Source organism: Ascidiella aspersa, chromosome 6, assembly GCF_963924565.1.
Source record: "Ascidiella aspersa chromosome 6, kaAscAspe10.2, whole genome shotgun sequence".
NCBI classification, from domain to species: Eukaryota; Metazoa; Chordata; class Ascidiacea; order Phlebobranchia; family Ascidiidae; genus Ascidiella; species Ascidiella aspersa.
Window position 1 is genome coordinate 17,384,622 of NC_139452.1, and position 269,174 is coordinate 17,653,795.

Consider the following 269,174-nt stretch of genomic DNA (forward strand, 5'->3'; position numbering starts at 1 on the left):
TCTTTCCAGTTGTTTCTATATAGCAACACAAATTTCAAACCCTTTTAAAAACAATTTTATTTGGAACACTGGCCTACAAATGTTTTTTTCTATGCTGTTAACAAAAAGAGGACTTATTCTGATTAAATTGGGATGCTGATTTCATAATGGCCTAAGATTTTTTATTACATTAAATTATTATCGCAAAACTGATGGAAAAAAACTTCTTTACCAAAGCATTAGGACAGGGGTGGGCAACATTTTTCTAGTTGCGGATCAAAACCAAACTCAAAAAGGTCTTTACGAGCCATTAAACTTTAACTGTGCAGACTTTACACATCTTATAATAACTGTAACGACTATTAATTAGGAATAAAACTAAGGTATTTTGCTGTTTACACTCGATGGAGGAACACCATATATGAAAATCGCAAAACAATTTTGCTTTTAGGGAGTTAAATTAGTAAAAAATTATGAGGAACGACCTTGTGCCCAGTTTGTAAAGTAGTTCGTGGGCCACACAATTTGTGTCTGCCACCCGCATCTAGCCTGCAAGCCGTAGGTTGCCAACCCCTGCATTAGGAGATCCAAAGTATTGTTACCACCTCTTTACATTCAGCTCGGGCTAATAAGGAAATATATGAAAACTGTGGATCAGTGTCACAAATTTAATTATTGGAACCCTTTTGTGACGAACTAATGCGTTTGGCCGCGGGAATCGCCATTAAGATCGGCTACCCACCGACTTAGTTTTCCTAGGGGAAATAGGACAATGTGTAAATTTTGCAGCCTTCGTTTTCTCAGCGCTGCGTGACATATCTCTGTGTGCGATTTCGTTTTGGTATTTGTTGGACCAAAAATAGAACAGATAATGAAAACAAAAAATTAATCAAAATCATGCAGCAAAATGAAAACGAACGTTGGAGGGCTTTTAGCCAAGTTAAGGTCAACTTTTAGATACAACCAAATCACTTTATTACAAAGAACTTCATTTAAAAACTAGGTTATAACATAAAGTGTAAAAGTGCACGTTTTGCACAGCCATTTGGGGTAACAAGTGAAGAACGTTTCCATCAAGATATAAAAACTGGAACACAGATACCAATAATAGGGTTGGTTGCCATATACTGTTTGGTTGTTTAGTTTGTTACATCACAGGTGGCAGATTAGAAGTGAAAGAAAAGTCCTATCCCCTCCAGGGAAAATCTAGTGGGCGGGTAGCCGATCTTAACGGCGATTCACGAGGCCAAACGTGTTAGTTCTGCACAAAAGGTTTACAATAATTAAATTTGTGACAGAGTGGCAACAAGATCCATCAAATGAACTCCCAGATGTCAATTCATTATTACAACAATGGGTTTTGTAAAATAATGTAGTCCCAATTAGGGATTCGTAATGTCTTAATGCAGGATATGGTACCCTTAGATTAAAATACAAATCAAATTAAAATCCAGTTTTGCCGTTGTATTGCTCATACATATTTGGTCTTTCAATGAGATTGGAAAATATTAGCAACCTTCAAATTGACTGTCTATTGACAGTTCAGTTCAATGTTTGAGTGAAAGCCATATTGCTCCAAAATGGCAAATTTCCATCGGTTTCTATGGGTCTCACTTTGCTCACATAAAGAAGAACATGGAAACTTTAAAATAATACTAAACATGAATAAATACACCACTCATGTTTTGTAAGTTGTGTGGGGAATGCAAGATGTTAGCATTCTTACTAGGGATACTCCAACTATTCATGCTTTCTCTGCCTATAGAATAGCAGAGCTGATGATCAACATTACATCAGAAAGCAGTGGCCACTTAAGAGAAGAATTGACTCCTGGTACACACAACAAGATTTACAAACCCTCGGTTTTAAGCTATGGCTTGTAAAGACGTTCATAAAGGCTTTGAAATCAGATAGTGAAGCTAAAAGAATATGTGTGGAATGTCTCACTTTTAGAAGTAAATGTGAAAAAGTGGTATATTCACAGGAGCAAAGAACAGTCATTTGGCAATGTTGAAAATGGTTTTCTTGGCAGAAATAAAGCAGATAATTTTGAAGATCTAGTAGAAATTTACAAGCAAGTTTAGAAGTAGGGTATGACTGAAAATGAACAACTTGCATTCTCAATTAGATCTTTTTCAGGACAAGTTCAACATACGTGAGCAAGGAGCACAAAGAACAATTTCACTAAGATATGCTGGTAATTAACAAGTGGTACCAAGAAAAAATGGGATAAGGCCATGATAGGGGATTGTGTCTGGACTTTGGGATGATAAAAATAGAATATCCAAAAGCTACAATCAATAAAGTAATTCTGGATCTCCGTCTTATCTTATTTATATTTCTTCTTTAAAGGAATAACCTACTTTTTGTGTGACCTTTTTTCATTTATTTGCTTCTCCTTTTTGCTTCTGCGGTGTACTCGCTTCAGGCATAGCTTAGAGTCATGATAGTTGTTTTTTCTTAAGAGTTTATCTGGACTGTATAGTATTCGTTTTTTTTTTTATTGTTGTATTTTTAATATGTAAAGCTTGTTTTGTTTTTCCTTGTGTTTACATTTTTTAGTAGAACTAATGATGCCACTTTTGGTGTAACTGCAGAATTATGTGTTTTAAATAAAGTTGTTTTAGATTAGTGGTTCTCAACCTTTTTGTACCTGTGGCCTCTTTTGGATGCTTCAAAATAGTCGCGGACTCCTACATTCTTCTGGTGTAATATCTGCATTTAATTCTATTTACTAATTCAGTATATCCGCCTAGTGCACCTTATGTAGAGTAAAGTAACAAACAACACCAAACTACTTTATAACTCGTTTATTTTAATGTGACTTCTCCTGCTGCATCTTCAAAGCAAGTCTTGAAATGCATGGCTAATAATGCTAGACGAATGTCATCTTCGACGTCTAGTTTGTTTTGAGCTTTCGATTTGATATGAATGAGCGTAGCAAATGCGATGATTACCCGCAATGCTGCTGTTGAGATCTTAGGATAGAAACAAAGCATGGTGCACCAAAATTGAGAAAGCGATTTTTGCATGGACATTTCACGACAAGACGAATCGTTTCTTAAATCCAGTAGTTCATCTTGAATTTGTTCGGGGACAGCTGATATGTCAACCATCACAGAAAATGGGTTACACTGAAAGACTTCAGTTCCCCGTACCAGATCTGGAAAATACTTCTCAAACTAGTTTACAAGCAATTCCAAATGTTCACCAATATATAATTTTCTCTGAAAAGGAAGACCAGCTGGTTCAAATAACAAAAGGTTTTCAAACATTGCATAGCTGCCACTATTTTTTTTCCCGAATCCAATTCTTTATCTTTTCAAGGAACCCACAAACCCATCTTTAAACTGCAAAATGTACTATCAGGTCCTTAAAGCCTTAAGTTGAACTTGTTTAACTGTTTAAAAATGTCAGCCAAATAAGCAAGACCAAATAGCCATGTTTCGTAACTAAAATTATTGACAAAGGTTTCTTTTTTTTCCATTTCTATAAATAGTTTGATTTCGGCTCTAAGTTCAATAAAGCGGGTAACAACATTTCCTGCAGAAAGCCACCAAACTGCTGTATAGAACAGAAGAGTCTCATGATTAGAGTTAATATCTTTGCAAAGCTGTTTAAATAGACAAGAAGTGGTGGCACTTTTTTTACAGAGTTTACTATTTTTACAATTGAATTCAGCACATTCTTCAGATAAATGGGAAGTGTCTTGCTGGCCAGCGCATATCTATGTATCATACAATGCACTCCTTTGACATTTGGAGATTTTTCTTTCACCTTCATTTAGAAACAAGATTTCGATCCAAGCATTGTAGGTGCTCCATCAGTACATACGCCACACAGCTTTTTTTTCCCAAGCTCTTCAAATTAAAAAAAAATTGTGATACTGTCCATTACATCTTGATCTGTATGGAAAACATAAGGAAAGCTTTTATACAAGCTGTATGGAAAACATAAGGTAAGCTTTTATTTCATCTGTTACCTGTTGTTTGACATCGGATGACATTAGTGAAATTCGTCTGCTCACAGTGTCGTTCGATAAAGAAACTTGTTGAATTTTGTTTGCACTTGTTTCTCACAAAACTAAATTTACCATACTCAAAGCACATGGCTATACAAGTGTTTCCCCGATAGTGTGACGCTTTTTGTGCTTGGCAATTAGTAATGCCACTTCAAACGATGCTAATATGCTTGAATTACATTGCTGATAAAAATACCCACTAGAATCAAGTTTTGGCGTTTTAAAGATGGCTCTTGTCTCTGAAAAAAAGACGTAGGTCTTTTTCCTTGTTCTTTATGCTCAAGTTCTAAGTGACGCTTGAGCTTTAATGGCTTCATCGATTCGTTTGCTAAGGATAGTGTAATATTTTCTTAATTTCGACATCACTTGCTGTCTCACAATAAGCGTTGCAAAAGATAGCATTAACTAAATTCCAGTACATGTGAGCAATGCTGCCTTTTATTTTACAATATATTTGTGTTATATCACAAAGGAAGTGTTACATCACACTCAATGCGATTTACAACTTGTTACAATGTGATTTAGTCACTTACCAAGAATATAATTAAGCAGGTTTTCAAGCGTTAATTAATTTAATAAAGCTATATTTTAAAGCTTTTGCACACCCCCTAAAAACGTTTTGCAGACACTGTTTTCAAGTCTAGGCTTTCAAGATCTTTCAGGATGCTTTTGAAAATATCAGGTTTTCGATCATTTGAATATGCTAAAATGCTAATTGGAAGATTACTACTGTCCTGGTTGTTTGTTGTCCTGACGGTACTGTATTAGGTCCTATAATAATATTCAAAGGCAATCCTATCCAAATCAGGGGTAAAATAGAGAGGATAAAAATATAAACTGGGGAGGATAAAATCTGATGGTAACGTGAATCAAGGTGGATTAATGTGAATGTCAAGGTTGGTTCATGCATTTTGTGACAATGACCACCAACCCAACCTCTCTTACCATTATGCATGTTTAAACATCTTGCCAAAACCTTTTAATTGGCATGTAGATGAAATAAGGTACAAAAAAGATCAAGAAGTACAACACACAATCAGTGACATTAAAAAGCGAAACTCTGTTTGAAAAAAATTATCATAAAGAAGGCAAGAAGAATGATTACTAAGTCAAAGCGCAGACGTATATCAATGCATGGGTTAATTTTGATAAATTAGGGTTAAGATTGTGCACTTGCCCAATCACCAATGCAAATAGAACTATGGTTGAGTGCTGATTGACACTCAGTCGCCCAACTGGCAAGTACCCAACACAGAAACTTACTGTTGTTTTCAGATCCAATGGACCCATTTTGTTTATGTGTAACAAATTAAGGTAAATGCCAATTTATACCAAATACAAATCATTAAAAAAATTTACAATAATTTGCAAATCGCAAAACAACAAAAACAAATTAAACCAATGTACACAACATAAATTCTATATAAAAATCTGGTAAACAGTCAATGGCAGCCATATATGGGAACTATGTAAATGCACCACTTAAAAAGGAAGGGTAAATTAGAGGTGAAATATAATTAATAAGGCAGCACAAAATTTTGCTGACACAAGCTAAAATTGTTGTTTTGTCTGGATAAATAATGATTGGTAGACACTTGACTGACAAGTGCAAACATAAAATTACAATCAACCCTGTAGATGCAGACATTTTTAAAAATTCAGCCCATTAGTTGTAAGAAGAAATATCAAGAGTACCAAACATTGAATAATTGCATATCATGTAAGATTTAAGCAACTATTTTAAATGTAAATACAACTACTGGTCAGAACAAAACTACTGGGGAAAAGTGGTGAAGGTGTTTTGGGGTAATGAGGATGAAATAAATGCAACTCTGTTAAAATGATTTTCTTCTTCAAAAAACAACAAGACAGCAGATTAATATTCCAGGTTATGAGGTTATCTTTGGACCGGCTATTGAAACACCAATATTGTTATGTAAAGTACTGCTTATAAAGGCAAGAAATACAACCAATGACCAGTGCCAAACATGACAAGTGTTAGATTTAACAAGGAAAAATTTGTTGTTAGTTGTTGTTAGATGTGCAAATTAGGCCTGCAATAATGTGATAGCTAAGAAACTTTATGTATTACTGTTTGTTACAATAAGGTTTCTATGACAATGTCACATTTTGGTTTGTTTAAAAATATATATGTAGTCTAAGTACTAAAAATTAAAGTGAAACCTTCAATAATGTTACAAAATTGTTTATGTGCACTTTTCCCCAGACCTTATCTTTTTATACCTTTATTAGGGTAAAAAATACAAAAAAATCTTGTAAGGTCCTTTTTTATTTATTAAAAATTCCCCTTACTTGATTAGAGGTTCTCACAATATTTTATGTTACTTAGTAAAACTTCCAAAGTATTGAACAACAAAAACGTGGGTAAGCACTTCTATATTGACATGTTATTTATTATTATTACAATATTACACATCTAACCAATTATTTTAGCCTTAATTTTCTATTTGTTATCAAAAAAAATTTACCTCTGGGAGCAGGTTGAGGAAGAAGGATTCCATTTAAAACCAAATCATTAAAAAATGGATTGTTTGGGGAAACTCTCTTGTTTATAGCCTCAGGATTATCTTTGTTATTTTGCACTTTATAAGTTTTGTTGGGTTCTTCTTTTTGTTTGTGTGCCATGTACTGTTGGTGTTTTATTAACAGCTCTTTTTTTTCTTGTTCTTTGCGTTGAATTGCATATTGGCGCTCCTTCTCCTCCTGTTCTTTCTTTTTTTTAAATTCTTCAAGAAGTTGGTTTTCAAGAGTGAAGTCATACTAGAATTAAAACATGTGTAGGCATTGAAATGAACCCATAGTTATGTTTTGATGTATTGTCAACTTTTGCAAATTAGGTATAGAGACTTAGAGATTTGGTCAATGACATATTGTTATACCTACCTGATATGGTAAAGTTTCAGTATACAATCACAAAAAACACCAATTTATAAATGTGCTTAAATAAAGCTATTTATTTAATTTAGAACAGTGATTTCCAACATTTATGTTCTTGGAACCATACTTATTAGATTCACATTCTAATAGCCTAAGCGTTCACAATCTGTTCAAATTGTTTAAAAATTCGTCAAGAATGCTCGAATTTGTGCAAACGGATGAGCAAGTAACTAAAACAGCCTTTATTTACATCTTCACACCCTTTTTGACAGAGCTCTTTAACAATATTTAACATTTTATTTATGATCATTTTAGTATTCCCATGCTCTTCGCTTGCTGTTAAGTCTTGTATGCTGTCCTATGCTTTATATTTTAGGATACTAATGTTTTACAGTCTTTTGATTTTTGAGATATTTTTGACATGTGTTTGCTACTACCTACAATTTTTTATCACTGTAATCAACAAATATGTTTGGTGGACGTAGACCTACGTTGTGCCCAAGAGCAGGGCAACAGGGCATGTCCACCAAACTACATATTTTGTCAATCTTACAACAGCAAAATTATTTTTGGGGGGTTTATTCTGTATTTAAGTACCTCTTTTAAGCCTAAAGTTTACATGCCATACAATGTTAATCATTTAAAATACACATAGTATCAAAAGGATAATGCAACTTTTGAAATATAATTTTGCCAACCTAGATCACGATAAAAGTTATTCCATTTCTTAAAGGAATTTTTCTACTACCTTTTTATGTTACCACAGGCTACCAGCGTATGGGCTTTTACTGTTTGTGCAAATTTTTAATATTTTTAAGTTTGGCCAAACAATTGTAAATAGAAACATTTAAAACAGGGCAAATGCAGGTATGCAAGCTTAAGATGTGTGACACAATTACATTAAAAAAACACACAGCTTCGGACGGTGAGTTAAACCCTGACAAAAACGAACAAAAAATGATAATGTCACTTACAAAAAAAAGGGGAGGGGGAGGGTCCGAACCTCCTTTGTTTTATTAGCCATAATATGATGATATTTTATTGTATGTCCGTACTCTAAAGGCAGCTTATTAATACATTTTAAAGTTTATCACTTTTTATTGTATCATTTGGTGGTCAAATTTAAGACTTAATAACCAATTACTAAATAAAAAATACCAAGAACCACTTTAGAAATTCAAAAGACTATGTTGTGTAAAGATTATTTTGCCAACATGAAAATTAAATAAAAAAGGAAGAGAGCTTGGGAAAAATCTTTGGAAATCAGCACCACCATAAATGGGAGAGTAGCATTTTACTACAGGCTTCTCCTTCAAAATAAAGCCTCCACACACAACCAAAAATCTTATCGCAGAACGCTCAATGTTTCACAATCCTATTTTTTCTTTGAGATCTTTAATTGTTTAAAATATGAAGAAAATCTAAGAAAATTGGTGGACAAATTTCGAAAAACTTTAAAAGAAAGATGGAATGACCCTCAGGTAAAAAAGAAACAAAGCTCAAAATTGTAATTCCGATGTTCAAATGATGTCATTTAGAAACGGATGGTATAGATTCATGCACTTGGCAAACGTTGCAAACTTAAAGGGACTTCACAGAAATTAAATTTTGCAGGTGGCTTAAACAGCGCTAGTCTTTGGCACATGGTAAACTAATTTATAAATTTTTTTAGGAATGTTTTTTCCAGTTTAAAGTAGAAAAAAACATGCCATGTGCATAGCGCCTTCGGACCAATAGGATTTGCTTTTAGTGCATTAAGTATATGATTTGTAACAGCATAAATCCATTAAATATAAGTGCATTAAGCTTTGCAACAAAACAATTTTAGAGGAGGACATGGCCTGGTTTCCCCAACCCCCTCAATGAACCCTGATTTTATTGCATATTTTTGATTTTTCTAAATATATACATAGGTGGGACACAAACAGGGGCGTATCCAGAAATCCAAAAGGGGGGGGGTTCCCGAATTTTCAACTTCGGGAATTCCCCGTTTTTCCGTCTGACGTAAATGAGGTCATAAAATATTGACAGATATGACGTCATAAAACAGCGATTGTAATGACGTCATAAATAATAAAAAAATCATCAGAAACAGCCAATTAACTTCCAGCAAAAGCAAACTTTTAAATGCAAAACACAACGTCACACGTACATCGTTGACACTCCTGCCAGGCGCCAGCTGCGAAACCTCTTAGTGTACAATCGTTAACTTCAGGAGAAAAACGAAAACAAGTCCGTGAAATATATGTGATCAATTTTGGTAAATCCATTTACGGGATTACGCTAAATTAAAAGCACGTCTTTCGCCACCTGCAATGCTAAACGAAGATTGCTTTTACCCGGTGTTATTTCATTAGCGCAACATCTGCAAAAACGCCACTTCAATAGTTAATCTAGTTCAGTGTTTTTAACCTTTTTAACTGAGTACACACCTGGTGAGCGAAGCGAGCGCGATTTTTTTTGGGGGGGAAATGGCATTGTTTAAAATTTCTTGCAAGTTTTTATTACATTTCCGAAAATAAAAATAAAAGAAATGTTGAAAAATATATGTCCAATATTTTTTAATACGTTTTCCGTTTGGCCGCGAGGCACTTGGCAGCCTTCCATGGCGCAACGGTAGAGAAGCGCTAATCTAGTTCAATAGACAGCATCAAAACGTAAAAAACAGACTTAAAAAGAATATTCGCGCGAAGCGCAAAAATTTTTCGCACTAACGTAGTTAAAATACTCAAAAAGTATTTAAAATGGACTCGTGTATAGTTTGTTAAAGAGGTAGCTGGCCCGATTAATTACAGCGACCGCTTGATTGACTGTTATTAATTGTCGAACACCCACTTGTTCATCAGCCAACCCGAACGAATAACGAAAGGCGAAAGACAAAAAAATATCCTGCGTTTACGGTCGACCAAACAAGAAACGAAAAAAGTGTTTTGCCTTTGATTTTGGTTTCGCATTAGTAAGACGTGTGACCCAATTACACTGAAAAAAACACGCAGCTTCGGACGGTGAGGTAAACCCTGACAAAAACGAACAATAAACGTTAATGTCACTTCCGAAAAGGGGGGGTCCGAACCCCCAAACCCCCTGGATACGCCACTGGACACAAACACTGTATAACCTGAGTAAAATAGAAAAGGTTGGCATCATTATTCAAATATTCAACAGTGTTTCGCAGGACACAGATAATGATACAGCTGGTCACTTGTGGCCAGTGTGTCTTGGATTAAATCAGGGCTGCGGATTCAGTCAAAAAATCATGAGTATGACTACAGCCTAAGCTGAACATGATTCCGGCTCCAGAAATTGGAGTTCAACTGCGGACAAATGTGTTGATTTTTTGTTGAGCCATAAGTCCAGCTCCAAGTCTACTGCCTGCATTTGACCCATTTACTTAACTAAGATAGGGTGAACATGTTATTTGCATAAATATATATTAGTTTTATTGTAACCCAAGATAAACCACTGTTTTATGCAATTAACAAGCTTACTGAGGATGTTGTATCATCTAACAACATTTATATTATCTATAACATTTAACATCTAAGAACAACAGAGCGATGTATTAAAAAGTTGGTTGTGGATATATCTGTCTGCAACTTGGTAAACAATTGTTTATTATACAATTTTACATTTATACATTTATATTACATGTAACTTTTCCAGTACAACTTCAGAATCCTTCAGATCAAAATCTTCATGCCAAACACTGCTTGCTTTTAGAGTGAATAATTCTGACAACCGGAACTCCACACCATCCAAAGATGGATGGTCGGATGATGAGTGACCATATGACATCAAAGAAAACAAAAATAAATACTGCTTAGTTGTTACATGAAATTATAGCTGAATATTATCAACTATATTTAGGTTGTTTGTATGACACAAATCTAAGAGAGTAAAAAGTTAACAAAGAACTTTGGTATGATTGCATAGAGTACAACTTTATTTCTAACATTTATAGTGATCTTAATTTTCTAGTAATATATGTTAGTGTCAAACAATATATTACAAATTTGTATGGTTTTTCATTTTTGCACATAGAAAAGCAACACAAAAAATACAAAATAAAAAGGTACGGTATACGAATCATATTCAAAGAGTTCAAAATGAAATCGATGAACACTCACTAATGGATGTATGCGTATGCAGGACAATTCGAGGCTATTTACTTGGCTGAAAATGTAACTACAGGACTGAAAACCAAAATGTGGACTATGTGCCAATGTGCGTTGCGTTAAGGTGTCGGTTAGTGTTTCAAGTTATTAAATAATATTACTTAACCCACCCAAAACCACTAGACCACTAATTATATAAAAAAAACACTTGATCTAGTGGAAAAACACTAGGAGTACCAGCCCTGACACAGTGCATGTGATGCACAAACCGGGGTGCACTTTTATGACCTTTGTTCGTTGCACCCGGTCACCCGGATTTTTCGGCCGTGCACCCGCAAGATCTCGTCGAAATGTGCAATACTTTCCAGACTGGGTGATGTAGTGGTCATACCATTGTCACTTCGAATAAATCTTAGCAAATGCACTAATTGGACCTTTAGGTAAACTCCCGGCGTAGATAAATTGAAAATATTCGCTGAACATTCACAAAAAATTACAAAAAGTGTGAGATAGCATTAATAACACTTGACCCACCCTAACCCACACGCTAACCCGAACCCTAGCCCAAATAATGTGCGTTAATGTTATAATTATTTGAATGCTGGTGAAAAAGCCCAAACTCGGGTGGGCATAAGATAGTTTCTCGTCTATGGTGGTAGATACTTAAACATGCATTGTGAGGTCCCAAATCCAAGCATTATAGGAAAGTTTCCTATTGGCTGAAATTTTATGACGTCACAGACGCTCAGCTGAGCGGCCGAACTGGGACTTAAGAGTTGAACAAACTATCGACCTCAATAATACATTAGCAGAGAAGCTATTTTTTTTTTATTTTAACAGTTTGAATAGTTTAGTTATAGATTTTCGCACGGTTCTTCAATTTTTTATAAAAAAACAGATTGCTGTCATTAGTTACCAATGACGCTTTTTTGACTCGCTTAGCATTAAGCAAGATTCACACCAGACGCGGTTGGCGGCAAGTGGCGCGTTTTTGCGTTCGACGGCAAGCGACGGGGTATTCACACCAGACGGCGTCATGCCGTGACGGCGTGATTTTTTAGCTTGAAACGGCTGACGGCAAAGTTAAATCAGATTTAACTTTTCCGTCAGCCGCACTACTTGCAGACTGAAGAGCTGTGTGCAGAACCTTGTTGCAACGGGACAATTTCGTAGTTTTAAGCTGGTTTGCTTGAGGATAGAAGGTTTATGTAATATTTATTTATGGTAAGGGTACAGTTTGTCTTTCCCTAATATTTTTTTTTGAAAAAGTGTCGCAAGAAGAAAGGTGCAATAATGTTGGTTTGATTTAATTATTTTGGTGTTGTGTTGTAGACTTTTGTTAAGATAAACTTTTGCTTGAAAAACAATGGAATTCAATGAAATGCTGATACAATTGGTTCAGGATTCTCCCTGTATATATGATTCTGGTAGCAGCCAGTACAAGGATCAAAAGCGGAAAGAAAATGTGTGGAAACATATTGCCCAACAAACTGGCCAGACAAATAAGACTTGATACCCGGTAAATTATTTTAATCATGACACGATTATCAATGTTGCAGTTGAAACTTGCATGAAGCGCTGGAAGAGTTTGCAAGACCGCTTTGCTAAAGAAAAGAGGAAGAATGAAAATGCACAAAAAAGTGGTGCTGCTGCTGCAAATTTACAGGTTGGGAGCACTATGAGGCTCTTAAATTTTTGCAAGAGCATTTGAGGCATAAAGTGTGTGATTTTTAAATTAATAGAAATTTTTTAAATGTGCTCTGTTAACAACTGTGATTTTTCATAGGACTGTTGGCAACTTTCGCCAAACCTTCAGTCCAATTATTAATTTCACACAAGATGAAGCTATACCAGAAGATGGTATTTTTATATTTGTTTGGTTTCAATCAATTCAATTTAACATATACTAATGTATAGTGTCTTGCACTTTTTGTATGCTTATGTGCACTTTTGTACAGTCTAGTTGTTTTCAATTTCATATGCTCCTGGTGTTGTGTTAGTGTCTTGTATTTTTATATGCTTTTTTGTACTTTTTATATTCCAAGTGTTAATTGTGTGTACTCATGGTATTCTGTTACCTCATTATATTTTTTGTTCTGTATTATTAGCCAATGTTTACGCTGTTTCTGGCTTATCAAACATGAAAATGTACAAAAATAAATTTAACAAAACAGTGAATGAAAAGAACGAGGTTCATATGTAGCAAAGGTAATGCAGATCCTTACTGGGCTTTAATAACAAATTGTTCTCATTGCTAAGATATTTGTCTTAATAAATAAAAAACATGCATGACTATTTGATTCTTTACTGGGGTGGGGTTTAATATACTCCTTCTGTCAAGCACACTGACCCACTTTATTTGGCTATAAGCGTCCAAAAGCGCAAATAACCATGGACACATAAGTTATGAACCGTTACTTTTCGTGCCCTTTTGAATTTGGCAAAGCCTTTGTTCAGTACAAGATGATCCATTCCTATCCCGCTGTGTTTGCAAGACAAAAACACTTCGTCGCCAAACGCATAGCTGGTGTGAACGCCGTTTTTGCGTCAAACGTCGCGCGGAAGAAACGCGATCAACCGTTGCCGCCGCTTATCGCCAGCCGTCACCGTCAACCGCGTCTGGTGTGCAGAGCCCTTAAGCCCTGCTTAAAATGTCATCTTTTTGAATAACTAACGAATTTACTTTTTATAAGTTAAGAGTTTGGCGCTGGTCTAGAATCCTACCACAATTATTAAATCAGCGCACAATTTTTAGTTAGCGTTTGGGTGTGTCAAGTATTATAATATTTTTTATTTAATAATAATACTTGACCAACCCTAACCCAAATAAGTGCGTTGTGCTAAGATTCTAGACCAATTTTAACTGCTTTTTTAAGAACCCCTTTGCAAACCCAAATTAAAAGAGGCTGTCTATTGGTTACAATTGTATTCATTCCGGCATATCTGCTAAATCAAATTTCCAAAAGCACAATGCATTTTATTTTTTGAATAACTCGTACAAACACGACAACAATTTTTTGCAGTAAACTATTTTAAAAGTAATAAAATATAATTAATAACATAAATATGAAGCTGACCCAAAACAAAATCTATCAACATGTAAATGCTCTTTAGGTATACATGTGTATGTTTTTAAGCTGTTGTTTAACCCCATTATTATGAAATTCATTTTTATTGCAAGATAATGGAACACAATGTAAGCGTTTCAATGTAAAAAAATGTTGTTGCACTTTGTTGAGGATGATTGCTTCTCCAGTGCTATGGGGTCACTTTGATTTTTTTCCTGCTCTACATGGTGACTTTGACAACAGGTCCTTCTGCCCAAGAAACTAACATTTCCTCCAAGTGTGTTTCCTCAAACCCAAGCAGGTATAATACAGCTACCGGCTAAAGGTCCTGCTTGTAAAATACAAAAAAACCTAATGACCACAAAAGATTACCTTAAGGATGCGGTTGGAAAATCTTGATATCTAAAAAAATTTAGAGGTTGTAAATTAATAATTGTGATACCAGTCAACTCCTTTTTAGGTATTAATGAATTGTTGTTGGTAAAGTCACTAACATGTTCATAAAATGTAATGCCAGGTGCAGAATTTTTTTTTATCAGGAATAGTTAACAAAAGTAGCTTTCTGTTAAAAGAAACTATAATAGCATTTAAATATCATGATTCTATAATTAAAATTTCTCTATATTTATTCATGCAGAGTAAAAGATTACTTTAGCATTGAGCAAACACATGTAGATAGATGCTCGACAATTTTGTACTAAATTAACAAATGGTATGTTAGACCTAAGTTAAGAATACTACTTTATATATTGATAAGCAAATATTAGTGTTTGTTGTTCTGTTTTTTTTTTTTTATACCTACTATTTCAAAATACCTTGTTATTCTACTTTGGACATTGTTAGTTTAAAATAAAACCTTTTGTTGAGATTAAATTTATCAATTAAGAAAATAAAGGAAGCAATACAAATAATGTCTTAGATTGCTTAGAATAATTATTAAAATTTGAAATTCTTTATGCTAATGCTTATTTTTTGTTTACTTACAAGAAGCCAGTTTTTATTTCACTTACAAGAAAAACCAATTGGGTTGCCAAAGCTTAGTCTTCATACCTAAGCTTAATATTTGGGTGGCTGCGAAAAAAGGTTGAGAAGCACTGGCTTACATCATGTTCCATTTATCTTGCAATAAAAATAAATTGTTTTTGCAATTTAATATTTTTCTCTTTCATAATACTTGCATTTAACAACAGCTTAAAATCATACAGATAAATATTTAAAGCATTTACATTTTGAAAGATTTTGTTTTTGGGTCTTTTTCACATTTATTATTTATATTTTAATACATTTAAAAAAGTTTACTGCAAAAGTTTGTTGTCGTTTTTGATTGAGTTATTCAAGGAATAAAATGTGTTGTACTTTTGTAAAATTGATTAGGCAGATATGCGAGAATGAATACTATTGCAACCAATAGACATCTTTTTTGGGGGGAGGTGGGGTTGCAAAGTGGTTCTTAAAAAAGCGGTTAAAATTAAAACTCTTAACTTGTAAAGAGTAATTCGTTAGTTATTCAAAAAGATGACATTTAAAGCAGGGCTTAGGCTTGCTTAATGCTAAGCGAGTCAAGAAAGCGTCATTGGTAACTAATGACAGCAATCTGTTTTTTAGCAAAGATTGAAGAACTGGGTGAAAATCTATGTTTAGGTTTGGGTGGGTGTGTGGGGCACGGGGTTAGTAGTTTAAGCTTCTGACTCCCGTTTTAAGTTGACTAGAAGGTTGCGTGCGTATAACTCGTTCGCCAACCACAATGCTTCTGGTGATTAATAATTGTATTATCTGATAAGCGAACACCCAGTTGAAACTATAGTAGGCGGACAAGTTAGCATATAGGAGATGCTACTTGCAAATGTCAAAGTTGCGAACAGCACAAGACGTCAACAAAGAAGAAGTTAGTTTACAAGCGGATAGCGGCAGTCTTAAATAGCTACCGACAATCCAACTGCTGACTGCAGAAACAGGCCATTTAGCATTTAACACTTTGGTGCGAGCAGCGTTGCTTCGCATAGACAATTATCGCTGACAAAGCAAATACATCACAAAAGTTACTGTAAATACAATAGCTCTTAAGTCGGTAAATTCATGCAAACTACAGGTGCAGTATTATTAATAAAAATACTGAACCCATCCTAACCAAAATAATGTGCGTTGTGGTAGGATTGTAGACCAGCGCCAAATCTATAACTAAACTATTCAAAGACACACCCAAACGCTAACTCGCACCCTAACCCAAATATTGTGCGCTGATTTAATAATTGTGGTAGGATTCTAGACCAGCGCCAAACTCTTAACTTGTAAAAAGTAAATTCGTTAGTTATTCAAAAAGATGACACTTTAAGTAGGGCTTAAGGCTTGCTTAATGCTAAGCGAGTCAAAAAAGCGTCATTGGTAACTAATGACAGCAATCTGTTTTTTTATAAAAAATTGAAGAACCGTGCGAAAATCTATAACTAAACTATTCAAACTGTTAAAATAAAAAAAAATAGCTTTTCTGCTAATTTATTATTGAGGTCGATAGTTTGTTCAACTCTTAAGTCCTAGTTCGGCCGCTCAGCTGAGCGTCTGTGACGTCATAAAATTTCAGCCAATAGGAAACTTTCCTATAATGCTTGGATTTGGGACCTCACAATGCATGTTTAAGTATCTACCGTCTATGGTACCATAGGATTGTTACGTCACAAATTGAGGTATTGGAGCCTAAAGCGTTTATGTAATTATTAATTCAATGCACATTATTTGGGTTAGGGTGCTGGTTAGCGTTTGGGTTTAGGTAGGTCAAGTATTATTAAACTTAATCTTTTGAAACACATTGTTAAGTCAAATTAGTCCATTGTCCGAGACCTCAAAGTCTAAAAGTTGGACTTTTTGATCCTTTGGATGCACTAATTGTCGTAGACCATTTTGCTTAATCGGGTGTATTTTTAATGCATTATTTTACATTCTTAGGCCGCTTACCATAAAATTCTTTATTTTGCCTTAAGGCCGCTTACCATAAAATTACTTTATTTTACAAAGTGAACGACAAACGACTTTATTTGTCGTCGATCCATTCAGCTTGCCAAAATATTTGTTTAAGTTTATTTTTGTTATTTCTACTTGTTCAGACGAATTCGAAAAGTTTACGCATTATCGAAATTTTCTAAAAATTGCACTGCAACCAATGATAATTCTGCAACCAACGCCTGCATACAGGCGTTGCTGCAACTACCAAAAAGTATGCCAAAAAAGATAAGCTTAGTCTCCCACTGTTCGGTTTTCTGTAGCCTATATTTACAATTCAAAAATAAGAAACCCGAAAAAGGGGAAAGTTTGGAGCATAGTGAGTCCAATTATGAAAACTATCTGCACATTAAATTTCCAAAAAACCAAAAAAATGCCATATACAACTAGGCCAGTGGTCTCCAACCTGTGGGTCATGTATACTTCAACAGGGGAGACATGACCACCGTACTATCTGAACTCCACTATATCGAAACTTAACAAACTGTCGTAGCATTTCAAAGTGCATACTGTTAGGTCGCAATTATAGATTTATTGTACATTCACATAATTCAGCATAATTCGCTTTCAATAAAGTTGCTTATAGCGTAGTAAAAACACGTCTCGCCAGTAAGGCATGCATCTGTTTAATCCAGCAGCACCGTGACACTATATAGCACAAGAGCGACTGCGTTGGGGATTTGCTAAGTCGAAATGTCGGCTGGATTTGCCAGAACGGCCAGGAAAGGAAAAGAGTATCGAGGTGAAATATTTAAGACTTTACCAGGCGAACACGCTATAATTACAAGCACAAACAGACATGTGTCGTTTCTCTACAGCAGGGGTCGGCAACCTTCGGCCCGCGGGCCGGATCCGGCCCGCCGTCTCCTAGACAAATCAGACACGGGTTTATTTCACATACTTTTTGATTAATTTAACTACGTAACTGCCAAAATTTTTCGCGCTTTGCGCGAATGTTCTTAATGCGTTTAGTTTGTATACGTATTGATGCTGCCTTTTCAACTAGATCAGCGATTATTTACTGTTGCGCCGTAAAATTCTGCCAAGTGCGTCGCGGACAAACGGAAAACGTATTCAAAATTATTGGACTTATACTTTTTAACATTTTTTTATTTTCGGCAATGTAATAAAAACTTAAAAAAAAAATTTAAAATAAAATATCTGTATACCCGGTACGCATTTTGAATTGCAAAAAATACAGCAAGTGTACACAGTACAATAAAATAGCTTGGTTTGAAAGTGCACCATTAGTGACAAGAAAAACAATTAAGGATATAAACATGATGCAGATTTACATTTTATTGTTTAATTTTCTTCATATAGAAGCGAGTTCTGATGTTAAAACTGACTTTTACTGGAAGTTAATCTAGTATAATATACTGGAAGTTAATTTAGCATAATTTGGAAGAGACGCCTGACTGAAATATATGACTTTGAATGGTTGTGTGGCACAAAGCCTTCGTCTATTGCAGTGTTTCTCAACCTTTTTTTACTTGAGGGCGCACATAGAGACATATGAAAACCTGGCGGCGCACCTTGCGAGCGAAGCGAGCGCGAAATTTTTGAGGTGTACCGGCATTTGCTTTAAATTGTTGTCAATTATCATTATATAGGCTTTAGAATTGCAAATCTTTAAAGGATCTCCAGCCTTGAGACCAAAATTGGAACAACATCAACTTCGGAACAAAATACAGTTAGGAATAAGGCGTAAATAGGACTAATACCAAATAGTCGTAATAATGACGAAATCAGAATCAGACCTAAATGGCAAAAATAAGGCCTATACCACCTTTTATCTAACCCCAAACCCCACCCATAACTATCACTAACTTCCCTGATAATTTCAACCCTAATCCAATTGAAGCCAAAACAGGGGCAAAAAATCAAGTGCCAAAATAGCGGCGCCCAAATGGCGACAACAAACGGCCAATGCCAGACAAGTGGCCCCAAACATCCCATACCGATTCCCTACAGTCTCAGCGTTATTTTGTCTATTTAAGTCTTATTTAGATTAATTTAGGACTTACTTTGACAGGTTTAGGCCTTATCTAGACTATTTTAGATCTTATTCTGTCGTGATTACTGCGAATTTGGCGTTATTATGTCGGTGGTCTTAATACTATGGTAATATAGATTAGTTAATTAAGATAATGCTACTTTGTAGGTCTCATTACGTTTTCTACTAGGAAGTACTGTGAAATCAATGAGCTAAGCTTAATGGGAAAGTAAAATATATATATATATTTTAAACATATTTATTTTTCTTCGTTTTGCTCGCGGCGCACCTGGTAGCCTTCCACGGCGCACCAGTGCGCCGCGGCGCCCCGGTTGAGAAGCGATGGTCTATTGGTTTAATTATATACTTCTTTCAAAGAAGCTAAAATAAGTTAAAAACAAAATTAGGAATTGGTTTTATATATAGTTAGTGTTAATATATACTGAATGCATGGTAAACGAATTGTAAACTAACATTTTTTTAGAAATACGCGGAAAACAAGACCATTGAGATAAAAAAATATGCACCCGGTACCCCCAAAAAAATCGCTTGTGAACTTTAAAAAAGTGTAAATTTGCTCTTTGTCGACTGCATTTGCCTTAACTCTTGGTAAGTTTATGTTTATGCGTGTGACGTCATAATGAAGCATTGTTTGTTAAATTGCTTGTTTTATTTAGGCGTTTGAAATGTTATGTACTGATGCTGTCATAGTTGCCATTCTAGATTATTTTAATCTAGATTTAGATGTTTTGGTTTGAATTTAGATGTAGGATTATACAATCTAGATGTTAGATGTTTTTTTAGATTATTATAAAAAAATATTGTATAATCTAAATTAGTGACAGATTCGCTATTGACGATAAATATTTCAGTAATTTCAAAAGTTTTTTTTTTGCAAATTAAAAAAAAAATGATGAGATATAAAATCGAAATTTCAGTAACTCGTCATGTTCAGTAGAATGTTTTATAAAGCAGAAATCTTAAATCTAAAGCATCAAGCTAGTCCCTTTATGCAACTTTATACGGCATTAAGCCAACGCCTCAGGCGTTGATTAAGCTTTTAATGTTGATTTTTTGTCCAAAAGTATTAAATATTTTCAAAAATCATTTTTAGATTATTTTTTAGATTTCTCCATAAAAATCTAGATGTTTTTAGATTATTTTTTTGGTAAATCTAGATGATTACTGTGAGAAAAAAATGGCAACTATGGATGCTGTTTGCTTCACATTCTCCCGGTTCCCCAAATAGTTGGTGAGCATAATATTTGAAATTGTACCACGAGTTAATTGTTTTTCTGACACATTGCCTTTGTATAGAAACCGTCTCCTTCCTGTATTGTGCCAACTTTTTTGATTCTTCAGTTCAACAACAAGTTTCAAATTCAAATTGTGTGTGGTTGTTTAAGAGGCTGAAATAGGAGACGCGTTTCGCTACAAAATTTAGCCTCATATAGCGTTCTGCGCATAAACCGGGGCGCATATAACGAACGTTATATAAAGTTTCAAATATTGGTCGAAAAGGTTTAGCTCTGGCTAAATCCCAATAAATATTCCTGGTTGAAAGAAATCCAACACCTTACTATGGACAATTCAAAACTGTCCAAACTGAACATTCCTGATGTGGTCGCCGACTGTCGACAACGACTAAGTACTCAATACCTCATCGCAGAGTGCTTAATGAAGGATAGCCGCAACAAGGACGCTCTTGAGGTTGTGTTGGTTACTCTAGAGCAGCTCTTTGCGGACACGGTAAAGGCCTACAAACCCTATCCTCAACTTTCAGATGATTTAGCAAGTGTAAAGGAAAATAAAAATGAATTTGACAACCGAGTTTCTACTTGGGTTCGTCGCATTAGCTTGCAGCCGAATGATGCTTTACCTTGGCAGACAGCCAGCCCTGAAGCCCCCGATGAAACCCAAAGCGGGGTTCTAAAGTAAAACGAATCAGTTTGCGGTCGTGCGCTCTAGTTCTACTATTAGTAGAGTCCGGGTTAAAGCGACAACACGACTTGCGCGTCTTGCGATTCAACAAACTGCGCAACGACAAGAACTGGAGCAGCAACACGAAGAAGAAGAAGAAGAACAGCGCCGCGCTGAAGAAGCAAAACGCCAACAAAGGCGACGAAAGGACGCGATGGAGATGTTAGAACTACAACATCAACTACAGGCAGCTGAGGTAGAGGAGAAAGTCTGGGACGAGGTGTCAGGAAACACAGAGTATGTGACGGTAAAGGAAGGTTCTGAAGGAACGCCTACGTCATTACGAGAGCAGCCGCTCGAGGAGCAGCGTCGCGTCATGTTTACGTCACCGCCTGTCACGTCCAGGAGAAGCCCCTCGGATCAACGGTGTGGTTGACTGTGTAGCTTTATCTGACCCCCGTCGCGTAATATCCCTAACGCAGGGCCCTCCTTTGACGATCGAGATTACCTTAACCTTACATCAGAAAACCCGAAAGTTTTACCTGTTTGTACAAATAGAACGGTCAAGCCACAAACCATGCATGATAGCGAACTCGCCTCGCTAGTGAAGCATATAAACAGACCAAAGCCTGAAGTAATTATATTCGATGGTAACCCAATGGACTATTGGAGATTTATTCGCAATTTTGATTCTCGCATCGACGACAAGGTCGATGACGAAGGTGCCAAATTATCGTATTTGGTCCAGCACTGTGAGGGCAAGGCCCGAAGGTTGATTGAATATTGCTACAGACTGAGGGACAATGGTTATCGACAAGCAAGACAACTGCTATATGACCAATACGGCAAGCCGTATATTATTGCGCATGCATGTGTAAGGTGTGTAGTTGACGGACCGGAGTTACGTTCGAACGATGTCGCTGGATTAAGCGAATTAGCGCAATCGCTGCGCGACTGTTTACTCACTCTTTCGGACATTGATCAGCACTTGGAGATGAACAACTATCCTACACTAATTGCTGTTGCAAGCCGTCTCCCGTTCAATATGTAGGAAGCTTGGAAGCGTCGCGTTGACAAGATTGTCAGGAAAACTGGTCGTGAGCCTCTGTTCCAGCATCTCGTTGACTTTGTGGAAACTGAAGACCGAATCGCGAACTCCTTGTTTAGTCGAATGCTGGACGAGCATCGGAGCGAAGCCAAGAAAGTCAAAGGTAAAGGTAATAATGTAAGGGCCTCAAGTCACGCTTTTGTGACGGAGGGAAAGCCTGTAGCTCAGGTTCGCGATGGATCCTCCAAGCTTCCAACGAACCGACTGTGCCCCTGCTGCTCAGGAAATCATAGCCTTACAGAGTGCGGATAATTCAAGGCCCGGTCGTACAGTGACCGCGTGCACGTTGTCCGACGCAGCAGGTTGTGCGACAACTGCTTTCGATACGGAGATTTCGTTGTTAAGTGTTATAGCCCAAGGGCATGTTCCGTGAAGGACTGTAACGGAGCTCATCACGACCTGCTGCACCCTCCGGAGAAGGGAGAAGAGGACCTGCCCCCTACTAAAGGTCCAGCTCTGGAACGTACAAAACGTACAGTATGCTCGGTCGTGTCGGCGAGAGAAGAAGAATGTCATGCTTCATCTGGTCGCCAGGCCGTAAATTTGATGATGGTTGCGGTGCGGGTCAGTGTCAATGGCAAAGCTATGAACACATATGCCCTTTTGGATACTGGCTCTGGTGTCACTTTGTGTGACAAGAAGCTGACGGATAAGCTCGGATTACAAGGAGAGCCTAGCAGTGTGACGATTAAGACGGTAAACGGAGACAGCCGCCGGAGAGACGGTAAAAGGGTGAGCTTGTCCATAGCCTCGCTTGACGGTGCTACGACGGTGGAACTTCCCGAAGTGTTTGCTGTTGACTGTCTGCCAATCACGGCTAACAGATTTCCAAGAAGGGCAGAGTTGGACAGACTGCCACACATCAAGGATCTGTCATTCCCACTTGTTGACTGCAGTGAAGCTCTATTGCTTATTGGACTGGATGTTCCAGAGGCCTTTATCGTGGAAGACGTACGGAAGGGCAAACCGAAGCAACCCATTGCGTTCAAGGTTCCGCTGGGATGGGCAGGACCTATCGGAACACAATCTAGTGATTCGTTCTCTGTTAACTTCACTCATGTGGCTGACGACTTGCTGCAAGAGAAGTTGGAACGACTCTGGAAGACCGACTTCCATGACACCAACTGCACCGAGATACCGATGTCACGGGAGGATCGCTATGTTTTGGATCAAATGAAGAGAGAAGTAAAGTTCGAACAAGGACATTATGTGCTGCCGTTGCCGTGGCGCCCAAATGAACAGCCGTTGCGTAACAACCGTGTCATGGCTCTTAATCGTTTGAGCTCGTTGGAACGCCGCTTTGTTCGTGACGACCCGTTGCGCCGCGCTTACACCGATACCGTTGAGTGCTACATAGCTAAAGGCTATGTCGAGGCGATCCCTGAAGAGGAACACGATGAAGACGTGGTGTGGTACTTACCGCATCACCCTGTTACAAATCCACACAAGCCTGGTAAATGAAAGACACACACAAACATATGTGTTTAATAACATCTGTGATCTAGCCCCTCGGAAGTTGCTTTATGACCAACGATTACGGCTTCCGTATCAATAGTACACCGAAAAGCCATCGCAGACTCGCCGAATCTGTCGATCTATGATGCAAGCAGAGCAAGCCAGAAAAACAACTGGCCTGCAGTGAGGTTCGAACTCACGACCTCCGGTCAAGCCGGGACCGTCGCTCTACCAACTGAGCTATGCAGGCTCAGAGAGGAGCGAGTCGAGAAACAACCATGCGCCAATACTTGCACATTTTGTTAGTACAAGCAACTTCACACTGGGGGATCATCAGTCCGTATCAATCAATGAAAGACACACACAAACATATGTGTTTAATAACATCTGTGATCTAGCCCCTCGGAAGTTGCTTTATGACCAACGATTACGGCTTCCGTATCAATAGTACACCGAAAAGCCATCGCAGACTCGCCGAATCTGTCGATCTATGATGCAAGCAGAGCAAGCCAGAAAAACAACTGGCCTGCAGTGAGGTTCGAACTCACGACCTCCGGTCAAGCCGGGACCGTCGCTCTACCAACTGAGCTATGCAGGCTCAGAGAGGAGCGAGTCGAGAAACAACCATGCGCCAATACTTGCACATTTTGTTAGTACAAGCAACTTCACACTGGGGGATCATCAGTCCGTATCAATCAATGAAAGACACACACAAACATATGTGTTTAATAACATCTGTGATCTAGCCCCTCGGAAGTTGCTTTATGACCAACGATTACGGCTTCCGTATCAATAGTACACCGAAAAGCCATCGCAGACTCGCCGAATCTGTCGATCTATGATGCAAGCAGAGCAAGCCAGAAAAACAACTGGCCTGCAGTGAGGTTCGAACTCACGACCTCCGGTCAAGCCGGGACCGTCGCTCTACCAACTGAGCTATGCAGGCTCAGAGAGGAGCGAGTCGAGAAACAACCATGCGCCAATACTTGCACATTTTGTTAGTACAAGCAACTTCACACTGGGGGATCATCAGTCCGTATCAATCAATGAAAGACACACACAAACATATGTGTTTAATAACATCTGTGATCTAGCCCCTCGGAAGTTGCTTTATGACCAACGATTACGGCTTCCGTATCAATAGTACACCGAAAAGCCATCGCAGACTCGCCGAATCTGTCGATCTATGATGCAAGCAGAGCAAGCCAGAAAAACAACTGGCCTGCAGTGAGGTTCGAACTCACGACCTCCGGTCAAGCCGGGACCGTCGCTCTACCAACTGAGCTATGCAGGCTCAGAGAGGAGCGAGTCGAGAAACAACCATGCGCCAATACTTGCACATTTTGTTAGTACAAGCAACTTCACACTGGGGGATCATCAGTCCGTATCAATCAATGAAAGACACACACAAACATATGTGTTTAATAACATCTGTGATCTAGCCCCTCGGAAGTTGCTTTATGACCAACGATTACGGCTTCCGTATCAATAGTACACCGAAAAGCCATCGCAGACTCGCCGAATCTGTCGATCTATGATGCAAGCAGAGCAAGCCAGAAAAACAACTGGCCTGCAGTGAGGTTCGAACTCACGACCTCCGGTCAAGCCGGGACCGTCGCTCTACCAACTGAGCTATGCAGGCTCAGAGAGGAGCGAGTCGAGAAACAACCATGCGCCAATACTTGCACATTTTGTTAGTACAAGCAACTTCACACTGGGGGATCATCAGTCCGTATCAATCAATGAAAGACACACACAAACATATGTGTTTAATAACATCTGTGATCTAGCCCCTCGGAAGTTGCTTTATGACCAACGATTACGGCTTCCGTATCAATAGTACACCGAAAAGCCATCGCAGACTCGCCGAATCTGTCGATCTATGATGCAAGCAGAGCAAGCCAGAAAAACAACTGGCCTGCAGTGAGGTTCGAACTCACGACCTCCGGTCAAGCCGGGACCGTCGCTTTACCAACTGAGCTATGCAGGCTCAGAGAGGAGCGAGTCGAGAAACAACCATGCGCCAATACTTGCACATTTTGTTAGTACAAGCAACTTCACACTGGGGGATCATCAGTCCGTATCAATCAATGAAAGACACACACAAACATATGTGTTTAATAACATCTGTGATCTAGCCCCTCGGAAGTTGCTTTATGACCAACGATTACGGCTTCCGTATCAATAGTACACCGAAAAGCCATCGCAGACTCGCCGAATCTGTCGATCTATGATGCAAGCAGAGCAAGCCAGAAAAACAACTGGCCTGCAGTGAGGTTCGAACTCACGACCTCCGGTCAAGCCGGGACCGTCGCTCTACCAACTGAGCTATGCAGGCTCAGAGAGGAGCGAGTCGAGAAACAACCATGCGCCAATACTTGCACATTTTGTTAGTACAAGCAACTTCACACTGGGGGATCATCAGTCCGTATCAATCAATGAAAGACACACACAAACATATGTGTTTAATAACATCTGTGATCTAGCCCCTCGGAAGTTGCTTTATGACCAACGATTACGGCTTCCGTATCAAGCCTGGTAAAGTACGTGTGGTATTCGACTGTGCCACCAAGTATCGTGGACAGTCGCTGACCGAAGCTCTACTCCAAGGACCAGACCTAACTAACTCGTTAGTCGGTGTTCTTTCTAGATTCCGGATGGAACGGGTCGCTCTTGTGGCGGACGTTGAGGCTATGTTCCATCAGATACGCATAAAACCGACAGATTGCGACGCACTTCGGTTTTTATGGTGGTCGGGGGGTGACGTTTCGAAGAAGCCTACTGCTCACAGGATGGTAGTACACTTTTTTTGCTTGAAGCAAGCCGCCGAGGACCTGCGAAATGAATTTCCGAAAGAAATTGTCGAAACAGTAAAGAAGAATTTTTATGTCGACGACTGTCTAAAGTCCGTGCCAACAGAGGCGGAGGCTATTCTGCTGGTCCAAAGCATCCGCACACTTCTCGAGAAGAAGGGTTTTCGATTGACGAAATGGCTAAGTAACAGCCGGCAAGTACTCGCGTCCATCAATGAAAGTGAACGAGCGAAATCCGCAAAGGAGCTAAACCTGGATGGTTCGTGCGAAAGAGTCCTCAGAGTCCGTTGGAACGTTAGCTCCGACGAGTTCGGTTTCAATGTCGATGTGAAGCAACCGAAGGCGTTCACTCGAAGAGCAATCCTGTCAGTGGTAAGTTCGTTATATGACCCTCTTGGCTTTGCAGCTCCCGTGCTTGTGGTGGTAAAGATCATGCAGAGGGATCTATGCAGGAAACAGCTTGGATGGGACGACGTGCAAAGAAGACACCGAAATGTAAAAGAGGTGGTTGGATCAACTGCCGCGCCTGGAAGGTGTCACTCTTCCTAGATGCGTGCTGCCACACGTTTTCGGCAAGGTGCGAAACACAGAATTTCTCGCGGTCAAATTGGACAAACTTGTGAGAAGGGAATTGGATTTGGGCGAGTGCCGATCGGTATTCTGGACGGATTCGACGGCAGTTTTGCAAAGCATTCGCAACTGCAAGAAGCGATTTCCTGTGTTTGTGGCCAATCGCCTGGCCAAAATTGAAGATGTTTCTAGTCCAAGTCAATGGAGGCACGTAAACACGAACGTAAATCCGGCCGACGAGGCATCACGTGGATTAAATGTCAAAAAATACCTGAAATCAAGTCGATGGCTCACTGGTCCAAAGTTCCTTTGGGAAAGCGAGGATACCTGGGCCACCCTACCTGACTTGTCCCAGTTGCCATTCCAGTTTTTATATGAAAGGAAGGAGGATCAAACGGTCTGTTTGATTGCCAACGAGTCTTCCACTGAACGTCTAATCGCCAAATACTCCTCCTGGAATCGCCTGAAAAGGGCTCCTGGCTGGTTACTTCGATACAAGTTAATGCTGCTGTCAAAGCTGTTCCCGTCAAAATATCAAGCTGCGACGGGTCGCCTGACTGTTGTCGAACTCAGAGCTGCTGAGCTCGAAATAGTGAAATACGTGCAGCAAACCAGTTTCGGCGAAGAAATCGCTGCGGTATCTAAGACAAAGGTCAAAGCTGTTTGCCTACAAAGGAAGACTGGGCCCCTGAGAAAGCTAAGTCCAATTTTGGTGGACGGAATTTTGAGAGTTGGAGGAAGACTCAAACGAGCGAAGCATCCAATCATCCTTCCATATAACCACCGAGTAACGGACCTGGTGATCATGCAACAGCATGATGAAGTCGGACATGCTGGGATGGGGCACACGTGGTCGTCCCTCAGACAACGCTACTGGATCATTAAAGGTGGTGTAGCGGTACGACGTGTTCTGGGCAAGTGTGTCTCCTGGCGACGACGAAACGGTTCCTTGGGAAAGCAGACGATGGCGGACCTCCCTCGATCAGTAAAAGCTTTGCTTTGTAGCTTGTTTAAGAATGGTCGTGCAGTCTTGCTTCATCATTGGTGTAAAATACACTTTTATTGAAGCTTTTGTGGGTGAGGGGCACAATGAAAGAATATTTATTACGAATAAACAACCTCAGTTCTTACAATTTTTTCGTAAATCAGCTCTTACAATTTTACCATAACTTCACCTCTGTAAACGTACGCAAGGACTTTAGCCATAAGACTATAAGCAAAAATACCAAGCAGAAAAATCTATAAAACCATTGTATTAAGACCAACGACATATTAAAGCCAAATACGCAGTAAAGTTCAGTAGCATACTGTAAGATCAAAATCGTTTAAATAAGACCTAAATCTGACGGAATAAGGTCTGAATTCATCGAAATAAGGCATAAACCTATCGGAATAAGTCATAAATTCATCGGAATAAGGCCTAAATTCATCGGAATAAGTCCCAAATTCATCGGAATATGGCCTAAATTCATCGGAATAAGTCCCAAATTCATCGGAATAAGTCCTAAATTTATCGGAAGAGACCTAAATGGCCAAAATAACTCCCGAACCTGTGGGTAGAGGGCATGGGAAGATCGGAAGCCATCGGTCTGCCATCGGCCGTTTTGGCGCCGCTGTTTTGGCACCGGATTTTTGGTCCTGTTTGGGGTAATTGGTGGGTAATCGGTGGGGTTAGATAATGGGTTAGTGTTAAAATTATTAGGGGAGTTAGTGATGTACTTGGGGTGGAGTTTGGGGTTAGTTAAATTGTTGTTTAGGCCTGATTCTGACCTTTTAGGTCTTATTCCGACGGATTTAGGACCTATTCCGATCTACACGGTACTAATCCATTAAGTATTAGTCCTATTTTGGCCTTATTCCGAAATGTTTTTATTCTGACGTTGGTGTTGTTCTTATCTCGGTACACTAGCGCCAACTAAATGGTTGCACTCATTTCCAGTTCGTGTCAAAAATTGGGGTCTTAACTGTTGTATTCATAGACACCTTAAATAGAAGGATTAGTAACTCACACTCTCGGGTTACGAAACTTGGGTCCCAATCATAAACACCTTAAATAGATATGGTCTGATGCAAAAGGACGTTCGGTTATACAATTTCTTCATTTTCATCATTTTGCAACACATGTTTTGGTGATTGAAGTTGTCTGCCATTTTGGTGGCCCTAGATATATATTACGCATTAACCCTGTTGCAAAACTTTATTCAGATCAACTCAAGAAAATCTGCTGGAAGCTCTAGTAGCGGTAAACAACGCTGGTGGTAGTATAATTTATTGTGTAGGTGATAATTGCAATACAAGTGTTTATGCAGATTTCATGGCCCTGGCAAAGTCTTCATTGACGCTATAAATTCTTATGCTTTCCTAGTTTTTGACTACGTTTATTATTTTAAAATTATAAGAATTAACTTGATAACGGTGCATGATAAGGAACTTTCTTTCGCAAAAGATGGAAACGCATATATTGCACGAAGGAACGACATAATTAGAAGCACTGTACAATGAAGACCGAAAAAACAGCATCCGTTTTACCCCATTAAACACGTTGTCTAGAAAACGTTTTATTATGGTGTACATCTGGAAAACTGGTTTCGACTTAAATTTGACGTCTTAGAAACGTCTTGACACATTTTTAGAAATACAAGAAAATTAGAAATATTGTGTGGTGTTAAGAAGACCTCTACAAGTTGTATTATAATCGGTTTGTAAAAAACGTTTTTTGAAACACCATTAAAAAACGAACATGTTAAACCTAAATAAATATGTTTTTATAATGCGTCATAAAAAGGTTTAATAATCGTTAAAAAAACGACCTTTTTAAAACCTTTTGTTGAAAACCACTCCAAAACGTATTTTCTTAACGGAAATTAAAAGGTTTTTACATGCTGTTTCAAAAACGTTTTTTTAAACGTTGCGAACACAACTCTTTAAAACGTTTTACTAAAAACAACTCAAAAACGTTGCTACAGAATTATAGAAAAACGTTTTAATTTTTGCATAAAATACGTTTATTGAACGTTCCACGCCATAATTCCTTAAAACGCATACTTTCAAACCAGTTAAAAAGATTTTCATATTGAACTAAAAACGGTTTAATATTTGTTTAAAAACGACCTATATAAAACGCTTTTATTAAAACAATTATAAAACATGTTTTCCTACCGGTAATAAAGAAGGGTTCACCTTGAGTTGAAAAAGCGTTGTTTAAACGTTTCGAACACAAACTTTTTAAAACGTTTTACATACGGTACAACGCCAACAACAGGTTATTGGGAAATTTCTTTAACAAATAAAAATCTATATAATAAATGAAAAACAGGGATGTTAAACATGCGGCCCTCAAGACCAATCTGTGCGGTCCGCCACACCATTTTAACATTTTCGGCAAGATCTAATATTGTCTTCCAGATTCTGTTTAAGGTTTGTATGCTACAGCGGCAAGCCCGTGAAGGTAAATCAACACACCAAAAATCGCAGTGTAGTTTTTTTTTCTTTTAAAAAAAACATCATATGTTGCTCCTTTAAGATACAAAAATGTAAAGTTTTGTCACGCCATGTGATTTGCTATGACGTATTTTCGAACTTTTCGAACGTTGAAAAAGTGAGTGGCGGTAAACGGGATAAGCTATGTTCAAAAAACGACTTTAACGACAACAAATTTAAGGTATAATGTTATTAATATCGTGTTAGTTTTAACTATTAATTTTTAATCTGGTGGATTACGTTTTGCCGCGGTTGATTTACCAATCAAAGTAGATGCTGCCGAAAAACAACTGTTGGTAAGTTACAAGAGTCGGCGCTCTTTCACTATTGTACGTAAAAATTAATAAAAAATTTTTTTCTCCAAATGCCGCATACCACAACGCATATTGTTTGGGTTAGGGTGCGGGTTAGCGTTTGGTTGAGGGTGGGTCAAGTTATTAATAATAATAAACATAATATTACTTGACTCGCCCTCACCCAAACGCTAACCCGCACCCTAACCCAAACAATATGCGGTATTATAATTATTTTTTTTGCATAATTTTTCACGTACAATAGTGCAAGAGCGCCCAAGAGTCTTTCATTGGCCTTTGCATTTTTTGTTTTTAATTTTAGTCCTAACCACACCTTTTTGAATTTTTACATGGCTTATATGGCTTAGTAGAGTGCACAACCCACCTAACACTACTTGCATTCCACATGTCCAGAATCGCTGATCTAAAGAATTAAACTAGATTTTAACTTGGTATAATATGACACTGTATGGAGCATTGCTTAAATGTAAGTAAATTATCTAGCTATTCTAAAATGTTAATATTCTTCAGACTTTCCAGGCATAACCAAAATGACTGAATTTTAGTAACGCAAAAAATTCCAAAGAATATTTGTTCTGTTTAAACCATTGCTGTCATTTACTTGCTAGAATGCGGCGATGTGTGTTTAATTACCTTGTAGTTCGTTATTCTAGAACAGTGTGGTCAAAACCCAGGCCCTTTATGTATTATGGCCGACCTAGCATTGTTGAATTATTGTGATGTATACCGATAAGTTTTTAATCTAAAAAATGTGTATGAACAACGAACAGCAAACATGTTTTTATAGTAAGATTCTGTTTTTGGGGTAACTATTAAATAGGCCGGGAAAATCCAATTTAAATAAAACATTTCCAATTTAATAAAAATGTTTGCCAAGGGTGTGATTCACACAGAGCAACATACCATAGTATGCCTTCAGCTTTTGAGGTGATCAGATTTGTGCAACACAGAAGCAGGAACATAGCATAACTTGAATAAAGTTCTCACAAAGCGCTAATTTTTTTCTATTAAAACAGACAAGAAATGAACCGGTAGTTCATTCAAGTAGAGAAGCATTGCCTGATGCCCCCTTGATCAGCCCTTAATTTTTGTGCTTGGAGCTCAATAATTTGAAATCAACGCATTAAACTTGTGAATCACGACTTAATTTTGTTGTGCACGAAATAATTTCGTGTTAAATTTCCGAATTCTTTTAAACATTTGGTACGTTTAGGATTTTTGTCTGTTTTTCTCTGATCACGCAGCCGCGTTTACACACGAGTTTAAATACCTCATATCAAAAAGCGTAATGATTTATCCACCTGCGAAACATTAGCTTTCAAATCACAACTTTAGGAACACCCCATTTCCTGCCTTTTGTTGAAAGCAATAGTGAAAAAGCAGCAACTTCAAAGCGTATTTTCTTGTGATGCGTCGTTATTTTTAAACTTACATTGAACGAATTGTGCAAACTACAAAAATATGCAAATTTTAAGGTGATGTTGCTCAATGTTAAAAATCAATAGAATTTAATTTCGAACAAATAACTGCCCCTCCTTTCTTTTGTCTTCACAGTTTCATGTTTTTCACCATGTATGACGATAGGACATGAGCGAGACAAAGAAACAACAACAAAACGCCTGTCGATCGTTGACTTATCGACAGAAGAAAACGTCTTGTTGTTGAACGTGTTGCCAAAGTCTACAACTCGTGTGACTCATTGCCTTGTTCATGTTCATTTCGCTCGAATCGTATTAAGCACTTTCTAACAAAAGTCAATTGTGTTAAAAAAAATACCAACCTTTCGGGTATATTCAATGAACCATTCACATATATGTGTGTTAATAGCTGAGATCTGGCCCTTCGAAGCTGCTTTTTGACCAATGACTACGGCTTACGTATAATTAGTACACCGAAAGCCATCGCAGACTCATCGAATCTGTTCATCTATGATGCAAGCAGAGCAGACTAGATGCATTGGCTTATAGTTGTTTCTCGACTCGTTCCCATCTGAGCCTGCATAGCTCAGTTGGTAGAGCGACGGTCCCGGCTTGACCGGACGTCGTGAGTTCGAACCTCACTGCAGGCTAGTTGTTTTTCTAGTCTGCTCTGCTTGCATCATAGATCAACAGATTCGGTGAGTCTGCGATGGCATTCGGTGTACTAATTATACGAAAGCCGTAGTCGTTGGTCAAAAAGCAGCTTCGAAGGGCCAGATCTCAGCTATTAACACACATATGTGTGAATGGTTCATTGAATAAATGATATGGTACTGTAGATCCCCTTCAACGAGGTTGCTTGTACTAACAGATTGAGCAAGCATTGGCGTATGGTTGTTTCTCGACTCGTTCCCTTCTGAGCCTGCATAGCTCAGTTGGTACAGCGACCATCCCGGCTTGACCGGAGGTCGTGAGTTCGAACCTCACTGCAGGCTAGTTCTGTCTGTGTTGCACAAATCTAATTCGTGTACGTCTTTAAACGCGACTTTAGAAATAAACCCTACTCACGTTTGTAATGTCTTAAATATTTTATGTAAATAATTTCAACGCATCGCTTACTTTAGTGCTCCCCGAATGCAACCCTAATTAAAAATTAAAAAAAAAGCCGGAAATCAAGCGATTTCCTTAAGGCGCTCTACGATTGTGTTCTAACCGCACTTCCCTCACTTAAACAAACAGCGTTTCTAGAAACGGATTCGCAAATATTTTAAAAAGGAAGCCAGTCAAAATGACTAATCTCGAGTGTACACTATACTGAAACGTCTTATATTACTTTATTTCATGAACCATTCTGCGCAAGTAAGTGCAGAAACTTTCTAATTAACAAGGATACAAATGTACCGTAAGAACACCTGAACCCTATCTAAAAAAATAGCTTGCTCATCTGTAATCTTACGCCAAGGCGTGCCTGGCTTACAAGGCTTAATTGCCAACTCAATATCTTTTGGTAAAGGCCGTAAATCGCGAATCCCACCAACTCCATTAGCGGTGTTTTCAGTAAACCAGTGTTTTTCGGCGCCAGTATTAAAATCACACTCCTCGAAACGTAAAGCATAATTCTACGTTTCAAGATAAAATTTACTTATCTTTTCAAAAGAATACTTGGCACAGCATCTACGATGTAAACTAACTTTCACCAGTGCCCAATGTATTTCACGTTTCAAATTGCTTGCTTGTCACGGGCCCCATTGCTAGCGTAATGTTCTTGCTACGTTGACCCTAATAACCTATTACTACTATTGGTGGTTAATTCTGCCATTTTCAAGATAAGAAAATTGCTCTTATCCGCCTAGGCCTATATGCGGCCGCAATTACAAAATGGTTGGAGACTTACCTCCACCAACGCTTTTCCCTACTTGCAAAATGGTTGGAGACTTACCTTCACCAACGCTTTTCCCTACTTGCAAAATGATTGCAGACTTACCTCCACCAACGTTTTTCCCTACTTCAGAAACCAACAAATCGTAGAGTTGCCGCGCAAAAATCAAATTATGAAGCCAATTTCAATGCAAATACACGTTGCACGAGCATTAATTACAAATGTTTCACTTGTGAAAATTGTTATAACTAAAAATCATTGTATGTATCGCCAATGAATCGAAAATGAAAAAGTAATACCGCTATGAAAATGTCGCTTTAAAAATCGTGTATAACCGAGATTGAGTTAATGTGTAATCGCTATAAAATATATGTGTTATTGTATTGAATCGCAAGAGATGTGTAATGTGAGTAATTATATATTGCAGTAATAAATTTGTCTCGAAATTCAAATGTAACCAAAAAGCGCCTATATATATTATAAAACAAAAAAAAATCAAATAATGCAAAACCAAAAAGAAAATTGATATATATATAGCTTGACCGGAGGTCGTGAGTTCGAACCTCACTGCAGGCTAGTTGTTTTCTAGTCTGCTCTGCTTGCATCATTGATCGACAGATTCGGTGAGTCTGCAATGGCTTTTCGGTGTACTAATAATACGTAAGCCGTTATCGTTGGTTAAAAAGCAGCTTCAGAAGGGCTAGATCTCAGTTGTAAGCACACATATATGTGTGTACATATGTTTCATTGTATTATGATATGATACTGGCGATCCCCTTCATTATGAAGTTGCTTGTACTAACAGATTGAGCAAGCATTGGCGTATGGTTGTTTCTCGACTCGTTCCCTTCTGAGCCTGCATAGCTCAGTTGGTAGAGCGACGGTCCCGGCTTGACCGGAGGTCGTGAGTTCGAACCTCACTGCAGGCTAGTTGTTTTCTAGTCTGCTCTGCTTGCATCATTGATCGACAGATTCGGTGAGTCTGCAATGGCTTTTCGGTGTATATATATATATATATTAAATAAGAGTAAAGAATATGTTCGCAATCAAAGTGTAAGTGTTTGAATGACCTAAAATTGCAACAGACTACTCTGAATAAATTTGGACAACATATCTGCCGAAAATTATTTTTTTTCAGAACCAAAATTTTCAGAAACCAAACACTAACTAGACGGGGTGCGGTTGTTGTATATTTTGTCAAGGGGTATATTTTCAGGGCTTGGTGCTTTTTTTTTTTAATTTCAAATTTTAAATTTTTTTTTATTTTTTTTTTATTTTTTGATATTTTGTATTGTATATTTTATATTATATATTTTATATTTTTTTCCTTTACTTGTTTCTGCAAGCAAAAACAGATATGGGCCGAAAATTCCCCCACTTAACTTCTGGCGTTGATGCGAAACGGGTTCAAATATGGCGTCGTAGTATCTGGGAAATGATCGAAATATATGTTTGATAAATGGAATTTACGTAGATAATGCGCACAAGCATGTTATTACACTTTGGCCAGCTAACATGTTTAAAAAGCAAATATTATCATTCTCTTAAAATGGTATAACGTCCATGGTTTGCTATACTTTTGCCAACTTTTACTGGGTAATTTTTTACCATGGCTTGGTCCGAGCAATCAAAGTTATAACAGAGTTTAAATCTGTAGTTTCGATCAATATATAAAACAAGTTTATGTGCCTAATACAGGGGTCCGCAAATACTTTTTGGAGCGACCCAAAATTGCTAGTACCGAGGTCTCGCGACCCAAATACTTCGAATTTTTTTAATAAAATAGCTTTGCTAAAAAAACACAGTAATTTATTGTGTTTCCATTCATTAAGACAGATCTACATGTTATGCGTTTTTAAAGAGAAAGGGTTCTGTAACACAACTGAAAAGAAGCCTAGAGTTTTACTACTTTTGATGTCTCATTCGGATGACAAATATGATTTAGCAACCAATATGGGTTGCAGGCTTTCAGCCCCACCAATTCCCCGCCATAACCCCTTCAACAAGCGTCCGCTATTGCGCTTTCTTAGTGCAATAATTACTGGCAAGGTGTGTAATGTTTTTTTGGCGCGAATCACTAAAAAATGTCCGGCGTCTCATCGTAATCGTTTTAGGAAACTCAATATTATAAGGCTCACATCTCAGGATTTTTCAGAGGGCAATATAAATTTTAAGACAGAGGTCGACAACCTTTACCAAGTCGCGGACCAGACCAAACTCAGCAAGTTCTCGGCGGGCCGTTTTAAATTTTCGCTAACAATTTTTTTATTAAAACGTGTGGCCTCTAAGCACTTTAATATAATAACTCATAATCAGGGACAAACCCAAATGTTTGACGCAGTAAAAATGAGTCTAGTTACACTACAACAAGGAAGCAGCGGGCGTAGCGCGAAAAAAATGTTTAAATTGGCAAACCTTTAAATTTACATGGAGACGTGACGCATTTTCCACACACGAAATAAAATGCGAACATATTTCTTATGCTCTTTTTGTTAATGTTTATCATTAAATAATACATCAGCGAATTAATTTGGAAAAAATTGATTTTAGAGAGTTTCATGCTACGAAAAATTTCGTACTTACAGTTGTCATGCGCACGTCACCTTTGGTGGGAGAAGACTACGTCAAAACGCCAATGTAATTCAAAGTCAAATTTGATACGCGCGGGGAAAAGTTTGTGCAATTTCGTATAGTTAAAACAGTTAAAAATATTAAGCATATGCTGGCCTTGTGTACAGTTTGTAAAATAGTTTGCGGGCAGGATGATTTTCATTGGAGGGCCGGATCCGGACTGCGGGCCGAAGGTTGCCGACCCCTGTTTTAAGACACGATGCAACAAAGAGAACAGCGTGCTTACGACGCTTTGGTTACAGAAGCGAGATAAAAAATGAAAGAGAGTTTCTTTAAAAACATATACCAAGAAGTAAACCCAGATTGCGGTAAGCAGATCAGTTTGGTGTGGTAATGGCCAAAATAGTGGTGGATTGCAAGCGCTCTTTGCCATCACTTGGATCGAACGAACACTCACGACTTTTTACGGGGCTTAGTCTATATATTTTGCGTGACAACTTTAGTCGCGCTCCAAGTAAGACGGCTATCTTGTATACAATTCAGTGTACTAATGGAAACAATTAGAAAACTTAAAATATAGGCCTCTATTGACAAGCCCTCTATTAATAAGGCTTTCGCGACCCAAACTGAATGGTCCCGCGAGCCAAATTGTTTTTTTTTTATTGGAGTAAAATGCGCAACAGGTGCAAATAGAGAGGCGTACACTGCCACCAGATTTCGCATTTAAATTTGCGGCGGTAAAATATGTTGTTTCTTAAGAGCATTTAGTAATTTTACTAAAGAGAAGCCTCTTTTCAAAATGCAAGTCGCACGAGCCCAGTTTTGGACGAGCCACTTTGCACAATGAAAGTCTCACGCGCGGGACAATAAAGCGCAGCAGGCGTTCTGTCGCTTCGTTACTTCACAAACTGGACAAAGCAAGCGAATATGAACGAATTCTGTATGAAAGTTATTCTGCTGCTAGATGGCAGTCGTTAGCTACAAAGAGCTAAAACGCAATATTTCATGTTTTTGACCCCCAAGCAAAGGCCCCCGGGGGAAACCAAAAAAGAATAGCGGCAAAAACAAGATATGTCCCGAAAATGATTTTTTTTCCATATTATAAGCGTTGGCGCGACAGAGATCATACGCAAGGCACAGAACGGTTTTCCAAAAGAACACCGAACGGGGTTTCCCCCAGCTGCTTCACAAATTCCGACAACAAAGCGACAGCAGCACTGTTATGTCAAGGCGAACATTGGGTTCGAACAAGCAAGCAAACGATGTTTCAAACAATCAGCGAATGCTGACGTCAAGATCATCGTTGCAACACCAAAGAAATGTGCCACCAGGCACACAAAACAATGAAACAAATGCCGAAGAAGCATGAATTGAAGCACAAGAAACAATTGCGCAAACGCTTTCAATAATCAGACAATTCGCGACCAACGCTCCACGAGCATTCCACAACACAAACAACAAACAAACAGCCAGGTTTTTATATTCAACCTGGCCAAAAAAATTAAAAGGGGAGTAATCTGTAGCAATAGCGTTCATTTAAGATGTTTTTATTAAACGTTTTTAATGATTAACGAATTGTAAAAAACGTGCATCCTTTTAATCTGTTGTCTATTTATCAAAAATGTAATAATGTATCATTTATCAAAAAGCATTTTGTGTCTATTATCAAAAATGTAATGCTAGACGAATTGTAAACTGTTTACGCTTTTAGTGAAAACTTCCAGTATTGCAAATCCCTTGTGAAATAGTTCGGCCACTTGTTCACAAGATGACGAATCCGAAATTGACATATACATTCGCCCTTCAATTGTCCTCGAATGCGCGGCCTAGATAGCCGCTTGCGAAATAGTTCATTTGCCACATTTCAAAAGTATGACTCAAAATTCTGTTTACAGTTAGAAAAGCTCTTTTTGTGTACTTATATGGATAAAATTAGAATGGTTTTTAACAAAAGGTTTTAAAAAGGTCGTTTTTAACGATTATTAAACCTTTTTTTGACGAATTATAGAAACATATTTATTTAGGTTTAACATGTCCGTTTTTTATCGGTTTTTGAAAAAACGTTTTTTACAAACCTGTAGAGGTTTGGGGATGTATGAGATGTTTATTGGGACTATGTTTAGTTCCCTATGACTCCTTATATCCGATTCCTATCAGAAGGTTAACATCTACCCAAAGACTACTTGTTTATCAGTCCGATGTATTAGCATTTAGCAAAGGCGACTGCTCACGAAGGCGCCCCGGCCAGACTGCCGAGGGCGTAGCACGAAAAGGCATATGCGAGAAGGTGAGAGTACCAAGAGAAAAAGAGGAGTAGCGAGACGAGTAATTACAGCGAAACGAATAATGGTAAAAGGCAAATAACTCAGATACACCACGTCGAAGTATTTAATTAGATGGACACGTCACTACATACGTTCCCCAGCCAACGAAAAATTCTGGCCTCAAAAATTCACGTACGATGTTAATCTTAGCTTAGCGAGGCATGTTATGACAATAAATTTGACACGCAGCAAAATTTTGGAATTCGTTTGTCGACAGAGGTCAGTTGACAAGTTCCAGCTGCGATGCCTGCAACCACTGCCATCGTATGCGATTTCTGGTTGGGAGAATTCGAACACAAGATCGCGCTGAAACAATAAAAATTACGGCAGTTAAATGTTCAACACTAGGTTAGAGGTAGCAATTATAACATTTTACAATAAAAAGTAGGTTCAAAAGAAGACACAAAAATTAAGGTTTAAGGACTGATATTTTATATTACGTTTATGATTTTTTTGGATATTAATTCGTACACTTCAACACAATATGAGGTTTAGGTAACGGTTAACGCAAAAACAAAAAACATGCTGTTAATTATAATTCAAAAACGGAAAACGACGTGTTTAGTCCAATTCAGGGTACAAGGTTCCGCCGGTATGTTGATAATCGGTTTTATTTGATTCATTTTTATTTTGAGCTGAATCTTCGGTTTCTGCTGAACCGTCTTTTAAAACAACCCGGGAGTAGTATTTATTACCAGCAGACACAAAACCTAGTCTACCATAATGTTTGATAGCCCAAAATGTTATAACTAAACTCCAAAACATGCCTAAAAACATTATAATTGTGATCAGCCCACTCAGAAACGGATTAGTGATCTCACTCAACGTCTGTAACAGAACATTGTTCAGAGCTTTCTTGGCAGTGTTAGCTATGAAATTCATGTCCGCAGAGGTCACTGGGTCAAGGTTGGATTCCACAAAATGGTACATCTTCTCATTCGTAAACTTGGCTTCCGCTAAGGTTATCAAAATTGATGTCATATCAGAAATTCCTGGGCTATGAGATGGAAATCTTGTGAATATATATCCAAAATCTAAATCTGACTGTCTGAATATCACTGGATTGAGAGTCGGAATTAGTGGTTTGATTTTTGAATTTGCATGTACTAGTGAATAGTTGACATAAACATAGAATGCTTCATTTATTTTAAATGTCATCATTCGATTTCCTACGTAGTTTTCGACAAACTTAATGTTCTTGTATAAAAATCCGTCGGGGTAGAGCTGCAGAATTGTTGTAGTTCCATTTTCGCGATGTTCGACTAACGGGCGAGTTGCGAAATAACCTTTATATTGAAGATTTGGTAAAATAGTTGCGTTTATCTTCTGGCAATAAAGTTCAGTTATTACACCACCAATCGTTACAGCAGCGCGGTCACTGCCTGTTAAAAGTGATAAAACAGCACCGGGAAATTGGTAAGCTAATACTCTGTAAATTGTTGTAAACATACAGGTAAGTTTACATTCCAGATAGTGTACGTCCGCCGTTAAGTTGTGGACTGCCCCTTCCATCGTATCTGTAGATTCGGTGAGCAGGTCTGCAAACGTTCTGAATATACTAGTTCTGTTTGCAACTTTCGAAACGACGTCGCTCCAATAATGAAGCTTATTTACCTCACTGCAATTTCCGGACACAATTATTAATCCAGACGGGTCACATATTGCGGATTTGCTGTAACATACAGCAGTGTTAACAGGACACCGGCTTCTATAGTGTGTTGAAAGACCTAAAGATCGAATTTCAAGCCGGTTTGGAACATCTTCCCCGATGTTGTAATGAAAAGCAATGTCCACGTCTCCCACTAGATTGGCCGGAGGGCAATCAATATTTGGCGGCACGGGCCAAATGAAGGTCAGAGGCCCTACTATACACTAACCCTTGTGTATATTGCAGTTGCTGATCACACCAAGCGTACTCGATAAGTGTTTGGTGTTATGGTCGTAAATTATTTCGTCTTTTCGCAAGAAGGCGTTCATCACGCTTCCTGAATAAGAAGTTGGCCAACGATAAGTAATGCTTAACGTGTTGCGAGCGGAGAAAGTGGTTCTCGAATCCACTTCTAAACGTCCTGAGCGATTCGCGACCCTTGCATGATTTGGCTTTTCATCAAAATTTCAATCTGGCCACCCCGATTCAGCGGCAAATAGCACAGGGCGATAGGCGCTTTTGTTGTCGTTAAGTAAGCTACATGTCTTCTGTATATCGCGAAATGCAAAAAACATATCGCATTACAGGAAATATGTTTTTGCCGAACATGTAGCAGCGCCTTCTTGTAAAACGTTTAGATATTTTTGGGTTATATTAGTTCATGGCCAAAATATTTCTTCTTTGTAGCCTGCGGCAAACTTTTGCTTTTCATGTTACCTCGGGCGACAGAAAAAATTGCTAAGCACTCTATACCGAAGATAGATGCAACGTTTTTCGAATTGACACGATAACAGGGTTGCCAGATTGGCCTTTTTGAGGCCAAATTCCTCGAATTTGGCTTTTTTAGAGTCAATTGGCCTTAGAAATTATACATTTGGCCTTTTTATGGATTTGGCGAAACCATATTTAGCATGGTCTATACTTGTTTAATGCTCGTAAATGTAATGTGACGAAGTACAAGTCATAAAATATTGATAAATATAAATATTATAGACAATAATTTGGAATTTTAATGTGAATGCTCAAAACTAGGTATACAGAAACGAAACGTGTACACTTTTTGATCAGGCGGTAATCTAACATTCTAACACAGTGTTTCTTCATCAGGTGAATGGTTCACCCCGGGGTGAATAAAATTTTTGCAGGGGTAAACCAACAATGGGGTGAATAAGGGTGGACCGTCAGAAATGGATGATAACTTGCGAGCAGGGCGGATATTTCGGGTGTACTGTTAATATACACGAGATAGTTTTATCATATCATGAGACAAGGGTGAATGAAATCTGGAGATAAATGCTAGGGGGAACAAAACTAAAAATGTTTAAGCACTAATCTAACACAACTCACCTGCCGAGCATGCATTCAGAAATGCAGTTGTAGAGCAATACAAGTGATTTGTGGTTGTGCAATTAAGTGATTTTTAAATTACCGTTATTGTGATGCTTTGTTGTGGTGTAAGCAAGTCTTTTAATTAGTGTAGTAATGTACATGATTTGACGACTTTTAATATAGATTTGATTCATATTTGACTTTTTTATAAAAAGCGTTTAGCTCTGTTCGACGCTATGACTCTTTCCTGTTGGACCATTTCTTTGCCTCCTAAGATAATTTCCCCCCTTATTTATAGGTATCTTTTATTGTTTTTAGTACAAACAGGCAAATACATATTTGGCCTTTTTTGGCCTTTTTTTTCTACTATTTTGGCCTTAAGACATTTTCGTAGTCTGGCAACCCTGCACGATAATAGTTGGTACAACATGATGTGTAAAAGTGATAACAACTAACGTGGAGCCGGTGGCTTCTTACGTCCTGTTCAAAAATTAATAATACTTCAAATGGCCTATTTAACCATACCAACGTATGCAATTTGTCTAGTTAATATTTAAAATACGCAACTATACTTGAAAATCATAGTGCACAGCGGGAGTCGCTATCTTGGCTTGCTGAGCTGCGAGTGACGTGATCGTTGCTAAGTTGTACACAAAATATGGTGTACAGAGAGTTTTGCTGTGGTCGGTTGTAAACTATGCATGTTTTACTTGCTTTAACTTTTTAAATCTATCAGCTGAACTTGAATCGATTAATAACTATGTCAAGATACCGGAAAAAAAAGACGCGGACTGCGGACAACGAACCTTTAGATGGGGCAGTCCATGCGAAGAAACTGGTTATATCAAGACTTACCGTCATTTCTGTTGGCAAGTATTTGTAATTATATGTAGTGCCTTGGTGCCAAATTAGACGTTATTCTGAAAACATTTTTTTAATGACCTATTAGTGAAACATGTGTAAAACGAACGAACATGAATTTTTTACATGTTTATAAATGTATATTATTGAAACTAAAAAGTCTGTATTTTAGGAGCCATAGTTGCCCTTGGGGTTGTCTTACTTCTCTATGACCAAATAAAGACCAAAGAAGAAGCAGAACTTTTACCAAGGTCGTTTAGCGAGACCTGGTTCAAAGAAAAAGTATATCTGTGTATATATATTATATATATATATCTACATTTAATACAAATTATGGATATAGTAGATCTAATATGTGTATGTTCAATTGAATAATGTTATTAGTAAGAAAAATAGCTAATTAATAAAAAAACACTTAACAATAAACATGCACTATTTTATTTGAAGGGCATACAATGTTTTGCAGTCATCTTTGGTACTTTTTGTGCATATAACACTTTTTTGTGAGCCACCTGTAGTTTAGTTGAATTTGCAACCATTTTAGCCTGTATAATATTGTAAGCTTACAGTACCTTGGTTTTCTAACATTTAACCAGATTTCTTTATTATTTGTTAGCTGGAAAATATCACTCCATTAACTACTAAACTCTCTTTACAATATTCTTACCAACATTATTTTAATTGGCTTGGTAGATCACTCACTAATGCACCACGGTGAAGATATGCTTTAAACCAGTGGTCGACAAACTTTTTTTAGGGGCCCAAAATACTCTTTCTATAGCTATTAAAGGCCCACTAAGTATAACCGCTAGAACCACAGGGGGAATCCAGGATCTTTATCTCACAATGTTTTTAACATGTTGATACATTTTGCGTCTTACAATTTCTGTTTTTTTTGTGCACATTGTTCTTGTAAAAGCTTACATACCCGTCTCGATCAAGGGTGCCAACCATTCATTCCAAAGATAAAAATATTAGTGTCCTCATTAACACATAGGCTGAACTTCATTGTAAATTACCATACCATATATAAGTTTGTGAATTTGCTTTTAAAAACAAAAGCTTAGGATAGTTTTCTCTCTTCATCACTACAATTAGATTTTTTTGGTAAATTTTTTAGTTATGGTTGTTAAATATTTTTTTGTTATGGCTTGGTAGATCACCTTTCTTCTTTTTAGGTAGCCCTATATTCGTTTTAGGTAACCGCTATTCTTTTTAGATAGCTTGCATGCTATTTCAAACGTATTTTACCAATTATTGTGAAAAAGTAGGGCTTTAAACACACATTCATTTCAAAGATCTAGCAATAATTATTCAATTTAACCCATGCATATGATTTTGTTGAATAATAGTTTCTGGGAGATTTCGATTGTGTTAAATAATCTCAAAATTGTTTAGTACATACTGTATATTCCTAATAGGATTTCCATGAAGCACCACAACTGACTTATCAACAGTTAGAGAATATTTCAAACCTAATTAGTATCAATGAGATTTGGAAGACTTTAAATCAAATTTTGGTTGTACGTACCCCTGGGTCTAAAGCACACAGCAGAGTACAAAGAGTAAGTCTTTCTAGTGCATGTCTGATGTTCATGTTGTACTTACTTTTAGAACAGACATATTTTGTTCTGAAATACATGTTGAACATTAATTATATTGATTTACAGCACATTATAGAAGAATTGCAAAAGTATAACTGGAACTTGGAGCTTGATAGGTTTACTGCAGTCACACCTTACCACCCTCAAAAGGACAATATCACATTTACAAATATTATAGCAACATGGAATCCACAAGCAACAAGAAAACTTGTACTTGCGTGTCACTATGAATCTAAGGTAGGTAATATTTTTTTCATTCAGGTTTTGTTGCTGTCTTTAAACCAACATCTACTTTTAGTCGTATACACTTAAGTAGAGTTATATTTTCCTCTTGAAAATCATAACTGTGAAATAACCACACAACGTACAACCAATATTCAATTTGGCATGCACTGCCTGTCAATTTAGTACTTTGCAGTCAGTATGGCAGAAAGCTGGCAACTTGGCGACCATGTCGGCCGAAGAATCAAACAAAAAACCGAAGAAATTGGTCCAAAAAAAAAATGTTTTTAATTTTAGTTTTTTTTTTAAAAGATCGATTTTCCAAACAAATCGTGTGCTTGTTCTACACATATTCAATCCAATATTTTTTTTAAATGCTGAATATGTAGGAACATTTTGCACTAAAATTGGCAGAAAATACTTTTTTTGTACCATTCTGAAAAAAGTACGAAGCATGTTGTTTAGCAGGGAACAGCCAGTGTTTGGCATATAGATTGTTTATTAGTTTAAAAAGCACTAAATTTCGATAGAACTGTTGTGTATTTGCGGTTTCACTTGATTTGGCAAATGGTTCTTCATTAAGTTAAAAAAGCAATCATGATGGTTGCCATTCCTGTTAAATACACAGGTATGACATTCGCATGGGCATAACGAGGATGTACTAGGCCTTGCTGTTCCATCTAAGGCTTAAACTATATTTTTGGCGGTTTTAATTACGTAAACTCAAAAATGTTTAGCTATGGTTGTGTCTCTCAAGCATATCTATTCAGCCAAGAAATATTATGCATACTATGGTATGTTGCACTTCACTGTGTGACTCTAATTTCGGCAAACAATTTCTATTCACTTGGACTATAAATAACACACCATTATTTTTTTATTAAAAATTTTCCCAATTCAAAAAAAAAAAATTCTCTCTTTTTAGTCTGATTTTAAGCTGCATGTGTGCACATGAGTTGGCCCCAATACAGTTTATCTTACACAGTGTTAGAGTAAGAAAAGTTACACAGTGTTAGAGTAAGAAAAGCAGACATGTGCACCCCCAGGCTGTACTTCAGCATACCCCATTTGCATTTCTTTGTGTCACAAAAATTTTTTTATTCTAATTCGTTTACTTCTTAATAATCTTGTTTATCGCCTAAACATGGCCAGGTTGATACATTCCTTTGATGAACACATCATTTAAGTTTTGCGGCACGACCAACAAACCGAATAATTTACGCCAAAAATGCTTGTCACCAGAAGGCTGGCAAGATTTTGCCAGCCTGTCTGCAGTTAAACAAATTGTTTCATGGTGTGTCCTTTTTGATAAAAATAAGTTTTGTTACTTACTTGCTGAAACGGTGTTGTAACTGTAAAAATTGCAGAAGTAATTTGTACTCTTCACCGTGTGATACTGGCATTGTTCACAGTGGTTTTAAACTTTGCATAGTTTGTTGTTCGCTAAGAGGGATTTGTGCTCCCATGGTTTCTAAATTGCAACGGTGCAAGAAATACCTGTAATGATTACAAAGTCGTATTGGTGTGTAGATACGGTTGGCATAGCTTGTATTTTTAAAATTAGGATTCAGTTTATTTTCTACATGGAATAAAATAGACCAATAAGATCCAACCTAATTATTGCACAGGCACAGCAAAAATACCTTTAAGTCACCTCTAATAAGTCCCAAGTACACCAAATGGTTGTTCATTCATGTATTACTTACTTACTTATATCACCTTGGGGCACAAACTAGACAATCTGATAAACACGCCTTTTACCAATCCTATCTTTAGATAGTTATATTATTACAGTTTAGCAGTCATTGGAAAGGCTTCATGCAAGTGCAACATATATCATATGATCTTCTTCTGTTAAATAACGGTTTCAATCCTGGTCTCACTAAAACAGACTTGAAAATGTTTTTCCCAGTTTAGGTAACTAATCCTAACTTCATATTTTCCAGTACATATTTTATTTGGCAGTTCTGTCATAGGACTATAACCTATTGTTGGGATACCCATGTTTTTTGCAAATAACGATCAAGCTTTTTTGTGTTTATTCAAGATCAAGCCCTCCGGTTTCCTTGGTGCTACTGACTCTGCAGTTCCTTGCGCCATGATGATAGAAGTGGCCAGAGTGCTAGGAGCCCAGTTGAAAAAACAAAGTGACAAAGTAAGACAACCCAAAAACAAACAATTGTCAAGCCTTATAAACAGGGTTACCATACTGTGCTTAATTGTAAGATTTGCACTCATTTTTGAGTACAGTGTCTTAGAAAATACCAATGTTCGTATTTCTTAAGAAACATGCTTATTTACGAGTTATATGCTTAGTTTGTCTTGTATTTAGTTTCTAAAAGTGTTCTTTATCAAATATTTTACTTTAAAGTAAGTGAGAAAATTTTCATTTATAGTTACACTAGCAGATTATAACAACATTGCACTAATTACATAATAACAATGGATTGCGATTGTTTTTTTTTAAAGTACATTGTAGCCTATATAAGTGACGTATTTTGCGCTAAGCAATTAAGTAAACTTATAGTTTGACATGAGGACTGAATTTGTAGATTTCCGCATACTTTGACAAAAAACATTATTGAGAGAATGAATGAGCCTAAGCCTTTTATATTGATATATATAAAATGAATTTCCTTATTATGGCAAACAAAGTTAAAATGGAAGAGCTACACTCCAACGGCATATTTTCTAAGTAGTACAGTCGAAATGTTGTCGAATGCGATTTAAAAACAAATTTCAATGAAATTTTAAACTGTAGAACAATTTATTAAGGCGCAGTACAGTCTTTATTGCCAATTTCTTATATTTTCTTTGTTAATGATAATAATTAAGGTAATAAAGTTCAACGAAAAAAGTGATACTCGGCCCGCGATTTTAAATCCTAACGGTTGTCCGGCCTCAATGATTTAAAAAAAAATTTTTGGTGACCCCTGATCTAAGGTGTCATTTCTCCTCTTGAATAAAAAGTTTTGTCAATTTAAACCAAATAAACACATTTTTATAAAAATATGTATTTTTGAGATTTTTATTTTGCTCCTGATCAGCATGTTTAGAGTAGCGTGCTTTAGTTTTGGTCTTAGCAGATGGTAACCCTGCTTATAAATAATGCATCTAGGGCAGTTTTGAATTTCCTAACAGAGAGATATCGCTTTAGAGAAAACAGGATATCTTTAGCTTTCGTTTTCTAGTTATACACTCTGTGTCAAAATAATACCACTCTGGTTCAATCCAATGAATATGATAAAAAAATGTTATTTTAAGGCAAAAAAATTTGGTGTCAAATAGGCGAACATGAATAATGATGTACGACAATTTTTATATATTTAAACCAACATGCCATATTAAGCGAAATTAAAAACCCATCAACCTGTGCGTGACATGGGAGGAGAATAATAATTAATTGATTAGCTTTAACAGACCTATCAACAGAGCAAAAACTAGAACCTTAAAGAAGATATCTTTGGCACTCTTTACTTAAATCACTGGACTAATATATATTTATATATAGATATATCTAAAAACGATATCTATCTATATATCTATATCTAGATATATATCTATATTCTATACATCTATACATCTATTATATAGTAAAAAAAATTGTCGTTCGCTAATTTGGTAAGACGCCGTTATTTCGCGTATTTTGTGATAATTAGTGTTCGAAAAATGATTTTGTTGGAAACCTGTGAATGGAAAGGGTTAGAGACCAATGCCATTCAGATGAGACAGGTTTAGACGTGCATTTCAACAATTTTCAGCTAGTTCTGTAATAAGAAAAACGTTTTGTAGTTTGGTAAACTTGGTAAGCATTCGTTGTTTCGCGTATTTTGCGATAATTTGTACTCTTTGAAAAAGTTATTTCTTCGGAAAAAGGTGTATGGATAAAGTTAGAGACCAATATTTTTGACAACAGGTGTTTAGAGTATTTCTGCCATTATCAACTTATTTTCATTAGGTTTAATAAAATGTACAACATAAAAGTTTGAAAAATATTAAAAAACTACAGAAAATTAGATTCACTGAAATGACAATTGTCAATCAGAAAAACATTAGGGGCGAAGGAAAAGTGTTGAGCAATTTCGAACAATACTCTTGCATTATTTAACACTGGTTGAGAACCGCTGAACTAGACGAAATACCCGGCGTTGCCCAGGTTAAATAGGGTAATTACTTGTAACAATACTGTGCAGTATTTTGCAATAAGCGCGATATATTACGTGCATTCGTGCAATGGCCCGATTTTTCATTGTTAAACTTATATGAATCCATCACGCTGTTGATCGTAGATCACCATTGCGTATTATGTATACCATTTCCGTGTAAGTATAAATAAATGTGTAACTTACCATGTAACCGAGAGTAATGTTCTGCATTGTGTATAAAATAGGTCGAGTAAATACTTTCTCACAATTAAAGTAGAATATTGCCCTTGTGAAAGCAGCAACAATACTAGGCCCTACATTTTTTGGAAAGGCGCCGTGTGTTCATAACAAATGCGTATTCCCCGGGCCAAATTATTCTCGAGTATAGGTTAAACAAAATGTAAGATTCCATCAAGCTGTGGCCTCTTAATACCTATTACATATTATGTTGTACCCGGAGTCATTTGCTTGAGCTGCGTGTTATTGCCGATAATTTAAAAAAGGCAATTTACCATGTTACTAAATAGGCCTATAGTAGGGTTACGGAAGTAGAGCGTAAAGTGGTAAAACATTACGTTGTAACAGTTGTGTGTTTTGTTTAAATGAACGACTATACACACAACCTTGGGTAAGCTGTAAGCACGTCTCACATATTTTGCGTTACGGAAACCCGTGACATATATCGATCGGGAATCAGTAACAATTTATAAAGCTTACGCCGTAGCAACAATTGTTCGAATTGTGCGAAATTCACGCAAATCAAACAAAAAACGTAATCCCGGTAGACACCACACTGCGTCCAACAAAGAAAATCTCGTTTTATAAGTAAATTTTCCGGTGCCAAATCGTTCTCATTTGACCCATAACGTGTCAGTGTGCTCATATCTCGATTTATAAACGATAATTTGAAAATTAGTTGTGGCAATTAAGCATGTAAACGTTTGGTGATTTCCGTATTGTGTCTAGAATAAATCGTCGAAATACACGTTTAAAATAACCTATAAAGGATGCAGCCATTATTGTAATAGAAACACCGTTACAATTTAGCAAAGCGATGGTGGACCCTAGCAAATACGTATTTTCAGGCACGACATCATTCTCGGGATGGTTTGGTTAATAGGCGGTAACCCACCCGGCTCTAACGGAACGAAATTTTGTGATATGTTTATCAATTTAATCGGATGGCGTGTAAATTATCTCAATTATCTGCGTGACTGTGAAACATCTATGACTCGATAGGGAACCATTCACAAACTTCAAACCTTAAGTTGTAGCAGCCATTGTTTGCATTGGATGATATTCAAGCAGGTAATATATTGCGTCAAACGTAATTAAAATCTCGTTTGAAACTGAAAATTGCTCACTATTAAAATAAACGCTTGAAATGCGATATTTTGTGGACTCTACCTAAACGAAATTCAAGCAAATGTGTAATCCCGGTAGGTACTATACTGCGTCCAACGAAAGAAATTCCCGTTTGACAAGCGAGTTTGCTTTGTGTTCAAACCGCTGAAATAAACGCGATATTTTGCAAACTCAGTCCAAATTTCGCGTAGTTTATACTCGGTTAGGGTTGCTGTAGGTTGTCTGTGTAAGTGTCTTGATGCCTCATAAAAGAATGTTAAGGAAATCGCTGCAATAAACGAAATATTTTGCGAACTTAGACTTTTACGTGGTTGAACAAACTGCAAAAAGCTATTATACATAAAATTATAAACTTTGTAGGTTTCCTGATGTTTAAGTATGTGTAGTATACAGTGTTTTATCGACTTTTGTGATTTTTAAGCAAACACATAATCCCGATATCAAATGGCGTACAACGTAAGAAAAATCCCTCATAGTGTTCAAAAGTGGAAATTGCTAAACCTTTGCACTAAACGCCAAATTAAGCTGCGTCCAACGTCAGACAAACCCGTAACCCGTTGAAAATATGAATTGCTCACTGTTCAAACTGCGACAACAAACGCGATATTTTGCGAACTCTGCCTAAATTTGGCATTGTTAAACTTAAGTCTTTACTTGGAACGTTGCACAAGTTCGTTGCTTTTTACGTGAACCCGGTACCATACAACCAGCGATGTTGTAGGTTAGTCTCTGTGTCAGGTAACGGAAAACTCGGTTGATGTTGCTGCCTTGCTGGGAACGATCGTTAGCGGCGAGACTAGATTAAGTAACAATAATGCATGACGTAGAACAGCGATTATTTGGGTCAGTATGTGATGACTTTAATTTGATTTTTACGGTTACGCAAAATCTGCGCCCACCATTATTATGGTCTAATCTGCGTGACTGTAAAGGAACAAATTCAATTCTTCGTCTTGTAAGATTAAATTTATTTTTTTACACAGCTTTTATACATTGCAACAAAGTATGTAACCAAAAGAAACAAATTGAATTAATCGTCCTGTGAGATTTTATTACTATCGCCGCATTAAATGTCAATTTTGCGAACTCTACCTAAATTTTAAGCAGTAACAAACATCAATAAGTTCCTAAACATAAAAGTCTTTAGTTGAAAACATTAAAATTTAATTTTAGTAAGGCAATATACTTAATTTGATTTTTTATGTCCAGGCAGGTAATTGCGCTTGAATAAAAGATTTGTGCGGATACGTTAAACCAGCGACCAACCGGGCGAACATGTTGCCACACACAGATAAATCGATTCTCTCTTTTTTCGTTCTCTCAACTCTCTCTTTTATATATATATAAAGATGTTGTCGCTTTCTTATAAAACGCTTTTGTTTTTGTCTAACATACAAACATATAAAGTATAAGTAATATTTTTAGAGCGTAACCAATAATTAATAATTGCGTTTGCCGGTATTTTTTTTTAATTTATTTTTTTTAATTTTTATATACAGCGAATCCCAGTGCTGCGTAAATGTACTGAATTACCAATAACAGAAAGCAATTTTCACCTAAATCGTTTGTGAAGATACCTTAAACTCGTCTTGACGTAGCAGAAATAAAACCTTTTAGCCGAAAAGAACTTAACAGCGCTGGTCCAACATAATATGTTAATAGGAATTAGACCAAAGATTGATGGCTTCTTACTTTGTTGTTTACCAAAGACCAGAATTCGAAACTTTGTTCGAAAACATTATATTTATTAGAAAAATGTCTGTTAAGTGCGGTGTAAATTAAGTCGAATGACCTTTCGGCGGCAATTCTTGTCAATGTTTTCGGAATGAAACAAATATTCGTGGTATATAAATCTGCCATATAAATTTGCCCTGTTTTTTGCCTTCTTTGCTTTTATTTTTCCTGAATATGCAAATAGTTTGTTAAGAAAGTGTTAATATCTTTATAAGTAAAACTTCATTTGCATTGTATTTTTTATCAACAAAAAATTGTTTTCTTTTCCACTCTAGTCTGAATTAAGGAAACGCTGTCGTAGTATAAGCGCTTACTCTCAAAACATTCAAGGTAATGCCTGAAAATATATTGTAGCCGAAAACCTGTGGCAAGTGGCACCAGTGTTCCGGCTTAGCGCAATAAATTTTGAGCACTTGCGTCCCTCTTTTCACGGCAGTGCGCAAGCTAAAAAAATTAAATGTTGTTTTATGTACAAAATTCGATCATCAGTCGTTTCGTGGAGCCAACAGGATCACTATTTTGCAAGGATTATCAAATTTAATACCTTATGTAACCCATGTTTACTTCACTTAAGTTCAAAAAATGCCCAAATCAGTTTTATCCGAGCTACGTAAGGACAAAAAAGTGTCGAAATGAGTTTTATTCAAGCTACGTACTAACAAAAAAGGCCAAAATAAGTGTCATGTCAGCTATTTACAGACAATTTTTTAGTGTATATGTTAAATAAAGTATTTACAAGTTGAATTCTAACTGGCAAATGACTTATTCGAGTTGTCCCAGCGATGTATATTAATTACCTTGCACGATATTTTGAAAACTCTGCCTAAAATTTGTGTGTGGTTAAGGTTAACACTTTGTAAAAATACTATTGGGCGTGACCCAAAGCACTATCAAATTATTCTCTGGTAGGTTAGCAGTACGTTGTCCAGGTAAGTTTCCTGATGTCTAAACACGTAATCCTGGTACCTAACGGCGTCCCAACGTAAAAAAAAATTGGTAACCCGATTTAAACTGAGAAAACGCTATACTTGCCATTGCCACACATACTGCCAAGCGAAATTGCGTCTCAAGCGAACGCCATACTCCGAATTAAAGAGTCATTTTTCTGTATGGAAGAAAAAGACTTTCTTAGTAGAAAATAAGTACGCAAAATTCATTGTTTTTTGCAAATTCATTGTCTGGCAACAATTTTTAAAGGTAAATTGCCATAATTTTCATGACGTCAAAAAGAAACAAGGTGCGTTGAAATTTGCCGTGAATCCGTGATACGGTGATCTGTCGCATCGCGTTTGGTAAATCGCCCGCGGATACCGTCAGCAACAAACTTGAAAAAAAAAATAAGTGTTTTATTGCAGAGCCAGCACATTTGGACATTTTTTCGTTTGATAATCACTTTACGGACTGATTTTCCGCACTTACCCAAAATGTTGGGCACCTGCGTGGTACGAAATTAGAGGTGACATAAAGGGCAGTATCCGGCATTAACCCGATACTACTGTAGTATCGGTATCGACCCGATACCAATTTGATAAATGATGTTTAGCCTTAGTTTGCTTGTTTAAAAATGCTATTGACGACTAACGTCATATCGGATCGCGATATTTCTAAATGGATCTATTAAAACAGTGGTTTTCACCCATTTAAGGAAACCATATAACTAATGACCCCCTTCCAAAATTTTTGATTTAGTCATATGCAATACAGCACAAAAAATATAATTAAAATAAAATAAATTATGATACCACTCTGTTGTAAAAATACTCATTTATTAAATTCATGTACAAGGCGGCATCAGTGAGATGAATGGTGTAGTGGTGTTATCTTGGCGAAAAGCTTGTCTATGCGTGACGCTGTTGTTGCCAGAGCACACCTTATATCTGGCTCTACTTATGGCATCATACCCAAATATTTCTCGTGAAAATAATCGTTTTTGTGATTTGTGATGTAATAACTAGTTCTGTCACAAGGGTTAGTAGTTTTGCGGTTACAGTAACCACTTATTTAGCTTGTTATCTATGTCTTTATTGAATCTGAGGATGAACATAGTGCAATATAAATAATTGCAACTTGAATTACAGTAAATGTAAAAGTGTGTACTGTACCAAAAAAGGTTGAAAAGCACTGCCCGACTGCCGTAGGCTACCTATGACTGATATCGGAAACTCAATAGTTAACCTACATTGTTAAAATAATAGGCCTAGTCTATCTCACAACTTTCTTCCTGGCTGCTGTTTGAACATTCAACTTTTATTCAACCTTTTAAACATTAACTAATGTCATTACAGATATGTTTTTCGTAATAGTGATTGGTATTTATTTGTCGTCTTCGCGACCCCCAGAGAAAAGGCAAACGACCCACCCGGGGGTCGCGACCTCTAGGTTGAAAACCACTGTATTAAAAGATATCCATAAGGGCCCATCAAAAGTGATACCGGACTTATATAATTTCTTGTGTTTTTATAGCAAAAAAGTGTGAGTATCAAAAGACCTGATGACTTAACACTGCAGCTGATATTTTTCGATGGGGAGGAAGCTTTCGAGGAGTGGTCTGAGAATGACTCGCTTTACGGCTCACGTCATCTGGCCGAGCTCTGGTCCAAAACGCCCTATCGTGATGATGGAAAGAGCGTTCTTAATGCGATTGTAAGTAAAGACAAGACATCAATATTTTCGTTGAATTATCTACTCATTAACTCTTTGTTTAAAATAGGGAAAAATATGTCAAAAAGTTGTGCTATCTATAATCCCTCTTGGTAAAAGACCAATATACAAAATAGTGTGTTTAGACTAGAACAGGGGTTCCCAACCTGTGGTACGCGTACCACTAGTGGCTCCACTAGTGGTAAGGTTTTTCAGGTGATACGCGAAACTTCCGTTTTTTTTTTACAAAACCCTGAATTCACAACTTTATATTTTGTTTATCTGGTTTTGTTTACATAAAAAATGTTCCCCCGAAACCCATTCTTGTTGTTACGTAACTATTCCTGTTGTTTCGAAACAATTTGATCTATAAAATACAGGCTATGTCGATTGTCGCCAAGGAGAATAGTTGCTTTGTAAAACTTACAACGCTGTGGGACAGTGGGCGTTAATTGTGTCAAACGACTACTCTTGATAGATATAATCTAGTGTTTTATAGCAAAAGCTACAAATAGAGTTGAATAATGCTAGTTTTAAGCTAAAAATACAAAACCAAATGATTCGATCAAATTAGTTTTCTGCAAGAAGTGGTACACGTGACACTACAGAGCGTCCAAGTGGTACGAGATCGTAAAAAGGTTAGGAATTCCTGGACTAGAAGGAACGTATTCAGATATCCAAAAAGGATCCCTATTTTTCAACTTAGGAAATTACCTCACTTTCCGTATGACGTTAATGATTAATGACGTCATAAAATAGTAACAACTATGACTTCAAAAAAAGTTAATGACGTCATAAACCTTATGAGAAACAGCCATTTAACGTTTACGCCTTTAGCGCTGGTTATGAAAAATGCCCTCATCCCTCATTTATTTTCTAGTACATCGGGTTTTGATAAAATCGCATTTTAATGTTTTTGATGTATTGCTGCATTGTTATTATAGGTACTTTGCGCAAAGACTATAACATAATGCAACTTTGATGTGATTCCCTGACTTTTCAATCTGGTTTTACTGACATCTCTAAAAAACAGTATAGGAAAGATCTTTTATCAACGTTTTTTGTAATAAAAGAGTAAATTTCCAAATGTAAACACAGCTTTCCGAGCTGAGATAAATGAATGTTGTTCAATCAAGTACTAGCACTTCAGCAGAAAAAAATCAAACTAAAAAAACGTTTGGTAATGCCAGATTTTAATCAATAATATGGTTACTTATTCTTTTCAAATTTGTGTGACCAAGAAAAGCAATGAATGAATGTTGTTCAATCAAGTACTAGCACTTCAGCAGAAAAAAATCAAACTAAAAAAACGTTTGGTAATGCCAGATTTTAATCAATAATATGGTTACTTATTCTTTTCAAATTTGTGTGACCAAGAAAAGCATTGAATGAATGTTGTTCAATCAAGTACTAGCACTTCAGCAGAAAAAAATCAAACTAAAAAAACGTTTGGTAATGCCAGATTTTAATCAATAATATGGTTACTTATTCTTTTCAAATTTGTGTGACCAAGGAAAGCAATGAAGTAACACTTCAGATATCAATAAGATTGACAATTTTACGTAAGCTGTTAGATTTAGCAAGGATAATAGGATATCTGTACCACATAATGCCCGATGCGTGTTTTACTTCCTCCTGGATAAAGTTAAAGATGTCGGTGAATGAAGTTATAGCAACAAAACGAAAGTTCAAAACCAAATTTTTTTTTATCTTCCAAGCAGATTTAAACAGCCTTGCTAGAGATGTGTCTCTTTCAAAAGAAAATTTAGAACTGTTTGTATTGGGATTTAAATAAAACTTGCTTGAGATTGATTTACTAATAAAACATTACATAATTATAACTTGGACATACACTAGAGTAGTAGACAAACCTATTTCCTACAACAGCCGTGCTACCAACTGTATTACTTTAGAAAAGACTATAAGCTATAAGAGAATCGTAAGTGGCTGATATCACAAACAGTACGCCCCATAAATTTTCTTGCCCGGGGAATAGAAAAGTGAGTTCTATGTTTAGCATTTCCCAAAAAAAATTTTCACTAATAACTTAAGCAAAATGAAAGGTATTTTGATGGGCCAAAATATTTTGTAAAATTCTAAATGATGCACATTGTAAAAAGGTGAAATTACTCGCTTGACTGGAATTTAGTGACTGTGTGGTAAACTTTTTAGAAAATTCAAATTGCACTATTTTGCGGTATGTGTTTGATGCATTTAACGACATTTTAAGCTATGAAATCCTGTCAACAAGGATGTCAGACGTTTTTGGGAGATATGCATCATAGCTGTACTTTGTTTGCAATGCGTTTTTTTGGAAAATTAAAATTTGACGATATCTTCAAAATGTGATGTGCTAGAGAAAAACTAAAGGCACATAATCAGCGCGAAAAAAGCATCTAAGATAAAATTCTCACATTCTCGTATAAAAAAAGGGAAATTTTGTTGACCAGTGTAAATTTCCCTAGTGTTAATATTAGAGATAGACCGATATTTGGCTTCTACCGATATATAGGTATTGGTAAATGTAGGCCGATACTTCGGCCGATATTTCAGTACAAAAATATGATATCATTTTTCCAGTACAACAAACAACTTACCCAATTTTTGATAAAAAAATTTCAGCATCACGCCTAATTAATATGCAAAATAATAGTTTAATAATTAACAAAGGTATGTAAACTGAAACCTTATTTGGATTTTATTTTCAATTAGTTCAATTTTATTTTCAATTAGCTTTTAAACATTTCCAAGGTATATAAAAAAAATCGGTATCGGTATCGGTTATCGGTTGACAAAAGTGTAAAAATTGCGTATCGGTCGAAAAAAAAAAAAAAAAAAAAAAAAAAAAAAAAAAAAAGTGATATCGGTCGATCTCGAGTTACTATGCGACGATTATCGCAACATCTGCGCGAACTGTGTGTCAAGTCAGCTAATTTACAGTACAAGCTGCGGTTAAGAGAAAATTTATTATACAACTTTTTAGGAGAATCTGCGTTAGTTAAAAAAATGTCGTTGTTACACCAACACCGGATATTAGCGCAGACAGCGAACATCCAGGAACATCAACTGCGCCTAACCAACGTTTTAGCAAGAAAATTAAGTGTTGTCAATTGTCGAATACACACTTTGCCTTAGCCAACCTGAACGAATAAAGAAAGGCTAAAAAGAAACTTTTTAGGTGAATCTGCGTTAGTTAAAAAATGTCGTTGTTACACCAACACCGGATATTAGCGCAGACAGCGAACATCCAGGAACATCCACTGCGCCTAACCAACGTTTTAGCAAGAAAAAGTGTTGTCAATTGTCGAATACACACTTTGCCTTAGCCAACCTGAACGAATAAAGAAAGGCTAAAAAGAAGAAATATCCTAGTTTAACATTCGACCCAGATGCAAACAAGAGACGAAACACGACGTTTAGCGTTTGATTTTGGTTTCCATTAGCTTAAGACGGGTGACCTAATTACATTTAGCCGCTTCAAAAAAAATTGAACCATGTGTGAAATGGAACAAAAAAAAAACTATAACATCATCTACAAATAAAGGGTGTCAGACCTGCTTGATCGCGCTTGACGAGTAAATCTAATATAACTAATTATTTCATATAACTATTTATTTCCTTGAATTATCATTGTGCGAGTCGGACTTGTTTTTTGGAACTGCTGTTTTCAGATTTTAAATTATCAAATTTGACAAGTTAAAAGCAAGGGCATTCTTTGAAGATTTATTTGAGCAAGCAACTTATCCACGCATTAATGGTTATTATGGATAAACACAGTACAAAATAACCAGCATTGCGTGACTTGTTCAATCTGATGCAATCAATAGAGACGTTTGAACTTAATTGAAAACGACGTGCGGGAACGCGTTGTCTAAACCGAAGCAAGCCTCGAGGTTTCTTGATAATTGTCTGGTGTATGCGACATTTAACTTTGGTACCCCGCCCGACTCGATTTACCACGTATATAAATAGGATTTTGTCAACAGTAATTTATTGATTACACATCCTTGGGGTGAGTTGATTAAAAACTCTACAACGGTAGCCATAGCTCTTGCCAACATTATATCTACGTGACAAACCAAACTTGCAAAGTTTTCATTACATTACGATCGTACAAGTCAAACACGCAAGGCAACATGGATGAATCGCAAAATTAAACATTTAATTCGTAAAATACTGTTACTAATCTATTGAACAAATATACTCCTCACATAATAACGCTCTGACTGCACAATAGTATTTGTTGACATTTTAAAAGCATTCTATCGTGTTTTACATCACGGATTGTTATTTAAATTACAACAGCCTAAAGTTAAAGGGTATTTTTTTGGTTCTCCTGGCATCTTACCTTGCGAATCGTCATCAGCGTGTTCGCTTAAATAACTGTCTGTCTATTACACTGTCTACTAATGCTGGAGTGCCTCAAGGTTCCATTTTAGACCTTTTGTTATTTCTTGATTATTTAAAAATGATATTTCGGCTAATCTAACTTCCAATGTATCACTTTTTCCAGATGGCATAGCTTTATGCTATTCTTCTAGTTTGCCCAAATTTAAAGCAATAAGTGATGATTTTTGATTGGCTATATTACTTATTTTATTGGTGCTTTTTACAGGATTTGTTGGTGTTGCTAGATTTGATTGGAACAAGTACAACAAGTTTTGCCAACTTTGATAAAACATTCACTCGCTGGTACAGTGTTATACTGGAAATCGGTGAGACTCAATTACCTTAAATGGGAAGCTTAAGCTATTTCATTATTTGCTACGACTGTTTAAATATGTAAAGAAACCTCTTCAAATTATTTTTTCCGTTCCAGAAAGAAAAATGATTTTTAAGAAGTATCTATCTCGGGGAGCTCGGGAACGATTCCTACCAAGACAGTACAGCGTAAATATTGAAGACGACCACATTCCATTTCTAAAAAGGAGTAAGTCAGTTTAGCTCAGTGAGTCGCTAGGTTACATCAAGCAACGAGGTGTGTTTCTTACGCAATATCGGCGTTATTGTTATGTTAATAATTTGGTACAAACAAATTACATATATCATTTCCGCCAAACTTTGTAAACAACTGAAAATGAGAATTAAATTATTAAAATACGGTGGGATGTATTTCTTTAAACTGCAGTAACCAACAATTGTAACCACCAAAATGTAGTTTTGTCTGTCATCAGTACTTTCTTAAATCTTTTTAACGAAGTATTTAAGACAATCAGGGTGGGAAAAGGGAGTGGTTCTCAACCTTTTTTAGCCTGCGGCCCTTGTACAATTTTAAGTTGTGTAGGCCAGGTGTTTATAAATTTGTTTGGAGCGACATACAAAACAGGGGCAACAGAGAGGTGTACGCTGCCTCCAGATTTCGCATTTAAATTTGTGGCTGTAAATTATGTTGTTTTGTAATAGAAGAAGTTATTTCACTTAGAAGCCTTTTTCTAAAAGGCAAGGCGCACGCGCACAGTGACAATAAAACGCGCAGCATGGTGCAAGTCGCTTCGCGAGCTGAACAAGGCAAGCAAATGTGAACGAATTTTGTATTTATGTTTTTCCGCCGCTTGATGGGAGTTGATAGTTACAGATAGATAGGAGTTGATAGTTACAGATATACGATGACTTCATAATATTTTTTATGTTATATATATTTTGTATGCCAATACAAACCATATCAAACCAAACAAATAACGGCTAAAAAAACAGGGTGCAGTTGACTCGATGTACCTTACGGCCTTTCACTGCATCCTGGAACAAACAATTGTAATTTTCCTTGTAACTTTGTACTGTGTTCTAGTTGTTTCGGTTCCAAAAAAATAAAATCTATCTATCTATCTATCCCTGCAGAACTGTTGAACTACGTGTTAACTGTTTATTGGCTCATTCCAGGAATTAGTAAAGTGAAGTTTTTACCCCTATTTTGTTAAAACTGCAGATGTGCCAATCATGCATCTTATATCCGCCCCTTTTCCAAAAGAGTGGCATACGATAGACGACAACGCAAATGCTTTGAACAATGACACCATAACAGACGTTACCAAGATTGTGGCTGCATTCGTAGCACAATACCTGAAGCTTTCGGACCTATAACTCTACCCATGCTTGGTGTATGCTTTTTTAATACCTGTTTTTTTAGTACAACACTTCTAAGGGCAACAAAACAAGCCCTAAATAGTACAGCATTTATTTTATAGATTTATAAAACTTTTAGACTTAACCTTAATTTTATGTAATGTTCATATTATTTGCAAACACTCGTTTTGAGATTTTATGATTGTAACAACGTCAGAACTTAGATTTACAGAAGTTGCCCATGAAGTTTTTGTATAAAAAGGTCAAAATTGTGTTTTTTTTTCTTATTTGATATTAAATGTTGTATATTGCTACTGTATTTTATGTACTCGAGTCATGTTTTGGTGCAATGAAACTTTTAATAATAACGACCCTGTTTGGAATAAATTTATGCGGCACGTGTTTCTACAGGTAGGCCTATGTGTTTAAAAACCACATTTGTTTGTGACATCGCTAACCTGTCTATCATTCTATGGATTCGTACAAATACTTTTCGATTATTTTAGTTGTTTGGCAGAGAGGATTCGGCTTACTTGTTGGCTTGTTTCTTGCGCAGACCATTTTTTTAACAAAAAGGGCAACTTCGCCCAACGCCATGCGCCTTCATTCAATCGTACAGAAAACTAGTAAATGCAACAAAATCGTTTAAAACATATTTTTCTGCGCCTAAAATTCAAAATTCACTTGATGACGTTTTTGCATCTGCTCCTTAATCTTATGTAACATACGCTACTGCGCGCCCCCTAAACGCGCAATCACAGTTGTCACTATAGATTCACTGAAGCAAGTGTAATCTTTAGTTGTTTTACAAAGCGCTGCGTGTTACGATTTCTGTCCTGTATTAACTAAACCTGCTGGAAATTCTAACTAGCGAATTCTGCCTATTTAAAAGTATACATAAACCGCTGTGCTTTCGGGTTATTTTCCTTAGTTTGATCTTGTTTAAAACTTGTAATAAAACACACGACACTCAATTCATAATTATATTCTATGCCCTAAAGTTATTTTCAATGCTTATTGCCAGCGAATCGATTGTTGTATACAAAGACACTATAGTATTACATTTCCAATTAGTGTCCCATATTACGAATGACAACAATTAACTGACAATTGATAAATTGAAAACTTACAACCGATGCCTTAACATGTCTAATGTAAACCTACACAAATTACGAAGCGCCGCCGACGCCAAAATCTTCTTGGTTTATGACGCTCGCCGTTTTGGCCTCGAGACCGATCTGTCACAGTTTAACTCGACATCGATGACCTGGGAGCCTTTGGTATTTTTCAGCAAATGCGTAACATGTACCGAATTGCGGTACTCAGTATGTGATAAAAAATTATTGTCCATATACAATTAAGCCGGTAAGACAATTCGAAAAAATTTTGCGTGAAGTTAACTATTCAAACAGATCATCGGTCAGCAGGGGCGGATTTACCAATAGGCTAGGCAGGCTGAAGCCCAAGGCCTCGAAATTTGTTGTTCTTTTAAAAGCTTGACAAGCCTTTTCTCAGCTTTCACAAGGAGGTGGACAGTTGTAAAATTATTTTTGCAAGCTCAATCAAAGTGCCAAAACATTTGTCAGATACTAGTTGGGATGCACATGCAAAAGCCCTGGAAGCTAGTTTGGAAAGTTACAGTGCCATCACTAATGCCCTCAGTCATTTGCACTCCAATGTAAGTGAGAAGGGTGATACCAGAATTCATGCTAACAACCTTTTGCAAAAAATGGAAAAATTGGAGTTTGTGTTTATGTTGCATTTTTGGTCCGGAGTGCCGAGTGCCGAAATTGTGCCGAGTGCCGAATTGTACAGTTCACTTGTAGACTTTCTAAGCGAAATTAGAGATGAGTTTGACGAGTTTGATCAGCAACCTTGCCGAATATTAACTACACAGCTGTCTATAGGAGACAAAGAAATGCATCTGACGCTTTAAGTGAACTCTCTCCAAAAAAAGGTTTAAAAGAAATTCCTTTCTCCCTATGCTCGACGCACTTGAAGTCAATTTAAAAAGAAGAGCTAATGTGTACAATGACATTTGAGAAATGTTCCTCTTTCTTTCTAATCTGAAAGCAACTAAGGTAGAAATTGTACGAGGCGTAGAACTTTTGAAGAAGGTGTAGTGACGTGTCCATCTAATTGAATACTTCGACGTGGTGTATCTGAGTTATTTGCCTTTTACCATTATTCGTTTCGCTGTAATTACTCGTCTCGCTACTCCTCTCTTTCTCTTGTTACTCTCACCTTCTCGCATATGCCTTTTCGTGCTACACCCTCGGCAGTCTGACCTGGGAGACTTCGTGAACAGTCGCCTTTGCTAATGCTAATACATCGGACTGATAAAGAAGTAGTCTTTTGGGTAGATGTTAAGATTTCCTTCTGATAGGAATCGGAAATAAGGAGTCATAGGGAACTAAACATAGTCCCAATAAACATCTCATACATCCCCTAACCGCTACAAAGGTGTATCCGGAAGATGTTGAACCGAAACCTACTGGAGTACTGGTGAATAGGGCGATTATTGTTTGAATTGTCTAAAAGAGTCAAAATTTTGTCAAAATATACACGTTAGGTCAAAATTTGTCAAAATTATTTCAATTCAGAGTCGAATAAAACTGCACATAAATCGTTTACAAGATTAAAAAACAAACTGTACGGTAGTCAGCTTTTTAAAATTGTAGTTCATTTTTTTTATGCTTGTGATTTGCAATGATCCGATTTATATTCAACGACATATTAACAGTATTATATTAGAGAAATATACGGTAAACGCGAGCAGAATTAACAACCTTGGCCTCCCTGATTTTGATAAATATTGAACAGAATTTGCTGTCTTTTTTCGCTTGTGATTTGCAATGATCCGATTTCCTAAATTTGGATAACCTGGCCTTAATAAATTTTCTTTTTCATTTTGAAACGACAAAAACATCAACTAATATTTTCATGAGTTTTGCATTAGCACGAAAAAATAACTGATTTGCGGTCTACCGATAAACAGCAAATCATCTAAAACGCGTGGTTGAGGACGCCAAGACACTATATAATGCAGTATTTCAAACAACAATTGGTTATTTAAATCAATGTAGGACATATCTAACAGGTCAAAGTTTTGTCAAAATACATTATTTTTAGGTCAAAATTGGTCAAAATTTCTAATTTTTTTGGTCAAAAAATAATCACCCGACTGATGAACTTATACATTTTTATTTGTACGTGAGACAAACACAAATCCAAGGGCTTACCGGTACAGAAGACCAATCTATTTCCTTGTCTCATGGAGACCTTTATGAAATTATGTGTAAGGAAAAAATTAACAATGCCTTTCCTAATGTGGAGGCAATATTAAGACTGTTTCTTAGCTTGATGGTCACTATCTGCTCAGGAGAGAGTGCTTCTTTCTTAAGGCTCAAAAGCATCACACATAAACTGATATCGACAATGTCTCAAGAAAGCTTGTCCGCACATTGAGAGTGACAAACTTAAACAAACAGTTAATTTTTGATGAAACTTTTTCTTGATTTTGCTTTGACGAAAGCGTAGCCTAGTCTTACTCTATTTCATGGCTGTAACTATTTCTTACGTAAATCCTCGTAAATAAACTCTACATTTATTGTAATGGTTGTTTGTTTAAAGAAATTAAAAAAGAGCAAAACTGCCTTAACTAAATTTTTATTCTTTTAATTAAAAAATTGCACCTATGAATGTGGAAAATGAAAAGAACAAAGAGTTTAATTCACTCATATTTTTAACATTAAGCAATGACATGTGACGTTGTTTAGAGAGAATTTCTAAGCTCAAAAATGAGGGGGGGGGCTCAAAAATGGAATAGCCTAGGGCAGGGTTTCTCAAACGTGGCCCTCGGCCCCCCTGGGGGGCCACGGAGCTGTCATTGGGGGGCCACGAGCATAAGTCTGTAACAATGTCGTGGTATTGCAAAACCCGTGTCACTATTTTGATTTTTTTAGTTAAACTCAAACTTGTAGTGTTAAATCTTCTTTGACCAATTGTAACGCATTTTTGCTTACACGTTAATACTTGCTATTCGCAAAAAGTTTCGCAACACTCGACGTCAAGCTTGCAATTGTGTCGATGATTTATGTAAAAAAAAAAAAATTGCTTGACAGCCTTACAAACCAAAAATGAAGAGTAAATATTAGGCTACTTAGTTTTTGCTAAATGGCTATCTCAAGAGTTTTACATTTTTTGATTTTTTTTTTGTAAATTTCAAATTGGAAAATCCGGGACAAATTGGTTAATCGGGCGGGACACCGGGACAAGGCCTTAAAACCAGGACTGTCCCTTCCAATTAACCACCCATGAAAACCAACCTTCCAATTTAATTTTTTCTAAATAAAACATTTTAACTTCTCTCTAAACGTTTATGGTTATACAGCAGATATGTTGGTCGTCCCTTGACTATTTTTTTTTGCTGAAATGGGTTAACTAAATGATTCCCCACAAATGGAGTCACGTTCTTTGGCCTGTGTGGAATCAGCATTTAATCGGATGGCGTGTTATAATTATCGCATTTATCCGCGTGACTGTGAGACATGTAATTGTTCGTTTTCGCAAACTAAAATTTTACATTTTGTTGAAACAAAATTGCAAATAATGTGTTCTTATTTGAAATTAAACGACTAAATACCCAACGGCTAAGTACGTCAAACATCTTTTACGTAACGAAAACCAGTGACATATATCGATAGTTAAAACCTTATGCTGTATAGCAGCCATTGTTCGAATTGCGTGATATGCAGCAAATACGTAATCCTGGTACCATACTTCGTCCAATGAAAGTAAAATCTCGTGTGAAACTGAAGATTGGTTACGATTAAAACCATCGGGTTAAATGCGATGTTTCGCGAACTCTACCTAAATTTTGCGCGGTAACATACTTCAAGAAGTTCTTAAACCTATAGAAGTAATTAATTTTAATTACGGCAATATACCTAATTTGATTTTTATTTCCTCGCTGGTAATTGCTATTAAAGTTTTTTTATACAATGCAACAAAGTATGTAACGAAAAAGCAATTTTTAAAGAAACAAATTCAATTCTTCGTCTTGTGAGATTAAATTAATATCTCTACACAGTTTTTTTATACAATGCAACAAAGTGGTAACCGAAAAGCAATTTTGGAACCACTCACAAACGTAAAACCTTCAAGTAGATGCGTAATCCCTGGTATGTCTTACGTCCAACGTGAGTAAAATCTCGTTTGGAACTGAAAATTGGTTAAATTTAAACCGCCGCATCAAATGCGAAATTTTGCGAACTCTACCTACATTATGCGCGGTAACAGACATCAAGAAGTTCAAGTCTTAAGTTGGAAACATTAAAACTTATTTGTATTAAGGCAATTAGTATTTTATGACTTCAATTTCATTTGTAATGCTGAAAACCCGCGACATTTATCGGTCCAGAATTACTAACAAACGTTAAACTTTAAGTTGAATCAGCAATTGTTTAGACTTGCGTAATATTCAAGCAAATAATACCAGCACCAAACTGCGTCATACGTGCAAAAAATCCTTGAAAATAAAAATTGCTTATCGGTGACCGGTTTGGGACGGCGATAGCTTACCTTCCTCAAAAAGATATCTCCCAGCACTCGCCGGACAATATTCACTTACATTTTTTACTCACCACAAACAAAAAAGGAACTAGCCCTAGCAACCTCACGCCCAGAAAAATATTGCATAACACCATCTGGAAAATAATTAATAAAATTTGCTTGACAGCTTTACCAAACAAAAATGAAAAGTAAAAAGTATCACTTACAAAAAAAAGGTAAAAAAAACAAAAATGAAAAGTGAAAAGAGCTGCTAAATGGCTAACTCAAGAGTTTTTACAATTTTTTTTTTTGTAAATCTTAAATGAAAAAATCCGGGACAAATTGGTTAACCGGGCGGGACAGCGGGACAAGGCTTTAAAACCGGGACGTATGGCAAGCCTATGTACAGGCCTATATCAAGCTTTTCAGAGTAGAAAGTTCTATACCAGGGGTGGGCAAATGTATTCAATGGAAGAGCCATGTGCAGAAAATACAAGCACCAAAGAGCCTCAAAATTGTTTCAATACAAAATCGGTAAATTAAACAAGGCCAGCCGCAATAATAACAGATTTGTAATATAGCAAAACGGCAATAATCAACACAATATAACGGTAATAGGAGGCAACTATTACGCGCATTCTGCTGAAAGCTTCTATGTTAAAGTACCGTAGTCTTCTCTGCAAAAAACAGTATCAGTAGTTGACATGTTTCTGAAATAACTTTTAGACATTGTGTTGCTTACTGTTAATGTGGTAAAATTTACTAATGTCATCGACTTATCTTATTTATTAGACGTCTTGGTATTGCTAACCTGCGTCTAGATCAGGGGTCGGCATCCTACGGGCCGCGGGCCGGAACGGCCGGTCAATGTAATTCATCCGGCCCGCTGCCGATACACGAGTCCATTTAAAATACTTTTTTTTGCAAGGTCATAAAAACTTGCAAGAAATTGAAGATAAATGTCGGTAAACCAAAAAAATCGCGGTCGCTTTGCTCGCCAGGAAAGCCCGGACTTATAAAGGTTAAAACATACTTTCGAACTAGATTAACCAATAAAGTTATGGCGTTTCTTCAAAGTAGTTTTATTACACTTTTAATTATAGTATGAATGACGACGTGTTGACTCGAATTTTAAACCAAACAAATGCTTTTTTGAGCTCTGCGCCAACAGTTTACTGCCTAAATCCGAGGCCCGCCTGATTCAGAGTTGTTCTAACATTCTAATAACACAATTCTTTATTTACGTGCGGCCCGCAGAGACCTTTCTGAGTTTGGTTTTGGCCCGCGACTAGAAAAAGGTTGTCGACCCCCTGGTCTAGAAACAATAATCTTATTTCATAATTTTTTTAACCTTAAATGTCCTCGTAAATAAACTTTACAATTACTGTAACGGTTGTTTGATCAAAGAAATTAAAATTAAAAGCAAAACCTCCTTACTGAATTTTTATTCTTTTAATTAAAAATTTTCACCCATGAATGTCGAAAATGAAAAGAACGAAGAGTTTAATGCACTCATATTTTTAACATTAAGCAGTGGCATGTGATGCTGTTAAGAGAGAAATTCTGATCTCAAAAATAGGGAGGGGCCTCACAAATGGAAAAGCCGGGGGCCTCTCATCTAAATCCGGCCCTGACGGTGATTCAAGCCGCTACTAAAAAACCGTATCAAGTAGAATACCATAAAGTAGAATGAAATGAGAATCGCTTAACCCGCTCGATATTGGCGTCGTGGTCACATATCAGTGGAATGAGTGTATATCGGTCACAGGTATCGTGACGTCCTAATTGTCTACGAAAAGTCACTTGAAAAGAGTGACTTAAGCACCCGATCCGTTAGAAATTAAGACCACAAAGTCTAAAGGTCAAGACTTTTTGATCCTTTGGATGCCTTAATTGACGTAGACCCTTTTAATATAACTGCACTAATTTCAACGGATCGGGTTTTTATTACTCAATACAAAAGAGAAAGAAAAAAAGGGAAAAAGAAAAAATGTATGTATATAAATGCCTTTGTTGTTTAAAACACAAATGCCGTGAATTAACTTACAAATATATCCAAAATAAATGACGCTTGTCTAAAATCCTACCACACTTTACAAATCAATGCGTAATATTTGGGTTAAGTGTGCGAGTTACCGTTTTTGATGTGGGTTTTGTTATATTCATTATGTAATAGTATCGCATAAGCCACCCTAACCCAAACGCTAATCCGCACCCTAACCCAAATAATGTGCGTTGTGGTAGGCCACTGTGTAAAGTATGGCAAGTGCATCCTCAAGTTTTTTTCAACATTTGTAAGTGCACCACGAAAATATCTGAACTACACACCAAATATGTAAAGCGCTTGTGCGGCATATGTTCACGGTGCAATTTATGCAATACAGAGTGCATCGAAAAATCATAAAGTGCACCCGGAAATTTGAAATGCACCTTTGTTGCACCCGGTCGCCTAATTTTTTCGGCCGTGTACCCGCGAGATATCGGCGTAATCTGCCCTACTTTCCGGACTGGGTAGTAGGATTGGAGACCAGCGTCAAATAATTCTATATATGTTAAAATTAAAAAAAAATTATAACAATACTAACAACGATCTATATTTTACAAATTAAAAATAAATTAACGGAATGAAAAAATATTAATATAAAATTGCAATAGAAAAACAAGAAATGCTTGATTCGAGATTTTAACTAACAAATTCGGGCTGCGCATGAAAATGCCTTTCCGGTAATCTCAAACTTGTATATGGGGAAAGGGTTTTTAAAACGTTGATATAATCGATATTAATATTCATAACTAGGGCCCGCAAAAGTCAAAAAAGTTAAAATTTTTTAAGGACATCGTCTGTCCACGAATCTAAGAATAAAGTTGTTTTCAGCACCTAGGGGACTTTTTCTAAAAAGTTTATAGGTTAAAATAAAGTTAAAATTTACAATAAAGTCAAAATTCTCAATAAAGTCAAAATTTGTCAAATTATGGCCTTTTACAAAGTTTTTGTGTTTCTTGAGAGTAATTTTTGTAAAAATCGTCGTGGAAGCATTGTAAATCAGGAACTGAGAAAATTAAAATATATTAACCCATAAAAGCAGTCAAAATGTCACAATGCTCACTTAGATCAGCGATAACTTTTATCGCAAATTGTCCATTTTTTTTTATATGGGCCGAAAATTTATTTTCGGGACATATCTTGTTTTTGCCCGAAAATGTTTCAGACCGATTTTTGTCCGAAGCTTTATAGAAAAAGTATACATCGTAGAACTTTCAAATTTACAGACATGGCGTAGAGTGGTATGAAGGTGCAATGTCGAGGTTTATGAGGCTGCACCCCTAGGTGCCTTTGACTGGGGGGCAAAAACCTGAAATATTGCGTTTTAGTTCTCTGTAGCTAACGACTGCCATCTAGCAGCAGAAAAACTTCCATACAGAATTCGTTCATATTCGCTTGCTTTGTCCAGCTTGTGAAATGACGAAGCGACTGCACGCGCTTTATTGTCCCGCGCGTGAGACTTTCATTGTGCGAAGTGGCACGTCCTAAACTGGGCTCGTGCGACTTGCATTTTAAAACGAAGCTTCTCTTTAGTAAAATTACTTAATGCTGTTAAGAAACAACTTATTTTACCGCCGCAAATTTAAATGCGAAATCTGGTGGCAACTCTAATCCAACATATCAACACCAGGCCTACACAACTTAAAATTGTGTGTTGATATGTTGGATTGGAGTAACATACTATACAGGTGCAAATAGCAAATATTCTCCAAATACGATTTTTCCAATATTCTCCAAATCGTATTTCATCGTATTGTCGCGGTAATACACAAAGAGGTAAGGCCGTGAATAAAGTTTCACCCACCGTACAATTAACGGAGGGAAGCATTGCGAGTAGAGATGTTCAAAGCAGAATATCGGCGACTCATTTATAATGCTTGCTTTCAATGCGGCGTTAGTTTTTTTTTCGGGCGACAAATTACTTCGCGATAATCTTCGCCTAATAATTAAGTGTCAATAAGGTGTATTTACCACCGCAAATTTAAATGCGAAATCTTAAGGCAGTCTACGCCTCTCTGTTAGCACCTGTCGTGCATCTTGCTCCAACCAGCATACTACTAACATCAGGCCTAAACATCTAGCAAAACTTTCGATTTAATAGTTTGCGTATTGAGAACATAATAGTGTTTTTCATATTGTTTAAAACTACAGATTTAAAGCCTGTTTTAACAGTGATTGCTCGGCCCAAGCCATGGTAAAAAATTACCGACTAAAAGTTTGCAAAAGTATAGCAAACCATAGGCGTTAAACCATTTTTAGTCTTTAAGAGAATGATAATATTTGCTTTTCAAACACGTAAGCTGGTCAAAATTTAATAAAATGACCATACGCATTATCTACGTAAATTATATTTATCAAATATATGTTTCGATCATTCCCCAAATTCTACGCCGTATTTGAACCCCTTTCGCATCAAAGGCATATTTTAAGTGGGAAGTTTTCGGCCCATATCTGTTTTTGCTTGCCGAAACAAGTTAAGGAAAATAAAAAACAAAATATATAATATAAAGTACACAATACAAAATATTAAAAAAAATAAATAAATAAAATAAAATAAAAAAAATAAAATAAAGTAAAAATTGAAAATAAACACTAAGCCCTGAAAATATACCCCCTGACAAAATATACAACAACCGCACCCCCGTCTAGTTATATGGGCCGAAAATTTATTTTCGGGACATATCTTGTTTTTGCCGCTATTTATATGGGCCGAAAATTTGTTTTCGGGACATATCTTGTTTTTGCCGTAATTCTTTTTTGGTTTCCTATGGTTTCCTATAGTTTCCTATGGTTTCCTATGGTTTCCTATGGTTTCCTATGGTTTCCTATGGTTTCCTATGGTTTCCTATGGTTTCCTATGGTTTCCTATGGTTTCCTATGGTTTCCTATGGTTTCCTGTGGTATATTTCAGACCGATTTTTGTCCGAAGCTTTATAGAAAAAGTAGACATCGTAAAACCTTCAAATTTTCAGACATGGCGTAGAGTGGTATGTAGGTGCTTTGTAGAAGTTTATGAGGCTGCACCCCCAGGGGCCTTTGCTTGGGGGGCAAAAACCTGAAATATTGCGTTTTAGCTCTTTCTAGCTAACGACTGCCATCTAGCAACAGAAAAACTTTCATACAGAATTCGCTCACATTCGCTTGCTTTGTCCAGCTTGTGAAGTGACGAAGCGACTCACCGCCTGCTGTGCTTTATTGTCCCGCGCGTGAGACTTTCATTGTGTGAAGTGGCACGTCCAACACTGGGCTCGGGCGACTTGCATTTTAAAAAGAGGCTTCTCTTTAGTAAAATTACTTAATGCTCTTAAGAAATAACTTATTTTACCGCTGCAAATTTAAATGCGAAATCTGGTGGCAACTCTTATCCAACATATCAACACCAGGCCTACACAACTTAAAATTGTGTGTTGATATGTTGGATTGGAGTAACATATTATACAGGTGCAAACAGCAAATATTCTCCAAATACGATTTTTTCAAGTATTCTCCAAATCGTATTTCATCATATTGTCGTGGTAATACACAAAGAGGTAAGGCCGTGAATAAAGTTTCACCCACCGTACAATTAACGGAGGGAAGCATTGCGAGTAGAGATGTTCAAAGCAGAATATCGGTGACACATTTATAATGCTTGCTTTAAATGCAGCGTCAGCATTTTTTCGGGCGACCAATTACTTTGCGATAAGCTTCGCCTAATAATCAAGTTTCCGCTGCAAATTTAAATGCGAAATCTTAAGGCAGTGTACGCCTCTCTGTTAGCACCTGTTGTGCATGTTGCTCCAACCAACCTACCAACATCAGGCCTAAACAACTAGCAAAACTTTCGATTTAATGGTTTGCGTATTAGGCACATAATAGAGTGTTTCATATTGTTTAAAACTACAGATTTAAAGTCTGTTTTAACAGTGATTGCTCGGCCCAAGCCATGGTAAAAAAATACCGACTAAAAGTTTGCAAAAGTATAGCAAACCATAGGCGTTAAACCATTTTAAGTCTTTAGGAGAATGATAATATTTGCTTTTCAAACACGTAAGCTGGCCAAAATGTAATAAAATGGCCATACACACTATCTACGTAAATTCTATTTATCAAATATATGTTTCGATCATTTCCCAAAATCTACGCCATATTTGAATCCCTTTCGCATCAAAGGCATAAGTTAAGTGGGGAATTTTTCGGCCCATATCTGTTTTTGCTTGCAGAAACAAGTTAAGGAAAATATAAAAATTGAAAATAAACACTAATGCCTGAAAATACACCCCCTGACAAAATATACAACAACCGCACCCCCGTCTAGTTCTTTTTTGGTTTCCTATGGTTTCCTATGGTATGTTTCAGACCGATTTTTGTCCGAAGCTTTATAGAAAAAGTAGACATCGTAGAACCTTCAAATTGACATGGCGTAGAGTGGTTTGTAGGTGCTTTGTAAAAGTTTATGAGGCTGCACCCCCAGGGGCCTTTGCTTGGGGGGTAAAAACCTGAAATATTGCGTTTTAGCACTTTGTAGCTAACGACTGCCATCTAGTTTATTTATTGTTACGTATTTAAATAATTGTTATAAAACACTTTATCTTCATAAACGTGGTCTTTTCGAATATCAACAATTTGGATTTTAGAAATAGTCTACTGACATTCTGTAATACAAAAATGCCAAAGCAAGCTAAATCTATCGCCAAAAAACCGGATGCACTTTTTATAATCGATAAAACAACTTGACTTTGCGACAAAATATTACGTTTGGGTCTTAAATCGACAAAATATTACGTTTGGGTAACTGGCATCAATTCAAGGAAGAACTGTAGCCTCTACAAACAAGCTAAAATTTGATAAAGATAAAGTTAAAATTTTTTTTTTTAGGTTAATATAAAAATGGCCCTATTCATAACTGATCACGGCAAGCCCGAATCCATTTAAAACTGCTCAATTGCAATCTCAATCAGGGCAATTTTAAAACGAAACTACCAGTAACAATAGTAGGCTTAGTTAAACATACAACAAATGTTTTTAAATTTTAAACTAAAGTGAAATTGGAGATTAACTAGGGCTACCATATTTTCAGCACCCAAAAAGAGGACATTTTTTTGCTGCAAATAAAACGAAAGTAGAATTGTTACGTTTGAGAAAAAAGTGCCATATCCACGAGTAATGCATTCAGCTTCGAAATTAATACGTCCTGTTTAAAACAAGGATACTTCTGGCGTAGCTCATCAGTAAACAGAGTTTTCCTCTTTATATTATAATTTATAGCTTATTTTACTTTATGGTTATCTAAATTTAAAGAATAATAAAAGAAAAATGAAAGCATCTGCTGAAAACCGCTTGTATGCTAGACCAGTGGTTCTTAACCTTTTTTCAGCCGCGCCCCTTTCATAGGCGTAGCCAGGGGGGGGGGGGGGTCTGAGGGGCCATGGCCCCCCCAAAATTTATTCTTAATAATTTGTTTTTTTAGCATTTATGAGCAGTACCATAACATTCGATCACAAACATACAACACCTTTAATTGTCATGCATTGTTACGTCTGTATATTTCAACAGGGGGACATGACCACCGTGCTATCTGACTCCACTAAATCGAAACTAAAACAAACTGCCATTGTAATTTAAAGAGCATACTGTCAGGTCGCTTATAGATTCATTGTACATTTACATAATTTAGCATAGCTCGCTTTCAATAAAAGAGCTTACAGCGCAGTAAAAACACGTGTTGCCAGTAAGGCGTGCATTGTTGACTGTCTTGCAGTAGAAAGGACACGACTAACGTTGCATTCAAAGCGAATGCGTTAAGGATTAAAACTGGCCAGTTAACGAGCAGGATGCAGGGAAAGGAAATATACCAGAACGACTAAAACAGGCATTTGGCACACGCACAACGAACACAGTAAATAACAAATACAGACCGTGGGACCTCTACATCATTTCCCTCCTCCCTGGAACACGAAAAAGGTTCCGAGCAGTTCGTTGGGCCGCGCTTCTTCTTTAAAATCTTCCCAGGATCCGATCACGAGTCGACCAGCAACAGCAGAACGTCGGACATTCATGCAATATGGAAGCAGCACGTGTTGGGAATCGTGGTGTTCAATAGAGCGAAGAGGTATCATGAATTCCTTTTTTTGGCGGCCAACGGACAATTCCAGGGGTAGCTGCTGATTGTACGACACGGTGTAACGTCTGAAATGGTACTTAAAAGGCACAACAAACAAACAATGCAAAACACTTTTGAATAGCCTATAATGCAGAAAATGACCGTCTTAAAACGCAATTCTAATTTCAAATCGCAAATCTGCCGTTAGTTGAGTCTTTTGCGCTAGAATACCAATTAAAAGGGGTAAGGTGTTAATCTCAGAAACGCGAAAACAAATTACATCGCCTAGCCCACATTAAATGGGTTCCCTAAATAGCAGACATAATAACCTTGGCGCAAAAGTTTATTCTAGAAAGTTACTCTCTGCATGCTAGTAACTTCATGTGGGCTACATGACGGTTATCTCACACCATCTGAAAGGTAAATGAGGCATCAAAAGCCTTCAAAATCATGGGTTTATAATACCCAGAGCATGCTCGCTTGCAGTCACAAATGAGATAAATCTCGCGTTATGTTTTGAATTGGCAACAAGGTTTGGCCTTCTGCTCTGTTTTCCTTCTATAATGAAACATAACGGTTAAGTGACGCAGGGATTTTTGACAAAGTGGTCGGGTTATTTTGGGTGAGATATAAAACATCAATCACTATAACACGTGACCAGAGACAATAGCCACTGTGGCTTAGACACTTTTGAAGTAACGACTTCTGTAAGTGCTGGTTGAGATAGAATCTATCCGTTTATAGGTTTTGAGATTAGATATCACGAGAGGTGTTCACAGTCAACCTCGATCGTAATATTTTCACCTTAAAAACTTTACTAAAAAGGGACATAATTTCGCAACAATAACTATAACAGTCTTGCCTAACCACTAATTTAAAGCGTCAAACGATTTTTCTCTGCATACGTCTAATCAAATATCAATTTAACAAGCAATAACGCTGACATAAACTTGTCAACAAACGTTTCAACAAATCATAACCGATCGGCGTAGCTTAAAAAGACTTACAAACGAGAAAACTGCGCTAGCAAACCAAATTAATTCATACTTTCTATGCAACCTGACAGTATGCATAAAATTTTATTCAGAAGGATTTATTTGCATGTTCATATCTCAGTCGTGGTCTGCAATGTATATTTCAACAGGTGAGACATGACCACCGTGCTATCTGACTCCACTAAATCGAAACTAAAACAAACTGCCATTGTAATTTGAAGAGCATACTGTCAGGTCGCTTATAGATTTATTGTACATTCACATAATTTAGCATAGCTCGCTTTCAATAAAGAGCTTACAGCGCAGTAAAAACACGTGTTGCCAGTAAGGCGTGCATTGTTGACTGTCTTGCAGTAGAAAGGACACGACTAACGTTGCATTCAAAGCGAATGCGTTGAGGATTAAAACTGGCCAGTTAACGAGCAGGATCCAGGGAAAGGAAATATACCAGAACGACTTAAACAGGCATTTGGCACACGCACAACGAACACAGTAAATAACAAATACAGACGGTGGGACCTCTACACGTCACAAACGATATAGTTAATATTAATTTGCTATCCATTAATGTACAGTAGTTTTACTACTTTTAGACAGTTTTTGGGCATTGCGTTTTAACGCTCGTTCAGTTGCTGCTCGAAAAAGTTTGCTAGCATTGTTTTTGTGTTCGTTACAGGAGTTAATAAAATGACAAAAGCTAAACAAAAAAGTCCAAACTTTTTGGCCCCCCAAAAAATTTTCGGCCGGCTACGCCACTGGCCCCTTTGGTAATTTTCCAATGCCATGCGAACCGCTACGAAACATATATCACTGAGACAACTTGAAAAGAGTGAAAAGTGTTTTCGGTCGCGCGAAGCGAGAAAAAAATCAAGTTTAATTGATTGAATTGGCGCTAAACTGTAAATTCAGGAGGCTTTTCTCATTGGGCACACAACAAATTGCTCGTGAACGAGCTGATTTTGACAAACGTGTTGTGTAGTGAGTTACTCGACAGTTGCAAAACTGTGATGTCAAGCGCAAAAATTAAACATGCGTTATCGTGTTTCAAAAGATGTGACGACATACAATACAACGGCAATATTGCAAAAACATTATCGATTTGCGCAAAAAAGTTTGAGTCCCCCTGTTGCTAGCCTGTCATCTTATATAAAATAAGATTAAAACATAGTTCGAACGGTGAATAACTTTCATCGTAGGCCTATACATATCTATAATTTGGCAAATTGTTATTAGATAGGGTCGTTATACCTTAGATCGGTGCTTCTTAAACTTTTTTGGTTTTGTTCACCCCTAGCATCTATCTACAGATTTTATTTACCCTTGTCTCATAATATGATAAAACTATCTCGTCGATATATAATAGCACAAAATGACTTGTTTCTTTCTCACCTGTTCACTGAACAGGTTAAACACCCGGAAATACCAAGCTATCATCCATTTCTGACGGTTTACTTCACCCCTGCAAAAATTTTATTCACCCTGGGGTGAAACATTCACCTGATTAAGAAACACTGCCTTAGATGTTGTGAAAACATGCAATAGTACTCAAAGAGACTTTGTGCTAAAAAAATGAACAAAAGCAGAAAACCTAAGATCTTTTTTTCAGTTTCCATGTTAAAGTTGACAAAAACGGAGTTTGTACAGAGCTGTAGGAGTGGTGTACAACCCAACAAAACCATTAGAATCATTGCTAAAAAATTAAATATTAACTTAGAGCTCGTGTCCCCCTAAGAAATGCTTGGCGCCCCCCTAGGGGGCGCGTCCCCCGCTTAAGAACCGCTGTTATGGACTAACTAGACAAGCTTCTGTAAGAAATAAGAACATAGCCAAAGCCGGATTTACCAATAGGCTAGGCAGGCTGAAGCCTAGGGCTTCAACGTCCAGAGGGGCATCGAAATTTGGTTTCAAGTTTGTAATTTTTTTTAAAACTTGACAAATTTAAACCCTACCTAAAGTATGTAGGCCTATATATCAAGCTTTTCAGGGTAGAAAATTCTATACACAACTGGTTTCAACCACGTTGTAAACCGTCATTATTACGCGCATTCTGCTGGAAACTTCTAAGTTAAAGTACCGTTGTCTTCTATGCAAAAAACAGTATCGGTAGTTGGCATGTTGCTCAAATAATTAATAGACATTGTGTTGCTTACTGTTAATGTGGTAAATTAGACGTTTTATCAACTGAAGTTTACTAATGTTATCGACTTATCTTATTATTAGACATCTTGATATTGCTAACCTGCGTTTAGTTTAGGGGTCGGCAACCTACGGCCCGCCAATGTAATTCATCCGGCCCGCTGCCGATTTGAAAAACTAGACACGAGTCAATTTGAAATACTTTATAACTACGCAATTGCGAAAATTTTTCTTTATATATTTGTTTTGTTTTATTATTTTCGACAAGGTGATAAAAACTTGCAAGAAATTGAAAAGAAATGTCGGTATACCAAAAAAAAAAATCGCGCTCGTTTGGCTCGCCAGGAACGCCCGGACAAAATACTTTCGAACTAGATTAACCAATAAAGTTATGGCGTTTCTTCAAAGTAGTTTTATTACACTTTTTATTATAGTATGGATGACGACGTGTTGACTCGAATTTTAAACTAAACAAACGCTTTTTTGTCGAGCTGAAGCAGGGTATTGATTACAAGTCTCATTAAACTAATTTGCCTCGACCAATCAACCTCACTATTACTTCAAGGTATTGTTGTAGTCTGATTATAAATCCACACAGTGTTTGTAGGCTGGTGTTTAGCAAGCCAGCCAGAAGCCGGCGAGCAACACAACCTTTTTGTGTATTAACTGGCGTCCAACTGGCTAATCGAAACGCCAACACATAAATATATTTACACTTCGCATGACGGAAACAGGTTACGTGTCATAGCACGAAAAACCTTTTTTAGGGCAGCGGAAATGTTTGTCATCACATAACGGCGCGTTTTGCTGGGAATGTTTTGGTTAGCAAGGTTACGTTATAGCGATAAAAGACAGGTTTTATGTGAAAACAAACGAGGTAAAAATATACAATACGATAAATTCCAAATTATCCACTTATTATTACTTATGACGCGACAAATACTCGCACACAAAATTGTGCACGGCGGCTGATTTTCGCAATATACCCGAACACAATTGACTTTTGTTAGAAAGTGCTTAACACGATTCGAGTTGTAGCTTTTAGCAACACGTTCAACAACAAGATGTTTTCTTCTGTCGATAAGTCAACGAACGACAGGCGTTTTGTTGTTGTCTCTTTGTTTAGCTCACGTCCTATCGTCATACATGGTGAAAAACGTGAAACTGTGAAGACAAAAGAAAGGAGGGGCAGTTATTTGTTCGGAATTAAATTCTATTGATTTTTAACATTGAGCAACATCACCTTATAAATTTTCATTTTTTTTTTAGTTTGCACAATTCGTTCAATGTAAGTTTTAAAATAACGACGCATCACAAGAAAATACGCTTTGAAGTTGTTGCTTATTCACTATTGCTTTCAACAAAAGGCAGAAAATGGGGTGTTCCTAAAGTGTGATTTGAAAGCTAATGTTTCGCGTGTGGATAAATCATTATGCTTTTTCATACAAGGTATCTAAACTCGTGTGTAAACGCGGCTGCGTGATGAGAGAAAAACAGGCAAAAACCCAAAACGTACCAAATGTTTAAAAGAATTCGGAAATTTAACACGAAATTATTTCGTGCACAACAAAATTAAGTCGGGATTCTCAAGTTTAACGCGTTGATTTCAAACTATTGAGCTCCAAGCACAAAAATTAAGCTCTTTTAAAATTTATCAAAAGATCCTGCGATCGACGTTTATAAGCTTAGACTTCATACATATAGACTATACATAATTTACGAAATGCGATACATAATGGTTTAACAAAAAGTCACATAAAAGAAACTTACAGACCTTTCAGTCGATAATTTTACTTATTTATTTTTAAATATGTTCAAAAGTATAATAGCTTTTCACCTGATAAACTAGGCAGAATCAGTTATTGTGAAATCCATGTTCAATTGCAGTTTCCATAATTCCGAGCGGTGCTGTCGTTCATAGGCAACGCTTGTTTATATTTAGTATTCCGTATTCCAAGCAAATGCTTTGCTGACGATTTGGAGCGTATTTCGACGTATCTTTCGACGAGATCAATTCTTCCAACAGCTAGCTTCTTGCAGGTTCCAAAAACAATAGATTTCAGACGGTCGTTTGTAGGTGGGTCGTACAGATTAAGGCACATCTTTCCTTTGAGCTTCGTTCGACGACTTTTCTTGTATAGATTTGCGTGAAATTTGAGTTCTTCGATCCTCACTCGGGGCACCAATTTGAAGCAGGGTATTGATTACAAGTCTCATTAAACTAATTTGCCTCGACCAATCAACCTCACTATTACTTCAAGGTATTGTTGCAGTCTGATTATAAATCCATCGAAACGCCAACACATAAATATATTTACACTTCGCATGACGGAAACAGGTTACGTGTCGTAGCACGAAAAACCTTTTTAAGGGCAGCGGAAATGTTTGTCATCACATAACGGCGCGTTTTGCTGGGAATGTTTTGGTTAGAAACGGTTACGTTATAGCGATAAAATACAGGTTTTATGTGAAAACAAACGAGGTAAAAATATACAACACGATAAATTCCAAATTATCCACTAATTATTACTTATGACGCGACAGAGCTCTGCGCGAAACGTTTACTGCCTAAATCCGAGGCCCGTCTGATTAAGAGTTGTTTTAACATTTTAATAACACAATTCTTCATTACCCTTACGTGCAGCCAGCAGAGACCTTACTGAGTTTGGTTTTGGCCCGCAACTAGAAAAAGGTTGTCGACCCCTGAGCTCAAAAATAGGGAGGGCCTCACAAATGGAAAAAACTAGGGCCTCTCATGATCTAAATCCGGCCCTGAGCATAGCCTACAATACAGTAACACGTAGGCTAGGCCTAACAATCTCATACCTTTTGCTTTATTAATGGGCTTTTTTTAGATCTGTTGCTGCTTTTCTGGCGCAATGTTTGTAATAACAATCAAGAAGGTAGGGCTGATAGGGCAATTTGTTGGAAAACCTGTTTTAAACCAGCAATTCGGCATGTTTCATGGCTTCAGTATTTTTTGGAAATAAAGACAATGTCTCGCCTAAAAGTCTTGTTAAAAGTATAAGCAACTAACTCGAAAAAAATAGGACATTTGGGCATTTTTTAGCGTCCTCGGAGGACCATTCAGTTTTCTTGAAAAAACAGGACATATGGTAGGCCTAAGATTAACCATTCTAAAGCGGTTGGTGCGTTATTATTGCTTAGCTGCGAAATGGTTAAGTTAAGGCAGTGGTTTTTAAACTTTTTTCTAAAAATATACGCAACGGTACCCTAGCAATTTTTTAAATTGCTCGCGGTCCCCTTAAAAATACTCACAAATAAACACAAAATAACACGTTTAGATGGGACGGGTGCACTTACAGTCTTAGATAGGCTTGTTGATGTCGTATTTAGTATTGTAACGCTAACGAAATCACTTTATTTAAGTGAAGTAATCACGATAAGTTTTAAAACCGCGACCGTACAACTCACACTGGCAGCACAGCAAGCTGTAAACACTTATTCCCAGAAAATTGTCTCGCGGACCCCAGTTTGAGAACCACTGAGTTAGGGCAAAGAGATTTATTCCCAGAAAATTGTCTCGCGGACCCCAATTTGAGAACCACTGAGTTAGGGCAAAGAGATTATAACCATGAGGACAAACTCTCACTTTTGCCTTTTTTCTTTTGCCTTTAAGCAACGCATTCTACTTTCGACAGCCGTCACGGTCTGATTCATAATAAGAAAAACATCATCTTTTCCATTTAAGCCTGTTATAAAAATGTACGCTTTTGGCGTAATTTGTTGTTTAATGACCCCTAGTCCTAATTTAAACCGTTTTCTGTTTACAAAATTGACTCACAAGTTGCGTGGCACTTTCTTAGGACCATACTGTACATTTTTAAAAGACCTTTGTATTACTGTTAAAATGTACGCGATTGAGCTATGTTGTTGATTTCGAGGCTCTTTCCATTTGGTACGTAGAAAGTAACACAAAAAACGGTCTACAAATGCCGCATAAGGCAACGCACATCATTATTTTATAATTAAAAATAATGCTCTACCAACCCAAACTCAAACCCACAGCGTAACCCAAATAATGTGCGTTGCGGTATGCGGTATTTGTTGACCGTTTTTTGCGTTACTTTCTACGTACCAAATCGATGGAGCGCCTTGGTTTCCACTTCTAGGCGTTAATATTTATGTGAGGAATTGCCTTATAAATTAAATTAATACCACTTAGTTTGTTGTAAATCTCAAGGTGCCGAACTCATTAAACTTAACTGTATGGCGGTGTTAATTGTTAGCTTATTAATGTAAATGATATAGGTATGTTGCATTGTACACTGTACAGAGCCTATTACAGAAAAAGCAACTTTTGGTAAACTAAACCCATAAATGAATTGGCTTTAGTGTACAAATTTTAGTAAAAATTAGTAGAATTCCAAATTGATGAGTGTACCGCAAATCAAAATTCTTTTTCGAGGGCGTCGCAAAAAAAGTTTGCGAACCACTGCCTTACATTACTATTGGAATAAAAATGTATCTATTTCTATACTACTTTTTAAGATCCCAAATTTAGCGGTGGGGCGCAGTGGTGCTGTGCAGCTTGCGAACAATTTTTTGAAGTGCAAATTTTTTTGCCCCTTGGTGGTAATTAAGCTTAAAAATTAGTAATTTGCCAGCTTTTCTTACATAAAGTAAAACAAATTTGCTGTGCTTGGTAAATGGTAACAGCCATTGCTCATTTAGGAAATGTTCTTTACGCAAATATATCCTTATCCTAAAGAATACTTTCCATACAGTAATTTTTCATTAGTATGCCAGTGTTCAGTGCGCAAATTAAATTTATGCTGTACTCCTGCTCTAAATAGCCTTCTATATACTTGTTCCAGTGTTACAAATTAAGACACATTGAAATTGATACCATAAACTGAAAATTAATACCAAATTCTTTATAAGCATCGTTCAAACAAAAAGTTTTTGCACCTCAATTTGCTGTGTGTATCATTTAATTAGCAAATATTATTGGTGGTGTGCTGTTTGTGCGAGTGAAGCAAGCAGTTAGCATTTGTAAGGTAGTTACATTTGAAATCAGTAGTTACCAGATGTCACTGAATTCAGTTAATAATTTTGCATTTTATATTATACTAGACGAAATACCCGGCGTTGCCCAGGTTACAAAGAATAGGGTAGCACTAATTTACGGAATGATGAATGGTCGGAACAGTAATATTATTAAAGATAATAACACTTGACCCCCCTTCACCCAAACGCTAACCCCAACCCTAACCCAAATATTGTGCGTTGGTTTAATAATTGTTTTAACGGAGTACCGTAACACTTAAATTAGTGAGCGTTCCGACCATTCATCATTCCGTAAATTAGTGTTACCGGTACCCAAAAGAATATTTACCGGTTATTCGTAAGATCTTTGTAAATGACATAAATAATGCAAACATATTTTTTTAAATGTCATAACAAATTTGCTTATGCCTAAACGTTTGAACTGAGTGTCACTAAATAGAAATTTCAAATCATGTGATGTGAAGTCGGTTAACTATAGCGCACAACACTTGGCTAAGCATGCAATACATCTTTTAAGTAACGAAAACCCGTGACTTTTGTCAATTGAGAATAACTCCCAAACTTAAAACTTTAGGTTGCAGCAGCAATGGGATGGTTTCCACCACTAGGGGTCGCGCGGACCGACTCAGATGAAGTCGCATTTTTTTACAATGGCGATAGGTCTGAGACTGGCACTATTTGGTCGATAATTCAGTTATTAGGGCCGTTTGCGACATTTTGACCGGTTTAACTGGTAAGTTTATCCCTGTAGTCACTATCAGACCATTTTTTTTCAATTTTTATCGCAAAGAAGTATGTGAACATTGCTTTTTCCAGTCATCAAACTATCCTGGCAATAAATTGTTGTAATTTACGCCTTTCCCACTCCCCGAATCAAAGACTGAATTGTTATTGAAGTTAGTTTACGATTTTAGCTTGTTATCACACTCAGAGAATCTTTCACGAGAAATTTGTTTGGCAAGGTGGCTGTGGTATGTTTTGGGGTAAGCTTCTAGTTATTGGTCCAGAAAGTGCATTAAACTAGCATGCATTTACCAAGTGAAAGGGTTTACCATAATGAAGTTAGATATATTGGTCAATTTTTACTAATAATGTTGTTTATAATTTTCTGAAGTTAGTGAGAATTTTGTGTAAACTTCTAGAAAATACTTGTTTGGTAATATTAAACCTGCTATGCATTCTCTTCCTGGGTTAACAATTTATGGAACTAAAGAAACTGGTACTGGAATACAATTTAAGCAGATGCCGCTTTCCAAGTGATCTAACAGGTAAAAGTTTATTTTCTACCTCTAGTTCTCCCTGATTATATTAGTTTGTTATATGCAGTTTTTTTAAGTTATGGGATTCTTTAACGGTGTTTGATTTAGTTGAAATAAATAATAATCTATAATTCAAAAAATACACTTGTTTAGTTGCTATACTGTTTTATTTGTAGCAAATAATCATTATCTTTATTTATACCGTTTTTATAGGTTTGGAATCAAAACAGACAAATCTGGAAATATAATTTCTACAAGGGAAGATTCAAACAAGCCTGCATTAAAAAACTCTTTTAATCATGTTCTTGGTGCCATATACTACGGTTCACACCCCTGCTTGTTTTATTAAACTTCATAATATGCATTTATTTTTTGTATGATACGAAGTGAAACAAAATTATACAGTTGTTTTAAACGCTGCGAATTAAATTGATGCTTTGCAAACCTGAAGTACACAAAAAACCACAAGTAAAAAACATTCTACTAAATTTCATATTAAAATCAGTACAATATTATTCTAGTGATTTGACTACTATTTGAAGAATGAAAAGATTCATTGTAGTTGTGACTTGTTTGTAACATTGGAAACTGACAAACTTCTTTCATTGTCCTGGCGTTGTTCGACAAATATACGGTTTCTTTGTCAAGATGTAAGATTTCAGTTCTGTAGGTAAAATATTCTTCGGAATTCATCAAGTGCCTGATTTTTCAGCCAAATGCACAAGCTTGCATGATAGTGTCTGCTCTAGGGCTCCAGGCTATATTTATTCAATTTTGGTAAAACCACACGAGGTCACTTGTAAGAAAAGTTATAATAAGATAACATTTACAAAATTACACCCATTTCAAAACAGTACAAATAGTTAGTTGTTTCAAAAGGATGTGGATCACTCGAATATTTTCCTAAGATGTGAGGTATCTTGTATGAAAAGGTGTTAAATTAATGTTGAGTACAAAAGAAATATCTGGTGAAAAATTTAAGTTAATTCACAAGCAATACAATGTCCTTTAGAATACTATACAGAAGATATATTTTCGAATTAAAAATGACTGTTAAAAAGTGTGAATGAACTTGCAAAATGCAAAGTTATAGGTTAAAAAACAGCAGTACCACAAAAAACTACAATATTCCCTCATAAAAATGCTTATTTCAGCTTTGCCTTAAATATTCTAATTACATTTTATTTATAATTTAAAGTTGACGCAAATGCTTCCTGGTTTTAACCGAAACCCTATTTTAAGTACAAAATTAAAGTTGTAACAGTACATGTTTAACAACTTCTCGCTACCAGCATTTGACAAAATTGCGAATAAAAACTGATTATAGGTATTAATTAAAGTTAACTTTAAACGAATAATTAGCTTCATAATAGATTCTACAAAAACAAAGCGCGAAAACACGTAATTGAAAACCACGGATTACCATTGTAAAAGATAGGCGCTCGCAACTGTTCATCTGACTCACGCAACGCCTCTAGTGGTGGAAACCATCCCATTGCTTAGACTTGCTTAATAGCGTCATGTTTAAGCAAATACGTAATCCCGGTGCTAAACTGCGTCAAACGTGAGAAAATCCTTATTGAAAAAACAAATGCTCACTGTTAACTACTGCAATAAACGCAATATTTCGCGTATTGCGTGGGTAAATACATTGTAAGAAGTCATTAGGATTTGGCCTCAATCACTATCGCTAACAAACGGCTTAAAAATAAAAATAAAATTCTCATTAGTTAAAAAACATTAAAATTTTACTTTACTAAGGAAATATACTTACTTTTATTTTTTTATTTCCCGGCAGGTAATTGCGTTTGAAAAAAAGTGTTGCGCGGATACCTTAAACTTGGACTATCTTTTACTTAAACTCAGCCTAACACAAAAACTTCTAAATATACCTATATTAAATTAACTAAAGCTGGGGCTTGGGATACATGCTTAAACACAACCTTGGTAACATTGTACCATGTTGAAATTTGCATTGTAACATTTTGTGAATCGCATCGAGAGTGACGTAACACATTGTAAACATTTCAACCGTTTTCCAACATTGAGGTTTGAACACACGAGCCCTGGCTGAGGAGATCAGTTTTCTGCCACTGAGCTAAAGCGATCCAACGTTAAATTGCTCGAAATTCGTATTATAATCATCACCGACTGTGCGAACATCTTGCCACAGACTTATCTCACAAACTTTCTCTTTTATTATGTAGATTTGATTGCAGTATTGGAGTATGTTATTATAATGTTAAACTTATCCACTTGGTTTATTTTTATAGAACTTGCTCATATTTACTAGTTAAACTATAATAAGAACACATATTCGTCTATAACTGTGATTCAGCCATTCTGGGATTATGTTGGACATTGCTTAAAGTGTAGCGTCATAAGTAATAATTAGTGGATAATTTGGAATTTATAGTATTGTGCATTTATCAAATATGTTACGATTTATGATTTGTCACTTTGTCACGCCTTCTACGAAACACTCGCTGTTACACTGAGAACAAAGCATTCGGCTGTTCCCGGCTGCCAAAAAGGCGCTGGATTATAAATCATTTCCGCTTTTTGGTGTCGCCTTTCCTCTTTTATGCAAACTTTCAACTTATATATGCGAAACCTTATATCAATATATCCAGTCTTGTCTAGTTAATACAGTAAGCGGTTGTGTTGCTTGTCGGCTTCTGGCTGGCCAGCTGAACACCAGCCAACAAAATCTGTGTGGATTTGTAATCAGACTACAACAGTGGTTTTTAAACTGTGGTACGCGTACCACTAGTGGTACGCGAGAGCTTTTAAAGTGGTACGCGAAGATTTTGGCGTTATTTTATTGTATTTAATCTACAATTTGCCATTCTTTGCAGTAGCTAAAACTACTATAAATACACGACAATATAACAATAAGTTAACTGTAGAACAACTTCACGTTGGCATTATTGCGTCATAGTTGATCCTAACAAACAAAACTAAGCAAATGAGATGAGCTCATTAGTAACTGGAGCTATAACAGGTTAATAGATCAGTATAGTAAGCAGGATATATTTTAAGCATGTTGAAACGAAAATATAATCCAGAATACATCAAGTATGGGTTCATTGCAATCGAACATGCAGGAGAGTGTTTGCCACAGTGTGTGGTTTGCATGAAAACCCTTTCTAATGCGGCCATGAAGCCAAGTTTGTTAAAACGGCACCTTGACTCAAATCATGCAGAAAAAAAGAACCGAGATCAGAGTTATTTTGAGCGACTTGGGGAGAACACGAAAAGACAACGCCTAGACAAGACAGGCCAGTTTCATCAAAAGAAAGTAGGGATAGTAAAATCGTCATATGAAGAGTCTCTTCTGGTAGCTCAGAATATGAAAGCTCATACAATCGCTGAGTCCCTGGTTTTACCAGCAGCAAAAATCCTAGTCAAGAACCTGATCGGAGAAGAGGCAGCGGACAAACTGAACAGCGTGTCCCTTTCTAACGACACTGTAAAACGACGTATTCAAGATATGTCTGTTAACATTGCTGAACAAGTGATTGCTGGAGCAAAAGACTCAAAGTTTGGATTTTCCATTCAAACTCGAGTCAACAGATGTCTCCAAGTGTAGCCAACTGCTAGTTTATGTCCGCTTTATCCAAAATGACACGGTAAAAACGGAGTTAATGTTGAGTCAGGAGCTGGCTACTACAACGAAAGGGAAAGATGTATTCAACGTTTTGGACAATTTTTTCAAGGAGAATGACCTGGATTGGAAAATGTTAGTTGGATGCACGACGGATGGTGCTCCAGCAATGCTTGGAAGAAAGTCAGGATTTCAAGCATATGTGAAAGATGTATCACCAAAATCTACCTTTGTCCACTGTTTTATCCATAGATTTGCACTTTGCGCCAAAGTGCTTCCTTCTGATTTAATGTCATGCTTGAACAAAATCATTAAGATTGTGAATTTTATAAAAACATCAGCTCTAAATACTCGGCTATTTGCAGGGCTCTGTGAAGATGTCGGTTCTGATCATAAGTGTCTTCTCTTTCACACAGAGGTTCGCTGGCTTTCCCGCGGGAATGTGACAATGAGGGTCTTTGAACTTAGGCATGAATTACTGACCTTTTTCAATGAGAAAAAACACGACTTTAAAAATGATTTAGAGAACGAAGAGTTTATCTTACAGCTGGCCTACATGTCGGACATTTTCCAGGCCCTAAACTTTGTAAATCTTTCGTTCCAAGGACCGAACAGCAATATAACAGTTTTTATTACAAAACTGAAAGCATTTATTTGCAAACTTGATATATGGACTAAAAACGTGGAAAATAAACAGTACGGAATGTTTAAACAGCTTAGCACTCTTTCAGTTGACCCCAGTGACAAATAATCTCAAGAAATTGCTGACCACCTTAAGTTGCTCAAAACGGAATTGGTGCATTATTTTCCAGATTTTGAAAGTTGCACCTACGCTGTCAATACATTCTGCATCAATCCAGTTGTTCTACCCGTAGGAACAGGAGAACAAGAAGAGATTATTGATATTCAGGTTGACGAAACAGCAAAAGCAAAGCAGAAGGAATGCTCTTCTATAGATTTCTGGTTATCCATGAGTTCCACTTACCCAACATTGGCCCGAAATGCTGTTCCTCAGCTATTAGTTTCCCCTCGACATGGGAGTGTGAGCAAGGGTTCTCGGCCTTAATGGCCATTAAGTCGAAGAGCCGGAATCGTCTAACTGAGCCTGAACACGATTTTCGATGTGCTGTGACTAATGTTGTGCCCCGGATAGACAAGCTTGTGCAAAAGAAACAGTTGCACCTATCACATTAAAATGTGTTTTCTTGCTGTTAACTCGTATTGCGTTATAGTAATAAAGGTAATAACTAATAAATACTGGTACATTTGAGTATAGTAATTTATTCAGTGGCCAGGTGGTACGCAAGGTAGTAGTGAATGAAGAAGTGGTACGCCATCGGAAAAAGTTTGAGAAACACTGGACTACAACAAAACTTATTGAAGTAATAGTGTGGTTGATTGGTCGAAGCAAATTAGTTTAATGAGACTTGTAATTAAACCACGCCTGCTTCAAAAGACATATCAACAGTACACTGGGAAAATAAAAAAATAGTTAGTCTATTACTCAAAGATACAACAAACCTCTGGTAAGATTATTGTGACAATGAGATCATAGTGTAATGCAAACCATTATAAAGTATTTATTTTACTTATAAACAAAACTTTAAACTGCTAACTGTCCATGGACAAAGTTTATCTAGTTTAGGGCTACCCAAACTTTTCAGGCTGTGACCGCTTTTATTATATTAAACTTTTTGACCCACTAGGTTTAACAGTTTAAAACATAACATTTCTCGATGTCTGCTTTGGCATGCATTTATTGAAGTAATGTGCATTACATAATTTGCCATTAGCATACCAAACAGAAAAAATAACAATTTTATAAATGTAGCACTTTTTATAAAATTTAACTCCATGAGCAATCCCCAGTTTGGAAAGCCCTGGTCTAGTTATACAAAACTTCCGAGTAATTTTACCGATTTTTGTTTGTGACTTGCTGGCAGATTTTAAGTATTTATTATTTTTAAATCTTTTTTTTATTTTAGTATGTTACACTATTTTTCTGTTATACAGGTTGGAAAACTGATTGGGAACCTCCACTTAAAAAGTTCTGGTCACAGAATGAGCATATTATTTAAAGAGTAAAACAATAAATTCCTTCAAATTTTCCACCCCTTTACCATTTGTTGTGCTGTAAGATGCCTATTAATTAATGGGAAACTTTATTCTCTTGTGGATAACTTGTTTGGGCTTTCAGTGATTTTGATTTCTTAAGTCAGGGTGGTCCAAGGTTGCACAATATTTCTTTCATATTCTTTACGGGCCACAAAGCAGGCTACATGCGTGCCAGGAGCGGATAAGCGATTTTCGTTAGGTCGGAGCATGATGTGTTTAAAGATGACGGCACGAAGCATTGTCAAAAGTAACTGTCGAAAGATATATAAGTTGCACAAACTTTCTGCTATCACCAAATTGTGCACAAATAAAATCGAGCAATAATAATCAGACTGGCAGAATGGTGCGCTCCAAACATGCAAAATTGCATATTTGACCACACTTAATTTCGAAAAAGACTGCATTTATAAGTGAACACAAATATAACTTGCATTGCAAAACAGCCATTTTAGAAAGTTCCATGTATATGACGCACTGCGACTTTCAAACCTGTTTGACACATACAAAAAATTAGGCTTTTTTGCCAAGTCATAGTAAACTGGTTTATTTAATGGTGTAATCGTAAAAATGTAACCCTAACCAAACCATTGCAGTATGCTCGCTGATTGTTGGTCACTTATATTTCTTTGAAATAAACCCTGTATACATTACAATAATTCAACAGTGCTTCGCGGGCCACAAACAATGATGTCGGGCCTGGGTTTTGGACCACCCTGCCTTAATTTATCAATTTTTGTTAAAAGTGTCATTATTTTCCTACTTCTTGGTACACCTTATATGCTAACTCAGGCAAGCAAAACAAAATAATGTTTATTTAAAATTTATTAATCAATTTAAAGAATAAATAAAGTTCTTTATTGACACCAGACCAGAGGCCACTTCAGTATTATATTCTTTTGTGTAGTACATGGTAAACAGCGTCTGTAAGAACACAATTTATCGACCAATATATTACAAATGTTTTTTATAATTTTATTAAATTGTCTCTTTGCACTGATTTATTATATTTATATTTCTAAGTGTGTATTACAAAGTAAACGTTGTTATATATGAATAAAACATTTATAAATTTTTACTTTGTCGTCAAAATAGATGTTGATTTATTACTTATTCTGAATAAATTTCATGAAATAAATTATAGACTCTTAAAAGTATAGTGGCTTAATTTAGAGTAAATAAAAAATCCACACAGAACTAGGTAGCATATTGTACAGGTTTGAAATCAGAACTGCGGAGTCGGTTTGTGTTGCTGGAGTCGGACTCGGGACTCGAATAAGACCATGTAAAACTACCCGAGTCCCGAGTCTGACATGCGCATTAAACTAATATGACCGCCAACTGAAACTTGTAAAGGTAGAATATTTTCCAACCATGTATTATGAGTGAATGAGTTATACGACACCCCTATAAGTGGATAGCTGAATATCCATGTTATTTTGGTTACATAAATTAGCGGATAACAGGCTGTTTAGTCAGGGCCAGACTCGGGACTCGACGAAATGCCACATTTAACCGGAGTCGGACTCGGGTTATTTTTAACCGACTCCGCAGCCATGTTTGAAATAGATATTTTTTATCGAAACTCGGCAATGAAAGTTTGACACCTAATTCAAACATAACTTTTAACCTGTCAGAAATGTCGAACCTTAACGTATATAAGCCGGTTGATCCAAAATTTTGGCTCACCAACATGCAAGTCAAGCCCAGTTTGTTTACGTTTTACTATTATGCACTAGAGCGGAACGCTATCGAAAATGGGCTACGTCACAGTTTGTCAAGCAAAACGTATAAACCGTCAAGGTCTGGATTCATTTTGCGAATGCTATAAAAGCCCTCTGTAATCATAGCTATTGCAAGGGGGCTCAATGTTTAGGACGTTGACCGGGAAATTTTAGTATGTCTGTAAAACGACAGAATCAGAAAATAAAGGAATGTACTAGTAAAATTTATGGCGCCTTTGGCGCGTTTTCTTAAATACATAGCTCCTTTTTCTATTCGCTGCCCACAAAATTTGCTAATATTGTCTATTGTCCCTCGACGTACATTTCGTAGGTGTGCCGCCAAATTGTTTTAGCTCAGTTGGTGTGCCACAAGTGAAAAAAGGTTGCAGAGCACTGGTCTAGTGTCTTTGTAAACAGAACAATTTTTATTTTAAGTACTTAATTTTAAAATATTTCATTATAATATGTCCCTATTTTTCGGGTGTCCTACCACAATTTTTAAATCAACGCACAATATTTGGGTTAGGGTGCGGGTTAGCGTAAAGATGTGAGCGGGCCAAGTATTATTATATTTATTATTTAATAACAATACCTGACCCACCCTAACCCAAAACGCTAACCTGCACCGTAGCCCAAATAATGTGCATTGTGGTAGGATTTGTATATTTCAACAGGTGAGACAGGACCACCGTGCTATCTGACTCCACTAAATCGAAACTAAAACAAACTTCCATTGTAATTTAAGGAGCATACTGTCAGGTCGCTTATAGATTTATTGTACATTCACATAATTTAGCATATTTCGCTTTCAATAAAAGAGCTTACAGCGCAGTAAAAACACGTGTTGCCAGTAAGGCATACATCTGTTGACTGTTGTGTTTAATCCAACAGCAGCGTGACACTATATAGCACAAGAGCGACTGCGATGGAGATAAGCTGAGTCGAATGTCGGCTAGATTTGCCAGAACGGCCACGAAAGGAAATGAGTATCTAGGTGAAATATTTAACACTTTACCAAGCGAACACGCTATAATTACAAGCACAAACAGACATGCGTCGTTTCTCTACAGATTCTAGACCAGCGCCATTTTTCGTTCTAGCAACTTCCAACCAAACTGATTTAACATTCCTCACAGTTGAGACTAGGGTTCCTCTTTTTCCCGGATTTTTTCACTCCCGGGAAACGGGATTGAAAAATGAAACTTCCCAGGAATCCCGGGATCCCGACGAAAAAATTATACATAAAATTACGTCATTTTGAGGTTTGTATTTTTTTTATTTAGCTCCAAACATTTAATTAAGCTCATTTATGGGCGTTCTTTCACTTATGTACGTGGAAAGTTATGCAAAAAAACAAAAGAAAGAAATACCGCATACCACAGGTTAGCGTTTGGGTGAGGGTGTGTCAAGTATTATTATGTTTATTATTAATAATAACCCTTGACTTGTTTTGCTGCATAAATAAAATGTTGCTTCTTTACAGTTGGTAATTATTATTTTTAAAGGAAATACAATGATTAAAATGCCATGTAAAGTTTTCTTTTTTGCACTAATGTGTTTGTCTTGTGTGTCTGCCATGAACAATGGTTTGGCCCGCACTCCACCGATGGGATGGCTTGACTGGGAAAGATTTAGATGTGTAACTAATTGTACGGAATTTCCAGATAGTTGTATCAGTGAAAAATTATTCAAGGAAATGGCAGATCGGTGGGTAAATAATAAATGTGAAAACTATACAAAATGTACCAAACAATTTGTCGTATAGACTAGCGCAGTGGTGGGATACTTTTTGTTACCACCAAAAGTATTCTTTTTCAGAGCTATTGAAGGCCCGCTACTAGGGATGTTCAAAGTAGAATACCAAGGTATTCTAGAATAATATGTTTCGAATCTAGAATAACAAATCCAGAATATCGAATCCTAGTATAATTTTATTAAATTATTTAACCTCGATTTTGTTTGGGGAAGGGATTTTTTCCTAACATGTGTACACTCTAATAAAAAAAATCTTCCATATGTTTAACATTCTTAACAACTGTCATTTGAAGCAGTTGTGTAAACTGTAATATGTCCACTGTCCAGGTTGTTGCCAAAACTTATATTTTTGCCAATAGTGAGTACAATGCAACACCGAACACAGAACTCTTTAGCAATTCGGTCAGGTTTTTAAAGCATTGTTGGGTTTTTGTGCTTCTTTTTTTGACTAAAATGATCTGTTATGCAGTCAAATAATGTACTGCAAAGAATAAGTTACTATTGACATAACGAATACTTGACAATTATGCTGTGCATTACTATATAACCTTGCTGAATATTGGCCTAAAGTTGCTCTTAAGTAACCCTATAGCGCATTTGGTCGACAGCTAGCACCTCTTACAAAGTAATGTTACGTTTGCAACTTAACACATTTAGGGAAATTGGGATCGACAGCATAGCACCTCTTACAAAATCTGCAAATCTGGATTCGAATCCAAGGATTCAATATTCTACTTTGAACATCCCTACCCGCTACGTAAAACCAGTATGAAAACAGTGGCACATTCAGGATATTTGTCTTTAAGGTGAAAACACTGCCATGTCGTTATGTAAAGCATTTTATCCAAAAGAATATATGCATAAAATGTACGGTACATTCTTTGCACTTTACGGTACATTCTTTGTACGGTACATTCTTTGCACTTTATTTTAAAAGTTTGTGTGACTTAGAATTTTTATATGTCACCGCGTGGTTCAGACCCATGTGCCAATTGTGGTCCTGGGAGTCTGTTGAACTATATTTTTTCCAAAAAAGTTTGTGTGACTTAGAATTTTTATATGTCACCGCGTGGTTCAGACCCACGTGCCAATTGTGGTCCTGGGAGTCTGTTGAACTATATTTTTTTCCAACTTTATCTGTTAGCGCAAAATAACTACATGAAAACACTAAGCTATTTTAAAGTAACTCGCAGCCCACAAAACTTGACTCTGCATCCTACAGTTTAGCTGCGGCCCACAGTTTGCTGACCACCGGACTAGGGTCTTGAATCACCATGTTATTTTATTGTGTGTACTAAGGATTTGTAAAATGAGCAATATGAACTGAGTGAAGTGACTCTGTCTAGAGTTCACAGCCAAACCTGACAACATGATTCATCACAGCCAAACCTGACAACATGATGATCCACCTTACGAATAGTAAACATATTGGACATGCTTTAATTTTTATGGTGCTTTATTTATGTAAAGGTACCCTACATCATATTGATAACTTTGTAAAAGTCAAAAGTGAAGTGCGCCACAGCACCAAGATTGTTTCAGTGAGAAAAAATGATGAGTTGGTTAAGACCAGGGGTCAGCAACCTTTTTCCAGTTGCGGCCAACACCAAACTCAGAAAGGTCTTTGTGGGCCACACAAAATGTTAACTCAGAATTGTGTTATTAAAATGTTAGAACAACTTTAAATCAGGCGACCTCGGATCTTTTTTTCACTTAAAAACGATAATTACATTTAAGGAGGCAGTAAAGTGTTGGCACAAAGCGAGAGAAAAGGCGTTGTTGTGTTAAAATTCGAGCTCAAACTTCGTGATCCATACTGCTAATGAAAAGTGTATTAAACTTCTTATAAGAAATGCGATAACTTTAATAGTTAATCTTTGTGTAGTGTTTGTTAACCTTTAAGTCAGGGTGCATGTGGCGAGCTAAGCGAGAGCGAATTTTTTTTAGGTATACTGGCATTTCTTTTAGATTTCTTGCAAGTTTTTATTACATTGCCGAAAATACAAAATGTTAAAAAATATATGTCCAATATTTTGAATGCGTTTTCCATTAACGGTAACGAAGCGCTGATCTAGTTCAAAAGACCGCATCAAAACGTAAACAACCGGACGTAGAAAGATGATTCGCGCGAAGCGAAGCTGGGAAATTTTTCAACTTGCGTAGTTAAAATAGTCACAAAGTATGGCCGAATGAATTACATTAGCGGGGCGCATCTGGCCGGAGGGCTGTAGGTTGCTGACCCATGTTTTAAACTTTAGGTCTTACAATAGCACCAAATTAGGGCTTTCTGTCGCTGACTGATATCCTCAAACGCTTACATAGATTAGCATTTGGGAGTCTCGTTCTATGCTTGATTTTTTTGCAAAATTCATCAACACTGATAATTGGTATTAACATGAAAACACTGTAGAAAGTTTATTTTTTCAAGACTACATTAGAAGATCCGTAAATGGTTCTAAATTTACCTAAATGGACAAATAATAGAACATTTACAAGTTTAATTCTAACTGGTAAATAATTAATTACACCCCCAATAACCACGATAATGAACGAAGTCAGCCTGAATTTTGTCTGGTTAAACAAAATAAAACAATCCATCATGCTGTGGGCTCTTCATAATTGTACATTACGTTGTAACATGTTAAACGGCTAACCTCGTGTTATAGCCCATGACTATGAAAGACCAATGTGGTAATCATCATATAACCAAAAAGTTTTTGCATTTGGTTAAAACAGTGTAAAGATGAAAAATAACCTTAATTGCAGTTTTGTGTTTTTGAAATTGGTCACTAACGAACTAATCCTCGCATATTTTAGATAACGAAAAAAAACGTGTTATATATCAATAGAAAATCACCAAAAGGGGGGCAGCAGCAGTTGTTTAAATTTCACGAAATTCAAGAATCACTGCTTTTCCATATCAATGTGTGAATTATATGGGTGATTACTCAGTGGGATAATTCGTAAACCGGCAGTTCCTTGAAATCCTTGTTTTTATTACATAGGCTAAATTGTTGCCTCTTTAATGAAAAAAGCTTTTAAAGAGAAAATAAATAATAATAATAAAGCATTTTTTTTTGTAATTTTTTCTAATCATAAAAACACACAGCACTTTTTTGGTGGAAAAAGTTTTCATGAATTAGTGCACTTCTACTTTTTAGGGTCAACTTAAACCTTTGGATTCCTTTAAAATATAAGAATGTTTACAGAGCTGTCTAGTACTAAATATAATTCCTAGCGATGGAATTGCTTGTCGTTTAATAATTAATATAAGCATTCTAGCACATTTAACCTTTTGTTTGGTGTTGGACCACCATTTATAAAAATACCTTGTATATATGCTCAATTTACACCACATTTATTTATATATTTTGAATTCAGGTTAGTTGTTGATGGCTGGATAGATGTTGGCTACAAGTATTTGAATATCGATGATTGTTGGATGTCTAAAAATCGTGACAGCAAAGGTCAACTACAAGCTGACCCTCAACGGTTCCCAAGTGGTATAAAAAGCCTTGCAGATTATGTTCATTCAAAGGTAGTTAAACTGTTATTATTTCGTGCGTTTTTCTTGTTCATTTCAGAAGTTTTGTATTATAATGTTAAAAATAATTGTGTGACATGTTTTGAAAACAGGTACCGCATCACAAATAATAATTTTACATTTCACTCAATCCGGCAGTTATGTATTTTTAATGCATGACTCAATTAGTAACTTAATGGCACTGTAGGTAGTGATTAATTTGTTGATTTTGTTTGTTCTTTATGTTTCTCATATTTTTTTAAGTCAAACTAAGTCATTCTTCATACTGTTTGCAGATATTGTGTTTCTTAGTGTTATTTGTTGATTAAAATAGTTTAAGATTTCATTAAAATATGGTAAACTTATTTCATTTATTACCAGTATTGCTACTTTTGTTGTTTTCTGTCGTGTTCCTTGACTAAGTAAAAATATAAGGTGATGTTCAGAAAGCCCATCTAAAACTCCCAAAAATATATTGTGTACTAGCAGGACACTTTATTTATAGGGTCTGTTCCTGGGCATTTATGAAGATTTTGGGTCAAAGACATGTGGAGGTTATCCAGGCTCAGAGGGTTATGAAGAACTAGATGCGCAAACATTTGCAAACTGGGGTGTAGATATGCTTAAATTTGATGGTTGTTATTCAAATGATTCGGCCAAAGCTATTGGATATCCATTGATGAGTGAGGCATTGAATAAAACTGGCCGGCCTATAGTTTATTCTTGCAGTTGGCCTGCATATGAAGGTGGTTTGCCACCAAAGGTAACTACAATATTTAATCCAATATTGGACAATTGTCTCATTTAAAACATGTCATTGTGTATATGTGTTTTATAGATTACAAAATGTTATACTTTTATTAGGTAGCAAACCTAATAGAATTATAATATTGAAGGTGAACTACACTCAGCTGGGTGAAATATGTAACTTATGGAGAAACTATGGGGACATCCAGGATTCATGGGGTAGCATTATTGACATCATCGAGTGGTGGGCTAAGAATCAAGATGTCCTTGTTTCAGCAGCAGGCCCAGGGAAATGGAATGATCCTGACATGCTCATTATAGGAGATTTCTCACTGAGCGTGGACCAATCTAAGGCACAGTTTGGTAAGGTTTTTGCTACACTTAAAATCTGCAGTCCATTTAATATTGTGTATTTTGGTAGAATTATAACTTAGTATAACCGATTGCAATTCCTTAAAAACAAGCATGTTGGTCAGTGCAACATTTTTTTAAAACACATTTATGCATCTATTTGTAAAAGAGAAATAGGCTGTGAAAGATTCGTTTAAACCGCGTAACGTTGGTTTTAAGTCGTTTGACACCTTATTTTGAAAATGTATCTGTTGTTTAGCTAAACAAAAACAGTACGCTTTTCACGTGGCTATTAGACCACGTTAGTTCGCGTATTCCCTATTGAAGCGGTTTTCGGTATTGCTGTCTATAAACGATTATTCCTTTAAGTAAGTCACACGTTTTTCTTATGGTGTGTTACAGGCCATTTGGTTAGCACTACTTTATTAAACCTACCTGAGAATATTTATTTTGTTTGACGTATTTGTGTTGAATATAACGCCAGGTATTTTATTGCCGCTTCTAAACGAGTCGTCTGAGATGTTACGTTTAGTTTTCCTTAACTTTTTAGCTGTTATAAACATATGCGTTTGGTTTAGATCCGTAAATCCTGACAAAAATTAGTCGACATATGTCACCTTCAGACAATTAGGGGGTAGAATAGTATTGAGACCATAAGCATCTTTGCAGTTTTGCACTGCCAATGCAAAGAAACAAATCACATGACATAAAATTCCTATTTACCGAACGTTTAGCGCCACGTACTGCAACTTTTAGTGCAATAGTTAACTACTTTATTGCATTTTAAACCTATTTTCCTTTTAAACTTGCTGTTGATATCACGCCAGGTGACTGGTGGAATTGTTTACACTCTACCTAAATGTAAGACTATACGTAACGGTAATATGTGGTTACATGTTGATTGTTTTAGATAATAATCGGCTATAAAACAAGGCTTCAGCAAACTTGCACTGGTACAGTACAGTATGTAATAGTGATAACTGATTACTGACTACTGACTAGGAGGAAACAGCCTGATAACTTCTTACATCTTCTTTCGCAAAATATCGCGCTTTTAACGTTATTTGGGAACTTTTCAACGTTATTTTGTGCACATTCAGGGATACCATCCATAGGACAAGTTTAAATCGAGTAGTACAGGGTGAGCCAGAAAAATCTACCACATTTCAAACTAGGAAAAAGAGACAAAATTTATAAGCAATCAAAACATTTATTGTCTCATCTCAAAGTCGAAAGGTTACCATTTGATGTACCGGTATTTATGTTTTACTTTTAAAGATTACATTCTGTAGATGGCGCCTTTGAGATATATACATTGTTGCATGCGATTTCCGAAGTTTTGGAATACTCGGCGAGTCATTTCTTGCGATATTTCTTTTCACTTTTTGACAAATAAACGCTTTTACTGGGGATATGTTAAGGCTGACGTCTCCAAAACTCGGCCAGCAACTATTGAAGCACTGAAAGCGTCTATTGTTCAATCAGTGGAAGAAATTACTCGCCGAGTATTTGAAAACCAGAAATCGCCTGGAACAATGTATTAAACATAAATACACCAAATGGTAACCTTTTGACTTTGAGATAAGACAATAAATATTTAGATTGCTTATACATTTTGTCTCTTTATTCTAGTTTGAAATGTGGTAGGTTTTTTTAAAAAAAAACAATGTAGTAGGTACCGGCATTTTTTGCAAATTCAAATTGTAATTTGATGCCAGCCCTCGAGTTAATTAAAATGTCCTGCCATTCCTGTGTACTTTTGCTCATTTTGTTTTCAGCGCTTTTAGTTCAGTACAAAAATTTTAGCAGCTATTTCGAAGTAATCACGAAACAGCGGGTATGCTGTAATTAAAGCATCGGATGTGAAAATTAAATTAGGCCTAGGATCAAAATCGGTTAGCCCAGAATGTGCTAACTTGACATTACCCGCTTGAAAAGCAAGACTGCAACACCTTGCAATATAATGTGACATGCCGTTTTAACCATTTTTTAAACTTTTTCTTTGGAAGGACAACATTGAAAAACGTTCATTTTTTCGAAGGCACGGAATGTGAGAGTCTTTTTATGACTGTTTAGGGCCCGTGATCCAAATTTCTATGTAAATTTACACGCGTTATATTCCAATCCTATCGACACTGGTAGCTTTCTTCTAATGTCTTGAGGTCGTATTTTTGCGAAGCGACATAACTGGCTAAAACGGAATTGTGTTTTTTTTTAATTGGTCCTTAGAAGTTTAAAAGTTGGTCAACATTTGTTTCGAAAAAAACAAGCGGTTATAAAAAATGGATCTTTTACTTGGCCAACTAGAGAATCTTGACCCAGAATACCACTCTAAACTTTTTCTGCACTCAAACCAGGAAATGCGTTACCGACTTTTATGAAACAAGTACCGTTCTTAGCGAAAGCGAAGGCCTTTTCCATTCCTTGACCGTCTATAAACCGACTAGGCCACGAGGATCAGAAGATAGCAAGCTAGTAAGAACCACGGTACCGCTGGATGTATTCTGTGACCGTACTGCGATAACTCAATGCGGTCGATGCTCATCTGTGAACAATCTACTTGAAATAAATATAAATAAATATACACAATTACACATGCATGTGCGTAGTATTAACTAGGATTAACTATTTCGAAGTAAACAAAAAAGCAGATTCTAACTTGGCAATCCGCATTTCTGATGATACGAAGCCGTCGTTTGACAGTTTGACTTCTGAAATATGTTGGACATTGCAGTTGATAAAATGCATATGTGTATATTATTTTTTTAATTTTAAATTAAGAAAAAATAAAAACACTGCAAAATATTTATTATAATATATTGAAATTATTTTAGGTATGTGGGCGATTCTTGCAGCTCCACTGTTTATGTCCAACGATCTACGAACTATCAGTGATGAAAAAGCATCAATACTAAAAAATAAAGATATAATAGCTGTTAGCCAGGACAAAATGGGAATTCAAGGAAAACGTTACTTGAATCAAAATTCAATTCAGGTATATAATATTTGTTTTGGATCCAAAATAAAAACTGCAATATAAGTACGGTCAATTGACAATTTATTGTATCTTCTCGTAAGTAAAATTAACGCTTACAGTGGGAAATTGTGTTGTTACAGACTTGGTCTCGGCCGCTAGAAAATGGTAACTTTGCCATTGCGGTTTTGAGCACCAGAACTGATGGCAGGGCTTACAAACACTCGTTTTCACTTGACCAAGTGGGAATTGTCAAATCTGGAACCTACAGTGTGTATGACTTGTACCTTCAAAAAAATTTACCAAAAGTAACTACCAAAGATTTATTGTCATTGCTTGTTAATCCAAATGGCATAGTTATGCTTCGAATAAGTCCCATGCAATTTAAAATGAACGAAATATTAGAGGTCGTTGAAATTGATCAACTTTAAGTGGTAATGTTTTATAAATTTAAGCAATTGTAAATTATTTAATATATTATTGTCATACATTTTTGAAGATGCCAAATTATGCAATATGAATATGTTTTTTAACCAATTATTTCATTGTTGTTTATCTTTACACTGTTGTGTGATATTTTCTTCGGAAAGATACTTTTTTTAGCAATTTTTTTTCCTGAATGCATAGTCTGTTATTCGTGGTGTCCGAATCTAAATTTTTCTATGTTGTTTAATCTACAAAGCTTTATTGATAGAAAAATTAAAACAATTCGAAATATTACAGTGGTCTAAAACTCGTCGAGCGTCTACTCTAGCTAAACGACGTTTAGGCAGGGTACATCAAAGAACCCGCTTTTTATGGACTTGAAAAAAGTTCGCTATTTGAATTTTAACGCCACGACGTTTTATAGAACAGCAAACTGGCAAAACGTTTCTAAGCGAAAATGTTGTGATGAGGGCATATATCAATTTTTCGGCGACGGGCGTGCTCGTAGTTTAATTTCTGTACTCTAGTTATAAAAGTTAGGTCAATAAAAAGTTAGCTACCAACCATAAGCTGTAATCCAATTGTAATAACCACCGATATTTATTTCATTTTTTGTTGATAAAGCTAATGCTTGCTCTGTCATTTGTATGATTTTCGTATACCTAAATCTCTATATGTTGTGATAATATGCTGATTGCAATACATTTATTATTCAGTTCATAATATTATATGCCAATAAAGTTTGAGTTACAATCAATTTTAATTATTGTTAGCTACGACCTAGTTAATTCTGATTAAATTATTTTGTAATACCTTGTCGATTTATAGCAGTTTTTGCTAATGAGAGAGCTGTTTTGCCTAAAATGATGGTATAGGATCGAAAGATACTTCAATTCAAGCGTCCGGTTTTTGTTTTTTAACATTCTTTATGGCTGGACACAGTGATGGGAAGGTGGAGCTTAAACCTGCAGCTCAGGAGACAGCTTTTTGTCTTTGGTCGGATATATTTTTTGTTACGTTTGTGTAGCTGCAGCTTGAGCTATTTTTATTATTTTTGTTAAGCTGGAGTTAAAACTTGAGCCATTTTTAGCACAATGGAAGTAATACCGGTACAGTGTTAGGTAGCACAAAGCAGATTTGAACAACTGCTTGCCTTTGTTTCAGTTAATGAACGATCCTGTACAATGTAACGATTTTACAGCACACATCTCTGTTGCTATTTTACATAAATCACACAATAATAAAGCCTGCATATTCGACTATTGCAAAGTCGTTGCTAGGACTTCCTTTTTACATTTTTGTTCGTGTGCGTGCAGGTAGGCTATGTTGGTCAATGGCCGTTTAAATAACAATAATTGACACGATTCGGCTTTTTTACTTTTTAATTAGTCTAATGCAAAATTATTTTAAATGGAAATAAAAAATACTACACTGTTTAGTGTGGCAAAGGTGAGCCTAAAGATCCTAGTGGAAGCAACTTTTAAAACTATTACGTCTTAGGAGCTGTTCGATGGCTCGGGAGCTAGAGCCGGGGCCAATGTTCTTTTACAGAGACCCCAACCCCCTCTAGTTGTACGCTGCAATGAGTTTCATGTTGAAGGTTGTCAAGAGACGGACTTTCCAATAAGGAATTCTCGCTTGGTGGATTTTATAGGTAAAAAAGTTGCGCAACCTAAAGCTTCACACATATAACTTAGCTAGTAATTCCTAACTAAGGGAAGGTTGCCCTAGATGGGACGTTGCCTGAGTCGGGACTTGGCGATTACATCGACGTGCCATTATGTAGCGCCAATTCTTAATTCTTTTTTGAAGCACCCAATGATAGCCATCATTTTAACACAAAAACATTTCAGTGGACTGACGGCGTTTTTACAACATATCAATCTAAAGAAAATAGGGGTGTTTTCTTGCTGTTTTTTTATGTTTACATCTGAGTTATTTCATATTTATTGAAGTTGTATAAAATTCATTTTTTACTAATTTATGGGTAATTTAACAAGCTTACTTATACAGGTAAGTTTTTCATATTATTGTGTACCTATAAGCAGCCAGTATATCTCCTGTATATGGTGATGTGGGGTGCGTAAGATGGGACAGGCCGTTACCAAGTGAGGAACTATTTGCTGCAACCTACATTTTGGGTTATTGTGACAAAGAAATGGTCTTGCCATTACCTCTTTTTTAGAAAGCTAACATTTTGTTATAGTTCAAAAGTTTTCAACTAACAAATTTTAATATAGTTAGTTTTAAATTTGTGATGTATGACGTAAAAAAATTTATACGGATTCCCTATCCATAAAATACTTTAAGAAATGCACCTGGTTAAAATGGATCACCGTATCAACATGTTTGTAGGAAATATTGCAAATGCAGGTTAAACTTCACTTAAAAAACAACCATAACTATTCAAATAAAAACAAAATTATTGTTTGAAGATCCACTAAAAAAACAAACAGACAAGATTTGGCCTAGGTCGTGTGTGTTGAGAGCTATCAACACAGGCAAAATATTTGTATAATGTATTCAATGTAAAAAATATTGACACAAGAAAACTAAAGTTCTAAAACAGTCACTGTTTGCTACGCACTTGGCCTGTTAATTTAAAAATATTAATGTTCGCTTACCACAGCAAATTCGTTGTAAGATTCTGTGAAATTGTTCTGAACAGGCTGGTTTTTATCTTATGTAAGTCTAGCAGGTGGAGTTAAAGTTGTTTTTAATGCTTGTGGTACAAATTGATCAATTTAAAACAACGGATTCTTCCTGTCCCATCTTGCGAATCACACTCCCATCATATGAAACTCTGGTTTCTAAAGACGGGACACAACAACGTTTTTTCTAAGACGATTTTATAAAAAAGTTAGAACGCTAGAGGCAAAGTTATAAGTGTTTTTTTTAAGCGTGAAGGGCACAGGTATCAAGTAGGCATGATATTATTTAAAATTATTGTTATAACTGAGAACTACAATCATTTGAAAAACGTGTCCCATCATGGGCAACCTTCCCATATATACTAGCCAGGTTTATGGCTTCGTCACGTTCGTTCCGCAGAACCTGAGCTGGTCACATAGGCCAATCTCCCACATCATGGAGTATTGAGTGGCTGTGTGTGTAGGTTTAGAGGGTAGCCTACAAACTTCCGAAAAATGTTCATCGTTAACGTTTACAAGCCAGGACCGCTATTACAAATTTCAGCTACGACCGTCGTGTTCCCATCCCAATAAATTTACACTAGCACGCGACCTGGGGACACAACTCAAGCCGTAGGACAGCTTCTGGTTAAATAGACCAATATCGGTCTCACTCTTCTCTACCATTCAAATGACCAGGACAGCTTCCACTGCCTGTGCGAACACCTTTGCCACTTGTCAAAGTTATCACAAACGAATAAACTTACAACCTTCTCCCATCCTCCAATAGCATTGACGGTTGTGGATGGGGCACATACCAGGACTTCTTTATACATCCTTCTTATTAAATGACCATCCAACGTCGCAGGCATAGGCCTATAAGTGTGACTGCCTCTACAATGCCTTTCTCTTCGCCGTCCCCGGTACCGAGTTAGGCCCACTACTGCTCGCAGCGCACTAGGCTTAAGGTGGAGTCCATCGACTTCACACACTCCGGAAGGTATTGGGAATCATCAACACAATCATTGAAATGTCGACAACTTTTTCGAGGTGTCTTAATTTCGCCAACGCCATTGCCATTTTTTTAAGGAATGGGACGTTCAAGTATTTAACTGCAAATGTCGGCCTCAAGGAGTGCTAGTGGTGCGGACACCAATTGTTGGACCTCATCTCTGATAAGCTATCCGCGTCCCTTTGTACGAAGCTATACTTCCCATCTTTGATCTTAGCCCATAGTTGCTGCTCCCAGCCGGAACTGAACTAAATTTATGCTTGCACCACCTGAAGATCCTCCAAATCTGGTGGAAACGGTAGTGGATCCCAAAGCCAGACAAACCCTTGAAGAACGAGGCAAAGAGAAAACGCTCATTGCTTTGTAACCTGTTCGAGGACCCTGGAGTAGCCTACTCATGCACACGGCTATATCACACAGTCTGGTTCCGCGGCCGCACGTGAATATTGCTCTATATTTTGCCAGGTTCGAAGCTTTGTCCTAAATAGCAGCAACGAGGTCGAGACGCCTTAATAACGGCGCCCATCATGAATTTCGGAAGGAAAATAATGTGATGGTTTCTGTCACTGGGATTCGTCTGGACCCTCTCAGATAAAGTCGCAAACGTTTACGATGGCGCTAGTGTGATTGTTTGGCAAAAATGAGGTCGAAATGTGAAACTGACGCAAAGACATCGAAAAGTCTTTTAAGGTACCGGTATCAAACATATGTTTAGCTAGTCAAGTTTGGGTAGGTTAAACTGATTGGAACGCGAGTTTCAGATAGAAAGAAGGCTACCCTGTTTTTTATCTATGATCTCTGCAAAAATGTATTAAAATTGCCCCCAGGATTAACTCTGAGCTGTCTATAGATGCCAGAGTTTCCCAAATAGTCGATCAACAAAATGTTAAACGTTCTTTTTGGGGAATTTACGTTACGTTGCACTATTCAAATTGTTTGTATTCTTTCCTTGGTGGTCTATTACTAGCTCCCCATTTTGTGATTAGAGCCATGTGTTGGCCTATTTATATATTTTAATCACCTCAAAAGAGGACAAAAAGTGCAATGTGAGTGGAGTTTTTACTTTATTTTTTTGAGTGAGTCATTTGATTTGACGTTTAGGCCTAGGCTACGCCAAAAATATAATTCAGGCCCACGCCAAAATACAATTCTTGGACGTTGGCAACCCTGTATTCGTGTCTGAATTTGCAAAATACCCTCAGTTTACCTTACTTGGCCCATTTTGCTAAAGTAATTTTAGCCCAAAGGCTCCATGTGACTCATCGCAGCCTCAATGTCAACAAAATAATGTCATTTTTCATTATGTAAATCGATAACATGTAATGCATAGCTTTTTGTATTAAAATAACACCTCTTCCACCTAAAACTTTTTACAATCGGTGTAGCGTTCTTATGGTTAGTTCTTCATGGCGTCACGTTTTAACGTAGGCCTTCCTAACTTTGTACCGTAACGTTAATAGATAACTTTGTGACGCCAAATTTAAAAAAACAAAAAAAAATCCCAGATCAGCGAAACGAATATCCTAGGAACAAATTTTTATACTTCCGTGCCCGGCCACTTAATGTCAACATAATCAAATCTCTGTCTCATAACCAACTGCAAGCAATACAAAAGTGCGATCGTGGCACAAGTCCAGGCCACCCCATATCATCGTTTTTAAATGTCTTTGTGAAGCAGTAATTCGCAACCAGAGAAACACTTTCATTATAAGGCGCTCAAAGCAATTTAAGTCCGGCTTTTCTCCTTCGTGTACAGTGCACAGCATTGAATTATCGGCTAGTAGAGAGTGTTCATTGTCGTTTAAGGGTCGGCAACATATGGATCACCTAGGTGAATTTAAAAGGCAATGACAACAAATCTTGTGACTCTTTTTAAGACTAGTCATCAAAAATACGAGATCGGGCTCTCAAAAACACACGAAAACCATGTTAAACGTCTAAACGATTTCTTTGTTTGGTTTTTATGGTAAGAAAAGCCGAAATATACAGAAGTACATGGAAAGCAAGAGTTGTTCATCGCTTGCATTGCCAGAGATTGGAAGTATTTACAAAGAAAAATCAGATAACAGTGATTGGCCACCATAAAGGTCTTCGTGAATAAGACTTTCGTCAACAATACTGTTAAGCTAAATAAGAAAGGGATTTCTATTACATACAATAAATATCTTTCGAAATACACAATCCTGGAGTACAGTTATGTTTGAATTACGTTTCGTTCAGTGTAAACTACCGCAATCGAACAACGAAATGTTACGCTGGCAACTGGTCCATAATATTTTTAGTCATTTTAAGAAGAAAATAACAACAGTACGAAAACACCTGGTTTCTGACGTACAGTAAAAGTGTTTACGCTTTCCTGCAAAATAGACTTTAGAAGGATGATAAAAGAATATAAAACGTAATAATCTATCGCGAAAAAAGCTAAAAATTTCGCCTATTTACTTATTTGAAAAAAAGGCAGGAAAACGCAACGTATATTTGCACATGGATAAATAACATGAGAAACGAAAAAGAATAAAGCCAAGTTTAGGCTATTCCTTGTGGAATTACAAAAGATAAGTAATCAGCTGTAGCACCCCATGACGCACGATTTTGCTGAAACACAATGTTCCAAGCCATAATTGCCGCAATCCAAATTAATGATCCAACAGCTGATTGGATAACATAGCTTCGTATCTTACGTTGCTCTTCGTATATGGGTTTAAAAAAGGCTTCCTTGCCAAACCACAATGTGTTGATGGCCCAAAGGAAAGGAAGGGCGAAGAATCCACCTAGAATAATCAAATATTTTATTGAAAAGTAGAAAAATACGTACATCGGTTTACCGATGATACTGCAGATATTCTAATACCTATATATCAGTATATCACCAAATTTAGGCTGACATTTTGGGGGGTCCCGAATTTTCAACATAGGGAATTCCCTATTTTTCGTCTATAGTTAATGAATAATGACGTCATAAACTAGTGAATGGTACGACGTCATAAAATAGTGATTTGTATTGTCATCTAGAGCTGAAATAAAGAGGCGATTTTTTATTGTTTTCATGGATCATACTTTGTCATGTTAATGGATAATCTTGTTTTTAAAAAAGTTGTTGCAGGTATTTTTTTCACATTTGAACAGCTCCTAATACACCGCTTAATAATAACTGATTCTTGTTCTGTCATTTACATAGCGAAACACCTTTCCCACTGAATATTGTTGAACAAATCAGAAGCTCAGTAAAATATGTATTTCTTACAGCAAATAAATACTGTCCTACTTGTTTAATGCAATATTTAATTCTTAGGACATTTGGCAATTTTTGCTAGAATTTTTTGACATGCTTATCCAAGTGTAGCGCCCGATAGCCAAATATTGATGTACACCACAAAACACTGCATTTGATTTTGTGTTAACACTGCTCTAATAAAACAACAAGCTCAAAAAAATATCAAGCCGTAAATAAAATGTCCTTTCAAATGTGCCATATGCTTTACTGTGTTATCGCGACAAACCAACTGATAAATAGATTTTGTGATGTTTTTAGTGTATAGGTGTGACACATATAATTATGTTGCACTGTATTTTTTAAGCGAAACCACTGTTTTTCCGACAGAAACAGAACAAAGTTTAACATCACTAAATTAACCATTGTTCTGTGGGACACATGCAAAAATGTTGCTGGATATATGTTACCAGTGGGGACAAGTTTAGGTTTAAATTGATTGTTGATGATTTAAAAAATTGAATAACTGAAATACCGGAGTCCCTGAAAGAGATATTATATACATTATACTAAGTGCATCGCAGACTGCACAAAATTTTCTGTGCATGTTTGAGACACTTGGTTTAGAGCAGGGATGACCAATCGTTTAGCAGAATGGGCCGCAAATCCTATTAAATTAAAGGGGTGATGTCTTAAAACAACTAAACTTATAACACCTTATCGCGCGAAACACGAAAAAATGAGTTTACATGCCGTATCATCCCATGGTACAACACATTTGGGTTTATATATTTGCTTTAAACGATCCGGAAAAATATACAATTAGAAAACACACATCTTGCCTAACAATGATGGGTGCACAAGTGTTAGATGGATGTTAAAATGTGACATTAGACTCGATAATAGTCTCTGAAAAAAATATAAGATTAGGCCTTTAAATAAAGGCTACTGAAAGTTAGAATAACTGGTGGGCCGCATGCTAACATTAGGCGGGCAGCGGGTTGGACATCCCTAGTTTAGAGGATTTAGCATTAGAGTAAATATAATAATAATTAGAGTAAAAAAAAAGGCAAATGGTAGTTGTTTAAACAAAATAGTAGATAAATAAAATTGCATTTATGTTCAAATTGATTAATTAACATAAATTATAAAAAAAAATATTTTTCTGTATCATTTGACAAGAACATAAAAATGAGTCATAACTATCGCTCTTATCTACTAAAACGTTATGCTCCTGTTACAGGGGCGTATCCAGAAATCCAAAAAGGGGTTATGAATTTTCAACTTAGGGAATTTCTTGTTTTTCCATAAAACAGTGATTGTAATGACGTCATAAATAAATAAAATCAAAACCCATTAACGTCTAGTAAAAAAAAGCGAAACTTGCGTCGTCGATAATCCTGCCAGGCGTTTTAGCTGAAAAACCGCTTTGTATGCAATCGTTAACTTTAGGTGGGAACACCCACCCCCCTGGATACGACATTGTCGCTGCGGACTGTGGTTATGTTTATAACCCAAACTCACCAATGTAGTACTTCCTACACAACAGAAGTTTATCTTGATTGCTCATCTTATTTAAATCCATGATGTTATTTAAATAAATACCTATTTACACCTCAAATCCTAGAAAAACAAAAATAATTTTAACAGTAAGCGTTTTAACTAAATGACATAAAAATAGATAAAAAGACAAGCAAAAGACATTATGACAGTAAAAATAGATTGAATGATTTTTTATACCACAAACAATTTATCAATTTAGAAATAACACAAATGAGGTCACTATCAACGCAGCTCCAAAGCTTTTTCATTATAAAATCCGCAACCATTATTAAACTATACATGAATATTTTTTGTGTAAAGCCTAGGGCGGCATAAAAGCAAACTTAACAACAAGCAAAAAAGTCTATAAATACAGCTTGTATCCCTCCCCCACAGGGTACACAAGATTTAGGAATGACTGTTCTAGAGCAAGCATAATTATTTAAATAATAAATTACAAAACAACATGGCTGGGCGCTCTTTCACTATTGTACATGAAAAGTTATGCAAAAAAAATAAAATAATAATACCGCATACCACAACGCATATTGTTTGGGTTAGCGTTTGGGTGAGAGTGGGTCAAGTAATATTATGTTTATTATTAATAATAACTTGACCCACCCTCAACCAAACGCTAACCCGCACCCTAATCCAAACAATATGTGTTGTGGTATGCGGCATTTAAAGAAAAAAAAATTTTTATTAATTTTTACATACAATAGTGAAAGAGCGCCCATGGCTTTAATAAAGTATGTACAAACTGTACATTTTCCTTTGTATTGTAAGTATTGTTGCCTTTGTTTAATCGGGTAGTACTGTCAAAAGTTATCATCGTGAACATTAGCAGTGTCACCTGGACATTCGTTTTCCAAATTTTGTAAGTTTTCATAACTGTACCCACACCAAACACAATAAAAATATTTCATTCTTAAGTGAGCCGTTAAGAAAGATAATTTTTCTCCAGGTGATAAATCCTCTTCATTATTTTCCATTATTGAATCTTCTGCTGATGTTGTAACAGCATCTGGCCAGAAAAATGTCTTATTTGGTTCTGTTATATGTTCATCAGTGTCTAAGTGAAGGCAGACTTTTTGACTTTTGTAAAGGTCCTTTTCTATTTGTTTGTTATCAAATCTATCTTTCATTATAGATTGGTATTTGTTGCGTTGTACCACTTCAATTTTTGCCCGCTGCTCCATTGCAACTGCTCTAAGCTTTTGTCTATGAAATTGTATGTCCTTGATTGCCGATTCTCGTCCTATACCTGTGCGGTCAGTTTTAAGGGTGATAGGAATCGGTTCAGCTCTGCCTTTATTTTGTGGACCAAGGCCTTGACCAGTTTTATATCCCATTTTAGACATAAGTTTAAAGCCAACGTTGTCACTGGTCAGTGCGGTTGTTAGCCCCTCTTCTCTTAAATTTTGTTCGATGATGTGCTTTGGTGTTGTTCGTGTCTTAGCGTTAAAAGTCCTGTGTTTGTTCTCCAATTTTCTTTTTCTGTCTACATGCTTTAACTTGGTAAGTTTGCTATGGTGTTTTTCTGGCTCTTTAACAAATAAACTAGACATGTAATCATCTTCATCATTATTCTTCATTGTGCTGATATGCAAGTGATCATTGTTCCCACAAGGTACAATTTAATGAAATACCTTATAAATGTATATTGAAAATAGAAAAGTAAACCAATTTAAGAAACCTAAACTTTAAAAACAATTTAACTACATGTTTGTATATTGCAAAATAATGTAGAGGCAATTAACCTATTGGGTAGCTTTAACTTATTAATTTCTAACATTTGATTGGAATTTTTTAAAACAATACAGCGAATATTCCATGAACATAACTGTTGTAAGCTAGGCACTGTAACTAAAATTACGGGGTAAATGGGTAAACCAACAAAGTCAATGACAAAATTTGGAATAAAACTGAACAACATTAATAATTTTGATTGAAGCATAGGGTTAGGATTTGTAACAAGCAATTTCTCCAAATGAGATGAAAGCTGGCCAATAGTTGGAAGTTTTGGAAAAGAGAATTCTACAAGTCCATGAACAAGGAGCACTTTTAACACATCTACACTTGACTTTCTTGTTGATGTTAAAAGTTGTTTAAAATGATATCCCCTAGTAAGTTTTGTTGTAAGTAAAGCTTTATGTTTTAAAAGTATGGAAACAACCTTGGCAAGGCATCCTTCCATTGAAGAAAAGTCCCAGGGTAACACATTATCCAATACTCCATCCACACCATAAGTAAACTCCTTTGTCATTAAACAGTCTTTGCAATATGGTAAACAACCACTGACATCATAGCCAATTTTAAGCAGAAAATCTAGGCATTCTGGCTGTTGTGAAACTATTGAAGTTAAAACAGGCGAGGAAATGTTTCTACAGCCTAATTGACTTTGGTCAGTGTACATTGAAAGTGTTTTTACGATTTTTAAATAACCTTTTTCGGCCGCTGCTGAAATAGGCGCTGCAAACAAAATATCTCCATAATTTGTAGTGAAGCGACAAGGAATGTGGGGATCAGCATTAAGATCCAATAAAGTATCGACAACATCAGCATTGTTGCTTTGAGCTGCAATGTAGAGAGGGGTACAATCGTCACAATCTTTGGCATTTATTTCACAATCAGATATTATAAGAAATTTTACTATATTAACAGCAGCACTATCTTGACCTGACAATATTGACGCAGCAACATGTAATGGTGTTCTACCAAATTCGTCTGCATACTTTACATCGGCACCCCGACTAACTAACAGTTTAACACTTTCCAGGTTTGCACAATTGATAGCACTATGAATAGGAGTTTCTTTATATACACCAGAAATGTTATTTAAACTATTTGGAAACGTGTCTATAATTCGAAGCAAAATCATTGGGTAGGCAACAGCTTTTGAAATTAGTTTGGCTGGCTCTGGTATCACTTTCTGGTAAACTGGAAGTAAAGTGTTAACAATGTCTAAACTTCCACCACAGACTGCCATTTCCAAAGGAGAACCTTGACTTATATCAAATGGCAACGGCCATAGTTCAACTGGATCTTCATCATCAAGCTTAGCTTGTGCAAGAAGTTCTTTAACACATTTAAAATTCCCAGCATGGGAAGCCTCATGAATGGGATACCAACCCCTGTTATCGTGAATGCAATAATCCTTTCCAGATGCCAAAAGCTCTCTTAACTTTTGAACATCTCCAGTCCTAGCAGCAAAGCCAACTTGGGAACAAGAATCATCATATGCTTCAGTAAAATCCATAGCCTATCATGACAAAAGGAAAGGCAGCAGCTTTAACTTCAATGTTTAGGAAGTTTGGAAAATATTTGGCTGAAAACTTTAAACATTACTCATAGTACCATAAGCTATTTTTTTTTATATTTAAGTACTATTTTTGGCGCTCTTTCACTATTGTACTTAAAAATTAATAAAAAAAAAAAATTCTTTAAATGCCGCATCCCACAACACATATTGTTTGGGTTAGGGTTAGCGTTTGGTTGAGGGTGGGTCAAGTTATTATTAATAATAAACATAATATTACTTGACCCACCCTCACCCAAACGCTAACCCGCACCCTAACTCAAACAATATGCGTTGTGGTATGCGGTATTATTATTTTTTTTTGCATAACTTTTCACGTACAATAGTTAAAGAGCGCCCTATTTTTTAATACCAGTTGTCTGTGTAACAGTTAAATTAGTACTAAAATGAATTGGCCTGATCACTTGATCAGTGATCATGAGGGCTGGATTGATTAGGACGGGGCTGATGGGACAGCATCTCCCGGAAAAGCACCACTACAACCGTTGTACAGTAACAACATAGTGTAAAATTTATGATATTATAGACCACTCAGTTTGAGATCATTTTGTCTAACGTAAGCCATTGTTACCATTGTCATTCTGGCAGGATTTTTTTGGAATTTATTTCGCTCAAAATTTGCCTATTTTTAAATTGATTTTTGATGCGCATATCACATAAAGTGTTTATAAGCATTTAAAAAAAAAATATTTCTATTTTTGTTTATAGAAAGTCCTTATTTTGGTTTGTTTTATTTTATTCCACCCACCCATTATAAAACCTGTATTACTTAACGAGCAATTTTTATTTTTATATAAACAAAACAAAATATCTCTTTTCTTCAGCTTATATCTGATCATAGAGCACTAGTGCACTTAGTGCTCTATGATCTGATATTATTTATTTTTTTGGCTTCAAACTTATTGAATAATTTACCAGCATGATAAAATATTACAGGTTTACAAATTTAGAGTCATTGAAAGTTCCAGCCACCCTATTAGGCGTTTCCCCCTATTTCGAGGTCACTGATTCGGAAAATGGCAGTAGTTTTTCTCTATCACGTCAATTTTTTTCTGTACAGAATTTCGAAATTTTATAAAAAAGCAGCAATTTATGTTTTTTTATGTAAGTCTTCACTGTTTGTGACAACATATTTTAACATGTTACGACACTACCAGGTATGGGGTCACTTTTTTGAGTTTGTCGTTTGAATAACTAAATTTTTTTCTAGAACTGCTGAAATTGTGAAAAAAATGTATTGTTCGGAAAATACCCGGCGTTGCCCAGGTGAAATAGAATATTTACCGGTTATTCGTAAGATCTTAGTAAAAGACATAAATAATGCAAACATATTTTTCTAAATGTCATAACAAATTTGCTTATGCCTAAATGTTTGAACTGAGTGTCACTAAATAGAAATTTCAAATCATGTGATGTGTTTCAAACCATGGCATATCGCGTGTCTAAAGTCGGTTAACCTAATGTTTCCCCACAATCAGAGTATCACCCAACTGCCTGCGTGAAAGATGTAAAAGCGGAATCGCGTATTTAATATGTGACTTATTTGCGTGGCTCTAAAGATCTAATTCTTTGTCTCCGTCGAACACACTGTGACCATTTTTAATCACTAATTCACGTGTTACCAGCATTGTATAAGCTTGCTGAAGCCGCATGCTATAGCTGATGATTTTAAAAAACATAAAACGTTTTCAGGGGGTCCACAAAAACTTCTCAATATACCTATATTAAATTAACTAACGCTGGGGCCTGGGATACATGCTTAAACACAATCTTGGTAAATGATAAAATCACATTGTAAGTTGTAACATGTTGTAAATAGTAACACTGTACCATGTTGTAAATCGCATTGAGTGTGACGTAACATTTCCAGTGTGACGTAACACTGGGCGAACATGTTGCCACACACACACACACACACATCTCTAGACGAAATACCCGGCGTTGCCCAGGTTACAAAGAATAGGGTAACACTAATTTACGGAATGATGAATGGTCGGAATGGTAGGAACGCTCACAGTAATATTATTAAAGATAATAACACTTGACCCACCTTCACCCAAACGCTAACCCCCACCCTAACCCAAATATTGTACGTTGGTTTAATAATTGTTTTAACGGGGTAACACTTAAGTTAGTGAGCGTTCCGACCATTCATCATTCCGTAAATTAGTATTACCCAAAAGAATATTTACCGATTATTCGTAAGATCTTCGTAAATGACATAAATAATGCAAGCATATTTTTTTAAATGTCATAACAAACTTGCTTATGCCTAAACGTTTGAACTGAGTGTCACTACATAGAAATTTCAAATCATGTGGTGTGAAGTCGGTTAACTATAGCGCACAACACTATTGGCTAAGCATGCAATACATCTTTTAAGTAACGAAAACCCGTGACGTTTGTCAATTGAGAATAACTCCCAAACGTAAAACTTTAGGTTGCAGCAGCAATTGCTTAGACTTGCTTGATAGCGTCATGTTTAAGCAAATACGTAATCGCGGTGCTAAACTGCGTCAAACGTAAGAAAAATCCTCATTGACAAACGGCTTTAAAATAAAAATTCAATTCTTCGTAAATTTGCGAACTCTACCTAAACTTTACGCGGTAACAGGCATCAATAATTTCCTAAACATAATAGTCTTAGTTGAAACATTAAAATTTTACTTTTTTACTAAGGAAATATACTTACTTTTATTTTTTTATTTCCCGGCAGGTAATTGCGCTTGAAAAAAAGTTTTGCGCGGATGCGTTAAACTTGGACTATCTTTTACTTAAACTATGCCTAACACAAAAACTTTTAAATATACCTATATTAAATTAACTAACGCTGTGGCCTGGGATACGTGCTTAAACACAATCTAATCTTGGTAAGTGACAAATCACATTGTAACATTTTTTAAAATATCTTGTAAATCGCATCGAGTGTGACGTAACATTGTGATGCAATACATTTTAAATTGAAAGTCAGCATTACAACAGTTTTCCACCAGTGAGGTTTGAACTCACGGCCTTTCACGAAACCAGTTCTCTACCACTGAGCTAAAGCGGCAACGTTAAACTTAAACTGCTCGAAATTCACATTATGATCATCACCGACTGTGCGAACATCTTGCCACACACTTACATCTTACATCTCACAAACTTTCTCTTTTATTATGTAAATTACCACAGAATATTACTCTGTATTGCCTAATTTGCGTCACTATACACGTGACCGGTGTCCACAGACCGAGCGCCAAACTGAGTGCATTATTATCGTTTCTCGATTCATTCGACTTAAAAACCAGCGGCTTGTATCACCATGCTATTATATCGTGTCTTTTGATATTTGTTAATATATACTCAACGAGCAATATCATATGAATGAAGTGACTCTAGACTCTAGAGCGGTCATGTTCAAATCGCGGATCGCGATCCGGTTCCGGATCTTTTCAGCGTTTTGTGCGGATCTTCTAATGTAGTCTTGAAAAAATAAACTTTCTACAGTGTTTTCATGTGAATACCAATTGTCAGTGTTAATGAATTTTGTAAAAAATCAAGCATAGAACGAGACTCCCAAATGCTAATATTTTTGAGCGTTTAAGGATATCAGTCAGCGACAGAAAGCCCCAATTCGATGCTATTGTAAGACCTAAAGTCTAAAACAGGGGTCGGCAACTTACGGCCCGCGGGCCGGATGCGGCCCGCCAATGTAATTCATTCGGCCCGCCGCCTCTTTGACAAATTAGATACGAGTCCATTTCAAATACTTTTTGACTATTTTAACTCGTGCGGAAAATGAAAAAAAAATGCGCGAATCATCTTTCTGCGTCCGGCTTGTTTACGTTTTGATGCGGTCTTTTGAACTAGATCAGCGCTTCGTTACCGTTAATGGAATACGCATTCAAAAATGCTGGACATATATTTTTTAACATTTTGTATTTTCGGCAATGTAATAAAAACTTGCAAGAAATTTAAAAGAAATGCCGGTATACCTAAAAAAATCGCGCTCGCTTGGCTCGCCACGTGCGCCCTGACTTACAAAGGTTAACAAACACTAAACAAGATTAACTATTAAACTTATCGCGTTTACATAAATAAAGTACCATCAGTACTATTTGAACACCCCTGCTCTAGAGTTTGTGGGTTTAGAGTTTAGACCACACGATACGTTCATGACGGAGGGGCAAGGGGGGTACTTGCCCTCCCCCCCTGGAATTTCAAAATGGGGGGCGGGAGTTATTACCCGCCTTTTTGTAAGTGATATTATCGTTTTTTGTTCGTTTTGTCATGGCTTAACAAACTGTTCGAAGCGGCGTGCTTTTTAAGTAATTGGGTCACGCGTCTTAATCTAATGCGAAACGAAATCGAGCGCAAAACGCCGTTTTTCGTCTTTTGTTTGGTCGACCGTAAACCCTGGATAGTTTTTATCTTTCGTTATTTGTTTAAGTTGACCAATTAGCAAGGGTGTATTCGACAACTGACAACGCTAAGTCAAACCACTGTCGTGCGCGTTTCAAAGTCTCCACTTTTATGTAATGATGGTTAACGCAAAATTATGCTCTTTAAGCATATTTTGAGACCACGTGCTAAGTGTGCAATGAACACGTGCTAAGTGTGCAAAAACACAACTTTTCTCCCCTCAACCACAGCTTGTAAAAAAAATTTGAAAACCGATCTTCGTTTAATATTGCACGTGGTGAAAAGCGTGCTTGTAATTTAGCGCTAGTGCCGTTCATGGAACTTGAAAACTGCACTGCTGATAGTCGAATTATGTATGATTCTACCACAATTAATCACACATATTTCACGGTCTTGGTTTATTTTTTCGCCTGAAGTTAACGATTGCACACTGTGGTTTCGCAGCTGGCGCCTGACAGGATTGTCGACGACGCACGTGGTCGCTTTTGCTGGACGTATTTGGCTGTTTCTGATGAGTTTTTTTATGACGTCTTGGAATCACCATTCTATGACGTCATACTGTCACTGTTTTATGACGTCATTATTCATTAACGTCAGACGAAAAATAGGGGAATTCCTTAAGTTGAAAATTCATTACCCTCCTTTTTGCTTTTCTGGTTACGCCCCTGATTGCCCCCCCCCTGGAAAATTTTCTGCCGGCGCCCCCGGATACGTTCAATAATTTACCTCCGTACGTAGCCTACGCGATCAGAACTCCACGAATGAAAAGTTATGAGTCTGCTCGTTGTCAAATAAATTGCCATCACTTAAATACTTTGCAGCCTTCCAGATGGCTAAAATTAAAGTTCGTGACAACACGCTTAAACACGATACAAAATTATAGGAAATTCTGGACAGACGAAACGCTTCTAGCAACATAATGTTGTCAGTTGATACATACACACGTCACAACGCAACCGGCCAGACTGCTATAACTGAATGACCGATGATTGGCCCGAACATATGGAGCGCAAGCCGCTACAAGTTCATGAAGTTAAAAACATATATTTTAGGACTCCAGGCATAAAACCGAAACAAGAAAAACACCAACGTCAGAATAGAACACAATTCGGAATAAGTCAACATAGGACTAATACCTATTGGTATTAGTACCGTCTAAATCGGAATAAGTCCTAAATCCGTCGGAATAAGAGCTAAAAGGTCAGAATCAGGCCTAAAAAACACTTTAAATAACCCCAAACCCCACTCCTAAGTACATCTTTTACGCCCCTAATAATTTCAACACTAACCCATTTTCTAACCCTATACGCATTACCTACCAATAACCCCAAACAGGACCAAAAGTCCGGTGCCAAAACAGTGGCGCCCTGACAGCGCCAGTACGTAAGACTAGGGCGTCCAAACGTAGTCACCAAAAAGGCCAATGTCAGACCGATGGCCCACGATTGTCTCATACCCTCTACCGACAGGTTCGGGCGTTATATTGGCCATTTAGGCCTTCTTCCGATGAATTAAGGCCTTATTCCGATGAAGTTAGGCCTTATTCTGATGAATTTAGGACTAATTTCGATGGATTTTTAGGCCTTATTTGGATGAATTTAGGACATACTCCGACAGATTTAGGTCTTATTCAGACAATTTTGATCTTATTCTGTACTGGATATTACTGCGTATTTGGATTTTATTGGTCTTAATACGATGGTTTTAAAGATTTCTCTGCTCCAGGTATTGTATCTTTTTAGGTCTTATTGCGTGTTCCTCTTCAGATGCTGTTCGCATGCGTTGGCGACTATATGAGGCTGAAAGCATCTGAAGAACTTTCCTCGACTTAAGGAAGATCATCCTGAGAGGTTGATGTAGTTCGCAGACCTACTGGAAAAGTGCCTTACTACGTTGGAGAATATCGGGGAATATGCCGGACTAAACTCCTTGGATTCCATGATACAGCTAATTGAAAGCTTATACTTGTACAGACTGCAAGAATGGTGAACGGACAGATCTGTGGAAGTGTTACATAGAACAAATCGCGAGGCTAGAGTGGCCGACTTCGTGCATTTCGTTTTAGATCGTGCTGTGGTGGAAAATTCCCTCTGTGGTAGTCGAATTTTCGGATTACGACGTGAGAAGGTGTTCCACAATCGAGAAAACCCAGAACGTCAACGTACGTTGTTAACCTATTCGAGGTCCCACAGCACCAAATACGTCTTCATTGTGCTTGTTTTGTGACAAACTACACGATGTCAAGGTGCCTGCGTTTAAACGAAAAATGTACTCTGAACGTTTACAGTTCGTCAGTGAGAAGAGGCTCTGCTTCAGGTGTCTTGCTCCATGTCATGTCGTAAGGAAATGGAAGGCACAAACCCCTTACGAGGAAACTATACAGCTGCAAGAGTAATTACCACCATACACTGTTCAACGTGTGACGGAAGAGGTTGCTGCCGCACTTGTTGCACCCGAGAAAGTTACTTCGTGTTCAATGGAAATACTCGTTAATAGCAATCTAAAATATACCCGCAAATACCTATTAATAGCTAAATCTTGTTTAAATGACGTTTAGCAGTGTGTTGTGCCTGTCTTGGTAAAATACAGAAAACAACGGCTGCAAACATACGCCTTTCTGTATTGGCTCTACTGGAACGTTCTGCACCAAAAGGCGCATCAACGCTTTGGATATGAAGGGCAAAACCAAAGAAATTGTTCTTACTTATGAGGTAAAGAAACATGTCGGCGTTTCGGTGAGTTTTTCGGTTTCAAAACTTTTCCAGCGAAAAACAAAAATGTTAACCTGTTTGTTGTTTCACACGCAAGATCGTGCGTTAACTTATAAATACAGTATAGTAGGTGTGTATGTTTTGGTCGTTGTCAGTTTCTGTTCGAATACCATAAGCATGCTTCTCAAAACAGTCGCTTGTTAAAAAGGTTGACGACAACTGACTTAACACATTGCAATATAGTAGGAAAGGACAATACTTCAAACGGGAGAGAGGTGAACCGCAAAAAACGTAACAACTTTTATATGCTTTCACGGCACCCGTAGCAAAGTCTCCTGACGCACTAGGGCGCCGTGGCGCTCTTGTTTGGGAACCGCTGCTACACTTGACCAATTTTGTGGTAAACTATCTTTCAGGACAGTAATTGAAACGCAACACAAGTTTACCAAAAAACTTTCTAGTAAATTTAGGCATACGTGTTAAAGGTGTTTGGTGCCAAAATAATTCTGATCTAATATCAAGGCTTAAAATATTTCTTGCTATTTTCGGGCTCGACATTTGTATACGTAATTTAATAGGCCTTTACCATATGACGTCCAGGTGGCTTATTTGCTGACGCACATTTTGGCTAAATTTGCCTTTAGGCATGTATGATAAGTTGTTTACGCAAGGGGAGCCCAGGTAGGCATGTCTGAGTGAGCCCACAATGTGAAGATTTTTAGTGGTGTTCATAGAACAGATTTTTGGAGTATGTTAGGACAATAAATAATGCTTTTTTACAGATTAGGAGTTGGCTAAAATACATTGGGCCGTAATGGATTGTGCTTTTAATTTGGTGCATTTTAGCACGTTTTAAGTAATTACTACACCTAACATCTTGTGTGACAAACAGTTTCTTTATTTTGCATTGCTTGCCTAGAAATTATTGTTTTTTTGGCACCATAACTCGAAATTTTGTGAAGGTAGAATGTTTGGCGGTTCAATCAAGGTTTTCGGAGTCCTTCTGCTATTTCTTCAAGACGTTTTATCTGACGATGGTAGGAAAATATTTGTTTTAAACTGTTTAATATTATAGTAATTAACATTAGGGGTATATATTAATGGTATTATACAATTTAATATGTAATAAACTAAAGTTTGTTATAGATTACTGCAAACGTGAAATCACTGAATTAGACTTCGTGACGACTGTCCGAGTGAGCTGCAAGTTTCGTGGCCAAACGCTCACATTACACAATCGATTAGTTTATGCAATACTTCGCCAGCACCCAAAAAACGCTAAAGGAAGTGAGTAATAGAGTTTTTAACGCAACATATATTTACCAAATAGCACTTAACATCAACCTTTTCGTGTTGTGCCTATAATGATGACTGGAAAAAGACGAGATTCCTTTTTAACGATCATTTTTAAACTATCTGTCATGAAGTTTATTTTTGCGCTATCGGCAAACAAATTAAAATTAATTCAAATTGCCAAACATCGTCAATAGCCATTTTTGTTCTATAGATTTAAACCAAATTTGTTTAAGTTTATGGCCGTATTCATAAACCACACATTTATGTGTTCTATAAAACGCTAAATAAATATTCGCCCGATCGTGAAAGATATATATTAAAAGCCTGCGTGTTATAGAACAGAGTTTCCCAAAGTGGGCGTTACCACTCGCTTTTGGAGATTGTTGACGAGACATGTGTCCCGTTTCTTACCTAAACATACTGTGTTAACCTACACCTTACTTTCTATACATAAAAAGCCGCTATGGTTGACCAGCCCTGTACAATATTTATCATCACAATTTCAGACTAATATTGTTGCGTGATATCGTTGCTGTATGAACCTATAAAATTGTTGCAGTTAATAATTTGGACCGGTTTTAACGCGTCGTTGAAAAAATATGCTCATGTGAAAAATCGGTGCACAAACAAACAAAGTATACCACCGTAAAATTGATAAAACAAATAAATATGTATTGGTCTTTTGTTTGGTCGACCGTAAATGCCGGATAGTTTTTCTCTTTCGTTATTCGTTAAGGTTGACTAATTAGTAAGTGTGTATTCGACAATCGACAACGACAAGTCAAACCTTTTTTCTTTTTTTCTCCCTAGAAAACTTCGAGTTAGGCGCAGTTAATGTTCCCCGCTGTTCACTCTCTGCGCTAATATCCGATGTTGGTGTAACATCGGCATTTGTCTAACCTAACTGAACCAGATTGTTAAAAGGAAGTATAATGGTGACTGTCGTGCGCGTTTCAAAGTCTCCCGTTTTATGCAATAATAGTTAACGCTAAATTATTCTCTTTAGTCATATTCTGACCACGTGTTAAAGTGTGCAATTGACACAACTTATGTTCACAAGGGGGGCGTGAGAAATTGAAAAAACTCTGTATGAGTTATGACTAAACATTAAGGCAAAATTATATTTGAATTGACAAAATCGAGTTACCACACATTAGTTGTACGGTTGTGTAGAATATGCGGCGCTGGTCTAGAATCCTACCACATTTATTTAAACACATGTAAGCATTTTAAGGATAGTATAATTTTGTTTAAAGTTTTTAAAACTGGCATTTTGTTTGCTGTGCAGCCTTGAAGTAATTCTTTGACGCCTTCCACACAATTCAGCTGAAGGTGCTTAGACTCGGTTCCAGTTATATATTTGCACACGAGTATGACAGTTACTTTGTGTTATGACGTTACCTAAATTAGCATCATCTTAAAAAACATTTCATTAAATACTCAAACATCCTAGATCCGCTTCAGGTGTGTTGCGACAAAGGGAACGCAAAAAAAGTTGGAAAACACTGGTTTATAGCGCAGTAACGCGACTACTTTTATGGAAAAAAGAATAACAATGGAACATATGTGTAAATGACGGTCCGCGTGCCCAATGCCTCCCGCAGAACGCAAACACCTTTGTCACAATATATATATTGCCCTATCACAGTGGTCGGCAAACTGTGGCCCAAATGTGGGCCGGAGAGCCATTTTTAGTGGGCCGCGAGTTACTTTCGAATAGCTTAGTGTTATCAACTTATCATAATAGTGGTGGGCCGCGTGATAGCCGTACATTGATTGCACTTTATTTTAAAAGTTGATGTTGCAGACAAATTTTAAATTAGCTCAGCCTGAAAAGGCAAACTTGCCAAATATGGTCTTGAGAGCCTATCAAACTGTTTTTTTTGCCAACTTTAACTATATGTAAACGAAAAATTTCTTCGTTTTATAGTATGCTTTATGTTATGATATGGAAGTGTTTTGACTTTTGGGCATCAATAAAGGCGCCGTGTAATATTATTTCAACTTAAAATCAAACATCATGCATCCGACACTGTTTTTGTAGTGGTTTTACGTAGTGGGCCTTCTAAGGCTTTGAAAAGAGTACTTTGGGCCGCGACAAAAAAGGTTTGCCGACCACTGCTCTATCATAATAGAAGTTGAATTCTGCAAGTGCACGATAAGTGAATTTTACTGCACAATTTTGTTTTTCGCTTACGTATAACATAATTTATTTTGGTTTTGTGTGCAGAAAAGGAGCGGGCAAAAGTCGATGGAAAGTCAACGAGCCCGAAAAAAGTAACGTACACTCTCAGCATTAAAAACTCTAACATAACGAAAATACTAGACAGAGGATTCGGATATGAACCTGGTTTGGAGGTATGTGACAGCCTCTTCAGCTTTTAAAATAGCTTATCGTTTTTGTTTGCTTGCTAACATTATGGGGACTCCTATAGTAGGCCTTTGACTAAACTTGGAATACCATTATCTTTGGAATAAAACGCACTTCGGACTATGCTTGAAATCAATGAAATACCACTGCAAATTTATATACAATGTTTCAACATATCTCCAACTATGCACTTATTATAGCTTTATTCCTTAAAAAGGCAATTTCTAACTTGAATTAACTGCTACAATTAGTGCATCCAAACGATCAAAAATTCCGACTTTTAAACTTTGAGGTCTTGAACAATGCACTAATTTGACTTAACAATGTGCTTAAGAAGATTAAGTTTAATAATACTTAACCCACCTAAACCCAAACGCTAACAAGCACCCTAACCCGAATAATGTGCATTGAATTAACAGTTACATGAACGCTTTAGGTCCCAATACCTAAATTTGTGACGTAACACTCCTATAAACCATGGACGAGAAACTTTCTTATGCCCACCGAGTTTTTTTTTTTCACAGCGTTCAAATAATTATTACATTAACGTATATTATTTGGGTTAGGGTTCGGGTTAGCGTTTGGATTAGGGTGGGTCAAGTGTTATTAATTCTATCTCACACTTTTGTAATCTTTTGTTAATTTATTCAGCAAATATTTTCAATTTATTTACGCCGGGAGTTTACCTAAAGGTCCAAATTAGTGCATTGCCACGACCTCAAGGTCTAAAAGTCATACTTTTCTGCCATTGGATGCCCTTATTGTCGTAGACCTTTTTGCTTAGAAATGCACTAATTTCTGACGGATCGGTGAAACAAGACAATACTTTGAATAAGAAGTAGGCCTAAACTGCGAAACATGGGCCGCGCATTGATATGCCTAATTTTTTCACCTGCGAGCTTTGAATATATCAACAATAAATATATAAACTGTTGCTACCAGGCATGGTAATATAAATAAAAAAAACAGCTCCTCTGGTAAGTGTAATTGTTAACCAATCTTTTCCTGTAGTCTGATTCTCGTGCTTCAATAATAGTACGAGAATCAGACTACAGGAAAAGATTATTTTTGGAATCGTGGAATATTCATAAGAAGGGTAACACCATGAACGTCTAAACTGACGTGATGCTTTCTGCATGCTACAAGCACCTGCTGAAGGCCTAGAGGCAGTCGCTAATTATTTTCTTATCGTTTTGTTGCTCGCGTTTATTTCTGCTTTTTTCCTTTTTTTGCTTTCCATTTATTGTACGAGTGTTCAGTGTCAATCACCCTGACGAAGGCGGCTTGTATAGGTTGCCGAAACGTTGGTTAACAATTACACTTACCAGAGGAGCTGTTTTTTATTTATATATCTTTTATATATCAACAATAATTTTGACATTGAACCTTATCTTGCTTGATCCGTTTATGACGGTAAAACTAAAGCTGTTGTATCCGATATATTTAAACTCGATGCTTTAACATCTTTAAGTTTATCACCTGATCACCAAAGGCTATATGCATGTTTTGTGTTAATCAAATGAATAGAGACAGTCCCCAGTAAAATCATTCATCAGTCACTGCAGCAATTGTATTATACTGTTTATTTTTACTAACATTGAGGAATTAATGTCATGATAAGTCGCTCTCTTTAAACCATGTCTGGGCGGCGTATTTGCAACGTAAAGGAAAGTTTTCACGTCTTTCTTACGCAAAAAATGTGCCTTCACAAAAAAGTCGAAAATATTTTAACTGCCCTAAAACAAATGACCGCTAATAGTGAATTCATCAAGTTATTTCCACAGCATTAGTTTGGTTGATAAATCGTTGCCCACCTAAACTATTTCAGTACATGGCCTTGCGAGCTGAAACTCCTATATTCTTACTTTCCGTTTTGTTGTTTATCTTGGTATTTTTTGTATACCTTAAAAGGAGTAAAATTTAAGCAGCAACCTTTTAACGCAAAAATAATAACTGTAAAGTTCACTATGTGTATGTAGCATTTAAATTAATATGTTCAGGGTGTAGACTTGTCCGATAACAGGCTACCGGAATTGAGGCGTCTACAATTCACCGGAATTCCAAACTTGAACAGTTTAAGTTTGTGTGGAAATCAAATTGCCATCATTGCTAACTACACATTTCAACATCTTCCAAATCTCAAAGATCTTATTATGTACGAAAACAAGCTGTCACACCTTAACTACTACACATTCATGGGATTGGTAAAGGTAAATAAGTTACCGAATTAAAGCGTTTAGGCTAAACAGGCAGGGAGGAATGAATGTGTATTTCGTAGGGTAGCGTGCAGTAGTCCACGCAAAAATTGATTGTTGTTTCCAGACCTACTGAATGTTGTTTCCAGACCTACTGTTAATTTATTTTTTAAATTATTTAATTGTAACAAATTCTGTTAATTGAAAGACCAAGGCCATTCATTTAGCTTAATCGCTTACGACAGTGGTCTCCAAGCTTTGTAATAAGCGACCCCACTTTAAATAAAATGCAATTATAATTCACATCGCAACCCCATATAGTTTTGAGATACGAATAAAAGAAATTCAGATAATGCTTGAACAAAGCAGTACGAGCGTAAATATACACAACAAAATGAATTTAACACACGAACGAACATAAAACTTTCGTTTTGTTTCAACAATAAATTGCATTCAGTGCTATACCTGTATAGTATCACATGTCATGCTCTACTTCCAAGCAATAGGCCTTCGATGTTTTGCAATTAATATGATCAATGCAGCTTTGTCCCGATTCACAAACCATGTGTTTAAAACGGAATGGGGGTTCAATAACAAAATTTAATAGAGCCAGCTTCTTGATTGCATCGAAGTCCCAACGAAAATATTTGCCGAAACTTTTGATAATGTTACTTCAAACGAGTTAAAAGAAATGCGGTTTGCAGCATCCGCTGTCATAATTAAGAATATAAAGCTGACTCCTTATCTGCAAACCACGTTGACCAAAAGTTAACTTTTTTAAAAACCAGCCCTTTATATGTACATTGCACACCTTCGCTTTTAATAAGCTCATTGCGCTGAATCCCGCTTTAACGAATCATTTTTGAAAAACCAGCTCGGCAGCTCTTTATATCTCATTAAAAGAATATCGTAGGGAAACAATTTGCGAGGGAAAGTGCTGTATATTCGCTGCGCTAAATCAAAGCTAATTGTTGCTAAATGTCACGTTATAGCTGATTTAGCAGCCCTTAAGAGCTATAGCAGCAATTTTATGTAGAAGTTTACACTCAGTCACGTTTATCAGTGTGACGTGATTGTAAAGAAAACGAAATAGCCTACATAAATCGTACTAAAACGATGATGAGTTTATGGCAACCCCACAAAAATGTCAGGCGACCCTTGGGGTCGCAACCCACAGGTTGGGGACCACTGGCTTATAAAATTAGATTACTATTTGCTCATTGTATGCAGTTAGAGGATACTGTTCTTCTTTTATTAAGCAAATTACTTAACAACTCATAAAGAACGATTTAAAAGTCACTCTTGTACACGGTTTATTTTATAGAATTACGGCAGATCTATGGGATTACGGCAGCACTCGTATAGTGTAACTGAAAAAATGAATTAATATTATTTTTTTCTGGACGTTTGTAACGACTAGAAATCTATAGGTCGGTTTCAAGGATAGATCAATAGTTTATCGTTTATCAATAGTTTATCGTTCTCCATGAGACCGAAATTACAACAATATCAACGTCGAAATACAACACAGGTGCTATACCCGTCGGAATAAGATCTAAATGGCTATATTCAAGCTTATACAAGCTTTTACCTAACCTCAAATCTCAACCCTAGATTTTTCACTAACTCCCCTAAATTTCAATAACTCCCCCTAATTCCCCCCCCCCCTAACAACCCTAGATTAACGTTTAACCCCACCCACTACCCACCATCAATCCCAAACAGGGGCAAACAAACCAATATCAAAACAGCAGCGTCCTAACGGCGCCGTAACCGTCGTTCAAACTAGAGCGCCGAAACGTGGACACCAAAACATCTGATGCCCCCCGATCGTCACATACATTCTCCCTACAGTTTCAGGAATTATTACTTTTATTTAGGCCTTATTCTCATGAACTTCGGACTTATTCCGACAGGTTTAGTTATTTTTAGACGATTTTTGTATCTATCCTATTTTCTCATGTATATTACTCCGCTTTTGACTCTATTTTGTCGTTGGTTTTAGTACTCTTGTATTGCACATATTTCTTTAGATATTGTTACTTAAAAGTTCCTATTGTATTGACCCAGCCAAAGTCCTGTAAATTGCACCCCCTACAACACCGGATTAAAGAACATTGAGGGCTTTTAATTGCGCTATATACCTGTAAAACCACTTGATAATCAGACTTTGCGTTACTCTGCCATCTGTCATTGACCACTGTGACGTAATATTCCTATTGTGATATATTATCGTGCGACCAGTTGACCTGAAGTAACCTGTGTTTTGACGTGACTTTGTGGCAAGGCGTGGCGACGTGGCGTGTTATTCGACATAAACTACGCTAAGTTGAACGTCTGCTGTTTCTGCTGGGCCAGTTTTAGGTTTGCCATCACACACAAGCAACTTTAGGATATCTGACCTAAAAGTTTGCTGCACTGACAATTGTGCTTTGTCGTTTTTATCTAATTTATTTTTTATAACAGCAGCCAAAATTAATTTAAATAATCACAAAATGACAATACCGTAATCCATTCACAATGATCTTCTTTGGTTTCAATTGTGTGGATAATCTCCCTTTCTTTTGCGCGAAGTTCATGATACAAGCTCGTATCGAAACGTCTTAATCAAAATGATGTCGATCTACTTGACCTTTATGGCTTTGCAATTCATTATCTAGCTCAGTGGTTCTCAACCTTTTTATCTTACGGACCGGTAAAATTTCAAAACAAGTTTTGCGGACCGGTGGACCTTCAAAAATCAAAATCAACCCAAAATGTAATTACGACAAAAGTATTGCAACTTAAAAGCAAATAATAGAAACGTCAATTTAATGAGCAATTTGCTGCTGTCTTTTTGATATCATACGTGTTTTACGTGGTTCATTGAAGTTTTTCACGTACAACTGGTTTTAAAGCGTAAGACTTAAACGAGTTGTAGCCTATACTACAACACTTACACCATTGTGACGAACAATAAAGTCAAAAGTAGACCATAACTCTATGTTGCGTCACAATGCAGCAAATTATGGAACTGGTGAAGTTCTACATTTGATGAACAAGCTTTTAACATCTGGCATTTTGCAATTAAGTTGTAAAATTGTAATATATTTGGCGGACCGGCAGGAAAGTTGATGCGGACCGGCGGTTGAGAACCAGTGATCTAGCAACATTTCAGATCCGTGCACAGCGTATAGTATACCCTTAGTGTGTATATTTTTTTATACTTCCGTTAGTTCAGTGAGTTAAAAAACTATGCGCATGAGATGGTGTTTTCACTAGTTGAATTATACAAACTGAAAACTATTAAAAATGTAGATTTGCAATTTGACACTACCATCTTTTAAATAGTATACCCGTTTCGATTATGGACAAAGAAAGACTTTGTCTCCTATTTCCCTGTTTATTTTAATTATCATATTATCTTTTATTGACGTTTCATGGTATTTTTAACATACAATCATAAATAAAGGTTGATAAGTTGCAATTCCTCGGTATAGCTTAGTCCTACCATATGTCCTCTTTAAGGAGGATTTGTCCTCTTTTCTCAAGAAAACTGAATGGTCCTCCGAGGATGCTCAAAAATGTCCTCTTTTTTCGCATTTCGACTTAGTTGCTTAAACTTTTAACAAGACTTTTAGGCGAGACGTTGTATTTATTTCCAAAAAAATACTGTAGCCATAAAACATGCTTAATTTCCGGTTTAAAACAGGTTTTGCAACAAATTGCCCTGCCAGCCCTACCTTCTTGATAGTTATTGCAAACATTGCGCCCGAAAAATGGCAACAGAACCTCACATGTAAAAAGGACCACAAAGATGTGATGTAGGCCTAGCCTACTATCAGTGTAAACCTGAAAAAAAAATTTCGCGCTCCGCAAGTCTCTATCAGTGCCATTGCATGTTTTCAAGTCATCGAAGGCATAACAACCCTATTTAATTATAATTTTGCTAACTTGCAGATAAACGATAAAAGTCATAATTGGATAACACGCTAGCAACAGGGGAATCTTTTGCGCTTAAAATTTTTATTTGCGCTCGACAGTTGAGTAAATGCCCTCACAACCAGACTTGGACACTAGATAATTCTAGTTTTCTAATTCAATGAATTAGAGCAAAATGCGGCTAATTCTAATTCTAGTCTAATTTGTGAATTGCTTGTATGCTCTAATTCTAGTTCTAATCTAATTCGGATTTTACCAAAAATCCTACTTTGTCCAACGACATTTTTAGTCTCTTAGTCAAAACAAAGAATTTGAATTCAAACTCTTTGGTTGAAACGTAATTTTCACTGACTAAAAATTATATACTATGCTAAAATGCTTAAAAGTTAGCACAAACATAATTGACATGTACATTCCTATTAAAATTATTCTCGATTTAAATGTAATTGATTGTAAATCATAAAATGTAATTCTAGTTTAAATTCTAGTTCAAATTCGTTTTTTTAATAATTCGGTAATTCTAACTCTAATCCAATTTGGAAAAATTGAAATGCTCTAATTTTAATTCTAATCTAATTTTTAAAAGCTAAAATAAATCTAGTTGTCCAAGTCTGCTCACATCGCGTTTGTCAAAATCACCTCGTGCACAAGCAATTTGTTGTGTGCCCAATGCGAAAAGCCTCCTGAATTTACAGTTTAGCGCCAAATGAATCAATTAAATTAAACAAAATTTTTTTCGCGTTTCGCGCGACCCACAACAAACTTCACTATTTTCTTATCTCAGTGATATTTAATTGCAAATGCCGAATTGCTTTTTGTATAGGGGGGCGCAAGGCATGGAAAATTACCAAAGGCGGACGCGGTTAAAAAAAGGTTAAGAACCACTGTTCTATAGCATTAGGTACAGGTGTTTCTCAGCAGATGCTTTATTTTTCTTTATTATTTTTTAAATTTAGACAACCATCAGGCAAAATAAACTATAAATTATATGGACGAAGAGGAAAACTCTGTTTACTGATGAGCTACGCCAGAAGTAGGCCTATCCTTGTTTCAGAAAATGACGTTTTAATTTCGAAGCTGAATGCATTATATGTGGATATGGGACGTTTTTCTCAAACGTAACAATTCTACTTTAGTTTTACTTGCAGGCAAAAAACTGTCTTCTTTTTGGGTGCTGAAAATATGGTAGCTCTAGTATAGCTTGACTTCTACTAGAGGATCATTTGATAGGAATATATGTTAGTCTCATAAACATCGGTGTGATAATTAATCATAGCCAGGTTGGAAAACTGAAAGAGCTTGATGCAACAGCACAAATGGTAATAACCCATTTAACGACCTTACAATGAGTGAGGCCCACGTAGGAAGTCTCAATTTTTAATCCAAACTATTTTTTTTAATACCTATTTACTTTGCAGCTTCAACATCTTAATCTTAACTCCAATAAAATATCGAATGTTGCGAGTGGATCCTTTGTTGCACTTTCAAACCTCGATTATCTTTTCCTGAACGACAACCTAATTTCGTCACTAGATGGAAGCAAACTTGCGGGCATGAACAACCTGAAATATCTGTCACTAAAACATAACACGATCAAGAATATTTGGCCGGGAACATTTGGTGGCAAACCCATGTTGGAAACGTTGGATCTATCGTGTAAGTTCTTCACAGACAATTGCCAAAAAAGTTTCGTGACACACCCAGACACCCAGACGCGCATCGTCTAACTCTAAAATGGTTACAAATATTTAATTTTTTTGCCACGTTTTATGCCGCTCTCTGTAGTCACGTCTTGTGCGTGGTATTTTAAATCTTTTATATATCTTAGCGGTACCCCAAAACGAAGGAGGTAACTATGCCACTGTTTCCAGTGTAACCTAAACAACAATCGATTTTTTCATTTTTTTAGAATAGCAAATAAAAAACCTACACTTTTTTTTTATTTATTTATTTCGTTGCAAAAGCACAAAGTGAATAGTTGAGTAAATTTATTAAAATACATACAGATAACTATCTGAGAAAGCTATCCAGTGACACATTTAGAGGGCTTTTATCCTTGAGAAATTTAAATCTTCGTGGAAATACACTAACTATTATTGAGGACTTATCCTTTTCTCATATGCCGCTTCTTCGTGAACTGGACTTGTCACATAATGGTAAGTAGAACTTAAGTGCTTTACAAGTAAGATGAACTGATATGTATAGGTCAAGAACAGTGCTTCGTACGTTTGAGTATCGAATGCGTTCACACCGCGCATTACTTTACACCAGTGGTCTCCAACCTGTGGGTCGCGACCCCGAATGGGGTGGCCTAAAATTTTTGTGGGGTCGCCACAACTCACCATATTTCCTGCTGTTTAAGTACAAAAAAAAAAGCTTAAAATAATAAATGTGACTGCAAAAATGCTGTTTTCAGCTCTTAAGGTATGCTAAATCAGTCAACCTGACATTTTACAAAATTTAATTTCTTCGATTTAGCGAAGCGAAAGTCGCACTTTCGCAAATTCCTTTAGTACGACATTCTTTCAATAAGTTATAAAATGACTGATTTAAAAAAAACTGTTTGTGTCGTGATTTGCAGATATAAGGAGTGGGCTTTATAATTCTAATTTAGTAAACAAAAAGTAAATTTATTGCGGACTTTACAGGACAGATTGCTACCTGATGTCAAAATTAATAGATTGTGGTACAATAATCAAGGTCGTGTTTTTGTGACAATGAGGTTCGGGACAGTCACTGGCTGTTGTTCAGCGTGTTTGTCAGCTCGTAATTCTACTTTGTAGCTATAGTAAGCAAAGATAAATAAAATACAGAAATGGCAGCGGCAAACACCAGAAAAAGATCATATGACTAGGCTTTTTTACAACTTGTCTTTACTCAATTTAATAGCAAGCGAAAATGTGTAATCTGTTTTAAAGTTCTAGCAGAAGAATCCATGAGAAAAAATAAACTTGAACGTCACTTAGTAAAAAAACATCCAGGCTACTTTAGTAAACCAGCTGTTTTTTTTAACGTAAATTACAATCTCTTACATCACAAGCAAACATTTACTGCAGTCAATAAAGCCGCTGTTTATTCTTCGTCACCTCTTATCATATTCTATGTCGCCTCTTATCATATTGCAAAACAAAAGAAAGCACATACAATTGGAGAAAAATTGGTTATGCCAGTTATGAAGGAAGTTGTAAAAACCATGCTAGGAGAAAAACAGAGCAAAGCATTAGACTCCGTTGCCCTCAGCTACAACAGTAAAACGAAGGATTGAAGGTATGTCCAATGACGTTCTTGAACAAATTGTAAAGCAAGTGAATGCTTCTACATCTTATGCAATTCAATTAGATGAGCCTACCGATACTGCCGGCCTTGCTCAACTTTCTGTTTTTATTCAATATATCAATGAAGGAGAAGTTTTAGTGGAGCATCTGTTTTGCAAATCACTGCAGTTGCATACTAGAGGTGAAGATATATTTATGTCTTGATAAGTTCTTTAACGAAAATTCTATATCTAGGGGAAAATATGCTGGAATATGTACCGATGGTGCGGCAGCGTGTACTGGCATTAATTCGGGAGTGGTAAAGAGAGTTCAGGATAAGGACCAAATGCGAAATCGACGCATTGCTTTTTGCACAGACAAGCATTAGTCGCTAAACATTTATCTGAGGAACTACACACGACTTTGAATGCTGTCACAAAGTGTGTGAACTACATTTAAGCGAGACCACTAAACCAGCGTTTATTTTATTGTTTGTGTGATGAGATGGGTGCTGATCACACAGGATTACTGTTACATACAGAAGTGCGTTGGTTGTCACGAGGTCGAGTGCTCAAGCGAGTTTATGAACTGCGAAAGGAAATTATTTTGTTCTTAAACAAACAAAATCATTTGGTCTTGGCTGAACAGTTTGGTTAAGAAAGGTTTATTGCAAACGTGGCTTACTTAGCCGACATATTTGATTCGCTGAATTGTTTGAATCAATATATGCAAGGTCCTGGCATCGACAGAGATGTGTCTGTCCAAAGTACCATACTTGGACACCTTCGGCAACTGAAAAAAATTTGAGCATTACTATGGCGATAGCCTGAAGCCGTCCAACGAACAAGACTGGATAATAGATCCTATTTCTGTCATAGATTTGCCGAATCTGCCCTCCGCGTTATGGAAGAATTTACAGAAATGACAGTGGATGCAGCAAACCGCATTTTTTTTAACTCATTTAAAGTAAAATACCCAAAAGTTACAGCAAATATTTACTTTTGCACTTCAATGCTATGAACGTACCCGACTCTGTGTAATTATGTTATTGAACGACTCATGTGCAGCCACAGTTCTTTAGAATTAATGAAAGACACACACAGTCACACATATGTGTTTTAATAACAACTGTAATCTAGCCCCTCAGAAGCTTCTTTTTGACCAACGATTACGTAGTGTTGAATTAGGTATAAATTACGCATATTCGCTTGTGTTACTTTGTTTCAACAATAATTTAAATATATTTAGGAATCCGAAAAAAATGGGGTCGCAATGTAAATTCTGATTTCATTTTATTTAAATTGGGGTCGCCTGTTAAAAAGGTTGGAGACCACTGCTTTACACGACCAAAGAAACTAACCAATAACAATAGAAGCAAGACAATTCTATCATTATCTACCGTACGTGTTTTCTTGTCAATATTTTAGCGTAATAAGACCTACCCTCAAATATGTTTCCTTGCTACAAACATTCATTCCATGCAGTCGCCTTAATACGATGAGATCAAAGTAATTGGATAGTTTTATCAATCAATTTTATCTAATTTTGCCTTGTAAATGCATGAGTTTATCAATATTTTGGCATTTATTTATATGTGGGTACACTATGCACGGATCTCTAATAAAGCTTGAATATGAATAGCAAAGACCAAAAATCGGCAATTCGTTTGCGTTTAACCTTTTACAAGTCAGCAGCAAATGAAATCACAATCACTAACTAAGGGTTTTTAACGTGGGTGGTACGTTTAGCAGTCGGTATTCTTTTTCTTAAATTCAGGGTCTCCGAATAAGGGAACGTTTTGTAAATTTCGTATTAAAAATTTAATTATGTAAACACGACGAGCTTCAATTTAAATAGATTGTTCACAGAGCGATAGTAACATGTGAAATTTACTGTTTGAGCTTGTATATAAGACATGTCCAACCAGTATGTTTTACAGCTTTAGTGCTGTTCACTCATAAATTAATACTTCGAAAAGGTTAATTCAAAATCCAAGTGAGTGTACCGAACAAAGAAATATTTTCCAACCCTATTTGCCTGTTCGTATGTTTACACGATTCGGAAAACATTTTCAGCCCAAAGTAACGATTTTCAGCTTAAAGCGAAGTAGGTACATATGATCCCACTGGAGTGTGACTACACAGTTTGTGTCAGTGCGAATTCAGCTTATTTTAATATTGAAATTACATTAGGAAGCGCTAATAAAGTAAACCTTAAATTGCAACTCAAAAGTTTGTGGTTCCTAAATGTAGTTTCATTTCGAGCAATTAGGTAGTCGGTTAGCGCTTAACATAAAACTGTGTTACGTTGTTTACAGTTCGCCGTTTGTATAATTTAAATGGTAAAAACACCGCCTCATGAGGTCACGAGGTCGTCGCATTTTTAGTTGTTACGTATAGACTATGGTTTTGCTAATTTTTTGAATTGCTAATACTTTGTTAGTAATACCTTTATACTGCAGTGTTCTTCCACCTTTTTTGACCCTAGGAACATTGTTGTATTAAAGAACTTTGCGGAACACCAACAAAAGTTTATAACAATACGTTACAATAAACAACATAACAATTTATTTGCTTTTAGTTTTTCCGTGCGCGATACCTGGGCATGTTTGGATGGGCACAAAATTTATATTCAGGCTGTTTTACAATGCTGTTCTTACGCAGTGTTGTGATTACGCAATAAATTAAACAAATCACAATAGAAAATGCAAACTGATCATAATGGATAATTACTTTCATTAAATAATCGCTACTTAAGTCCATTGTGTTGAACCAATGACTTTTGACCAGTGTTCCATAGAACATTTGTAAAATTAATAAATTATTCGTGGAATACCTAAAATTTTCCTCCTTAACTTGGTTTAGATTGCGAAAGGTTTATTTTGCCAATGGAATGACGTTAGTTTGGTAGCCTAAAGACTATGCAAAATTAATTTTAGAATCAGAATCATTTTAAAAATATTTACTTCATATTTATTTTCAGTTTTGCAGCCTTAAAACAAAAAAAAACATTCCCAGAGACAGTTGCAAACTGGCACTTGACGCCCTAGAGTTTTACCTTCAAGAAAACTTTCGATATTTTTTTGATTATGGTCCAATCTGGCGACACATATATCGAACGCCATATAATTAAGTCTTCTTGCAATGCATCCCTGCGTTCTACGATGGGTGAAACATTATTACATGGCCTTGTATATTCATATGTTACCGCAACAATAAATTCAAATGAGTGTTCGAAAAATAACACTTGTTGTGCAGGCCTGGTGTAGATACGTTTGGTAGGAACAACATGCGAAGCAGGTTCCAACAGAGAGGTCTAGCGGTAAAATATGTTGTTCTGTAAGAGCAATAAGTTATTAAATGCGTTTTCTTAAAAGAAAACTTTTGCAGCACATAGTTGATATGCTGCGCGAATTGTTATCGTTACACATAGTTTTTATTCTAGATTAGACAACACAGCTTACAAAAATAATGCTTCGTAGGTTCCCAAGTTGAAATAACTCAATCTGAAGAAAAAATATTAAATTGTAGGTTTTATTTTCTCTAAAATTCCTTTGACTTATGCTCCTCTCTTTGTTTTGTCTTAAGGACTACCTGGCTTACACAAAGGCATGTTTATTGGACTGGAAAACATCAACACATTTTTGGCTTCTTCCAATTTGATGCAAGGCTTGGCTCTATCCCCAAATAAGAACATTTTGTCCGAGCGAAATCAAATGGTATTTATTATTTATTAAAGTTATATAAAAACATATTTATTAAAATAACACTCATCAATAATACTACAAATTTTCACTAAATTTTGTACATCAAAGCTAATTCATTTATTTGTTTGGTTCACAAAAATCTTGTTTGTTTTTGTAGCCTAAATAAGTTACGTACATTGCATTAATTAGGAAGCCAACAACCGCCATATAGTGAAGTTTATTGAGTTAGGCACCTTGAGTTTCGCAGCAAACTGAGTGGTATTTATAAATCTTAACGCTTACAAGTGGAAGTCAACTCCATAGCTCAATCGATTACATTTTAACTTGGCCAGTTAGGCCGTACCCAGTGACAAAATTAGGCAATCACATGTATAACCAGCACTAAAATGTCAAAAAGTGTATCGGAACTTTCAAAACTGCTCGCAGACACGTTCTCCAGTGGTCTCCAATCTTTGAAATAAGCGACCCCAATTTAAATAAGATGTAATCATAACTTACATTGCGACCCCATTTTGGAGACAATTATAGGCAATGTTAAAACAAGTGCTAGAATGCAGCAGAACGGGCACCTACTTCGCCGGGGAATGTATTCATAATGACAAGTAAAAAATGTTTTTAGCGATAAGCCTCTTCGCCTGTTTGTGTTTCTAAGTGGATATGCTTTCTGTGGAATGCAACTCAGAAAACGCGGATGTTTTACTAGAAATCAACAGCATTTGCTATGATGTTACAAATGAGCGACGATTTTAAACATCTCCGTCTACTGCTGCGCTAAATCAAAAAACACAAATTTTGTCAAATGTACGTTAACTGATATAGCAGCTCTTTGAGAGCTAAAAACAGCAATTTTTATGTAAAAGATGAACTCAGTCACGTTTATTAGTGGGACCTCATTGTAAAGAAAACTAAATACATAAATCGTACTAAAACATTACGAATATGGTGAGTTATGGCGACCCCACAAAAATTTTAGGCGACCTCACTTGAGGTCGCGACCCACAGGTTGGAGACCACTGCCTTAATCTATGCCGTGACTGCCGAAGAACCTGATTTATTCAAACAGTAAATGACGTATTAATGAAGTAACTGAAAGATAAGGATATTGTCACGAAACTAAAAAAATGATCAATTAGCGAAGCATAACGTTATCGATACAAGGCGATAAAAAATCAATAGGGTACTATAGGCTAGCTTCAAAAAAGTAGTTCTAGGAAACTGTGCTACCAATACCTACAGCTGTTAATATTTTTCTGTCTCGTCACCTAATGTGGATATTTTGATTGATAGTTAATTTACCCCCTAAAGTGAGGAAATTTACCCCCAGGTTAAGAAAGGCTGGTATAAATTAAGACTTGATGTAATTAAACAACAAATTACGCTAACATGTTTAAAGGAAAATATGATGTTTTCTTATTATGCATCAGACCGTAACCACGGTCGATGGTAAAATACATTGCTTAAAGGCAAAAGTAGGAGTTTGGCCTCCTGGGTATAAAATCTTTGGTTACACCAAAGCAGTGGTTTTAGCTACAACTTACCGCTGTATGAAGACTGGAGATTAGGCAATGTTGTATTTTCCTAAATTAATGACTTGATTCCCTTGGTTTTTGAAAGAACCTGAGGAAAATATTTTTTGAGTGGGTACAGAATTCCTCTGCTGACAAACTTCTGTGGATATAATCGTCCAATGCTTCCAGCGTGATATTTTCAATTATTTTTTGACTTGGACATGGCTTTCTATCGTTGACTATATTGAACTAAGGCTTGGCTGGTAATGTGATGACAATAACCTGGCATACCGCGACTAGACTACGAACAGTGTATCACGCTATATACAAGGGGTTCTTAACCAGGGGGAGGTGCACCGCTTGGTGCTACGAAGCCCCAAAACAGGGGGGTACGACATGCAGTGTAAAATATGCGCTATTTAGGCATATTAGTGAAGAATGAACAAGTACGAAAAGCAACAACAACAAAAAACATTAGTAAATTGAGCTATTGTTTGTTATTGTAAATATTGTTGAACTTACGACCGTATTTAATGCATGCATTTAACTCGGAAGTTATAAATACATTGAGTTTAATTTATATCATTACAATTTAATTTATTTCCGTCGGCCATTAGGCGGCGGGTACGAGAAAATTACATGAAAGCTCAAAATTTTCATGAAAGGGTACGAGCGCCTAAAAGGTTAAGAAACACTGCTATAGGCAGTGAGGCAGCATGCAAGGCAACTGTACTCACATTTACTTGTCGAACATTTTATATTCGCGACCCAGAAGTCCATTTGGTTTGCGTAAACGACTTCGTAACTACACAAATTTAATTAAAGAAATAAGCAAATCTATTGTGGAACGATGTTTTAACAAAAGTTAAATCTGTTAAATTAAAAATATTTTTATTTCAATTTGATTAATTTTACATGATATAGTGTTAGGCTATCAAATTATTTTTCGCAGGTGTGCATAAATAATATATTTTCTAATATTTATACTTCTAATATTGATATTTCTAATATTTTCTTCATTTTTTGTAAGATTGAAGCACTTGCCATCATATGCACTAAACCCGGAATGTTGTTTGCTGACTTCAGAAAGAACAGGCTAAGTGAAATGCTTCAGGTAAATTTAGCGGTAGGGGTAAAAAAGCAACTTTAAAACATAGGTTTGGTGGTCAACTTTAGTTATTCATATGATTGGATAAAGTGAACACAGTGTGACCAAAAAAGTTCAATTTTGAAAATTTCAGACGCAATAGAAGCGTAAGTCATCTTAATTAAATTTAAACTAATTTATGTTACCGTCTAATTTGTGTTTTGTTAACTTTATGCCACAAAATTATCAGTTAAAAGAATTAAACGTCTCAGCTTTGCTGGTGTACTAACGCTTAGTATTTCGGTCACCGCAAATAAAGGGACAGACAATAGACATCAGCTGACGGGACAGAAAAATTGTGCCAGCTGTAGGTATTGGTAGCTTATTTTCCTAGAACTGTTTATTCGAAGCTAGCCTAGTAGCCTATTGTTTTTTTATTGTCTTCTAGCGGTTAACGTTATTGATTTTTTTAGATTATTGGCAATATCCCTATCTCTTAGTTTCTTTATTGTTACGTCATTTGCTGTTTAAATTAATCAGATTCTTCAGCAGTCACGGCATAGATTTTCAGGTATTGTGTCTGCGAGCAGACTGTGTGAATTTAAGTTCTACCCAGCCTTTTTTCAGTTCGCGACCCACTTTTAATGCAAGTTTTATTGTGCGGCCCACAATGAGATATGGGCAAACAAATATATTTACATAAAACCATCATCTTTACTACTGACGTACGTACTGAAATAGTTGATGCAACAATATCTAATTGTTACGAATTTGTGATATTATTGCATAAATGTTACGTAATGGTAAAGTTAAATCCCTGTAACTTTTAGAAATGCTTCGCGAACCACCAAGGAAACATGATTACAGTAGTTAACTTCCATATCCTACCACTTTTAATCTTATTTTTAAGGCCTAGATTGATTTTGTTATTGTACTTTCGTTTATATTTTTAGAATGTTACCGAAGCTCGGCTTGGTTTTAACTTCAAGAACCCTCGACAGCATATTTGTATATTTTAACGCTTCTAACCTTATGCAACACACATTACAGATTTCTTGACACTTAAAGCATGTGCGAAAACCGAGTAAAATATAAAAAATATATATTTGTTGTTTATAATAAATAAATACACTCGTTTGCATCAGTTTGGTTGGTATAATTCGGTTTACTTCTTGAGTAATATTTTGCCCAAAACTATAATTTCTGGAAGATACTACTATCTACATTTTGTTTGCTAAAAATAACTTGCGTTTCAATTGTAATATAACAGCTTAGTCAGCCATATTCGTTTCCAAAGCACGCATTGGCATTGCCAGAATTACATATACCCAATCCAGCCAAAAACTTTATACCGGTATTTATTTTACGAATGACCAAGGAAAGTCATTCCATAATCAAAAAGCGACTTTCGATAGAATGTTTGCTTCCTTTGTAGCGGGTTAATGTTCCTGCAATTAAACCAAAAAATGAAACAAAACTATTACAGAACGTGCAAGTGTGACATTTACCATGAAATACTGTTACGTCAATGTTGAACCACCCCAAGTTTTGACGTTTTGAATCGTTTTTAAGCGAAATTTTACAAACATTTTAAACGAAATACTGTTTTATTTATAATACAGTAAATCGGTCTTGATCTATATAATGAAGTTGCCTACCTGAGAAAGTATATACTTCGGTATTGACTCTAAGCTTTTCCAATGATAAAACAAAAAGTTACATGTGCAGTCCAAGAAGAAAACAGTTTTAAGCATAAAGTTCATCGCTTAGGAAAACATCCGACAAACTGCCTTGTTAATAATTGAACTTTTTTTCATGCTGTTGTTATGCCAAGTTGGCGAAAAAATTCGTGACAGTGAGCGTGTATAATTTACATTATTCTGGTTAACGTTGGTAAAAAATAAAAAACACACTAAAAACTGCAAAAAAGCGCTACGTTTGTATAAAGCCATAAATTTAGTGTACACAAATTAAATAAGACAATAGTGCAAAAATGAATCAACTTTAAAACAAAACACAAAAACGATGCGGTCTTGAGAAAGTACAATAAAACGTTAAGAACAATTTCAAAAAAGAAAAATATAGGAGTAGCGTGGCTTGCAGTATTAAAGACAAAGTAAACTGAAGTTCGAAAATACATTTTTGACAAAAGGAGGTCAACAAATCAGGACCTATAAATATGATGTTTGCTGAATTACATTTCTACATGATACTATGCCGAACTGCGGATTAAAGATCTTGATGCGCAACATCTGCTTTTACTAATTTCGGGTTAAACAAAAGTAAAGAAAGAGTTTGTGTTTACTTTACAAAATGTAAACGGAAAAAGTATTGTTAAAGGGACCACCCTGACTAAAATTGTGGTCAACTGATATTAAAACAGTCAGTTATTCAAAAGTTTGTCGGTAAAATATTTGTTGTTGTGAAAGTTAATTTAGTTTCGTATTTCTGTGATCTCCCTATTACTACAGTGACTTAAAACATTTAAAAAGGCAATAATAGCCTACCATACATATGAATGACTAAAATAAAATAAAAACTCCGAACGTTTTATTGTAAATTATGGTAGCTTATTTTACGTAAGTAGATTGCCAAATCAGTGTGCCAAAATATCGACTACATTTGTTACCGTACAATTAAACCAACAAAATCAAAGATGGAAAACATAAAGTGTGGAAATTGTTAAGTTCATCGACATAAGATATTTGCTTTACTACGAGCGATGTTGATTGCCCTAAGACTCCACTTTCTCATCTGCAACTATATGTCTCTCTTCAGTAAAAGTCAAACGCCTGGTTTGCATTCCTCCTTGGCTATGAGTACGTTGCGTAAGTCTTTAAAAATGTGGTTAACTAGTTAATATGCAATTAAATTTCAGTCATTTGTCCCGTGTATTACTGGCACGACGCTTGATACAAACTCCACAATAGATTATTATTTTTATGACGAAACACAAAAAACAATCAAAGTTTCTAAAATAACTAAAGCCTCGCTTTTTATTTGTATGGTAGACTACAGCCATATTGAAAAAAATTTCGTGTTGTCGAATTTACACTGATAACGAAGCGAACATTTTAAGACTTACTTCAAGGTATTCTGCCTTGAGTTAGACAACGAATTATCCCCATTTCCAGAAAACAGAAGCGGAATTCGACTTCTTTTGCGTTGTGAGACTGGAATTTGCTACAGGAAAAAGTATATATATTTTAGGTATGCCACACATCGCAACAAAATAGCAAATTTCGGCAAACTCATATGACCTTGATAATTAGCAGGCAAGTAAGAGCACACACAAACATTGTGTCTCTGCTAACTTACCAAACTGCTCGCGGATTTTCGTCGCCTCGCAGACAGTGCATACGCGTTGCGTACGTCGGCGTTGTATACGCAGTAAAAGAAAAATATCAGGATGCCTTGTATTCCAACGAGAACGACCTGCAAATAGGCTCCCATGGTTCCAATCACAATTCCAATGTTCGAGTCAGAAGTATAGAAGTTGTAAAGGAAACCAATTAGCCACGGAATTCCGAGAATCGGCATCAGAATAAGTGCTCCTCGGGAGGATCGCCTAACAAACCAAAATGTACCAGCTGTTTGTTTTGCATTTATGACGATTTCACACAAACAATGGAAAAGCTTTATAATTAGTGTCAGTTAATGTTGCACAAAACAAACAAAAAAATTAAATAAAATCGGAATAAAACAATTAAAAACGCAGCAAAAAAAGTTACGCGTTAAGCAGTAAATTTTTTTAAGATAAATTAAAACAAATAAGATAGATTTTAAATTATTAATTCAAACTTCAATGATTCTGTTATGCGAGTTGCTTTGCTCATCGTGGCGAATCGAGAGGAGTTTGCATTTGAAGAGTAGATTACCAGCATTACCTTGAGAAGGATGGATAGGTTTACCTAGATAAAAACTTTTTTTAATTTATTCGAATTAAACTCTTTTTATAAGTTCTGTTAGTAATTTATTACAAATTTTAAAAGTAAGATCACATATTTCAATTAAATGTAAAAAAAAATACAACGAGTTAAAACTTGCAAAACAGGGCATATGCAAAATTACAAACACAGCACAAGGAATTTAAACAGTAATATTTACCACAATTATGGCAGCAATAGGTCCAACGAAAGACCAGATCATTCCACTCTTTTCACTAAGGAAACACGATTCCGGGCTGGCGTATGCATCCTGGTTTCGTAAAAAAATATTGTTAAAAAATAACTGTGACGTTTTGAAAGCTCAAAATATATGCAAAGCAGTTAAATATAGGCCTATTTTATATTTTGAGCACGTATAATATATCCATAAACATCGGTGATTCGTGGTTCGTGGTGGGTAGCCTATTCAATCATATCACAAAAATACGACAAAGCGTGACGTCACAAAACATGTAACCCAAGATTTATGTTGTTACCAGTCAAGCCAGCAAGCGAATGTGAAAATATTACTAAATATCTTCCGATTGTGTGAGACTAATAACAATTCTAATATTTCTTGCAAAGCTCTATAAAATTTGCGTCTATTTGTTTTTAATATATATTTTTTTAAATTTATATTTATGACACATTGTTCATATGAAAACTGTTCGTAAACACCCTATAAATGACTTTATTTGGGTGACCCGGCTTGACCTATACGCTATAAAATTCAAACCTCCTTTTTCAAGGATACTATAGAAAAGTGGTTTTCAACCTGGGGGTCTCGACCCCCGGGTGGGTTGTTTGCCTTTTCTCTGGGGGTCACGAAGATGACAATTAAATATCAATCGCTATTTCAGGAATGCCAATTAATTAACATTAAAAAATATCTGTAATGATATTAGTGAATGTTGTTAACAGTTAAGTTCAAACACTTAAATAAAAGTTGGAGGCAAAGTGCCAGTAGAATGAACTTGCTTACGTATACCACCGAAATTTCTCTCGTGTACCTGTGGTGGTACGAGTCACCAGTTTAAGAAACCCTACTCTAAACTCTATTATAAAAAGGGGGGCACATTTTTCCACGTGCATATTCTAAAAAAGTGTGCGTCCATTTTGACATTTTAGCATGTGCACATCTGTACTAATGTACTACCATTTCGACGTGGACACTTTGCTGCACATTGTAAACGTTACCTGTTGCCTGTTCGGCACCGATACCAACTTGGAATCGGACAAGTACCAAAACTACCACTTAGCATTGGACACGGACTTCGATCCGATATTTTTAGACATCCTACTTTGTACTTATATCCTGAGGAATCGAAGTAACTTATAACATGATTCAATAAACGTTGATGTCAGACTATTTACACCTACAACATTACAAGTATTGCTTCAATGAAAAACTATACATTTTGTTTTTTTAGTACGGATTGAAGTACGCTTCTTTAGAATCGTAGAAAAATTAGACGCGTAAGACGAGTTGTGTGTAGCGCCCTACCGGTCAAAGCTATGAGCGTGTTGGCCATCCCGACTACAGCTCAAATAAAAGTACCGTAATGTCTAAACTCTAAACAAATTGTTTTGCTTAATATCATACAAACTTTGCTAGAGGAAAATTCTCACATTCAGTATACAGTAGGCCAGGGATGGCGAACCACTGACCCGCGGGTCACAAAGTGACCCACCGCAGATTTTAAATGACCCAGTTGTCTCTCTAGAAATACCGAAATGTTTGTTTTTGTTTATCGCTGTAAAACGTAAAGGGTGGCGATCCCTTAAGGGAAATTAAAAGCTCGCAGAAAATTGGAAAAAACCTGGTTAAACAAACCATGTTGCCAGGAGCGCCCGCAGAAAATTTTCCAGGAGAGGGGCAATCAGGGGCGTAACCAGAAAATCAAAAAGGGGTTCCTGAATTTTCAACTTAGGGAATTCCCCTATTTTTCTTTTGACGTTAATGATAATGACGTCATAAAACAGTGACAGTATGATGTCATAGAATGGTGATTGCAGGACGTGATAAAAAAACTAATCAGAAACAGCCAAATACGTCCAGCAAAAGCGACCACGTACGTCGTCGACAATCCTGTCAGGCGCCAGCTGCGAAACCACAGTGTGCAATCGATAACTTCAGGCAAAAAAACAAACCAAGACCGTGAAATATGTGTGATTAATTGTGGTAGAATCACACATAGTTCGACTATCAGCAGCGCAGTTTTCAAGTTTCGAGCGCTAAACTACAAGTACGCCTTTCGCCACCTGCAATACTAAACGAAGATGTTTTTTTCCGGGTGTTATTATGCCACGATTAGCGCAACATTTGCGCAGAGCTGTGTGCCAAGTCAGCTAAATTACAAGCTGTGGTTGAGGGGAAATAAGTTGTGTCCATTGCACACCTAACAAGTGGTCTTAGAGTATGCTTAAAGAGCGTAAAGGAACATATTGCGTACAACTCGACGTTTTTTAGTGAGAGAAAAAAAAGAAGGCTTGACTTAGCGTTGTCAAATGTCGAATATACACTAGTCAACCTAAACAAATAACGAACGAAAAAAGCTATCCAGTGTTTGTGACCCGCGCGATGAAAAGGTTCGCCATCCCTGCAGTAGGCTATACTTCTTCCAAAGTTCCCCAAAAATTAATGCAAAATCTTATGTACAATATTGATGGGATCAAATAATAACATTCGAATAGTCATTTTACCACTAAAATGAATACTTTATAACTACTTCAAAATTACCGAGTATAGGTCTTCTGATTTCGGTTCGAGCCAAGTTCGTGACAAAATGAACGACACCGATACAATGATGGCTGGTACCAGCCATCCCATTATTGGAGCATAGGTAGGCAAACACTCGACCCATTTTCGTTGAAAAACTAAAACGATCTTATAGAAGAGGTAGAATCCCTCAACCAGCGACCAGAAGAAGACGGCCAAAAAGAAAAAATGGGTTGAAACAGCACAAGCTACGCAAGCAGCTTTTACAACCTGCATATAACGAATCAAAACAGAGGCATCTGGTTAAAGATAAAACATTCCTAGCATCTAAGATCTTTTAACAGCTATATAGTTCTAGTTTAGTTAAACATCGGAACACATTTCACTGTAACGTTCATGATAGCCTGTAGGACTATTTTGTTTGCTTTACCTGTTCAGGAGATGAAAACTGAGTTGATATGAGCAACGAGACGTAGCCTCCGAGGAGAGCCAATATTAAATGAAAATGTATCAACATTCGGTCTTTGATCAACGTTTTGCGGCAATGAATAAACACCAGTACAGTTACCACCAACGCGGCGATAGAGAGGCCACCAAGTACCAAGGAGATGATTTTTAAAGCTATGCTGTGGCCCTCGGTGATCTACATGAGGAATGGCGAACATTTTGTTATGGAGTTGGTCACGAACGAGACTTTCATCTATAAAAAAGTTACAGTTGATGGCTCATACACAGGGAAGAATCCAGGATTCTTGTTTTGGGGTATCATGGCCTAAATTAAATTATGTTTATAGAATGGCTTTGCCAGTTTTGTTTAAATGGGATTAGCCGTATAACGCCGAGCAATCTATTGCACCAATGAAAATGAAAATTTGGCAAAAATACAGCCTACAAAGGCATTTTTATGCTGCACGTGTTTTCCGTCTTTTTACTATAAATTACGTCAGGTTTTGACGTAACTTGTAAAGCCACGTTTTGTCATTGCGACGTCATTCCTGAATTTTTTCATGCCCCAAACGTAATTGCTATTTCCGCCCTGCCAATTATTACATAAAAACGTGCTAGGTTAAACTATATAAATGTGATAACTTCCCACCTGGATCCGCCTCCTGGTCATAGATTAATAACATGTTAATAGCAATACGTATAGCCTAACTTGCTGCTGTACTTCTCTACAAGTAATATTATTCTGGACTGGTAACTCATCAGCAGAGTTTGAAACTCGATTTTAAGTAAGAAAATTAGGGTTTACCGAATATTAAGAACTAATAAAGTTATAAAAATTGCAGCAAATCTTTTCGTGGAGTCAAACTTATTTGGCAGGAATCCTGTACTTGTAAGGATTGTATAATAACATGGTTTTAACATCAGTGCCTTACTACAAATATTTGTTGAAATTATACTTTTTTATTTTGTTAGTTTAAAAAAGAGAAATCCTTGAACGACAATGTTATTGAAGTGTTTAGAGAATTTGCACTAATATAAAAGTAATTTGGCTTTACCTTAGTTTCGGTGACTTTAAGCAGAACAGCAAAATGTGTCGTATGGTTACATCGGCAAGTAACCTCTTGCTCTGCCACTTTTACCACTTGGCAACCGAAATCACTGAAACTCTCACTGCAAAAGGGTAATTTGTTTATAATATTATAAGAATATGCTGTATTTCGGGTAGGCTACACTTGGGCTGGGGCAGGAGCGGAGATTTTAAAGGTGTGGCACTTCCTTAGTGGGCGGGAGGTAACCGAGCGCCCGAACGGTCACATCAATCTAACATCTAACTGACCGCATTAAAGTATTTTAGCATGTTATGCGACAGCATACCTGAAATATAGGGTAAACTTATCGTTAAGCGTTTTATTTTTGCTTTCGGTAGAGTTTTTTCTCCATTGCGTTTAAAATCCATTTTAAGGAAACACTTTCACACAAAAAACAAATTAATCAAACCAGAGGCGTTAATAAATGATCTTACTCATTGTTTACCATTTTTCTTGAAATCTGTCATATTACACCTCATTTTAATGTTCCTGTAGCACGGTTGTAATGGCTTTAGTCAATGACTTGATTTAATTTTAGATCTTTTAGGTGAAATAAAATGATTTTTGTTTAAAATTAAATGTTTTAATTGAATTCAATTTTGGTAATATTTGAACGTTACTTTAGTAAAACGATTTGTTATTTGTTTTAATGGTTGGTACGAAAATAATGCTAGATATGAAATGAGATCATTAACTATCATGTTATTCGAAAACACTTAACTTTTATACTTATGACTTGACTTGGACATCACTTGCTATATAGCAAGGATTTAGGGCAGGGGTCGGCAATCCCTGGCACGCGTGCCAAAAGTGGCACGCGAGATGATTTTCAGGGCACGCCAAATGGTTTAACGCGCACGACCGCACGTTATATTGTCTTTAAGAAAGTGCAACCATTACATCACTACAACATCATGAACATTATTATTGCATAAATAACAAAGCTAACTAAATGGTTGCACACATTTCCAGTTCATGTCACAAATTAGTGTCTTAACAGTTGTGTTTAACCATATTTTTTGTTGCCGTTAAACCTGTTGTCCACGACCACGACTAACTGTTTGCATTACGTCACAATGCTCTAAAAGTGGCGAGATGTTTGCTGCGTTGAAGTCGAAGTCACAGATCTCTATCAGTGGTTAAAGCATGGCATTCCACATTAAAAATAAGCACGTGTGTTTTTGTGCGACTGCGAAACCAAGCTTAAAGCGAAACTGATAGTTAACACTTGTAGGTATCGGCTGAAAAGCATCGAAGTATACTCCAAAATAGCGGGCACAGTACTGTGTTCGTGAAGTTCGTTTTTTTCAGCAGAGTTAGGGTATCTTTACAGAATTAAACTCATGAAATTAGGTTTAATGACGTTTCCCAAGATATGTAAATTAGATGTCAGATCATTCATAAATTATGTCAGATCACAGCAGGTCTGCTGAGCCGGACTCGGGACTCGAGTAAGACTAGGTAAACCTACGTGAGTCCGACGTGTGCGCATGGCCGCAATACCACTTTCGAAACTGATAACTGTAAATCGTTAGGGTGGAATAGTATATAGTGATAGTGGTATATTTTCTGTGAGCCCTATGAGTGGATTGCTTAATATCACCTTATTCTAGTTACGTAAATCAGTGAAATACAGACTGTAGAGTAGTGGTTCCCAAACTTTTTTGGCTCGCGGTACACTAAACAAATCTTAAATATTTCGCGGCACACTTTTAACAGAACAGCCATAGAGTAAATTTACAGTCACCCTTAACACACGAACAACTATATGTAAATGTCTCCATATTATTAATTTGCAATGGATAGTGCGTATTTAGTCTAAAATACTTGCGTGTATGACTATTGGTAATACAAATACTCTTATTTCCGAAATTACAACAAGGTTTCGCGGCACACTTGTCAATCTGTTGAGGCACACTAGTGTGCCGCGGTACACAGTTTGGGGATCACTGCTGAAGAGTCTGAGCCGGACTCGGGACTCGATGAAATCGCACATTTCGCCGGAGTCGGACTCAGGTAGTTTTTAACAGACTCTCGAGGTTGCCAGTGCAAAACCAAACATAGAAACTGTTTGGCACGCGAGTTATTGATATTTTGACATTATTCATAAACTGGCACACTGAGTACGAAAGGTTGCCGACCCCTGATTTAGGGCCTTGACTCGCGCAAGTAAAGACTTTGGACTTGAGCATTTTCTGATATGACTTGACTGAGACGTCATTTTAAAGTGACTTGTATGCAACATTCCCTATAATAATAAACATAACAACTGCATTGAGGCAAGAGGCATATGTCTATGCTTTTTATTGGCAACAAAGAGTATGTTCTGAATAATTGTTTTAAAATACTTGAAACCATTAGGTAAGAATAGATTTTATCTCGATTGTATGGAAATGAGTAAACGCCGGCGAGAGCTTTTGGTAAAGGCCAAGAAAACTTAATGCAAAAATAGTAAAAACATTATTGTTGTGTAATAGACATGTTGAGAAAACAAATAACTAAAACTAACGTAATAGTTATTTTATTAAATTACTGTAATTGTTTACTTTATATATTAAATCAGAGTTTGTCAAGTGCTTAAAGACTATTGCTACTGTTTGTGGTTTATGATTTATCTTTTTTGGTTTTTGGTATTAGAGAAATACAGAAGTTTTTGTCTCTGGCTGTTTAATCTCCAATGTGTTCTCTCTCCATTTGCTCAACAACAGTTTAAGATACACTCACACAATCTTATTCGTTTAACCAATGGTTTTATAACTACCGCTCAACCTGTCTCACAGTTTTGCCATAATTCCACCCACAACTCGCATAACTCATTCCTTATCAGCCGTTATTAGGATCATCAATTCTTATTTTATTTTTATGTGACATTATCATTCAGATTGTTACACATCTTCTACACTGCACTGATTTCTTTTTGCATCAATCAATTATTGAAATTAACCTTTTTTTTATCGCACGTGAGAAATCTGTTCACTGAGAATGTAGCGAAAGAAGTTACCACGGATTTAACTGCACTTCCTAACTTCGTAAAAATTTATTATCTACATTTAGCGTATCAGCCATTAAACGCATGCCATCACGGGCACGGCCGCCAACACATGCATTAAGATACGTGTTAATGGCCGCACAATTATTCATCGACGGCCGCATGCGACCATACGGCCGCAGGTTGAACACAGTTGCGTCAACAGAATCAACAGAATCGGCAGAAATCATTTTATTTCTAGTAGACTTTGAAGTTAGAATAAAATGAATGGGTAAACGTCACAAATCAGTTAAATCGTCACAATTCAGAAAATTTACCAAAAAAATAAAGTTTGGTCTAAAGTGCTTTCTGAAATTGACCCCAGCTTAGGCCGACCGCCCCAGTGTAGTGTTATATAGTCTTTTAAACAGAAACCTTACGTGTCTGCCATAGAATAGTTGGTGAGAAACTGACAAGACAGTTTCGATCGGTTGTAAGTTGTGTTTGTCCACTTTAATTTGAATTCAACAGGTAGCGATAATGTTGTCGCATTTCCACCAGAAATTTCCCAAAGATTGACCGACAGATAGTCGCTAACCCTAGCACAACAAAAATAATAGTTTTTGTGTTTAACATGGTATTGGTAGCATTTATTTCTGCTTTTTTCCTTTTTTTTGCTTTCCATTTATTGTACGAGCGTTCAGTGTCATTCACCCTGACGAAGGCGGCTTGTATAGGTTGCCGAAACGTTGGTTAACAATTACAATTACCAGAGGAGCTGTTTTTGATTTATATGGTATTGGTAGGTACTTTTATATCGAATATTTTTTCGGTTACCAACAATAGTTTTTAGTCACAATTTAAAAGTAATATTCCGTAGAAAAATGAAATAATCTCTCTCCGGTTGCAATGCCAATGGCCAATTTTTAAGTGTTAAACACCGTTAAACCACAACTATACGTACTGGTTTACGTGTTTTTTAACTTTCTCGCTGTAGCGTAGACCTACTATAAGTAAACAATTGGCTATTAAATGTAAGCCTATTGTGTTCTTCCATGTAATCTTCCAAAAACATAAGATGCTTGGTATTCCATAATATATTGGTGTGAATAACAATTTATATATACCTTTGCACAGGGTCATTTGCTGATATTGCAAAATTGTAGAATGCCGATATTACTGCAACGTTTTCGCTCATCACAGTTTCTATAGAAAAAGTAATTTACAGCGATCATAAAACTGTTTTATTTTCTGTTTTGTATTAATTCAATTGCACTAATTTTGTATTGGATTCAAAAAAATGTGGCGGAGATAATTACCTTCCAATAATATATATTTTATATTAAGGAATTTGCAAGGAATAGCAATAAAAGTTGCACACCAGCTATAAATTATAGAAACCCGAAATACAATGCCCAGTTAATTTTGGTGTATTTCGGACATACGCAATAGCAATACATATTGTAAAAATCTTCAGTGGTGTAACTGCGCCTTGTGGTCTCTTATGACTCTTTATATAAAGGTCAATCACAGTCATCAATGCGTTTCGTTAACAATATTGGTGTAATAATTTGTATATGTTAAATAATTAGACTATCAATATTAATTTTGCTTACACTTTTTTTGGTTATTGAAATAACATGTTATATCATGTAGGCTTACCAGAATTCGCGCTGGGAACGTATGTAATGACATCTTGTTTATTGTCATTTTTGCTTGATTGCAGTTTTTGTGAGTGGTTTAACATCCGACTGATGTTTTGCGAAGGGGCTACAGCAACCCTAAGGTCGATATACTTTTCGTTCGTTCGCAAATCAATCTCTAAAAGTATTATACAGCCAGATTTGTAACGATAAAGAGGAGACACACAAAAGTTTGTATGTAGCAATAATATCCAAGAAAAATATAAAATTATCTACAGTATTTAAAATTATCTATAGTATTTAGACCAACGACCTAGTAAGCCTAAATACGCAGTACAAGATAAAATAACACCTAAACACGTCAGGATACGAAATAAACCTAACGGAATATTTATTATGAGAAATAGTAGGCCTAAATAACTAAAACTGCATGAATGGGGTATACAGCAAATGGGGCCGCCGGTCTGGCCTCGGCCGTTTTAATACCGACGTTTGGGAGTCGCTGTTTTGGCACCTGACAATTTGCACTTGTTTGTGGTTAAAGATGGGGTTTGGGGAGTAAAAGTTTCTTATTATAAATCTTATTCTGGCCCTTTAGTGTTATTCCAAAAGGTTTATGTCATAATCCGATTTAGGTCTATTTTAAGTATTAGCTATATTAGTTCGGTTTTAGTCTTATTCTGCAGTGTTTTTATTACGACAATGATGTTATTCCAATTTCGGTTAGAAAAATGTATAGCATTATATACGCTTCAATAATCACTGTTAACTTTCACACTAATTTCGATAACAACTCCTTTCTATTCACAAGCTGTAGTATATAAACGAATAAAACAAATAAATCGAAAAAACAATGTTCTTCGCCAATGTTTTGTAGTCAATTAATTTAAGGAAGTTTCAGGGATCTTCTAAACCGATCTCAAAAACCCTGGCAACTAACGCCGCTATTTTGAAAACTACAAAAAAGCTAAAAAACGAGCGATAAACATGGCAACGTCATTGTCATACTTCAAATGCATTATGCTTAGTTCAATATCAAATTCTAAATTCAATGAAACACTGTGGATCAAAGATTTTCAACAAAATCACTCGATTACCCTTTTGAAGTTGTTTTAAGTAAAATATTTGTGTTTACCACATAGCAGACCTTTATTGGATGATAGGTGTAGTGCAATGGTTTCCGTGATGGTTTCCAAGGTTTTAAATATCTCGAACTTAACCTTGGATTCATTTTGTGCCGCATCTTGTAGTTTGTCAGGTGCGAATTCTGTGTAAATAAATTTGATTTAGGTTAGTGTGAATATCTTAAAGCATAAGGCAGGGCAATTCTATGTATTCGGAGTAACAAAAAAAGATAGATTTTTTTCAATCATCGATTCTCAGATATGACGCATTGTTGGCATGTTTTTTCACTTAAAATCGGCAACTGGCATAAATCAACGTCAAATAGATGTAATATTATGTTTTCTAATAAGTTTGACTGCCGGAATAGGACTTCATTTATCTTTAAAATATTGTTTTTCCACCTAAATAAGTGGACAAAACTTTACCTCTGAACAAAATTTATTGTACAAGACGTTATGGTCAACTTATACCTTTTGGAGGAGACGTCGAAAAGGTTTCTTCCGTGATGTCAACCGCGTTTGAGTTCTTTTGTAAATGCGAGAACCGCCAAATTAAGTTATTGACAGCCGCGGCAGTTGTCTTTAATAAAATGTAAATTTGCTTACGTTTAATAATTCCATGATTTAACTTAAATTGAACTGTGGTTAGTGGCTACGAAATGGTAACGGATTTCAGTGCCTCCCATGTTTTGTTCTGCTACCGGCACCAGTAATATAGGTAGCCTAATTTATAAAACTTCCTTATATCGCAATTATTGTTGGATTGATCAAAAAAAGTCAGTACATTTATTAAACAAATTCCACTCAAAGGACTTATGCTAACAACACAATATCGTTTTTTTTATTTTGCGCATGTATTTTTAGTTAACATCACTGAATTCGCTTGTGTCGTACAACTCAGTGAGTACATAAGAAAAATAATGTAAAAAAATTCAAATTAAGTTCCTTTAAGTTCAGAGAATTTGTCACCCACTGTAACCATGTTAGCTGCATAGCCTGGGTTGATTCCCTCGTAGAATGAATAGCCGGATATCTTCCTCGTGCTATGTAGCAACACGCTGGCGTCCAAATAAGTGAAATTACGCACGTCCTGTGAGTATAGGTAAATAACAACGTTTGACGAGCTACTGAAAATTAAAATGAACGTATATTACATTTAATAAAGGGTAGTTCATCGTTAACCGAATAAACTCCAGCTTTATCGTTATAGTTAAAACAAAAAAGGTTCATCAAAACTTTTTTAATTCTTTAAACAATGGCACAATGAAATCCACTGTTTTAGGACTTCTCAAACTGTGTGTCGTCATTTGGGGTCGCGAAATTATGCATGTATCGTTACGTCATTGTCACAACAATTGGTGTACGTACTAGGAAAATGTTTTCTAGTCGTTTTATTTTGAGATTTATACTAAACTTTAAAGAAAAGTGTTGATTTCATTACGGATCAATGGCGAGATTTTGACTTTTGTAAAAACATTAAAAGCACACCGAAAATAGCTAAAATTTACAAAAAAAATAAATTATGGGTACTCGTAGTTACAACTCGCAGTTACAATGTGGACGGGAAGAAACCTATTTGTTTAATTTGTTTATGCAATTTAGCCTGCGGAAAGCATGAAACCCTCAAAATTAAAACGGTAATTTCGTGCCTACAGTATGATTAGTATTTCACAATCAAAGGGATAATTAAAAGTTATGGCGTGTTCTGCCAAGTATAGGCAATGTACAGTGAATGAAAATACATGCATGCGACTTTTAAAACCAGTTATTTGATAGCCCAATCATCTTTGAGGCCCATTAATTTCCTAGTAAATTTTTGCGTATATTTGGTTTTAGGTGACAGAAACTTTTACGATATAAAATAAGACTTCTGGCACATTAAACGATTAGCAATTTTGACTTTACAGCTAAATGGCTGCATTGAACTAACGGAAAAACTCACACAAAGCGCTTTTCTTGCTTAAAGAAAGTAGGGTGGGCTGTGGATCAGGACTTCACCATTTTCTGGTAGCGGGTCGAAATCAAACTTATAATGGTGCTTTCGGGTTGTAACAAATTTTATTTGACAAATTGATTGTAAAAATGTTTAGTTTTTGAGCATCTTATTGTAGCAGTTGTTAATTAGGGGTTCACCCAAGATTTTAAGCTTTTTTCATCTATCTGGCCAAACTGCCAAACAATAGAAAATGGCCTCATGTCCAGTTTGTAAAAGAGAAAGCAGGCCGGATGAAATACATTGTCGGGCCGCAAGTCGCCGAACCCTGCTGTGTATATAGAAAAGGTGACGATATAAAAAGATCCTCTTGAACTACGCAAAATATTATATTATTTATAAAAGTTTGCGTGAAGCGCGAAAAAATATTTCCATTTACGCGTAGTCATAGTTAGCAAAAAAATACACTTTGGGAGGGGAGTTGCCTCCTTGTTACCTATAGGTTACCACATGCTTACGCAAATCCTTAATAAATATCTGACAGTCGTGTTTTGAGGTACTGTAATAACCGGGAATCCGGAATGATATATGTACTGTCTGTAAACGTTACTTAAGTTGGTTCATCGTAGTGTGTTTGAGCATTCTCTTTTCGTTGTACCTTCAAGCTATAAGTAACACACATGCACAGTCGGTAGACTATAATTATAATCTGATGGTTTGAAAATAAATATCATGGAAACTTTTTAGACCATCAAATGATCTGGAACTAGTGGTCCGTTACATCTTAAATTTTACACTTTCTTAACAAAGATAGTGAGCCTATTTTTTGGATGAGCCTGGGCCTGCAGCCACATTAGGCCCCGCTTTATTCCAGCCTTTATATACCGTATCCACAATTAATTGTAAAGGTGATAAATAATTTACAATTTGAATTGCCTTTATACACCGTTTAGGAAATACTTCCGGTCGATCTTGATTCGGAAAAAAAGTCGTCGGAAAACGGAAATCATACGCCACTGAACTCTTAGGTGTCAAACACGTGCCATTACAAGCCTAGAAAAATCGGGTTAACAAGTGACAAAAGCTTGCAACTGAAAATAAATACAATTTATGTGATTCTAATCTAAAGGCAATAAAGGAGTATCCAGCTAGCTTTAAACAAGTTATTGACAAACCCTTGCCTTTTACACAAAAAAATTGTGTGAAGCGGCATTCTCCACGACCATCAAGTTCAACTAGCGATACGATGTTTTTTGTCCTACATTATCTTGTATCAAGCCACGAAAAGTAATTAGTTTCGACCTTTCGCTATTCTAGAATCTAATCTAGTAGAACTAATTTAATCGCGATAATGAAAAAATGTATTTTAGCAAACTTATTAGAGTAGGCCTTAACCAACTGTCTTACATTTGGCTTAGTGAGGTTTTCTAGAGCTGCTACCACAACGTCGACCTCAACGCGGTTGAGCGGCGCCACGCGATACCTCCACGAATTCCGAATCATGTTTCCCAGTACCTGAGTACAGCTGGATCGGTTCTCAAGGTCGCGAACGTACTTCAGCACGGCTTCCGAAACATTGACATGCTCTAACAACATTTTACAAGCGAAGTGTATATAAGCAAAGCAACAAAAAGGAAATGCAAATGCACGATAGTATTTCAACAAATGTACGATGGCAATATCTACCATTGAGGCATATAAAGACTTGTTTTATCACGGTTATAAATAAGTTATGCGATACATACACACAACTAAGACGGTGATGTTGGGCTGTGGCAGACTGTTACTTGAAAAGTCAATCCTTATTTGTATAGTAAAACAATGTTAATCGTTGTCAAAGATATGTAATTGAATAATTAGCCCCGAGTACTACTAGCCTACACAGTTCAAGGTGGACAGGACAGGAACGTGTTGCAGTCCATTCCGGTTTTAAATAATATGGCCGAAAAAATGTAAATATTTTTCGGGTTGTAGTACTGTAGTAGGCCTATGGGGGTTCGCGATATTTTTTATCAATAAAAATTTACCAGGAAGTACTCAATAAACTTCCATTGTGTTAAAAAGAAGTATTATGTGGTATAAACTAAAAATGCGTACCGTGTTTCGCCTCCAACCAAGCATCAACTCTACACATGCATCTTCTTTCTTCATTTAACGCGAACGAGTAGAAATGCCCCTCTGGGTCCTGCACCACGCAATTTTTACCAAACTGCAATCTACCTTTGCTCACCCCACCATGAGCGTGACTGTGACTTCGGTTGATCACACGAACTTCGCATTTTTCTGTGATATCGATATAATGATTGGAGTGCTCAAAATGTCACCTTTAATATTAAACGTGCCATATTTTGTATTTTATTTTAATACCCTATGGCAAAAGTCCGATCCGATATCAAATAACGTTAATATCGTCGATTAAGTAATGCTGTTTTCTAATTAAGTATTTAGACCCAAAATCTATTAACATTTGGCATCTAAGTTTCCTTCGATTGATAATTTCCATTTCCATATAAATATCGTTAGAGGTATAGTTTCTCACCGTTTGGTAAAATGGTGACATTGTAGGTCCAGTAGCTCCGACATGTAGACGGTTGATTTAATACGTTTTCTATCTTGTATCCGTCATTGTGTTTATATCCGAGCACCTGGCGACTAACTTCGCTGGTTATCGGTATCCCAGTTACGTGGCAGTAGGTATTGTTGGCGGAGTATCCTGTGTAAATTCCGTTGATGCCATCGCGAAAATATGTACACTTCTCGAAACGTAGGTCAACATAACATTTCTCTAACAAAAAATGAGAACATATAGGCTATATTGTACAGCCATAGTGCACAAAAATATTAAAACAGATATATAAAAATAAAATTATTCTTTGATATCAAAGAATTTGTAAGCCAGGGGTTCTACAACATGGGTGATACGCGTACTACCACCAGTGGTACGCAAACAAATTTCTCGTATAAACGATTTGACAATGTATCAAACCATCAGATTATAATATCAACCGCAAGGACGGAACCAGGAAAGCACCAGGCCATGTCACCCAAACTATATTTTTGCCAACATTCACTTCGTAAAAACAGTAAGACTATCTATTTAGCAAAAGCAATATAGATACTGCCACATGTTGCACCGTGTGACTCAAAACTTTACGAAACCATGGGTCGTCAAAAACTCCAGCAAACAAAATATGTCGGTTAAGACGTTGTGCGGAACCCCTATAACTTCCTCACGGATCCCAGCTTAAAATCACCGCATTAAACCTTCTCCTTTTGCACATCACTACTTAAATGTTTCTCAAACGTACTTGGTTTTGAAAAACATTTATTTTGGCCGTTGTTATTTGCGGCTTTGTGCCAACAGCAACCGTTTTGAATACATTCTTTTTCCGTCTGAAGATTGCCATAGCCCAAACATTGTTTAAGTGTTGTGATGTTGACGAAATTTTTCAGATCGCACGGATTTCCAATAGCTAAAAAAGAATTGCAGTAATTAAGCCCGGTAAACATATTGTAAACCTATTGCGGTGCTTCATTTTATTTTATTTTGCCTAATAGCGGCCATAACGAAGTTAAGTCAACGGAGTCAAGCGCGACAAGCCGCCACATGTTGAGTTATTGCTATAATAAAATAGACTGTAACAATCATCTTATTTAAGTGTTGCATGCTTGGGAGTACAAAAGTAGTGGTTTTAGCAATCACTATTGCAGTTTATAAAATCAAACATGTATGTTGGTAATAGAGAAACATACTCTTTCTTGGCGCTAAGCAGCACATGATAAAAAGCTTTCAGATCACTTAAAGCGTTTGAAATTGATAAAATATCACCAAAGCTAGGGTTTGGATTCTATAGATTAACGGTATCGACAAGTCACATAGAAATAATTATATAACCAAAAACCTAGTTTTAGGTAGGCTAATGAAAAGTACTTTTACTTACAATTTTGCTTTACTTCCTTACAGGTTTCTCTGGCGAAATTGCCTAGCGAAGGCTTCGTAAGTATACACAGTACAAAGGAAAGAATGAATAAATCCATAGACTTTAGTGGTTGTCTTAATATGCAGTACTACGCAAGCAAAACAGACAAATATCCCTGATAAAGCAGGCAAGCGTGATAGTATATTTTCTTCAGCTATCTGTGCAAAGCATTCCGCTTGAAAACGCAGCATATACATCACCATTCTTTCATTGTGGAGGCGTCTACTTAGACCGGATGCTGTAGGCCAGAAAATACGTCACAGTTCTTCCTACTCATTTTTTACCAGCAGTATATTTGCTTTGAATTATAAAACACTGCTATAAAACATACGTAACACATAAACAGAATCTGCTTTTATTTATGTACTACCAGAATTTAGCAAACTATGAAAATTGCAACAAGAGTCGAGCTATAATTTCTAAAACAGTGATGGTATCAGAAAAAACAATTGAAATACTCATCAACATGCTTTACAAATTTGTATACTAATGTTCGTTTAGGCTAAGAGCAATCAAAGTTTCAGTTAATGGTACATTATGGATACATTAGAATATAGATACACGGTTTCTGGTTTTAAACGAAATGAAATCAAAACCGCTTTATGGTTCGTACTGCGAGTGTTTATATAAACCTATACTGCGTCACAGTGCGATTATGACAAAACAGGAAACAGGCGCTTCCTGTGGAGTGTGTACAGGCACGTGCTGTATAGCAGGGGTCGGCAACCTTTCGTATGCAGTGTGCAAGTGTATGAATAATGTCAAAATATCAACAACTTACGTGCCAAACATTTTTCTATGTTTGGTTCAGCCTGTATATTTCACCCATTTACGTAACTAAAATAATATGGATATTCAGCAATCCACTCATAGGGATCATGGAAAATCTAACGAACTGTCACGAACACAATACTGTGCCCGCTATTTTGGAATATACTTCCACGCTTTTCAGCCGATACCTAAAAAAAGTTTTTCGCTTTTAGCTTGGTTTCTCAGTCGCACAAAACCCTCGTGCTAACCACAAAATAATGTTAAATATAACAGTTAAGACACTAATTTGTGACCCGAACGCTGCAGATCGAACTGGAAATGTGTACAACAATTTAGTTAGCGCTAGTGTTAGTGATCTACAGTAATAATAATGGTAATGATGTGGTAGCGATGTAATGGTTACACTTTCTTAAGGTGACATAACATGCGCGCTAAATCATTTGGCGTGCCGTGAAAAATCATCTCCAGGGGGTTGCCGACCCCTGCTGTATAGCAACAGTGCCTTATTTTAACTCTTAAATTCGGGGTGCTTTTTAACAGTCACCAGATCCAGCATTTTTGTAGTCATCCAAGTGGGACGTGGCAAAACATGTCGTCTAAAGTGGCCTGTTGTAAGGCTGGCCAGATTGATTTGTTTGAGGCCATATTCTAGAAATAAGTTTTTTTCAGTATATTTCCAAAAACATACAGTGCAAAATTCTACTAACATCAGGTTTGTAGAGCTCTTCTGGCAAATGTAATTTTTATTCCGACGTTTCGACGTCCTATACAGGTCGTCTTCATCAGGGTAAATAACACGGAATGCGACTAGTACAGTGCACGATAAACAAAGGAAAAAAGGAAAAAAGAATGGAACGCAAGCACGTTACAACGCAACAAAAACAAAACGCGATAACGAATGATTGGGCCTCTAATCTTTAAGCAGGTGCCTGTAGCACGCTGAAAGCATCACGTCCGTTTTGATGTTCATTGTGTTGCCCCGTTGGTGAATAATCCATGACTCAAGAAATAGTCTTTTCCTGTAGTCAGATTCCCGGGCCACAACAGACGCCGCATTAAAATCAATACGGTGGCCCTGTGACACCGCGTGATTGGAGAGGGCCGACCTCTTCGCGTCACTGTTGGCAACATCCCGTTGATGTTCTTTTCGTCGGGTGTTAAGTGACCTTCCAGTCTCTCCGATATATATTTATGCCTGGTAGCAATAGCTTATATATTCTACTAACATATTTGTAAATATCTTTGATACTATTACTGAATTAGCTAATGTGCTAACAATCAACCCACCACTCAGCCTACTAGTACTACACGGTATCAGGGGCGCCCGCAGAAAATTTTCCAGGGGGGGCAATCAGGGGCGTAACCAGAAAATCAAAAAGGAGGGTAATAAATTTTCAACTTAGGGGATTCCCCTATTTTTCGTCTGACGTTAATGAATAATGACGTCATAAAACAGTGATATTATGATGTCATAGAATGGTAATTGCAAGACTTCATAAAAAAACTAATCAGAAACAGCCAAATACGTCCAGCAAAAGCGACCACGTGCGTCGTCGACAATCCTGTCAGGCGCCAGCTGCGAAACCACAGTGTACAATCGTTAACTTCAGGCGAAAAAATAAACCAAGACCGTGAAATATGTGTGATTAATTGTGGTAGAATCATACATAATTCGACTATCAGCAGTGCAGTTTTCAAGTTCCATGAACGGCACTAGCGCTAAATTACAAGCACGCCTTTCACCACGTGCAATATTAAACGAAGATCGGTTTTCCCGGGTGTTACCATGCCATGTTTAGCGCAACAATTGCGCCGAGCTGTGTGCCAATTCAGCTAAATTACAAGCTGTGGTTGAGGGGAGAAAAGTTGTGTCCACTGCACACTTAGCACGTGGTCTCAAAATATGCTTAAAGAGCATAATTTTGCGTTAACCATCATTACATAAAAGTGGAGACTTTGAAACGCGCACGACAGTCACCATTATACCTCCTTTTAAGAATCTGCTTCATGTCGATGTTACACCAACATGGATATTAGCGCAGAGACCGAACAGCGAGGAACATCAACAAACAACGCTTAACTTGACGCTTTTTTGCAAGAAAAAAAATAAGGTTTGACTTAGCGTTGTCAGTTGTCGAATACACCCTTGCTAATTAGTCCACCTAAACAAATAACGAAAGAGAAAAACTTCCAGCGTTTACGGTCGACCAAACAAAAGACGAAAAACGGCGTTTTGCGCTCGATTTTCGTTTCGCATTAGATCAAGATGCGTGACCCAATTACTTAAAAAGCACGCCGCTTCTAGCAGTTTGTTAAACCATGACAAAAACAAACAAAAAACGATAATATCACTTACAAAAAGAGGGAGTAATAACTCCCGCCCCCCTGGATACGCCATTGGGGGGCGAAGGATAATGTATGATATTTTTAAGTTATACATATTACCTACAAATAATACTAATAATTGCATTTTAAAATTCGAGGGGGGGGGGCAAACTCCCCCCCTTGCCCCTCCGTGCGGGCGCCCATGCACGGTATAGTGGCGCAACAACGGGGTGATTCCTGTCACTAGGTAGAGCGCGAACAGACTTAGATGAAGCCGCAAATGTTTACAATGGCGAAGGCTCTATGGAGAATGGGACTTGAATGAACCTAGTAACATATCCATGATTGACAACAAGTTGCAGACTTGTACCAAATTTCTCTTAAAACTTGATACAGTTAAACAAATTTATTCACATATTAAAGATGCTGGCTCGACCCCATAATCAAAACTTTTTATATCCCTACAAACCATTCCAGTAACTGTTCTGTTTGGTACTCTAAATGAGAATGATTTGCTAAACTGTTTACTGATTTGTGCTCGCTTTGTGATTTATCGATGTAAAAATACGCCAAAACTTTGCCTTTCTTAATCAGGTTCAAGAACACGGTAAAAAAGTGAAAGATCAGAATCACATTTTGCGCTAGGAAATAATAATCTCAGCATTTCGAGTTAGATAGGCCAGTCTTTTTTAAACAGATATTTGTCGCTTCTTGTTAGGTGCTATCTATCTTTTATCTCTCGTGCGTCTTTTTCTTACGCCTTTTGCTTATTATCGTGTAATAAAAACTCCCGTAGCCTACTAGAAAAATATATAGCCTACAATGGCGAAGGTGCTTAGTCTAGCTGCTAGACTCCAAGTATAGCACTATTTGGGTTATTTCGACGTTTGCAAATTTTTGACGACTTTAACTTTTCAGTTTTTTACTATAGTCACTCAAACAACATTTTTTTTAATTTATTGTCGCAAAACATCTAAGTCTAAATGATTAAGATCTTTTCAAGTTATCAAAACGTCCTATACTGGTCTGAATACATTGATGCTGTAACACAGGTCTAGCAGACACTGCTTTCAAAGTGAAAACAGGTAAAAAGTTTATTAGTTTCTTGTTGATCAAATAAATTACCTTAGGTGTTGTAAAACTACTAATATTACTTTATGCTTAGTTTAGCTGAAATAAATAATATAATCAATTTAAGCTTGCACAAAACTGTTTAAATTACACTTGTTCACTTGCTATTATACTGTTGTATTATGTCTCCACTTTGTTCTTGATCATAAAAACAGGTGTTATTTAAACGCACCACAAACGTTTGTATTAATGTTTTACGTTATTTGCGACAAAAGAAAAGCAGGGAGACGAACCGAAACCGAAGCGGAACTTTATGAACCGCTTTTGGGCGATTTTTACCGAACCGTAATCCGCAAAAAAGCGTCACAAGTTGTATTTCACAGATTCAAGTTATGCTATGTTCAAAATTTTAGAAAAAATAAATATTTATTAAATAAAACTTTTTATTTACTACTTTAGCCTAATGCACCCTGCTGATAAAAAGCAAACCTATACTAGAGTGAAACAAGCGAAAAAAGTTAAACAGCTATAGAACAACTTCGCCAGAATTCAAGAGAGCTGAGAAAACATTGTTTTTATATGCACTTTTTTTGGTGTTAAAAAAAATCAAGTTTTCTATTCCTTATCTTATAATAAGGAGCTTCATTACAGTCTTCCTTAAAAGTGATAAACCAATGATTCCCAACCTTTTCAATTTTTAAAACCTACGAATTTTTTGAAATAGCACAAATTTTGAGAAAATAGCATATAAATCAGATTATAATCACGTAAAACAGGGTGGTCCAAACCCAGGCCGAAATCATTTTTTTTGGCCCGCGAAACACTGTTGAATTATTGTAATATGTAAAGTTGAGGGTTTAATCAAAGAAATATAACTAACCAACGATCTGCAAGCATATTACAATTGTTTGGTTATAGGCCTAGTGACATTATTAAATAAATTAACCGGTTTACTATCGCCCATCAAGTTTTAATCCAGGGGTGGCAAGAACGCCTAATTTTGGTATGTGTTAGACCGGTTTAAAAGTTGCAGTACGTCCTATATGGAACTTTTTTAAATGGCTTTCATTATCACATTAATTTTTTACGATGCTTCTTGTCGTCATCTTTAAACAGTTCATGCCCTCGACGAAAATCGTTGATCGCTCCTAGCACGCATGTCGCATATATAGCCTACTTTATGTGACCCGCGAAGTATATCAAAGAAATATTGTGGCCCGCGATACTGTCAACCTTGGACCACCCTGATGTAAAATATGTTCACATTTATAGACAAACTCTATCAAAATTTCGCAAGAATGTCCGGATTTTGCCTAGAGCAGTGGTTCTTAACCCGTGGTAACCTGTCGAATTCCTATGTTATTTTGCAAGCATTCTAACCTCAAATTTTTGCTCAGTATTCATTTCTTCGTAAACTGGGCATAATCAATTATAAACTTGCATTTATATCGGTTAAATTGGCCAAATTTTCAATTTAAAACGTTACATCACACCTTGGGGCATAAAAGATATTCGAATTTAGCTTGAACACCAGCATTTTCTCGCAGAACCCTTGAAACAGCTGCGTCGAACCCCAAAGGTTCGATCGAACCCTGGTGAAGAACCACTGGCCTAGACTCTAGAGCAGTGTTTCTCAACATTTTCCACCCAAGGGCGCACTCGTTAACCTTTCAAAACGCGGCGGCGCACCTGACGAGCTGATCGACTGCTAACTTTGTTTGGATATTTTGTTTTTTGCTAGCAGTTTTTATTACATCAGGCTCCTAATTTTATTATCTATATCAGTGTTTCCCAACCTTTTTTACACTAGTGCCCCCTTGGGCTCAATATTATTTCATATCGCCCCCTCATCTTGCTTTACAGTAAAGTATTATATTAATCGTTGTCTAACATCATATTGTCTTCACTTTCGTTTCGATAAGCTGTCAGTCGTATTTGAGGTTGTCCAACATGAATTGACTATGGGAATTAAAAGATACATTAATTCGCCAGGTTATGTCATTACCAGGAAAAATTCAACTTTCTGCACCAAGACTTTAAATCAGGGGTTGGCAACCTTTTCTAGTCGCGGGCCCAAACCAAACACTGAAAGGTCTCAAAATGTGAATTGTGTTAAAATAAATTGTGTTATTCAAATGCAGTGTTGTAAACAAGTCATTTTGAAATGACTTAAGTCCCAGTCAAGTTATTTGTGAAATAACTTAAGTCCAAGTCAAGTCTTTTCGAATAAATAACAAGTCAAGTCCCAGTCCCAGTCCAAGTCATCAGTTGCGCAAGTCAAGTCCCAGTCAAGTCATAATTAGACCAAGTCAACTTCAAGTCACGTCCTTTTCATCAAAATAAAACGTTAAACTATTAGAATTTAAACTCGTATGATTATGAACAATAACTGAACTAAAAAACAAGGAAAAGGGAACATAGAGCAAGCAATTTGTTTTTTGTGCAAAAATTTGGACAAATAGCTCAATTTTATTAAAAAAAATACTTAAAGAAATGCTTTATTTCAACCCAAGTCATTTGTTCAAAAGACTTCAGTCAAGTCAAGTCATTTGTCCGAAAGACTTAAGTCAAGTCAAGTCATTTTACCCAAATGACTTAAGTCAAGTCAAGTCATTTAAAAACAGTGACTTAAGTGCACTTAAGTCAAGTCATTGACTTAAGTCATTACAACACTGTTCAAATGTTAAGACAACTGTTAATCAGGCGGGCCTTGGATTTTTTTCATCCATACTACTAATTAAAAGTGTAATAAAGCTACTTTGAGAAAACGCGGTAACTTTAATAGATTTTGAATTCCGGGAGCACCTGACGAGCGAAGCGCGCGCGATTTTTTGGTGGTCTACCGGCATTTCTTTTAAATTTCCTGCTAGGTTTTATTACATTGCCGAAAAAAAATCAAAAATTGTTAAGAAATATATGTCTAATATTTTGTAATACGTTTTCCGTTTTTGCGCGACGCACTTGGCAGCCTTCCACGGTGCAACGGTAAAGAATCGCTGATCTAGTTGAAAAGGCAGCATCAAAACGTAAACAAACCGGAGCTATGATAAACATTTGCGCGAAGCGCAAAAATTTTGGCCTGTACTAAGTTAAAATAGTGAAAAAGTACTTGAAATAGACTCGTGTCTATTTGTCAAAGGGTCGGCGGGCCGAATCCGGCACGTGGTCCGTAGGTTGGCGACCCCTGCTTTAAATATATAAATATTTTGCCGCGTATCAAACGGTGAAACGCAACAGCAACCAACACCTTTACAAAAGAAAACCAATTATTGCGTAACAATGGTAGGGAAACTACTACAAGTTCGCAGTACGAAAGTTGCCATTTAAGATTAAAATTTACCTACAGTGCTGTTTGTTACTATTTTATGAGAACTTTTTATAAAATTTTGCCATAAGTATATTCATGTAACGCCCCCTTATGTGCGTTCAGCGCCCCCCCAAATAAGAAAAAGACCCAAAACGCCCTCTTGTAACTCGCCAACGCCCACAAGGGGGCGGTACCGCCCACGTTGGGAACCTCTGATCTATATAAAGAAGCCTGCGGAGTCGGTTAAAAATAACCCGACTCCAACTCTCGAGTCCGACTCCGGCCAAATGTGCGATTTTGTCAAATTTTGAGTCCGACTGACACTCTACAGCCTCTATTTCACCCATGTACGCAACTAAATTAACATGTACACAACTAAATTTTCCCTCATAGGGGTGTCATATATCTCATCCACCCACAAACCATTGCTGGAAAATATCCACCATATGCTATTCCGCCTTTTCAATTTGCAGTTGGCGGCATTATCAGTTTTAAAATTGGTACTGCGCATGTCGGACTCGGGACTCGGGACTCGGGACTCGGGCAGTCCGACTTCAGCACAACAAATCGACTACGGTACGTAGAGTCCCAAATCCGACTCCGACTCCACAGCCCTGCTTTAAAATACGATGTGCTTAATAAGACAGGCCTAAAGAAAAATAAAAAAAATTAAAATAGGCCTTTCTTGTTGTAAATTATGAAAACACATGGTATGTTAGTTAGAGTTCGATGGAAACACAGAATAAGCCCCCAAAGCAACAACATCTAACTCCGAATAAATCCAAAATTTAACGGAATAAGACCTAAATGGACAAAATAACGCCCAAAACTGTAAAAAATAGGGTACGGGGCGGTTAAGGGACATCTTCTTGGCATCGGCCGTTTTGGTGTCGACGTTTGGGTGCCCTAGTTTAAAAAGCCGTTAGGGCGCCGTTGTTTTGGCACTGCATTGGTTGCCTCTGTTTGAGGTTAGGCGCGAGTAATGGGTAGAACTATAATTTGGTTTATGGTTCAAATTATTAGGGGAGTTAGTGTTAAAGCTATGATTGGGTTTGGGGTTAAGTAAAAGGTTGTAAAGGCCTTATTCTTGCAATTTAGGCCTTATTCGAACGAATTTAGGTCTTATTTTGATTTAAACGTTATTACGAGTATTAGGTATTAGTCCTATTTTGGTCTTATTCCGAACTTTATTTTATGCCTAAGTTGATGTTGTGTTAATTGCGGTCTTATAGCGAAAGCCCCGCTAGATACATGTTGCAATAGTTCCTCTTTCTTTGTTAGCGAAGAACCAACATCAACCATTGGGACTTCAATAATGGCTACGAATCCAGTCATATTGCTCAGCGTTTATTCACAGAAAATAGTGACTAGAGTTTATTTACAAACATAGTCCTTTATTAAAAAAGATAAATCTGAATGGTAATCTTTGATTGAAGAATCATCTCCAAACAGCCTAATTTAACTTTCCCTCTCCAAATCCCTATTTTTTTTAAGAAAAGCTTTAATTTTATCTGTGGATGAGTGTTTTCAGTTTGATTCTGCATTGACAATTTTAAACTATTCAAATGTTGGAACATGTCATTTAAATTTTTAACTTTGAATTCCAGAATGGACCAACGCCATAATAAAACCCAATACATTTTCGGTATAAGATCTAAGTGGCCTAAATAATCCTCATCCACAGGAAATGGATATAAAACGATTAAGCGCCGCCACCGCATTATATGGGCCATGTTTTTTAAACACCGGTGTTTGTAGACGCTGTTTTGAAACTGGACTGTTGGTCCGATAGGGGTTTGGGTATGTTATCTATTGGTCCTTTTTCGATCTTATTCCGAACTGTGTTATATTCCGACGTTGATGTTATTCTAATTTTGGTCTTTTTGCTGGAATTCACTTTTAGTCGCAAATTCTAAAATAATACAGAATTTTTGTACATTTTTCCTATTTGGCGCACCGGCTAAGAAACTCTGCTCTAGAGCAGTGCACTGCAACCTTTTTTCACTTGCGGCACACCAATAGGGCCAAAAATATTCGGCGGCACACCTACGAAATATCTGTCGTTCGACAATAAACAACAATAGCAAATATCCTGGGCCGTCCAAAAAACAAGAAGCGAATTCTGAATAAATGCGCCGAAGGCGGCGAAAATTTTACGTTTTAAGTTATTTTATCTTCTGATTTTGCGTTTTTACGGTCTTCCTAAAATATCTTAAGACGGCCAAAGGGATTACAGCCATAAGATCGAAATTAGAACAACATCAACGCCGGAGTAAAACACAGTTCGAAATAAGACCAAAACAGGACGAATACTACTTAGTCGTAATATCGTCTAAATCAGAAGTCCTTACCAGTCCGCCCAACCTAAGTTCATCACTAACTCCCCCAATAAATCCACCACTAATATATTTTCTAACCCTACATATTACCCCACTATACTACCCTCTAACTGGGGCAAACAACCCAATGTCTAAACCAGTGTTTCTTAACCTTTTTAATTGGGGGCGCACTTTGAGACGTATGAAAACGTAGCGGCGCACCTTACGAGCGAAGCGAGCGCGACATTTTTAAGATGTACCGATATTTCTCTTAAATTGGCTGCATTTTTTTATTATATGGGTTTTATAGTTGCCTATCTTTAAAGGGACTTTGAGACTAAAACGTTATTTTGTCCATTAAAGTCTTATTCCAAATGATTCTGGATTATTTCGACATACTTTTTCCTCGCTTGCGGCGCACCTAGCAGCCTTCCATGGCGCACCAGTGCGCCGCGGCGCACCGGTTGAGAAACGCTGGTCTAAACATGGGGCTCCAACGGCGCCGTAACCGCCGTTCAAACTAGAGCTCCAAAACGTCGACACTAAAACATCCGACCTATTCCCTTCAGTTTCAGGCGATATTTTGTACATAGGACTTAATTTCGATGAACTAAGGATTGTTTTCGACAGGTTTAGTTCTTTTTTATTAGATCTTATTCAGTCGGTGATATTTATGCGTCTTTGGCTTTATTAGTTTGGTTGTCTTAAAACTATGGCATTGTAGATTATTCGGCTTTAGATATGATATTTCATTGGTTTCGAGCATATGAATATTAAATCAATCTCCTTTTCCACTTTGGTGTAAAATTTGAAAGTAATTGATGCATGTTAGTACTATTAGTTGAGTTAGTCAAAAAAACGTTTATAAATTTGACTTCCGGCGATTGACCTAACACAGATTTTACAAAACTTTTATAATTAAGAAAAGTTCTTAAAACAAAAGTTTGACGCATTTGGGGCTAATACAAGTCTCATTAGTGTCTTTGCCTCATGAATTAACTTCACTTGTTTGAGGTAAAGTCTTATTCAAATAGAATTGTTCATCTCCTGCTTCATACTTCTAATATGCTTCGTATTAAACCTTAGCTCAGAAAACAACCGCTCTGTTTATTTGCTTAGACAAGACTGGGTTCGGTTCAACAGCAGAACAACTTGTAATTTGATCCGGATAACTGGACAAGACTAGTTTATTGGCTGGACACAAACTGTTTTATACACAAAATTCAGAAGAGAAATTTCTGTACGAGAAGAAGATTATGACACAGCAAATTGTTATAATATTTAATAATAATTACGTAATACGGGTGTTGGCTTTCTCGCCTTCTTTCTAAACATCTATACTACAAGGAAGCTAGAATTGTATCCATATAAGTACACAAAAACAGCTTTTCTAACGGCAAACAGAATTTTGAGTCCTACTTTTGAAATGTGGCAAATGTGCTATTTCGCAAGCATCCATCTAGGCCACGCATTCGAGGACAATTGAAGGGCGCATTTATATGTCAATTTTGCTATTCGTCATCTTGTGAACAAGAAGCCGAACTATTTCGCAAGCGTTTGCAATACCGGAAGTTTCAATAAAAGCGTGCAAAGTTTTTACAATTCGTCAAGCATTACATTCTTGATAATAGATACAGAATGCTTTTGATAAAGGATACATGATTACATTTTTTGATAAATAGACAACAGAATTAAAGGATGCACGTTTTTCACAATTCGTTAGTCATTAAAAACGCTCAATAAAAACATCTTAAATGACCGCTATTGCTACAAGTTAAACCTGGAGTATTGCATAAGGTCAAAATTCCTGCCTTGATGTCCCATTTTCGTGTTAATTCTACTGTAAAAAGTACTATTGTAAACGCAAGTAAACTCCTCCGGGAACGTTGCGGCACACCTGGCATGGTCTCGCGGCTAGAGCAGTGCTCCGCAACCGGTGTGCCGCGAGACCATGCCCGGTGTGCCGCGACGTTCCCGGAGGTGTGTTACTTGCGATTTTAAGGGTACTTATTAATCAGTAGGATTAACACAAAAACGAAATATCGCATCATGACAATTATTTTAAACTTATGCTAAAATCCAGGTGTAATATTATGGCCTTTCCATAATCGTTCAAACAGTTTTTAAAACCTATGTTACCTTCTTTTATCGGAAATTAAGTATTAAAATAGGTTTTTGACTCAACTTCCAGGAACTACACCAGGAGTACAGACTTACGATAAATATTTTCAAACATTACGCGAAAGTGTAAAAGGGAGATTAAACATGCGCGTTTGAAACCTATGAAAAATCATTGTAAATACATTATTGGCAGTACGTGACTTTAAAATTATTAATTAGTTTTGGCAGCGGTTTCGAAAAATAAATTTAGCAAAAAAATACAAAGCACCAAGGTCAGGTTTCATTTTTCGAATGCTATTAAAAGCCCTCTGCTCTAATCAGGTATTGCAAAGGGGTACAATTTTCAGAACTTTGACTGGGTTAGAAATTTTAGGAAGTGCAAAACCGCAAAATAAGAAATTAAAGGAATGTAATACGTCAAATTTTCGGCGCCTTTCATCATAGATTAAGTCGTGCCTATTTAGATTGGCTGCATATACGACATTTCGTGATATTGTCATTTGTCGATCGACATACAGTTCGTAGGTGTGCCGCCAAATTGTTTTAACTCTGTTGGTGTGCCGCAAGTGAAAAAAGGTTGCGGAGCACTGCTCTAGAGCATGCAACGATAACCGGTTACGTTTCAAGGTTTATTGCGTCAAAACGACTTTTATCCTCAAGAATAAAAATGTGTTATAGTTTTATGACGTTACAATGGTTATACGCTGGTTTACTTTTTGTCAATTTTTCGTTTAACAAGTACACGGCGACCCCCCAAATAACCTCTTGCGATCCCCTTGGGGGTCGCGACCTCCAGGTTGGGAACCACTGTGCTAAACCAAAACTTTCAATGATTGATTAAAGCATTTAAAAGTAAAAAATGTATTTGCAAAAGTTCGAAAAGTTATATAAAAAAATAAAAGCCAAAAATTAAATTACGTGTTTTATAATTTACAACAAGTTTATACGCCTGCCTTGTTGCAGTTTCTTGTGTACCTTTAGATGTACTAACTGATAAATAGTAACTTTGGAAAACGCAACAATCTAATAATCTAATGAACTTATTTTGTCGTACACAGGTAGCAGGGCAATGGTCTCCGGACTAGATATTAGACAAACAACTATTGTCCATTATATAACAAACTTACAACAACAGTCATTATATCGATAAACGATTGAATTTTCATTCACTTTTCCTCCCTGGAACAAATTTCCTTCCCAAATTAAAAATTCCTCTCTAAGAGAGCCAATTGCCTTTTTTTGAGAACCACTGGTCTAGCTATTTTGTTGAAATCAGATTAGCCAGAATGCGCCGTGCGTCTCATCATTGCACTATCCAAATGAACACTTGGGCAACTTGAACTATATACAAAGTTGGTCAATGCAACCGCGATAAATTTGTCAGGGATTTTGCATTTTTAAATATTGCAAGCCTAATCTAGGGCATCTATGCATTGCCGGCTACTAGTTACTGTTAGCTTGTTTGGTTTATTCCATAACAAAATATCGCAGAATGGGACCAGAAGCGAAGGGACCAGAGAAGGCTGTTCTGGCCTCAGCGGGAGACATAAGCGTCGGTAGATACAGAGCATACACGGCGCAGAGCCGGAGAAAAAGGCGATAAATCGAATATAACAGAACAATGACTTGACTTGGTGCACTTAAGTCACTGTTTCAAATGATTGACTTGACTTTTGAACATTCTTTTGAGACTAAAATTGCGAGATTCGTCATGCTTGAGCTGGACACACGTGGTCATTCCTCAGGCAACGCTACTGAATCACCAAAAGTGATATGTGTTTATTCCCATATAGGGAATCGCAACGGCTTAGATTGGTGTGATATTTTATTGCGTGAAATAATACGTACACAAGAGATCGGTGGACACGCGGCAGGGAGAAGCACAAAAAAGCACGATAGTGGGACGACATAAAATAACGCTCATACTACACAGCGGTGGCGAAAAAGAGATTTCACAAACGGAAATTTTCGTGGAAATGTTTATAACTGGAGGCAGAACTAATTCAAAAAAATCAAACATAAATTTTACCACATATATATATAGTAACTAAAATTTTTAGAAGTTTTATTGTTGACTGGATTAGAATGAAATATTATGGTATTACTTCTTAAAATCATAATTTTATTGGTTGTAAGTTATTATATTTTATCCTATAAGATACACAATACAGTCGACACTTCTACGCAATGTACATTGTGAAACGCATTTAAGCAAACATTAAACTTCATATACATGTGATGCGTAAGCAATACTGATCAGTGAATGAATGGATGTTCAACTTAGTATGTACAATATAATTTCTCTCAATCTAATAACGTTTACCTTGTGCAAATTTCCGTAGTGTATAAGCACCGATGTAACGTAATGGACAACTCTTAATATGCAATCTTAGTACAAGTACACAACAATACAGTGACAGTGGTGACGTGTAAACAAAAAACAAGAAAACTACTAGGACGTATTCGTTCTTTAATAAATCAAGAGTATTGGGGTTGGCAGGGAGGTCGACACAGACGAAACAGCGCATATCATGTACATGTGCTCTTGTGGGTTTAAGCAAACTGTGACTGAGGAAGCGACGACGTATATGACAGGAAGCAAAGACATAGCGCATAGCCACTCGTGATGGGATTTAATCAGCAAATCGAGGATTTAAATATATATATATATATGTATTTATATTTAAAAGTAAATTATAAAATGAGTACCTTTCAGAACAAAATACATAACACTTAAGGGCAAATCATGATTTTTTTACGGGAAATGGATGCGCTACGACCTTCCGAGTAGCATGTTTTTGAACTCAGTGTTATTGTAGTGTTTTAAAAATATTACTCAGGTAAAGCATACAAAAACATGGAATGCAGGTGTAAGCACTGAAGGTGGTGTTGCCCTGCAGCGCAATAAAAGGCAAGTTTCTAGCTATTCTTAAAAATAGATAAGATCAATAATACTTATAGAACGTAAAAAAGTATATAGGTAAAAATAAAATTGAAATCACAATCTAATAAAGTCAAATCCTCGTTTTAAAAATGTATAAAACAAGAACTAGGCGTTTCCAAAGCAAGGATATACAAAACTACAAAATTTATAAAACGTTTTATAACGCAAAACGTTTTTAGAAAACAGCAAATCAGAATACTGGCGAAAACTAGATTTTATAAAATCAGAACTTTCGAACTCGATAATAACTTACAGCGGAAAATAACAAGAAAGCAGAAAGCGCGCAACAACTACTACGAAAGGTAAACAACAATTAATTACATTTATATCACTGTGTGCTTAAAATCTAGGCCGAGCTTGTAGTGTAGGCAATGACAATAAAGTTAGAAATATGATAATTTAGCAATTCTGACATTACACTAGGAAAACATAAATTGTTTGGCTAACATGTTTTTAAATATTAAATTGGTTATATCTATTTAATTCAAATAAAGTGCAAAAAATAGAAATATTATTCCTATTTTAAATCGATCCAATAACCATTGCGTTAACTAGTTCTCCTCGTTTATAGGTCTTAAGGTTCTCAGTACCAGCCGGCAGCATAAGAAGGACGTTGGCTCCAGCCAAGCTGAGCAATCGACTGATTGCCTGTCGCCCAGTGACGTCAGCATATGGCACTGGATCGTCATCGACGTAGCGAATCCTGGCACGCTGGTACTCGGGGATGGCGGAAAGGGAAATATTTGAAGATATCTGTAGTATTCATAACATTCTTTATTTAAAACCCGAAATTACCTAAACGAGTAACAAAAGACTGTGGTCGAAAGATGATTTCCTGTTTGTTACCACCCTTGAGAAACTTTATACTTGAAAATCTATACCCAACCTGTCAAAGTGATTTTTGAAAGGTTTTAGGGTCATCCTTAATTTTTGACTTGTCAAAATTCATCTATATGCCAAATTTATGAAAATCGTTTACGAAATGCACTTTAATGGTATTGTCAAGGTTATGCTGCCGCGCACGTGTTGTCTTTGTTGCAATTAGGTCATAGTTTATTCAAAGGTCACCAAACTTTTTCATGAAGGTTCACACACTGTAAGGATTGACAAACACGGACCGGATATAGCATTTCTTATTGTTTAAAGTTTAAACAAATGAAATAAAAATAATCATAGCAAAACCACAGTGAGCGTTTTAAGATTGTCGTTAAGTTCAATTTTTTTTAATTTAGTTTCAAATTACGATACACCAAACAACATTTTGACTGTATTATATCTTTAGTAGTGCAAATTACGCTAGTCGACAGAATCAACTTTGGAGGCCTAATTTATCGCGTTAGGTTCAGTTCGAAGTTTAGTTTTGCTTCAGTTAGATATGTATTTCTAATTTGGACTAATGCATTGAACACTGTTTTCTCTATATTTCTTTCGGTTATTGCGTAGCAAATCTGAAATTGGCCTATTTCCTGTTTTGAAATTATGCTGGATTTTTCTCCCATACTTTATATCTTGTATTTTAAATAAAACACAACGTAGGACCCGGGCAGCTTTTTAATGCGGCCCGTGTCACGCGATTTAATAACAGTTTTCGGTTAATTGCCTATATTTTAAATCATTGCGGACTTGTTTGTGTATTGCGACAACTAATTATACATAATTGTTGTAATGCTTAGCGAAAAACAACAATGCGCACAGTTTAGTTAGGCGCATAAATAGTGACTGTATTTTAATTTAGTGAAAGACAAATATTTCAGCTCGCGAGCCGTATTTTAAAATCAGTACAGTGGTTAAATAAATAGTCTTATAGAAAAAATATTGAAATGTGAATAAGTTTTGCTACGCCAGAGGCCACAACATTGTTTGCCAATTTTACTCTGTAAATATATTTTACTTTTTCTACTATATATTTGTCCGTGCAATTTCTGTCAAATCAGGCTATAAATTGCGCTATTTAGAGCAAAAAGAAAATCTATTATGTGCCTAATACGCCACCTTCAAAATAACAGGTTTTGTTAAACTAAATAAACGCAATGTTTTTGCTGCTTATTTGCACAAGTCCGCTTGAGAACAACAGTTTTTTTTTATAATCAATCGTTTTATGACGTCATGTTATGGCGTAGCTCTGTAAAGTCATTCCCAAAAAATTGTCATTTAACTTCACTTAGCGGTCCGCGTAATTGTTTGTTTACTTTGCAGCCCTTGTAACATGGGTTAACGTACCTTGACTTTGATAATAGTCGGGTAGGAGAACCTTTCCCCTCTTAGCTTCCTTAGACAAGGGCACACCAATACATAAAAAGCCACAAGCGCAGGGGTTGGCACGCCTAAAACAAAAACGATTTTAGGTTTCTTGCAAACAAAGTATTGCATACCAAAGTAATTGATATTAAACAACAGTTTTATAGTGAATATTTTGTCAAAATAGAGTTTATCGGTCATGTACCTCCAAAGTAACCCGTGTAGCCTCAAGGTTGTGGCTATGTGACAGGGTCACACTCGTAATGACTTGATTAAATGCATTGATGTCACTGTTTTTAAATGACTCGACTTAACTTAAAAAAACGGAATATTTACCTTAAAAAATATATACGCAAAACATTTGCTTGAAAAAAATCTCCATGGAATAGTATAACTTAAACAATTTTATTAGTTTATTATTTGTTTTTTTAAAGCAGTGACTTGAATTGAAATTAATTTACGGTGGAAATGACTTGGACTTGAGTCATTTGACATGATTTGTTTACAACATTGCTCTGTTAATATAAAATAAACTCATACAAACCGGGCAGGGCGAAAAACAATTTTTTTCCACGTTGAGTGTCCAAGGTTGCGAAGCTGGTAGGAGCTCTAAACAGTTGGATAACTCTTAGCAGTCTTAGCACATATGTAAGAACTAATATAACACAAATATTCGTGATAATAAACAAGATAAATTTTGCCAATTAACTATTATTCACAAAAATCAAAATCTATTCACCCGTTACAGTAATAAACGTTCAATAAAATTAAGAAAGAAGTAACAAAACGCATTTTCCAAAATCGTTAAATTACTAAAAAGGTCAATACTGTAAAGTATTGTAAAGTAAAAAAAAAACAAATCACTGAATTGGCAATACTTTTTCAAGACAGTGTGAAACCGACTTTTTTGGTGACACATTACGTTAAACAAACACAAACGTTCTGTCACTAACCCTGGTTTGCACTTCATTCTTCCAAACTGCAAATAAGCTCCGATTTCTTTAAGGACTGGTTTGACAAAGTCGTTGTCACCATAACCACAGCCACCGGTTGTGATTATTACGTCAGCTGAAAACACAGAGCGAATCATCTATTTGCCAAACTAACCAAACCAGATAGTTCAACTGCAACTATTTCTTATCAGGATATATCGAGAAAATAGAAATGGTATTACGCGCATTCACGTGCAAACATTACAATTACAAAAAATAAAATTGTTGTTGTTTAAATTTATTTAATTGATTGTAACTCGTTTCAAAGTTTCAATAAGGAATACTTAATTAGCAAGATATATCATATTAAGATAGAGGAATGAACCTTTGCAGGCGTCTCTGACTGAAATGATTGGTATTCTGATAGCATTATACACTATTCTGCTTTAGGTATTGTAGCTTAGGGGGTATTACTGTGTGTTCCTTTTTTTTATCTTATTGATGCATATGTAATAGGGCGGGTTTCAAAATAACTTTTTTCGTGATAACCACCCGTCTCATGTACATTTCGAGAGAGAAATACCAATTGATGTACACCAAATCTTAGCTTATTTAAAGGAAACAATGTTTTGGTGTGAGCGAATTGCAAATTGAGTAAAAATGCGAACAAGTGATTGACTTTAATCTTTACTTTCAAAGTAAAACATGATTTTGAATTACTATATGGAAGATATCGACTCACTGCAGATATTATAGCTGCACCAGGCTCATTTTATAATACAACAAAGAAGTTTCACCTGTCACTATATATGTTTACAGGGAAACAAAACAGATTCTCTCGTATGTGGAAGATTTTGACATTGAACAAGGAGAAAATAAAAAGGTTTTGGTCACATTTTGTATAGTTATAAAAAATACGCAGGGTAATAGAGTAGCGAGTTGGAAACTCATCGAATCCTCAACTTTCCTAAATCAAAACTTGGGTTCCATATGTTAATTAAATAGCTATAATTTACAAGTATTTAGGTTAACGTGTCAAATATGAATCCTACCTTGATTGTATGCATTGACTAATGATTTGCGAATCGCATTGGGGTCATCTCTAGATATCCCACAATCAACAGTGGGAAGGCCCATCTTCCTGATCAACGTCAGCAGAGTTATACGATTCGTGTCGCGGATTTTACCCTCAGGCACGTCCGAACAGTCGGGTTCCACCAACTGAAAGCATTAAGCCACAGTTAACTCGACGCAAAAAAAGAGTTTCATTAGGTCTGGATATTTCCAATTATGGTTAAACCAGACCTCTGGGGTTAAATAAAGTAACCCCATAAGAACAAATGGTCTGCGCAAAACTTTTTTTGCGAATTCGTAATCACTTCACATGTGTAACAGAAACATCCAATATTAGATTACATGTAAATACACGTAAAGCAAAGGGAAAATTTTCTTTAATAAGAATACTTAAGTTAGGTATACTTGCTACAAGAAATGTGATGATCTGAATAATGACATAAGTAAGCGCAAAACATGTTTCTTTTACTAGAGAAGGGGTTTCCAGTCTGGGGGCCATGAAAAGGTTGGGAACACCGGCACTAGAGGAACGTCACTAGGTGTCACAAACGCACAAATAGCACCAAAGTAAAGTCAAGTTTTACAGAACAGTTGGGCACAATACGTATGGGTATATTTAGAGACTTGGGTATTGGGGACCCCAGATACCATCTAGTTACAGTTGCCCAAGCATATACCTTAATTTACCTGACGGGGGTCTTTAACCGTGATAACTGTGGAGTTTGTGTCCTGGCATTTTTTTCCTGGGTAAAACCGTTTTTTTGGGCCAGTAAAATACTAAAATTGTTACCTTACTGACACTTACCTATTATTACTTATTACTAGGGCCCGCAAAGTCAATAAAGTTAAAATTTAAGGACCTCGTCTGTCCACGAATCAAAGAATAAAGTTGTTTTCAGCACCTATGGGACTGTTACTAAGAAGTTTATAGATTAAAATCAAGTTAAAATTTACAATAAAGTTAAAATTTATTAATAAAGTCAAAATTTGTCAAATTATGGCTTTTGACAAAGTTTTTGCGTTTCTTGAGAGTAGTTTTTGTAAAAATCGTCGTGGAAGCATTGTAAATCAGGAACTGCGACACAATTACCATATTAACCTATAAAAGCAGGCAAAATGCCACAATGCCCACTTGGATCAGCAGTAACTTTTATCGCAAATTGTCCATTTTTTTATTGGTTGTTACAAAACACTTCCTCTTCATAAACGTGGTCTTTTCGAAGATCAACAGTTGGCATTTTAGGAATAGCCTACTGACATTTTGTACTACAAAAATGCCCAAGCAAGCTAAATCTATCGCCAAAAAAACGATGCACTTTTCAAAATCCATAAAACACCTTGACTTTGCGACAAAATATCACGTTTGGGTCTGAAATCGACAAAATATTATGTTTGGGTAACTGGCATCAATACAAGGAAGAACTGTGGCCTCTACAAACAAGCAATTTCGTTAGGTTAAAATAAAGTTAAAATTTAATAAAAATAAAGTTAAAAATTTTTTTTTAGGTTAAAATAAAAATGGCCCTACTTATTACCTACACCCAAACTAAAAGGCGAAAACGTTGACCTTCTGCCGATGCGCAGTTATAACTCTGGCCCTACCTCCAAGTGGCGGCAGCATCTCCCTTTGGGAATGGTTGTCCTGAGGACTGGGCCTGAACCCATTACTGAAACTGCTTTCCCGGCCTCCTTTTTGGCCAATGGGAAGAGGAAGCCACTACCCCCTTTACCTGTTACTTTGTTTGCTTTCATTTAGTTAGCAAAAACAAGAGAAAAAAACAAAACAAGCATAAACCTTAAACCTTATAAGTTTGTTACCTCAGCACCGACTGAAATGACAGCAACGACAGGCAAGCGATGTACTACCACATTGGTGTTATCTGTAGTCGGTAAGAGACCAATGGTTGTGGGATCCAGCTTGGTTCCAGATTGAATCACAGTCTCGCCTTGCCTAATGTCACTGCCCGAAGGTCGGATGTTCTCTCCCGGTGTTGCGCGCTCCAAACAGCGAATTCTCAGTTCACGGTTGCCCTGGGTGAAAGCAGTATGTGCCTCTATTTATCGTTCAGTAGATGATTTCAACTGCAATAGTGTTAATATCGGCCATACAATAAGACCAACAAAACTAGACGAAACGTATCAGGGGTTAAAAATAGTTCGTCAACATAACTTCACTGGTCAACAAAACATTTTATAGTTCCGACATTGCGAGTTAAACCGAAATTATTGAGCAATAAAAAATTAAAAAAACAAAGAAATGCGAAACACAGGCGGTTTTTAAAACGATCAAAAAACTTTTTTTAAATTGTAAATAACTAAACACCTATTTATATTAAATTTATACCCATTAAAAAGTAAGTAAATTGCTAAAAGTAAGTTTATATCCCAACACTACTGTTATTATATCAGTAATTTTACCTAATTTATGAAGGGAAAAGGGTTGCTTTAGAGATAATCGATTTTATTCTTTATTACGCAGCATCAGGCCGCCGTTCAAAAAACAGTTCTATGCAGGTTACCCGCTAAGGGAGGGGTTACAAATTGGGCCCGAGACCATTTCCCAGCAAATTAACAAAGTAAGAGCAAAATTTTCGCGCTTTGCGAGAAACTTCTTTTCACATCTAGTGTTCTAGTATGTTGTGTTTTGAGGGAATCTTTTTAGTCTAAAGTCGCCATGCATATCCTGGAACTGTCAACACTGAAAGTTTCACTAACAGCACTTATTAATTGTCTTTTCACGAAATTAATTGTCATTTTTTTTGGCACGAATTAATTGGCTTTTAAATATAAACATAATATCAAGAGTTTAACGGCCGTAATCAAATAACAACATAACCCAAATAACAATTATATTTATCGCGTATTTCAAGCACCTTTTCTATGTAATCATAGATGACGCTATGTGTTCTAAAATTTTAAGACAAATAATTTTTGTTTGGAGAACGCTTTACCACCTTCTTCTTTAATGTTATTAAACCTATTTTTAACCGCAAACTAATCCTTTAGGCCTAATGAAAAAATGGTTTCCGTGATCCCCGCAAGTTGATTGGAGTAATAATACTTCCAAAAATATTCATACCAAATTAAAAAAAAACATTGTATTTTAATAGTTTGCCTTTTTTTTATAGGACATTGAAATTTAAAAATTATATAGAATCTTGTTTATCAAACCATAAATTTTAAATATTCGATAACAACTCCGTAGATTGCCGTAAATCAATATTTTAATCATTGTAAAGTGTTTGTACGTATATATTAATTATGTTAAATTTCCATACCACTTCATTATCTACATTTTTGCTACATTTATGTAAAGTATAAAACGGCGTCTAATATAACTGCCAACTATTTTTGCATGACAACAAAAGGCTTGAAAGTTACTCCTAAACTCATAAAGCCTACGTCGTAAGATTCTGATATGACAACTGTATTTTCCACTAAAATGACTGTATCCGCTCCAGGTGGAACCGGAGATCCGCATGTGATGCGTATTGCCTTTCCCAAAGTCAAGTAGGGAAGAGGAACATTTCGCTTTCCCATCGACAAATCACCAATAACCTCCAGGTCTCCGGGAACGTCATTTGCTAAAAAAAATTCACACAACTAAAAACGCGGGGTAAATATGGTCTACTCTATAACACTATGTTATGAATACACAATAACGTATATCTGTCAAAATGTTAACACATTTGCAGCCGGTTTAATGATTATCTCTCCTCTGACGCATCAATAAACTAGCAACATCGCTAATAAGACCAAACATTTTTAAAACCGAATATTTTTACTGGAACTGTTGTGACAATATATTTACATATATTTTTTCTCTTTCAAATGTTTATTTTTTTATACTTTAAAACTTGCTAGATGAGAAAAAACAACTACAAATTGAGCATCACAAACAAAAGTTTATTCATACGGCCGCTGATGCTAAAAACGGTAGATGGTATTAAAACAGCATCAAAACAACTGATCGTTGTCAAAATTCTCCCAATTGGGAAGAGTAACTTGATGAACTTAATATGTACAAGTTTATCTCACCACTGACAGCATATCCATCATTTATGGCGGTTGCCCTAGCGGGAATAGGATTCTTAGCAGTCACATCTTCTGCTGATACGCAATCCAGAGCATCTGCGAGGGTTATGGAATTGCTATAATCTTTTCTATGAAATGCCGATCAATACAGTTCATTGACACGATTAGAACACACAATGCCCAGGCTCTCGGCAAGCTTACATAGGAAAATAACATTATGTGCACATCTATAGCATTAGCAAGACACTGTTCAATATTAGACTGGCACAATAAACGATTTCCTAAAAAGGTACATATCTACACTAATTTCGCTTTAGAGATGGAGCTTTCCCACTTCAGAAATTGCAATTTGTCATTTTTTATATTTTATAACAAAAGACAACTTTGAGCGCCGTTAAATAAAACTTTTTTCCGAAAGAATATGTACTCTTATTTAGTTATATATTTTTAGAGATAGTTAGAACGTGGGAAGTTTATTATGAGAAAGGGTAAAAAAGATAAACTAAGTGTGTGTTTGTATACTTATTTTTTTTAGATCCTGTTCACATATCAAGTATTGTAATCAAACACTGTAAGTGTAAGTGCAGGTTTTTTCATGCAAAACCCCTTCTGAAATCAAATCGAACACTTGCACAAATAAGTTCATATTATATTCATAGCAATTTTTGGAAAACCAGAGTTTGTGCTGGCACACGACTTTGGTGTCGATTTGGTAATACATTTATTTTAATTTTATTAAAATTATTTAAATCGCTTTAAATGTCGTCCAAACAAGCCAGGACCTGGCTAAATACTTTAAATGGCTTACCACACCGCCGTGTTTAACTGGCATAATTTGGTGAGCAGACGAAGTAGTAACCCGTTATATATGGGTATAAAGTATAAATCTGCTGGAAAGTTTAAGTGTTAACTTCCTTTCAGGTCATCAAACACACGTTTACAGTACCATAATCGATAACTGGTGTTTTGAAACAAAAAATCCAACAACATACGTCAAATTTTATCGGCAAATGTAAGATGAAATCGTGCTGCTGTGGTTTTAACATCCTGTTCATGGAAATTCATTCCGTTTGAAAGGAACGCTGTATAACGTTCTTACGTCAAGGCTTTTTAAGAGAACATTCTGGTGAAAACATCGCCTGAGGCGAGTTGATCAGTTACACATGACTGCGTTTAAACCTATCGTTTGCTTTTGGTTTAGGCGTGGTTTATAACTCAATTTAGAACAAAATAAAAAAGTAAAGCATGGCCAAATGCAGTTGTTGTTCAATTATTTGTAGGGCTTGTTATTTCAGGCGGATTTTTTGGAGAATTTGCGTTGCCTTATATTAAACGTAAATAATACTTTAATTGTTTAGTCGTTCGACTGGTTACACAATTCCTTGAACTAGTTCGCCCGCTTTCATTGCTTGTAGTGGGTATATTGTAAGTACTAAAACCGGACTTTAATTTTGCTGCTTTTAACTGGCATGATACCAATTCTAACAAATGTGAAACTGAAATGTAGTCTAAATACATTTAAGGAGAAGGGGCATAGCTTTTTTTTATTTAAAGACTTTCTTACTAAAAACAGTCTAATTTCAATTTTCAAATTATGTAGCAAGATTTTAACTAGGCTTTTATGGATCCCTAAATCTTTGTTTCACTTACCCCCAGTTGGTGCACAGCCCCAGTTTAAAAATCCCGGCGTTATACCATTTATCATAATTAACTTATTTAACCATACAAACGCTGTTTAAACACGTATTCTTGCCTTCCATATTGACTAAATTTTTTTTTTCAGAAAGGATTTCAAACAAAAATGCAAAATCACCTAGAGTACTACTACTTCTATAAAGTAACGGTAATGTTATAATCTCGATAAATATTATTCAAGTTTTTTGGACGTTGGCAAAAATGATTCACCACTTGGCATTATTTCAGAATGGTTATTGGTTTGGAAAATTTAGACATGGGGCGTTTATGAAACTAACTTTACAGTTAATTAATGTATGAGACTTTTCTTAGATAAATGCGTTTCATCAATAAAGTTGGTAACCAAAGATATATGGTTAACGATATCAACCATGTATAAACGCTATCCACTTACCATGAAAGGATAGCTTTGTGGTAGCGAGGGGAACGCTGCTGGCAATCACAATTGAGTATGCCTTGTCCATGCTAACCGCAGGATAAGGAGAGTTTCTCTGACGTCTGGTATTTTTAACAAATTCGGTGGTATCAAAATCTGTGAAATGAATCGAAGTTGTAATATAATAACGAAACTTCGAAGATGCTTTATTTTACGCAAAACACGTTGTGTCAAGACAATAAATGTATATTATTGCAGTTATCACCTGAAATGCCGCTGTCTGTCGCGATGCTTGCAGGTCGGCTTCCAATCACACGAATCTAAAACAAAACGTAAGGTAAAACACAATTAAATCAGGGTCCTATAGGGGCCAATCGAACAAACAATGTCACTGGAATTTTATTTATAGTTTATCCACAAAATAGTTTAAGGTTTATTTTGAGGTATAGTTTAACAATTAAAAGTTTAGTAGTTGTTCATTCAAGATTGATTATAAAAAAATAGTGTTGTTTCGATTACCCTTCCTGTGTTAATCAGGTTTATCTAAAAAAACGCAAGAACTGTTTGGAAGAAACAGGAAAATCGTGTTACGTAATATACATTAAAAAATAGGTCATCGGGAACGAGCGTTAATAATAATTTGGTATTGAATAATTTACGAAGTAAATGACGCTAATGATGCATCAGCCTAAATAAACCATGATAAATTATAATAAGTAACAGCTGTGAGGCTCATAGCCAAACAGGTCCCCAGTCATAAACTAAAGATACTTCTTTTCAGGATGCATATAGATAGAAATCTTAAAGTTTTTGTATAAAAAATCAAGTTATTTGTTTAATGCGGTACTTAATTTTGATTCGGGTACATCCATACTACACAGCTTACTCAATTAAAAAATACTTTGGAATCAATGATAACTTCCTATTTGACCAGATCTGTGGCGTATAGATAATACTGAAATTATGCTATGAACGATAGCAATAGACAACGAAATCCAACGCGCCAAAACGCATAGGATGGGGAAAAAACAAATTAGTTTAACACTTGTGGTAAAATTATACTTACATTCTCCACTAAGTTATGTAGTTCTGTTTTGAACATCTAGTTAACATATAACTAACAGCAAATATCATCTTTACCTCGATTCTTTGTTTTGTTAGGCAGGTATAAAAAATGACCAAATATCGAGTCTAGCAGACATTGGCTACACACATGGCGTTAATCGTCATGGATTACTTGTATTTTATCCGTCACTTTTGTTAAAGCCTGTTGCTACACTTTCCCTTGACGTTCCGAGAGTCTGACGTTTACGACGGCAAAAGTTTCAAATCAACTACTTTGCGGCATACCGATAAAACAACAATCTCCCTCGCTCAATTTCCGCTTATGGTTTCAAGCAAATTCACATTATACCTTTTGAATTTAAGAAGTTTTAAGGCTACAGTATTAAAAATACCCGTCGAATTGGAAAACCACGATAACAAAAATTCGGATCAATAAATACGGTTAGTGTCTTTATAGAGAGCTACAAAAATAAGACAAACAATTTAAAAGCAAAACACTGTTGGACAACTTATATTCTTGTAAACAATCTGAAATTTTGTTTTTTTATCATTTTTTTCTAATTAAAGTTGTAAGAAAGCGTTACATACCGATTCAACTTGAGCAGTGTCTTGAAATTCCTCCAAGTTACCCAATAGTCCAATGTCCCCAGCCGAAATCAGCGGGCCTGGGACGCTATCATCTATGGGTTGCTGGTACCCCCCTGATCCTGGTGGTTGGTGCTGTTCAGTAACAGGAGCCAAGTGGTGGTCAGCCACGGGAGCCAAGTGGTGGTCAATCACGGGAGCCAAGTGGTGGTCAGCCACGGGAGCCAAGTGGTGGTCAGCCACGGGAGCCAAGTGGTGGTCAGCCACCGGAGCCAAGTGGTGGTCAGCCACCGGAGCCAAGTGATGGTCAGCCACCGGAGTCAAGTGGTGTGGAGCTGATGTATGCTAGAGAAGGCAGTTTCAATATTTGTGTGTATTGCAGAAAACTTCAAAGTTAGGCTTAGAATTATAAAAACTGCAAAGACGATTATAAAACATTGAAATACTATATACGGATCTGTTCATAAGTTTAATGGTGAAAATAACGGCCCAAATAGACATAAAAAACGACATGCTTTATTGTTCAAACGTTTCGGCGAATGCTTATGCCATCACCAGTGATCATCATGTTGCCTTTTATGTTTATTTGGGCCGTTATTTTCACCATTAAAGTTTTTAAAACAATTAAGCAATACAATGGTTGGGAATTGTACTAACGTTGTCACTTGCTGGGGGCAGTTCAGAATGCCTTATAATACCATGTCGAGGGGTAACAGGACTTTGGGGAGGAAGAAAGGGGTTTCTGGGGACCACGGGCGTCGATAAAGTGAAAGCCGCCGAGACAGGGTTTTGTTGAAGCCGGGGGCTTTGTTTGCTCCTAAGCTGGGCAAGGGCAAACGGAAGAGCTGGCATTGTTGTTTCCAAGAAGTCCTGGCAAAGACGATTTAGCAATAAAATATTCAAGTTTTAAAAAAGTCATAACTTAAAGAATAGGTATAAAAAAGAAAATCAACATACACAAAATAAACTTAATCTCGTTACATCTGCATTCGCGCGACCACTTACGTTACAGGCTTGTATTTCATCGGGGAGATTCATGATTAGAACACCCTTTCGGATCCCACAAACGCCACTAAAACAAAGAACAGCAAACAACTATAACTAGGGCGATATTTTTTGACTTGTCAAAAAAAGTCAAAATTTTGTCAAAATTTACACGTTAGGTCAAAATTTGTCAACATTTTTTAAGTCGAAATCGAATAAAATTGCACATAAATCGCTAACAAAATTAAAAAAAAATGAAGTCAGCTTTATGAAATTGGTCGGTCGTTCGGTTATTTTGAAATTTATCTTTCATTTTATCAAAAAAAAAATTAATTTTGATATATGTTCAAAGTCATTTTAACCGTATTATATCTTTATTAGAGCAATATAAAGTATAAAAAACGCGTGATTAACGACGCCTAGGTTATTTAAATCAATGTATTTCTAACAGGTCAAAATTTTGTCAAAACAAATTATTTTCAGGTCAAAATTTGTCAAAATTTTAATTTTTCAGTTCAAAATTTCCTATTTTTTTGGTCAAAAAATATTCGCCCTGCCTATAATATAACGAGTCATATGTGAATAAGACAAACTATAACATTTCCGCTTAAAAAACAAATAAAACAACAAAAAGTTTTAGGAAGTTTAGTCAACAACAACACATGTACTAAATAATAGCAAGCTGAAAAGAAAAATTGGCAAACATTAAACATTAACTTACATAAAATTTTGTGAATGGCGCTATCGGCGCTGTTGCAGAAATAAAACTTGCGAAGTGAAATTTACAGAAATAAAACTTGCACAAAATCTGTTCAGGCGCTATATTCTGTCCAACCACAAATGTAGTGTTGTTGGTCATTTTGTTTAGCCAACTAATATGCTATATTAAATTATATTTTTTTATCTGTGACGTATCTTTATGTTATCTCAGCGCAGTGGGAATCATGGGCGCCCTTCATTTTGTTAGTTTTATCAATTAAAACTATAACTGAAACATTCACACATGTATATAATCTGTGATATAGCGGTTTCCAAAGACATCATGTGTAAAACTAAATAATTGCTATATTTATATGTTTTGTGCGAATCCATCTAATTACTGTGTTTAACAGCGATTTGGGAGCAACGTTCAACGTCCTATCTCACATAAAATTCTGTCAATCCAAATTTAGCTACATGCGTGTTTTAAATCTTACCCCTCTTTATAGTGTTGTCAAAGCGTTCTGGGTTTAGTGCGTCTCCACAATTAAAAGCACGACTAAAAACTGAAATTAAGTAGTAACGTTTTTTTATGAAATTAGGTAACTGAAGTTAGAACGCAAAGATTAAAACAACACACTTGATTTTTTTTTGTACGCAGGCATTTTTACAATTTTTTTGCAATGCAAACTGTTTGGTGCTTTTTAAAATTAAATATTTTATTCAAACACTCTGTTTTATTTCAATAAATAACAACCCAAAGAAAAAAATCGCATATTTCGTAAAATATCTAAAATATCGCCCGCTGAACGAAATTCAGTGATCCTAAAGTATAAACGTAAGATGAAAGAAGGTTAAGAACAGTTTTTTCGAAGATTCCAATTTTTGTTTTTAATTTCAATATGATTTACGCCAGTGGAAACGTTTTGTTGTTTTTTTTGCCTATGATTTTTTATTAATATATTTAGAAAACTCATTCCAGCGATATGTGCCCTATCTAGGGATATTCAAAGTAGAATATCGAATCCTTGAATTCGAATGCAGATGGGATTCGAATCCAATTCTGCCGTTTATTTCGGGTAATTGGAACCAAAATAATTAAAGGTTTTACCGCGGATTGTTGCGCCTAATTGCACAAACGCGTGTGGTAAGTTGGCCTCTCGCTGCGGCGACCAATTTGCAGTGCTTGCTTTAAATGTAACCTGGTAGTGCAGTGTCAGCGTTTTTTCGGGCGACCAATTACGGCGTCTCGCGATAACGTTCGTCTAATAATTAAGTGTCAATCAAGCGTTATTGGGCGAGCGATCAACGTGTAATGTTTGGTGTGGAGTTCGCAATTTCCCTAAATGCGTTAAGTTGTAAAAGTAACATCACGTTGTAAAACGTGCTGGCCGTCCACAAAATGCGCTATAGGGTTACTTAAGGTCAACTTTAGGCCAATATTCAGCGAGGTTATGTAATTGTCAAGAATTCGTTAAGTCAATAGTAACTTAGTATTCTTTGCAGTACATTATTTGACTGCATAACAGATCACATTAGTAAAAAAATAAGCACTAAGACCCAACAATGCTTGAAAAAACAGGACTGAATTGCTTAAGACTTCTGTGTGCAGTGTTGCATTGTACTCACTATTGGCAAAAATATAAGTTTTGGCAAAAACCTGAACAGTTGACATATTACAGTTTACACAACTGCTTCAAATGACAGTTGTTAAGAATGTTAAACATATGGGAGATTTTTTTATTATAATGTACACATGTTAGAAAATTGTTTGGGCGATTTATTGCTGTGATTGTGGGCCCTGTAGGGTGGATTAAGATTAATCCCTTTCCCAAACAAAATCGAGGTTAAATAATTTAATAAAAATATACTAGGATTCGCTATTCTGGATTCGTTATTCTAGATTCAAAACCTATTATTCTGGAATACCTTGGGATTTTACTTTGAACATCCCTAGCCCTATCCTTCTGTTTCTTAAAAAAAATAATAAAAAGTATTCCTTACTTTTGAAAATTTGGTTTAACCCAAATAGTAAACAGTGCTCGTGAAGTAGTAGTATACTGGTTAAACATAAAATACGCTTATTGCAGTCGAAAAAGGTTTTGGTCTTAGCAAAAAAAATCAAATAGATTTAGCAAAGCGAAGTGTACGATTACAACACAAATGTTATAGAATTTCTTACCGGTGGTGAAGGGCACATAACAATGCTGACAGGCCTAAACCGGGCTCCAGAGAGGGGTAACCCTTCTTTTCAAACCAGTTCCCTGTTGGGTGGTTGGCAAGCGCGCACAGCAAAACGCTGCAATTAAGCGGTGTTACCGAAATCAGTTGACCTAATCAGGATTTTATTGCAAGCAGGGGCAAAAAAGATATACAGCCGCAATGAGGTTCGACCTTTCGACCTAGGTCATACGAAACCATCGCGCTACCGACTGAGCTACACAGGCTTACTTAAACCTGGTGAAGAAACAAAATTAGGACCGTTGCCTTCTGTTTCCTGTTAGTACATACAATTTAACGTTAAGTAATCAACAGCCCGGATCAGACGACAATGCCATGGAATCCAGGTGGGTATATATATATATATATATATACTGTGATCTAGCTTTGCTGAAGCAGTATTGACCAACGATTACGGCATATACCAATTAGGCCTCGATACCTACCGATGGTAAACGTATGCTGGGTGCTACGGACAACCAAAACGTTAACTCACAAATATCGGGTGGAAACTCCCCAAAGTGAGTGGGCATAAATGATTTTTTGGCGCAGCATACTTAGAATTTTTAGTTACACACTGGTTGAATGATAATTGTAGGAAAAGTGAGCATGAAACAATAGGCAAAAACATCTTTATGCTTGTTTTATTAATAAGGGTTTTCCCCTAAAATAGATTTTAAAAAAGTATCGGAAAATTTAGTGTGCTTTTTACCAGTTTATTTATTTTACCCCAAGTTCACTTTTTTCAGTATTTACTTATGCAATCAGATAATCACTGAGTGTCAATAGAGGTAAGGATAAACAATAAGCTATACCACTGTACCCATAAATTGTACAGTTGTTCCCAAATTCGTTTATTACAATAACAATGTGGTTTGCGTCAACATTGTAAAAAATGTTGAACGCCCCTGCTCTAAACGCCAACTCTTTGAAGAGTTTGCCTATTGCCTACACACAAATTCTAATTGATTTTAATTGATTCCCTAATTGTATGTATAGTTTTTTTGTTAACATCGCGCGCCCAAAGCAAAAGGTATATTTGCATGTTAAATTTACAACCGAATGTTTTAGCATACCAATAAACTCAACTAATACTTTTTTCGGAGTTTGTTTTGTAATAAAGCAAATTTTAAATTGACAATAATTAATTATCTAAGCTTGTTGAATCTGAATACCGACATCTTATTAAAGCCACATTTCGGCTCATCCTGCCAAATTTAATATACCAAAGCGTTTACTGTTGGTGAATGTCCCTTAATAAGTTGTATGCCAAAGAGCTAGGCCACCCTATACACGATTTAGAGCTAGGCCACCCTATATTGATTTTACAATATGTCATTGGAATAAATTACCCTTACTCTCGTCAAGCTTTTTTGTGAAAACGATGCACATTTCATATTATGCATATTTCAGATCCTATTTTTGACCAGGTTCTCTGAGAAACTTTCTTAGTTTCATGCGACTCCGTCAAAAATAATTGCCTTCCCTAGGTCTACGCTATTTCCTAATTATTGATGTACGATTCTACGAATAGTCCGTAAAAAAGCGATTCCATTTATATAAATTTAGGACTTAGATGCGATTGATGAAGAAGTTCGTTATGTTTAGGTTCCATTAACACACAAAATAATGCAGATGTGACAATAAAAAAACCATGCAAAATAGTTATCATTCCTGTTGTAGGGAATGGAGTGCGCAATCTATAATTACCTAACATTTGATTAACAACCGAAGTGACATTTTAAAAACAATCATGAACAATATAGGGTCTTAGTTATCTGATGAAGGTCTCATACATAGCACACAAAGAATTACGTGTTTTACCCCACATTAGAATCATTTTTTAAAAGATAAGCGGTGCTAAAAGAGTTGGGTAAGTTGAAAACAAAGCCTTTATCTGCATGGCATCACTTGCCGTTTTAAGGTAATGGACACTGCAACTGATCACCGAATAAAATTAACGAGTAGTAATACAAATCAAGAGTCCCCCAATTGGCTGTTCAACGAATCTTGCAAAGATGCAAGAAAAAGTACAAGCAAAAGTTCAAAAAGTACAAGCAAAAGTTTTCATCAAATGAACCAATCTAAATAACATTGATTGTGCTAGGATTTTTTAAGGATCGGGTTTAGTGTCCGCTTAATAAAATGATGAACCGTTACTATTTTATTTCTGAACGAAATAATGTTAATTTTCTACTTAACATACGTAAATAGGGCATACTTTGGGATACCGTTTCGGTAACAACAACTTGAAAAAAACAGGCGATGGTATTTGTTTAAACTATGGCAACCAATGATCGCGGCAACTAATTTACAGTACAAAACAGGGGATAATCGTGTTGCTAGAAAACACACATCTTTATCCCAAATGTCAAGAATCTTGTAATTACAACACAATATTTTTACAAGTTATGAGTATTTTTTAAAGACTTTGCAAGAGACTAACAGCAGCAGGGGAACATGTTATCGCGCGTCATATCGATAGTGTAGCGCGCTTTATAGTCTAGTATTTTTTCTGTCCATATTAAACACGTCACACAACATTGCCATTTTGCTATATGTTAACACTGTTTTTTTTAGTTGTAACTTTGACAACTGCACACTGTTTATTTTGTGAAACTTTATGAGAATACTAGTTTTAAGAAAGCAAAGAATCTATTTCCACTATTTTACAGTCGCGTAGATAACTACGATACCACGCCAGTCGGTTAAATCGCTTCCACACGAGGTAGTATATTTGTACCAGCCACAGCTTGATGTCCTCTTATGTTTTTTTGTAATTGCCAGGAGAACGACAGCAGTTCGATCATTTTTGTATTATAAATCTAAGGCGACATAGGCTTCTTAAACTATGTATTTGATCTGGGTAAAGGTATCCGTAATGTAACCTTTTTGTTACACGTTAAATTTTTACTATCATTTTTAAACTTGTCGCACAGGAATGGCACAAAAATTTTTGTTACACAGGAATGGCACAAAAATTGAACATGAGACCGCAGATTCATGGCTACCAAAATATTGTTAAACTATGCAAAACGTTTCGTATATTGCAACAGTAATTAATTCATATCGCCGGGACAACCCCGACAATCCCAGCATTTTTATTATTCCAAGTTTAGGGCGAAACCTGGGCAACGGCGGGTATTTAGTTTAGTAACCTATTAAAAAGGCGTTTAGTTTAGAATAGGTTTATTCCAGCTTCCAATAAACGGACGCCATAATACTTTCGTTTTGTGGTCCATAGCCAAATGATGCTTTTTAAATCACACCAGGTGACTAATGGATTTTTTAGCATCCTAGCGAATCTGTTAGTCTATCCGTAACATGACTTTTTAGGTGAATGTTGAATTGTCGTATAATTACCCGGGTGCGGTATATAACATAATGTGTAATAGTAATTAGGATGCCACATCTCAGTGGCTGGAAAGAGTTCGTTCAATTTTTTATACTTTTGCACAACTTCATTAAATTTGCCAATCTTCTGTGGAGCCTATTTTTTTATCCCTTTTGGTATTGACAGTTCGAGCACTGAATTACAGCTCGTGCCAAATATTCTGGACAGCTGTGCACGTGTCAAAAACAAATTAAAGGGAACAATGCTTGTGGAGCTGTAATATGATTTACATTTATGATTAAAATAGATCATTTATTCTATAAACTTTTTAAAAATGTTTACCTTGGTTTAACTATGTAATGTGTATTTTCATATCCAGGACAGGCAAGGGCAAAGCATATTTCGCCATGAAATGCGCCAACGGTGTAAATATTTAAAAAATAAATTACTCTAAATTTTTACAATTTATTTTACGAGCCTCCGAAAAAGTTTATAACCTAGGAAACCCAAGATTATTATCGATTATAATTTTGCACTTATAGCCAGAAGTAGTTCGCACTTTTCATCACTAATCACCATTTTTCCAAAGATGCTTCAATTTTATCAGTGAGAATGAGATGTAGTTGGGGTCAACGAGGTGGTTTATGGGGCGAGTTAATCGACGCTAATAACAAAATCGAAAACACAATCACAGTAACGAATATGATCCTAGACACCGAAGGGAAGCAAGCAGCTCAAAATTTAGCTGTGTAATATATATCTCCGACTCACAGAAATCAATCAGAAATTTTAACACATTATTCAAAGTAACCAGATTTTTTCAGCAATCACACTTTAAGCAAAAAATATTATTGAAATTTTAATTTTCAGATTTAATAAAAGAAGATGACCGAATATTAGTTTTCATAACTATGAAAATTAATATGTCAATAATATAATTTCATAAAAATATGAATAGATATGTAACATTTAACTATTTCGACTTAAAATCTTCGTTCCTACTTGAGTTACGTGGCCTTTGCTTTTCAGCCCAACTTTAATTTTTTAATGTTTATGAATGTTAACGAATATTAATACCCCATTCCTGAAAAACTTGTGGTTAGGTAATGGCTCTTTTTGACTAATAGACTCGTAGGTTTTATCCATCTAAGTCACTTTTCGCTTGATTTTTAATGTGCGTTTAATATTTCGAAGAACACTTAAAACGTTTTTTTGGAGAGGGAAATATTTATTTCACTGAACATCTGATTTGTTTACTAATGTTTCTCAGAAAAGATTTTGCGCCATGGAAATAACATAACAAAAGTTTAACAAAAAAGTCTGCGTATAAACTCTAAAGTGGATGAAAAACCTACCCGCAGCATGCCACGATCACACTCTCCGTGAATATTACCTATTTATTTTTTTTAGCAAATTAACGACCCATGAAGAACTATTTCAAGGTCGTTTTTAGCAGGGGTCACCAAAGTAATCTGGGTCAAATAATCTGGCCTGCAGTATATTTCCTTAATGAACACGAAGTACAGTTGAAATTGTCGAAAGCATTTAAACTAAATTTTGATGAAATTGCAAACTGTATGACACTTTAGTACGGCACACTGGAGCTGTTATTGCATAGTTACTTATATTTTCTTCTTAAAACAGTAATTAGGTTAATAAAGTTCGACTTTTTTTTATTTTTATCCGGTCCGCGATTGCCAGGTCCTACAGTTATCCAGCCAGTATGACAAAAAGTTTAGTGACCCCTGTTTAGACTGTTTATGATATAACAACAGCAGTATTAGGGTTGGGCATTTGACCGGTCAAATAAAATCCGGTCAATTGACCGGTCAAATAGGTCAAATAATGGTCAAATATTATACACACTATCAAAATGCAATTGAAGTTCAAAATAAACCTTGATTTTAACTTTAAATAAATATATGAACGTTTTGGCTCAAGTGCAATGGTTTGTGAAACAAAAACAATTATTTCATGACACTCAATAAGAATTTTTGCAAAACCATGCCCATCTTACCAAGCACAACCACCAAGTTAAGCCAACAAGTTCATTAACAAAATTTAACAACAAGTAAATGCATCAGTAAAAAATATTTTTACTCCTCATCACAACTTTGTCACTATCTGAATTTTCTAAATCATCACCAGGGTCCACTGGAGACAAGGGATTTGGTTCTTCTAAATTTCTAAGTAGCGCAAGATTGTGGTATACCCAGACTAGTGTTTCTATTTATGACAAATGCGATTCATCATATGTACCAGGATTTATTCTAAACAAAATAAATTTACTTTGCTATTGCAAACACTTGTTATTAGCACAGAACATGTGTTTGCATCAGGTAAACCCTACCATTTCATATTTGAATTTTTTAAGAAAGTTGCAATCACAATTATTAAAAACTCAAATCACAAAAACAAAAATTTACAACATTTGAATCCAATATGAGTATTTGACCAGTTAAATAAAGTGTGGTCAATTGACCGTATTTGACCGGTCAATTGACCGGCTTGCCAACCCTAAGCAGTATGACTAGAATTATGACAAATAATTTAAATTATCATTATTGTTAGCAATTTGTTTAGTTGTAGACGTGAGTATTTCCGATAAAAACGTTGTTAGTGTTGAGCACATAACTAGATTCCATTTGTCCATCCATGCGTGTAAATAAACATGCTGATTGGCCGTAAAAGAACCATGTATATGTACCAAAATAGTAAATCAGGTTAAACAATTTGTTGCAACGGAAAGGCAGACGGCGTTCCGGTATTTTTGGGGTGTTATTTCCGGGCTAGTTTAGATTGGTAGACGCTGGCGAGCGCAAAATTAAATTCAAAGCCAACCCTGTATTTCACTGTATAAGTTTTCAGATGAAGCGCGCTATAGTTTATACCTTATCTGGGTTACTGTAGATTTATCTTTGGTTAGTTTTGTTGTGACTTCTTCGTATTATTGATTTTTAGCAACTGATTGTGCCCCTTTAATGAGAAAATTGCTATGATTAAACCAAAACTACTGATTAGGCTTTCCTAATTTTTATATTCAGCTGTATTGGTAATTCTGTATTGGTAAATTAAATTCCAGCTATTTTTTTAACTTTAAATTACTGCTGTAGGTACTGTACAATAAAAAAAGAAATAAATTGATTTTAAAAATAAACTTCTTGATATGTTGATTGTCCTATATTTTGTAACAGACCATAAATTAACAAAAAAATTGTAAGTGGACCTACACCTTATAACTTTACAAACGGTTGCAAACCATATGAACCACTCCTGTCTAGCATAGGTTAATCCCCCCATTATTAACCATTGGGTTAAACAAACAGATCACTAAACTTAATACACATTTTTTACACCCAGTAAGTTGGTACTACCTTTAAATTTTGTATAATAAAAAAAAAAAAGTTAACTCAATAAGTACTGTTAATATTTAGAGTACACAGACCAAAAATTAGAATATCAATTGTTACTACTTTGCCAAACTACAAACATTATTCTACCCACCGGAACAACATGGTGCCTGGGTTTCGCTTAATGGCGCTAGCAATCATGGCTAAGTTGAAGCCAGGGGCTTCTTTTTCGATAATCGCTTTTGTTGCTTCTGGAACAGCATCACTGGGGTTGAAGCCAGTACCCCCAACAGTAAGAATCAGATTAAGACCAAGGCTTTTTTCAGTCCAGTCAGTCAGGGTTTCCTGGTATTGATAAAAGTGTTAAAAAACACTTGTGTCATATTGACAAAGCACAATTGTATTCCATCAAGCACTATCCTAGGTGGCATAAATATTAAACAATTTAACAAATATATATATTCCTAAAAAGAATAATATATTCCACAATATACACAACTTTTATAGTTGATTTTAAAGATATTACAGTAACTAGCTTAGTAGCTTCATATTTTAAAGCCAAAAAGGTTGAGCTGATTGACATTATCTTGATTAAGCCATTTTGATATGAGCTTGTATATCATCTTCAGTTAATGTGACTGAGAAGTAAATCAAAACATCACTTATGAAAGGCTGAGTTTCCAGTCACAGCATCAATATGCACCTTCAGGTGTTGACCGGGTTCAGTCATGGATAGATAAGGACTCGAGTATCCGTAATTTTAAACCCCTCCAAACACTTCAGGTTTGCAAAAGTCCTCCATATGGTCTGAATGCTGCAGAAGATGTCTGCAAACCTCTCATTGTTCATCCACTCTGTGTTCTTTGACCCGTGTTAAAATATTTTGTCGAGTTTGGCCAATGTAGGAAACACCACATGAACAAAGTGTTCATTTGTAAGACAGTAAAACGCTGCAAATTTTCGGCGATCATTTATTTTCCTCATTTTAGTTTTTTTTGTGAATCAATTAAAACCGAACTTTTCCACCAGTAGAGCTAAGTACGAACCTGTGTATTTCACGACATATATGGTGTATGGTAGCCATCTTAATCAAGATAATGTAAATCTACTCAAGCTTATTGGCTTTGAAACTCATTGTCAAGTCACATTACAGATCCATGCATAGTGTGCCCAAGTTTACTGTAACTAACTTTATATTTCTACTTCTTTCTCTAATTGTATGTTGTTGTTTTTATTTTGGGAAGTAGCTGACCACTCACAAAAATCTAAATGAGAGACAATGTACTTTAAAATAGCAAAAGTTCAGTTCTGTGTAAATCACTAGTTTTTAGAGAAATAAAAATATTTCAATAAGGAATATGTGCACCATACCTTATAAAACCGTCCCCCTAGTAGAAAACTCATATAAACTATGAAATTTACCAGGCAAAGCTCTATGTTTTTAAATTTATACAATACAGATTTGGTAAAGTTTGAAAAGTTTATCTACAATATATACATTATTACTTCATATTTTTCTAACCTTTAGTTCTTTATAGTCTGCCCTCACAACTTTTTGCAGTTTTGTTACCACTCTTAATCTGTTAGATGTACAAAACACGTTATGTTTATTATTCCTTCATATCATCACTTTTCAAATTGGACTTCTGTTTGCAAATCTTGCTAAACATACATTACAATTCACTTTATTTGATACTTCCAATGATGGTATTCTATTTTCAAATGAACAGTTTTTTTAGTTTAAATACAAAGAAACACTTATGAAACATAAAAAACACCAACTTTTAGAAAAAATTAGTCAAGGAAAATGTATTCATGCAATGTGCAAAAGTTCACCCGTTTAAGTTGGCAATTTTGTTCTGCACTTTTTGTCCAATTGAGGCAAGCTCTTGACCCTCTGCTGTACTGACTTGAATAAAACAAAATAAATAGGAAATAGTTATAATATTACTAAACAGTTGCAAAGCAATAGTCTTTTATGCTTAGTTACAACATATAAATACCACAATAAATGTCAGCAAAATGTTAAGTAAAGCTGAAATTAAAGTGTTAAATGTCTAGAAGCTTAAAATTGCTAAATTTAAAAGAATACTTTCAATTTTCCCATGGTACATTGTTTTAATATGTTTCTGAAATATTTTAATGGATGTCTATTAGGGACAATTAATATTAGTCTCTGTCTTTTAGAGTTAGGCTTTTGTTTAGAGGTGGCAAAAATTAAAATAAATACAAAGTGAATATTTTGATTGCAAAATCATTTTGTTAGAATAATTTTGCATACTGGTACTTTTTACCAAACTAACATCAATGAAAATGTGCGGTATGACACACTACCCCTTTCACATCTGTAAAGCCATAGGTGAAAGCAAATTTTCAGCCTACATCTATTTTTGCTTGCAGAAACAAGTATAGCTAAATGCCATACAAATTTCACTGATTTTTATTATTTTATTTATATGTATGTAAAATCAGAAGCTGGAGTTTTTCTTATAACAATGAGTTATAGTGCACATGTCAGGGGATTTACTTAAAGGAATTTTATTAAAACAATTAATTCTAAATACAAAACAGAATTATTGAGTGTCACACTTGGAAAATTTAAACAACACTCCAGGGTGTAATAATACACAAACCAAAGTTGAATTTATAATATTAAAAATTAATCTTGATAACAATAATCAATTTATAGTTTGCTTAGGGTATGTTTAGGGTTATGTTGGCCAATTTTTGTCCAAAAATTATAGAAAAATAAATCAGACAACTTTTACATTTTCAGACATGAGGTAGAGTGGTATCATAGGTTGCCCACTCCTGGGTATATATAACCTTGAATAAATAATATTAAATAACCTAAATATTTGCATTCAAAACTGTAAACAAATAAAAAGAACACTTTTTGCTATTAAACTTACAAAGATAAACTCTCATATCAGTCTCATATAAATTAAATATATATCTAGGGTCTTAAGGTTTTACCACTTTCTAGTGTTGCCTGATTAAACAAAAATCCATGGTCAAGTTAATCTTCTAAAATACAAGTTATTATTAAAGTATGTCACTATCATTTGTCATATTATGTAACAAAGTGTTTAGAAAATACAAATAAAACGGTTATCTTCTTAAAGCTTTGGGCATATTACCTGTCAAAATTCCAAGAAATGCAATTGGCAGCTTCTTTTCAAATGTATTTAGGGAAAGAGTGGTGCCAAGAGTGCCTTGATCCAGTTTAGCAAGCTTTAGCCAATAATTTGCATCAGACATTTTAGAGTTTTAGCAAATTACAAGATAAAACTCACGAAGACTGAACTAAATAAGGGATATAGAAAAATCATGACATTCAAAAACACTACTGGCAAATAAAATCTAGGTATATATACAAACTGTCTAATACATTAATTTAACTATACACATGCTGTAGGAGGTTAACTGGTGAGTTGCTTGTATATTTGCGTTATCTATATCTATGCTTCTTAGTGAGGCATTTTGGTAAAGACTTATAATATTTTGAAATATTTACTCTGTACCTCTGTCAGTTTGCCAAAAGGACAACCCAAACTAAATTGAGCAGACAGTGGGAAAATATGCGTCTAAAAACTTTTAACATGTTATGTAGACATGATAGAACAAAACATAAGATTTTTTGCACAGATTTTTATTTTGTCATGTTATTTGATTTTGCCGTAACCAATAATAACTTACCAATCTAAATGACCCATTGCCTAGCCCTAGATCATAATAATGGAGCAATCGCCTTAAAAAAAACAATCGGCAACTAATTGGTCCCCGAAAAAAGAAGCTTGACGCTTTACTGAATTAACACATTTTAAGAAAGCACTACAATTGTACTACTGCCTAGATTTTGATAATGGATTTTATTTAATATTGGAGCTAATGAAGTATTTTGGACTTTACTGCAAATAAAAAAGAGCCTAAAACAGGGTCGGGCAACTTCTCCAGGCCTGATATGGGAAACTGAAGTACTTGGCGGGCCGGATTCCTGATCGATATATTAATTGTACTGCCATGGCCTACATGTTTTGTCGCATAATGGCGGCTAATGTTCTACTCTTTAAACACGGCAACACTTTCATTGCCCTGTAAACAACTGATGTTTTTATCGCTGACTTGAAACAGTACTTCGGCATCCAATCTTTGTTAAACTTTACGTTTCTCGGCAAAATCCAAGGAATAATATTGATGTTAACTCTAAATCTAAATTTGGAACACACAATAAGATCTTAAAATCAACAATACCTAAAGCAGAAAAATCAATACCATTGTAGTAACACCAACGACATAATAAAGCCAAACATGCAGTAATATCTACGACAGAATAATAACTTCATCATCTAAATAAGACACCAATCTGTCGAAATAAGTCCTAAATTCTTTGGAATAAGGCCTCTATGACCAAAATCACGCCTGAAACTCTGGGGAGAAGGTATGGGACGATGGGGGCCATGGCATTGGCCGCTTTGGTTTTAATTTTTGGCCGCCCTGGTTTGAAGCCCCTGTTTTGGCACCTGATTTTCTGGCCCTGTTTGGGGTTATTGGTGGTTGGTATGTAATAAGTGGGGTTAGAAAATTGGTTAGCGTTGAAATTATTAGTGGAGTTAGTGATGTACGTGAGGTTTGGGGTTAGGTGAAAATGTTTTATAAGCCTGATTCTGGTCATTTAGGTCTTATTCCGACGGAATTATGACTTATTCCGATTTAGACGGTTATACGACTATTTGTATTAGTCCTATTTTGGTCTTATTTCGTACCGGTAGTGTGTGTTAGTTTTATTTCCAAACTGTGTGATGTTGATGTTGTTCTTATTTCAATGTTATGGCTGGAGTCCTCTAGTTTTAACCCAAAACAAAAAATAAAGAATAACTAGCAATCACTATTATTTGACGTAGTAAGAAAGTAATTGGGGATTGCAATAGACTGTGGCTGCGGGCCACATTATCATGTAAAACCGGAAACTGTCTGCGGGCTGCTCAAAATCCCCGGCCCGCGGGCCGTATGTTGCCCGCCCCTGGCCTAAAATATGTAATATTCTAGCTATGTGTGAATAAAAAATACAAAGAATGGTCTCGTCGAGACCATCAAAAGGGTCTCCAACATCCCTGACGAATTGATTTCACCTAAACCTTGTTTGCCCGATCAAACAAATACTTCCTGATACCTTACCCGGATAAGTAAGGTTATATTTAAGCTATGTGTGAATTATATATATAAATATATATATATACATTGATTTTTTACTTTGTTATCCAGGTAAATAGACTCTTTTATACAAAATGTACAATGTTATGTGAAGTAATAAAGGAGGTTTTTCATAAAAGTTTTGTAATATACATTATACCTTAAATCAGTGGCCTCAAACCTTTTTAATAAGCGACCCCAATTAAAATTAAATTAGAACTTACATTGCAACCTTTTTTGTTTTCATATACAAATAAAAATATTTCAAATAATGTTGGAACAAAGTAACATAAGCAAATGTATAGACAATTCGAAAGAAGTATGGCTACATGTGCACCAAAATGATTGCCTTAAAGAAGTTTTATTTAATACAGGGGTTCCCAATCTGTGGGCCATGGCCCCCTAGGAGCCTTTTTCAAGAGGGCCATGGAAAATTTGAAAAATAAGATATTTATTTAGTGTATTATCTCTAAGTCTACTCCACTACAACAAAAGAAATCAATTAAAATTTAATGAACTCTTAAAGCTGCGAGAAGAGACGGCAACCCGATTGAGGTTTTAGAAAGATAGTTTGACCACATTTTTGGTAAAACTAAGCAATTTGTACCCTAATGAAATTGTCATGCCATTGCTTTTGCCTTACCTATCAACATAACATTGTAAACGTGGGTTTTCAACAATGTCACAAATAAACACAAAGCAGCGCAGTGCATTGGATATTCAATATGACATTCGGCTGGCTCTTACCACCACCAAACCAGCAACTAAGACATGGTCAGAGCAAAATTGAGCTAAACCATCACATTAACTGAATACGCAAATAACTAATTAATGTACTATCATGTTAATTGTGTATTGTATTTACATCATTTTATCATTCTAACTAAACCAGGTTTTGCCAGGTTTTAATTAAAATGGCGTTTCCTATTTTTTTCAAAAGGTTTAAAAAAATAGGGGGGCATTGATTTTTTTAAATTTCCGAAAGGGCCATGGTGTAAAAAAGGTTGGGAGCCCCTGTTTTCATACATGAATTTAAATTTAACACAAGTACGAAAACAAAATTTTCATTTTAGTTTAAACAATGAATTGCGGCTCAACTTTGCATTTAAGCATAACCACATGCCATGCTTTACTTCCATCCTATTATGACGTTTTGATTTTAATATGCTTAAAGCCTACTCCTTCTGCAAAGCACAGTGCCCAAGTTTAGTAACAAAAAGTTGATTTTTGAAAAACCATCACTTTTATACCTCATTGAAAGAAGGTCACAATTAAACAACTTGCGAAAGTTTACTTACTTAAATCATAGAAAACTAATTCTGTCAAATGTCATGTTAGCTGATTCACTCAGTCACGTTTATTAGTGTGGCATCATTGTAAGGAAAACAAAACAGCAGGAGTATGGCCACACAAAAAAATTTTAGTCAACCCCACTTGGGGTTGTGACTCACAGGTTGGAGCCTTAAATCATCCCTTGTCATTTGTCTGTATTCCATGGTAGGTGCATATCGATATATTTTTTTAAGAAATTTGTGTGCACACCTGTATTAGTATATTACATGCCAAAATTGAAAAATATGTTAAATTGTGATGAATTTCCAACCTCAATCGAGCAAAAACCATAATTACACACCTGTACAACTGAAAATTTGGTGCTGAACACCCAAGATATTGGCACGAAGTGCCATAAAATGCGGACCAGCTTATCATACTGTAACAATCTCTAAATTAGCTGGCACATATGTCATACCTTATTATCATTTTCCTGAAATTTAGGTGTGCACACTGCTTTGAAAAAACTCAGGTGTGCACCTGCCACAGAATGCAAACTGGCTTTACAAGTTTACTACACAATTTCACAATATTTAATTTAACAACCCCAAGCCCAGTCTACATTTTATGTAACCTTTCACTAAGATCTCAGGTGTGCAGAGTCAAATTTTCAGGTATTGCATACCTAGTCTTGGGTGTGCAGAGCCAAACTTTTAGGTGTTGCTTATATTTCTCCCACAATTGACCCAAACTAATCAAGCCAGTCTGCAAATCATTGCACTTCTGACAAGATGTCGGGTTTGGCGCGCCGAATTTTTAGGTGTGCAGGTGTGCAATCAATGTTTTATGCATACCTGGCGCGAATTTAACACAACAAAATCTTGCTCTGAAATTTAGGTGAGCAGTTACTAATTCTAGTTGCTTTCAAACAAATCCCGGGTGTGCACTGTGCACCTGCCACAGAATGCAGATCAGCTAACAAGGGAATAACCGGACACGTTTATTGAAAAAAAACTCGACTATTATGCGTCCCTTATTCGTTTATATACATTTGAAAATATACATTAGCGGTCGAGTTATAGTTCTTTTTGAAGAGTAGACTTGTAGTATCACCCTATGTAAGTCACTTAGGCCACGCTTAAATTTTAAGGCTGAATATAACTGAATATACTCCCCGAGCTTAACACGAATAAATTTCGAGCTGTATGCTTGTCTTTGGTCTTTTTAACAACCTAAAACGAAGGTTCAGAATCGAATTGTACCACAATTTTACCTTTTAGCTAAATTTAAGTGAGCAAATAATTATACTAACTAAGAATGTAAAATATTTATCAGGTGTGTCTTGCCAAGCATGCAGACTGGGTTCTTTAAAACACTGGCCAATATATGCACAAACAACTAGCAAGAAAATCACGACTGGCACGCTACTTGGAAATCTCAGGTCATTTGTTATTGTTTACCCAGTTTCCGATTTTGGAATTATTGTACCTCTATCCTCACCTAGCGACATCCTCACCTAGCGACCCCCCCCCCCCCCCCCCCCAAAAAAAAGTATAAATAGTTTACTCTTAAATAATTTGTTCTTTAGCATTTATGAGCAGTATCACAAGTCACAACAGTCGATCAAGGGCATGTCACACTTTCAACTGTCATGCACTGCACGTCACAAACGATGTAGTTAAAATTACGTTTGCTATACATTAATATAGTTTTACTACTTTTAAACAATGTTTGCTCGTTGAATGGTTTTTGAGTAGTATTGTACCCCCCTGAGATTTCAAAATGCGATTATTATTTTTGTTTATAAGTGTAATATTTTAGTTACATTGTAGGGAAAGGCGGGGCAAAACAAACCCCTTAAGGCAGAGCTGAGCAAAATATGCCCGCGGGTCGGATATTGCCCGCCAAGCAGTTTAATCTGGCCCGTGGTTCATTTTTCTTAAAATACAAACCGGGGCGGCTTTCTGCATGATTGGTTGTAAAATATACACTCTTTCCAAGGACGGATCTATGTCCCGTCAACTCCATATTTAGCCTGTTTAAATAATAGTTTTCGCGTTTCGCGCGAATTTCTTTTGTCTTTCTCGTTACCGTAGTTCAGCGTTTCTCAACCGCTGCGCCGCGGCGCACTGGTGCGCCGTGGAAGGTTGCCAGGTGCGCCGCAAGAAAATGAAAAAATGATACAAAAATTCTATATTAAGTTTAAATTAGCAACTGGAAGTGAATTCCAGCAAAAATACCTCAATAAGAATAACATTAACGTCGGAACAAAACACAGTTCGAAATAGCTAAAAGTCGGAATAAGACCTAAGCGGCCAAAATAGGACTTAAACAATCTACCCATACCCTACCCAAACCTATATCAAGTGCAAACAGTCCCGTGTCAAAACAGCGGCCCCAAATGCCGCCGTTTAAAACATGGAGCATATAGGCCTACGGCAACACAATAACAGCCAATGCAACGGATTTAAGTCACATATTCCAACACATGAATGGTTTAAAGTTGTCAATGCAGAATAAAAATAAAAACATTCTTTCATCTACAGTTAAATTTAATAGGAATTTGGAGAAGGAAAGTTGAATTAGGCTGTTCGGAGATAATTCTTTGGTATAAAATGACCATCGAGATTTAAATTTTTTAATAAATTACCTCAAATGGAAATAAACTTGACTTACTATTTTCTATCAATAAATACTGAACAATATGACTGGAATCGGATAGCCCTTTCATTGAAATCCTATTGGCTGAGGAAGAGGAATAGTAATAGCCAACATATCTAGCGGGATCCAGCCATAGGACCAAAATTAGAACAACATTAATGTCGGCATAAAAAAATAGGTCTTGAATACCTAATAGTCGTAATAACGTTTAAATCGAAGGTCGTCGGAACAAGACCCAAGTGGCCAGAATAAGGTCTTTGCAACCTTTTACCGAACCCTAAACCCCACTGCTAACTTCATCACAAACTACCCTAATAATTTCAACATTAACCCGATTTCTAATTCTACCCATTACCCACGCCTAACCACAAAAAGAGGCAAACACTCCGGCGCCAAAACAGCGGCGCTTTACTAGGGCGCCCAAACGTCAACACCAAAACGGCCGATGCCAAAAAAGTTTTCCCCAACCGTCCCATTTCCCTACAGTTTTGGGGGTTATATTTTCTACTTAGATATTATTCCGTTACATTTAGGACTTAATCCGACAGATTTAGGTCTTATTCAGACGATTTTAGATCCCATTCTGTCGCGGTTATTTCTGCGTATTTGACTCTATGGCGTTAGTCTTAATGCTATGGTAATATAGATTATTCTGATTAAATTTTGTTGCTTTGTGGGTCTTATTGTTTGTTTCCATCCAGCTCTAACTAACATACTGTGTGTTTTCATAATTAACAATACTAAAGGCCTGATTTATTTTTTCTTTCTCATTCGGCTTTTTTTATCGAGCATTCCGTAATTTATGGATAATTAAATTAGGAGGCATATATAATAAAAACTTGCCAGCAATCGAAGAGATATAACAAGATACCCAAACAAAGTTTGCGCGCGATTCGCTCGCCGGGTGCGCCGCCACGTTTTTAAAGGTTTACGTGCGCCCTGGGGTAAAAAAGGTTAAGAACCACTGCCGTAGTTTAACGCGTTTTTTGGCATCTTTACAAACAAAAGTCTCCCTCTGCACTGTGACATTCTTTGAAAAGAAAGTTCGTCAAACTTAGCCTAATATTTGTAAATGGATTTTTTGATTGAGAGTAGAAGATCTAAAAATATAAACGAAAACTAAGATAACGGCCATTTCCTACCTCTTAACAGTGGCTCTCAATCGAAGCCAAGCGATTCCTTTAGGAAGGAGGTTTTTAATTAAATTTTGTGAAGAAATTTGTTGCAGGGTCGCAGGGAGAAATTGGAGTGGAAAATGGATACTTAATTGGTTAAGTGTAATAAAAAGCTTATTTAACTGTAATGATTACTATTGTAAAGAGTTTATTAGGCCCATAAACTGAACCTATTGTTTCGTCACAGTAATAGCTATTTAAGAAATATACACCAATGTAGACAGGTATAAATTTAATACCAGAACTCAAATTTCAGACGATTAGCGCATCCAAATTTTTTACCAAGTCTTGACTTTTGGCGCTGAAGTGTCTATTACAGTTTTACAATTTTTTATTTTACTTTTGTCGACTGTTTTCCTGTAGGTTTGACTTTCTGTCATCAGGATACGTCAAGGTGATAAATAAAAAATGTTGCCTAAAATATACTTTCGACTTTGTTTCTGAGTCAAAATCAGTCATTTATAAGTTCTAGTTTTTAATAGAGAAATATATAGAATACTTCGTGTTTTTTTGCTGGGGAGGAATTGGCAGTGCTTGGGATTGTAAAGTAGGAATATAAAATATGAGAACCACTGCTCTAAAACAGACCGATTCACATTTATCAACCAAATTTGGTTAATGTCATGTTTGCGTTTTTATACCGTATTTGCAATATGTTTATTGTATCGCAAGACACACATCGGCATTTTACAGCCTAAAAAAGAAAAAAAATAGCATTGTAAGTCGTTTTGTACAAACTTTTCACGTATTTTAACCTTGAGTTGCTTCACCACTTAATGTCAACATATGAAAGAATGTACAGTACATATGTTGAAATCTACATAATCTGTGCTCAATGCGTCAAGTCATCCTCTAAAATTCTAAATCTAATTGAAAGTTTGCATTTTAAATCAAATCGTCGCGTTTTTTTAGCAGTTTCGCCTTGTCACCTTCAAATCGACTTCAGTTGTACATTTGCGCACAACTCAAGTGTCATAATAGGTTCAAATTGCGTGAAATTGAGATCCTATTTTTGACCTGGCTCGCAATAACATTTTATGTTTCTCGTGTGGCCCGCGGTAAAAAATAATCGCCCACCCCTGGCTTAAGGGATAAATGCTATTTTCCGATTTGAAACGTGAGGGGTCCGTTTCGCCCCGCCTTCCCCTATATATTCATATTTCCCCCCCTTGAAAATTTTCTGCGGGCGCCCCTGATAACGTTGTATTGAACAATGGTGAATATGGTTTTATCTGGTTAGTCTACGATAGGCCTTTATGAGAAATAGTAATTACTAGACGAAATACCTGGCGTTGCTCAGGTTAAATAGAATATTTACCGGTTATTCGTAAGATCTTCGTAAATGACATAAATAATGCAAACTTATTTTTTTAAATGTCATAACAAATTTGCTTATGCCTAAACGTTTGAACTGAGTGTCACTAAATAGAAATTTCAAATCATGTGATGTGAAGTCGGTTAGCTATAGCGCACAACACTTGGCTAAGCATGCAATACATCTTTTAAGTAACGAAAACCTGTGACGTTTGTCAATTGAGAAAAACTCCCAAACGTAAAACTTTAGTTTGCAGCAGCAATTGCTTAGATTTGCTTGATAGCGTCATGTTTAAGCAAATACGTATTCCCGGTGCTAAACTGCGTTAAACGTGAGAAAAATCGTCATTGAAAAAACAAATGCTTACTGTTAACTACTGCAGTGGTTCTCAAACTGTGCGTCGCGACGCCCTGGTGTGTCGTTTCAATTTCCCAAGGGCGTCGCAGAATAGTTCCGTTTCGTGGCTGAACTCAGTTTATTTTATAAAATAAGGTTAAGCGTAGTTTTATAACTTTTTCGAAAATCAGTTGGACTAAAATTGTTCTTTAAGTGCTGTTTAATAGATTTGAATTAACTGTTTAAAAGTTTAAATTCCTTGGATGTTTATTAATGCATTGTTACGCAACAATAGCCTTTTATACAGCAGTAACATTGTGTAATTTCAAGTTAGCTTATAACACAGCAAACCAGTCTGGATGCTCTCAATACTCTAATTTTTGTACAATTTGCTTGAAAAGAAAAGTAGGACGCTGCCTTTCAATTTGCAAAGCATATTTGGGCAACATTTGTCCAAGCTCGAGTCGAAATTTTCAAAATACTTTCCCGAAATTTTATCGAACTACGAATGGATTCGTGACCCTTTTGTCCAACCTACATCTTCTTTTACTGCACAAGAAAAAGAAGCCTACATTGACGTTTAATTCAGGAAATCGGTCAACTTTTGGATTTCAATGAATGCCGATTATCCAGCTTTGGTGCACTACGAATTATTATCCCATTCACCCCGTTGTATTTATGTGAAGTAAGATTTCTGCTTTGGCGGTGATAAAAGCAAATATCAATCACGAATTAACACAAAAAGAGAAATGCGTGTGACAATTTGAAAAATTCTTTCAAGATTCAATGAACTTTGTAAAAACAAACAAGCCCACACGTCACATTAAATAATATGCATTTCCTTTTGTTGCTGTATCAATAAAACAACTTAAATAATAAGTTTTCTCCTTAACTTTCATTTTCAGGTGCGTCGCAAGTCCAGAAAACTTTTCCAGAGGCGTCGCAACATAAAAAGTTTGAGAACCACTGAACTACTGCAATAAGAAATATTTCGCGAACTCTGCTAAGTATTGCGTGGGTAACCACATTGTGAGAAGTCATTAGGCTTTAGCCCCAATCACTATCGCTAACAAACGGCTTAAAAATAAAAATAAAAATAAAATTCTTTTTTTATTTCCCGGCAGGTAAATTAAACTTGGACTATCTTTTACTTACTGCGACAACAAACGCGATATTTTGCGAACTCTGCCTAAATTTGGCATTGTCAAACTTAAGTCTTTACTTGGAACGTTGCACACGTTTGTTAGCATAGTTTATAACAGTGGTTCTCAACCGGGGGTCCACAAAAACTTCTAAATATACCTATATTAAATCAACGAACGCTGGGGCTTGGGATACATGCTTAAACACAATCTTGGTAATATTGTACCATGTTGTAAATCGCATTGAGTGTGACGTAACATTTCCTTTGTGATGTAACACAAATATATTGTAAAATGACTGGGCGAACATGTTGCCACACACCCACACACACACACATCTTACAAACTTTCTCTTGTATTATGTAGATTACGCATTTTAAGTATTGCATTAAAAAATACCCAAATTTAAGGTAAAATTGAGAAAAAGACAAATATACAATTTCTAAGGCCAACAGACTTTTGAAAGCCCGATTTAAGGAATTTCAACTTAAAAGGCTAATATGGCAACCCTGCTTTTTGGTCGAAACAAAGAGATTTTAACCACGAGGACAAACTGTGACACAACACATGATTCTACTTTTCACAGCTTTTCGCTCTAGTACAGAGGCCTAATAGTAAAAGTTACGGTTGAATTTGGTGTCAAACTTTAATTGTCTCTGAAAAAATCCTGTAAGGCTTAAAATATCAGCTGACCATAGGCCTACCATACAATATGGTAAAAACACTCAGTGGGAACTGGTTGTGTACCAATTCCATTCCCAAATGAAGTTATTGAAAGCCAGATTCAAGAACAGTTTGGAGAAGTCAAAAAATGTTGTTTACGTGTAAAATAACCAACTACAACTTTTTATCGCGCGAGTTTAAAATCGAGAGAGGTGCCAGGCAAGGCGACCTATTATCTCCGACGGTTTTTTGCTATGTATTGAATGTCTAGCAACGTCGTTGCGAAATGACGAATTTGTAGGACTTCAACTGAAGGACGTATCTCTACTCGCTGAAAACGTTAGTCGTTTTAAGAGGCGAATAATTTCGACCGAATAGTTGTTGTGCTAGATAAATTTGGAGACATGTCCGATTGTCCGGATGTAAAATTAATACGCAAAAATCCTTGCATTCCATGTAGGATCCTATCGTTCTTCGACAGAAAAACCTTACGCGAACAAAGGCGTCGAGTGGTTGGAACACTCATTAAGTACTTAGGTATAAAAATTCCACCTTAAAACCCAAAGTAACTGTTTACGCTTAACTATGGTGAAGTTGTAAATAAATTAGTGCAGTTTTAAGTATCCTCGGGGACTAACATTTTTGGAACGAATTTGTATTCTAAAAACCAATTGATTCCCACACTAATTTACAAAATTAGTGTTCTTCCGGTCAACTTGCCCGAATCATGGGTGCGTAAAGTTAAAACGAAATTATTTCAGTTTATATCGGGATCTAGATGGAAGAGAGTTAAGCGAACGAAAATATGCGCAAATACTGAACAGAGAAAGCAAATATGTTGGACGTTGATACATATATTATGTCGCTGAATAAATGGGTGTCAAAACTTTTTGACGACGAGTATAATGCACCGTGGAAAAGGCTTGAAAAAGGCGTTCTAACAGACAGAATTCGAATGCAGGCTGCGAGTAGAATTCGAATGCAGGCTGCGAGGAGACTTATCTGCCGCATCGAGTCAATGTTCTAAACCAGAGGCGGGCCACAGCTCGGCCCGCTGTACCTATTCACGTCGTTTTTAATACTTTTCAATTTTCACTGTTTAAGAAGTTATTTGAAACGGAATAATTGGTATTTTTCAATTAATATTGCGTCACACTGACCGAACGTATATTATTGCGTCATAGTCTGCATTGTAGTAAAACTGCCTTGTTCTGCTTGTAATGATTCAGCTGGGTTGCCAGATAGGAATTTTTAAAGCCAAATTTGAAAATTTCGGCTTTATTTGAACCTCTATGGATTTAATTTTTTTTTTTTAATTTCACGAGTGTTATGTTAAGAAGAGATCAAACTAACACAAAAAGAGAAATATTGCCAAAAAAAATTTACAAAAAGAGAAAAAATTGCCAAGAAAATTTTACAAAAAGCGACAAAAATAATGAGAAAAATTGCCACAGAAAGAGAAATTCAATGTACAAGCATAACCATTTATTGCATTTTTTATTAATTTAACGAAAAACATAGGCTTGTTAGAGTTTATAGTAGATTTGGCTTTTTTGGCTTTTTTTAGGTAAGTTTGGCTTTTTTTATTTTTGCCATCTGACAACCCTGTGATTCAGTTCAGTAACGTGATCTTACTTTATGAGTGCAGTGTTTTGATCATATATATATTAATATTTCGGTTTTTCAATAAAAAAATTGTCAAAAAATGTATGTGTTGTCTGGCCCGCAGCACCATCATAACTGTACATTATAGCCCGTTGCGATAAACAGCTGCACGCCCCTGTTCTAAACTAATACCTTTACGCATTACTATTAAGGCAATATCAGACTGTAGGAAGTACATGACCATAACACAATTGCAAACACAAAAGGTCCGTCCCCTATGGGTAAACAAAAACGTCCGACTCAACGCAGAAACTTTTTATTTAAAGCCACTTATCAATGCGGGAGTTATTGACCACAATGATCTACTAAAACTAAACGACTCGGGACACTATATGACCTATGACCAATTGACAGTTAAGTACAAATTCCACCTAAACAATATAGATTTTGAAACCTTTATTAAAATGATCGCTGCTCTCCCATTCGAGTGGGACCACTCCACGGCAGACTCGCCACCTGTTAATAAACTAGTCATCAATTTAAGGCAGATATTTCAGGTACATAACTCAGCAAAGGTTTCATACAATGGATTAAAAACATACACTACTGATCGTCCGCAAAACGAACAACGCAAGTGGGAACGGGATTTAAATCTTGTAACGAACACAACTTGGGACAGGTTATATACAAACACTTGTAAAGCCACAATTAAAAATAAACTGCGAACCTTTAAAATAAACTTATCTTCGTGCGATTGTGACCAATGATGCGCTATTCTCTTTTGATATAGGCCTAAGTGCCGGTGTGTTTGTTTACCACCGGTGTGTTTTTTGAAATGCAAATGTTGAAACAATTTCTCATGTGTTTTTCTATTGCAAACATGTTGCAAAGTTTTGGAAAGAAGTCACTGCTTCGGTTTCATCAAAACTTTTTATATCCCTACAAATCATTCCAGTAACTGTTCTGTTTGGTACTCTAAATGAGAATGGTTTGCTAAACTGTTCACTAATTTGTGCTCGCTTTGTGATTTATCGATGTTAATACGCCAAAACTTTGCCTTCTTAAATGATGTTCACGGTAAAACAGTAAAAAAATCCGAATACCATAATGAGCTATAAAATAAAAATCTTGCAGCATTTCGAGTTAAATGGGCCAGTCTGTAAACGTATATCTGTCGCTTCTTATTAAGTGCTATATATATTTTATCTCTCGTGCGTCTTTTCTTTCCGCCGTGTACCTTATTATTGCGTAATAATAAAATAATAAAAGCATACGACGCATTGCTGTAGTGTAGACCAGTGCTCTTCGTAAAAATGCGATATGAAAAATCATTTTACCTATCAATATCATCATGTCAATTAAACCGAGCGGAGCTGACAAAGTTTTACGCACTGTAGGTTACAGTTTGAATATGAAAGTAGGCTGCTTGCGAGTACTATTGCATTTCATAAAACCACATTCAAACAAAGAGAAAATAGCAAAGAGACTTTTTAATGACTGGTTTGTTGTTGCACATTATTAACTAACAACTTAAACCGAGGTATGATATCTTTTTCAATTGCTCCCCTCATCAATGGGTCGATGTGTGTGATTGAATTTCTCTTTCGAGATTTAATTTCACACAAACAAGAAAAACCGCTTTCGCATAAATACGTTGTTGGCATTTGAATAAGCACGGAAATTGCCTTTTCTGCTATGCTTCTGTATTCTGCCACATTTAACAGGTGCATCCAAAAGTCAGTGTATGGTGTCTCTTTAAATAATACTTTCATACCAAAATCCGATTGGAAATCAATCAAATTGTTAATTTCTGCAAGGTTGTAATATCCATGAACTGGCATTAAGTATGGCATTCTGTTCATCATTAAAATATTTCTCAAAATTTTCTTGCAACAAATTAAGATGGGCGTAAATAAGTGGCAACAGTTGCTCTTGAAAATTGCCTCCATGTTCTTTCATGAAGTCGTGGAAAATCGGAAAATCAGAGAAATTATTTCATGCAACTCGGTTCTGCCACAGTGGTAGTTTCTTCTTTATAGCATTGATTTTAGACATGCTTTCAAAAATATCCCCTTTCTTCCCCTGCAAATTCAGATTAAGATTATTAAGGTGTTCAAAAATTAATGCCATATACGCAACATTTGCCAACCAAAAATTGTCATGAAATTTGCTAGCTCGTTGGTTATGTTCCACTGTTAAAAATACTCCCAATTCTTCTGGCATCAGTTTTGTCAATATTTTTTTCTTTACATCCTCTTTTCAATTTCTTTGCAACAAGAACTTCACGATGTAAGATGCAATGAACACCAACGCATTCAGGAGAATTTTCTTTTATTTTTTTTACGACACCGTTGATGGATCCTGTCATTGCAGCTGCACCATCAATGGTAACTGATTTACATTTTTCCCAACTGAGTCCTTTCTCCTTTATATAATCATATAATTTCTCAAAAATAAAATTAGCGGTTGCATTCACTCCCAGCGGTTTGCAGAATAAGTAATGCTCTGTAATTGTTTTAAATGAAATATCAGCAAATCTACAAAACACAATGAGTTGAGCTTCTGAAGATACCGTACATCTGTTGTTTCGTCTAACTGGATTGTGAACGAAGGTGCTTCCTTCAACTTTTCTATTAACTAATCCTCCAAGTCTGTTGATATACTTTGACATCGGCGATAAACTGTGGTATCAGACAGAGAAATTTGTGAAACTCTATCAACAGCTTGTTTACCGACATGAATCAAATCTGCTGCTCCTTTAAGACATGGTAATACTATTGATTCTAGCTCTGTATAAGGACGTTTGCTTTTAAGAACAACATGAACCATCTTGTATGAAGCTAACACAATATCTTTAGCTTCTTTGCCTATCATTTGCAATTCAAAGGATCTTTGTTGCTTACGAATTGATAATAACTGTGACTCAAAAAACTCCTTGGACTTGTACTGGTGTCCAGGATGTTGTTTTTGAAGATGCAGCTCAAGTTTGGAAGGAACAAGATTGGAATTGGCATACTTAACCGCACAAAACAGACAACTAGATTCTGTTTATCATCTGTTGAACGACGGAAACCGTACTTCACATAATCCTCATTCCATCTTCTACGTTTTGGCGTGGACACTGTTTGACTTTTGCGTTTCACATTTCTCCCGCCTTTGCAAGTATTAGACGTAAGAGGAGTTTCAGTTCCACAGCTTTCGCTATCTTTAAGCTCGCTTTCCTACACGGTTCTCTCCCCAAAAACTTCACAAAGGTGCCAACCAAAATTTATTATTTTATTGACATGCTTTAAAATGTTTTAATGGGATGGTTTCCACCACTAGAGGCGTTGCGTGAGTCAGATGAACAGTTGCGAGCGCCTATCTTATACAATGGTTATCAGTGGTTTTTCGTGTTTTCGCGCTTTGTTTTTGTAGAATCTATTGTGAAGCTAATTATTCGTTTAAAGTTTACTTTAATTAATATCTATAATTAGTTTTTATTCGCAATTTCTTCAAATACTGGTAGCGAGAAGTCCTTAAACATGTACTGTTACAACTTTAGTTTTGTACTTAAAATAGGGTTCCGGTTAAAACCAGGAAGCATTCGTCAACTTTAAATTATAAATAAAATATAATTAGAATATTTAAGGCCACCTAGTTGCGAACAAAGCTGAAATAAGCATTTTTATGAGGAAATACTGTAGTTTTTTGTGGTACTGCTGTTTTTTAACCTATAACTTTGCATTTTGCAAGTTGTTTCATTCACACTTTTTCACAATCATTTTTAATTCGCAAATATATCTTCTGTATAGTATTCTAAACGACATTGTATTGCTTGTGCATTAACTTAAAATTTTCACCAGATATTTCTTTTGTAGGCTACTCAACATTAATTTAACACCTCTTAATACAAGATACCTCACATCTTCGGAAAATCTTCGAGTGATCCACATCCTTTTCAAACAGGGGCGGGCAACGTGCGGCCCGCGGGCCGCATGCGGCCCTCTGCCGTTTTTTGTGCGGCCCTTCGCCTTCTTCCAGATATTTTTCCCTAAATAAGGGTATTTTGTGTGCACCAATGTGGAACTTTTGCTCTTTCAGTTTCCTGTTGGAAGTGTGATGTAACCCGTAGCTACACCGCTACACTAATGCAGTTGAACTCTAATGGGAAACATCTATTACAAAACAATCTTCATTTATAAAGTTCTACTTGCGTCACGTTGTTCTGATAAACAATTGTTTTGCAACAATTACACTTGTCTTCTACGACTTTTGCCGCGCATATTGACTGAGATGTTATGTTTAACAGCTGGTTTTGAACTATTGCTGTTAAATAGTTTGCGTCTATGCGCATCTGGCCTGGAACCAAACATTGACAAGCTGGTTCAAAACATCCAACATCAGCCTTCTCACTAACTTCTATTTGAACATCCACATGTGTGTCTGCTATGATATTTCATATTCGCTTGTACTTGTGTTTTTTTAGTAAAAGCTGAAAATATCAATTAGTGTTTATTTGATGTGTGGCCCTCCTGTAAGCATTAAATTTCCTAACCGGCCCTTGTGTTAAAAAGGTTGCCCGCCCCTGTTTTAAAACAACTAACTATTTGTACTGTTATATTGTTTTGAAATAGGTGTAATTTTGTAAATATTATCTTATTAGAACCTTTCTTACAAGTGACCCCATATGGTTTTACAAAAGTTGAATAAATATAGCCTGGAGCCCTAAAGCAGACACTATCATGCAAGCTTGTGCCTTTGGCTGAAAAATCAGGCACTTGCTGAATTCCAAAGAATATTTTAGCTACAGAACTGAAATCTTACATCTTGACAAAGAAACCGTATATTTGTGGAACAACGCCAGAACAATCAAAGAAGTTTGTCAGTTTCCAATGTTACAAACAAGTCACAACTACAATGAATCTTATCATTCTTCAAATAGTAGTAAAATCTCAAGAATAATATTGTACTGATTTTAATATGAAATTTAGTAGAATGTTTTTTACTTGTGGTTTTGCGTACTTCAGGATTGCAAAGCATCAATTTAATTCGCAGCGTTTTGATCAAATGTATAATTTTGTTTCATTTCGTATCATACAAAAAATAAATGCATATTATAAGTTTAATAAAACAAGCAAAACTGTTGACTTTTTGTTAGGTGTGAACTGTAGTATATGACATCAAGAACATGATTAAAAGTGTTTCTTTAATGCAGGCTTGTTTTAATCGTCCCTCGTAGAAATTATATTACCAGATTTGTCTGTTTTGATTCCAAACCTATAAAAAAGGTATAAATAATTTTTATAAGATAATGATTATTTGCTACAAATACAACAGTATAGCAACTAAACAAGTGTATTTTTTGAATTATAGATTATTATTTATTTTAACTAAATTAAACCCTGTTAAAGAATCCCACAACCTAATAAAAACTGCATATAGCAAACTAATTTAATCAGCGAGCACTACAGGTAGAAAATAAACTTTTACCTGTTAGATCACTTGGAAAGCAGCATCTGCTTAAATTGTATTCCAGTACCAGTTTCCTTAGTTCCATAAATTGTTAACCCAGGGAGAGAATGCATAGCAGGTTTAATATTACCAAACAAGTATTTTCTAGTAGTTTACACAAAATTCTCACTAACTTCAGAAAATTATAAACAACATTATTAGTAAAAATTGACCAATATATCTAACTTTATTATGGTAAACCCTTTCACTTGGTAAATGCATGTTAGTTCAATGGGCGCTCGTCTAGAATCCTACCACAACGAACATTATTTGGGTTAGCGTTTGGGTTTGGGTGGGTCAAGTAATAGTGTTAAATAATAACACTTGACTCACCCAAACGCTAACCAACACCCTGGCCCAAATATTGTGCATTGCTAAATAATTATTTAAACGTTGAGGTAAGATTCTAGACCAGCGCCGTTCAATGCACTACTGATCAATAACTAGAAGCTTACCCCAAAACATACCACAGCCACCTTGACAACCAAATTTCTCGAGAAAGATTTTTAAGTGTGACAACAAGCTAAAATCGTGAACTAACTTAAATAACAATCCAGTCTTTGATTCGGGGAATGGAAAAGGCGTAAATTACAACAATTTATTGCAAGGACAGTTTGATGACTGGAAAAAGCAATATTCACATACTTGTCTTTGCGATAAAAATAAAAAAAATGGTCTGATAGTGACTACAGGGATAAACTTAACAGTTAAATCGGTCAAAATGTCGCAAATGGCCTTACTAACGGAATTATCGAAAAAATAGTGCCAGTCGCAGACCTATCGCCATTGTAAAAAATGCGACTTCATCTGAGTCGGTCCGCGCGACCCCTAGTGGTGGAAACCATCCCATTGGCAGGCGAGTAAGCGGTTTTCTTAAATAAACGAATGGGCATATTATATATACATTTTACATCAGCAAAAAACAAGAATGTACAAATCTCACCGAAACGAGTTAATATTTACATGTAGGCCTACAACTACAACTACAACTAAACATTCAACGCAGCACTTAAATATTAGCTTGGGTTCAAATGTAACTTTACACGGTTGTTTTAAATTAAGCTTGAGATTACTTCTGTAAAGTCACTAACAATAAAGCATTTGCAGCTAAGAAACTCAGCAAAACAAACGGCTACATTTCCAACAAAAAAACAGGCGACATCGTGACCGCATGAGGCGGTGTTTTTAACCATTTAAATTATACAAAAGGGAACTGATTACAAAAAATGTAGATTTGCGATGTACCAGATTCATTTATACATCAGTCAAAACCTACATTATTTTTGTAATATACTGAAAGTCAAATATAAATGGTTCATTAAAATTTTGTTCTGCACCCTTGTATACCCTTTCGTACTGGTGCACCCCATGCATATTTTGGTGCACCCTAGGGTGCACCGTGCACACCGTTGAAGAGCACTGGTGTAGACTACACTAGACCATTTGTTTCCCATGCCGCGATATGTGTGGGAATTTTTGGAATTTAGAGAAACAGCATTTTTTTAGTAATACATTCGTCGATAAATTGTTTTCTTTCAGAAGCTGTTTACAAGGTACTACACAAAATAATTTACACTGAAGTGCCAAATAAAATACATTATTTATAGTGTGATTTACAGCAACTTTAAAAATAATATTTTCAATTGAGTAATACACACAGCAAACTGTGTGTGAGCCAACCGCTACAGCATCAATTTAAACTGCGTACTGACCCAGCATAATAAAGAAAAAATTGAAATACATCTGGAAACATATTTTTAGGATAAGTATATTTGTGGAGAAAAACATTGTGGAGAAAACATTTCCTTAATGGGGTTGTGTATAGAGAAAGCATTTCCTTAATGGACGATGCCTGATCACATTTGCCAACCACAACAAATTGGCTTGTTTAAAATTAAATTAGTCTGCAACCTCATTAATAGGAATTCTACATATTTTGCCAAAATTTGTACATCAACGCTAATTCATTTATTTGTTTGCTTCGCGAAAGATGTTTTTATAAAATACGTATGTTGTTAAAATTAAGAATCTAACAATTAACACCGCCATACAGTTAATTTGAATGAGTTGTTTAATTATGTACCTTGAGTTTTACACTAAACTAAGTGGTTTTAATTTAATTTATAAGGTAATAATCACATAATATATGGCCATAAACGTTTCTGATGGACGTTCTGTTGTCGTCCGTTGGCCGCTTCTATTAAATAATTTACCGGTGGTCGAACTTGGATGACCTTGTAAGGGCCTGCTTAGGGAAAATGAAATATTCGGTTTGACCCTACAGGGACTACGATATCCCTTAGTAAAACCGAGTCGCCGACGTGAAATACGGTGTCATCTGCGTGTCTATTGAAATGTGCCTCCATTCGCTGGCGCTGCTTGACGAGGGTAGTCCGAACATCATCTTCGGCACGAACAAGTCGGTCGTGAAGACCCTTGATGTTGTCGTTTATGAAATGCGACTCCTCTGCTCCGACTAAGTCCGCAGGTAGCGAGAACTCCATGAACAGTCATCCAGCGGTTGTACAATACGCTGGCCGTTTCGGTTGCTGTTTGAGTACGTAGGGGCCAAGCTCGGACATAATGAGTAAAAATATCACAGGCTACGAGGACATATTGGTACCCGTGGCGGGTTAAAGGTAGTGGCCCCATGATGTCGATTTCTACCCTTTCTAAAGGACCTTCATCGCAAGATGGTACCAAGGGGGCTTTTGGTGTTTTCGAGGGTTTCTTATTGAATTCACACTCACGACATTCCATGCAATACCGTTCCGTCTCCTCGCGCCAGCCTGGCCAGAAGTGTCGTTCCGCTACCTTGGCGCATGTTTTATGGATCCCCAGGTGACCACCGCCTAGTTTAACATCGTGAAGTAAGGCAAGGATTTTGGGCCTTAGTTCATGCGGGGTAACAAGTCTTAACAGTGTTTTATCCTGGCCGTAGAAATAAATTACCCACTTTAGCCTTTAAACAGTTCCATACTTTTGTCGTAATGTGTTTTGTCGTAAAACTGCTGAACCCGTATCAACAAGGGCGCATACTGGCAGGTTTTTGATCATAATATTTACGAAGGAATGAGGCCTTTGACCAGATGCGATTTGTACGATAGGCTGTTTAATTAAATCACCGAGGTCAAACCCCCTATCCAGTAGCTGGTATTGGCCGGAGCAAAGGTCGGCTACCTCTTGTCGTAGATGGTCGATTGTTTCCATGAAATCCCCCATTTGGCGTTGGAATTCCATTTGGAAAGCTGCAAAGACGGGATTTGCAGCGACCTATGTGGCCTACATCCTGTGAGGGCTGGCACGCGATGCTGGCGTGGAGAGCCATCTTAGCGGCTTTAGTAAAGTCGCGCTTTATTGACGCGTCCTTACTAATTGCAGTGGCGAGTGTTCTGTCGCTCAAGCCGCGCAGCAGAACCATATACGGCTTGTCGCCGCCGTCTGGGTAAGCTTGTTCGCCAAGAGTTTGCAAACTATAAACGTATTCCCTTATGCTTTCGTTAACCATTTGACCCCTTTTCTAGCAACTGGCCAGCTCAATTACAGCACTAGACGATAGTTCATACAGGCTACTTGCGCCGTCACTTATATCAAACAAAAAATCCCGGTCGAGACATGGCAATAATAAATGTTTTTTTAACATCTTCATTGGCTACAATGCTCTTACAATACGATTCAAAAACTGATAAAAACGATTTAAATTTGTCGCCTGATCTATAAAAAGGTTGTGGCAAAGGAAAATACATGCTGCATGTAACGCTTCTCCCCTCGACTGTAGAGTCCTGTCGTGCTCGCCAATTTGTTACGTTAAACTATTCCAGAACTCTACTTCACGGCCTGTCGGCTGCCAAAGGCTACAATGCGTGTCTTTTAATTGTATTAAAATAAGCGAAAGAGTAAAATAATAGAACACTAAAACAACGAAAAGCGGCCAACGCCTAAAAAGGTGAGAGAAACGTCAATTCCCAGGGTTTCTAGAATGATTCTCAAGCTGGCCCCAAAACACGACTGCCGACATTGGTTTTCGTTTACGCCAACTAGAACAACGAGAGAAAAAATGGTGTGTACGAGCTTATGGCTCCATATATTAAATACAAAATTGTAATATTCGTTTCGCGCACTCGCGCAAAGCGGCGTTTTTCAGATTTTGCAGCGACGGCTTAAGTGGCTTACGCTGACCTCAACTATATATTAAACGAACTTAAATCCAAGTTCGATTAAAAGCTTTTTTGTTTTTAATGCAAATCTGTATCAGAACCAGGTTAACACCAAAACATTGGATAATTAATGCTTTTAATTAAATTGATGAACGAAAAAGAATAGGTGAACGAAACGTATGCAAATAATAGGAAATAAACATAATTATTTAGGTGTATACAATGAGAACCAATGCCCAAAATCAGAAGTCGCCTTTCACAAGAGAAGATTCATTCTCCTTGACTTCTTATCCGTAAATGTATTAATAATTTCTTCCGGCTTCGGATCTCTTGGGTGATTGCTCTCGCCTTTTCGGGAAAAAGCGAGATGTGTAGACAATAGACATGGTAACGTCTTTCAGCAATATTCTTTATACCGGGTCACACTAGGAAACCGGCCCACTGTACAGGTTAACCTTATTACTTTTTCGTGCTTTTAAAAGGTCTGTTTTTCGCTCTACGCGGAATGATTTGTTCAACAACCTGAATAATGTTATTTTGCACGAGTTTGTTTCTTCGGACAGCCGATATTATTTTTACCTGAATTATGACGTCATGCAATGACATACTTTCGAGACGTCATATCTGAAAATTTTTTCATGGCCCTACCCAAACTGAAATCCTAGATCCGCGCCTGCTACATGACACCACCCCTTTAAAAAGAAACGCCTCGTTATCAGCAGCATATATGTAATTTCTAACGTTTCGACCTTCGTGGATTTAGATTAGGCAAAAATTACGATTTGGTAGAATCAACGATGGCGAAGAGATTGTTTGATACGTAAATTATGGTCTGTGATTTCATTTTCTCCCGAGTCCGCTTTCTCGTTGCGTTTGTAGCGATAAGTGATTGCCGATATGATCCATAGTTGACCACGGGGAATCCACCTTAACATTTACGTTTTGACTGCCGCGACGTTTTGTCTTACTACCAGGGATCCAACCTGCATCTTGGTCACGCTTTGGACCAATGTATTGCGCATAACAGGGATTATACCATGTCAGAAAGCAACGACATTTGTTTGCGACCTGGTGAACTTACTTCAGTTTCACCGAAAACATCGATCTCCCCTGGAGATTCAATTCCCACGCTGAATCAATATTCACCTGTAGAATGGGCAATCAATAACCTACAAGTCAACGTCAAAATCTAGCTCATCTCAATACAGCTGAGCGTCAACGTGAAACAAGTGCAACTTTGACAACGCAAGCGTTTTTTACGCGTCAACCCTGCAGCGATAAGACTAAAACAAACGATTTTTGCATAGTCTTGAAAAAAATACAGAAAATATATCCCTTGGCCAAATACCTTTTTGCATTATGGTGAAGGTTTTTGCGCTTCGGACGACATTGTTACGTGGTATCTAGGCATCCGTTTGCGTGGTTTCACAACTGTGGAGTCAATGCCCTCACAAAATAATATATATCAAGAACGAGCAAATTGTTGTGTGCCCAATGCGAAAAGCCTCCTGAATTACAGTTTAGCCAAACCCACCAAATAAACTCATTTTTTTACTATAGTTTTGATGTTGTCTCACTGCTAGTGCTATGTAATTGAAAAATAGCGAATTGTTTTTCGTGTGATAATTACTGAGGGGGTTCAATTAAGGCATAGGACAATTACCAAAGGAGGCGCGGTTAAAAACTTTTTATGACTAAATACAACTTTTTTCGAGATAGTGCGCACTTTAATCCTGTTTTTGTCTGTTTTAAGTAAAATCCGTTTAGCACAAAGGCGGCGCTACATGCACTATGGCATTTTGACTCATTAGCCGTGTGACGCATATACAGATTATGGCCGTGTGGCACATAAACTCTGCACATAAAAGTGCAATGTTGGTTGAATTAGGCGACAAATGCCGGTATTTCGTGAAATACACATGTTTTTAAAATGATCCGCCCCAAAATTAAAAAATGTAAAACTCTTGAGTTAGCCATTTAGCAATTCTTTCTCAAAATTACGTAATACTTTTTACTTTTCATGTTTGGTTGGTAAGACTGCCAAGCACATTTTTTTAACATAAATTAATTATTTTCCAACGGGTGTTGAGAAATATTTTTCCGGGGGAGGTTGCTGGGGCTAGATTCATTTTTTGTGTGGTGAGTAAAAAAAAAATAAATGGATATTATCCGGCGGGTTCTGGGAGATATCTTTTTGAGGAAGGTAAGCGAGCGCCGTCGCAAACCGATCACCGTTGAGCAATTTTTATTTTCAAGAATTATTTTCACGTATGACGCAGTTTGGTGCCGGTATTATTATGTCTGAACAATTGCTGTTACAGCCTAAAGTTTAACGTTTGTTAGTAATTATGGATCGATAAATGTCGCGAGTTTTCAGCATTACAAATCAAATTGAAGTCAAAACGTATTGATTGCCTTAACAAAAATATTTTAATGTTTCCAACTTAAGACTTATATGTTTAAAAACTTCTTGATGTTACCGCGCAAAATTTAGGTAAAGTTCGCAAAATTTCGCATTTAAAGCGACGGTTTACGTATTTGCTGAATGCGAACAATGGCTGCTATTCAACTTAAGGTTTTACGTTAGTGAATGGTTCACTATCGATATATGTCACTGGTTTTCGTTACGTGAATGATGTTTGACGTGCTTAGCCGTTGGGTATTTAGTCTTTTATTTCAAATAAGCACACGTTATTTGCAATTTTGTTTAAACAAATGTAAAATTTTTAGTTAGATGAAGAATTGGAAGTTTCATAGTCACGCAGATAAATACGATAAATTATAACACGTCATCCGATTAAATGCTGCTTCAACACAGGCTAAAGAATGTGACTCCATTTGTGGGGAATCATTTAGTTAACCCATTTCAGCCACAATAAGCAAAAATATAGTCAAGGGACGACCAACATATATGCTTTATAAAAATTAACGATTAGAGAAATTAAAATATTTTATTTAGAAAAAATTAAAATGTTTACGACTTTACACACTAGTAAGCACTCAAGCCAAACATTACTTTTTAGTAACATGATAAATTACCTTTTTAAATCATCGGCAATAACACGCGCCTCAAGCAAATGACGCAGAATACAACCTAATATGTAATAGTTTTAACAGACCAGCTTGATGGAATCTTGCATTTTGTTTAATTTATGCTTGAGAACTATTTGGTCCGGGGAATACGAATTTGTTATGGACACAGTGCCTTTGCCAACATGTACGGCCTAAAATTGTTGCTGCTTTCACGAGGGCCGCATCCTACTTTAATTGTAGAAAGTATTTATCCAACTCATTTTTTCACAATACAGCCATTACTTTCGGCTATACTTTCAATTACTTAGACAAACCACCCTTAAAACTAGGGCCCTGAAAAATACCCCCTGACAAAATATAAAACAACCGCAACCCAAGTTAATTTAAGTTAATTATTTGCATTAGATTATTTTGTATTAGGTTTATTTGCAGTTTTCCAAATGCGTTAAGTTTATTTGCAGTTTTCCAAATGCGTGAAATGATTCTCAGGTTATTCGTTCACCTTGATAAATGACATTATATCCATAAATGTGCATTTTTCAAACAATTCGTCGAGTCTCCTTCTAAATTAAATATTTGTCTATTCAACCGAACAAAGGCACTTTTTAACGTTTCGTGCGATCGCTTTGTGGACGAGAGCAAGACATAGAGTAGGCTATTATTTCTTTCTATGTGCGAGGTGTGGTTCTTTGCGGTTAACCATGTAAGAAAAGTGGTTCTTGTTGTCTGAATGGTTGGTAAACCCTAAAAGCTTGTATTTAATAAATACTGTTAGTAAAACTACGTCAACACAGGGCAGCGTGCTTAATTTTTGTTCTTATTAGCAGATTGCAACCCTGGCTATAGTGGCGATATACTTCATTTATATGTCGCCGGGTAACTGAATGCATTTCAACAAGATTTTTCATAAAGAGTGTGTTAGGGGCGGGCAACTTTTCCATTCGGCGGCCCGGATAAGGTAAAATGAATAGTTGCCGGACCGTATTCCTGAATCGATACAGTAATCGTGTATTTATCCACCTATACAAGAAATAAACCGTCTTTTGTTGTACCCATTAAACACGGCAACATTTTCATTGCACAGCAAATACTGCTTTCTACCAATTGAGTGAAAAAGCATTTGGGCATTAAATCCTTTAAATTTGCGACATTCCTTGTCAACTTTACGTTTCTTGGCTTATCCATGGCAAAATATTTATTGTAAATCTTTAATCAAAACAAAGAACTAAAGAACAACGAACCTTCACTTTTATTTGACGTTATTAAACTTAGATGTATTCTGAATTTGCAGGCGCCCTAAGCACAACATCTGAACATTTTTTAAATTGATTTTAGTTGCAAATTCGACAACAAATTTGACTGGGCAGTGGGCACAGCACGTTTCTTTAAGTTCTTGTTTTATGATGACAGGTTGTGGCAACAACTCTAAAGATGTTAGTTCAACCTAAACAACAATAAAGGTAACCCACCCTGGCTTTAGTTTTAATGCGACACAACACATGAACAATGTATTGTGAAAAGATTATTTTGGAATAACTCAAGTCCGGGACTAAACGTTTGCAAAATAACTTTCAAGCCAAATTTGCAACAAATAATAAGTTAAGTTCGAGTCCGAATATATGTCATTGCTATAGCAAGTCACAGTTCGAAGTCAAGATATTAGCATCAAAATAAAATGTTTTATAATAAAAAATAAATATTATCCATTTTACCAAAACTGTATCCAATAAAAAATCTAAATCGTTCGCATAATTGACTTAAGCCCAAGTCAAGTCACTTTACCAACATGTATTAAAGACAAGTAATTTAAAAACAATGACTTAAGTGCACTAAGTCTAGTCAAGTAATTACACTTTATGTATAGCGCTTGGAGATTTTTAAAATAACTTTTTTATTATCTTTCTATTGGTATTGAATATGGTTTCACGACTTTTATGGCAAACACAAACGCGCAACATGTGGTCAATAATATTGCTGCGCGGGGAATCCGGTACTGAAATTGTTACGACGTTTTAATACACAGGTCGCAGGAGCACCCAATTTATGAGCGCAAAAAAAACAGCTTATACTGTTTTTATGTAGTCTTCGTAGACCATACCTAGACTATACGAAACGAAATCATTTCTGTATTTAATATACAGTTAATGTAATTTAAGAGTTTGGCGCGAATCCATAACGTCTTTGAAATGTGGACATTGAACTGTAAGTAATACATCACAACTCAAAGCTAAACAACTTGTTACGCAACGTTTTCTTATAAAAAAAAACATTGACATTTTAAACCAATTATTTATTTTTCGCCTATTTCTCCTTGAATGTGGAGTCAATAACCATTGCACATTTGTGCACAAGTTTGTCAAAGGCAGCATATTTCTTAAAGGGTGCCTAATTTTTGGCGTCACGACGTAACATTATGACTTGTTGTCCATATGGTATGTAACGCCTTAAAATGTTCATGCCTCCTAAGTAAAACCTCTGCTTCATCTCTGCAAATTGACATCTATTTGTTCTATTTATTTTATTAGTAATGACAGTAACTTGTATACAGACACAATCTAGAAATGCAATATACATATGATAAACTTTAACCAACCCTATGTACCGAAAATTAGTCGAGATATAACAAGGTTATACTGGTAAAATTGTTTTGTGAAGAAAAGGCCTAATATATGGTACGGACCTAACTTCCTTGAACACGTGTATACAAAAACGGCTTTTCAATAATTCTCATCCAGCATTAAGTAATGAAAACATATAGAAAGAAATGTAAATTAAGGAAATTAATTGACCAAATTAAATTGTTGTTGTTGTCAAGTTAGAAACATCGTGATGTGTGCTTTACAATGTGGGTACCATATCCCCTGCATAAAACATTGCTGTAAAATTCAATAAGATACATAGCATATGTTAAATTTAAAATTAATGTAAATAACAATTGTCAAATGCGACAGATTAAGGCACACAATCAGTTTTAGTAGATTAATCACAATTGTTACTAGACCCGGGCAATAGACTGTCCAGCCATGCCAGATCCGTCCATGGTTTCTTGACGGTCCTGACTCACGGCACACAACGGACAGAACATGTGGATGCAAAAGTCGCCAAGGGCACTTCCTTCGATGCCTTTTTGAGCTCGTACTTTGCCACGAACTATTCCACCTACGAATACAAATACATTTTTAAACTTTGATAGGAACGTTATGTCATATTTAGAGATCGGGATAAAAGAACAATTTGTCTTTTCAGGGAAATGGTTTTATTAAAGTTATTCTTTAAGGTTTAGACAATGCCAAAATTATATTAACTTATCTTACAGTTAGGCAAACGAAAAAAGAATGAATTCAACGAATAACCTTCAGACGAGCAAAATATATTTCCAATCGTTCACAAAATTACAAAAACAAAAATATAAGAAATGATGCGTTAACAAAACTATAACCTTTACAGTTTACCTGCAATACATCCAGTAAACATGTACCCGAGGCAACACATCAGGAAAGAGTCTCCGACAGCCTCGGCTGTTTTACCCACTGCATAGCATGGCACGAAATAGGAGATGATGCACACTCCACAATTGTCAAAACAACCGAATAAACCATGTTGGAATTCTCCCATTGTTTTCGGTTTTGGTTTAGATTTGGACTAGGAAACGATAAAGCAATTGGGTATAGTCAACTAAACCTTAACAAAAATTATTTTGGTATTATTTCGATACGTTGGAGAAGTAAGTTTTTACAGGCTGTCAATTAATGAAGCGCCGTAAAACAATTTATTCGTTTTTCAGCATCGTAGGGGGGGGGCTCATACAAAATGACACAAAGGTACGTCATAACGTTGCGTCATAAAATAATTGGTGTTAAAATCACCTGGTGTTCTCGAGAACTTGCGTGCAAATATGCAACTGAAATGCAGTCTAATATATAACCTTATTTAGCGCAAATCGTTTCAAAATAGTTACCGCATTTATCTGCATGAAACTGCAAATCAATCTAAGTTGATCGCCGTGGTAAAAAATATAATGCTGCGAGGTTGAGACTTTTAGGCCCAACGGCTTTTTTATGTTTTACGCTGTGTGTTCAACCACGCAAAACTTAGGCAGAGTTCGCAAAATATTACGTGTATTGTAGCGACACAGGGCAATTTCATTTTCAAACAGGTTCCGGGTATTTCTTACATTTAACTCTATTTCTGCGTGACCGTAAATATCATATAAAAATTCATCGCTTTCATAAAAATGAAATAAAATTAAAAATTTTTCTCAGTGTTTAGAAAACAGTGGGAAATTAAAATACGTCATTAGTAAATTTACGGATTAGTTTATAAGTGGTGGTCTCTTTAGAAAAAAAAATGTTTTTGTCAGGTTTAAGTGTTGCATACTTGGAATTATAACGCGCGAGTATAGCAAACCTACTCCGCTATTGTGTTAAATTTGTATTTATCGAACGTGTAGCCACGCAGTTCAACCTATAAGAGCAATATACGTTGCAGGCCGTTTGGCCGTTTGCGTTGGCGCTTCTTTATTAAAGCTACCCGAGAACATTTTTGCACCGAGAATATCACGCACGTCGAACAATATTATCCTTAACATACTTTCAATATAGGCATTCGGACATTTACCTCGACATCTTACCACAACCCTACCCGATATATATTTTAGAAGTTATTCGGGTCAAAGATTAAGGCTTCTTGTGTTTAACAAGGTAAAATTTAGAAAGAGTTTACAAAAATCACGTTTATTGCAGCTGTTTGAACAATAAGGAATTTTTATTTTCAAACAGATATTTTCTTACGTTGGACGACGTTTGGTACCGGGATTACGTATTATTGCCTTAATATCAGGCAATTCGAACAATTGCTGCTACAGCTTAAGCTATTAGGGTTGTTCGACAGGTCTTCGTTACGTAAAATATGTGTGACTTGATTAACCAAGTGTTTAGTTTAGTTGTTCCATTTCAGAACACCATACAACAGTGCTTTTTACCCGTGGGATGGTACGCACTTTTGCGGATGACAAAAATTGTAATGCGGATGACAAACGTCGTGCGGATGAATGTGCGGATGAAAATTATGTATGTTATTATTTTTTATTATTTTTAATACAGTAATCAAATAAGCTGGTGCGCCCACTGATGCGTTACAGGTACAGTAATATAGTCTCGTATAGTTGTTCATTGCAGCTTAAGCTATCTTTTGTATATCGATCAAGGCTTAGACCAGCGTTTCTCAACCGGTGCGCCGCGGCGTACTGGTGCGCCATGGAAGGCTGCTAGGTGCGCCGCGAGCAAAATGAAAAAACACTTCGAAATAAGTCCAAATTTAGTCGGATTAAGACTTAAATGGACAAAATAACGTTTTTAGTCTCAAAGGCTAATAGTCCCTTTAAAGATACGCAACTATAAAACCCATATAATAAAAAATACAAGCAATTTGAAAGAAATATCGGTACACCTCAAAAATTTCGCGCTCGCTTCGCTTGTAAGGTGCGCCGCCACGTTTTCACACGTCTCTAGGTGCGCCCCCAATTAAAAAAGGTTAAGAAACGCTGGCTTAGACACACGGTTTTAATACAAAAACCCTTTCATTGTTATTCCACAAATAAAACTAACGGTTGCACACTTACTGATGCACTTGTTTCGTGCGGATGGAAATTTTCTGAAATAAAAAAGTGCGGATGGAAATTTTAAAGGTTGAAAAGCACTGCCATACAACATTGACATTTGGTTACATGTTAAATTGCCATAATCATTTTAAATCAACAGCTATAACATGTGGCAAACATCAATATGGCACAACACGTATTTGTGACAAAGAGGACATAGATTGATAGGGTTGCCAGATTGGCTTTTATGATTTTTTTTTGCCAAATTTGCCAAATTTGGCTCTTTTTGAACATGGTTGGCGGCAGAAAATTCAGTTAGCTTTTTGTTTTTGTTCTGGCTTTTTCGTAAACGCTTGCTAAAACTAGTCAAATTGCATACGCCTGCTTTTATAGTTTCAAAACTTTCGTTTTAAGATATGTAGGCCTTACACTTTGCCCGACTTTAAAAATAATAAATCGTTATCGCGGGTTTTCAGGCCGCAGTGTTTCTCAACCCATGGGTCGCCAATACGTACGATTTGGTTGGTTCTATAAGCAAGATATTTTGGGACTCTTTTTCTTTTGTTTTGATACGCAGAAAGTAACGCAAAAAAATCAAATAAAAATCCACGAATCCCGCACTCCGCAACGCATATTATTTGGGTTAAGGTGCGGGTTTGAGTTGGGTGGGTCAAGCATTTTCATTAATAAAAATAATAATAATACTTTACCCACAGCCCCACCTTAATTCAAATAACATAATATGCGGTATTTGTAGATTTTTATTTTTTTGCGTTACTTTCTACGTATCAAACCGCAAGAGCCCCAATATTTTACATTGGGAAAATTGCAAGCAATACAAAGAAAATGGCTCATACTTAAAGCCTATAGATCGTATAGGATAACTGAGCTTTTCCAAAGATGGAAATTTTCATATTGGTTCGTATGTTGTGAACATGTTATGTTTGTCATTTTGCCATACAACACAAGTTTGAACCTTAAAGGTTATTTATTATCATACAAATCAACTTATAGCATTATTTATAGCCTTTTATGTGTTTTTTAATTTATTTAATTAATGTTTGGCTTTTTCTGGCTTTTTTTATCAACTGTTTGGCTTTTTTCAAATATTTAATCTGACAACCCTGCAGATTGATAGCTTTGATTAAAATTAGACCGCGCTCGCGTCATTCTTGTGTAAAAAAGGAATAAAATCCGAATGCTCATTCAGTCGAGGTTTCAGACGCAACATAGAACATTGTTTTTTAGATTATATATTAAATTTTCATTGTATACTATTTTGCCAAAACGCAATATTTTAAGGGAATTTTAGTTTACGAAAACAAATAATTTATATTTTTCTGTCACGCAGATGCGATCTTTAAATACTTTTTATATCACGCCAGTCGATTAAATGCCATTTTCACGCTGTATCCAACAAAGACTGTAAGGTGGTACTGCTTTAATTGTACGAAAGCGTTTAGTTAATTTTCCCACTTAACTTCTGGCTTAGATGCAAGAGGGGTTTAAATACGTCGAGGCATTTAGGGAATAATCAAAACATATATTTGATTAATAAAATTTACGTAGATAATGCGTACGGACGTATGTTATTAATATTTAGCCAACTAACATGTTTAAAAAGCAAATATAATCATTCTCTTAAAATGGTTTAACGCTTTGCTATACTTTTAATTTTTTACCAGGGCTTGGTCCGAGCATCCACTGTTAAACAGACTTTAAATCTGTTGTCTCGAGCAATATGAAAACTTTTTTTATGTGCCTAATACGCCACCTTTTAAATCACAAATTTCTGTATTAAAGTAGTTCTGCCGCTAGATGAGAGTCGATAGCTACAGAGAACTAAAACGATTACGTCACAATATTTAAGGCTTCGAACAAAAATCGGTCAGAAACATTTAACGGCAAAAACAAGATATGTCCCGAAACTAAATTTTCGGCCCTACGTCGAATGAGAGTTAACTTGTAAATACTATAGTTATCCTGGGCAACGCCGAGTATTTCGCCTATCAAATTGCAAAATAGTTTTTGTTTTTTAGATCTGGGCGGTCTGCTGACGTATCTTATGCGGCCCTCAGTAGGACTTATGTTTGACAACCCTGTCTGCAACTACTCTCAAGTATAGCCATCTATATACTATCACTTAAATCCTTGGTAATTTTAGAATTACAGAATAAGTAGGTTAGAGGTTTCACTCCAGGTATTTATTTGGAAGATTAAACGTGGAAACCTAATGCCAGGACCCGAACAATGAACTCTTATATTTATTTTGCGCCTGTCATAAAAGTTAGGACAGGAAATAAAAACGACTTTATAGCGTTAACTGCCTTTTCATACAGCGTGGGTGCAACGGAAAACTTTTGGTTGGCTTAAACAGGGAAAATTAGAATTTAAAACGTACATTTCCTTATTTAAGATCTTTAATAGTATCATATCTTGTTGTTATTAATGTCTTAATAGGTCTGCGCAATTACCTTACCTGTTGGTCAAATTTAACTGTCACGACAACATGTTTATAAATTATGCCCTAAAGGCAAGCCTCAGAAGATGCACTGTACAACTGTGAACTGTAGAAAGCGGTAACATAAATCTATTGTTCTACAAGGCCAGCATAATAACGGTTATAATAGTCTAACGTCGAACCAGTCCTTTGAATCAATACCCAAATTCTCAACACTTATTGTTTTATGTAAATTCAAACACGACCATAATTTTAACAACATTGTAAAAGGTGATTATTCAATAAGAACGTCGTATGCTTCAGTCTAACTTAAAACAAATCTTTAATATTTTGTCTCACAATCCCTCATATTATACATTCTACATAAGCAATGCATGTACATAAACACGACACCACAGGAAAGTTTCACTATTTTAGAGATACTGCACGTTGTGTTTATTAAACATATCGTTTATTATTATTGCTTTTGGTATCTCAAGATGAATATTTAGCTAAAACCTGGACTGATCATTATAATTCAAAAAGCGCTCCACTACATACTAGGCTTGTGTCAAAACCCACAGCGATTGAATGATGTCTGTAATGTCTCTTGGGCGTAGTTCCTACGTCAGAAATAGCCTGGCCAACCCTGCAGCTATTGGTTGGATTTGCCGGGTCGGAATGTCGTTATTTTTATTCATTGCGCAGAGAGTACGTTCTCGTAGTCGGAATAGTGACGGTTGGTTACCAAAGCAGAACCCTTCTGTGTGGGTAGTTTATAAGCATTCAAACAGGGTCTAGTAAAACACTTGTACGTTGTTCTGTTGCAGTCGATGAACACGACATAAGACAATTTGAATCAAATCGCCAAAAGGATTTCCAATTTCAAACGTTGAAGAAAAATATTAAAATATAAGCCTCATAATGAATTCTTCCTGGTTTTGCAAATGACACGTGGCATTCAAAATTGTGTTGTCGAAATTAACATTTGAACAGTTTGCTCTAAGGCACGCTTGTCGTTGTGGCGGTCAGTAGCCATAATTACCTATACGAACTGAAACCTATTAAACATATATTTTCTATTTACAATATGAATGAATGGTAACTATAATGGTACTATACATGTTCAAATTATGGTACTAAATATATTCACGGAAAAAAACATGTTGCACAACTGTTGTATTACTTTCAGGAAAGACGCTGCAATTGTTGGTACTACTTCCTAGCTGTTTGGAAACGTTTTTTTCGCTTTGTGAAGTAGGCCGGAAATAAAAGCGAACAACTTTTAATCGAAGCATGACTGATAGCGCGGAACCAAAAGTCTGGCGAAAGTTTCTGTAAGGCTGTTGTACTGTAGGCCTAATGACTATATTGACGTGCGTTGTCGAGTGCCCATCGTCGAAAACAAGGCATGATTTTCACTGTTTAATTCACGTGTTTAATTTTTTTCAAACTTTTGATAAATATTTCTAGCTCTTTTAATCTCTTGTTGCAATAAAAACTACTTTTAGTAATAAAGTCTTTTGACTATAGCTTCGAGCGCTTTATTTTTAGCATTATACAAAACCTAAAATAGACTTCAAATCTATAAATATTCAATAGGATGAATCAAGTGAGCTGGAAAATTTGGCGATATTAGCACTGCGTTAATAATTAGTTTTCTAGGATGTCTTACCCATTTTAATAAATATTTTAGCCCAAAGGCATCGTGCTTCCTATCGCATCCACGAAAATAACAGTTCGAGCAACTTATTAAGGCGTTTGCGCCTATAACAAAATAAAACTAACTGTGTGGTGTTAATAAGGTTACTTTTTATGACGTGATGTTCAGATATATAGAGACAGATCCATCGGGGACGTAGCCACTCCCCCACTCCCCTCCTCGATGGCCCCAAATTACGTAAATACAAGACTCTGTATTATGTTTCTACAGCAACGGTGTCCAACCTGCGGCCGTCGATGAATAATTATGCGGCCGTTAACGCGTATTTTATTAAACATGTTATATCGTCCGTGCACGTGTATGGTGGCCCATGACTGCCATCCTGTTTTTTTTTTCAATTTAACAAAAAGAAAATTTAAACGCATTACGGTCGGACCATCACTGCCAATCATAGAATACTTTCTATTGTGTGCTGTTTAAGTTCCAAGCCAGCGCATGAAGGTTTGCCACTTAGTCTTTTAGGCCTTCTGGTGGGATTCACCAAAGGGAAGTTGGCAGCTCAAAATTCTTTGCGTAATATCTCCGGAAGTAAACAAGATATCGATTAGAAATTTTTACACATTACTCAAAGCAGCCTAACTTAGCCAGCAGTCAGACTTTTTTAAAAAAAAACATAAAAATAAAACGAAAACGTTTATAGGCTGCATCACTTAAGCAACCTGGCCGATCTTTCAATCAGGCTTTATCAAAACCTTGACAAGTTGTTATCAGGTTTAAGTTGGTTTTGGCTGGCATCACCGCGAATATAGCGATGACAAAAAAACTAAAAGTCGCTATGTCTTTTATTCTTATCGATGGTATCGGTTACTCGATGCGGTCACAATGTAATGCCACTTCTTTCAACTGTTTTCTTACTTAAACCCTGACGCCGACCACCGATTACTCGTTACGTGCTGGTAACATGCGTAAAACAAGCTTGTTGGCTATTTCCGGCACTTAAGACAGGGATGCGATCATTTTATCCACAATGTGTGAGGTAGAGTTTAGCAAAAGAGTCAGAATTAGTTACAGAGCTGATGTAATTATAAAGTTGGAGTTTGGAGGAAAATTAGAAGTCATGATTGGTGAAAGAGTTAAAGAAATAGTTGGATAAAGAGTTGGGGGAAGAGCAGGGGGAACACTTTGTGGAAATATGAAGGAAGAGTTGTTAAAAAAAGGTGGATGAAGAGCTTGTGGAAGAGTTGGAGGGACAGTTTAAGGAAGAGGCGAGTGTAGAAGACAACGTTTAGAGGAGTAGAGTTAAAATGATGAAGATTAAGAGAAAACAGTTAAAAGAAGTGTCATTAAATTGTGACCGCATCGAGTTACCGATTGTCTTATCACCATCGATAAGAATAAAAGACATAGCGACTTTTAGTTTATTTGTCATCGCTATATTCGCGGTGGTGTCAGCTATAGGGCGGACCGCGCAAAACCAACTTAAACCTGATAACAACTTGTCAAGGTTTTGAAGCCTGATTGAAAGATCGGCCAGGTTGCTTAAGTGATGCAGCCTATAAACGTTTTGACAAAATTTGAAACTTTCGACGTTTATGAATTTTTGAAGGAATATTAATAACTTATCCCCGAAATATTTGACGGTCGAGTCCTATCTCATTTTGAAGAGTAGACTCGTAGCTATCACCCTATATAAGTCACTTAGGGCACATTTTAATTCAAGGGCCGAATATTACTGAATATTAATATTCATAAATATGAATATTTTTATGTTTTTTTTAAAAAAAGTCTGATTGCTGGCTAAGTTAGGTTGCTTTGAGTAATGTGTAAATTTCTAATCGATATCTTGTTTACTTCCGGAGATATTACGCAAAGAATTTCGAGCTGCCAACTTCATTTGGTGAATCCCGAAGGCCTAAAAGACTAAGTGGCAAACCTCCATGCGCTGGCTTGGAACTTAAACAGCACACAATAGAAAATTGCATATATTTTTTTTTTGGTAAATTTTTTTTTTTTTTTAATTTTTTTTTTTTTGTTAAATTGAAAAAAAAAACAGTATGGCAGTCATGGGCCACCATACACGTGCTCGTGCTGGCATGCGTTAATGGTTGACTATCATTGAAATCAGTAAAGAATATGTGTAACAATTAAATCTGAATTGTGATGTCACATACATAGGCTTGCCATACGTTCCGGTTTAGCCGGGACAGTCCCGATTTTAAGGCCTTGTCCCGGTGTCCCGGCCGGTTAACACATTTGTCCCGGATTTTCAATTTGAGATTTACAAACAAAATTTATAAAATGTAAAAACTTTTGAGTTAGCCATTTTAGTCTTTCTCAAAACTATGCAATACTTTTTATTTTTGGTTGGTAAGGCTGCCAAGCTACCTTTTTAACATAAATTAATTATTTTTCAGCGGCTGTTAAGAAATATTTTTCTGGGGGTAAGGTTGCTGGGGCTAGCTTTTTTTGTGTGTGGTGAGTAAATTTTTTTTACGTATGACGCAGTTTGGTGCCGGTATTATTTGCTTGAATATTACGCAAGTCTAAACAAATGCTGTTACAACTTAAAGTTTAACGTTTGTCAGTAATTCTGGATCGATAAATGTGCGGGTTTTCAGCATTACAAATCAAAATAAAGTCATAACATACTGATTGCCTTAATAGAAATAAGTTTTAATGGTTCCAACTTAAAACTTATATGTTTAAAAACTTCTTGATGTCTGTTACCGCGCAAAATTTAGGTAGAGTTCGCAAAATTTCGCATTTAATGCGGCGGTTTTAATAGCAAACAGTTTTCGGTTTCAAACGAGGTTTTACTTACGTTGGACGCAATATGGTACAGGGATTACGTATCTGCTTAAACGTTTTACGTATGTGAGTAGTTTTAAAATTGCTTTTTGGTTACATACTTTATTGCATTGTATAAAAAAAACTGTGTAAAGAAAGTAATTTAATCACACAAGACGAAGAATTAAATTTGTTTCTTTAAAAATTCCTTTTTGGCTACATATTTTGTTGCAGTGTTGTAATGACTTAAGTCGATGACTTGACTTAAGTGCACTTAAGTCACTGTTTTAAAACGACTTGACTAGACTTAAGTCATTTGGGAAAAATGACTTGACTTGACTTAAGTCTTTCGGACAAATGACTTGACTTGACTTAAGTCATTTGGCCAAATGACTTGGGTTAAAATGAAGCGTTTTTTTCAAGTATTTTTTTTTATAAAATTGAGCTATTTATCCAAATTTTAGCACATAAAACAAATTGCTTGCTATATATTGCGTTTTTCTTATTTTTAGTTCAGTTATTGCTCATAATCATACAAATTTAAAAATTCTAATAGTTTAAAATTTTGTTTTTTCACAAGGACATGATTTGAAGTTGACTTGCTCCAATTATGACTTGACTGGGACTTGACTTGCGCAACTGATGACTTGGACTGGGACTTGACTTGTTATTTATTCAAAAACACTTGACTTGGACTTAAGTTGTTTTACAAATGACTTGACTGGGACTTAAGTCAATTTAAAATGGCTAATAGCAATTATCTGCGTGGAATAGGTATGTAATTAAAATAAATTACTTTTAGGTTTAAGAACTTCTTGGAAGTACGCATTTAATGCGGCGGTTTTAATCATAACCAATTTTGAGTTTCAAACTAGATTTTACTTACGTTGAACGCAGTCAGGGATTACGTGTTTGCTGTGTATCACGCAATGCGAACAATGGCTGCTGCAACTTAAGGGCAGTGGTTCTCAAACTGGGGTCCGCGAGACAATTTTTTGGGACCGCGAAGCACCTAACAAAAAAACCGACGCTCCTGAAGAAGAAACCCTCTTGTGCAAAAAAAATTCAGGAAACTTACTTTTCCAAAGCAAGCGGATTAGTTGTTCATTCAAATTATTGTACACTTTGAGTTGAATTGTCCATTGTGACGTCATAATATTGCATTGTGATAAGGAGAGTTACGTTTTTACAGCTTGCTGCGCTGTCACTGTGGGCTGTACAGTCACGGTTTTAAAACTGTTCGTGATTGCTTCACACACAAAAAGTGATTCGTTGGAGGTTAACATAGCCGAGCTGATAGCAAATAAGCAAGTGCACCCATCCCATTGATACCATTAAAAACAAATGTCATTTTGTGCATATTTTTAAGGGACCGTGAGCAATTTAAAAAGTTGCTGAGGGACCGTTGCGCAATTTTTCTAAAAAAGTTTGAGAACCACTGACTTAGGGTTTTACGTTAGTGAGTGGTTTTCTGTTGATATATGTCACTGGTTTTCGTTACGTAAAATATGTTTGACGTGCTTAGACGTTGGGTATTTAGTCGTTTCATTTTAAGTAAGCACACATTATTTGCAATTTTAGTTTGCGAAGACGAACATTTAGAACAGGTGTTCTTAAACTGGGGTCCATGGACCCCTTGGGGGTCCGTAAATTAGTTTTAGGGAGTCCATAAAGGCCTAATTGAAATATTAGTGCAAATTTAAAAAGTAATCATTTTTTTAAAGCAAGCAGTTTAATTAAAAACAAAACGGTTTTGCACTGAATGCATTTAGACTGCATTCCACTTTCACATTTTTTAGACCCAAATCAACAGATTTATGAAGTTCATTTGTATTGTGACGGCCATTTATGACGTCATTTTTTGAAAAATTTTGCCTATCGTGGTCTACGCGACGTCAAAAAAAATGTTAGGGGTCCGCGGTAAAAAAAGTTTAAGAATCCCTGATTTAGATGTTTCACAGTCACGCAGATAAATGCGATAATTTATGACACGCGATCCGATTAAATGCTGCTTCCACACAGGCTAAAGAATGTGACTCCATCTCAAGCCTGGATACTACGCTATTCGTAACATTACTTTTTAGTAACATGATAAATCACTTTTTTAAATCATCGGCAACAACACGCGGCTCAAGCACATGACGCAGAGTTAAGAGGCCATCTTGATGGAATCTTACATTTTGTTTAACCTATGCTTGAGAATGATTTGGTCCGAGAATACGTATTTGTTATGCACACAGCGCCTTTGCCAACATACGACCAAATATTGTTGCTGCTTTCACAAGGGCCATATCCTACTTTAATTATAGAAAGTATTTACCCGACTCATTTTATACACAATACAGACATTAGTTTCTTTTTCTAAAAAATTACGCAACGGTCCCCTTGCAATTTAAAACTGTAGGTAGAAGGCGATTTTGCCGAGTCCGACTCTACAGCCTGTAGTTTACCAATATACGTAACTTAGTTAGGGTCGATATACAACAATTCACTCACAGGGGTGTCATATAATTCATCCATCCACAATACATGAATAAAAAATATTCAACCATATATTCTATTCAACATTTAAAATTTACAGATTGCGGCACCATCAATTTCGAAATGTCGTACTGCGCTTGCGCACATCCGTCTAGTCCCGAGTCTGACTTCGCAGCCCTGCTTTGAACGGTGACGTTTCTCTATTAAACTGTACGAAAATCAACATACGGAAATTGAAGTATGACGTCATACACAGCTATGATAGATGAGCATTTACTTGTTCCATTAACCTACCATATGTCCTCTTTTAGGAGGATTTGTCCTCTTTTTTTAAGAAAACTGAATGGTCCTCCGAGGACACTTTAAAATGTCCTCTTTCTCGCATTTCGAGTGAGTTGCTTATACTTTTAACACGACTTTTAGGCGAGACGTTGTATTTATTTCCAAAATATACTGTAGCCATGAAACATGCTGAATTTTGGTTTAAAACAAGTTTTCCAACAAATTGCCCTACCAGCCCTACCTTCTTAATTGTTATTGCGTACATTGCGCCAGAAAAATGGTAATAGAACATCACTTCTAAAAAGACCCATTATTAAATCAAAGGTGTGAGTTTTGTAGGCCTAGCCCACTATCAGTGTTACTGTATGGTAGGCTTCTTACAAAAGTTACTGAATGGTAGGCTTCTTACAGAATTTACTGTATGGTTGGCTTTCTTACATTCTTACAGAAGCTTGTCTAGTTAGTCTATAGCAGCGGTTCTTAACCGGGGGGCGCCAAGCAATTATTAGTGGGGCGCCAGCTTTAAGTTAATATTTACATTTTTGGCAATGATTCTAATGGTATCGTTTGTGTTGTAGGTTACACCTCTCCTGCAGCGCTGTACAAACTCTGACTTTAACATTAAAACTGCAAAGAAGTTTCGCGCGAATCTTGTACTTTCTACTTTTGTCAACATTTTTTTAGTACAAAGTCTCTTTGAGTGCCATTGCATGTTTTTATATCATCGAAGGTATAAGGCCCTATTTAATTACAATTTTGCTACTTATAGATAAACGATTAAAGTTATCCACCGTTCGAACTATTTTTTATCCATATTTTGTATATTATAACATGCTAGCAACAGGGGGACTCAAACTTTTTTGCGCGATTCTATAATGTTTTTGCAATATTGCCGTTGTATTGTGTGTCTTCAGACCTTTTGAAACACGATAACGCAATGTTTAATTTTTGAGCTTTACATTTTTATGTGCGCTCGACATCACAGCCCTACAACTGTGGACTAAACGCCACGTTTGTTAATATCAGCTCGATAAAAATCACTGTGTCGAGCACGAGCACTCGAGCAGTTTGTTGTGTGCCCAATGCGAAAAGCCTCCTAAATTTACAGTTTAGCGCCAATTAAACCAATTAGACTCAATTTTTTCGCGCTCCGCGCGACCGACCGCACACTACACTATCAGTGATATTTAATTAAAAATGCCGAATTGCTTTTTTATACGGGGGACCGCAAGGCATAGGAAAGGGGGGCGCGAATGAAAAAAGGTTAAGAACCACTGGTCTATACCATATAGGTGGTTTTCAGCAGATGCTTTCATTTTTCTTTATTATTCTTTAAATTTAGACAACCATAAACAAAAAAAGCTATAAATTATAATGCCGAAGACGACAGAAAACTAGTTTACAGTTAGGAATGAGAGGTAAGAAGTTGCGCCATGTGCTTTTCGCTAGCAACATTTTGCGAAACTAGAATTGAAAACATGTTCATTGTAACGTTATCGACATAGAAATTTATCACATTTCTCGCTGTAACATTCCCGGCCCGATGTGCGTATCCGAACTATACCACATCTTAACCCAATTACTTAACAGCAAGCACAACAAAAAACATATTTACACAGCAACGCTGAAATCGCGAAGTTTCACACATAGTGCGAAGGAGGCAGAATTTAGCAATTTAACTTTTTAGTGTCCCATTTTTGGTTTTGACCAATACACTCTGAACCGATCCTTTTTTGTCGGGATAGGTTTCCACGACTATCCCAGTGAGCCTAGCCCCGCGGAACCGAGTTGTCCGCAAGGAGACCGAGATCATCACGCACGAAGTTGCGCTCCTGGACAGTCCATTTTTACCGCATTTGCAACGTTGGCAAGTACTCGACGACCAATCTCAGCCACAACTGATTTGCAAGGTATTGCACCTGGCGCCATGGTCGTCTCACGTAGTTGTCCATCTCACCAAAGACCCATGGAGGCAGCGTGTCGTAGCTATTGAGTATTACACCAAAAAAATAGTTTCATCGCCTTCCGGGTCGATTGTGGCTAGTGTATGTGGGCGCGAGTTTAAAATCGCTTCTACTTCTACTTATAAACGTGCTAAGAGTTTCATCCGTAGGCTGTTGGCCAGCCATTAAAACGTTCAGAATCTTGCGCACTGAGCGAATTTGCCTCTCTCAGACACCGCCCATGTGACTGGCGGCGGGCGGGTCGAATGCCCATTCGACGTTAAAAATAGCCGTGATGCGCTTACCCTCGCGCGGTAAGTCGGACATCTTCTGTTGTCCGCTGGGCGCATTTCGTCGTCGATAAAAAATGCATTTCTCCAGCACTCGTCGTACAGCAACTCCTCAGGGAGCGACCCAATGTCTTTGGCGCAGCAAGTTACAACGTAAAGCCCATGTCAGATTGGCGAACCTTTGGTGGTCCTCAATAATCAAGTCCGTTACGTGTGTGTTTGTGTGGCAGTATCACAGGATGCTTCAGATCGTATGACACCGGAGCGTAATTGAGGCGTACTCTCACGAGCAAAACACCAACATTGTGTTCAGTTTTTGCAAAACTATTTTCTTTAGCGCGCGCACCGCCGCGCTCTTTCTACCATTTTGACAAAACTCGGATTTCTTTTGACAACTTTTGTTTTTTCACATAATTGATCACTGCAAGTTTGGCAGTCTTAAGCCAAGTACAGTCAACAATGATGCAAACTTCGATTTCTTGTTTTGCTTGTAACTTACGAAACGCATCAACCAGGCGACAGCCTTTTGCAACCTCGTCCAAGAATAACGTTGTATCAGCGCATCTAAACAGTTGGGATTGTGTGACACAGAGTGTACTTTTACATCTGACGGCGGCTTCTTCACAAAATCGTCTTTTAGTTCATTGACGTAGCGGACTAGACAGCCACTGGGTTTCGTCCCGATGCAGCAGTATTTCCGGTATATTTCTCTTAAATTGCTTGCAATTTTAAATTACATAGGCTTCATAGTTACATATCTTGAAAGGGACTCCAGTCTTAAGACCGAATTTAGAACAACATCAACGTCGAAATAAAACACAGTTCGGAAAAAGGCTAAACCAATTCTTGTTATAACTTCTAGATCGGAATAATGCTTAAACCCCTCGAAATAAAAACTAAATGGCCAGAATAAGGCCTATATATTCATCTATTTATCTAACCCCGGCGGAATTGGTTTATCGACACGACGAGCGTAGCCATGTCGCACATACGTGTATTTTCTCAAAAGGAGTCGTATTTTGCTCAAACGACTTTAGGTGTCCTATAATCTTGCATCGCTTGTATGCGGTTGTTCGGCAGGTTCGGTGAGCATGCGAGCCACGGCAACCGCCACTGGTAGTGACCGTTCTTCATCAGCTTGCGAGTGTACTTGTCGTCCTTAGACATCCCTACGCCGGGACTGCAACTGGAGTCTTTGAACTCCGTATCCACAATATTCTTGACTTGCAGCAAATCGCACAACAAATTGACGTGGTTGATTCGTGATACACGCCTAAATCGCTGTACTGAGACAAAGCGGGACTAAACAGTGACCAATCGAGCACCGTCTTTATAGCGGTCGGCTCACCTTGTTTCCCTCTTCGATTATCTTCGACCGAAAACACCTCGGGTACGTTTAATTTAATTAGAAGCAGCACTTTGCTGGAGAGGACGTCTGTCGCACATCGTGGAGTTAGAACCAGAGTCCACGAAGACGCACTTCTCGATCTCGTGCCCAATATTGCCTAATACTTTAACAGTAACGATATTCCATATATTACCGTTAACTAACCTGTAGACCAGGGATGGCGAACCATTGACTCGCGATTTTTAATGACCTACTTGTCTCTCTAGAAATATCACAATGCTATCAATTATTTTCAGGAAAGGATTAATGTGAAAAAGACAGTTCTTCGTTAAGATAGCACTGTATACCGATTAAATCAGGGCTGCCTAATGTATGGGTCATGCGAAACTGTTTTAGGGGTGACAAATGGGCCTACATTAACTGCACTTCAACAAATGCGTGCAGAAAAGCAGACAACTAAAATCATTTTGTTCATCGCTGTAAAACATTAAAGGTGGAGATCCCAGGAAAATTAAAAGCTTGCAACTAAAAATTCTGACAACTCTCGTTACACCATACTGAAAAGCTTTCTGCTGAACTCGTGTAATCCCATAAAAGCTGCAGCATTTGTTAACTATTTAGGTTCTTAATATTCGTTTGAATCCGAATTTAGAAATTGTCCAAAAACCTTGAATTACCAAACCAGACAATTACATTTAAAACAACTCTGCTAAACAAGGTTGCGAAATCGACGATTTGTTTTGCACGAATCACACTAAATGCCGAAACTGCGGTTTGGTACCACCAAGCTCAAATTTCCTTGTGTGTCTTTTTCATCTTTGCTGCATGCTATATGGCAAAAGTTTTGTTATGATGAGTAAATGTTTTAAGTTGTTTATGTCAACAGAGTTACCCAAATGTGACAGTGCCACATTACGAGGTACGTTTAAAGTAGAATCCCAAGGTATTCTAGATTCTAGAATAATAGGTTTTGAATGTAGAATAACGAATCAAGAATATCGAATCTATTTTTTGGGGTAGAATATTCATAATATGTATATACCCTTTAGTGATAAAACAGTACTAGTTGTTGAAATATCTGTGCACAACTACAGTGATAAAAACAGTACTAGTTGTTGAAATATCTGTGCACAACTACATAAAAAAGCACGTGAAACATGACAATAAAAGGTTGTTGTCCCAACTTAATGTTTTGCTCATTAAAGTGAAATGCAACACAATAAACTTAATTCTGTTTGATTTATAAGACATTGTTGTTTTAGTTTTACTTTGGTACAAACTTGATCCGTCAACAAGCCGTTACTACTGCCAAGAATACATTACTATTACTCGACAATTACGCTGTGTGTAACCTCGCTGAATATCGGCCTAAAGTAGGGTTACCAGATTATCGTGGCCTAAAATCCGGACACTATTTAGTTCTCATTAGCGGTTTTTTGAATTGAGGTATGAACACATTGTCTGTTAATATGACGTCACACTAGCAATGCTTTGCATATATCCATTGTATACCGGAGTGGATTTTTGAAAATAGTGTCATGAATTCACTAGGCCAGTGCTTTTCAACCTTTATAAGTTCCATCCGCACTTTTTTATTTCGGAAAATTTCCATCCGCACGAAACAAGCACAGTAAGTTTGCAACCTTTAGTTTTAATTGTGAAACAACAATGAAAGGGTTTGTGTATTAAACCGTGTTCCTAAGCCTTGACCGATGTAAAATAGATAGCTTAAGCTGCAATGAACCACTATACGAGACTATATTACTGTACCTGGTAACGCATAAGTAGACGTACCACCTTGTTTGATTACCATATTCCACATGATAAATATAATAACATGCACCATTTTCATCCGCACATTCATCCGCACGACGTTGGTCATCCGCATTACAATTTCTTTCATCCGCACAAGTGCGTACCATCCCACGGGTTGAAAAGCACTGCACTAGGCTATTGGACCATCTCTCATTTGACCTCTGGTGATCTCTAGGCAAGGGTTAGACTATTATATTTGATAATGCGCAATCCATAACAAATTTATCTCAGTTGGATTGACCAACTTTAGAATATAACCAAAGTACATTACCGCCATTGCTGTTTTGTGAAAGAAGGATAAACACGAAACTATACACAAACAGCAAAGAAATGTTGTATTGCAATACACGAATGCAAGTTCTCTTCTAATCTGTAAGATTTATGAAAACGAAAATTAGCATAGAATTTTTTACAAAATACGCTCCAGGTAATTACAAGTAATGAACGTATAGCAGTTTATAAACAATACTCTACTCTTCCTCATACCAATTGTACTTTTCCGAAGATCTGATTTTAACAAGGTCTTGTTGGACTTCAAAAACACACAAAATTCCCCACAAGACATGCTTTTAAAGTTGTACTGAAGTGTTAAAATTCCTTTTATTGTCTCCACGGTCATCTTATTTCTATCTTTTGACCACTGACTCATCAGTGAAAACACCCGCTCAACATTTGCGTTGTGTGGCGCTATAACAAACAAAACTGAGCAACCCTTAGTAATTCTGAGTGACATTCAGCGTTTTTTTACTTTTGAAAATACCTGCATCATTTTTATGTTCTGGCAGTGCAGTAAATTCTTCATCACTGATGCAACATTCCATAAACAACTTCAAATTGCAAACTCGGTCAAAACATTTTGCATCATCCACAAGTATTCCTTTGCTTATCAGATATTTTAAACTTCAACGGCATCCCAACTTGGTGTCTCCCTCAAGGACATCCACTTGAAACAAGTGAACTCTTCTAATGGTTTCGTCCACTTAATTGAAATATATAGGCATCTTTCATAAAGATCTGCAACTTCGGAAAGGAAGTTTTTACCTTAAGTTTCGTATCCCTCTGTGCGTTTTTGAGAAAGAAGCTTTTTAACTTTAAGGGACATAAAGTTTTGATTTCTTTTTTCTTCAAGTAGTTTTTGAATTGATTCCAAACGTGTCAACACTTCTACAACAGAGTTGCTTGCCCTTTCCACGGTTTGAATATGTGTGTGAAAAACAGACATTAGTGTGTGCAGATGCCACATGTATATCTCACTCATTTCAATCGCAAAGAATTGTTTGATGATTGTAGATGAATGTTCTTGTGACAAAAAGAAGGATCTTAACGGTAAAAACATTTCTATTAATCTTGTGATTCCAGGAAATAAAGAGAGCCAGCGAGTCTTGCTACGAGAAAGAAGTTTTCTGTATTCGACTTCTGCAAATACACAGTATCCTTTCAGCTTCTCAGTTCTGACTGTGTAAATGGAAAAATATTGATATATTTTGTTGATTACAGTTTCAATATCGATGCTCATTCGTTCAGCACCATAATGGATACAGTTCTTCAAAACATGCGCTGGACAGCCTACTCCAATTAACGATGCGCTTAATGTTTTCTTTAACTTCGCAAACACATTGTTACCAAGCTCATTACGACTCAATCCTCCAAACATTGTATTGCAATTGTCCCCTGTGAACGGCACACACTTTTCAGTGAGTCCACTTTTTTCCAAAGTTTCCTTACATATCCAGCAATTGTATCAGCGGTCTCATTATGCCTGTGCTTAAATTCGATCAGTTTAGATTGTGTACCACCATTCTTCCAGTCAAAGTACTGAACAAGTACTGGAAACAACTTTGATCCATCGTGATTGCTGCCGTCTGTAGCAACTGCACAATATGCAATATCATTTTTGTAATAATTTCTCCACGCTCCCCTAGTGTTAAAATATTACATGTGATGCATGGTTGCACATGGTGATACTATATCTGTTTCAGTTAAATTCGTTGAAGGTTATTTTGCTTGTTGTTGACTGGTAAATGTATACTTAAAGGTGTTTAAGTAAAAGTAAACCATCAAGATAAGTTTATTAAAGTAACTATATTTGTATACTGCAGATGTACTATAAATAAATTGTGGTTGTAAATGCAGTGAACTGTTATGCCTGAAACTGTCGATAACTCGGTAAGCTACTTTGCACTTTTACTAATTCTTGGTTGCCACGCAAGTGACTTAGTTAAACTGAATTCGTTATTTATTTCCAGTTTGAACTTTGAAGTATTGTTGACCAAACTCTTGGTACTGTTTCGTTGTTTTTCCACGTTTTTGGTGAGTTGAATTGTACATTGTGACGTCATAGTTTTGCGTTGTGCTAATGATAATTATGATTTTACAGCTTGCTGCAATGCCACTGTGGGCTATACGGTCACGGTTTATGGTGATTGCTTCACTCAAAATAAAGTAATTCGTTAGAGGTTTTACATTTTTTTGTTGGATACTTCGATCACGATCGGTGTTAAACCTTGAAGGCTGAGGCAGTGTGTAACGTAGCTAGGAACCTAGCCAATTCCAAAACAGGCCGCGTTACAACTTTCTTCAAAACTCAAGGGCAGAATATATATATTTTCAAAAACTCAAGGCAGAATATATCGAATACGGTGCAAGTACAGATGCAACAATAGCTTCCGTCTTTGTTCGGGCACAGGAAAACTTTTTTGCCAAGTCAGAATCAGGGAACGTTTTTTTTTCAGCAAAGATGACGTAAAATCCATTGATAAAAAGCTATTGTGATGCTTAACTGTGTGAAAAGCATATGTACCCTCGGAAGCAGTGACTTGATCTTCCGCTTTACTTCCTGTTGTGGCAAAATAGTTTGTCACTTGAGTTGATCCTGAAGCTCCTCTTTCTGCTTTGCCATGTTTATCAGAACTGAGACTGCTTCCCATTCATTTCTACCCTTTCTGAAGCATGGATGTTTTGTTTGGATTTCATCCGTGAATTAACATTTTCTCTTAGCCATATTGTACAGCAGTGGCGTAGCCAGCCGAAAATTTTGGGGGGGGCAAAAAGTTGGAATTTTTTGTTTAGATTTTGTCATTGTATTAACTGCCGTAACGAACACAAATAACAATGCTAGCAAACCGTTTCGAGCAGCAACTGACTTATTGTTACCACAATACTAAAAAAACAGTCAAAGAGGAAAAACTGTCTAAAAGTAGTAAAAGTACATTAATGTATAGTAAATGTTATATTAACTTCATCGTTTGTGACGTAATAATGCATGACAATTACAGTGTGGCATGCCTGTGATCAAATGTTGTGGTACTTCTCATAAATGCTACAAAACAAATTATTAAGAGTAAAATATTTATAAATTTTGGGGGGGGGGCATGGCCCCTCAGCCCCCCTGGCTACGCCTATGTTGTACAGTAAAACAATAACAAAATTAAATTTTAGCACTTAACATATTCGGCTCGCATCTTCAACTAGAACAGGGGTTCTAAAACTTATGGAGAGGCGCCCCACCTCGACGGTGCGAACAAAACCCGCGCCCCACTTCGAAGTCATTAAGCATTTAACAAACGACAATTTCCTTGGTATTCTTATTTGGTCTGCAACAGACTTGTTGTTGCGCTATTTTTCTGCTGCTTTTACTGCTTTATAATTTTCTTCAGCGAATATACGCTCTTATCGTTTCAGACATGTTCTAAATCTTGCAATATCGACCAAGATATAAGGCCTTCAGCTACTAGCCCAGCTCCTCTCATCCCTGTATCCCAAATAGAGCGTTTTATTGTCGTTTATGACGTAACAATGAAATTATTACCCGTAACGCAACAAACAATTTTAAGAAATTCCGAACATTTAAGCATATTTTAGCATTTCCCCCGGACGCAGTTTGAACACTAAAATTCCGGGAAAATCCGGACGTATGGCAACCCTAGTTAAAGTAGACCTTGAGTATACCCGTAGCGTATTTTGTTCAACCGGACATTACCTTTCTCCAAATAACTTGCAAGCTGCTGCAACCCATCATATCATCGGGCTTTAAACTTGGTCCCACTGTTAATCGTTCAACGTTGGTACGGGAAATGATAAATTGGCGATCCTAGTCATCACTTGTCGAGCCTTTTTAAACCAATATTGAGTACAGAACAGAACGACATTAGGCGTTTAGCTTCGCAAAACTGTATAAGGTAACATAATTTATTTTCAACAGTTATAGTACGACATGCATTATGTCCATCTAAAATCGTGATAAACCGTGTATAGTAGCGGATTTCGATTAAAATTTAACAATCGGGCTTAGGCAAATCCATACCATCGTGGAGAAGAAAAGCAAAATGCATAAACTGACCTGCAGTTTATGCTCAGCTGTGTTAGACACACGATTAGGCGACTTTTGGTCTATAGCAGGGGTTCTTAAACTTTTTTTACCACGGACTCCCTAAAACTTTTTTGTAGCTCGCGCGGACCACGCTAGGCCAAAAAATTTAAAAAATGACGTCATAAATTTTTCCTCACAATACAAATAGACTTAAATCTGCTGATTTCGGTCCAAAAATGTGAAAGTGAAATAGACTCTTATTACAGTCAGTGTAAAACCGTTCTATTTTTAATTAAATTGTTCTCTTTGATAAATTGATTTACTTCTAAAATATACACTAATATTTCAATTAGGCGTTGATGGACCCCCTAAAACTAGTTCACGGATAGTGTTCCCTCTAACTTGCGCAACTGCGCAATTGCGCAGCCACACCAAACAAATTGCGCAGTAAAAATTACCTTTGCGCACTTAAATCATTCTCATACTAAAACCAAAAATCTTCACTTTTTTGTCACAAAGTTTAAGCATTTCGCATTGGCTATCTTTTCATTGATGTTTGTAGCTAAAAGCAAGTAAATAACTCAAATTCGCATTGACCATTGTGATGTAATAAATTACTTTGTCTAATCGGGTTTCATCATCCATGCTGTGTATGTTTTTTTTTTATTAGGAAAAACAAGAAAAAAATAGTTTAGAACAGAGCCCAATACAGCAAAATATTTGTTTCATCCTTTGTGACGTCATCTTTAAAATTTTCAAGCATCGCCACAATGCAAAAAACATTGATCTGTCGCGGGGCCCTGTCAACGCAGCTTTAAAATATTCTTGCGCACCACAAAAATATTCTTGGGCACTACAAAAAATATTTGCGCAGTAGAAAATTTTCTTAGAGGAAACACTGTTCACGGACCCCCAAGGGGTCTATAGACCCCAGTTTAAGAACCCCTGGTGTATAGTCTATAGTACCAAGGGTCGGCAACCTACGGCCCGCGGGCCGGATCCGGCCCACCGATGTAATTCATCCGGCCCGCCGCCTCTTTGACAAATTAGACACGAGTCCATTTCACATACTTTTTGACTATTTTAACTATGTAATTACGAAAAATTTTCGCGCTTCGCGCAAATAATCATTCTGCGTCCGGTTTGTTTACGTTTCATGCGCAGTGGAAGGATGTCAAGTTAGTCGCAAAAACAGGAAAGCGTATTCAAAAATATTGGACATATTTTTTCCAACAGATTTTATTTCTTATTTTCAGCAATGTGATAAAAACTTGCAAGAAGTTTACAAAAAACACCGGTAAACCAAAAAAAAAATCGAGCTCGCTTCGCTCGCCAGGTGACCCTTAACTTAAAACGGTTAACAAACACTAAGCTAGATTAACTAGTGTTATCGCGTTCCCTCAAAGAAGTTTTATTACACTTTTCATAAGAAATATGGATGGCGACGTGTGAACTCGAATTTTAAACCAAACAAACGCTTTCTTTCGCGCTTCGCGTTAAGACTTTACTGCCTCTGTAAATGTAAACATGTTTTTAAGTGCAAAAATATCTGAAACCCGCCTAATTCACAGTTGTTCTAACATTTCAATGCCACAATCCTTATTTATCATTTTGTGCGGCCCGCAGAGACCTTTCTGAGTTTGGTTTTGGCCCGCGACTAGAAAAAGGTTGCCGACCCCTGGTCTATACCAATGGTTCTCAAACTTTTTTAAGCGCGACCTAAATCTGAGTTTTATGAGCATCACACGACCCAAGCCTCAAACATAAAAAATGTAGGCCTACTTTTCTGATATGCATGAAATAGAAAAAGACGCAGACAACCAGATATAGTACACTGTTCTATAAAACAATAATTGATTACAAACAAATGATTGATTGATTTTAGTGTGATTGATGAAACTCAACTTTTTTCCTTTATAATATCAGGCTTGTTTGGTTACTAAAAGCTTACACCAGTTTAGCAGCTACTGTAGTTGGCTATGGCTATATTGTAGCTGGCTGCCATCAAAACGTTCATAAAACCACTTATGATGCAATAATCCAGGTTACAGATTTGAAGACACGTGAAAAGCTTATGATGCTTTGATACAGTTATGATTGAATTAAAAATATTTGAAAAATGAAATAAAAAAGTTCGTTTGCGCAGGATTGAATCACCATAGAGCGACCTATTTTTTGACCCTGCGCGACCCATACTTTGAGAACCACTGGTCTATACCCTAGGCTGGGTACGCGACAGTTCCTCCCATCTTGCCTTCGGTTCTCGCGGCAATGGCACGACGTTATTCAACTCCCGACTGCAGTCTGTAAAGAAGTTCCAGCCCGGCTGGAGCTTGGACCGCAACAGGAGCACGAGGAGCATTTGCCTCGAATCGGACGGTATCCCGATAACGAGACACGTGTGAACATGTGACCGATCGCACCTCCCAAATATCGTATTTAACCGTCGCAACTCCTGGTCTGCCTCCCTTTCCCTTTTTTAAGTTGCTCGAGTTCATCTTTCTTTTGCCGTTTTAATTGTTCAAGTTTAGCCTAATAATAAATATCACTGTTTAAAAATTGATAAAATTTAAATTAAAAAAAGAAGCGTACTATCCATTTGTTAAAGTAAAGAAGGTTTAACACAAAGTTCTATATTCGGCCCGCAATCTTTTTTTTTACAGTTTTCGGCCGCAATCATCAAACAGTTATCGGGCCCCTAGGTTAGCCAAATAGAAAGTATTTTAGAAGTGAGGCTTGTAATAGAACAGTATTTGACACCCTCAAAAGTAATTCCCCTTGTCCAGGGCAGTACAAGTCCTGATCATTTCGCCCAACACTACAGTTTTTTTTCCTCAACAATAAGGAAATTTTAGAACATCTTAAATTAGATAAGAGTGAGTCTTGAACGAACTAAATGATCGACTGATAACAAGTCACAGACTTCTACTAAATTCCTGTTAAAATTTGATACAGATAACAAAATTCACCCACATATTAAAGATGCACAATCGATTACCTCAATTAAACAGCAAACCAATTGTGGAAACAGGTCCTACAAGTTTTACCAAACAGCATCACTTGAGCTGGTCTTGTTTTTTCACCAAACTGTATCCCTTGAGCTGGACCGCGAAAAACAAACCTAAAAGTTTTCAGATAAACTTACACTTTCGAGCAATTATGTCCGATGACTCTCTGTCCTCATTTAAAATTAAAGACTCTAATAAATGTGTTTTCTGTTGCGATGCATTAGGTGCTGTACCGCACGTGTTTTACTTTTGTAGCGTCGTAGTAACTTTTTTGGAAGAATTAGCAGACTGGACCTCATCGAAACTCGTTATAAATTTAATCGATTTTCAGCAATAATTCAACTTAAAAATGACAAAGACAACATGTAGCAATCTGTTTTTCCATGCAAAACTTGGCATAAATAGCTTTATTCGTAAGTTCAAGACAAGTCATTTGTTTAAAAGATTTCAATGAAGTCAAGTCAGTTGAAAACAGTGACTTAAGCGCGCTTGTTATTACAACGTTATTACAACACTGTTGTTTGGTATGGACTCCAGCCATAAGAACGAGATAAGAACAACACCAACTTCAGAATAAAACGCAATTCGGAATAAGGCCAAAATAGGACTAATACCTAATTGTATTAGTACCGTCTAAATCGGAATAAGTCCTAAATCCGTCGGAATAAGACCTAAACAGTCAGAATCAGGCCTAAACAACACTTAAACTAACATCAAACCCCACCCCTTAGTACATCACTAACTCCCCAAATAATTTCAACACTAACCCATTTTCTAACCCCACCCATTACCCACCAAAAACCCCAAACAGGACCAAAAATATGGTGCCAAAACAGCGGCGTCCTGACGGCGCCGGTCAGACTAAGGCGTCCAAACGTAGTCACCAAAACAGACCGATGGCCCCTGATCGTCCCATACCTTCCACCCACAGGATCGAGAGTTATTTTGGCTATTTAGGCCTTATTGCGATAAATTTAGGCCTCATTGCGACAGATATAGGTCTTATTCAAACGATTTTGATCTTATGCTGTACTGGATATTACTGAGTATTTGGCTGTATTATGTCAAATACTATGGTTTTATAGATTTTTTTGCTTTAGGTATTACTGCTTTTTTAGATCTTATAGTGTGTGCCCTTTGCTATTACAGCACAGTAGACGAATACATCCGAAACCATGATACATGGTAAGTTGTTTATTGTTGTGCGCGCGTTTTGTTATTTATACGGTTTTAGGTACGTTGAATCCGTTCCGAATTTAATTATGTTCCTCAGTATAATCAAATTCGGTCAGAAATCGGAACTTCGTATCGTTAATAGGAATAATACAAGGAATGACTGTTTGATCAAGGGGCATTATTTTATATGGCTTACGGTTTTGGAGAATTTGATCTATTTATGTTTTAAAGATACATCCTGTAAATAGCGCCCTCGAGTCACAGATTCCCCATTTTTAATAAAATCTTCCACAATAAATGCACGCCAGTCCAGGCCATTTTACATACATATACACAATTTTAAAAATTTGCACAATACATTATTTAATAACTAAAACCTGAAACACAAATGGTAAGTCCTTTGCTATAAAATTTCAATTCAACCTTCTGTCAGACTGCTAAAGCTTTGGTACAGTGACAATTTGAAATGCGGTAGGTTTTTCTAGTGCACCCTGTATTATCAGCAAATATCCATGACAGCCCAAAGAAGTGGTAAAATGATGCATTATATTAATTTATATTCTCATTATTTAGTTTTACGGCCATTCTTAATGTTTTAAGCCGGTCAAAGTCCTTAAAATTGCAACCCCATTGCACTGTCTAATTATTTTTTCGGACAGCAGCCAAGATTATTTCATACAATTACAAAAAGCCAATAATACCTATAATGACTTTTTATGGGTTTCGAGCGTATGGATAATATTTCTTTCAACTTTGGTATGAAGTTTGCAACAAATGTTGTATATTTATACTCCTTCTAGTCGAATCTGTTATAAAAAACTATTTTGAAATATGACTTTCGGCTTTTCAACGTAACATAGGCTTTAAAAAAGCTTTAAATAGTAATGAATAATTGCTTAAGGTCAAAATGTCAGCCTTTTTGATGAAATGTACATTTTTTGTGTTAATCGTACTGATTTTAAAAAATCAAGTAAAACACATCTGGGAACGTCGCGGCACACCTGTCATGGGCTCGCGGTAAACCGGTTACGGACCACTGGCCTAAAGCTATAACGTAAATTGCGACGTCACCTCTTAAGTATACGAAGGTATTAATAACCTGTGAAAGGTATACCACGGAGAAACTGGTTCAGAGTCTAGATCAGTGATCGTAAAACTTTTCACTGCGGCATTTGTGTGCTGATCCTAATTGGCCCTTGGCTTTCAACTTACTGTAAAGTCTGCTGTTCTTGCTCCACTTTACCTAAATCACGCTTATATGGCTAAGTTACAGAAATTTGCCATTTTCGCGTTTTCGAGCTCCTAATTAAAAAAAATTGATGCTTGGTTTACTTTTATTTGTATTGGTAACTTACGACCAATTTAAGCTGCGTTTAGTCAGGACAATTTATCACAGTAGATTTCTTCATTGTGCTCAGGGTGGACCCAGGGTTGGTTACATGCCACAACTATGCAAACTTGAACAAAGCATGTAAAACAAATCGGCGGGTTGAAAAGATGTTTTACGCATAATTCGAATAACAATTTTGCAACTGATATTGCAATTAATTTTGTTTTACACCTCTAGGTCAACAGACTAGCGGAGAGACTAATTCGTTTTGCCCGTGTGCGCTAACTATATTGTTTTTTGCAACATGGAAATTAAATACGGAGTATAACAGCTTATAAAACACGAATAACGCAATGTATATTTTTTGAGATAAATTTATTCCTACGTGATTATACTGCAGCGCTACAGTTGTGGAGTCAAAAGCCCTCCACACTCTGTTTGTCAGTATTATCTTAATAAATTCGGCAAGGCTTCTTAAAGAATTTTATCTGAACAAGGTTATCGCTACGGTAAGATTTAGTCTAGCTCAGCAATACCGTGAGCGTCGCTCCCTCAGCAGAACTATAGGTAAAGTAAAGCGGAAAACCAACAACAAATATTTCCCCAATCGTACTGTAGTCTGTTGGTTCACGTTCAACTTCATTGGATGGGTTAACAAAAATGTATCAACAAGACCAATGTGATATAATTATCACAGGGATTTTTGCACTGAATATGTGACTACAGTTTATAGAGCTTTACAAAAATGGTGGGGATTTTTGACCTAGTTGTTCGACAACCAATTATTACGGAAACAATTGTGCAATGTGATTTGCACAAACAGTACGGAGGAAATTAGAGGCGATACATTGATTCAACTAGAACAACGGTGTCCAACCTGCGGCCGTCGATAAATAATTGTGCGGCCGTAAACACTAATTTTAATAAACATGTCTTGGCGGCCGTGTCCGTGCTGGCATGCGCTAATGGTTGATAATTTATCTATTAAATGCAGATTAGAAACGATTACGACTTTAGAGTGCAGTTAATCAGATCAATCTGTGCTAAAACAAGTTGATTTCATTGATTGATGTGTAACAATCGGAACTAGACGGGGGTACGGATGTTGTATATTTTGTCAGGGGGTATATTTTCAGGGCTTAGTGTTTATTTTTATTTTGTTTTAATTTTTTTTTAAATTTATTTTATTTATTTATTTTATTTTTTTTCAATTTTTTTTTTCATATTCATTTTTTAATTTTTATTTTTTATTTTATACTTTTTATTTTTTAATATTGTGTATTTTGTATTGTGTATTTTATATTATATATTTCATATTTTTTTTTTTCATTTTCCTTAACTTGTTTCTGCAAGCAAAAACAGATATGGGCCGAAAACTTCCCCACTTTGATACGAAAGGGGTTCAAATATGGCGTAGTATTTGGGGAATGATCGAAACATATATTTGATAAATAGAATTTACGTAGCTAATGTGTATGGCCATTTTATTACATTTTGGCCAGCTTACGTGTTTGAAAAGCAAATATTATCATTCTCCTACAGACTTAAAATGGTTTAACGCCTATGGTTTGCAATACTTTTCAAACTTTTACTCGGTAAATTTTTACCATGGCTTGGTCCGAGCAATCACTGTTAAAACAGACTTTAAATCTGTAGTTTCAAACAATATGAAACACACTATTATGTGCCTAATACGCAAACTATTAAATCGAAAGTTTTGCTAGTTGTTTAGGCCTGATATTGGTATGTTGATTGGAGCAACATGCACAACAGGTGCTAACAGAGAGGCGTACACTGCCTTAAGATTTCGCATTTAAATTTGCGGCGGTAAATACACCCTATTGACACTTCATTATTAGGCGAAGCTTGTCGCAAAGTAATTGGTCGCCCCAAAAAATGCTGACGCCGCATTTAAAGCAAGCATTATAAATGTGTCGCCGATATTCTGCCTTGAACATCCCTACTCGAAATGCTTCCCTGCGTTAATTGTACGGTGGGTGAAACTTTATTCACGGCCTTACCTCTTTTTGTATTACCGCGACAATACGATGAAATACGATTTGAAGAATATTTGAAAAAATCGTATTTGGAGAATATTTGCTATTTGCACCTGTATAGTATGTTACTCCAATCCAGCATATCAACACACAATTTTAAGTTGTGTAGGCCTGGTGTTGATATGTTGGATTGGAGTTGCCACCAGATTTCGCATTTAAATTTGCGGCGGTAAAATAAGTTGTTTCTTAATACCATTAAGTAATTTTACTAAAGAGAAGCCTCTTTTTAAAATGCAAGTCGGACGAGCCCAGTTTTGGACGTGCCACTTCGCACAATGAAAGTCTCACGCGCGGGACAATAGAGCGCAGCAGGCGGTGAGTCGCTTCGTCACTTCACAAGCTGGACAAAGCAAGCGAATATGAACGAATTCTGTATGAAAGTTTTTCTTCTGCTAGATGGCAGTCGTTAGCTACAAAGAGCTAAAACGCAATATTTCAGGTTTTTGCCCCCCAAGCAAAGGCCCCTGGGGGTGCAGCCTCATAAACTTCTACAAAGCACCTACATACCACTCTACGCCATGTCTGAAAATTTGAAGTTCTACGATGTATACAATTTTTTTTTTTTTTTGACAAAAATCGGTCTGAAACATGCCATAGGAAACCATAGGAAACCATAGGAAACCATAGGAAACCATAGGAAACCATAGGAAACCATAGGAAACCATAGGAAACCATAGGAAACCATAGGGAACCATAGGAAACCAAAAAAGAATAGCGGCAAAAACAAGATATGTTCCGAAAATAAATTTTCTGCCCATATAATAACGGCAAAAACAAGATATGTCCCGAAAATAAATTTTCGGTCCATATAATTGTGATGTCACATAAAGATAAAATGGGAATTGATGATACATAATTAACGGCTGAGCAGAGCAGACCTGTGTTATGCAAGTTGTGAATGGAATTAGGGCAAAAACTGTGGGACAGGTTGAGCGTATTTATAGAAAACCTTATTTAAACGAATAAGATTATGTCAGTGATTCTTAAAAACTGTTATTGAGGAAATGGAGAGAGAATACATTGAGGATAGCCAGACACAAAAAAATCCCGTATTTCGTTAATAGCAAAACCTAAAAAAGATTAAATTATAAACCACAGACAGAAGGCCCGGGGTCCCAGTCAACAAGCATGGTATACCAGCCTGGAACTGCATGCACGCCGTTTTGACGACCAGCCCTTATAGCTGCGTCACGTGTCACATTAAAAAAAAAAACACGAATTTTTTCGCGCTTGGCGCGATTAGACTGTTTTTGAGTTCTATATTTTTGCACGAGATCGATAGCAACGACAAGTATGTTCAAGAATAATTGTTCTATGACGTCACGTTTGGACCTAATTTTCTGACGTCATCTCTAAATTAAAGTGTACTGGCGGCCGTGGGATAAATAAAGACTGTCAATGCGGCCGTCAACAGCTAAAAGGTTGGGCACCCTTGAACAAGAAGAATAACAATAAGCCTATCCATTTCAAGAAAAATATATATCTAGTAAGAAAATTAGTTAAAAACTACGGTATGAACACCATTAGAATTTATCTTCGCACATATCAAAGGTAATATTATATTATATTTAACTACCAAATAACTAGCATAAAACAAATAAAAGTGGATTTCAGGGGCCGATCCTGGTGGGGCACCGGGCTGTTACAACTTTAAGCCTTTTTCGCCAACTTTTATTTACATAATGTAGAAACACAAAGCCGACCAACACAGTATTTAACAATTTTTTGTTTTAAAACAAACGCTTTATTCCCTCGTGCTTTCCATGAATCTTTGTGGGTGGGTTCTTTTTAGACATTATGCAAATATGCAACTTGAAGTTTATTACCTCGATCATCCAAAGGCCGGTTTGTAGATCGTTCTGAAAAGATTTTTATGTATGGACATTAAGTTATATTTTTAGATCTCAGAAAATTCCTACTATTTGGACCGAGCACAGCGTATCAGTCAGTTTACTGTTTTCTTTGGTCACGGCATGTCGTATTTTGCGGCGCTAGGTGTTTGCCATTCCTTTTTCCTCACCGAACAAAAATCTTGATCCGTCCCTGCTGGATCCACTATCCGAACATTACATAGCCGAAACTCATCGTTAATGTTTAAACTCGTGGAAGAAAAAATGCGCGGATGAATATGGATACGTTAAAAGTGGGATGCCCGTCCACATTTAAGGTGAGGCGTTTTGTTTGATTTTGCAACGGACGAAGCAAGCGGAGTTTCAAAATGGGCGAATATCAATATGGATTATTCGGATGCTTTGGCAATTGCAGTGTTTGCATAGTCACCTATTTTTGTCCTTGTTATACTTTGGGCAAGACTGCGGAAGCTGTTGGCGATTCTTGCTGTCTTTGTGCTGTCGTTTACTTATTCAGCTACTGCATCGCTGGAGGCCTTGTTCGAGGGAAGGTTCGAGCAAAGAATGGTATTGACGGCAGTTCCTGTTCCGATTTTCTCTGTCACTTCTTCTGCCCATTTTGCGCTCTCATCCAAGATCGTAGAGAAGTGCTGGAATCCCACCACGCAAGTGGAGAGTCAATGGCAAGGGTCTAAGTCCGAGTGAAATTTGGACATGTCAGCAACACTTTAACTTTTCTTCAATTGTATGTTAGATTTTAATTTTCGCATATCGGCCGCCTCTTGGAAATCGCTAGCCTATTTGAATCATAAAAAGACGAGGAAATATTTTCTTTGTTGAGCGTGACGGCCCATATTTTTTCGTCAAAACCTACTTTAGATTAGGTAAAGATGTTTCATGTTTTCATCCATAATATTATTAACTTTTTTAGTTATGTTTATGTTATTATCTTATGGTAGCAATTAAGTATTAAGATGATAAGCTACTTACCAGGTGGTTACCGTTTGCAGAAATAAGAATCCATGAAGTATATTTAGTTTTACTTTGTTTGCTAAAAAAGGAAAACTTGTTTTAAAAACTTATTAACTCAGCCGATACTTTTACGGTGGATCTGTGGTTTGTCAACACGTCTTTCCAAGTAATTTGGCAAGTCGTGACCTGATTGGATACTTAGGTTAATCATTAATAAACAAATTATTGTCAATGTACTTCCGCATTTTTAAAATGGTCTTTAACTAACATACAGTCTGAAGATTTGTATGATTGATAAAAGTACAGAGAAACACAGATGTTCAAGATTTTTCTAAAAATGTAGCAAAAATAAACTATAGTTTTGTCCCTACCCATTTTTTGACAACTTTAGCGATAAGTTTGAAATAAGAACAACATCAATGTCGGAATAAAACAGTTTGAAATAAGTTCAAAATAGTAATTTTGTCAAAATTTACACGTTAGGTCAAAATTTGTCAAATTTTTTTTTTTAAGGTCAAAATCGAATAAAAATGCACATAAATCGCTTAAGAAATAGAAAAAAAAACTAAAGTCAGCTTTTTGAAATTGGTCGTTCAGTTATTTTGAAATTTATCGTTCATTTTATCAAAAAATTTTAGTTTTGATATATGTTCAAAGTAATTTTAACCGTATTATATCTTTATTAGAGCAATACGGTATAAAAAAGGCGTGATTAACGACGCCTAGGTTATTTAAATCAATGTATTTCTAACAGGTCAAAATTTTGTCAAAATAAATTATTTTCAGGTCAAAATTTGTCAAAACTTTAATTTTTTAGGTCAACATTTCCTATTTTTTAGGTTAAAAATAATCGCCCTAGTAATAACTAATAAGTAACGTATAAATCGGAAGAAGTATTTAACGACATTGTTATGCTTTGCGCGTTTAGCGGAAATTTTTTGAAATGTATTTATGTTATATCCTGTTATGAAGACATTTTTATAGTTTAACTGGACATCATGGCAAATTTTCTGCCTTTTAAAATCATATAACAGCCTTCGATAAGATTTCTGTTTGTGTGAATCTACATTGACAATTTATTTTGCAACACACGACGTTGTCTCTGAAAATTATTAACTCTTGCAGTAGTACAGTGGTCGGCAAACTGTTTTTGTCGCAGCCCAAAGTTCAGGGCCACTAGATAAACCACTAAGAAAACAGGGGCGTATCCAGGATATTTGTTTTGAGTTGGAGGCATTAGAAAGACATCACAAAATATAGTCATAAAACAATTGTTCTTAGAAACACCTGTTGTTTTTGAACGAATTCGTGCGCAAACATAGAACGAATTCGTGCGCAAACAAAGGCTAAAATTCAGTTTAAATGCGCGTATCGCGAAAAAATTGTGTTTATTTGTGTAAATTGGCAAAACTTCAATTCAAAGGATACGTGACGCATATGGCAGATAAAAAGATTCGAATTTGCTCGAAATAACGGCATTTATAGTATAATTTAATAGAAATTGGACTATAAAGTTATGAGAGTCACGCGACGTACGAAACATTATAGAATATCGCCTTTGGGATAAATAGATTTAAGTAAAACTGACAAAGTACATGAAAATACTTACATTTGACATCACAAGAAACGTCATAGTTCAAGTGATTTAAGAAACGTGTTGTTCTCAAACAAACCCGTGTATGCAACTAAACCAAGTTTATCGCGCGAAATGCAAAAAAAAAAAAATTAGTGAGCGAAACGTTTATCTGAAACGTATACTCAATGCTTAAAATATTCACATTATATCATATCCACAACTGATCGCAGTACCCGAAATCACATAACAAGTTTGCACGAAACGAAAAAAATCTTACATTACATTAATCTTGTTTTGAGTTTTAGATAAATGTCACACACGATACAATAGCCATATTACAATGTTGATCAGAAAATTACAATAACCAGATATAATTTGGTAAAATTGCATTTTGAAGGGAATCTAAGTCCACACAGCTTAATAAGGCTTTGTACACCAAGAAAAGGTAAAATATTACACGGCGTTTTGAAAGATTGCCAAGCTATAATTTAAAACATGGTATAAAACGAAGGATATACGCGCGAAGCGCGAAAAAAATTTGCGTTTACATAGTTAAAAAAATACAGTTTGACCGGCATTCTCAGGGCTACATTGGGCACGCGAAAGTACAGTCTTAGAACATGGTTAACAAACATTAAAAGTGTTCTTGAAATAATAGTGGGTTGTCGAAACACTGGGTCAAAAATTACCCCCATTTCTATAAAGCTCTACAAATTTTAGTCACATATTCACTGCAAAATCCCTTTGATAAATCGCAAGAGGGGTCTTGTACCGAAATAGGGTCACTTAATTTGAATGAAACCTATACGGTACTCGGATAAATTATGTCTACTAATTATGTGTATTTTTAATTATTACATATCACGTGGGACATGTTGAAAATTTTTTAGTTGCTTATTCTGGGTCGTTAACCCCGTCCAATTAAGTTGCACGTACACGAACAGACTACATCACGCTTGGGGCAAGATTTGGTTACTAATAGTCTGCGTTATTTACCTATATACGTAGTCCTACTGAGGGAGCGACGCTCACGGTATTGCTGAACTCGACTAAATCTTACCGCAGCTTAGTGTAACCTTGTTTAGATAAAATTGTTTAGGAAGCCTTGCTGAAGACTTTTTTCAAAAACAATGTTCCAGTATTAATAATTCAATGCAGAGGCTCCCCAAAATGTATTGTGATGTAGCGTTTTTTAGAAACAGTAAGTTGGGCACATAAATTTGAGTCACTAAATTAGGGTGACAATGTCTTCTTGTTCACGGGTAAAGCCAAACTCATTTGGGTCTCAGAAGGCCGAAATAATGCACTGTAAATAAACTTTTTCATGTTGTAACAATAAGATTGCTATAGACTGAGTAAATTAAGCCTATATTTTCTACAATTTCTAGTTTAGTTACATAAGGACACAACAGCATTGAAGTCGTATAATCTAGCAAAACACTCGCAGGCCGTATGTTGCCAACCCCTGTTCAGTCTCCACTGGCAAACTTTTAATTTATCAAAAGACTTGACGCATTGGCAAACAACGATTTAATATTGCTTGCCATACTGCTATTTACGGACAAAAGGTGGTGTGAGCCTTTGACTCCTTAACTGTAAGGCTGCAGTGTTATCACGTAGGAATAAATTTAGTCCAAAAAAGTATACATTGTGTTACTCTTATTTTAAAAGGTGCTACTCACTATTCAATGGTCATATGTCGCAAAAACATTATAAATTCGCGCAAAGGGCAAACAAATTAAGACTTCCTGCTAGCATGTTGACTATAAGGTTGTAAAAAACATGATCTTTAACTGCATAAGTTTTCAAAATTGTTATTTCAATTGTGTGTAATACGACTCACCAACCTGCAATCTTCTTGCACATGCTTTGTTTAAGTTTGCATAAGTTGTGACATGTACCCAACCCCTGGATTCACCCTGGTCACCAAGTAAGAAACCAACTGTAATAGATTGTCCTGACTAAATGCATCTCACATTGGTCGTGAAAAGTAAGAAATGCAAATAAAAACTTTTCAAAATTAGTATCTCGAAAACTCTAAAATCGAACATTCCTGTAACTTAACCATACAAGCATGATTTTACACGACTTTAATCCTTACAAAATCAACAAGTGGGTCATACATTTAATTATTTGCTAATTTTATGCGAAACTCTGCAGCGTCGTTTTATGTGTTATTATTGTCTGGGTTGGTAATTCAAGATTTTTGGATGATTCCAAATTCGAATTTTTTATGGGATTACAGAAGTTCAGCAGAAAGCTTTTCAGCATGGTTTATTGGTTTAACCAGGATTTTTACAATTTTTAGTCCGCGAACTAATAGTTTCCCTTAAAGGATCACCACCCGATACGTTATAGCGATAAACGAAATGCATTTAGTTGTCTGTTTTTCTGCACCGATTTGTTAAAGTGCAGTTACCATAGGCCTACTCGTCACCCCTTAAACCAGTGGTTCCCAACCTTTTTGTTGTCTTAATTAATATACTATTGACTAGTGAAATATACACCACCCTAACATCAAGATGATACTCAACTACTGTACTGGGTCAAATTGTTGTTGTTGTTGAAGAAAGAAAGAACGAAGAACAAAAGAAAGAACAACAGAACGAACGAAAGTTGAATAAACAATGACATAATACTAAAATAAAGAAACTAGAAAAAAGTGGGGAAAATATATAAATAAAGACAAGATAGGCTGACGACCAACCCGCTACATCTGCTCAGAGGAGAAGAGGGCAAGAAGTTTTTGTTCGGGCTTAGTCGCCCTTCGCCAAGCGGTTTTCCATGGGGATATAAATTAAAAAAGGTGACCCAAAGTGCCATGCCGAACTTTGTCAACGTAAGCAAATTTAATGAGAGGGCTGTTACCTGTTGTTGCCTTTCCTGAACTAAACGACTAAACTGTGGTTGAGTTTTTGGCAATGCAATACGTATTTCATCTCCTCTGCCCCATATCTATTTCTACATCCTGGTGTTTTCATTTAAATATTGACTGACTATGCATACAACTTACCTATATGCTTACCGGTACATATCTACTGACCTAACAGTATTCTCCAGCTGCAAGCAGTGGTGTCGTTCCCGCCAATATGAGGTAAACCAGGGGTCGGCAACCTTTTTCTAGTCGTGGGCCAAAACCAAACTCAGAAAGGTCTATGTGTTGAAAATGTTAGAATAATTTTGAATCAGTTGGGCATCGAATTTTTTTTTTGCACTTAAAAACGTGTTTAATTGCATTTAAGGAGGCAGTAAAGTGTTGGCGCAAACGCAAAAACAAGCATTTGTTTGGTAAAAAAAAATTCGAGTTCACACGATCGTCATCCATACCACTAATAAAAAGAGTAATAAAACTACTTCCATTTTTGAGGAAACACAATAACTTTCATTAGTGAGTGTTTATTAACCTTTTCATGTCCGGGGGCACCTGGCGAGCGTAGCGAGTACGATTTTATTTTGGTGTACTAGTGTTTCTTTTAAATTTCTTTCAAGTTATTCTTACATTGCCGATAATAAATAGTAAAAACTGTTAAAAAATATATGCCCAATATTTTAGAATACGTTTTCCGTTTGAACGGTAAAGAAGCGCTGATCTAGTTGAAAAGACAGCATTCAAACGTAAACGAACTGGACTTAGAAAGATTATTTGTGCGAAGCGCAAAAATTTTTCGCCCGGTACGTGGTTAAATAGTCAAAAAGTAGGCCTATTTGAAATGGACTCGTGTCTAGTTTGTCAAAGAGGCGGCGGGCCGTAGGTTGCCGACCCCTGAGGTAAACTTTGGTTGCATCTTATGCTTTCTATTACGTAATAGACGAGCCAATTCTGAATTGACTGTAATCGACATGCGTTGGCTTAAGCTTGACACATGTGCAATTAAAGAGAGAAATGAAAGTAAAACGATCGCTTTTCGTTTTTTTTCCCAAAATTCATCAAGGTAATCACGGACCCCCAAATGCTTTCTCACGGACTCGCAAGGGGTCGTGGACCTCAGGTTGGGAACCACTGCCTTAAACACTTTGCACGACCAACAGATTTGCCAGCCATGATTTAAACAGTATAGTGTTATCTAAGGAAGAACTGTTTTTTATATTTGTTCTTTCATGAAAATGATTGATAACATTTCGGTATTTCTTGAGAGACAAGTGGGTCATTAAAAATGTGTTGTGGGTTACTTCGTGACCCGCGGGACCAGTGGTTCGCCATCCCTGTTTTAGGATGACCGTAATACAGCAAAATGAAAAAAACAAATGAATGTAATGTGCCAAAACTTTTGCACCTTAGTCGCATTTTAACTTCTCTTAAGTTAGGATGCCTTTAGGGTTAGTTGTTAATGCCTCTTTGTATATTTACAGGTATTTGGTCGGTGTGCCACCTAATTTGTCTGCTCTGTAAGTTTGCCGCGTGTAAAAAAAGGTTGCGGAGTACTGGTTTATACAAGGTCACTTAAACCTTCTTCTCCGTTGAATACTTTTAATAAAGTATTATTCACGTATACTTAGAGATTACGTCGACGGCAAACGATTTAGCAAAGAGACATTAAAATACATCCGGGCAGTTAGGACTTAGACTGGGTTTGAACAGAGCCTTGTCTACTTGCAGAAATAGTCATTTATTTTATTATTTCGAGTGTCGATAAAAAGTTTCGATTCTTGACCGAGTTGATCATACTGAGGAACAATTTTGAATTCAGAACGGATTCAACGTACTTATAACGGTAAATATCAAACGCGCACACAAGCCAGCTAAATAAGAAATATTGTCCGCCGGCGTTCGATGTCATGTTCGCTCGGTCGGTCGATGGCATTTGATCTTAAAGGGGGACACAAAGCAACGTCATCATCGCCTAACAAAATAAGCGGCGACGTCAACTCACTTTTCCACAGGCGCGCGCGACAAATCGCAATACTCTAAACGTAACCGCGAAAAACTTTTTTTAAGCGCAATTACCTGCGTGGACAAAAAAATCAAATTAGATAAATTGCCTTAATAAAAATAAATTTTATTGTTTAACACTTGCGACTTTTATTTAAAATAGGTTAATCTGGCATATATTTCTTCAAACAACGTTTCGGCTTACTATACGGCAAGTCCCTGATGAAGGCTTGTCGTCAGCATATTACGACTTTTATGTTTGAGAACTTCTGAAAGTATGTTACCGCCCAAAATTTAGTTAGAGTTCACAAAATATTGCAATGCGGCGGTTTTAATAGTAACGCATTTTCAGATTTTTTTTACGTTGGACGCAGTATGGTACCAGGGTTACGTATTTGTTTTGCATCACGAATTTTCGTTGCGTAAAACATGTTTGACGTGCTTAGCCGTTTTGCATGTTAAATTGCCACAAGTAATTCTTAAATAACGACTATAAAGCGAGACAACAACACGCGGCTTAAACAAATAACGCAAGGTAGGACATAACATGTAGTAGTTATTAAGAGGCCAAAACTTAATTGAATCTTACATTTTGTTTAACCTATAGTCGAGAATGATTTTGCCCGGGGAATACCAATTTGTTATGGACACAGCGCCTTTTCCAAAATGTAGGGCCTAATATTGTTGCTGCTTTCACAACGGCCGCGTCCTACTTTAATTATAAGAAAGTATTTACTATAGACCCATTTTATACACAATACGGAACATTACATTTGGTAACATGTTAAATTACATTATGTTACGTCACCCGCTAATTGTTGCTTAAGATTTGCTAATTAATAATCTTACAGCAATTATGTTTATTACGTCACACGGTTGTTCTATACTGCTTCTAATTCTGGAAATTTAGAAGACTGCGATTTGGATACCGTTGATGATGGAAAGCCCAGCAGCATCTACTTGAGATCCAAACGCCTTTTTCAAACGACACCATGAAGCGGCGTATCGAAGAACTCTTAAGAAATGTTCTGCAACAAACAATCGCTGCCATAAGATGCTGTGAAAGATTTAGTTTGCAACTGGATGAGACAACAGATATCGGAAGTGATGCACAGCTCATGGTGTTTGTGCGATATTTTGACACAAATGATTTCGTTGAGCAGTTTCTGTTTTGCCGTCCACTTGCTAAAAATACCACAGGAGAAGAAATATTCAAGAAAGTGGATTTCTTCTTTGAAGAACATCAGCTTGAGTGGTCTAATTGCGTGTCTGTTTGTGCTGATGGTGCTCCAGCCATGATGGGAAGTAAGAAATGCTTCATGAGTTTTGTGAAAAAGAAAAACAATAACACTTCGGTTGTTCATTGTCTTCTCCACAGAGAAAATTTGGCAACAAAAGAAATACAAGAAAATCTTGCCGTAGTTTTCAAAGAGGTTGTACCTGTGGTAAATTATATTAAATCTCGTCCATTGAACACTCGATTATTTCGTGCTTTGTGTGACGAAATGGGAGCGGAACTCGGTGGGCTTCTGTTCCATTCAACTGTTCGTGGTTGTCACGAGGAAAGGTGCTTGAGAGAGTGGCTACTCTTAAAGAGGAAACCCATGCTTTTTTTAAAAGAGCAAAATCATGAACTTGCTGATTGCTTTCGTGATGATGAATGGATTGCGAAGTTGCTAATTTTGGCCGATGTTTTCAGCCATGTAAACCAACTGAATAGTTCTATGCAAGGAAAAAAGAAACTCTTTTTTGATGTTTTGGAAAGTATTGATGCATTCAAAGGTAAAATAAAGCTGTGGACGCATCGAATGAAAAGTGGGAAGTTAGCTGCCTTCCCAGGATTGAACTTATTTGTGGAAGAGAAAGATATCAATTTGGGCGTCATTGTTCCCATCTTTCTTGAGCACCTCAACACATTTCTTTTTGGATTGGATCGTTATATTCCTTCTTGAATTGGGTTTCGGAATCCTTTTCAGGTGTCAGCGCTAGAAGTTTATTCAGATATGGACTGCATTGCTGAACAGTTGCTTGAATTGCAAAGCCGACAGATGTGGAAAGACAAGTTTAAAAAGGCTTCTTTGACTCAATTTTGGGCAAATGTGCAGTCAATTTTGGGCAAATGTGCATTGAGCCTAGTCTTTCAGATCTTTGCAAGCAAGCTGCAACAGCTCTTTTGCCATTTCCAACCACATACCTGTGTGAATCTGGCTTTTCAACTCTGACGATGATCAAAACGAAGTATCGCAATAGACTTCAACCGGAAGATGACATCAGATGTGCATTGGCAACCATAATTCCGGAATTCGATAAACTTGTCAAGCAAGTTCAAGGACAAGGCTCTCATTGAGTGTGTGTTGAGTGAAAAACAGTGCTTGCTTTTTTCGTTGATACCGTATTAAACTCTCTTGGATAGAAATCAAAAACACTATTTTTCGTTAATATATAGCCTGAGTCCGCGGATATATAGGCGAGCTTGAGAATAGTCCGTGGGTCAAAAAGGTTGAGAACCACTGCCTTAAGGGATAAATGCTATATTTTTAGTTTCACAATTATTTTCGATGAGTAGGGTATCAACGGAAAGGTCTTACTGAAAGTTGATTCTATGCTAAAACAAACAACTGCCAGAAGCATACCTTCTGAATAAATTAACCTTTGTTGTCGATTTTCGCACTGGGCAAAACGGACCCCTGAAGGGGCAAAACAGTCCCCACTAATTAAAGATAATTTAATTGCCGTGTTGTGTGGAAATGCAGGATAACGTTTTTTTTTAAGAGGCGCATAAAAAATCAGAGATACTCTCACAAGTCTCGTCACAAGGTGACGTCATAATTCCATTAATGGTATACATTGCGCCTTCCAGGTTGAAAATATTTTGCAAAAGTAGGCCAAAACATGCCAGAAAACCAAAATAACGCCATACTAAGTAGCATCCGTGTGGATTCTGTGAAAAATAATAATTATTTGCAGGGTTTGAATCCTCTTGTATTATTGATACTAAGTAAATAATAGGGCACTTAAAGCAACATGCTTGATTAATTAGACCC

The 269,174-nt window shown here is 36.4% G+C and overlaps 14 protein-coding genes, 1 non-coding gene and 4 pseudogenes across 16 annotated transcripts in view; 10 read left to right on the forward strand and 9 right to left on the reverse strand.

Annotated features, from left to right (window-relative positions):
* The window catches only part of LOC146140543 (uncharacterized), a 19,716-nt gene extending 8,107 nt beyond the window's left edge, over window positions 1-11,609 (reverse strand). Inside the window, exons 1-3 of the mRNA XM_083391820.1 lie at window positions 10,547-11,609; window positions 6,490-6,781; window positions 1-15 (exon numbers count right to left, since the gene is read on the reverse strand). The exon at window positions 1-15 is cut by the window's left edge and continues 141 nt beyond it. Of these exons, the coding sequence (XP_083247946.1) occupies window positions 1-15; window positions 6,490-6,781; window positions 10,547-10,693 (454 nt within the window). The 5' untranslated portion in view covers window positions 10,694-11,609. The remainder of the gene's footprint in view (window positions 16-6,489; window positions 6,782-10,546) is intronic.
* A 9,043-nt stretch (window positions 11,610-20,652) lies between these two features.
* Window positions 20,653-23,560, forward strand: LOC146140544 (uncharacterized; annotated as a pseudogene).
* Window positions 23,561-26,211: 2,651 nt separating this feature from the next.
* LOC146140545 (uncharacterized) lies at window positions 26,212-26,916 on the forward strand. Its single transcript, XM_083392648.1, has one exon. The coding sequence runs from the start codon at window positions 26,212-26,214 to the stop codon at window positions 26,914-26,916; it is 705 nt and encodes a 234-aa protein (XP_083248774.1).
* Window positions 26,917-27,439: 523 nt separating this feature from the next.
* On the forward strand, window positions 27,440-29,199 carry LOC146140546 (uncharacterized). Its single transcript, XM_083392649.1, has 2 exons — window positions 27,440-27,922; window positions 29,143-29,199. Exons 1-2 carry the CDS (start codon window positions 27,440-27,442, stop codon window positions 29,197-29,199), a joined length of 540 nt encoding a protein of 179 aa, XP_083248775.1.
* A 5,683-nt stretch (window positions 29,200-34,882) lies between these two features.
* Trnaa-ggc (transfer RNA alanine (anticodon GGC)) lies at window positions 34,883-34,957 on the forward strand. The gene has a single exon. It is a non-coding gene; the product is annotated as a tRNA-Ala (tRNA).
* A 4,527-nt stretch (window positions 34,958-39,484) lies between these two features.
* LOC146140548 (uncharacterized) lies at window positions 39,485-40,534 on the reverse strand. The gene has a single exon (XM_083392650.1). It carries the CDS (start codon window positions 40,433-40,435, stop codon window positions 39,485-39,487), a length of 951 nt encoding a protein of 316 aa, XP_083248776.1. The 5' UTR covers window positions 40,436-40,534.
* On the forward strand, window positions 39,818-62,328 carry LOC146140549 (glutaminyl-peptide cyclotransferase-like). The gene is made up of 9 exons (XM_083391314.1): window positions 39,818-42,769; window positions 42,934-43,043; window positions 44,183-44,326; window positions 44,432-44,602; window positions 46,635-46,742; window positions 54,295-54,474; window positions 59,087-59,186; window positions 59,291-59,401; window positions 60,395-62,328. Exons 1-9 carry the CDS (start codon window positions 42,661-42,663, stop codon window positions 60,547-60,549), a joined length of 1,188 nt encoding a protein of 395 aa, XP_083247440.1. The 5' UTR covers window positions 39,818-42,660; the 3' UTR covers window positions 60,550-62,328.
* A 24,346-nt stretch (window positions 62,329-86,674) lies between these two features.
* Window positions 86,675-87,684, forward strand: LOC146140550 (zinc finger BED domain-containing protein 5-like; annotated as a pseudogene).
* Window positions 87,685-87,686: 2 nt separating this feature from the next.
* LOC146140551 (zinc finger BED domain-containing protein 5-like) lies at window positions 87,687-88,432 on the forward strand (annotated as a pseudogene).
* A 3,959-nt stretch (window positions 88,433-92,391) lies between these two features.
* On the forward strand, window positions 92,392-101,593 carry LOC146140552 (alpha-N-acetylgalactosaminidase-like). Its single transcript, XM_083392941.1, has 6 exons — window positions 92,392-92,781; window positions 96,211-96,367; window positions 96,858-97,115; window positions 97,249-97,462; window positions 100,285-100,445; window positions 100,568-101,593. Exons 1-6 carry the CDS (start codon window positions 92,588-92,590, stop codon window positions 100,853-100,855), a joined length of 1,272 nt encoding a protein of 423 aa, XP_083249067.1. The 5' UTR covers window positions 92,392-92,587; the 3' UTR covers window positions 100,856-101,593.
* A 4,828-nt stretch (window positions 101,594-106,421) lies between these two features.
* Window positions 106,422-109,347, reverse strand: LOC146140553 (gamma-secretase subunit pen-2-like). The gene is made up of 2 exons (XM_083392943.1): window positions 109,228-109,347; window positions 106,422-107,263 (listed from the first exon to the last, which is right to left on the reverse strand). Exons 1-2 carry the CDS (start codon window positions 109,286-109,288, stop codon window positions 107,019-107,021), a joined length of 306 nt encoding a protein of 101 aa, XP_083249069.1. The 5' UTR covers window positions 109,289-109,347; the 3' UTR covers window positions 106,422-107,018.
* A 462-nt stretch (window positions 109,348-109,809) lies between these two features.
* On the reverse strand, window positions 109,810-110,966 carry LOC146140554 (G patch domain-containing protein 11-like). Its single transcript, XM_083392942.1, has one exon. The coding sequence runs from the start codon at window positions 110,838-110,840 to the stop codon at window positions 110,064-110,066; it is 777 nt and encodes a 258-aa protein (XP_083249068.1). The 5' UTR covers window positions 110,841-110,966; the 3' UTR covers window positions 109,810-110,063.
* LOC146140555 (uncharacterized) lies at window positions 110,818-112,634 on the reverse strand. Its single transcript, XM_083392940.1, has one exon. It carries the CDS (start codon window positions 112,502-112,504, stop codon window positions 110,960-110,962), a length of 1,545 nt encoding a protein of 514 aa, XP_083249066.1. The 5' UTR covers window positions 112,505-112,634; the 3' UTR covers window positions 110,818-110,959.
* Window positions 112,635-120,408: 7,774 nt separating this feature from the next.
* Window positions 120,409-140,162, forward strand: LOC146140556 (uncharacterized). 2 transcript variants are annotated; one of them, XM_083393043.1, is made up of 9 exons: window positions 120,411-120,716; window positions 120,826-120,966; window positions 123,206-123,333; window positions 125,347-125,556; window positions 130,881-131,118; window positions 131,469-131,618; window positions 136,304-136,434; window positions 138,961-139,044; window positions 139,971-140,162. In XM_083393043.1, the coding sequence occupies exons 1-9, from the start codon at window positions 120,647-120,649 to the stop codon at window positions 140,034-140,036; spliced, it is 1,218 nt and encodes a 405-aa protein (XP_083249169.1). In that variant the 5' UTR covers window positions 120,411-120,646; the 3' UTR covers window positions 140,037-140,162. The 2 variants fall into 2 exon arrangements, with proteins under 2 accessions (XP_083249170.1, XP_083249169.1); XM_083393044.1 differs by lacking the exon at window positions 138,961-139,044 and having other exon boundaries at window positions 120,409-120,716.
* A 90-nt stretch (window positions 140,163-140,252) lies between these two features.
* Window positions 140,253-159,149, reverse strand: LOC146140557 (uncharacterized). Its single transcript, XM_083393042.1, has 19 exons — window positions 158,807-159,149; window positions 158,174-158,338; window positions 157,405-157,650; window positions 156,963-157,148; window positions 156,273-156,451; window positions 153,906-154,022; window positions 153,404-153,512; window positions 152,956-153,075; window positions 151,828-151,986; window positions 151,293-151,371; window positions 150,606-150,764; window positions 147,165-147,279; window positions 146,093-146,305; window positions 145,684-145,932; window positions 143,125-143,214; window positions 142,819-142,928; window positions 142,336-142,585; window positions 142,103-142,200; window positions 140,253-141,851 (listed from the first exon to the last, which is right to left on the reverse strand). The coding sequence occupies exons 1-19, from the start codon at window positions 158,901-158,903 to the stop codon at window positions 141,752-141,754; spliced, it is 2,841 nt and encodes a 946-aa protein (XP_083249168.1). The 5' UTR covers window positions 158,904-159,149; the 3' UTR covers window positions 140,253-141,751.
* A 13,422-nt stretch (window positions 159,150-172,571) lies between these two features.
* LOC146140558 (gephyrin-like) lies at window positions 172,572-200,743 on the reverse strand. Its single transcript, XM_083392946.1, has 17 exons — window positions 199,430-200,743; window positions 198,126-198,198; window positions 197,812-197,869; window positions 196,444-196,634; window positions 186,708-186,774; window positions 186,360-186,572; window positions 185,706-186,047; window positions 184,318-184,372; window positions 184,071-184,208; window positions 181,985-182,077; window positions 181,349-181,530; window positions 179,765-179,977; window positions 177,925-178,093; window positions 176,894-177,008; window positions 176,485-176,549; window positions 175,923-176,026; window positions 172,572-174,455 (listed from the first exon to the last, which is right to left on the reverse strand). The coding sequence occupies exons 1-17, from the start codon at window positions 199,548-199,550 to the stop codon at window positions 174,225-174,227; spliced, it is 2,430 nt and encodes an 809-aa protein (XP_083249072.1). The 5' UTR covers window positions 199,551-200,743; the 3' UTR covers window positions 172,572-174,224.
* A 26,094-nt stretch (window positions 200,744-226,837) lies between these two features.
* On the reverse strand, window positions 226,838-228,036 carry LOC146140559 (uncharacterized). The gene is made up of 2 exons (XM_083391975.1): window positions 227,787-228,036; window positions 226,838-227,493 (listed from the first exon to the last, which is right to left on the reverse strand). Exons 1-2 carry the CDS (start codon window positions 227,947-227,949, stop codon window positions 227,330-227,332), a joined length of 327 nt encoding a protein of 108 aa, XP_083248101.1. The 5' UTR covers window positions 227,950-228,036; the 3' UTR covers window positions 226,838-227,329.
* A 14,806-nt stretch (window positions 228,037-242,842) lies between these two features.
* LOC146140560 (uncharacterized) lies at window positions 242,843-247,983 on the reverse strand (annotated as a pseudogene).
* Window positions 247,984-267,122: 19,139 nt separating this feature from the next.
* LOC146140561 (zinc finger BED domain-containing protein 5-like) lies at window positions 267,123-268,082 on the forward strand. The gene has a single exon (XM_083392652.1). It carries the CDS (start codon window positions 267,123-267,125, stop codon window positions 268,080-268,082), a length of 960 nt encoding a protein of 319 aa, XP_083248778.1.
* The last annotated feature ends 1,092 nt before the right edge of the window (window positions 268,083-269,174 follow it).

Excerpts from the sequence above, each read along its gene's own strand:
- LOC146140546 (XM_083392649.1), top strand. The coding sequence starts at position 27,440 with ATGCTGCTGTCAAAGCTGTTCCCGTCAAAATATCAAGCTGCGACGGGT. Across the intron at positions 27,923-29,142 it reads TGGCGGACCTCCCTCGATCA|ATCAACTCAAGAAAATCTGC; the intron begins GTAAAAGCTTTG and ends AACTTTATTCAG.
- LOC146140555 (XM_083392940.1), bottom strand. The coding sequence starts at position 112,504 with ATGGATTTTACTGAAGCATATGATGATTCTTGTTCCCAAGTTGGCTTT.
- LOC146140561 (XM_083392652.1), top strand. The coding sequence starts at position 267,123 with ATGAAGCGGCGTATCGAAGAACTCTTAAGAAATGTTCTGCAACAAACA.
- LOC146140553 (XM_083392943.1), bottom strand. The coding sequence starts at position 109,288 with ATGGATTTAAATAAGATGAGCAATCAAGATAAACTTCTGTTGTGTAGG. Across the intron at positions 107,264-109,227 it reads GTGTAGGAAGTACTACATTG|GTGGATTCTTCGCCCTTCCT; the intron begins GTGAGTTTGGGT and ends TGATTATTCTAG.
- LOC146140558 (XM_083392946.1), bottom strand. The coding sequence starts at position 199,550 with ATGTCTGATGCAAATTATTGGCTAAAGCTTGCTAAACTGGATCAAGGC. Across the intron at positions 186,775-196,443 it reads CCAGGCACCATGTTGTTCCG|TGGCGTTTGTGGGATCCGAA; the intron begins GTGGGTAGAATA and ends TCTTTGTTTTAG. Across the intron at positions 176,550-176,893 it reads AGAATGAAGTGCAAACCAGG|AGCTCCTACCAGCTTCGCAA; the intron begins GTTAGTGACAGA and ends CCAACTGTTTAG.
- LOC146140559 (XM_083391975.1), bottom strand. The coding sequence starts at position 227,949 with ATGGGAGAATTCCAACATGGTTTATTCGGTTGTTTTGACAATTGTGGA. Across the intron at positions 227,494-227,786 it reads GTTTACTGGATGTATTGCAG|GTGGAATAGTTCGTGGCAAA; the intron begins GTAAACTGTAAA and ends TTGTATTCGTAG.
- LOC146140557 (XM_083393042.1), bottom strand. The coding sequence starts at position 158,903 with ATGGATTTATTCATTCTTTCCTTTGTACTGTGTATACTTACGAAGCCT. Across the intron at positions 153,076-153,403 it reads TTCGACGTCTCCTCCAAAAG|AATTCGCACCTGACAAACTA; the intron begins GTATAAGTTGAC and ends TTATTTACACAG. Across the intron at positions 147,280-150,605 it reads AACTATTCTATGGCAGACAC|TGAGAGTTTCAGTGATTTCG; the intron begins GTAAGGTTTCTG and ends ACCCTTTTGCAG.
- LOC146140554 (XM_083392942.1), bottom strand. The coding sequence starts at position 110,840 with ATGAAGAATAATGATGAAGATGATTACATGTCTAGTTTATTTGTTAAA.
- LOC146140556 (XM_083393043.1), top strand. The coding sequence starts at position 120,647 with ATGTTTGGCGGTTCAATCAAGGTTTTCGGAGTCCTTCTGCTATTTCTT. Across the intron at positions 120,967-123,205 it reads CCCAAAAAACGCTAAAGGAA|AAAAGGAGCGGGCAAAAGTC; the intron begins GTGAGTAATAGA and ends TTTTGTGTGCAG. Across the intron at positions 136,435-138,960 it reads TGTCCGAGCGAAATCAAATG|ATTGAAGCACTTGCCATCAT; the intron begins GTATTTATTATT and ends ATTTTTTGTAAG.
- LOC146140545 (XM_083392648.1), top strand. The coding sequence starts at position 26,212 with ATGGAACGGGTCGCTCTTGTGGCGGACGTTGAGGCTATGTTCCATCAG.
- LOC146140552 (XM_083392941.1), top strand. The coding sequence starts at position 92,588 with ATGATTAAAATGCCATGTAAAGTTTTCTTTTTTGCACTAATGTGTTTG. Across the intron at positions 96,368-96,857 it reads CAGATTATGTTCATTCAAAG|GGTCTGTTCCTGGGCATTTA; the intron begins GTAGTTAAACTG and ends CTTTATTTATAG. Across the intron at positions 97,463-100,284 it reads CCAATCTAAGGCACAGTTTG|GTATGTGGGCGATTCTTGCA; the intron begins GTAAGGTTTTTG and ends AAATTATTTTAG.
- LOC146140548 (XM_083392650.1), bottom strand. The coding sequence starts at position 40,435 with ATGGAAGGGGCAGTCCACAACTTAACGGCGGACGTACACTATCTGGAA.
- LOC146140549 (XM_083391314.1), top strand. The coding sequence starts at position 42,661 with ATGTCAAGATACCGGAAAAAAAAGACGCGGACTGCGGACAACGAACCT. Across the intron at positions 43,044-44,182 it reads AGACCTGGTTCAAAGAAAAA|GATTTCCATGAAGCACCACA; the intron begins GTATATCTGTGT and ends TATTCCTAATAG. Across the intron at positions 44,327-44,431 it reads CACACAGCAGAGTACAAAGA|CACATTATAGAAGAATTGCA; the intron begins GTAAGTCTTTCT and ends ATTGATTTACAG.